At 38.2% G+C, this 288,358-nt stretch overlaps 20 protein-coding genes, 3 long non-coding RNA genes and 1 pseudogene across 28 annotated transcripts in view; 17 read left to right on the top strand and 7 right to left on the bottom strand.

Annotated features, from left to right (window-relative positions):
- LOC134822539 (uncharacterized) overlaps positions 1-1,486 on the top strand; it is a 13,364-nt gene extending 11,878 nt beyond the window's left edge. The window contains exons 28-31 of the mRNA XM_063833648.1: positions 63-153; positions 320-471; positions 663-777; positions 1,036-1,486. Of these exons, the coding sequence (XP_063689718.1) occupies positions 63-153; positions 320-471; positions 663-777; positions 1,036-1,175 (498 nt within the window). The 3' untranslated portion in view covers positions 1,176-1,486. The remainder of the gene's footprint in view (positions 1-62; positions 154-319; positions 472-662; positions 778-1,035) is intronic.
- Positions 1-88,216, top strand: part of LOC134822799 (protein ABHD13-like) — a 948,842-nt gene extending 860,626 nt beyond the window's left edge. The window contains exons 2-12 of the mRNA XM_063834058.1: positions 73,406-73,485; positions 73,813-73,953; positions 79,098-79,225; positions 79,451-79,533; positions 81,906-82,065; positions 82,907-82,999; positions 83,716-83,870; positions 84,794-84,898; positions 86,348-86,455; positions 86,632-87,534; positions 87,905-88,216. Of these exons, the coding sequence (XP_063690128.1) occupies positions 73,481-73,485; positions 73,813-73,953; positions 79,098-79,225; positions 79,451-79,533; positions 81,906-82,065; positions 82,907-82,999; positions 83,716-83,870; positions 84,794-84,898; positions 86,348-86,455; positions 86,632-86,697 (1,044 nt within the window). The 5' untranslated portion in view covers positions 73,406-73,480 and the 3' untranslated portion in view covers positions 86,698-87,534; positions 87,905-88,216. The remainder of the gene's footprint in view (positions 1-73,405; positions 73,486-73,812; positions 73,954-79,097; positions 79,226-79,450; positions 79,534-81,905; positions 82,066-82,906; positions 83,000-83,715; positions 83,871-84,793; positions 84,899-86,347; positions 86,456-86,631; positions 87,535-87,904) is intronic.
- On the bottom strand, positions 5,500-33,224 carry LOC134822592 (tyrosine-protein kinase SRK2-like). Its single transcript, XM_063833720.1, has 13 exons — positions 33,200-33,224; positions 27,085-27,267; positions 26,312-26,514; positions 25,971-26,169; positions 25,562-25,684; positions 24,671-24,755; positions 21,859-21,956; positions 12,312-12,441; positions 9,757-9,896; positions 8,877-9,081; positions 8,434-8,555; positions 8,145-8,234; positions 5,500-7,877 (listed from the first exon to the last, which is right to left on the bottom strand). Exons 2-13 carry the CDS (start codon positions 27,229-27,231, stop codon positions 7,875-7,877), a joined length of 1,545 nt encoding a protein of 514 aa, XP_063689790.1. The 5' UTR covers positions 27,232-27,267; positions 33,200-33,224; the 3' UTR covers positions 5,500-7,874.
- LOC134823419 (uncharacterized) lies at positions 52,202-53,225 on the top strand. The gene is made up of 3 exons (XR_010161291.1): positions 52,202-52,342; positions 52,499-52,665; positions 52,792-53,225. It is a non-coding gene; the product is annotated as an uncharacterized LOC134823419 (long non-coding RNA).
- Positions 62,112-65,694, top strand: LOC134822904 (large ribosomal subunit protein uL15m-like). Its single transcript, XM_063834181.1, has 6 exons — positions 62,112-62,825; positions 63,028-63,158; positions 63,359-63,515; positions 64,116-64,216; positions 64,965-65,111; positions 65,329-65,694. The coding sequence occupies exons 1-6, from the start codon at positions 62,718-62,720 to the stop codon at positions 65,471-65,473; spliced, it is 789 nt and encodes a 262-aa protein (XP_063690251.1). The 5' UTR covers positions 62,112-62,717; the 3' UTR covers positions 65,474-65,694.
- On the top strand, positions 65,821-73,150 carry LOC134822802 (autophagy protein 5-like). The gene is made up of 7 exons (XM_063834066.1): positions 65,821-65,902; positions 66,243-66,367; positions 67,318-67,488; positions 67,779-67,910; positions 70,959-71,060; positions 71,210-71,338; positions 71,895-73,150. The coding sequence occupies exons 1-7, from the start codon at positions 65,821-65,823 to the stop codon at positions 72,024-72,026; spliced, it is 873 nt and encodes a 290-aa protein (XP_063690136.1). The 3' UTR covers positions 72,027-73,150.
- A 365-nt stretch (positions 88,217-88,581) lies between the features above and the next one.
- On the top strand, positions 88,582-104,723 carry LOC134822947 (putative inorganic phosphate cotransporter; annotated as a pseudogene).
- A 1,821-nt stretch (positions 104,724-106,544) lies between these two features.
- On the top strand, positions 106,545-108,416 carry LOC134822946 (uncharacterized). The gene is made up of 3 exons (XR_010161240.1): positions 106,545-106,657; positions 106,968-107,044; positions 108,338-108,416. It is a non-coding gene; the product is annotated as an uncharacterized LOC134822946 (long non-coding RNA).
- Positions 108,417-108,577: 161 nt separating this feature from the next.
- On the top strand, positions 108,578-110,311 carry LOC134823626 (putative inorganic phosphate cotransporter; the record flags this gene model as incomplete). The annotated part of the gene is made up of 2 exons (XM_063835159.1): positions 108,578-109,173; positions 109,297-110,311. Coding segments are annotated over 2 exons (1,257 nt in total), but the record flags the coding sequence as incomplete, so codon positions are not given.
- A 271-nt stretch (positions 110,312-110,582) lies between these two features.
- LOC134822855 (sialin-like) lies at positions 110,583-114,923 on the top strand. The gene is made up of 7 exons (XM_063834121.1): positions 110,583-110,653; positions 110,800-110,881; positions 112,248-112,345; positions 112,771-112,847; positions 113,069-113,151; positions 113,394-113,985; positions 114,137-114,923. Exons 3-7 carry the CDS (start codon positions 112,259-112,261, stop codon positions 114,774-114,776), a joined length of 1,479 nt encoding a protein of 492 aa, XP_063690191.1. The 5' UTR covers positions 110,583-110,653; positions 110,800-110,881; positions 112,248-112,258; the 3' UTR covers positions 114,777-114,923.
- A 541-nt stretch (positions 114,924-115,464) lies between these two features.
- On the top strand, positions 115,465-121,069 carry LOC134822861 (uncharacterized transporter slc-17.2-like). 2 transcript variants are annotated; one of them, XM_063834127.1, is made up of 7 exons: positions 115,465-115,568; positions 115,727-116,096; positions 118,054-118,142; positions 118,874-118,950; positions 119,189-119,271; positions 119,347-119,938; positions 120,079-121,069. In XM_063834127.1, exons 3-7 carry the CDS (start codon positions 118,065-118,067, stop codon positions 120,737-120,739), a joined length of 1,491 nt encoding a protein of 496 aa, XP_063690197.1. In that variant the 5' UTR covers positions 115,465-115,568; positions 115,727-116,096; positions 118,054-118,064; the 3' UTR covers positions 120,740-121,069. The 2 variants fall into 2 exon arrangements, with proteins under 2 accessions (XP_063690197.1, XP_063690198.1); XM_063834128.1 differs by having other exon boundaries at positions 115,727-115,808; positions 120,079-121,030.
- Positions 121,070-122,112: 1,043 nt separating this feature from the next.
- Positions 122,113-123,716, bottom strand: LOC134823625 (organic cation/carnitine transporter 2-like). The gene is made up of 2 exons (XM_063835158.1): positions 122,758-123,716; positions 122,113-122,716 (listed from the first exon to the last, which is right to left on the bottom strand). Exons 1-2 carry the CDS (start codon positions 123,714-123,716, stop codon positions 122,113-122,115), a joined length of 1,563 nt encoding a protein of 520 aa, XP_063691228.1.
- A 1,345-nt stretch (positions 123,717-125,061) lies between these two features.
- LOC134822860 (uncharacterized) lies at positions 125,062-134,470 on the top strand. Its single transcript, XM_063834126.1, has 9 exons — positions 125,062-125,227; positions 125,696-125,771; positions 125,902-125,985; positions 126,173-126,260; positions 129,902-130,017; positions 130,514-130,643; positions 130,976-131,094; positions 133,536-133,639; positions 133,934-134,470. The coding sequence occupies exons 1-9, from the start codon at positions 125,072-125,074 to the stop codon at positions 134,183-134,185; spliced, it is 1,125 nt and encodes a 374-aa protein (XP_063690196.1). The 5' UTR covers positions 125,062-125,071; the 3' UTR covers positions 134,186-134,470.
- A 318-nt stretch (positions 134,471-134,788) lies between these two features.
- LOC134822859 (uncharacterized) lies at positions 134,789-135,551 on the top strand. Its single transcript, XR_010161228.1, has 2 exons — positions 134,789-134,865; positions 135,352-135,551. It is a non-coding gene; the product is annotated as an uncharacterized LOC134822859 (long non-coding RNA).
- Positions 135,552-142,650: 7,099 nt separating this feature from the next.
- LOC134823315 (alpha-adducin-like) lies at positions 142,651-144,292 on the bottom strand. Its single transcript, XM_063834737.1, has one exon. The coding sequence runs from the start codon at positions 144,008-144,010 to the stop codon at positions 143,144-143,146; it is 867 nt and encodes a 288-aa protein (XP_063690807.1). The 5' UTR covers positions 144,011-144,292; the 3' UTR covers positions 142,651-143,143.
- A 12,564-nt stretch (positions 144,293-156,856) lies between these two features.
- Positions 156,857-254,779, bottom strand: LOC134822807 (selenoprotein F-like). 3 transcript variants are annotated; one of them, XM_063834071.1, is made up of 4 exons: positions 254,763-254,779; positions 158,066-158,220; positions 157,807-157,914; positions 156,857-157,677 (listed from the first exon to the last, which is right to left on the bottom strand). In XM_063834071.1, exons 2-4 carry the CDS (start codon positions 158,216-158,218, stop codon positions 157,495-157,497), a joined length of 444 nt encoding a protein of 147 aa, XP_063690141.1. In that variant the 5' UTR covers positions 158,219-158,220; positions 254,763-254,779; the 3' UTR covers positions 156,857-157,494. The 3 variants fall into 3 exon arrangements, with proteins under 3 accessions (XP_063690141.1, XP_063690142.1, XP_063690143.1); XM_063834072.1 differs by lacking the exon at positions 254,763-254,779 and adding an exon at positions 159,671-159,681 and having other exon boundaries at positions 158,066-158,222; XM_063834073.1 differs by lacking the exon at positions 254,763-254,779 and adding an exon at positions 206,694-206,733 and having other exon boundaries at positions 157,409-157,677; positions 158,066-158,210.
- On the bottom strand, positions 158,404-275,689 carry LOC134822797 (threonine--tRNA ligase 1, cytoplasmic-like). Of its 2 annotated transcripts, none has more exons than XM_063834055.1 (20): positions 275,679-275,689; positions 222,005-222,125; positions 221,744-221,817; positions 221,375-221,526; positions 220,651-220,761; positions 220,269-220,478; positions 220,025-220,120; positions 219,542-219,700; positions 219,101-219,251; positions 218,824-218,927; positions 218,543-218,629; positions 218,026-218,161; positions 170,782-170,947; positions 170,095-170,225; positions 169,595-169,648; positions 169,491-169,542; positions 161,202-161,349; positions 160,770-160,873; positions 160,113-160,198; positions 158,404-158,788 (listed from the first exon to the last, which is right to left on the bottom strand). In XM_063834055.1, the coding sequence occupies exons 2-20, from the start codon at positions 222,115-222,117 to the stop codon at positions 158,670-158,672; spliced, it is 2,253 nt and encodes a 750-aa protein (XP_063690125.1). In that variant the 5' UTR covers positions 222,118-222,125; positions 275,679-275,689; the 3' UTR covers positions 158,404-158,669. The 2 variants fall into 2 exon arrangements, with proteins under 2 accessions (XP_063690125.1, XP_063690124.1); XM_063834054.1 differs by lacking the exon at positions 275,679-275,689 and adding an exon at positions 272,360-272,386.
- On the top strand, positions 185,378-187,228 carry LOC134823293 (gamma-butyrobetaine dioxygenase-like). The gene is made up of 2 exons (XM_063834706.1): positions 185,378-186,080; positions 186,304-187,228. The coding sequence occupies exons 1-2, from the start codon at positions 185,385-185,387 to the stop codon at positions 186,856-186,858; spliced, it is 1,251 nt and encodes a 416-aa protein (XP_063690776.1). The 5' UTR covers positions 185,378-185,384; the 3' UTR covers positions 186,859-187,228.
- Positions 189,268-196,754, top strand: LOC134823079 (uncharacterized; the record flags this gene model as incomplete). Its single annotated transcript, XM_063834429.1, has 2 exons — positions 189,268-189,321; positions 196,176-196,754. Coding segments are annotated over 2 exons (585 nt in total), but the record flags the coding sequence as incomplete, so codon positions are not given.
- LOC134822953 (gamma-butyrobetaine dioxygenase-like) lies at positions 193,047-195,082 on the top strand. Its single transcript, XM_063834232.1, has 2 exons — positions 193,047-193,794; positions 194,212-195,082. The coding sequence occupies exons 1-2, from the start codon at positions 193,102-193,104 to the stop codon at positions 194,764-194,766; spliced, it is 1,248 nt and encodes a 415-aa protein (XP_063690302.1). The 5' UTR covers positions 193,047-193,101; the 3' UTR covers positions 194,767-195,082.
- On the top strand, positions 211,476-213,473 carry LOC134823054 (probable gamma-butyrobetaine dioxygenase). The gene is made up of 2 exons (XM_063834403.1): positions 211,476-212,177; positions 212,409-213,473. The coding sequence occupies exons 1-2, from the start codon at positions 211,482-211,484 to the stop codon at positions 212,961-212,963; spliced, it is 1,251 nt and encodes a 416-aa protein (XP_063690473.1). The 5' UTR covers positions 211,476-211,481; the 3' UTR covers positions 212,964-213,473.
- On the top strand, positions 229,230-233,902 carry LOC134823403 (uncharacterized). 2 transcript variants are annotated; one of them, XM_063834858.1, is made up of 3 exons: positions 229,230-230,318; positions 231,840-232,168; positions 232,478-233,902. In XM_063834858.1, the coding sequence occupies exons 1-3, from the start codon at positions 229,366-229,368 to the stop codon at positions 233,353-233,355; spliced, it is 2,160 nt and encodes a 719-aa protein (XP_063690928.1). In that variant the 5' UTR covers positions 229,230-229,365; the 3' UTR covers positions 233,356-233,902. The 2 variants fall into 2 exon arrangements, with proteins under 2 accessions (XP_063690928.1, XP_063690927.1); XM_063834857.1 differs by having other exon boundaries at positions 229,230-232,168.
- Positions 235,399-236,061, bottom strand: LOC134823624 (uncharacterized). The gene has a single exon (XM_063835157.1). It carries the CDS (start codon positions 236,059-236,061, stop codon positions 235,399-235,401), a length of 663 nt encoding a protein of 220 aa, XP_063691227.1.
- Positions 275,690-276,166: 477 nt separating the features above from the next.
- On the bottom strand, positions 276,167-277,493 carry LOC134822804 (arginine kinase-like). Its single transcript, XM_063834067.1, has one exon. It carries the CDS (start codon positions 277,462-277,464, stop codon positions 276,304-276,306), a length of 1,161 nt encoding a protein of 386 aa, XP_063690137.1. The 5' UTR covers positions 277,465-277,493; the 3' UTR covers positions 276,167-276,303.
- Between the last annotated feature and the right edge of the window lie 10,865 nt (positions 277,494-288,358).

Genomic DNA, 288,358 nt, shown 5'->3' with positions numbered 1-288,358 from the left:
TTTACTAACATCTAATTAAGACAATTTTTTACCCACACATTTCAATTTATATTATTTGAAAGGTTGGAAGGAGTGACAATGGGGAAGTAGCTTACTGTGATGCCAACAATTCCGATGATCCTTGTCAGCCTGGTAAAAGTTACCATGGCAGAGGTCAGTAGATCAACATATGACATATCTTGAAATTAGATTCAGCTGTTTCATTTTCTGTTAGTCGGACCACCCATTGTTTCAACCAGCTAAACTTTGGCCCTGATATTTACACTTTTACAGGTTGCTGTATATTAATAACACTATTAAACTGATTTCCTTCGTCCAGGACCAATGCAATTGTCATGGAATTACAACTATGGTTTTGTAAGTAAGCAACTGTTCGGGGACAATATGGTGCTCCTAAAAAACCCACAGAGAGTGGCACAAGAAGGAAAACTTGCATTCCAAACAGCTCTTTGGTTTTGGATGACACCACAGGTACAGTAACAAACACCAACATCTTTGAATAGCACGAATAAAGCATGATATCTGTAAGCAAAAACTCTTGAATATTATTCAAAGTTTAATTCTTTACCTACATTTTTGCTGTTCTTATTAGGTGGTAGTTTGTCTTTACACTGAACACGCAGATAGAATTTCAGCTAGTGATAACACAGAAACCATAACAGGAACCCAAACCATCATGTCACGATGCAATAACTGAAAACTGGAAACCTACTGATGGTGACACGGAATGTGGACGAGATGTAGGATTTGGAGCGACTATCAACATAATCAATGGAGGTTAATTGTTATTAAACTACAACTATTGTTCTTGAATTGGCCTATGGGGTCAGAGCATTTTCCAATCAGAAGCTTAAAATAAAATCATCAACCTGCTACCATCCCATCACAAAAATTTTAGGCTTAATATTACCAGTTATATACTGTAGAGACTCTGTTGAAAATTTGTTCGTCAAAGTGAAATTAAAGCTGAGTTAGCAGTAATTAGGTCTTTACTATGTTTCTACAAGTAAAAATAATCATACCAACATTTTACAGGGGTTGAATGTGGAAAGACACCTATGGATAAAACAATACACAGAGTTGAAGGATACAAGATCTTTGCTGAAATGTTGAATACTACACCAGGACCGAACTTAGATTGTGCCACCCAAAAAACCTTTGCATCATGCTCTTGATAAACAAAATTTGGGATTTAACGATTTGAAATTCAGACATACTTGCACATGATAACACTATTATAATATTATGTATGTTTGTTAGCTAACCGGTTCTAATATAGCTAACTAGTTATTATTCAATTATTTTCATTCACAAGAATGAACAAAATCTCGATTAACTCATACCTATGAATCATATTTTATACAGCATGCAATGGAATCAAAGAATCAGGATGTAACTTTTTAAATTGGAGAATCTAATAGTAGAGAATACACTATATAATAATGTCATACATTGAAATAAATTCCAAAAATTGTCTTTTTTATTCATAAAATTGTCAATACGTATCTATCGCTATCTTTGATAGCGATAGATATATAAGCACAGAGAACAACTGAAAAATATACACTGATTTAAACTGCTAGTATACGTCTTGAAATTAAAACAAAATATTCAATTCTTATCCAGCAATTAATCTTAGATGAGATTAAAGTCATACCTCATACTACAAGTTACCTTTAGTATTACCTTAAATTGAATAAATCATGCATTGAAACAAAAATCGTTGCATTAAAACAAAAAGACGTGTCAAAACTGTTAAAAAATAGAATTTGAAAACTTGAGACAAAATAACTATACAATTTTAAAACTTACAAAAAATGTAAACTTACTGAAAAATATTCATCTTCAAATTTTTACAAACATATGATTTGATTTGAAACTTTCACAAATTTTACATATTTTACAATACAGCAAAAAATTAAAGCTTACTGAAAACGTCCATCATATTAGAACTTTGGTAAATAAAAAAATTTAATTATGATATATTTTGATTTTAAACTTTCACTTATTTTGCATTTACCATACAACAATTATTATAATAATTTGATATATCAAAATATGCTTTTGTCAATGACAATAAGTCCAGCCGAGTATAGTATATTGATGCAATGCACAGTAAGTTTAGCCGTCTAAGCAGTCTGTGGAAATGCAAGATCAAATTTAAAGAGTAAAATTTCAAAAAGGTCCTTCACAGGATAGTAGTGATGCCCAACTGGTGCACTTAGACGATCAAAACTTAGAGCCACTTGAAGTGTCATTGGTGTAGAGAAATGTAATATGCATAAAGAACACAGTCGATTTTGTTGCTGGGAACAGCTTGTCCAAACTAATGTTGTTCATTTATCTAAGGATGCACTATAATATTACAAAGAAATCAGTTTTTACGTATCATTTCTCTAACTTCTGCAAGTGCACTTTCTGCATCAGTGTAAACTGGTCTCCAAGTATCAGGCAATAAGGCAGCAGGGATTTTAGCAATTTCTTCTTGGACAATCTTCCAATGGGTGTAATCACCACATTTTTGGTGACAGGCCCAAGTTGCACTCCCAAATTCGTCAGGCGAAATTTGGTACCTCCACATTGGATGAGGAATGACCTGGGTTTTTCCACAGCGGTCGCATGTGTATTTGTAGGGATAAGCTTTCCCAAGAAGGCAAATCTCACACAATGAATCAGGTGAAACAATAACCTTGTTTTCTTGACAACACATAACACATTGTCCTCTTACTTCAAACTTTTTAAGAGCAGTAACCTTGAATTCCATTTCAAACGATTTCTTACAGATAGGACATACACCAACTGTATCTTTTTGTGTGTCATCTGCATCACACATTAGCTTGATGCAACCACCACAATATTTTACTGTCGATGTTTCAGTGCCGCAGCATGGCATAATGAGGAGATTCTCACTGACATCAAGACAAATACAACACTTTGTTTCCTCTCCCATAGCTGCTTCTAGAGAATGTGTTATTAGACAAATTCATTCAAGTTGATTTTTGTGTCATTATAAAATTAAAAATAATCATAATAAATACTATATAGCCGTGGCCAAGTGATGTTATGTCAAACTTCAATTGGATTATGATCACTTTTTTTTTAATTTGAAAATTCAATTAATTATCATATTATATATAAATCAAGCGTTACATTTCAGCCATGCAAAATTACAATGACATATTTTGATATACTAATTGATAAATGGTACTGCAATATAAGTTTCTTAATGTTTGACCGGATGACAACTAACTAAAAGAGAAAATAAACTTGATTACATAATAATTAATTCGGCTGAACCAACACATAGCAAGAGCCAAATTAACGTTGGGGCCGTCTACCAAATTTGAATGACATACAATAACAAGAAATCAAACATATCATAAATAATTATATGGATTTTGTTCATTACAATTCCGTCACAACTGATAGAAGTAAAAAGAAGAGGACAAGCGGATAGGAAATTGGACGGACAGAATTGTAACCAACAAAAACACATTTCTGAGACTCATAAGACTGATGAGCTAGTCTGGCCAGACTATATCGGCAGCCCAGAGGTACTTGATCAGTTTGGTCTTAAAAGTAGAAATCCGCTCTGACTGCCGGATACATACTGGTAGACTATTCCATTTCAGCATAGATCTACGAAAGAAGCTATTTCGGAAGGCATCCGATCAAGGCACAGTGGACCACTGTCAGTGGTACTCATATAAGTTGAAGTATCCGACCTAGCAATTATTTGAACATTGTGCCTAGTGTATCGGGCAGTGGCGTAACGAAGGGCCCTGCTGACCCCGCTGTGCAGGGGGGCGCCGTCTTATGGGGGCGCCAAATCTTCGTTTGAATGTGGGACAATTTCGAAAACTTAACTAAAGTACTAGCAAAAATGCGCGTTTTACTCTAGATGCACACTTTTTTAGAGATTTTACCGGCGTATCCTCTAAAATCACCTAATTTGTTCAATTTTAGGGAGGGGCACCAAAAGGGGAGGGGGCGCCAACAGGGGGGCGCCTTTTTGGCAGGGGGCGCCAACAGGCAACGTTACGCCACTGGTATCGGGTGCCCTCTGGACGGCATAGGACTATATATAATATAAGTAGGAAGCGAAACTGGGATTATGCTAATCATTATTTTATAGAAGGTCATAAGATCGTTATAAATAAGCTTCTGCAAGACAGGGAGAATATTTAGTTTCTTTTGCTCTGTAGCAAGTTTATCGTCATTATAGCTGGAGTAGGTTTCACCATTGATCCATTTAATAGCCCTCTTTTGGATAACAACAAACTGTTGAAGATGAGTTGCAGATTGAGGGGACCATATGACAGAACAATGTTCAAATATAGACCTAATTAACGCTAAATAGAACAATCTTTTCTGCCTTTCATCAGTAGTGAAATAACATGTTGAGAAAAGACAATTTTTTTTGAGAAAAGACAAAAGTAGTTTCTTAAGTAGTCCAAGTCTAAAGTTAGCTTTGGAAACAAGCGCTTTACATTGTGCACCCCAAAGCAAACCTTACCGGCTGGGCGTGTTACTTGAGGTAATTGCGTCTTCACAGGGGGTTAATCGGGGGGGGGGGGGGGGGGGGGGGGGGTTCATGGGTATTTTTGAATATGACCATTTTTGCCGGGAATTTTAAAACATGCCTCAAAAATTATTTTTGAACTGAAAAATTCAGCCTCGGCGCGCGCGCGTCTTGGTAGGTTATAAACCTACAATATGATGTTTACCTGGGGACCTCAGGCTATCATGTTCATAAACAATAAAGATTCGGCGGAATGACAGGCTGAGCGCGGCCCAGTAATATGATGTGGGCCCGCCGCGCACGAGCATGTCGTGGCTTTTGCCACGCGGTAGGGCGAAATGACGATGAGGATCACGATGTGAGACAGTGTGTATGGTGTGTAAACATTCCACATGCAGTTAATTTGAGCTAAAAATAGGACCATACCACGCGGTTTAGAAACAGAAATAAAAATAGTACATTTGCGCAGCTCTAGATGCTAGAGCTGAGGACAATTTAGAAAACTTTGTCTCTTCTCCTCGCCTCGGCACTAGGGTTCGCATTACTGATTGAGTTGTATCACGTGGTGACCCCCACGGTCGCTTCACTGTAGCGTCTTCGACGCTACAGGCAGGTCATACAACGTATGACAATGATTGAGCGACGAGCGTGCTAATGACTAAGGATAAAATGCTTCAACTATGAACTAGGATTAGGTTACGCTAGGGTTTCGAGTGTGGAGTGATTAATCACTTGATACATGTTACGTATCACAAATATCAGAGATATTCCGCCTTCGGCGGCGCGCGAAAAGTGGCATGCAACGTATGTCAATTAATCACCAAGATTCGGCTTTGTCTTGTCTCACGTTGCGACCTTAACTCCGGGGCCGGACCGTTCGAGGCCCAGGAGGGATACGTTTTGCGCGCGCCAAGACGGGCAATATTTGGCTGCGTCTTTAAATGTGGCATGAGTTATACTCAGAAAAACAACTCTCATAACATTGAAATCAAATCCGTATGAAGTATAACAATATTTGTGATTATAAGTATAACCACACTTTTCATCTACAGTGTCATAATATGTACTGTGTATCAGTGTTTTTAAAATGAAGGTATGACCAAATACTAATGATTTCAAAAACGAGTTTGATATTAACAGGAGATTGAACTGTTAAAAGAACAGACAAATTTGAATACTGATGACTATTGCCGTAAATATTTCTCTCGTGGCAATAAATAATAAAATTATTAAAAATATAGACATTTTGAAATTAATGAGGCTTGTTTTGCCATTCTCTTAGAAACGCCACCTGAATTTTGGATAATTCTTACACTCATACTAGACCGTCACTTTAGCACAGCACGTGAGTAGCAGGACAGCTGATATGAAAATCTTTAGCTAACAAATAACGACATTGTTAAAATCAACTACTACACCCGCCTTATAACGTTGTGAAAGGTAACCAATATCTCTAAGGACCTAAGCTAAGGGATCGTCCACATAATATCTTAGCCATATTTGAACATCCCTCTCGAGAGGGATGTTCAAATATGGCTAAGATATTATGATCTCGGCTCTCCCCCATCACGATCACTATTACATTTACACACAGCTACTGTGTAGAAAATTCATCTATTCATGTAATTATTTCCAAACCCTCCCCTCGGCTGCTGCTTAGTATGTAAATAATCCCTTAATATCCTAACTTCTTATAAATAGCATTTAAATGTCCGGTTAAGACTATTAAGTAAAATATAAAAGTGAAATCTGAATTTATTAACATCCTCAAACCCTCGTACTACAAGGTCCATCATTAATACGAATAAGAGCGAATTAGGATGTTAAATTGGAGGGGTAGCCACTAAATTTAATGGTGGCTCAACTCCTAGAAATCTTGGCAAAAATCTCAGATTGAGAATAGAAATACTTGATATTGTCTGGCGCATTGTGCCAAATATTTGTAACTTAACTATAAACTGTGTCATGTTATAATTTAAGATTTAAACTACCAACGTTGTGTCATTATTCAGTATGTTACATCAAGGAAATTCGTGATCTCAGCTGTAGCAGTACTTTACTTTAATACGGTAACAATTTTACCTACCAATGTAAAACGATATAATACAAATTTTCTTGATTAGCTATGTTTTAGTCATTATTCTCTCCCTTAGCTCAAAGTAGATCAAAACATTTAAGTGCTGTGACTTTTTACGGTTGGTTAAATTGAGTATATCAAGTTTTTATAAACCCACAAAATCCTACAATTTAACAAAAAATCAACCGTTTGTAGAAAAGTTGAGGACTTATTAAACTATGCAACAAATGTTCAAAGAATCAAAATCTTCCGAATAAACCTGTCTGCCTAGTAATTGAACGAAGAAATACATCATATGCAAATAAACTGCTCGGTTGAGGCGCCGTACTGTTAATTGTTAACACAGCCTAAAGAACTGTGTCGATGATACAACGAAAGTTAACATATTATATCAAGCGCAGCAATAAATCTTTTATCAGATAAAATATAAATAAAAGCATTTTCTAAAGTTCTTTAAGTTTTTGGTAGACATGCACAGCATAACAATCATTTTAAACGAATCTGAACACCCATAGCCACTTCCTTCTGGCTCTTAAGATCGAATTTATTGTTGGTAGAAAACTATGTTATGAGACTGTTATAATCCTGTGACAGAAAAATAATGTCTGTTGGAAATCTTTTATTGAATTACACTTGATTACGAAATAACTCTAAGCTCTTTTAAATTCTACAGTTTGGTCACTGAATAAAATAGGGGGTTTTAGGGTTTGGGTACGTGATACCAAGTTTATGGCTTATGATTGGGGTCAGGGCAAGCAAATAGAGTTCGGGTAAGGACAATGTTTAGGAATAAGGTTCTTCATGGATTAAAAATTAGATGCTCAAAACTGCTGAACGATGTGAGATGAACGTTGAAGTTGCGCTCCACTCAAATATAAATCTTAGCGCATATTGGGTAGTAAACACATTTCGTGATTAAAGCAAGCTTGCCTAGGTAGTAGGTAATCTTGAAGTTTAAAAGTTCGACCTGGTTAGATACTGCAAGGGTCTCACGAAGATTGCAAATTGATAGAACATCAAATCACACCCAACCGAGTCCAGTCTCGAGGGTCTTTGAGTGGAGATCGACACGAGGAGCTTGTTAAAATCAGGGACAATATTTTCATATTCCCCATATTATCTCAACTCCTAGTCCAGCACGCACAGATAAACACTGACTCTTTAACGGCGATATATTAAGGATGTAGCTGGGTAATGATGAATCACATAGAAGGTAGCAGAAAGAGAAGGTGGGCTAGTTATCATCATCTCATGTATCTTTATATTCACCGGTATTCACTGAAATTTTAATGTTATGATATACGCACTCAGATTATAATAACGATAACTCATACAACAAGCATAAGGTTTAAGAACAAATTTCTTTGAACGAATATTCTTGAAGCTAATAAACAAACAGATTAGCCAGAAGTAATTAAGTAACATATTATTAAAATAACATTATAAATTAATTAATTAAGTAACATATTAAAATAACGCTATAAATTAAGTAATTAAGTAACATATTAAAATAACATTATAAAGTAAGAAAGTAAAATAACCTACCCGCGGTGTCTGTATATCTCTATATTCTGAACCGGACAAGTTGAAGTACTCTTCTAATCTCCAACAAAGTGATTCAAACGTGGGTCGGTCCTGAAATATATAATATTTTAGAATCCCAGACTGGTTCGGGTCGAGAAGATTCCATATAATAGGGTTTACAGGGTGGACACAAGTTCGTTACATTGACTTAAATGGTATTCAGGCATCTAGACACTGTCGCAATTGACTTATAGGGGCTTTGGGAATAAGCTATGGAAAATTGCAAATAAATTTGACGGCATTATAAAACCTGTGGATTCTCTTTCCAACAATCTCTCATAATGATATACAGTTCCTCCGGGCACATAGGTGGTTTCTTCATTCTGTATCGGTTCTTAGTTATAGCTGTGGTCACTTCGTGGTTTGACATTCCTGAGATTTGTTCTTTTTAGAAGCAGGCTCATGATAAGTATTGAATGTTTACATGTTAAAAAGCAAGGCCCGTATTTGTTTCACATGCAAAAACAGATAATATGCGGTAATACACTGCATCAATACAGCGGCCAGCCTGGATGCGACTAAAGAATGCTTTTAAAATAACAGCTTTTGTAATCTTGTTTTCTGCAGAACAATTGAATAAATCTGATGATTTATTCAAATTCCAACGCTTTGTTAAGAATTCTACACGTTCAAGTTTTATTGTTCACTATTTGAAGTTTCTACATGTATAAAGTAGTAACTGAGTGTTCAAACCTGGGTACGGTGTTTTGCCGTAAGTTATAATCTCTGTCAAGAGTATGCCGAAACTCCACACATCTGACTTGATGGAGAAGTTGTATGGCATCTGGATGGCCTCGGGTGCCGTCCACTTTATTGGGAAGGGCTTTTCTTCCTTGAAGTTGGCGCTGTTTCGCTGATCTTGGCCGTACACAAATCTTGCAAGACCAAAGTCACAAATCTGAAATTGAAAGAGATTTGAGTTTTACAAAATATATGGTTTCAGCAGCTGATCAAGTTGAAACAGAAAGTACAATTTAATAATAAACCAATACCATACTCCATTCTACAACTTCTTAATAATGACGATACGTTGAGTGCTTACCACAGCTTACTTATAATGCACAGCACAGAATCGCGCGCGCTCAAATTCAGACAATTTTTGACGCGGCATGGTTTTTTGTGATAGAGTTTCCGTCACGTCATTATAAGTTGCTTCAAGTGACGTAACCACAAACCAACACGGATTAAGGACAATCGAGACATGTTCTAATGAGACAAAACGGCCGTGACTTGGAAAAAGTGATTAGAGGAACAACTTATTGTGTAAAACAACAAGGAAATCATGAAGCGTCATCTTTGGATCTAGATTATAATTCTACTCAAACAATCCATTTATCAGATTTTCCGTATAACCATTAGCATTAGATTAGACTGTGTACTAGGAGGAAATACATTTGGAACTTTTATTGAAAAACTTCTGAATTTAAAGACTGAGAGGCGAACAGTTAGTATAGGGCTTTCGTCAGGTCACATGTCAAAACAAATAAGCTCTAAACCAAGTGTAGATCTCATAATTTGCTACAAAAAACAATCTTAGTACATTTCAGCTACAAAACAAGAATATTCCTCTCACCTTAACAGTGTTATGTTCGCCGACCAAAACATTCCTTGCTGCCAGATCTCGGTGAATGTAATTCATTTTCTCGATGTAAGCCATACCCTGAGCAATCTCCGCGGACATCTGTATTAATTGGGGCAGCCTTAGGTGTCTCCCTGTAACAAATGTTTAAATTCAATATTGTGATCTAATAAAACATATCATTAAGTAATGAGTTGTTGGTTTTATTAGTGTACCTTACGTATCAAGTTATGCGAATTATGTGGATAATTCGTTTTGTTAAACATTGTTATCAGTATTATATCGGTAAATATAATCTCACATACCGCTCCCTTAAGATCTTACGATTATACCGGAATTCTCTAATAATTAATCTGGATTAACTGCTGGATTTGCGACTAGCCTAGTCATTGGTAGTTGAACAACACATCATCGTGTCGCTGTATGTGTTAGTAGGACCATGTCATCAGCTAGACAATTTAAAAACTGTCATGCCAGCCCTCTTATACGTAATACAATACCGCTGAATGTCCAATTTTCAAGAAAGATTTTCTCAAATACTGACCAAGTACCAATATCAAAACGTTCGGAGGATTGGTAAAAGCCATCTTAGATTTCAAAATACTGTCGCGTTTGAAACATCACGAGTTTTCTAAACTGGTTCTTGGCAGTTTAATGTTGGAAAAGAGAAAACCAGGTCCCTTACAAGTACTTAGCAAAGTTCAATGGTATGATTTTACCGTTAAATATATGATTTCAGACGAACATATAAAGGGTTTGCAGTTCAAAGGATCTTGCTGACTGTAATCTAGCTAGATATCTATGTTTACGAGATAAGGACACGAAGGCACTTCTTATACGTCTTCTGTCCGACTTCTGTCCGGACAGTCACCTGTCATTTTAATACAGCATCAGCTGGCAGCTTTACATCATACAAACTTTACAATAAATCACATTACATGAGTTACTCTTGGTATTTATATTCAGTAATATAGAAACTGGAGCTTTGCCAACACGGCCTCTACAACACAGCTGGCTCAACGTCAAACACGAGTCCCGGATAATGTTATCATGTACGCATATAGTATCAAACTTGGCGTATTCATCAGGAGATAGTATTAGCACTAAGTGCTCTACAATTAGCCACTATCAGCGCCACTACTCAAGAAACTGCAGGATTACAAATGGGAGGGACTCTTTCTGTCTTTTCGGTGTTTTCAGCAGAAAAAGGCTCAGCCATCCAATTCTTAGAAAGAGAGTGTCACGGTGTCATGTTCCAAGAAAGAGGTACAAAAATAAACCTGGTGATTCAAATTAAAGCTAATTTCTTGTCAACAGAACAGCCGTTTATGGAGGATGGCGTGATTCTAACATGTTCATGGCTTGAAAGCAGCTGCGTTACCTTGACTACCACTTCACTTCATCACCACGTGACTGTCCACCTATTGCTAGTGAAAACAAACTCTAGTACATTCTCATCATATCACAGTGTTAGAGGCTCAAGTCACATACTCCAATATAACACTTCAATATTATAAGGGCCCGCTATAATAATACTCCAATATTAGTGAACCAGCCAATACTCATGAAACTGCCCTAACTCTGTCAGGATGGGACAGACACTTTTATACGGCTTCCCATACTTCTTCTCTGCATCATATTGACTCTCAGTAGTTCTAAAATAAAGGCTATATTTACCCCGCTATTATAAGTTCTAATATGGCGGCACTAATCCCACTGTATAAGAGAAAGATCAGTATGTGCCGGCTAGAAACTCACCTGACCAGTTTTAACGGACAACAAGTTGAGGAATGTGAGACCACATACCGCTTCTAAATAATGCGCAGTTTTCTAGAAGGAAGGACAGTAAACCCCTGGAGGGAAGGAGGGGCCGGAGGGTTGGCATTTTGACAGGAGCAGGGTCACCATGTTTTGTGAGTGTATTTGATTTTCGTTAGGATATTGTGCACTGTGTAACATGTTATAATTTTCTGAGGGAAGTGCTTTACACAATATATTATAATATCTATCGGGGAGCAGGAGGTGAACTATATTTATTTGACACGTGACCGTGGTTCTAAGTTTTGATTGATCACCTCCCCACCAGTATTATCCAGATCTATAGGTTCTCAAAACAGCAATAGCAGTTCATTTACACTACAGTCAAACCTCCTTATACAGGGACCCGGGTACCTCGATATACCGGGCACGGGCCTCTTCTTATCCCCCAAACTTTTAGTTAATTAGCTATCTAAGGTACTCAAAACAGCAATAGCAGTTAACTTACACTATTACATTCCACATATAGATCAAGAAGTGGGGGGTTTGTCATGGATAATAGAAGGCACTTTACGTAACAACATACACTCTAAACACTAAGAGGTGTGTATACAGTTTATTCCAACTAATGATTTAATGAACTATCCACATAAATCTCAATAACTTATTCATTTAGTATTTAACTGCACGTCTGCTTTACATAATATTATAAAATACTTTAATTTCTAATATAATTAAAATAAAGATATCAATAAAATAAATGTATAAAGAATTTAAAAAATCTTCCTTACCTTCAGGCTTTTGTAGGTAATTGTGCAAGCTGCCATTACACATGTATTCAGTGATGATGAGGAAGGGTTCTTCCATTGTGCATACTGCAAATAGTTGTACTAATTTGTTGTGTCGTAACTCTTTCATTACCTGAAACAAGAGGATATTAATGAAAAAGATAGTGACATTTAAAGAGATATTTAAATAGATAGTGAAATAGATAGTGAAACAGGTAGTGAAACGGATAGTGCAGTGATGAGTGAACGTGATAATTTGACGACCAATGCACACCATCACGTGAAACCGGAGATAAAATTTAAATGACACAAAGTGATGAATGGATGAAATGCTATCTAACGAATAATTTTCGAAAATTAGAATCAAATTCCGATGTCTACACATTCCGTAAATACTCTTTCGTAACTTCTAACGATCTTTGTTCCGCTACGCCACATCAAGTGTGGTATGTGACTGCCACTAGAGTCGTTTACAGGTTATGTAGACCATTTCTGCACATTTAGCGGATTACTCCATCATGACGCGACGTGTGGTAGATGGAACGCAGATCCAGCCCAACAGACCCTGTACCGCACGCTTTACACCCTGTACCGCACGCTCTTTACACAGATACTTTTACATCACGGTTCAGTGCTACCACCACCAGGATTGTAAGTCTTTATCATAATTCCTGATTTGTGATTATCTCCTCATTTTAGGATTTCTCTGGAATTATCTTCATGATCTAATTATTTTACTTTTTACATTGATTTTCTATTAGAAAGTGGTTGGGAAGTTGGGAATGGCTATTAAAGTTTTCTTTAAATTGTAACAGCAATTGTAACGCACATCAAAAATATTTGAAATATGCCAGCCTGTAGAATAAAGTGACAGTGGAAAGGAACCGTTAGTAACGGCCTGGCAAATAAAGACACTTCAGAATTACAGTACATTACAACGGCTGTGTTGGTGGCCACTAAAGGAGATATAATATATTATATTACATTATACGTTATTAGTGGAATAGACAATAGAATGTTCTACAACACAACGCTTAGGGCAGTATCGAGATAGCCCGACCACTGGTCCGCGGACCACTGTCCGCGGACCACTGTCTACCAGATCATATTACTGTATAATAACAGTATCCCCTGAATCAAGCAGGGTTCACATCATCCCCTGAATCAAGCAGGGTTCACATCATCGCACGCGAATTCCAATCAGCGGTGGTGTCAAGGCTTATTAAACGATTAACCTTACGAGATCAGTTCACATCATGCAATATATAAAGAATAACTATTATCAGACTGCATCAATCATTTCTATCATCAACTCCTTCTTGAACAACTACAACTATGGTCTCAGAGAAAACGAAACGGATGAACTCAGCCCTACCCTGCGACCCTATCTCACCTCTCGACAAGTGGACTCAAGCTGGTAAAACCCTCATCGTCTCCAGAGCCAACCCAAGCTTCTGCGTTTTCTGCAACAAGAGGCATGCTGGTATATCATGCACTGCTCATGACCCTGTAGCATCTTCTGATGCCGGAGGTCTTGCTTGTCCACCGAGAATCTTCAGTCCTCGATGGGATCCTACATTCTACTACAAAAAATCATTCTACTACAAGATATCAACTATTCACAAACACCTGTTGCTTGATTCAGGGGATACTGTTATTATACAGTAATATGATCTGGTAGACAGTGGTCCGCAGACAGTGGTCCGCGGACAGTGGTCCGCGGACCAGTGGTCGGGCTATCTCGATACTGCCACGCTTAGTCGCTGAGAGGAGAGAATTGTCACATTTAATTGAATAATATCACACTGATTAATTATCTTAATTATCTTATCACACTGTTAAAGCATTGGTTACGGTGAAGCTATTCCTGGATTTGGTGCAGTTTTAACTTTTAAACCGATCGAAAGTTAGCTGACCGTATTTCTAGATTGTCAGAAATGGCAGGGGCAATGGGCAGGAGAGCCCTTAAATAGATAGAGTTACCATAGCATTATTATAGCTCATAACACTTGGGCTGATCATTATTGGTATGTATATTACACAGCACAAATCCACTGTCTCCTTTAAACTTGTAGTACTACTACACCACTACTACACTACTAGTACAATGGTTAGCTGAAGCTCACTAATTGCACCAAATGTGTACATTTGAACATATTACACGGCCAATAATGAGATAGCAGCGACTGCTGCCGCTGCTGCGTTCAAATACATGACAACCGCGTGTGTGTGTGTGTTGTTGTCAGGATTCAGCACAGTACAATAAACCATGTGTATTTGTTTAGGGCAATAGATCTGTCTATATTCTGTGCTCATTAGCTTTGCCGCTAGCAGGTGGTAGAAACTTCTGGATTATTATTGTTACAGTACGAGTGCTTGTGCCATGTTTAGATAAATACTATTTAAGTGATTGTAGTAATCAGATAATCATTATTGTAAGTAAAGTCCATGTTTGATGTCACACAGCTACAGTAAACTGGATCTACGCACGTACACACTAAACAGTAGTAGTAATAGTAGTAGTTATAGTAGTAGTAGTATAGTATAGTACTACTACTATGTGTACACACTAAACAGTAGTAGTAATAGTAGTAGTTATAGTAGTAGTAGTATAGTATAGTTTAGTACTACTACTATGTGTACACACTACACAGTAGTAGTTATAGTAGTAGTTATAGTAGTAGTAGTAGTAGTAGTATAGTACTACTACTATGTGTACACACTAAACAGTAGTAGTAATAGTAGTAGTTATAGTAGTAGTATAGTATAGTACTGCTACTATGTGTACACACTAAACAGTAGTAGTAATAGTAGTAGTTATAGTAGTAGTAGTATAGTATAATAGTACTACTATGTGTACACACTACACAGTAGTAGTAATAGTAGTAGTTATAGTAGTAGTAGTATAGTATAGTACTACTACTATGTGTACACACTACACAGTAGTAGTAATAGTAGTAGTTATAGTAGTAGTAGTACTAGTATAGTACTGCTACTATGTGTACACACTAAACAGTAGTAGTAATAGTAGTAGTTATAGTAGTAGTAGTATAGTATAGTACTACTACTATGTGTACACACTACACAGTAGTAGTAATAGTAGTAGTTATAGTAGTAGTAGTATAGTATAGTACTACTACTATGTGTACACACTACACAGTAGTAGTAATAGTAGTAGTTATAGTAGTAGTAGTAGTATAGTATAGTACTGCTACTATGTGTACACACTACACAGTAGTAGTAATAATAGTAGTTATAGTAGTAGTAGTATAGTATAATAGTACTACTACTATGTGTACACACTACACAGTAGTAGTAATAGTAGTAGTTATAGTAGTAGTAGTATAGTATAATAGTACTACTACTATGTGTACACACTAAACAACAGTAGTAATAGTAGTAGTTATAGTAGTAGTAGTATCTCTCTCTCTCTGTTTTGGTCAACGGTTTCTGGCCTCCTAGTGAAGAGGGAGGCCTTCTCGCCGTGCCCACAGAGTGTGACTCCTGCTAGCCACACTCCAGGACTCCCTAAGTATATACAAAAACATAGAATAATAGATATCAACGCAACAGACCTCTGGAGTCTCGAAGCTGTTACTACCTTGCTCAGAGCAAACCCACTTCAGATGTTCTTCTTTGGCGGGCAGGCGAGGGACTTCCGAGCATGGTCCACACCTGAATATGTGTCACTATCTGGGATGGTCCTGTGTGGGTCTAGTGTATGATTGTTTATGAACCTTGGTGTATGTCCTAGATGCTTATCCAAATAGATCGTCTCTGTCAAACCTTGTTGACTGTTCCACGAATTTGATAATGTGGTCGAGTTTACTATTGATGAGTTCCTCAATTGTTAGGATGGGTTTACCAAATATCCTCATTCTAGTTGTCATCAGCTGGATGCATTCACATAGGAAGTGTTGTGATGTTTCTGCTTCCCCTGGGCAGTGTTCACAGTCTTGTGTTTCGAAATTGGAGTTGTTTGCTACCGTCTGGAAGTATGCTAGTGGGCTGTGTCCTGATAGTAGCCATGTTAGCCATCTGATGTGAGTACCTGTGATGTTAATTTTCTTGTACCTGTTTTTGTTGAGGAAAAATGTTAGTGGGGTTTTTCCTTTATCACTGAGTGCCACCTGTTTATACTTCTTGATATGGAGATTGAAGAGGTAAGTAGTAGTATAGTATAGTTTAGTACTGCTATGTGTACACACTAAACAGTAGTAGTAATAGTAGTAGTTATAGTAGTAGTAGTATAGTATAGTTTAGTACTGCTATGTGTACACACTAAACAGTAGTAGTAATAGTAGTAGTTATAGTAGTAGTATAGTATAGTTTAGTACTACTATGTGTACACACTGCACTACACAGTAGGTTAAATGATAAAATACTTGTCAAGTCCACCACATCACATGAAATACCTTGTACAAGGTACAATGTACAATGTACATGTTATAGGCTTAATATAAGGGTAAATGACCAAGCTGACGTGTTTAAAACAGGCAGCATTAGCTCCCCAACAAAAGCAACCAGTATGGACTGTGAGATATCCAAGGTTAACAGTGTTATATTTGAAGACACAATTATATAAATGATATCAGCAGTACGGGGGTTTGGATATCATATTTTGGGGGCACACCTACCTTAAAAGCTTAAACAGCTCGTGATGGCTAAAACAAATAAATCTGTGCCAAAAGATAGCCCCAAGGTAACTAACAAGCCAATCCTACTGCACAGGTGCTAATGAGGCACACTCTGAGGTGTGAAAAGCGCAGCAGGGCGACATATTTAAACAACCCACGCAGCAACACAACTCCATTAGTCATGATAAATAGTATAGCAGATTTAGATCGATCAGTTTTTAGGTGCAACGCCCACCGACGCTAGGTGCAACGCCCCCCGACGCTAGGTGCAACGCCCCCCGACTCTAAGTGCAACACCCCCACGCTCTTATGAAGGCACCACTCAGTAGGACCCAGTCGTGGGCTCTTGCTGTTTTCAGCGCATTTTACCTCCTGCCCATTCTACTGATGGGAGCTGGATATGGCCCGTCATCTTTCTACATTACGGCTATGAAATGTAGAGGTAAAGTTTTTAAAAACAGGGCTTCGTTGTCGAAGCAACGCCAAATTGTGAAGGCACAAAGTTTTTAAAAACGCATCTTCATTTTATGTAGCGCATGCTTTCAGATAACTTGAGAAAGGTAAAGTTTGCATTTCTCACTTACTTTAATGCCCAGTTTATCTTTCTTACGCCATGAAATGCTGCCCATGATTTTAATCTTTTCGATTGATGATCCCACAAAATCATGAATTTACCATGATCTCCTATAATCATATCTTGCTGAATGTATGATATATCGTTCTCTTTCACTTTCATTTTATCTTTCACTTTCACTTTCAGGAATACCAGGAGTGTTAATAGGACTTTACGGACTGTTCTATGGGGTGGGTACATTCTTCAGTGTCTTCTTCGACTGGAACAACTATTTGAGGGAGAAGCTAGGAATAGACCTCAAGACCATGATCATAGTTGTTCATATGATGATGACTATCAATTGTGCAGGTAATTTGTTTAATCTTTTGGTGTTTACTCTTTATCACGGATCAGTAATTAAATAACAACCTTATCTCTAATATTAAAACATTGAAACCGGAGCTGAGAATGTCAAATGATGGAGTAGTTCGCTGTTTATTAGGTACATTCTGAGCTGAGACTCTTGAAGCTATAGAGTTTAAATCATGGCGAACATTGATTGTTTTGATAAAATCAAGTTCAGCTTAGAAAAATGTTACATTTTTCAGGAATCGGTATCTCAGGAATGATTGCAGACAACAAAACCGCAATGGCACTGATGCTGATCTTTCGTCTAATGCAAGGAGCAACAAACTTGGGCGGGTGTAGAACTCATGTTGAAGGTTGTAAGATATGGTTCAAGGAAAAATTCAGGCTTGCACTAGGGGTTATTAATGGGGGCTATTACGTAGGCTCAGCATTTTGCAGCGTCCTCGGAGGTTATGCATATGATCACTATAACAACTTCACCATTCCCTTTCTTTTGATCGGAGTGTGTTGCTGCTCCATTGTCATACTGAATCTGGTTGTTTTGCCTAGCAAAGAGGAATCTGTCCTAAACAGAGGATACGAAGAAGTAGAAAATGAGCCTTTACATTGGAAAGAGATAGAAGCTCTAGCTTCCTCAAGGAAGTCAGTCGCTATCGATCATTCTCTGATAAAAGGAAAGCACGAGCGTAAATTGAGTCTCATTTCCAGAGTTGAAACTATGGAGGTAATTTCTGGCTCAATAATAACATTAGATATATTAGATACAGCTATGATAAAAGGGAGAGATGAAAGCACATGGAGTCTCATAACTCCGATAGAGAAAGGATATAATGAAGCTAAATCATGTAAGGAAGCCAATGCCATTTCTGCTTCATTTGCTTGCACAGATGCTGATCTATCAGTGCTGAAAGACAGTACGTGTTCTCTGAGTCTAATAACACAAAAGGAGAGAGGACCTCCCACAAAACCCCTAGAAACAGAAGATGAAGATATAGATAGTTTAACACTTTATGCAGCATTCCCAGTCATTGCAGACTTCTTTCTAGATGCAAGTTACGGTTACACGGTGGCTATCGTGGCGCCCTACCTGCTACAAGTGTTTAAACTGTCAATATCTCAAGCTGGGTTCTATGTCATGACTCTGAACCTGGCCATGGCTTTTGGTTCCACCTTCTCAGGGCTCTTGATACAGAAAAACTTGCTTACATCATCTAAAATAACGGGCTTGTCAGCACTTATGGGCATCACTGGACTCTGGTTCCTCTTTCCAGGTTCTGCAGTGTCACTGCTGCATAAATCTGTTCCTTACACGGCTTTTGTTTCACTCTTCTTTATAGGTTGCGCGTGTCAGATGGGATCCATGGCTTGCTTTAAAGCGATTGAAGATCTTCAAGTGACTGTGTTGAAGAAGTCGTTTGGAAGAACTACCATGTCCACTGCCTCGTCCGTATTCTACACGATAGTGACGTTTGCCGGGGCAGCTGGGGCTGCCATCACAGTCTTTGTTATTGACTATTTAGGCTATGGACAGGGCTCGTGGATCATCATTGGTGGCTTGCTCATCACTTTCGTAATAAGTGTTGGCTTGGAGATTACCCTGAAGATCAGCCAGAGAAGAGACATGTGCTCTGTCATACCCGTTACATGTACAGTATAAGACTAAACTGTGATCGAGTTAGCATTTAAATTAAATGTTTATTTAGATAACTAACAGGAAATGATTATTATTTGACATTTTGTGAAAACTTTTCGTATTAATTAGAGATTTTTATATTGATTATTCGATTTTAACGTTAACATAAGATTACAGGTGTTTTCTATGAAAACACTTGTTGTTATATTATACTCCGCTTCAAAAAGATTTAATTATTCAAATTTTAACATATTTAACATTATGAATGTGTTTTAACATGTTTGAAGTATTCCATGTAAATGAAAGTTTTTAAAAATGGGTATTTGTGTTGCTATGCAGACAAGGTATGTTTAATTGAACACGTTTAAGTCCAACTTTAGGGCCTGTGCTAATAAGGGCTCCAATAATTCACCTGAAGTCACCCTTACATGGTATGTTCTGGTATGTTACATGGTATGTTCTGGTATGTTACATGGTATGTTCTGGTATGTTACATGGTATGTTCTGGTATGTTACATGGTATGTTCTGGTATGTTACATGGTATGTTCTGGTATGTTACATGGTATGTTCTACCAGAATGTGCAACAGAAATCCCTTGAGAGTAGTGTGAGAATGGTAAAAATAGATCTCAATGGTAAAAATAGATCTCACTAATAATAGATACACTTTTAAAACTATTTATTTCTACAGTCTATATTGGTAATTAAGATTGAATAAAAAGTCATGATAACACGTGAAATGTGCCACAAATACAGTCGATTAAGATATAATTTTGATAATATATTGATTGAACATCGCACTTGAATGTAAGGAATAATAATATGGCATCTGCACATGATGAAAAAGTCGTTATACTCCTTCCGGGGTGAAGATGAGATCCGATTTGTAATTTGTAATTTGAAATGTGTCACAGAGTATCATGGAGTCTGTCATTATTGTCTCTTTTTCTGTTCAACCCTGCTATATTCACACAATCACGGAGCTTTACCGTTTCAGGTGCACAATAGCTATAAATAGGAGGAATCCGCAGATCTGTTTATTTTGTGATGTGATGACGTATAGGTTTGTATAATGATTCACAGATCATGTGAAGTTTGTCTGGAAATCTTGTAGTGAGCTCAGCTTTCATTCTCCTCGATCAAACAAAATGATATCCTATATAAGGAGATACCAGATATCATCCTTGATTTAAGGAGGCACATGATTTAATGATACAACATGTAAATAGAACGTAAATAAGTAAATTATCTGTCAACGCGTGCAATATTTAATTTGATTAACCGAATTCGTCAGTAAGTTGAACCTGCTATGATCTAAAAACCACCCAGTTAACGCAGCCTGATAAGTTAGAAAGGAAAAGAAGAAAACTGTAGCGGTTGTAGGACTTGGTTTTGTCTTCTGCCCTCAAAGGCCACCGAGAGTACCTTTGAGACAGGCTATTATGAGGACAAATTAGGGCTAACTAACACTACCAGTGAACCTTGTTACAAACCAGGAGGTCTCCACGACACTGCGTGTAACTATAGTAATATCATACTATTGAAACAAACTAGTCCGAGACAAATTATTGCAATTTTGTCAGACCCTACTTTCGTAGAATATACTGGTGGAGTCCTGTTGTGACATACCCGGGAATTATACTGGGCTTCTCTGATTCTATCCTTATCATTTGCATGAGAAACAGGTTTTATCCAAGTTAATCATTTAGATATTTAATGTAGAAGTAGAGATTGAGTTTTAGGAGATCCTCACCTTGACATTAACAAGCCAGCTAATATTCAATATATCTCGTGCAGTGATGTAATAATACGTAGCAGTGCACGTCAACAATAAACATTCTAAACCGGCAGCAGCCATCAACCGCTCACTTGTAGTGTGTCAGAAACTGCACGCCCAACCCCGATCAGAGGGAGTAAGAGGGAGTGATGAGGGAGTGAGGGAGTGATGAGGGAGTGAGGGAGTGAGGGAGTGATGAGGGAGTGAGGGAGTAAGAGGGAGTGATGAGGGAGTGAGGGAGTGATGAGGGAGTGAGGGAGTGATGAGGGAGTGATGAGGGAGTGAGGGAGTGATGAGGGAGTGATGATGTGGTGATACTATGTGAACGAAACAGCTCAGAAACATCAACAACTTCATTATAAATGAGATTTAAAAGAGTACACGTGCTCTGTACAACCAATTTCTTTTGTGGTATCTCCAAATATAGTAGTGGTAACCCTAAACAGGGATAGTAATATTCTAGACGCAGCACATGGTGTGTCGTGAGTGTTCCACACTATAAAATACAGTGTAATCTACACAAGCACACTAATTGAGCTGTAATTTGTAATTTGTAATTTGTCAGTCTGGGTTGAACTCACATTAGCCTCTTCAATAAACTCTTCTTTTGTCATCTTCTGGTCGGTTCCACCAGTCTTCAACATTTTCACCGCTACCGGCACTGTTCCCTTCCAAAGTCCTGAGGTTCAAAACTATCAGGTCATTATAATGTTGATGCAATATTATCATTATTATATTGTAAATATCATGCATTATCTTGATATAATGTGTGTTAGTATGCAGTAATGTTATTACTTTTATTACAGTATTTATATTAAATACAAAATTGATGATATTTAGCTGGCCTGTTGGCGGCACTTTGTTGGAATGTTGGCGGCACTTTGTTGGAATGTAAGTGGCATTGTCAATGTGTAGACAATGGTAATGTGCATTATAATTGACCAGAGTATTAGTGGTGTTGATAAATGCTAATAATAAGTTGCGTTACCCAGTCGGAGAGGAGACAACTTACTAAAACCAGCCACCCTAATTGAGACTATGTCAACTTGTTGCGTTTACAGTTCCTGTGCAAGTTAATCCAGCTTAGTACATCACAATTTGGAGTCTGTATCATAGACACTATACATGTGGAGTTGATCTAGATTCTAGACGCTTGGAACTTGAGTCTGAAGTACAACAACCAGATGTATTTGAAGTCGAGCAACTGACCATGACTCTCAGACTGCTATTACTTTAACGCCCTGAACATAACACAGAACTCACACGGTTTTACTTTGTGGATAATATGAAGAGTGCAGCCTCCCTGCACACACGTGTTGATTAGTTATAGTGACTTGTTGACCTGTGAAACACACTCTAAGATAGGTCACATAGGTAGGTGGTCTCTATTTTAAGGTGCAATATTACTAGAACAGGGGCCGGGGGGGGGGGGGGGGGAGTCATCAATATTTTACAGCACCGTCTCTAGTCACTACTCTGCTGGAACCACTTCAAGGAAGTAGGGCATAAAAACAACACCGTTCACACATACAAGTGTAAGAAAACGTTACCGCCTGTCATTGGCTGACAAATAAGCAACTCGTGCCTGTTTGTTTGTGGGTATATTAATGCGTTTACACAGAGATGTAGAAGCTGCTAGAATAATAGCTTATTACTTACGTCATGTATTATGATTCGTAGGTCAGAATGTTAATTCCCATGTCATTAAATATTGGACAATTTCAGTTCAATTTTAATAATGATGTTCACTTCAAAAGCAAGCTGTATTCGATGCCAAACAGAGAATTTGAAGAATTAAAAATAAAATGCTTGTGAAGCACATCAAAGCACTCTGTAAGTGGCCGCCTGGAGTACCAATGTTAATGTGTGACTCAGACTAGTAACTAGTGTGACAATTGTTCCTAGTGACATTAGTGTGACTAGTGACTATAGCATGACTGTAAGTTATCCTTAGGCCCTATGCTATGGATAGTTTACAATGCCCTAAGGACCTTAGGGGATGTGTTCTCTTCAGCAATGTGTGTACACAATAGCATCTCCATTCTCCAGGGTAGTAGGTCTAACACTCTATTTTGTAGCTGTATTGAGTAGTGGGAACATGTAACTCTAGTAGTATAACAAGTAGCTAACAAGACATGATTAGATTGGCTGGTCATCACGACACCCCCCTCTGCCACTCAGTGCCACTTTTAACACCATTAAAGTTGTGATAAACCTTCAGTTTCTGCTCTGGTTTCTGTGACCCTTAACAAGTGGCCAGATCCCAGACTCAGGACTATTACAACCCGTACACATTATCGACTTGGCAGACTTTAATGGTATTATAGACTTTAAATTGGGGTTTTCAGAGCTGAGGTGTGACATAACCATTACACAAGGTAAAGGTTGCAGTGGATTTAACAGCTGTGGTTTGGGCCACCTGTCAACGATAAAAACATACACTCAGACCTAGAGTACTGAGTCAAAGTGTATAGAGTGGAATACTTCTCATCTACTTGTGTGACAACTAACAACTGTATGACACTCCGAATGTGTTACTACACTCCGAATGTGTCACTACACTCCGAATGTGTCACTACACTCCGAATGTGTCACTACACTACGAATATAATGTCACTACACTCCGAATATAATGTCATTACACTCCGAACAATATGTCACTACAATCCGAATATAATGTCACTACACTCCGAACAATATGTCACTACACTCCGAATGTGTCACTACACTCCGAATGTGTCACTACACTCCGAATATAATGTCACTACACTCCGAATGTGTCACTACACTCCGAATATAATGTCACTACACTCCGAATGTGTCACTACACTCCGAATATGTCACTACACTCAAAATGTGTCACTACATAACACTCTTCCATTAAAATATAATGATAATATTGTCTGATACAAATATATGGTGCTGTTGGTGCATGGTGAATTCGAGTAGCCGATTTGAAACATAACTTCGTCATAATTGCGGAAAATATTTCTGACGAAAATCTTTCTTTATTTCTCCGGAATAATAAAGCATGAAACTACATTCTTGTAGTAAATATTTGTGGGTCCGCATAATACCACATCTTCTAGTCAACTAGTACGTATCAGTTGATATTTTATCACAATATAATAGAGTCAAACTAATACTCGCGAGGGTTACATTTTACAGGAGTATTTTACGGAGGATGGGATTATAACGATAGTCTGTAATATTGAATAGTTTACAGTTCTCCACTAGCAGTAGCAGGAAACCAACAGTCTCCACCAAACATTCACCACTCTACTGTAAACACCTATTGCAGATCCTAACAACTTGTAATTAGTGTGTTAGTAACTGCTAAAAAACAGCTAAATCTTCCCTAAAAGAGAGTTTTATAAAGGAGCTGAATGTTACCTTTGTGTACGGTTGCGAAGTGACCAGTTCCCAGTTTCTCTGTGAAGGTAATCTGAGCTCTGTCAATCTCCCAATGGTCCCTCACCTGAGATATAACGTATTATTATCCACAATAATTCATTAATTACAGAGATATTATATATATTATATTAAAAGTGAAGATACGCAACTCATTTGACAGGTCAATAACGTCAAACAGTCCAGTCTGTGTTACCGTAATTAGAAACTAATTAGAACAGTAATTAGCAGGGTAATTGCTTATTATATCGTGACGTGATGTACTGTAATCTAACAAATCTATTAGCCGCACAGCACGTATTTCCAGGCATCTGTACAGTGTGTGGTGAGCAATTAGTACACGGTGTGTGCGACATGTGTACAACCAACCACTCTCCAAAGTAACACTGCAGTATTAACAAGTTACCAGGAATTAACAAGTTACCAGGAATTACTCTGTCTTGATAGGACAAGTTACTCGGGCCTATCACAGTACACAGTAGTACACACTAACTTACTATTCTGCAAACAGATTAGAATCGTAATGTCTTAATATAGTTAGGATGTTTCATGTTAAGCAGTCGTATGTGATATTGTGGATGACTTCCGGTTTCAAGTTATTCCTTTATCCGGTTACTGCTCACTACTAATTGCTCAAGATATTATTCATTATACTTATGACATTGCCCCACTTTACTACTCAAATGGTCCTATTATACTACTGCACGGTTAATAATCACTAGAGATGCTGATTACTGGTTCAAATCTAAGTGTTCACAGTAGTACAGTAAGTACCCTGGTTAAAACCTATATCCTCTTTCCTCTTGCTTAACTTTACTAACTTATAAACTGAACTGTACAGAGGTTTTACTGTATAAACTGCTTGTCACTGACCTGTCTGGACAAGTCATTGAATGGTTTCTCAGTACGAGTACAGGGTGTGGCTAGCTTCCTCACCAACCCATCTTGGTTCTCTTTGTAGTGCTCAACCAGCGCCTTCAGTGTGGGGAACGTTTGCTGGGAGGAGTATTGTGTTATTGCTGCTTTGTTACATGTTAGTGTACGTGATATTAATATATTGATACTATACAAGATATTAATATATTGATAGTATATACATGATCCAGACAGACAATGTTCTGTAGCATGTTTTTGAACAATGCAATTTTCTAAATTTGTCAACAATTTCAATATTAAGGAAAATATTGAGGAACAATAAAATAGTCGGAAATCTTAATTAAGAAGTAAGTGTACATTATGTGTATTATGTGTATTATAATCAACACAATTACACAGTACACACCCTTTTGGCAATGTAGAACCGTCCGTCATCCCATCTCCTGATCCTGTAATGTTTGACACTGTCCTCGTCTCGGATACTGAGACTGTAATCCCCAGGTTTACTCTCACTTTCCCTTATCAGGAAGAGACCGTTACAGTTCTGTCCTTTGTACAGCAGCTCACGCTCTGCATCTGCTCGCTTGATGTTACCTCTGTACCAACTGCAAATTTCAAGGAATATACTGTTATGAGTTTGTTAAATAAATCTGCAGAAACTGAAGCGATTCAAATCGGCAATTTGTAGATCATTCAAATAGAACTTTCAGAATCAAACATAAGCATCCAGTGGAAGAGAAAACTTACTCTTCGCTGTGAATACCACGTGCATCTGCCAAATAGTTACTGGGAACAAATCCCAGATTACCAGTGAGAAGCGACTTAACATGCCACCAATCTCCCTCACTCATGTCAAGTACCTCCATCTTTTCTCCTTTACGGAACTGAAGGTCATCATCACTCCGTGCTTCATAGTCATACAGAGCTATGTAGATTGGTCGCTGTGTTGTCTGAAATATTATAAGTAAGTAAGTAAGTAAGTAAAATTTATAACATCACATCATCACACATGTCTACAAAATATCATCGCACTATGTGAAAACATATATAATAAATATTTCCCCACCAACATTAATTATTTATCAAATACAATGTTTTAAAAAAATGTATCAAAACATTATCCTATTTAAAAAACTCAAACTTCCCAGTGGAATAAAGATTTATAAATCGCTTCTTTGCCACGTCATAAGGATGAAACCAAAGCTAAAGATAATCGTTATGTTTCTCTTTATTATTCTTACTAAAACTTCATTAGAAACATTCCAAAAAAAAAAGCAATCATTTGTAATACTTTTAGAAATCTTTCTTAAATCCTTTTAACTTAATTTTAAAGCCTAAAACTGTCACAGAGTTCTTGACATCCGGAGTTATGCTTATAAATTTAATCACCAAAGTAACATACATAAAAAATGTCACATTTAAAGACAAATGATTCCATAATTTTGCTGCTTAAATTTCGTTTTAGTTACCACACTAGCAGCAGTGGCATCAGCACCAATGAGTATTAAAGTTTGACTAACCTCCTTTGCATGGTTGACAGGTACAGGCTGGGGAGTGTAAGAGTTGGGGTAGGCTGAACTGGAAGGTCCTACATGGTGGAAGTTATCTTGCCTGGTCACTTCATCTTGATTGGGCTTGTTTCGTTGTTTACTAAAACACGCTCCCATTACATGGTTTCAGACATGCATCATTATTCTTGAACTGTTTGGGTATACAATATACATGTTAGTACATGTCGTGATGGTTACCATCTCATAGTCTCATATTTTCCTATCTAAGCCTCCCCATCGACATGCCTTGAGAAAAGTTAAGTGTGCAGACAACATGAAATTTTGTGCAGATAGAATTCATATCAGTTTGTTCACAAAAAATGTGGATGTGCAGTTAGAATTGCTATTGTGCAGGCAACAAGGTTACCATGTCACGGTTTTTTCTACCCAATCCCATCAATGCCCATGCTCATTTAAGCCGAAGTCAAAATCAGTCAAAATCGATAAATCAAAAAATAAATATTTCTGATACCATATTCTATTGAGCTGAAAGATAGCTGTACTTGCTAATTAGAGGACAACGAACATGATGAGGATTTCACTTTCATCACAACTCAAGCTTTAGCTGTTTTTAAGCCCCCATTGCCCATTTATTCCTCAACTTTTGGTCGCATGGGCTTAACTGTTTTTCATGGTTTTCCTATCATTCGACTGAATTAACTGAATAGAATAGAATAGACATTACAAAATTGTGTAAGGGTGAACCTACAGATCCAAGGAGTTCTGTCGTATGGCTTGTACCAAAGCACACCAAAATCAGATATGTCGGAGAAATCAAATTACAGGCAGTTGTTGTGTTACAATTCAAGTACACAAGATAATTAGGGTAAAACTATGGCAAACTGCTTCCAGTACAAAAACTTGTATGCCTTCGTACTGTGCTCTTTATAGTGGCGACGGGAGAGGGATTAGTACATTAGTGGTGGCCACATTTTAGAAACTGATTACATTATTCCACCCTGAATTTGTCCCAGGTATTTTCAAAATCAGCTGGGCCAAAGTAAAGTCTGGCCCTAGCATAGTAGCAACAGAAAAGATATCCTGGGCCATGGCCAAGGCCTGGTCAATTTTATGTAAATCCTAGACAGTGTCTTAATTCGATATCTTATCCGGGACTCTCAATCGCTTACATCTGCACCTGAGAATCTCTCAGCAATGTGTGGCTGTCTGCGCGGTGGGCTGTGTATTGTGTATATAGCTGAATTTAAATTTAAATTTATTTGTAAATGTATAATAATATTAAATATGTATTGATTGTTTTGTGGTAACTAAAAATTTTGTTTTACTAAGAATTTTGTCTTACTAATTATAATTCGAAGGGAAATTGTTCAAACAATATACACAGATAAGTTCAGCAATGGTAATTGTCTAGCTTTAAGGTTAGAGACCCTCGAAAATGAATAAACCGATACAATAAAGGTAGAAAATAAAACCCTTTGAAATACATAAAACGGTCAACTAAAATTTGAATACTAATTTGAATAGGATCTGCAAAATCTTTGAAATATTAATAATAATAATAATAATAATAATTTAAACTTATAGATTATAGTGGCACAACAACTTAAAATGCACAGGTGTGCCACGAAAACAAGTCAGGATACAAGAAAACCTGAAAAGCAATCCACATTTAGGTTCCAAACCATAGAAAATTGTAAAGACTTGATACACTAAATTACAAGGTTAAGGGTATGCACTTAACAGTAGAAACGTTGAAAAAGTAGTAAATTAATTAATATCAAAAGCACGTTTAAAAAGAAACGTTTTCAGATACACTTTAAAAGATTCCAGTGACATGCAATTCTTAATTTCAAGAGGCAGCTCATTCCATAATTTAGGGCCAACCTTCTGAAATGATCTTTCTCCATACTGTGAATATACTCTTGGTTCAGTCAAATAGATAAGATGATTATAATTGGCATATTTAAACATATCACTTAAATAATCTGGTCCCATACCATTAAGACATTTATAGACAAGAAGCAATAACTTATATTGAATTCTGTAACTAATAGGCAGCCAATGAAGGTCTTTCAGAGTGTCTCCTAGATGATCATATTTATATAGTCCTACTATAGCTTTAGCAGCTGCATTCTGAACGAGTTGGAGTTGGTGGATGAGGTTGTCACTAATTCCATAATAAAGAGCATTGCAGTAGTCCAATTTGCAGACAATGATGCTGTTAATTATAAGCTTGAGCTGAGCTTTACTAAAGAGATATTTTCTCCTTATTACATTCCTAAGGAGTCTGAAACAATGCTTTTTGAGGGACATGATTTGAGGCTCAAAAGTAAGATGATGGTCAATTTGAACACCAAGGTTCTTTGTTGTGCTGACAAATCTGATACAGGTATCATTTGATAGCTTAACTCCCCCTATACTGACCTGGTTTAGAACTTGAGGTGAGGCAATGATAAGTATTTGTGTTTTTCCAGGATTAAGTTGAAGGCAATATTCAACCATCCAGCGCTGTATGGTCCTAGCGCAATTCACAATTTGGATGCCCAGAACATTTACCTGATCACAAGGTTTGAAAGTTTTATATACCTGGTGGTCATCTGCATATCCTTGCACATTGAATCCAGATTTCTCGATGGTCCTATACAGAGATCTGATGTATATGTTGAATAGCACCGGTCCTAACACAGAACCTTGAGGTACACCAAATTCTAGAATGATCGTATCACTAGTAGAAGAGCCTATTCTGGTTCTTTGAGTGCGGCCTACCAGGAAACTCTTGAACCATTTAAGAGCAGTACCTCCGATATGGATCTCTTCAGAAAGAATTTTGAGTAATTTTCTGTGTTCCACTGTGTCAAAGGCTGCAGATAAATCGAGCATCATGAGAACAGTGGAGGATTTGCTATCACATGCCAGCAGTAGGTCATTTGTTACTTTTAACAAGATGGTCTCAGTAGAATGGAACTTCTTATAGGCAGATTGCTGTGGAACATTGAGATCATTTTTAGCCAGATGTTCATTTAACCTTTTCAGCACAACTCTCTCGATGAGTTTACCCAGAAAAGAGAGGTTAGATATAGGTCGATAGCTCTTGAAGTCATTTGGATCAAGTTTGTGGTCCTTGATGGTAGGAATAATGTCAGCAGTCTTCAAACCGTCGAATGTGCCCTTAGCTAGAGACTGGTTCACCAGTTTGCACAAGACAGGAATGAAACTTGTGATATTGTCTTTGAGGACAGTTGTTGGAAGAAAATCAGATGGTGCACACTTGATTCCACTTTCTTTGATTATTTCAGTCAACTCATCCTCTGTGCATGGTTCAAATTCATATAACCGACCTTCACAGTTGGAATTGTTCTGTTGATTCATAATGTGTTTATCAACATCAAAATCTTCTATGCTGGGGAAATCTTTCCTAATGTTCTTGATCTTTTCATTGAAATAGTGATTAAAATCACTGCAAAGTTTTGAAACATCTTCTGATTCTGGGAGAGGAGTATTCTGATGTCTGTCAAGCTCACGATTGACAATGCTATATATAGCTTTAACATCATGTTGATTTTTGTCAAGTAAACCTTTATAATACTGTTGTTTTTTAAGATTAGCCATGTTTGTTGTTTCATCTCGGATCTCTTCAAAGAGTATCCTGTTCTCCTCACTTTTATGCTTAGTTCTCTCGGCTTTCCTTCTAAGTTTCCTTTGATCTTTGTACTCAGAATCAAACCAGGGAGCATGGGGAACAAAGCTTATAGTCTTTTGGACCAAAGGTGCATGTTCATCGAGGACACTACCAATGCATTGGAAAAATTGTTCACAAGATTCAACAAAGCAGTCTGCCAATTCATAGTCAGAGGAACACATCAGTAAATCAATCGCCAACTGATCACAATCCACGGTTTTAAGCTGTCTAGTATTGATTGTTTTAGGAGCTTTGAGGTTAGTTTGAAACTTCTTGGTGGCAAATATGATGGGGAAGTGATCACTCAGGGTACAGTTTTTCAGGATTTCAATTGTAGACGTTTCAATAAAGTTACTCTGGTCAAAGAGCAGGTCAATAGTTCCTCCACTCATGTGGGTCGGATTTTCAATAAGTTGCTTGAAACCATAAGATGAGGTGGTCTGCAGCAGTTCAGTTGAGTTTACAGTAATTGACTCTGTGTGAATATTGAAATCTCCTCCAATTATTATATAGTCACTTTTCAGACTTGCAGAACCCAATAAGTCATCAAGTTCCTCAAAGAACTTCTTTGAGACAGGGCCAGTTCGATAGATGCATAGGACAAGGATCTTCATGTCAGGAGTGCACTTTATAGATCCAGCGATGAATTCAAAGGTTGTCAGGTTCGGAACTTTCAAATTAACAACAGAGAAATGTAATGCCATGTTGTAAATCAGAGCAGTGCCACCACCTCTGTTGTTTGCTCTGAAATCATGAACAATACTGTAGCCATATGATTTTATAACTGCTGTTGTAGTATTGGCTTGGTCAGATAACCATGTTTCAGTTACAATAGCAACGTCTACATCATGATCTTGAAGTAAGCACATAATGTCGTCACACTTATTATTAAGACTTCTAGCATTCCAGATCATATATCGAAGTTGATGCAATTTCTTTGGTTTGGAGGAAACTAGTTTTTTGAATAATAAGATAGGGAGGCTTTAAGTTTCTCTTGCTGAACCCGGTAAGAAGGACACTCAGTAGAAAATGCAGCATGTTTACATAAATCATCAGGTGAGCCAGACTTTTTGCAGTTGATACAACAGTATGTGGGCATTAGATCATTTTTCTCCTCTGAATTGTTGTCCTTATTATCACATTGTTGAGTTTCATGTCCAGGGGCGGCGCAGAAACCACAATACACTTCGTTTTTACAAGTCTTAGAATAGTGACCAAAGCCTTGACACTTGTTACATCTCTTTATGTAAAGTTGGTCATACACTTGGCAAGACAGTAAACCGAAGAACAACCTGTTATTATTATCTTGTATAGCAATTCTAATATTATCACTCAACCTTATGATGGCTTGTTTGATATTTTGGTTTGCACGGAGAGGTTTCACAGACAGAACATCAAACAGTGAAGAGTCTGCTTTGAGGCAGTGAGAAATGTAAGGATTTTGCTTCAGGATGGTGTTCCTTATCTCTTCTTTGTGATCTCTACTAAAATCCTTAGGTAGACCAACAACTGAGATAGTGGGATATCTTTGCTTTGGTTCTTTCAGTTGATTAGCAGCTATACCTGATGATATCAGCTCTGTCTTCAGATTATCTCGTGAAGCTTGGGTTGGTAATATGAGTACTTGATCACCATTACTATCAACATATTGCTTATGAACCTGGATTCCATTATCAACCACTGTCTTTTCTAGATCTTTACATGGAACATTAGCACCTTTTGTAACAACCAGCAAGGATTTTGTTCTTATTTCATCGAGCCACACGTTCTCACCCTGATCAGTAGCTGGTTTCAAGGTACACTGTGCTTTGGCTGTCGAGATGAGATTATCAACAGGGGAATGGTTAATAGATTTCCCAGCAATTACATTCTCCAATAATTTCTTAATCTCTGTGACATCACTAGCTAAGTGTGTTACTCTGTTGTCAAGTACCTGAACATGATCATTAGTTGTGCTAGTCTGCTTCACTTGATGATGTGTAAAGCAAGGATCACACATAAAGAGAAAGTTTCCCATATGTTGTTCTTTACTTTTGTTCGAACTGTTTTGTACAAAAGCTGTGTAGAAAGACTTGGTACAGGGATTATTAGGCATTGACTTAGACTTGGGCCTAGCACTGTTTGAGTCATTTGAAACAGGAGCCACACAGAGGGCATGAAACAACTTTTTACAATTGATACAACATACCGTTTCATCTTTAACTTGGGCTTTTTCAACTGCACAGTTTGAACAAGTGCCATTTTCCTCAAGCTGTCGAGGATCTTTTAATACATTGTCATTATCCTGTAATGGTACATAATTCGAAGACACCGACCCGGCCACTTTAATTTCCATATGATCTATCTTTGGGGGCATCACAAGAAGATCCTGTTGGGGAGCAGGTCTTAAACTGTAGTCACGGGGGGTAGTGACAAAATTTGAGTAAGTGGCAGTTTAGGGGTCCTCAAATTATTTGTTATATAGTAGTGTTGAAAGTATTAAGACTTAAATAGTCTTCTGTCGCGAAAACATCAAAACATGGAAAACAGAAATACAACTATCCTAAATCTATTATCTATAGATTTTTGGGTTCAAAATAATTTTAAACTATTTTCACATCTACAATTAAATACATTTATTAAGTATTATGTAATGGAATAGAAGCGTTTGCAGGGATAATTAAACAATCAATATTTCTTAGACTAAATGGTGGAAAAGAAAAGAGAAGACGCTCTGGTAGAGTGAATGGAAGACTATACAGCAATGTGACTAGAGACCCGGCTGCATCTCAGCAGACGACGTCTGGCGGTTAAATCAGGTATGATTAATCGTCTTCAAAAAGAAATTTGCAATCACTGTCAAAAGAGTATTGGATTAGGGCTTCCCCACTTTGAATGCTTTAACTGTAATAGAATTCTCCATGCTAAATGCTTCAAGTCATCTCAAGCACAAATAATTAACGAAAATTTCTACTGTACAAACTGTAAACATTCTATCCCTATTAAACACAATCCTTTTAAAGTAAATCAGCGTGGCTGTGGAATGAGTTTTGTAAAATTGGCTCATTTAATTTTAATTCCTCTTGTTCTTCTGTTAAGAATAAATTACAAAAGTCATTGATGAATGCCCAAAACAGGTATGGTGCTGAATGGAATGACAAAAATTTCACTGAATTCTAAGTTAAACACAATATAATCCAGGTATCGGCAGGCGCTGCCGCCAAACGACATTATCATGCATATACTTCTTTATTTTCAGCAGCTAGTATGTTGGCGCGCATAACAAGGCGCGCTAGCATTTTAGCGCCATTATATTCTAGGTTTCACTGATTTCACAATACACAATACACAATATGTTCAATTTGATTCTAATTGTTGCTCCTAATCTGATAATTCTAATGACAGTGACTGCTCCCTATTAACCAACCGACCAACATTTTCGGTCGAACCCTAAAATTACTAATACCAAATTTAAACCCCACATATGCGTGTATAGTCTCCAAATCTTCTCTCTGCTCTCGGACTTTGTTCTTTTGAATAGAACTGTTTGTATACTTTAACAAATAGTGATTTTAACTTTGAGATAAACTAGATTATTATATTTTTGTACCAATGTTCACCTAACTTAACGTCTCTCACTGGCACCATCACCCGGCAACCAATTTTAAAGTATAATTTATTAACGATCTGACTACAGACTGGCGGTCAACGTTCCCCGTATAGTAGCTCAGCGGAGGGGGTAATCAGGGCACGTGTTAATGAAAAATGTACGTGTCCTTCCACAATCCCCTCTGTTGGGTCACACGTTATTGGGAACCGAGATAGCTATCGTGTAACTAGAAGCAGTATATGCAAAGTAACTTAGGTGATAGGTGATAGGCAATATGAAATTACACATCTTACTTTAACTTTATCCCGTCACCCATGGACTTATCAATTAACGGCTGGTGGTGGTGTCATCGTTTGTCATACTCAAAACGTTTCGCAGTTGCGAATGCCGGCCCATCGAGGAAAATCTTTTTACTTTTTATTTTAACCATTATAAAGTGTGATTAGTCGGATATGGTACTGAGTTCAAACAGTCCCCGAAACGAAAAAGCAAACATTTGATTTTTGTTTCGGCGACTGAATCGTTGATGGGCCGGCAAATATTTGTTGTCGAGTAGTGTTGAATACTCATATTAACATGATTATTGATTTAATTTAGGAATTGTATATAAATATATTTGACCAAGTTTAATTGTTAATGAGAATGCACCCCAGCACTGGGCGCGCGCGGCGGCTTTGATGTTAGCGGCTACAAGCTTGAAGCTAGGCAGCTGCAGAAAAAATGCCGCGCGCGCTCAGCGTAGGGCTTTTCGTTTTTGATTTTACAAATGACAAAGCAACTTTTAATGATTATTAATGGAATTATCGGATATTTATAATTCAATATGTATTGATTCTTCTGTGGAAAATAAAAATTGTATTTTACTTACTTAACCAGGTGTAGTCAGTCATAATATATAATATGAGGAATTTGTTTTGATTCCAGATGTAAAGCTATCTTAAGCTGTGGTCAAACTAAATTGTAGATGGATTATCATAATAAAAAGACCACTATCAGATATTATGTAAAAATATAAAATATAGACCACTATCAGATATTATGTACAAGGATACAAGGATACAAGGATACAAATGTATTGTCCAACAATACCGTGTCGCTTACATTATTATAAAAATCTCTGCAAACAATAATAGGAGCTAAAAAGGAGGAAGCTACAATTCCGAATTCATGTTGACACCACTAAATATCAATGGACAAATAATTGAAAGCAAATTAGGTGAGGATCAAATAACGTTAACTTGATATTATTGATGCATGATGGTCTATATTTATACTATTGACTATATTTGATATTGTTATATTGTATATTATTCGGTGTAACCTAATAACGAAATTTAAAATGTACCGTAATTCACTATTACCTGTATTATTTTAAAATAGGATAATTTTTTGATAAATTTTTAATAAATATTGTATTTGATAAATAATTGTAGGTTTATAACCTACCAGTACGCGCGCCGAGTTGAACTCGTCGACGGTCTTATTATTATATAATATCTGAAATAAATATTTTACGAGTATTACCTGTAAAATAAATAATTAATGTTGGTGGAGAAAAATTTATTAAATATTTTTTACATAATGCAATCATATTTTGAAAACATGTGCGATGATGTTATGTCATAAATTTTACTTTACTTTACTTGATTCAAAAAATAAAATATTTTTCCAATGAAAAGCAGAAAAAATGAATTTTAATGGTGTAGTTGCCGGAAGCATAATTGAGTGCGCGGCGCGGCCCAATAACGCATTGCGCTACAACATTTTTACCTATTCTCTAAATTGTTCTCTAAATAAAGAACAATTTTAATGTATTTTTAAAATAATTTGGTCAATATCTTTAATCAATATGTGTGGTAAAATGTTTTATTTGTTATTAAAATATTGCATTTTTGTAAAATTAAGAAAAATATTTTTTGAGCGTGCTTAATATTATCAATCATTGATCATGCACGCACTTTACAGTCGATCTTTGAGATTTTTCTAAAAGGACCGCACGATAGTTAAAATTTACCTGATTCGATGTATTTTCGAACGCTGATTTCAAAGTACATAACATGGGTTAAATGCTCCCCTATATAAAAGCTAGATATCGGCGAAAACTGTTTTGATCACGTGATATTTTGTATCACGTGGTGACCCCTTGTCATACGTTGTATGACCCGCCGCGCACGAAGTGCGCGGCTCCCCATGTATCGTCGTAACGATAAAGGGACATAGTGAAACGACCGTGGGGGTCGCAACGTGATACAAGTGACCCCACGGTCGCTTCACCCTGTAGAGATTCGACGATACAGGGGGAGCCGCGCACTCGTGCGCGGCGGGTCATACAACGTATGACAAGGTAATATCAAATATTTGAAACAAATATTTTACGAGTATGACTCGTTAACCCTCGTTAACCCTAACCCTAACCCAATCCCCAACTTAACTAAAGCAATAAACATATGCTAAAACCCTATACTAATCCTAACGAGAGTAGTGTAAGAGGATTTTTTCGAGCTCCGTTTACCCCTAAAATTGAGGCACATTTAGCTTTAGCACAGTTGACTAATCTGCCACATTTTAGCCAGAGGTTACAAGTTCGAATCCCAGTCGGAGTCGTTCTCAAATGTGTTTATATTATTATTTTACACATTTTAGCCTAGTTTAACCCATCAAGCAATTATCTAACCCTACATTATGCGATACAAAGTATCAACTAAATACATTCATCACACAGCAGAAGTCGTTAAATGAATAGTGTACACGTTCACGTACAATTACATCAGTTGTCTATCGACATTATTAACATCTGGTTCAAGGCGACCTCTGCAGTACAATGTACTGATAAAGGGATATACTGACTTATGTGCTAGCTAAATTTAACTAGAGTGTACAGTTTAGGACAACACCTGGTTGATATGGTAACGTAATGAGAAAGCACTTTTCAGGACGGTTACTCGATCGTACCAAGATTGTACCGTCATTGTAAAGTAAATTTACGGCAACAGCTGTGTTTGTACTTGACAGATATTTGCTTAATTTAAGAACCAAATAAAACTAAAGTGAATTGATAAAAATGTGACTTTCTTGAAAGAAATACGTGTCAACAAAATGTAGAAGCTGATAAATATATAGTGTACTCGATCACGTATTACACTGACTGTTTGATATGAAATGTAATTTATAGAGAGTACTTACAGGACGGTTACTTTACAGCCTCAAGAATAATATGTCATTGTATAATAGCCATAGACCTAGTACAGAATAGTCACGGTAGCAGCTGTGCAATGTATTTGACTCAAATCTCTTGTCAGGACTGGTCTAGATATTTTATATTTTCTACAATTATATCAGAAGATCTCAAAAAATTGAACAGTGTGCGAGGAATTTTTAAATATAATAACCAATGAAAGATAGTGTTAATTCTTACCTCAATTAGTGGACCGTCCCTTTACATTAGAACTCAGTGTTTGTCTTTGTTAAATATCTTGATAAGGTATAATTACGAACAGGTGCGTGTTTTACTGGATAGTCTCTATCTTCTTTATATCTTGAGATCTCAGCTTTAGGTAAGTGACAACTGGATCAAAGTTGTTTTGTTTAATTTTATGCTCAAGGTTCGCACTATTCTGCCTTGTTATATTTGAGTTGTTGTATATCAGCATAGTATTTTAGTACAATATTGTAGAAATCATACCCGTAAATATTTGCTCGGTATCTGGCAGCAGTTCATCGATTAATGTTCCGTGTTCTGTTTCCTGGTATTTTGTGAGCGGAATATTTTCTTGAGTAGGATAAAATGAAATCCGTCACCTTATCTTACACAATACTGAATACTGAATGAATACTGAATACTGAATGAATACTGAATGAATACTGAATACTGAATGAATACTGAATGAATACTGAATGAATACTGAATGAATACTGAATGAATACTGAATGAATACTGAATACTGAATGAATACTGAATACTGAATGAATACTGAATGAATACTGAATGAATACTGAATGAATACTGAATGAATACTGAATATTGAATGAATACTGAATGAATACTGAATGAATACTGAATGAATATTGAATACTGAATGAATACTGAATGAATACTGAATACTGAATGAATACTGAATGAATACTGAATGAATACTGAATGAATACTGAATACTGAATGAATACTGAATGAATACTGAATACTGAATGAATACTGTATGAATACTGAATACTGAATGAATACTGAATGAGTACTGACTGAATACTGAATGAATACTGAATGAATACTGAATACTGAATGAATACTGAATGAATACTGAATAATATACTGAATAATATACTGAATACTGAATGATAATTATGATGTATTATTTTTAAAGTTATAATGTAGACAAGGAAACACACGTTTTAGTACAGTCAAATCCGTCCTAATTTAAGCCTTTGTCGGACAAAATTCGCAACAAAGCGATTTTAACGGGATATGGTCGAGACAGGTCCCAGGACTCATTCCAGAGAGTTCCCAAAATCCTCGACTTCAGGAAAATCCACAATTACCACTTTTTTACCACCTTTTTACCACTTTGGTTTTCTGTAAATAAGTCACGTTCTGAATATCCTAGAAGACTCTAGTTTAAAGCATTGTGTTAAGAAAACAAAGAAGAACAACTTTTTCTTTAACAACTTTTTCAAAAATAAATTATTTAATTAATTAATTAAATAATTAATAAATTTTCAAATATTTCAAAAATATATTTTCATAAAAAATGTTCACGATTACATTCCACGTATAATGAACTAATTTTTATAAAAATTTTCACTTTCAATATTTTGGACTTGTAAAATTTTCGAAATTTGTAAAGAAAAACCACTATTTTCCACTATTATAGCTTATAACTATTTACACAACATATCTCTCGACTTAGTGTTGTGCTTAACTAGATTGTTAAACTGGTTTGTTTGGAAGCTTCAGCTTTACTTTATGTTGACTTCTCTTCCTAAAAAAGTTGAATCTGCTAAAAATCGAGGACTAAAATCACACGAAATAGTTAATATTTTGACAAAAGAAGAACACATCGTGTGCCTGATACTGTACGCGTGCAGATTCTATGTAAGTAGCTGTCAACTAATATACAATAATAGTAATCTGTTTTTACCGTTTTACTTTTAAGTTTTATGTCAGCGGAGAGCGCAACTAGAGGCATTCTTAACCAATACAATGTTTTAATATACCAGGCAAATGAGGAGTTAGTTTCGGTGAATAGCTTTAAGAGGGCGAATGATCGACAATGTAAATTTGTATGGAATGAAATATGGAAAGGGTTGCTGTTCCCAGGTACTATTTAAACTATTTATCTTTTAAGTAAGTACACTAACTTTTAAACTATGCCCAGCAAATTTGAAACGGATACGTACAGTCCTATTCTTTATCCTGACGCCTCTCATACCTTGTATAAATAAACAAATCAATGCACCACAGGTTGGATCAACAACCCCTGGTCACTGAACGAAATTAAACGGCAGTACAACGGCATGACTGATTCAGCTCAGAGTGACGTCTTGTGTTTATTATTGCAGACAGTGACCATAGACCAGTTCCAAAGATTCATATCTAGCCTAGCGGTTAGAGCATCAGCCTTCTGCGCAGAAGGTTCAGGGTTCGAATCCCAGTGTCACCTAGTCTAGGGAGTATCTAAGGATCCATTGGATCTATGCGATCTCAACGGTCGACTCAACCGAATGATAGGAAACTTAATTGAGGGTTAAATGAGGAGGGGTACCTGTTAAAAGTTCAAGAAACTTCCTAGGATACCCCTTCAGTGCATACTGTAAACATAGTGCTATTAACTATTATATCGGCCAATGAAGAGGAGTCCGTTGTAACAGAGTCAGGACCATCTTTAGTCCACGAACACAGTTTAAACAAATGTCCATACTGTAACGTAGAGATCGCACCAAATGATAAATCCTCAAACCGGATTACAGACATGCTAAGTTATTGTGCGGGGGAGGGGGGAGGTGGTATAGTACACATACGTTAGGCTCTTATTAAGTTACTAATTCGCTCGCCCAAAAATTTCACGTGACTTTCTCCGTAGCTTAGTGCACTAGATTCCCACTATCGGAATCGTTCTGAATAGCCGATCCATACCTACTCCGTGGATCCGACTGGTGGTGTCTGATCCAGTGAAAGCGTGGCACAGAAATCGTGCAGAAAGCCCAATTACGGTATCCTAGCACCCTGTCACGTGATAAGCGATTAGGTAATTATTGATAACCCAATCAATTTCGCTAACGAGATAAACAAATTGCTTGATAACTTCGTCATTTTCAATCCGTTTCGCACATCGTTTTGCAGATGTTTTGATTTGCAGAGAGGCAGTTGAGTGGTCTAATCAAGTTGATGTTTCTGTAATTTGTGATGATACTGATTTGCTTGTCATTTTACTGCACATGACAAAACACTTTGCATTTGACCACCAACTGTTTCTCACCACCAAAAGCTACATCTATGACATTGAGAAAATTCAAAGTGCGACTGGTAGGAGGTACGAAAACATGATACTGCTGCATGCCACGCTTTCACTGGATCAGACACCACCAGTCGGATCCACGGAGTTGGTAAGGATCGGCTCTTCAGAACGATCGCATCCATCGATGAAAGTGTAATAGATGCTTTTTATTCGGCAAATTCTACACCAGCTACCATAAAGCATGTCGAAGAACTTTTGATGCTGCAGCCGATTTCATCAAAATCGAGATCACTAGATGAAGCTAGACTTTCAGTTCTTGAACAGAAGTCGCAATCTTTAACAGCAGACATCAAGTGAGAACAGCTCCCGCCAACATCTGGGGCAGCTGAACAACATTCTTATCGTGTTTACCATCAGCTGCAGGCGTGGGATAAGAATGACCTGTGAATGTTTGTATTTCCATTAACATAGTTTAATACTTTCAATTACTACTATATAACTGTTTCAGGAGATATGTTCCCTGTTTATGTGTCTTAGGCTAGTGGAGCCTTGTTTGATATCCCTTCCCTTATACCCTTGGTGTTTCATTGCTTTCACTGGTACTTGCCATTTCACATTGGTAGCAAGGAAGTGAACCTGCTGATTTGAGATCTACCGTGATGACAGGTGAAAACTCAGAGGAGACACCTGCACCAAGCTTGGGTAACAATAGGACTGGATACAAGGCTCCACCGGCTTACAAGGAAGGTCGCTGCTATGAAGACTGGAGGTTGGACATTGATCTGTGGAGTGAGTTTACAGCTCTTCCCAAGAAGAGGAGGGCAACTGCGTTTCTTTTGGAGCTGAATGAAGGAAAAGTCAAGAACCATGTTAGATCCTTGGGCAAGGAAGTGCTCATAGCTGAGGATGGCTTGGAGCAGATAATAGCTCGATTAGATAAGATCTACAAGGAAGACTCGTCACATATAGCATATAAAATATACTGTAAGTTCGAACAGTATGAAAGGCGCGATGAAATGAATCTGCAGAGTTATATATCTGAGTTCGAGAAGTTGTACGACGATCTGAAAAAGCACAAGATCGAGCTGCCAGAAGAAGTACTTGCATATAGAGTATTGAACAGTGCCAAGCTGGCACCAGAGAAAGTCGATCTTGCATTGGCAACTGTGAAGAGTATGACCTATGCAGAGATGGCAAAAACGATAGGGAAAATCTTCACACGACTCCCAAACACCGACAGTCAGCAACACGGAAGTGAAACTACTGTGATAAAGAGTGAGCCAGAAGAGTGTAACTTTACCTACAACAACAACTGGAGACGAGACTCTAGAGGAGGTTCAAGAGGTTCAGGGAGTTACAGTGGTCCGTACAGAAATAACCGAGGTTCAATAGCGGCTGTTTTGAGTGTGGAGAAAAGGGCCATATTGTTCGTTTTTGTCCAAAGAAAGCAAGAGGTGCTCAGTACTTTGCGGAGGAAGAAATGGAATCAGAGAACTCTGGAAGCGCCTACGTGACTCTGATGGTAGAAGAAACCACCTGCACCCTCATTCAGGAGAAGCCCGATTTCAGCTCCCTAGTGTTCGAGACACTATCGTGTGCAGTCATTGATTCTGGCTGCACAAAGACTGTGGTTGGAAGAAACTGGGTTGAACAGTATGCAGAAACATTGGGAGAAGAAGAAAGACGGATGATGACTCCAACTGAATGTGCAACCCCTTTCAAGTTCGGAGATGGTAAGAAGGTGACCTCAGTTGAAAAGATAAAGATACCAGGGAGGATAGGGACGCAGAAAATACTCATCGATGCAAATGTTGTGAGTTGTGACTTACCCCTACTATTGAGCAAACCCTCTTTGAAGAAGGCAGGAGCAGTAATTGACTTAACCAAAGACATAATGATGTTCAACGGAGAACAGGTCAAATTGCTTGAGTGTAAGTCAGGACATTACTGTGTACCCCTGTGCAACAGAAGGAGATGTCTCAGCGACTCAAGTGTGCAGTTGGTATTGACAGTTACTGAAGATACTATGGGTGGCACAGATGAAAAAGAAATGAAAAAGAAAGCCTTGAAACTGCATAGGCAGTTTGCTCATGCTCCAGCATACAAGCTGCAGAGTATGTTGAGGAATGCAGGCTTCACTAAGAAAGAGTTTATGAAGGCTCTAGAGATAGTATGCAGTAACTGCGAAGTGTGCCAAAGATATGCTAAGCCAAAACCAAGACCGGTTGTCGGGCTGCCAAGGGGAACTGTCTTCAATGATTGTGTGGCAATGGACTTGAAAACTGTGCAAGGACAGATGTCAGGAGGATATTCCCCGTACCAGCTTGTCTTGGGAAAGAACCCGCCATTGCCAAATGTGGTAGATAATCATCTTCCTGCCTTGGAGGAGAAAGTTGCCAGTAGACATCTGGAAGACAATCTAAGAGCAATGAGGACTGCACGTGAGGAGTTCATAAAAGCAGAGAATAGTGCTAAAATCAAACGTGTCTTGCGGTCACAGGTCCGTACCTGTCAAGACACTGTGCTGGAGATGGGTGAAAAGGTTTTCTATAAGAGAAACAATTCTGACAGATGGAGTGGACCTGGTGTTGTGATAGGACGTGAGAAGACGACCCAAGATCAAGAGAAGCATCAATTTGTTACACCCGAAAGTAATGATGGTACAGAAAAAAGGATGGTTGACGAAGATCAGACTCCAAGATACTTTTCTGAAGAAGTTTCACTTGAGCAGAGAGCTTCTAGAGAGAAAGAGTTGAGAATTCCTACGACAAGCACGGTAGTAACTGCTGACACACGAGAGTTGGTAACTCAAGTGCCTACTCAAGTGCCTACGGCAAGTAGACAACAAGAGTCTGTAGAAAAGATAGAGCACTATCACAGTAGAGCAGGAAAAGCCTCTGGAAAATATGCTAAGTGTCTGAACATTCAGCTCGATGGGGAAAGCACTACCCAATGTGTGGACTGGTCTGAGCTTGCTTCCGAGTGGCACGCTGATCCAGAACAAGAGCAAGAACAAGAGCATGAAGTCATGTTCACCAATGGAGAGATGTCTGAGGCAACGTTTTAACCTACGTGGGACTATTGAGGATGGGAAACTTCCCAAAGCTGTATCAGCTTTATTGTTCAATGGAATTTAGAACGCTTATTTGTTGGTTCCAAAAACAATTGAATTATTAAATGAATTTTATGTGTGATGTATTAGTTCGTATTCGAACGTTTTTTAAGAGTTTTTAAAGATTTGAATAAAGGTATATATTTATTATTTTTATCATAATTACAATTTATTGGTCTCATTCGAGCACGAGCATTTTTATCTATTTAAGTGTTTATTAAAGAGAAAGAAAGGGGAGATTGTGAATGTTTGTATTTCCATTAACATAGTTTAATACTTTCAATTACTACTATATAACTGTTTCAGGAGATATGTTCCCTGTTTATGTGTCTTAGGCTAGTGGAGCCTTGTTTGATATCCCTTCCCTTATACCCTTGGTGTTTCATTGCTTTCACTGGTACTTGCCATTTCACATGACCTAGATCCGATAAGCTGGGGATGGAAGATGAACAATAGGGCGCATGTACCAGTGACCACTCTTATGAGTACAGCTCCGAAAAAGCTCATTCAAAAAATCAGTTGCAACTGTTTAAAGTCAGGTTGTGGCAATGCTTGTTCATGCAGAAAAGCAGGAATACATTGTGGATCAACCTCAAATGTCAGGACAATTGCACCTATGTGCCAGCTGAGGACTCATAAGTTAGACTCTTATCTAGTATATATGGTTATATAAAGTACCACTTCGATTTCCCGATTAATTTAATGAAAATTTGTTAATTATTCGTGATATGTAATTTTAAAATATTTTGATCAAAAATAATTTGTATAATTTTTGAATATTTGTTTAATAATCGAATTAACTAATTAATTAATTATCTAATCCAAAGGTTGTCAGATAAAAAGTTGTTCTCTTTTATATTTTGAACACATTGGTTCAATCTAGAACCTTCTACGAAATTCAGAAGTCGTTTTATTAGCGGAGATTCGATGTGGTAAAAAGTGGTAAATAGTGGTTTTTCTTTACAAATTACGAAAATTTTACAAGTCCAAAATATTGAAAGTGAAAATTTTTATAAAAATTAGTTCATTATACGTGGAATGTAATCGTGAACATTTTTTATGAAAATATATTTTTGAAATATTTGAAAATTTATTAATTATTTAATTAATTAATTAAATAATTTATTTTTGAAAAAGTTGTTAAAGAAAAAGTTGTTCTTTTTTGTTTTCTTAACACAATGATTTAAACTAGAGTCTTCTAGGATATTCAGAACGTGACTTATTTACAGAAAACCAAAGTGGTAAAAAGTGGTAAAAAAGTGGTAATTGTGGATTTTCCTGAAGTCGAGGATTTTGGGAACTCTCTGGAATGATTCCTGGGACCTGTCCCGACCATATCCCGTTAAAATCGCTTTGTTGCGAATTTTGTCCGACAAAAAGACGGATTTGACTGTACTATTTAGATTTTTGAAGATAACTTTAACTAAACTATATCCAATAACTCTATATATCCAAATACTTATCTCAATAATTATCAACGTTTTGGTTATAAAGTTCAAAAATCTTCCTGACGATATATTTGTGAAAGTTTAAGAAGCTTGATGATAATATTTTTGTTCTCGTTCATTAGTTTGTTGACATCAGATAGACTAGTAGTCGTGATAACTGCAGTCAAAATAGCTTGTTCTTCCATACTTAAAATTGTGGCGATGTCTTGTCCACAGTCAATGAGATGCTGCTCAAATTTCTCAAACATTTCCGTTTTCATTATGTAAGAGAATAAAAAGTCCATACATTTGTTCTCCTCCTTGCACAATTTACTTTGTAACAGGACATCTAGAGATTTGAGTAATTTCGACATATCATTTACCTTTTTATTTATTTGCTTGATTGCTACGCCTTTCCGCTTGCCTTTGTGTTGCCGAACTGAGTCAGATTCTAACTCATCACTACTTGATACACTTCTACTATCACTATATGGTGTTTTTGACTCGTCATCAGCACTTGTTTCCTCAGAGTTAGAACCGTCTTGTTGAGATTCTTCAGATATTATCGTATCAGCATCTGAATATGTGGAAGCAGGATAATCCAGGATAAAAAACAACTAATCTGCTTTCCCTGATCGACGTGTCTTTTTCGTAACCAACGGTTAGGTCCCATTGTATTTGTATGTACGGGTGTTAAGGACTTCGGGCTCCCTCCCTCCTTTCCTACCCTCCCTCCCCTGGAGGGAGGGTAGGGTAGGGAGGGAGGGTAGGAAAGGAGGGAGGGAGCCCGAAGTCCTTAACACCCGTACATACAAATACAATGGGACCTAACCGTTGGTTAAGAAAAAGACACGTCGATCAGGGAAAGCAGATTAGTTGTTTTTTATTTGTATAAAATAGCACGTGGGTCTGAGTTAATTACTCCAAAAAATTTGAAGCATTCCCGTTAGATTGAATAATATATTTGAAGACTGTTGTTGCAAACGTTCTATACGTATCCTTTGTAATATCATGAGTCCTATTTCTTGCTCATTCTGTGACAAGTCTTTTGTCAATAAATATAGCTTGTCCTCACACAAAAGTCGGTATCATCGAGAGAACGGAGAGTCAGAAACAAGCTCTAACATTCAACCACTATCAAAAGCTAACTCGGATGAGACTGATGTAAAACTGGATTATCCTGCTTCCACATATTCAGATGCTGATACGATAATATCTGAAGAATCTCAACAAGACGGTTCTAACTCTGAGGAAACAAGTGCTGATGACGAGTCAAAAACACCATATAGTGATAGTAGAAGTGTATCAAGTAGTGATGAGTTAGAATCTGACTCAGTTCGGCAACACAAAGGCAAGCGGAAAGGCGTAGCAATCAAGCAAATAAATAAAAAGGTAAATGATATGTCGAAATTACTCAAATCTCTAGATGTCCTGTTACAAAGTAAATTGTGCAAGGAGGAGAACAAATGTATGGACTTTTTATTCTCTTACATAATGAAAACGGAAATGTTTGAGAAATTTGAGCAGCATCTCATTGACTGTGGACAAGACATCGCCACAATTTTAAGTATGGAAGAACAAGCTCTTTTGACTGCAGTTATCACGACTACTAGTCTATCTGATGTCAACAAACTAATGAACGAGAACAAAAATATTATCATCAAGCTTCTTAAACTTTCACAAATATATCGTCAGGAAGATTCTTGAACTTTATAACCAAAACGTTGATAATTATTGAGATAAGTATTTGGATATATAGAGTTATTGATATAGTTTAGTTAAAGTTATCTTCAAAAATCTAAACGTGTGTTTCCTTGTCTACATTATAACTTTAAAAATAATACATCATAATTATCATTCAGTATTCAGTATATTATTCAGTATTATTCAGTATTCATTCAGTATTCATTCAGTATTCAGTATTCATTCAGTATTCATTCAGTATTCATTCAGTATTCATTCAGTATTCATTCAGTATTCATTCAGTATTCATTCAGTATTCATTCAGTATTCATTCAGTATTCATTCAGTATTCATTCAGTATTCATTCAGTATTCATTCAGTATTCATTCAGTATTCATTCAGTATTCATTCAGTATTCATTCAGTATTCATTCAGTATTCATTCAGTATTCAGTATTCATTCAGTATTCATTCAGTATTCATTCAGTATTCATTCAGTATTCATTCAGTATTCATTCAGTATTCATTCAGTATTCATTCAGTATTCATTCAGTATTCATTCAGTATTCATTCAGTATTCATTCAGTATTCAGTATTCATTCAGTATTCATTCAGTATTCAGTATTCATTCAGTATTCAGTATTGTGTAAGATAAGGTGACGGATTTCATTTTATCTACTCAAGAAAATATTCCGCTCACAAAATACCAGGAAACAGAACACGGAACATTAATCGATGAACTGCTGCCAGATACCGAGCAAATATTTACGGGTATGATTTCTACAATATTGTACTAAAATACTATGCTGATATACAACAACTCAAATATAACAAGGCAGAATAGTGCGAACCTTGAGCATAAAATTAAACAAAACAACTTTGATCCAGTTGTCACTTACCTAAAGCTGAGATCTCAAGATATAAAGAAGATAGAGACTATCCAGTAAAACACGCACCTGTTCGTAATTATACCTTATCAAGATATTTAACAAAGACAAACACTGAGTTCTAATGTAAAGGGACGGTCCACTAATTGAGGTAAGAATTAACACTATCTTTCATTGGTTATTATATTTAAAAATTCCTCGCACACTGTTCAATTTTTTGAGATCTTCTGATATAATTGTAGAAAATATAAAATATCTAGACCAGTCCTGACAAGAGATTTGAGTCAAATACATTGCACAGCTGCTACCGTGACTATTCTGTACTAGGTCTATGGCTATTATACAATGACATATTGTTCTTGAGGCTGTAAAGTAACCGTCCTGTAAGTACTCTCTATAAATTACATTTCATATCAAACAGTCAGTGTAATACTAATACGTGATCGAGTACACTATATATTTATCAGCTTCTACATTTTGTTGACACGTATTTCTTTTAAGAAAGTCACATTTTTATCAATTCACTTTAGTTTTATTTGGTTCTTAAATTAAGCAAATATCTGTCAAGTACAAACACAGCTGTTGCCGTAACTTTACTTTACAATGACGGTACAATCTTGGTACTATTGAGTAACCGTCCTGAAAAGTGCTTTCTCATTACGTTACCATATCAACCAGGTGTTGTCCTAAACTGTACACTCTAGTTAAATTTAGCTAGCACATAAGTCACTATATCCCTTTATCAGTACATTGTACTGCAGAGGTCGCCTTGAACCAGATGTTAATAATGTCGATAGACAACTGATGTAATTGTACGTGAACGTGTACACTATTCATTTAACGACTTCTGCTGTGTGATGAATGTATTTAGTTGATACTTTGTATCGCATAATGTAGGGTTAGATAATTGCTTGATGGGTTAAACTAGGCTAAAATGTGTAAAATAATAATATAAACACATTGGAGAACGACTCCGACTGGGATTCGAACTTGTAACCTCTGGCTAAAATGTGGCAGATTAGTCAACTGTGCTAAAGCTAAATGTGCCTCAATTTTAGGGGTAAACGGAGCTCGAAAAAATCCTCTTACACTACTAACGAGAAATTAGACCAATTTCCTTATATATAGTAATATCACTTGTCATACTTTGTATGACCCGCCGCGCACGAGTGCGCGGCTCCCCCTGTATCGTCGAAACTCTACTATAGTGAAGCGACCGTGGGGGTCACCACGTGATACAAATATTACCGTCGACGAGTCCAACTCGGCGCTCGTCCTAGTAGGTTATAGGGTTGTGATCAGATTAGACAGTTACTAGTTTCGAATAGTCATTCATAGCCACCTAGAGGACGTGTTAAAAAGTTACGTGACAGTCGAGTTGCGAGTGTAGAGTGATTAATAATATCCAGATTTTTAGGTGATTAAATTTGCGCGCACATCGTAATCCTGCATACTACAAATCTGTACAAAGATCGAGCGCTACCTACAATTTCCTTTAGCTATTAATCTCGTGACTAATAACGGACAACGGTTATTATTTTTATGACACAGTAATTTATTGACACTCACAGCTATAATTTTAATCATTGAATCAGTATTTTTATCTGTGCTCTGCGTAATGCATCACATGAATCAGTTTTTAATCTATTAACTTATTACACATTTGTGCTCTGCTTTAGCATCACTTGACTATTTAAAAAAATTGTTTGTTCAGGCCATGACCTTATAGTCGGCCAATTGGCCATTGCTGAAATTGAATGTAATGTATAACTTTCGTTTTTTTAAAAGTTAAAAAAAAAAATAACGGTTATTATTACGCTTATATTGCAGTGTTCACAAAGTGAATTTGTCCACAATCTGATTAACTTGATTGTTATTGGAATATCATCAGGCAGTTCTAATGCTTAAGATAAGATAAGATTTAAAATTATGCCTCTCTGGGCATCTCATATACAAATATAATTACTTCAAAACTGTACAATTTACGTTTAATAAACTATTAAAATATAAAAATTAAAAGAAGTTAACTGAAAACTTCTTGGCTGATAAGTGCCTAAATAAGGCCTTTTAAATTGACCTTCTTTCTCTTAGCTATTATTGGATTATCTTTCATATAATTTACATAATTACTCCTATGAGCTACAGTAACATCAATTCTATCAAATATAGCTTAACTCATGCTTAATATACTATACTATGATAGATTATCATCTTATCTTTGATCTTGAGCTCGTACTTCCAGCAAAAGGTTCACCTCCTCGTTGTGCTGAAGCATCTCTTCACTAATGAAGTTGTAATTGGTGCTAAGCAAGAAGCTGATTTTTGTTTAACTGATTTCCATGAGCCCCGAAATTCTTTAGTTGATGCCAGAAAGTTTGTTTTTGCAAGTTTGGTCCATGTTATTAACCTGGTAGATTTCTATTGATTTTGTTGCTTAAACCGACCGCTTAGATTAGTTACAATCAAAAGATTTCTATTCAGCAGTAGCTTCAGTAGTCCTGATGTAATTTTCAAAGACAGTTTTGACGACCAAAAGGAAAGAAACGGCGACTGGTAACAGAAATGTCGTCGATTATGGAACATACCCTCATTTACTCAAAGATTCGAGAGCTTCTAACCCCTGCTGATGTGAATCGGGTGCAAAAAAACAGAGTTTTCTATCTTGCGTTGAAGGATAACTGTGATATTTTTGTTGACTTTGAAGTTAAAGCTTCATCTGAATTGATTACAGAACTATCCTTTGTTGATAGGGGTTCAAGAATAATGACCAAAGTTTCCCTCGATAGATCAACTATAATGAACAAACTATTCTTTGATGATTGTGAAAAGCAGTTTGATATTTTACTTGAAAAGTTCCAGTCTGTCCTTGTTGATAATGAGAGAATCAGTGCCATTGATAATAAAAGGACTATAGCCTTGGTAACCCTGTCAAGCTGTACTGCTAAAGATGACTTCCTTAATCTTGCCACAGTGATTCTTCTGTCAACTATCAGGCAACTTCTCAATAGGGAACTTGAAGTTGTTGCAACTTGTTCTTCAAATCTGAAAATAGATGACATTCTGAGTAAGGCACACTTTCCAGTATCACTATCATCAGTTAAATACCTTCATTGCAACGATGCTGAGAAAGATTTTGGTCAATTTGATAATCCACTGTATGTGAGTACAAGTGCTAGAATGAAAAAATGTGCTGTTGTTAATACCTATGGGGTCATATACGGTAACTTCACATTTAAAGATGTTGATGGTGATGATGTTGATGTACTTGAAATATACTTATCAAGTAGAAAAGAAGAGCTATTGAAACAAGCTGAAGAAAGGCTTTTAAGTTGTACTGGCGAATATCATTCTATTGAGCATGTTAGTGAAAAAATGCTGCCATTCATTGTGGCTTTTGATATATTCTCTTCACCAACACCATTTAATCCATTGAATCCATCTCCGCAACATCTAAGAGATGCTGTTTTCATCCATTATAATATAGCCAGGATGGCACACATCAAACAGGTGTATGAAAAAGTCGAAAAGTATACTTTACAAACAGACTTAGGTTCACTTAGTTTAGATGTAGAATGGGCTTTAACATGCCAATTGGTAAACTTTGAAAAAATTTTTGAAGAAGCTTTCATCAGTCCACTTATCAAAGCAGATTGTCAGGCAAACTTATGCATTCATAAACTTCTTCAATTTTTGGTAAAATTAGTGAAATTGTTCAGTAAGTATTATTCGAGTACTAAAATAATCACATATGATCAGAAAGAGAGTTTAATAGTACGGATGAATACCAGAATGCTGCTTGTGAATTCAGTTTACAATGTTCTTGTGTTTTGTCTCAAGGATATATTTGGGGTTCCCCTTGTTTTAAATATGTGATCAAATTTCAGATTACCAATAAGCCAATTGTTAGTTTTAAAATTTATCAACATTTGTTTCATTGTAATCAAAATGGCCCAACGTCTGACATATAATATAATACTCAATGATGGAAGTATAGTGTATTGGCTATGCCCCGCTTACTAGTTTAGCTCTTTCTAGTCCCCTGCTACACGGCATGTAAACAGGGATTGGCTAGTTAGAGGCGGTCCGTGTAGGCCTTACACTGTGCTTTCAGCAATACTCATAATCTATTAACGATTAAACAATGACTGATTGCTCTGATAAAATGTCGTCTCATCGACTACCTATGTGATGGCATAGTATCTAGGAAATCAATGAAGCAAAATTTCAATACGGTTTTAAATTTTTAGTAATTTCAAAGTTTGAGAGTAATTGACAATCATTATAACTTTCCATTAAATTACAGCATCATCAAAACTAAAATGATGGACATGGGGAGCTGCTGCAAACTCATCTCAAACCAAGATGCTTCAAGTGTTTACAAGCATATTATAAATGGTACCGGGGACAGTCTCTGTGGTTTGAATACAGAGGAGAAGGCTAAAGTAAGTTTATTTTTATGTAACTCCATCGATATTTAATAAGTTATTGTTTGATCAATTTTGGTGTAGTGATAGCTTTTATAATATGAACATCAAAAATGCAGTTCAATTCACAATTTGACATTTAGAAAGTCATCCAAACTATCTCTGCAACTTCAGATTATGCAGTGGGTACAATATAGCTACCAAATGCAAGAAAAGAAGATGCCAATGTACAGATATGCAGATGAAATCAACAGTTTTCTAGCCACAAAGACATTCATGGTTGGAAATTCTATAACTATAGCGGATATTGCCATTGCTTTGGGAATATATAAATACCTCGGGTAGGAAAAGCTTTTTTAATCAAAATCAGCAAAATCAGTTTTTAAATATGACCCAGAACTTCTGTTTAGTGTCAGTACTATACAAAATATATAGATCATGAGACATATATATATAATAATCCTCAGGAAGCTGCTAATAACTCCAGAAATTCAGTGGGAATTTTCCAGCCTTGTAAGATGGTACAACATGATTCAATCATCCAACTCTTGGATTCATCCTCAAATTGAGTTCTTCAGAAGACCCTTTTATTGCTGATATCATTCACCACATTTATTGGGTAGATATTGGAACTCTATTGTGGGCTTTGTTATTTGAATCTAGTAGTTATAAATCCTTGTATCTAAGTTACTTTCACTCAACTTAATAATAGTTTTTCATCAAAAATCTTGTGCATTGGCACAAGTGTTTTATTAAAACCTACATTTTAAAGGTGGGTCATATTTTTAGTTAAATCTGTTTGGTAACTTATATGTAACTTTGTTGTAATTTTCTTTAAGTCGAATTCGCTGCCAAAGATTACAAAAAACTACATTCTAGAATCTACAATCATTCTGGACAATCAGAGAACTTATGACTATGCCTACTAGTACTTTAAAATTATACGAAATTGATGGTATTAAAGGACAGTATCCAAGAAGTCTGACTACTAAGGGTATACATCAGGTCTTTAAAACTGAATCTCAACCATATCCCAAATCCTTACTCTAACCCTTACTCAAACCAAACCTTAATCTACATACCTTGGAACTCATCGAACTAAATTTATCATGGTCCTTCTTTATCATCCTCAACAAAATTTGTAAATGATTTGTAGTGTTGTGATTATTCAAGTTGCCTATATTATATAAAATACATAATAGTATTTTAGAATCACAATCAACAAACCCTTATCTTGTATTAGCAATGGATGTTCCGTACACACCAAAAACGGTTTATCAAGATGACTACGACAATAGAGAGTTCATTGCTTTAGCTGCTCAAGCAGGTAACTAATTAACCCGCCAACGAATTGTAATCTTAGCGTAGTAATTAAGTGTAGTAGTTTTAAGTATGAATATTTGTAAATTTGAGGTATATCGGGGTTTTACTGTATCAGTATGATTCATTCTGTTATGTTTCTAATAACACCAGGTCTAAAGATTTCGCCCAAGATACTGGAAATAGTTCTCGATCTGATCAGACAAAACATTGATGTTAACGCGATATTTGAGATCATCAGAGCTTGCCAGGAAGAAAGTGACAGGAACAAAAAGTACGGACGTGGTCCTGGAGTGCCAACATGAACTCCTTCATTAATTCAACTTGTTGAATCTGAATTTGTATCTTGTATCATATTATTGTGAATATTTAAATCACATTATATTTGTTGAAGTTGTTAAGTATAGTAAGCTTTATTAGAAGGTGATTCTTTTAGGGGTTTTTGATGAGGAGTGATGGAAATTATGACTGAAATTCCTTTAAACTTTGTATTTGAATATGTATATAATATTTGAATATATATAATCTGTTACATTAGTTTATTTATAATAAGGTGAATTAACTAACAGTCGCTATCATAAATTGTAAGTCGTACTGTATATTTTCCTGGTTATGAAATTTTCCATTGCAAAATAAGGAAATATTGTTGTCTTTTGAAACCACTTTAGGTTTAGACGGGTTGCTGCTATTCTGTAGTAATGCGGGGGGGGGGGGGGGGGGGGGGGGGATCATACACTTAGTACCGGACGTGACGTTGGTGGGTGGGTCATTTTTTCTTCTAAAAACACAGTTAGTACATGGTACTAATATAACTGGTGGGTCTACTGCCCATTTTCCAGAAAAACAGTTAATACATGGTACTAAAGGGGGTGTCTAACCCCAAAAAAAACCCATTTTACCTCAAATTTCAATTTTGGGAATGGGTTTTGAGGTTTTTTAAAGTTTTTTTTGGGTTTTTTTAATAATTTTTAAAATTTTTAAAAGTCTTCCTTTAAAGTTTAAATGAGCTCTTTAAAAAAAAAGCAATTTCTGGGTTGGTATCTTATTCTATATACCAAAAATCAGTTAGTACCACGATTTTTCGACAGTTAGTACCGCAAAAGGCAGCAAAAGGGGTGGGTGTCTTACGTATTATCCAAAAAAAACAGTTAGTACCGCAAAGGGGGTGGGTGTGTCTAGTGAAAAATATCCAAAACTACACTTAGTCGACGTGATGTCCGACACTTGGTACCCGATCCCCCCCGGTGGAATACACCGAGTATAATATGACCTGTTATTTGTGATTTTAATTGCTTTTTATTGACATTTCGTTCATTAAATTGTCTCTTAGTATGATATAACTTCAAACATCAGCTCTGCCTATCCTAGATCAAATATTATTCTATGTTAAGATTTACATATCATCCACATTGCAAAAGTAAAATTGAATAGGGTGAATATTTCTAAATTCTAAAGTAAGCACTATGTTCATGAATATCAAGTTATTTAGTATCCTGTGCTATCATGACAGATAATTAAATTCCCTATATTTCACAGTTATGAAATTAACCCTGGACAGAGATTTCACTAGATTCATCAACGACCCCACATTTCCCTACAAAGTAACAGTATGTATTGGGGATGAACGTGTATTGTGCTCAGGAGCATTGCTTGCTCAACAGAGTTCTGTTCTTGAAAAGAAGTTTAGAGAAGATGATGGTGTGCTGATGTTTGAAGAAATGGTGGATGTGGAAAATGGTAAGAGAGCCTTACATGAATGCATTAGGTACTTGCATGGTAAAGATTTGTCATTTACATCAGAGAATATTGCTGTGGTTTTGAAATTTGCAAGTTATTACAAAGTTACTGTTCTCTTTAACAACGGCTTGGAATGGCTCAAAGTGAGCCTAAATAGATCTAAATCTGCCAAAGATGTTGTTGAGTTTTTGAAACTTTCAAATTTTCTCGACCAAAGTGATTCAGCACGCTTGAAATCAATGATCTCGACTTTCATTGGACTTAACAAACAAGCTGTGGGCAGTGAGATTGGAGAATTCCTGGAATTAGGAGTAACAGGATTTGACATGGCATTGATTATGGAACAGAACCCCTCATGCTCTGGGAGTATTTTGAAAAAATGGTGTTCAATTGCAATTGAAAATCAAAAATTCATTTTGGACAACCATTCTTTACTGAGCTTCAAAGATATTTTTCCAAGTGCTGACGAATTTTCTGTTTTTGTTGCGTCTTATTGTGCTGGAAATGGTGGCGGGAATATCATGAAGAAATGGGTAGCTCATTCTGTTGATAACAGGAACTTTGTTTACAATAATCCCTCATTGTTTGACTTTCGAGCACTTTTCCCCGATGAAGATGATTTTTCGAATTTCATTTTTATGATATCAGATGACACGTCATTACCTCGTCACTATTTTAGAATCCTGCTGGAAATACAAAAGGATTACTTTAAAAAAGAAGTATGCACTAGTTCGACTAGATCGTCTCTGTTACCGAAAGGGGAAATATCCAGAAGTGGTTGTATTGAAGACACACGTCATGTTCCGTATAACGAACACGACCCAGACATCGCACATAACTCACCTGCACCTCTTCCATCATTATCAGAGACCGTTTCAAACAGTAAAAATTTTCATAATTCGACGCAACAACTACCTGATAGTTCTGTGGAAGAAAACTTTTCCATTGATTTGATTCATTCCCAACCGTCCTCTAGTAGTAAGCAAGCACCTTACCTTTGCCCTTATCCGTGGTGGTCCGACCAAGATAGCTCAACCTCTTCTGATGATCCTATTCTGTCTCACAATGTCAATGACCGTCTCCAAAATCGTCAAAAACGTGATAAATTATCTTCTAGTCATATAAAAATTTCAAATCTTCCTCCGACTGTCTCAAAACAAGGGCTTAGAAGAACATTTGAAACTTTTGGGAAAATATCAAATGTTACAATCATCCATGCTATTGTTGCTACTGATGACGATTACGCTATTTTGACTTTCGAGGACTTACCCTGTGCTGAAAATCTTCTTGAATCCCTCAGACGTTTTACTCTAGATGGGAGGGAACTTGAACTGTCCGGGTTAATCACTGAAAATATATCCGTTCCGCAAAGTTCTTGGACTGAATCCGAGCCTAAATCTTCTGCTAGAAATGATAATTCTGATCGAATCCTTTACATTGGAAATATTCCACCGGCCGCTCAAGAGAGAGAATTAAAACAACGTTTTAGTGGTTTTGGAGAAATCGCAAGTTTTCAAATTCTCCAAAGTACCCCCTATGCATATAATGCGTACGGTTTTCTCACTTACAAAAATGCTGAATCGGCTTCAGCCCTTTTAAGAGCAAGTCGCAACACGAATTATTATGTTCATGGGCATGCACTGGTAATAAAGAGGAAAGATCGATGACTTGTAAATTTGTAAATTGAAGTTTAGCTCTTTATATATATTCTCTACCTTAATCTAAACCTCTTGATTTCTTTTGATGTATCATGCTAGAATTAAACCAAGATTGATTGTTCCAATAAAGATTACAAGCTGTTTCTATTTGACTCAGCAGTCAGCAAGGACTACATTTCATTAAATAGAACTAATGATAAACTTCGTGAATAAATTTAAACTATTTTTACCGAAAATTTTAATTTTAAAACCGTAACTATTCCAAAAATAATAACTTTTCCTAAAATACGTTTGATCTTTAATTTATGAATTTATGCTACATATAATAATAATAATATTAATATTATGTGTTTTTACTGAACATTAATACGAATTTATGATATAATGTGAAATTTATTTACTTTTGCTGTTAAGATATTTGGTTGATCATTTGATGAGATACTGTATTTGTATACTATTTTAAATTGTGTTACATTTAAATCTCTTTTAGAATGTTTGTTTTATTGTCATTCCTTGAGGAAATGTTTCTGAAGATTATAAAAAGTTCCAACATGAACTCCTTCATTAATTCAACTAAACTTGTTGAATTTGAATTTGTATCTTGTATCATATTTTTGTGAATATTTAAATATTTGTTGAAGTTGTTAAGTATAGTAAGCTTTATTCGAAGGTGATTCTTTTAGGGATTTTTGATGAGGAGTCATGGAAATTATGACTGAAATTCCTTTAAACTTTGTATTTGAATATGTATATAATAATAATATTTGAATATATTATGATCTGTTACATTAGTTTATTTATAATAAGGTGAATTAACTAACAGTCGCTATCATAAATTGTAAGTCGTACTGTATATTTTCCTGGTTATGACATTTTCCATTGCAAAATAAGGAAATATTGTTGTCTTTTGACACCACTTTCGGTTTAGACGGGTTGCTGCTATTCTGTAGTAATGAAGAAGGAGTTTGGGTGGAATACACCGAGTATAATATGACCTGTTATTTGTGATTTTAAATGCTTTTTATTGACATTTCGTTCATTAAATTGTCTCTTAGCATGATATAACTTCAAAAAAAATCAGCTGTGCCTATCCTAGATCCAATATTATTCTATGTTAAGATTTACATATTATCGACATTTGCACAAGTACAATAAGGTTAAATTGAATATTCCTAAATTCTAAAGTAAGCAATATGTACATGAATATTAAGTTATTTAGTAACCTGTGCTATCATGGCAGATAATTAAATTCCCTATTTTACAGTTATGAAATTAGCCCTGGACAGAGATTTCACTAGATTCATCAACGACCCCACATTTCCCTACAAAGTAACAGTATGTATTGGGGATGAACGTGTATTGTGCTCAGGAGCATTGCTTGCTCAACAGAGTTCTGTTCTTGAAAAGAAGTTTAGAGAAGATGATGGTGTGCTGATGTTTGAAGAACTGTTGGATGTGGAAAATAGGAACGGAGCTTTACATGAATGTATTAATTTTCTACATGGAGCAGAGCTTACTTTCACTCGTGAAAACATTGAAGTAATTTTGAAGTTTGCTAGTTGGTACAAAGTTGGATGTTTGTTTGACAAAGCTTTGCGCTGGTTATTATATGATCACTTTTCTGAAGACAATCTATCTTTTGGTCTTGTAAATTCGGATGAAGCACTTAATTTAATCGTGATTTCAAATCATCTGCAAGAGGAGGAGTCCATTAAATTGAAAGAGATTATTTTTTCAATCATTAACACCTATGAAGGCCACGGATATTTCTATTACGACAATACGAGAACAACGTTTAACCTCTTCTTGGGTTTAAGTGGGTATGATGTTGCTGCAATTACTTTAAAGGAACCGTTTAAATCATCATCTTTCTTAGAAGGCTGGCTCTCTTTCTCTCGTGAAAATAGAAAGTTTGTAATCGAAAATGCAGCTTTATTTGACTTTGAAGAGATTTATCAAACTGAGCACGACTTTTCTAAGTTTGTGGCTGTCCTTTCTGAGGACAAAGAATTGATGTGTACTGATTCTATTAAGTTGCTGCTAGAAATACAAAAAGACTTTCTCTTGAAAAAAGCTCATGACAAATGGTTTGTTACATCATCTACTGACAATAATAAACCAGCAGCCAGCAGTGATTCAGGTCCAATTTTACCTTCAAGACTGAACCCCAACTCAAGACTGAACCCCAACTCAAGGGGTAATATTGCTTTTGCTGGTTCCCACTCTCAAGTAGTTGCACCTCAACATGAGTCCAAATATAGTACCACTATAAATGACTTTTTGTGGGACTTCCCTATTTGTGGGAATTCTCAAGATTCTGAATCTAGCAGTGATGAGTATCAGTATTCTTCTGTATGGGTTGGTAATGTTCCAAAATCTGCCGATGAGGTTGATCTAAAGAGACTTTTTGGGAGATTTGGAAAGATAAATGAGATAACTATAAGAGCCACACGGCATCCATTCGACCATGCTTTTGTTTGTTTTGACTCAGTTGGATCAGCTCGAGCATTGTTAAGACGAAAAGATCAAGAAGGGTTTGAAATTGGTGGCGTTCAATTGAAAATAGCTGAGCGACGGTCACAATAAAATTGTTTGCAGCTTGTTTGTCCAAGTTACTTTTGCGTTGGTTTGTGAAATTGTTAAATTTTTTAATAATGTTTTTAATTACATAGGGGCTAATAATTTGGTATATATTGTATTTAAAACCATACTAGATAATGAATTTTGATTTTTTTATGAATTGGAGATTGATCAATATACAATGACTGTGCTTTGCGAATTTTCCACACTAGGTTGATTTATAACTCGATTAGAGAATCATTTTGAAAAATACTTGTATGAGATAATCGTAAATGATAAATGCATGTATAAGATTTTATTAACATAAACTTAGTGGTACATTTAAAAAATTTTTATAAATTGTGTTACAAATTACAATACATTTCTATTTAACTTACTATTTGTGGTCATTGCTTTTCGTTTTGGAATGAATCAACATATTGTTATCTGGTGTTCTTTAACTTCGAGTTCAGTTAATTCATTTTTCAACTCTCTACATTTAAGAGTTACACCCTAAAATCTAACCTAACTTCCCCAGATAGCATTTTAGATGGGCTCATGACACAAACATTACAACTTGACAGAAATATAACAAGATTCCTCGGGGACGAAACTTTTCCTTTCAAAGTCACCGTTTGTATTGGTGAAAAGCGAATCGTATGTTCAGGAATAGCCCTCGCGGAGCAGAGCCATGTTCTGGAATCAAAAATACGAGAAGACAAAGGAACATTGATGTTTGAAGAAATGATACCAATGATGGAAGAACCAGATAATACTGAGATTCTGCTCCAATGTATACGGTACCTGCACGGTGCTCCATTGAACTTGAGTTACGAGAATTTGGAGGTTATCCTGAAATTTGCTAGTTGGTACCAGGTGACTGACTTGGTCTCCTTGATTATGAAATGGTTGAGAAATGCAGATGTACTCTTTTTACTAGACACTCCAGGTGGTATTCTTAAACACATCATACAGTTATTTAAACTCTCAAACTGTTTGTCTCCAGAAGAAAATGCTGCTCTGAAAGATCTCGCTTATAAACTTGTCTTGGCTCATAGTTCAGAATTGTTCTGGATTAAGATGATAGATTTTATAGATGCTGACATTTATGGATTTGATATTGTTAAGATGATAGAGAATTGTACTGGAAATGGTGGCGGGAATATCATGAAGAAATGGGTAGCTCTTTCTGTCGATAACAGGAACTTTGTTTACAATAATCCCTCACTGTTTGACTTTCGAGCACTTTTCCCCGATGAGGACGATTTTTCGAATTTCATTTCTCTGATGTCAGATGACACGTCATTACCACGTCACTATTTGAGGATTCTGCTGGAAATACAAAAAGATTACTTTAAAAAAGAAGTATCATGTACTCGTTCAACTAAATTGTCAGTGTTACGGAAAGCTAAAGAGGAAATATTGAACAAAGGTGTAATGTCCAGAAGAGATTCTATTGAAGACACATCTGTTTTAGATAACATACACTACCCAGACATTGCTGTGTCACCTGCCCCTCTTCTTTCATTATCAGAGATCAATCCAAACAATCTCCATAATCCAACGCAGGAACTACCTCTTGCTGATAGCTCTGTGGAAGAAACAGTTTCCAGTAATTTCGTTCATTTACAACCGTCCCACAGTAGTGAGCAAGCAGCATGGTGGTCCGACCAAGACAGTTCAGCCTCATGCGATGATCCTATTCCCTCTCACAATGACCGTCTCCAACATCGTCCAAAACGTGAAAAATTATCTTCTAATCGTATTCAAATTTCAAATCTTCCTCCGACTGTCTCAAACCGAGGTCTCAGAAGAACATTTTATAATTTTGGGAAAATATCAAATGTTACAATCATCCATGCTGAAAATCTTGCGGTTCTAACTTTTGAGCGTGTTGGCTATGCAAAAAGACTCCTAAATTCAGATCGTGTCTTTATCTATGATGGATTTGAATTACAATCCTCACAGTATGGATCCAAGTCAAAACAAGTGAAAGTCACGAATATACCTCCTTCTGTTTCCACAGATAGTCTTAGAGAATTATTCGATTGCATTGATGGTTTACAAGATGTCAATATTATTGATGCAGTTTACGTTATTTTGACGTTTGAGGACTCAACCTGTGCTAAAAATCTTCTTGAATCCTACAGACGTTTTACTCTAGATGGGAGGGAACTTGAACTGTCCGAGTTAATCACTGAAAGTAGATGTAATCCTCACGGAACCTGGACTGAATCCAAGCCTAAATCTTCTGCTAGAAATGATAATTCTGATCGAATCCTTTACATTGGTAATATTCCACCGGCCGCTCAAGAGAGAGAATTAAAACAACTTTTTAGTGGTTTTGGAGGAATGGTAAGGTTTCAAATTCTCCAAAGTACCCCCTATGCGTACGGTTTTCTCACTTACAAAAATGCTGAATCGGCTTCAGCTCTTTTAAGAGCAAGTTGCGATAGGAAATATTATGTTCATGGGCATGCACTGGTAATAAAGAGAAGAGATCGATGACTTGAGGTTTAGCTCTTATTCTCTACCGTAATCTAAACCTCTTGATTTCTTTTGATGTATCATGTTAGAATTAAACCCAGATTGATTGTTCCAAGAAAGATTACAAGCTGTTTCTATTTGACTCAGCAGTCAGCAAGGACTGCGTTTCATTAAATGGAACTAATGATCAACAGTGTGAATTAATCAAAACCGTCACTATTCCAAAAATAATAACTATTCCAAAAATACGTTTGATCTTTAATTTATGAATTTATGATATTATGTGCTTTTTAACTGAAAATTTTAATTTTAAAACCGTATTAATTATTATGAATTTATGATATAATGTGTAATTTATTAACTTTTGCTTTTAAGATATTTGGTTGATCATTTGATGACATACTGTATGAGTATACTATTTATTGTGTTACATTTGAATCTCTTTTAGATTGTAGCTTTATTGTCATTCCTTGAGGAAATGTTTATGAAGATTATAATAAGTACATTGTTAAAGGTCAGTATATATATATAATAAGGATCACTTCTTCAGGTCTCCCCTCGGCCCTCACACAACGCTATGCAAAATAACTGTACATTGACCCTTCTTAATAATAGCATCTGTTCGCAAAGGTATGAGTAAAGGAAGATTATACAACTACGTAGAGAAGAATATAGCACTTGTAGCTAAAGCTCCCAGAGTTACAGTACACAACATCCACCCCCTTGTGGAGGAACCCAAGGTTTGTTGGCATTCATTAATAGCTTGATTAAATGATGTTTTGTTATTTATAATGGCACCAGGCTTTGGAAACCCAAAATGAATCTTGCTAAGCAAGGGGATAAAACTACAAGAAATCGATTTTAGAATATTCTAAAAAATGTAGACATAAGTTATAATTTGACCTCTAATACCCACCAACTAACGATACTCCACCTCACCAGAGACCGGTGTGGTATGGTAGAAGAGGTAAGTGTGCTTGGCACGGTGCCCACAACTACTACGCAAGAGAACTAGGTGATGACGGTATGAACCCGCCATGGTACCTCTGGGTTCCTGAACACGAGAATAAAAAGTAAGTGCTCTGTTATTCGATCAGCGGGCTCGGTCCGTTATGAATTCAGTCCGCAATTGTGGCAAGAATATATCTTATCTTGTTTGTTTGCTGATTTTTTCCATTCTCGAAATGTATCCTAGAAATCTCTGAAGATGGTGAAGTGAAGGTGATCCCTTAACTGTTAATTTGCATCACGATTAAATAGGACTCCTTTTCAGTTCGGGGATACACTTTTCCAAGCTTAGCCTTGGTAAACTACAATACAAGATTGACAGAGGAATTCTTAATCCGGATAAGATCACCATGTTTGACTTGGTGTCGCAAGAGATTATCAAAATGTCAGATGACTACTCAGGAATTACTCTGGATATTCAGGCAAGTTTGGAATTGTTTTTTGTTTCCACCTGGATTCCAGCAACATTCTATTCATATTTTCCTAAAGCATTTTATGGCTACGCTTGAACTCCTATGTTAATGTTAAATTTTTCACAAATTTACCATTAACCCAATAATACTAAAAAGAAAACATGGACATTTATGTAGGGCTCGCAATCGGTTCTGTTAAGTTGTTGTTAGCGGGCATTTAGGGTAGAATCCAGCTGTCCGTTCCTATTTATTCCGCGGAACAATAATAATTGGAATGAGGTTGATTTTCTCAAAAATTGGGTAACTTAATTGAACAGTGTTTGTTACGCGCGATGACTTTATAACGTCAAAATTAAAGGCGTATTCGCGCGCACTTCGTCATACATTACCGACCGCGCGCGCAGCCTTTATTATGGATTGAAACCCACATGCAACACAGTCTACTGTCAACTAATGTGGGAAGCGAAAAAACTTTGGAATGTGGCTGTTGTCATTTTATGTATCAGTAAGCTGACATGGCTTCATCTGGTCATCATGATTTTAAATAATCACCCTTAATTTTCTCAATTTGGTGTTTTAACTTATAACTGCTAACCCATAATTTTACAGGGTATTAGTATGTTTGAAGCTAAGGTGAACATTGAGGTATCAATGGCATGCGAGAGAACAATTGATGCTATTGAGAGGAACGGAGGTACCGTTTTAACAAGGTAGGTTCCGAAAACATTCATCGCAACACGAGTGGGCCTTGAACCCGCTACCCTTCGATCACTTAGACGTTGATTCGTTATTCCATCCACTATTCATATGTTTTTGGCAACTTTTCAGATTAAAAAGATTTTGAGATTTTAAATATATGCAAAATATGTAAAATAATATGGGTCAAATGGCGGTAGGGGTTTTTTGTTGTTATGAGAACGAATTCCAAATATTGGGGGTAACGAAGTAGCCCCTACTCTAGCTGGCCGACTGTAGAGTGAGTTTAGCTTCTATATTATATCATCATAATTCATAATCATAATAACATACTTTTTTAATGACTAGTAATTTTAAATTAGGAAGCACTCAAATTGAAAGCTTTAAATTTATTATCCAGTGGGTCTCGAACCCGCTACCCCTCGATCATTACCATGTTAATTTGTGAAACAAAAACAATCTCTTTTGAACCAAATTGTTAACGAAATTTCCAGTTTTGAAGTAAGCACGGATTTGACCATTCCAAAACTACAAAACCAGATTGCGGCAGGGGGTTGTTTAGCTTAGGCTAAATTCTCATGAATTTGTTTAACGAAGTAACCCCTACTCTAGCTGGTCGTGGGATAAATAGATTTGAGAAGTATTTAATTACGCCTGGGGCTCGATCATAGTTTTAAGTAATTAAATACCTCATAAAATAAATAATAATAATAAATAGATTGAATACTTTGTAAATTTTAAAGTAAACTCAAAACGTTTCAGATGGTACAGTGCAGGGCAGCTAGCGGAGATGAAGGAAGGGAGAGACCCATCAGGGGAGGTGGTGCTACCTCCTGTAGAACTGGTCCACAAGTACCTGGACCCCGATCTGAGGGGCTACATGATTGGACGGGAGCACCTTTACTTCAGGTACTTTTTCCTAGCAATCTCACTGATTGTTTTTGTGATTTCTCTTTTTTGATCATGTGATAGTGTTCCAGTCCAGCTCTCATCTGATGAACTACACTTTTTAGAGACTTCCCTCGAGACTTGTGATGTCTCTAGCTCTCATGGCTCTCCGCCCTGATACTGCAATGCATACCAATCGTAATTTCGTTTACTGTGCGTGCTAATAAAATGTTTTCAGGAATCTGGAGAAAGCGTCCAAAATTCTGAAACAGATCCGTAAAGACGACGGAACATTACCTGTTTTTAACGACGATGATCACGATGATATCTTGCAGGAGCGTATAGACGCTAGAATGAGGCGAATCCGAGAGGGTCGGGTGTGAGACTGTTGTATTTTCAACGCTGCATTAATTTTGCTTTGTGATATGGTTCAGATAGAAGGTGTGAGAGGATAGTGATAATGTAAAGAAAGTCGAGCGGATTGAACTGTTTTAAACGGTGACCTAAAACAGCCAACAGAAGTTATTTGATTACTTTATGAAATTAATTTATTATTTTATAATATTCATTGCGTTTTAATCTTGTTAGCTCCAGTTCTTTTATCGAACCGGTTTTTTACTTTGTGAGTTACTCTACGTTATAGCGTTGGTGTAGATTGGTAATTTGCGATAATTTTCACATGACTTTGTGATAAGAGTAAGTTTAACCACTTTTCGCACCTTGACAGCAGATGGCAAATGATAGAGAGGTATTGCGAGAAGTATGGGATGGAAGGCTTCCGATCAAGTTTTCTATCGGCGAGGAGGACAGAGGTAAAATAATCAAAGTTTTGAGTTCCACGGTGTTATCTCAGCTTGACAAGTTAACCATTATATGCTGCGACTATATAAAGTTAAAATTCGACATATATGGGCACACGTATTCAAATAATCGTTTTGTTCGTGCATTATATTATAAATTATATGCGAATCCACTTTTAGAACCAGACATGTTTTATGGCATAACTTTCGACAATTTAACAAATTGCTGATACCTTTATATTGTCTCATTATCAAACTTCAATCATTATAATTTGAAATTTAATGATACTTCGCCAATCTCCACGCTACAACATACATGTGCTGTAGTCTTGCTGACGTTAGTATCCCGTAGAGCTGCTGTTAACAGAGAAGGATCCTTACTATATCTTGGTCCCCAGAATGACCTACCTCCCCCTCCTCCCTGTCAAGAAACACTTTGAGAGTGCCATACCCGTCACTGACTCCTCAGATAATCAGGTGACAATAATTGCAGATCGTAATTTGAGAGCTGTGAATCTTTTAAAAGCTGCCGAGGGATGATTACCCAGCACTTGTCCTTTTCTTTCTGATGAAACTTTCTGATGATTCCATGTATTGCGACAAAGGAAACGCTCTTATCAGATGCTACTCATAAACAATGTTTCTATCCGGATACTACATTTTTCCTTGTTATCACTTCGAGATGGCCAGGCCTACTCTCATGCTGTCTATATGTGATGATTAACTCTGAAAAACTAGGGACAACTGGGGAATGATCCCAGAACCTCGAGATTTCGCGTCTCTTGCTCTACCAATTGAGCTACTGACCCTGATTCTCAGAGCGAAATCACCACTCATATACAGCACAATTTCATGCTTTGTGTGGAATATCATTTATCAGTTATTTAGAATATATATTCGCATTTATCCACACTATATTTACATTACACGTACAACGTGATATCGTTATCAGTGCAGTGTGTACAACACCAACTACACCGATCAATTGCCAATCTGCGAAACATTTAATTATTATTATCACTTCGAGATGGCCAGGCCTACTCTCATGCTGTCTATATGTGATGATTAACTCTGAAAAACTAGGGACAACTGGGGAATGATCCCAGAACCTCGAGATTTCGCGTCTCTTGCTCTACCAATTGAGCTACTGACCCTGATTCTCAGAGCGAAATCACCACTCATATACAGCACAATTTCATGCTTTGTGTGGAATATCATTTATCAGTTATTTAGAATATATATTCGCATTTATCCACACTATATTTACATTACACGTACAACGTGATATCGTTATCAGTGCAGTGTGTACAACACCAACTACACCGATCAATTGCCAATCTGCGAAACATTTAATTATTATTATCACTTCGAGATGGCCAGGCCTACTCTCCTTGTCTTCTAAAAATACTAACATTACGTATCCACAGCCGACAGAGCTGTGGTTCTCCTACAATGACGTGCCCCTGAAGTGGCAGGTCCCAATAGGAGTGCTGTACGACCTGGTGGGGGGTGACACTCTGCCTTGGGAGATTAAACTCAGGATATCAGAGTTCCCCGATGATAAGCTCTCAAGACTGGGAACTAACCTCGAGGAAATAGTTAGTGTGATTTGTAGCTAGATTCGATGTACAGGGTGTCCCAGAAGTAACTACTCAGAAGTAACCCTTTAATAACTCACGCAGTTCGTGTCAGAATTACGTAACAATTTTACTGCTTCCAGTACCTTGGCCTTGATGGGGATTTCAGTCAAAATCTCGAAATTTCGGTTAAGGGGACAGCAGAAAAGCTCCTCTTCGAAAATCTCTTTTTATACATATTTGCTCAAATAACTTAAGGTTATTTGCGACCATCTACCTCCACTATCTCACTTAAACTCAGCTGTTTCCAGGTAAGGAGCAGTTTTATCCACAACGTTAAAGAAGCAGGGTACATGAAGCACCGGGGAGCGGTTATGATGCACCTCCTTCCGGACCAGCACACTCAACTCTGGAGGGGTCTTCATAGGGACAAGTTCGACGATGTGAGTTTTTTAAATACCTTTTTTGGCTTGATGCAAGGCTATTAAAACACGTTGTGACCCTTGCGTTAGTACTGACAGTTATTAGTTAGTGGTTACGTAGTCCGCTTTTAAGTCACGACTATCAAGAAGTCACTGTAGCTACTATAAGTCAGATTATAACGGACATGGTGCAATATCTTCCTTAAAAGAAATTTGATACAAAACATCAAGGTTCTAGGATACAAATATTGGTCGAGTTCCCTTGTAATTTTTCGCAGTTCATTTCGGGATCACATAGTTGGTTCGTTCTCTCCAAAACCTCGTAAAGTTATCGTGCAGAACAATGATCTGGACGAATAATACGACTCCCACCAGCTCGCCTCCCAGTACCACGGATATCACTGACGGACATGACTGGGGCTTCCAGTATATATCCCCACTCAATATCACGCTAGCTGTTTATATAATGATCCAGAACTCAATGATCATATATGATTACCACAAGGACTGGAGAAGGATTTCGTCCCTACTCTTCATTATTGTTGCTGCTGTGGACATTGGAATTGCGTGTTCAGAGATAGGACGAGGCTCAATATCACTGCTGTGCTTGAAGGACCCGTCTATGAGGATGCATCCTTGGACTTTCCTGGTCTGGCTCCTGTTTGGTACACTCAGCTACGTTACTTCGACATTTTGTGTCCTTGCATTAACGGTTGTGAAGACCATCAACATAATGCGTCCATTTTACAGTCAGAATATCAGAGCTTTGGAGATATTCCTTTTCATTTACCCGTCCATTCTCCTAGTCCTGTACATTTCTGACGTATGGTTCATAACTAAATATCATTATAATGATAGCCCAAAATGCGGTGTTCGCACTGGGCCATGGACCGCAATGAGTAACATTGACACAATAGGACAAAGCACAACACATCTTATAATAATGGAGAGATACTATCCATCGCATAAGGACGCAGCAGTACTTATAATGAATATCACGAGCATAGTTTTGTCTTTAGTACAGTTTGGTATGCCTTGCTTGATCGTGCTTGTTTGCATGGTTCCTTAGATGATCTATATAAAGAAAGCCTTGCGAGGTCACGAAAACCCACTGCTGAACACTGCAAACCAAGTTAACTTAACAGTGTTTCTAGTCTCATTACTGTACTTGAGTAGCGTCTCCTTGCTGATCACAAGGGAGCACTATTTTGATTTTAAGTTCGCATTACCCATCATTATATTGGTAAAATTCACCATTCCTTTGATAAACGCAGCACTGTTCCCAACCATCCTGATCCTGCGTAAACCGGAACTGAGAGCACGGTACAGAAACTTCGCCGCAAAAGTCCTCCTTCTGCCACTCACCATCTATGGAAAAGTTCGCTATCTATCTCAAAGAAGACGAGGATATACAGAGATCTGACCAGAACTACCTTATATGTAAATACTACATGGTTGATCATCTATGACATAAAGAACGATTAGACAATTTGATTTTCACCCTCCTTCCACATTAAATGATTATTTTTGTTTTATAACTTTAATTTAGGAGAATAATTAAATTTGCGATGATAAAGATGCTTGGTTAAAATTATCGATTTTGTCCCCCGTCACGGGCCGCCCCCACACATATTTTTCATCATTAATTAAGATAATTGATTAATTAAGATAATTGATGAGCAATAAAAAAGCCTGTGACAAATTTGATTAAGCTAAGATGATTGATTTTTTTAAATGTTTCAAAGAAGAAAAAAAATTATTGTCAAAATGACTGACAATAATGATATTCGTTCGATTGATATTCGAATTCATTTCTATTCTGTGAATTATTTTACGAAAAAGACACTATCGCCGTGGTAAACTAAAAAACATAAATTTGCTATATCTTTAAAATTAGCTGTCTGAGTTAGTATTTTTCCTTCATCGTTTGACCACCACGATATATTTATATATGAAATTTGTCTCTAATCACTTAATCGCAATTGCTGCTTGATAGATTCCAATCCTTATGGCGTACCAGTTACATAATTGTTATATTTAGCGTGTGTTTACTGTATGTGTTCCTCATGATTTTATTTCATTTTGCTTTTTTCTAAAAAATGAATTGCGGAGTCATTGGATGAATATACAGCTATTCTAATTTTAGACAAATTTAAAAAGCATAATTATCCAATAGCAGATATCCGGTCGGTTCCTAAATTGTATCACTATCAGAGTGAAATTTGGATAAAAAATTGACGAATTGGTATTATTCTAAAGTAAAGGGTAAAAATGAAAATGTTAAACGTAAACAACAGCCAACCACTATCAAGTTTGGATTCATACCCTCAAAGCCCTATCACAAGAAATCAGCGTGTATAAACAGATAAATCAATTCTAATCGAGCGCGTGCTAAATCACTCTACACTCGAACTTTTTTCTCAAATTCACTAATCACTCGAGCTGTAGTATTAACCTGGTCCTGTAATAACGGGTTAGCTACAATCTGCTGGTTAGCTGCAATCTGCAATCTGCATGACTTCGATTGAATTATGCAATGTTTTCCAAGAAATGACTCCACTATATGTAGAGCTCTCAACCACCTTTATATAATGTAATATATTATATACGTAATACTATTATTCTGTTAATATTACTTGATTTCGTATAAAAGATAGCAACAATAGCTTGTGGTGTATCGTCGGGTAACATCACCCTCATTTTCATATTGCAACCAGTCACCAGGTTAAATCAGCGATATGATGCAACTTGACTGTGTAACCACATATTATTATGTATTTCGCAACTACTTTTGTAGCCCATTTTGGTGTTGTAGTGGTGCTGGCTACTAAGGGGTCGTTCACATATTACGTAATCAGCCAAGGGGGGAGGGGGTAATTTTGACACAATAGCTATGTGTAAAACTGGTTACCGACGGGGCAGGGGCGGGTAAAAATTGGCCAAAAAGTGATTACGTAATATGTGAACGACACCTAATGTATAGTTATACTGAGATTCATTTTCCGATTTAATTGTGATTTAAAAAATGGACGTTTCAATGTAAAACGGTTTCTGATTGGATAATTTCAGTTCTGGAAGATAAACCACCGGTTGATGGAACATATAGACAACGCCCCCTACCGGTGTATTCCCTTCAGAATTTATAGTGGTATTCACGACCGTTACATTCAAGTAAGAGAACTTTTGTATTCTGATGACACTAGTAATATACTGTTCATTATTGAAGCATTGCTGGGAAATTTCAGTTTTTAACCGATTTTATGAGTTATCTAATTTTCGCTCCTTTTTCTCCCAGATTTGTATATCATTATTTGTTTCAGAAATTTTTCAAGCCGATGACAAAGGATGAGAAGCTGACCACGTTGGGACAGCTGTTAAAACAGTTTCTGCCGGAGAGTGTGGTTGAGTCAGATGACTCTGACGATCCTGATGTTATCAAATCGTACGAGGTGAGCTTAAATAAATCTACTACTAAATCCGCTTGTGATTAGGGGTGTTTCTACAACTAAATCCGCTTAAACTTAGGGGTGTGTCCATCGAAATAATTAATGAGCTTTGTCGCGTTCATTTAGGAGCCCTGTTACAATTATGGTTCCTGATGAATTGGTGGGCTACAACTCTGCAAGCACAAGTTTAGGATTATGTCAGAATTAGGTGTGGTGACAACAGTTTGGTGCTCGCAGTAACATGTTCATCTAAGATAGCAGTTGTAATTTAATAAGATATGTTATAACTTAACTGTTTATATATTATGTAGTGGATAAACTCAACCCGACAACTTGATAGACGAGACTCTCTTGACAGATTAAAATATAGTGATCAAACTTTTAATGTTCTCATATACCATGTTACTACTTTCTTAGCATATTTCACAGTAATTGAACGTCCTTAAATCTAACTTTACTTTTAATTTTGTTGATACTATATGGGTGGTTCCCGTCTAGGAACATTATGCTGCTAACGCCCCAGACGTTTTAACTCCCCCCACTTACAGCAATCTCTCAGGTATCTAACGGGTGGAAGGTGAAGATACACGGTATAGAGACGCCTCTAAACACGCCTATTCAGTGGTTATCCGAACATCTCTCTCATGCAGATAACTTCCTTTACATTGTTACCGTTAATTCTAACAGTTAGCTCTTATATAATAGGGGTTATTTAGTGGAACGATTTAGAATTGGCGGTTTTTCTGAAATTTCCATTACAGTCAGCCAATAATGCTCTGGTAATGAAAATAGAGGGCTTCAGCGAGGGCTATATGTTCAAAGTTCCTAGCGTTTCAAGTGGTAATACCGTGAAGCTGCTTCACGGTATTACCACTTGAAACGCTAGGAACTTTGAACATATAGCCCTCACTAGTCACTAAACGTATTTTTGACCGTAAAATCGATTAAAAGTGGTCCGGTTATGATTGGATTGATTTTTATGTGCATTTTGATCGGCTGAACGTATTGAACATTTCTAAAGAACCGCCAATCCAAAATCGGTGCACTGAGTGATCTTGCAAACTGTTAACTAGCCATATTCTTAGTAGGGAAGGTATGGTCGTTTTAGTGCTGATTGAGCGACCTGATCTTCATTTTGATCCGTGTGAATTTAGGTGCGAGTTATCAGGTTGTAGCCTGTAGGTTGAATTTTAAAATGTGTGATTAAATTGTCGAACTTTGTGTAGGGAAAAATTACGGGAAATCAAGTTTAAATGAAGTGATGCTCGCAGTTGAATATGTATTGGATAGTGAAAATGAAATATTCAACCATTATTTCGTAATCAGAGAGTGTTAATTTAGAATTTGCAATTTGCAGCCGCTGGACGGTCTTTTTATTTGAACTTTTTCTGGTTTCCGCGTGATCTTGTCCTGATTTCGTTTTTAGGGCGATTAAAGAACCAGTTGAGCAAACTTCGTAGACGACAAATGCAATGATTCAGCCTGTAGTTTAAGTGTTTTGTTGTCCCACTGTGCAGGATTTTCGAGTACTCAATTTTAAGATTTCGTCTCATGGTTTGGCACAGTTTTGGTAATAACATTCTGTTAATCTCATTGTTTATTTTTAGCTGTTAGTATAATGTTGAATGGAATTTTATGATTTCCTTTTGTTGCATACCGGGCATCTTATCATTCACGTGACACTATTCAAGAGTCAAAACTATGTAATCAAGGGAGCTTTCGTCGGATTGTATAGTTTTGATTATAATTATTGTTGTTTTTAATTTTGTATGATATGAGATATTTTGTATAGCTAGGATGCTTAACTGATTTACTAATAAACTTAACTGATTTACTGATAAAGTTAAATCCAAATATGGATTATAAACCTTGCAGTGATACGCTGTATTCAACTTAACCGAACGAACGATGGAAGTTCCCGGTTTTCTGAACTTAAGTATAGCGTTCATAAATTCAGAGTTTAGTAATTCCTGGAACATTTGTAAAGACAATACCAAGTATCAGTATTCTGATTGAAAAGTCAGTTTCACAGAAACTAAGTTCAGTGTCTCACGATAATATTTACTACAGGCGAATGTATGATGTAGAAGGGAAGTAGACGATATCTCCTGATTAGTCGATGAAAGTTGGTCAATTAAAACGTCCATGAGGTAAGCACTTAGCAATAAGCATGTTAGTGGTCGTTCGCATAATACGTAATCACTGGGTGCGAAGGGGGGGGGGGGGGGGTTTCAGGAACCTTATTATTAGGGTGGTTTACTGTAAGGGACCTTATTATTACGGGTGGTTAGTTTCGTACTGCGTTGCTCTTTCATTGTACTGTGATTCAGCTTCAAAACATGTTTACTGTTTACTGATAACAAACTATTGAGCCGTTGATTTCAGCCGAATCTTTATCTAAAATATTAATAAACAATCAGAAAACAATTGAAAAATTAATTAATTGATTGATTAATTAACTAATTAACTAATTGCAGCACGAGCACGGAGTTCACGGATGTGCCTATGCCCCGTATGAGATCAGCACAAGCATGGTGGAATTTGGTGGTACATACCTGCTGCCGTACATCCAGTGCCTCCATCCTTATTCTGCTCCTCATGTACTGGCTTTACTCCAGGTAACTGACTTTTGTACTGGTTTTACTCCAGGTAACGCTTACTAATACTAGCTGTTAGGGAGCTAACTTGGATTCAGTCCACCATTGTACCTCTAGCTATCGACTGATTGAAGATATGCCATTTGTCACCTAGAAATGTTATATAATGCCAATGGTACCATTGGTAACCAATAATTAAACATTGTTACTTTTGGCATTCGCTGGGCTAAAGCTTATTTCGCCGGGCTAAGGTAACTTTCGCCGGGCTAAAGTCTTCTTTCGCCTGGCTAAAGCTTTATTCGCCGGGCTAAAGCTTTATTTGCCGGGCTAAAGTCTTCTTTCGCCGGGCTAAAGCTTCTTTTGCCGGACCAAAGCTTTATTCGCCGGGCTGAAGCTTTATTTGCCTGGCTTAAGTCTTCTTTCGCCGGACCAAAGCTTTATTCGCCGGGCTAAAGCTTTATTTGCCGGGCTAAAGTCTTCTTTCGCCGGGCTAAAGCTTCTTTTGCCGGACCAAAGCTTTATTCGCCGGGCTGAAGCTTTATTTGCCTGGCTAAAGTCTTCTTTCGCCGGGCTAAAGCTTCTTTTGCCGGACCAAAGCTTTATTTGCCGGGCTAAAGTCTTCTTTCGCCTGGCTAAAGCTTCTTTTGCCGGACCAAAGCTTTATTCGCCGGGCTGAAGCTTTATTTGCCTGGCTAAAGTCTTCTTTCGCCGGGCTAAAGTCTTCTTTCGCCGGGCTAAAGTTTTATTTGCCGGGCTAAAGCTTTATTTGCCGGGCTAAAGTCTTCTTTCGCCGGGCTAAAGCTTCTTTTGCCGGACCAAAGCTTTATTCGCCGGGCTGAAGCTTTATTTGCCTGGCTAAAGTCTTCTTTCGCCGGGCTAAAGTCTTCTTTCGCCTGGCTAAAGCTTTATTCGCCGGGCTAAAGCTTTATTTGCCTGGCTAAAGTCTTCTTTCGCCGGACCAAAGCTTTATTCGCCGGGCTGAAGCTTTATTTGCCTGGCTAAACTCTAAAGTATTCTTTCGCCGGGCTAAAGTCTTCTTTCGCCTGGCTAAAGCTTTATTCGCCGGGCTGAAGCTTTATTTGCCTGGCTAAAGTCTTCTTTCGCCGGGCTAAAGCTTCTTTTGCCGGAATAAAGCTTTATTCGCCGGGCTGAAGCTTTATTTGCCTGGCTAAAGTCTTCTTTCGCCGGGCTAAAGTCTTCTTTCGCCTGGCTAAAGCTTTATTCGCCGGGCTAAAGCTTTATTTGCCGGGCTAAAGTCTTCTTTCGCCGGGCTAAAGCTTCTTTTGCCGGAATAAAGTTTCTTTCGCCGGGATTAAGTCTTCTTTCGCCTGGCTAAAGCTTTATTCGCCGGGCTAAAGCTTTATTTGCCGGGCTAAAGTCTTCTTTCGCCGGACCAAAGCTTTATTCGCCGGGCTAAAGCTTTATTTGCCGGGCTAAAGTCTTCTTTCGCCGGACCAAAGCTTTATTCGCCGGGCTGAAGCTTTATTTGCCTGGCTAAAGTCTTCTTTCGCCGGGCTAAAGTCTTCTTTCGCCTGGCTAAAGCTTTATTCGCCGGGCTGAAGCTTTATTTGCCGGGCTAAAGTCTTCTTTCGCCTGGCTAAAGCTTTATTCGCCGGACCAAAGCTTTATTCGCCGGGCTGAAGCTTTATTTGCCTGGCTAAACTCTAAAGTATTCTTTCGCCGGGCTAAAGTCTTCTTTCGCCTGGCTAAAGCTTTATTCGCCGGGCTGAAGCTTTATTTGCCTGGCTAAAGTCTTCTTTCGCCGGGCTAAAGCTTCTTTTGCCGGAATAAAGCTTTATTCGCCGGGCTGAAGCTTTATTTGCCTGGCTAAAGTCTTCTTTCGCCGGGCTAAAGTCTTCTTTCGCCTGGCTAAAGCTTTATTCGCCGGGCTAAAGCTTTATTTGCCGGGCTAAAGTCTTCTTTCGCCGGGCTAAAGCTTCTTTTGCCGGAATAAAGTTTCTTTCGCCGGGATTAAGTCTTCTTTCGCCTGGCTAAAGCTTTATTCGCCGGGCTAAAGCTTTATTTGCCGGGCTAAAGTCTTCTTTCGCCGGACCAAAGCTTTATTCGCCGGGCTAAAGCTTTATTTGCCGGGCTAAAGTCTTCTTTCGCCGGACCAAAGCTTTATTCGCCGGGCTGAAGCTTTATTTGCCTGGCTAAAGTCTTCTTTCGCCGGGCTAAAGTCTTCTTTCGCCTGGCTAAAGCTTTATTCGCCGGGCTAAAGCTTTATTTGCCGGGCTAAAGTCTTCTTTCGCCGGGCTAAAGCTTCTTTTGCCGGAATAAAGTTTCTTTCGCCGGGATTAAGTCTTCTTTCGCCGGGCTAAGGTAACTTTCGCCGGACTAAAGTTTCTTTCGTCGGGCTAAAGCTTTATTCGCCGGGCTAAAGTTTTATTTGCCGGGCTAAAGCTTTATTTGCCGGGCTAAAGTCTTCTTTCGCCGGGCTAAAGCTTCTTTTGCCGGAATAAAGTTTCTTTCGCCGGGATTAAGTCTTCTTTCGCCTGGCTAAAGCTTTATTCGCCGGGCTGAAGCTTTATTTGCCTGGCTAAAGTCTTCTTTCGCCGGGCTAAAGTCTTCTTTCGCCTGGCTAAAGCTTTATTCGCCTGGCTAAAGCTTTATTCGCCGGGCTGAAGCTTTATTTGCCTGGCTAAAGTCTTCTTTCGCCGGGCTAAAGCTTCTTTTGCCGGAATAAAGCTTTATTCGCCGGGCTGAAGCTTTATTTGCCTGGCTAAAGTCTTCTTTCGCCGGGCTAAAGTCTTCTTTCGCCTGGCTAAAGCTTTATTCGCCGGGCTAAAGCTTTATTTGCCGGGCTAAAGTCTTCTTTCGCCGGGCTAAAGCTTCTTTTGCCGGAATAAAGTTTCTTTCGCCGGGATTAAGTCTTCTTTCGCCTGGCTAAAGCTTTATTCGCCGGGCTAAAGCTTTATTTGCCGGGCTAAAGTCTTCTTTCGCCGGACCAAAGCTTTATTCGCCGGGCTAAAGCTTTATTTGCCGGGCTAAAGTCTTCTTTCACCGGACCAAAGCTTTATTCGCCGGGCTGAAGCTTTATTTGCCTGGCTAAAGTCTTCTTTCGCCGGGCTAAAGTCTTCTTTTGCCTGGCTAAAGCTTTATTCGCCGGGCTGAAGCTTTATTTGCCGGGCTAAAGTCTTCTTTCGCCTGGCTAAAGCTTTATTCGCCGGACCAAAGCTTTATTCGCCGGGCTGAAGCTTTATTTGCCTGGCTAAACTCTAAAGTATTCTTTCGCCGGGCTAAAGTCTTCTTTCGCCTGGCTAAAGCTTTATTCGCCGGGCTGAAGCTTTATTTGCCTGGCTAAAGTCTTCTTTCGCCGGGCTAAAGCTTCTTTTGCCGGAATAAAGCTTTATTCGCCGGGCTGAAGCTTTATTTGCCTGGCTAAAGTCTTCTTTCGCCGGGCTAAAGTCTTCTTTCGCCTGGCTAAAGCTTTATTCGCCGGGCTAAAGCTTTATTTGCCGGGCTAAAGTCTTCTTTCGCCGGGCTAAAGCTTCTTTTGCCGGAATAAAGTTTCTTTCGCCGGGATTAAGTCTTCTTTCGCCTGGCTAAAGCTTTATTCGCCGGGCTAAAGCTTTATTTGCCGGGCTAAAGTCTTCTTTCGCCAGACCAAAGCTTTATTCGCCGGGCTAAAGCTTTATTTGCCGGGCTAAAGTCTTCTTTCGCCGGACCAAAGCTTTATTCGCCGGGCTGAAACTTTATTTGCCTGGCTAAAGTCTTCTTTCGCCGGGCTAAAGTCTTCTTTCGCCTGGCTAAAGTCTTCTTTCGCCTGGCTAAAGCTTTATTCGCCGGGCTAAAGCTTTATTTGCCGGGCTAAAGTCTTCTTTCGCCGGGCTAAAGCTTCTTTTGCCGGAATAAAGTTTCTTTCGCCGGGATTAAGTCTTCTTTCGCCGGGCTAAGGTAACTTTCGCCGGACTAAAGTTTCTTTCGTCGGGCTAAAGCTTTATTCGCCGGGCTAAAGTTTTATTTGCCGGGCTAAAGCTTTATTCGCCGGGCTAAAGTTTTATTTGCCGGACTAAAGTTTCTTTCGCCTGGCTAAAGCTTTATTCGTCGGGCTAAAGTTTTATTCGCCGGGCTAAAGTCTTCTTTCGCCGGGCTAAGGTAACTTTTGCCGGGCTAAGGTAACTTTCGCCGGGCTATAGTTTCTTTCGCCGGACTAAAGTTTCTTTCGCCGGGTTAAAGTCTTCACTCTTCTTTCGCCGGGCTAAAGTCCTCTTTTGCCAGGCTAAAGTCTTCTTTCGCCGGGCTAAGGTCTTCTTTCGCCGGGCTAAAGTCTTCTTTCGCCGGGCTAAATTCTTCTTTCGCCGGGTTAAAGTCTTCACTCTTCTTTCGCCGGGCTAAAGTCCTCTTTTGCCAGGCTAAAGTCTTCTTTCGCCGGGCTAAGGTCTTCTTTCGCCGGGCTAAAGTCTTCTTTCGCCGGGTTAAAGTACCTTTTTCCGGTCTAAAGTATTTCGCCAATTGTAAACCAATTGTTTTGGTAACCAATGGTACCTAACAAATAGTACGGGTAACTTGTAGTAACCATTGGTAACCCACAGTAACTTGTAGTAACCATTGGTAACCCACAGTAACTTGTTGTAGCCATTAGTAACCCACAGTAACTTGTTGTAGCCATTGGTAACCCACACTAACTTGTTGTAGCCATTGGTAACCCACAGTAACTTGTGGTAGCCATTAGTAACCCACACTAACTTGTTGTAGCCATTGGTAACCCACAGTAACTTGTTGTAGCCATTAGTAACCCACACTAACTTGTTGTAGCCATTAGTAACCCACAGTAACTTGTTGTAGCCATTAGTAACCCACATTAACTTGTTGTAGCCATTGGTAACCCACAGTAACTTGTGGTAGCCATTAGTAACCCACACTAACTTGTTGTAGCCATTGGTAACCCACAGTAACTTGTGGTAGCCATTAGTAACCCACACTAACTTGTTGTAGCCATTGGTAACCCACAGTAACTTGTTGTAGCCATTAGTAACCCACACTAACTTGTTGTAGCCATTAGTAACCCACAGTAACTTGTTGTAGCCATTGGTAACCCACACTAACTTGTTGTAGCCATTAGCAACCCACAGTAACTTGTTGTAGCCATTAGTAACCCACACTAACTTGTTGTAGCCATTGGTAACCCATGATAACTTGTTGTAACATGAACCTACTCCCAGTTGGACGATATTAGTGCTGCTAGTTCTCGCAATATTTGCTGCCCTCTACCAGTATCAGGACACATTCCTCTACTTTCCTGATCAGCCGGAATCAAGTCGGGTGTTCGTGCAGACCCCCAACACTATAGGTACAAACATATTATGTTATTATATTCAGTAAAACCTTTTTTCTTCTTTAAAAAAAATCTTATTTTAATGTACTCCGATTTAAGAGGTTCTAGTTTGGATGGCAATTAAATTTGATATCTCTTATTTAGGAGTTCTGAGAGGTAATATGTACTTACTTTAAATAGTACCGGCTAGACATGAATAGAGTATTTAACGATTAATAATTTCTCTATTTATATGACCAGGATTACCGTATGAGAATATCTACATTAAAACTAAAGACGGAGTGAAGATAAATGCTGTCTTCATCAAACAACCCGCCAACAGGGTCAGTTCTTTTAGTTTTAATTAAATACTTTTAATCAAATAACCAAAATTCTGTAGAATTTACAGTATTTTGGGCTTTGGCTATTTCTTCATTAGTTTGTCTCCCGATTCCTTCGGCGTATAGTTAAGCGCGGCACATATTATTTTTACCCAATACAAATATTTAGTATCAAAGTCAAAGTCAATCCGATCGAAATTAGAAATATTTCCTGCACTTCTTTGTCAAATCGTAACGGTGCTAAATTCCTGATAAGTATGGTCTAATTTCGCTGTGGGTACACAGCACACGACTAATTTGCCCGTATCTGCCGTTACCATTTAAATTTGTTATTAACCGATAATACTAATAGTGCCTGGGGGCGCTTATATGTTATTAACCGATAATACTAATAGTGCCTGGGGGCGCTTATATGTTATTAACCGATAATACTAATAGTGCCTGGGGGCGCTTATATGTTGTTAACCGATAATACTAATAGTGCCTGGGGGCGCTTATATGTTGTTAACCGATAATACTAATAGTGCCTGGGGGCGCTTATATGTTATTAACCGATAATACTAATAGTGCCTGGGGGCGCTTATATGTTGTTAACCGATAATACTAATAGTGCCTGGGGGCGCTTATATGTTATCAACCGATAACGCTAATAGTGCCTGGGGGCGCTTATATGTTATCAACCGATAATACTAATAGTGCCTCGAGGCGCTTATAAGGATAAATTATAAGGATCTGGTAAAACTTTTGCATCACAGTACTGACTAGTGACTACTGATTAATTTGGCTGCTTTTGTAACACATACCGGCAGCTTATAGTGCATGTCGATTTGATTTCAATCAGCACCGAACTGACGTTCTTATTAAGATCCTTTGCCACTAATAATGTTTGTTCGATTTGCTGTACATTTGTATATTTACTGCTTTGTAAAGTTGCATATCAAATGCAATCAATTTTGTATTTCACAGGCACCTTTAAAACGAGGCATTTTTGTTAATCGTGTTGATTACAGTTACACGCTCCTGGTGAACTTAAGGGGGGGGGGGGGGGGGGGGTTCACCCTGATTTTTTTGTGAAACTTGGTTTCGAGATAGCAGTTGACCAACAAACTAGGACCGGTGACCGAACTTTTGAGGGGGTCCCGGACCCTAACAGCCAAACGGTGCCCGCGGGGCAGCCACGCCCATATTTGGTCCAAATTAGGCCCAATTTAGCCAAATACCCTGAACATGCCCAAAATCCAAATTTTAGGTGCTGTACTTGTAGCTAGTGGTCCCCTTAATTCGTATAGGAATTTTCATCAAGATTGGACAAAAAATGACTGAGTTATGAGACAAAAACCATATGACCATATTTGGACATACACACCAAATTTGATCGATTTTGGCCCATAAATTGGTCAAATATCAATAATTTTGAATCAAACCAACTTTATATGGAAAGTAAGCATATACTACACATTCTCTATGATTATCAGCTCAGTATCTAACTAACTGTGGATTCTGTGTTTAAATAATCGCCAAAAATTAACAAAACCGCCCATATCTCAGTTCGCGATATTTGCAAAACTGATTTCACTCAAAACAATAGAACTCAATAGGGTTTCAATATTTTTACATGAAATTTTCATAATCAACGTAGAATCGCATTTCGACCTTACGTTTTGTATTAAAATGTTGAGTTAGGCCTTTAAAAAAATTTCGCGAACTGAGATATGGGCAATTTTGTTAATTTTTTGCGATTATTTGAACACAGAATCCACAGTTAGGTAGCTACTGAGCTGATAATCATAGATAATGTGTAGTATAGGCTTACCTTCCATATAAAGTTAGATTCATTCAAAAATATTGATATTTGACCAATTTATGGGCCAAAATCGATCAAATTTGGTGCGTATGCCCAAATATGGTCATATGGTTTTTGGCTCATAACTCAGTCATTTTTTGTCCAATCTTGATGAAAATTCATTTACGAATTTAGGGGACCACTAGCTACAAGTAGAGAACCTAAAATCTGGATTTTGGGCATGTTTAGGGTATTTGGCTAAATTGGGCCTAATTTGGACCAAATATGGGCGTGGCTGCCCCGCGGGCACCGTTTGGCTGTTAGGGTCCGGGACCCCCTCAAAAGTTCGGTCACCGGTCCTAGTTTGTTGGTCACCGGACTTGCTATCTCGAAACCAAGGTTCACAAAAAATCAGGGTGAACCCCCCTCCCCCCTTAATGAACCGCTCTACTACTCTGCTAAAGAGTGTGAAACTTAGTTTAAAATCAAATGACGCGGTATTTATGTTTGATGGGCCATTTCAATGACTTTAATGCTACGGTAAATCAGGTTTTGTTTACTGTGCAGTATCTAACATGCCCCCCTCCCTCAGCTAGCGACCGCGCCCACTGTTATCTTCCTGCACGGCAACGCGGGGAACGTGGGACACCGACTGATAAACGCTAAAGCTCTTCATAGTTTCTGTGGGTGCAATATCTTCTTGTTAGAGTGGAGGGGATTCGGGAAGAGTGATGGACTGGCATCCGAATATGGTGAATCTATACTTTATAGCCGATAGCACAACTTTTTACCCAGCTGGGGGTGGTCTTCATCAAAATTATCTCGAAATCGACTTTATAGTTGTTTCTGATAGAGGGGAGTGATATCTATCAGCTGCTTTTGGTCCCATGGAAAAATATTGTTCCTAGCCGAAATTATCGCCGGTTTAAGGTCAGCGCTTATGTGTAATTGTATTGCGCGAGCGATTTTCAATCGCAAATTCTGAAAATCGAGTCTAAAATTCTATCTTCTCCCACATTTTTTGAGTAATCACCCTGAAACTTTCAGGATATGTTCTAGGGACCATTTAAAAGAGATCGCTCAGACTAAATTTTGAGATGGCCTTTAAAAATTTTTTATTCAATTTTGAAAATCTTGGACCTCGTTTTTTTACAATTTTTTGAGGTCCAAGATTTTCAAAATTGAATAAAATTTTTTAAAGGCCTATCTCAAAATTTTGTCCTAGTGATCTCTTTTAAATGGTCCCTAGAACATATCCTGAAAGTTTCAGGGTGATTACTCAAAAAATGTGGGAGAAGATAGATTTTTAGACTCGATTTTCAGAATTTGCGATTGAAAATCGCTCGCGCAATACAATTACACATAAGCGCTGACCTTAGACCGGCAATAATTTCGGCTAGGAACAATATTTTTCCATGGGACCAAAAGCAGCTGATAGATATCACTCCCCTCTATCAGAAACAACTATAAAGTCGATTTCGAGAGAATTTTGATGAACACCCCCCCCGGCCCCCTTAAAGTATCATTTCTCTCTACTGGACATTCAAATTAGGCTACATGGGGTTTCTTTTGATCCAATAAACTCTTATCCAGGAATGAAGATGGATGCTGAGGGTGGATTAGAGTTTCTTCTTTCAAGAGAAGATATCGATAGACGAAGGATTATTGTATATGGACGGAGCCTTGGTAAATATAACTTTAAAGAGCGCGTTATTTCCGATAATAATAGAAACATAACGCGGGAAAGTGTAACAATTTAACTCAGGTGGAGTAGTCATTAAAGTGGCGGTTCATCTCTCCCTTATATTATTGAGCTGTTAACTTTGAAATTTTATTAACTTTGAGTAATAGGTACTGAAACATAAGACTTAAATTGAATGATATTTGCCCGTAATTTAAATAAATTCGTAAACATGACTTCTGATGCTGGAATTTATTAAATGAAAGTTCTAAATAAGGGATAGTCTTTAAAAACGCCCACGTCTAATCTTTCTAAATGTCAAAACTTCACAAGTTACTGCAGTTTCTGCCAATATCTCTTGTCATATGTGGGAAATCAATTATTAAACAGGACTTCTGAAATAGTTTCAATTTAATGACAGGTGGAGGAGTAGCGGTTCACCTCTCCGCTATATTATTAAAATAAATAAATAATAATATTAATTAAATAAATTGTGATATTGATATTGTAATAATATAGTAAATATTAATAATATTCATAATATTGATATAAAATATTAAAAACTTTAGGTGGAGGAGTAGCGGTTCACCTCTCCGCTATATTACTAAAATAAATAAGTAATAATATTAATTAAGTAAATTAAATTGTGATATTGATAGTGTAGTATTGTAAATATTAATAATATTTATATTATTGATAATACAATATTACAAAACTTTAGGCGGAGGAGTGGCGGTTCACCTGTCTGCCAGTAAACTGTATCAAGACAAGATATTCGCCCTGATCCTGGAGAATACCTTCACTTCCATTCCAGAGATGGCACATGTCATCTTCCCTCTAACTAAATACCTTCCTTTATTCTGCTACAGAAACAAGGTTACTATTTACTATTGGTTAGCAGGGTGACTTTTTACTTATTATCTTGTGCTAACATTAACTATAAATATAATGTAGATTAATTTCTGTGTGAATGACTTTCGTTTCATTGGCAGTAGCAGAAAGGCAGAAGTCACTATTTAAGTATTGGTTAAGTAATGATAACAATTTAAGTGAAGAGAGAAAAGGAGCCAGGCTAGTGTGTGGGTTTGGGGCCAATTCGGTAATGTACCGACGCACGCCGCGCGCGCCATCACGCACGGTTTGTTATCACCTTACTCCTTGATAACTACGTCATTGACTAGGGGGCCATCTACTTAGGACGTCCGCTAAAATCGCAGATTTTCAGATCACCCCCCTCCCCCGGACGTCTGACTAGGTATTTGGGCACAGCTGTGCTCGTCCATCTTTTCAAGAAGAAATAATTTCTTAGTAACTTTGTCGCCTTGTCGGACTATTAATATTAATTGGGAATTAGTCAGGGTCCCCTAACTAGTACCCTTAGGGTGCCCATTAGGGTATAGGAGTGCCCATTCCAGAGTTACGGTTGAACTTGAACTAGTATTGCTCTATAAAGTATAAAGGATGCGGTAGGGTGATCATTTGGGACATCGGTCTTCTTTTTAATTTCTAATATCTTTCTACGACCGAGTCTGCTCTACTAAATTAAATGCCGGGTCGGTATGTTGTTCCTCACTCAGATTTCAGGTGCATCTTAATTCTTAACATCCGTAACCACTAACCATGTGTTGCAATATTTTGACCAGTGTTAATTTGTTGCCTTTGCGTTGACTCCAATATAATGAAATGTGGACACAAAGGACTCCCTTATAATGAAATATGGACACAAAGATAAATTCTTGTTTATAATTATTTAAATGTTTTTTGATGATGATGTTTTTGATGATGATGTTTTCTTTCAGTTTCTGAGTGTAGAGGAGATAAAACGGGTATCTTCTCCCACTCTATTCATATCTGGTATGGCTGATACACTCGTCCCTCCCAAAATGACCCGCGATCTATACACTGTAAGTTGATTATACATTGTACATTGTACATTATAGTCTGTAAGTTGATTATACATTGTACATTGTACATTATACACTGTAAGTTGATTATACATTGTACATTATGCACTGTAAGTTGATTATACATTGTACATTGTACATTATACACTGTAAGTTGATTATATAATATCTTCTTCCGCTTCCCTAATTACTTACCTATTCAAATTTACATTTTACTGATTTGATTTATGCCGCTTAATTAATATATTATATTATATAACCTTTGATTTGCTCTAGAATATGTTAGATCTTTATCTGCGTTTTCCTCTCTCATGAGCTTGCTTTGACTTTAATTCAAGAAACTAAGTTTAAGAAAATGTTGAAGAACAATGCGGAGAGATCTGGATAAACATGAATAGCGAGCACATGCTTGTAATTATTTAGGCGACATACTAATTATAATGTTATATATAGCGGTATTTTACTTAACTATTATATTATTATGATGATTTCTAAGTCTGCTCTGGATGTATGAGCAGACTTGGTTTATTATAAGTACAATAGTAGAATGCATTCCTTCATTTGAGCTTTTCATTTAGAACGCTTCCATCCCATTAGTTGATCTGTAGTGTTGTACAATTAGTTAATATTCTCTTGGTGCTCTGAACGATATATGGGTATTTAGAGTTTCGTTGTTAATTTATTAGTTGTATAGCTTTTTATAGATTTATGGAGATTCGCGTACTGAACCAATTCTTTGGTGCTCATTGCACTGTAGTGTACACGATGCGCGCATTGCACTGTAAACGCCACCATAGGTAAAAAATAAGTTCAAAAAGTGGCACCTCAACCTAAGCTGACAATGTTTGAACCTGGCTTTTTTAGAGAGATTTTTATAGCAGTTTAGAAACACTTTTGAAAAATTCAATGGGGGACTGGGAAGGCCGAAAATTTGGAGCAAAATGGTGAAATTGGTTGGACTCTGGGACTTCCAAACAGGTTAAATTAACCTTTCTCAAATTAAATTTCCTTCAGGTTTAAAACCTTTTGATCTGATCTCACATATTAGCTACTCTGATCCCACATATTAGCTACTCTGATCCCACATATTAGCTGATCTAATCCCACATATTATTTGATCTGATCCCACAAATTGACAAATTAGTTGATCTGATCCCACATATTAGCTGATCTGATCCCACATATTAGCTGATCTAATCCCACATATTATTTGATCTGATCCCACAAATTGACAAATTAGTTGATCTGATCCCACATATTAGCTGATCTGATCCCACATATTAGCTGATCTAATCCCACATATTATTTGATCTCATTCCACAAATTGACAAATTAGTTGATCTGATCCCACATATTAGTTGATCTGATCCCACATATTATTTGATATGATCCCACAAATTGACAAATTAGTTGATCTGATCTCACATATTAGCTGATCTGACCCCACAGTTATGTGGCAGCACCATGAAGCGTATCGAGTGTTTTGAGAGTGGAACCCACAATGGGACTTGGCAATGTTACGGCTACTACGAGGCTCTCAACCGCTTCCTGGCTGAGGTTTGTAGATTATTATTGTGGCTGTATGGACAACGTTAATTAGGGCCTGTTATTTTAAACGGTCACAATATCTTAATTCAAAATGACGTGGAAATTCCCGTTTTTCTCACTTGTTAGGTACCTCGCGAGTTAAACTGAAATTCTGATATCTGAAATTCTGAAACTCTACAATACAGGTGATTGAATCCCTGCACCCCAACAACCCCAAAGTCTCGGAAATGCCGGGCCCCAGCAAATCATGAAACCCTGCACTCCAGACACAAACACACTGTTCCAGCAAGATTACCTCAGTTAGCTGACGTCAGAGGGGTACTGTAAAGTGAAACTGTCATTTAGTGTACACCATTTTGACGGCGCAACACCACGTTATTACCTTATAAGGAGTTTTGTGACGTCATAACACCATTTTGACAGTCGTTGTTTAGAGAGATATAATACCGTGGTACTTTAATTAAATTTAGATATGTGGTTGTATTTTGAGCATTAATGCTATAATTGTACCGATTAATTGAGTTTTTCAGATCTGTGGAGTCTGTTTCAAGTTGTGTATATTATTATAGGTTACCGTTCTGAACTTAGATTCTGAAGTAAAATAAATGAAACCAGTATCACCACGCAATCAATGCTGACAAGCTTTCTCTTGAATTTTGACATTTCTCCTGTCCATTACCTGCTTGACACTATTGTCAGAATGAAGAAGTCTCTCTCTTGCCCACGCACTGATACCAGACATATCGAAATTACAAAATGGCAAACCTTGAACAGTTTTATCTAAGTCGGGAAGCTGGTTTCTGCAACTGTCCCTGAATCTTGAAGTCATATTCCAGTGATGGTCAGGAGCTGCGACTCTCTTGAACCATTACAGACTACAGAGATTATTACTATTATTACACCGCTGGTATGTTACGAAACTGTCAGGAATATCATTGCGGTGAACATCATAATAGATTGTCAAATATCGCAGTTCTTTTGCTTGCCCTCGATGAAATGCTCCTGTGATCGGTGGTGTTCGGTATCTATGATTGATATTAGCAATGAACAAATAAATGCGTGTATAGTTTAAAGTTTGTTAGGCCTAGGTAGCGCCAGGTTAGGCCTAGGTAGCGCCAGGTAGCGCAGTTGGTTAGAACGCCTGTCTTACAATCGTTAGGTTGCGAGTTCGAAACCCACTGACTGCCTGGTCGTGGGGTGAGCGTCGTCGACGTTCAGCTAAGGATCATGAGTGGTCTATGCAGCCCCCCGGTCTACTCAGCCGAATACTCGAGAAATCGGGTGTGAGGGTTAAATGAGGAGCTGCACATTGCAGCAAAGTCTCGGACGAAGAAAGTATGGTACACACTACCTTAACCGTCACTGGCCAAAAAGATCCTTCGGCTTCCTGTAATTGGCTGGTTGCACTTGTGTAACATTGTGGCTGTTGGAATACACCGAAGTAAAATAAGTGTCTAGATAAAAATAGGAGTGTGTGGAAGAAATGTGGCGATGTTGGAGTAAAATGTAGTCATGGCAGTGTAGAGTTTCATCAGAGCATCTACTAGATACATTTTTTTGTGGAATTTGATCTCCAATATTCAAGATCCACAAAGTCGCATGATGAGGAAATATGCTTACTTGAGGATCTTAAAGGATAAAGCTGTTTTGGTTTTGTTTATTTTGCGTGTGGCCGACCATCTTTTAAGTTATAGGTTAAACATGAAGTGTTGCCGGTAGGTATCTATATTATATAATAATATAATTCGTAGCTTTGAATAATTTTATGTAGCGTTGTGTTTGATTTTGTTATGTCAAAGTGTCATATTTCTTGAAATTCGTATTTACTATTTATTTCAAATGTCCTATCTCTCATTTCTTATCTCGTGCCATGCTCTCGACATAACAGGTGCAAAACAGCTCATAATATATTTAATTCACATATCTTATTTCTCAAGATGATGTGTATGTCAACACAGTCACTTCTAGTTCTATGTATTAAGTTTCATGTTAATGTTGAAATGTTATAGCTTTTATTCTCCACTTGTTCTAGTTTCAAACAGTAGTTATACACACACTTACTTAATAGCTAGTTACTAATTATTTATTTACTAATTAAAATACTTGTTCTTAACCTTTTAATCACTTGAAGATGGTGGATTATGATGATATGTCAGATGAAGGTATTGTAGACTCGAGTGTTCCGTTACTCGGAGGAGACGGAGTGGAGAACAGCGTTCAGAGCAAGACTTCTGTTAAATCAGCCGTAAGTTATATGTTATTATTTATCTAATATTTGTTTATTATTTTATTATTAAACACCATATGTCTATGGTTAATTATGGTGCCCAGCTATTAATAGCATTATCATTTTTGGTGAAAATTTAAATATTAAACTATTCAAGCCTAATGAATACATAGGTTTCTGCTTAAACACTTACAGACTACAACCTTTCCCTCCCCAGAACCTAAACTGTCGCGATATGTAAATTATTAGTAATGAAATAACACCGCCTCTCAATTTTTCATCCCTTGTTTGTGTTTAACCTGTTGTTTTCTCTCTTCAGGGCTGGTTTAGATATGTGATAGTTTTGTTGCTGAGTTACGGCTTTATTATGGACTACATCCTACGTATCAATATCAGGTACCTAGTGTTATTATTTAGGTTAGTATTTAGGTTATTATTTAGGTACACACTTGTACTGCTCTCAACATCAGGTACCTAGTGTTATTATTCAGGTACACACTTGCAATGCTCTCAACATCAGGTACCTAGTGTTATTATTTAGGTTAGTATTTAGGTACACACTTGCAATGCTCTCAACATCAGGTACCTAGTGTTATTATTTAGGTTCTTATTTAGGTACACACTTGCAATGCTCTCAACATCAGGTACCCAGTGTTATTATTTAGGTACACACTTGCAATGCTCTCAACATCAGGTACCTAGTGTTATTATTTAGGTTCTTATTTAGGTACACACTTGCAATGCTCTCAACATCAGGTACCTAGTGTTATTATTTAGGTACACACTTGTACTGCTCTCAACATCAGGTACCTAGTGTTATTATTTAGGTACACACTTGCAATGCTCTCAACATCAGGTACCTAGTGTTATTATTTAGGTTCTTATTTAGGTACACACTTGCAATGCTCTCAACATCAGGTACCTAGTGTTATTATTTAGGTTCTTATTTAGGTACACACTTGCACTGCTCTCAACATCAGGTACCTAGTGTTATTATTTGGGTACACACTTGCAATGCTCTCAACATCAGGTACCTAGTGTTATTATTTAGGTTAGTATTTAGGTACACACTTGCAATGCTCTCAACATCAGGTACCTAGTGTTATTATTTAGGTACACACTTGCAATGCTCTCAACATCAGGTACCTAGTGTTATTATTTAGGTTCTTATTTAGGTACACACTTGCAATGCTCTCAACATCAGGTACCTAGTGTTATTATTTAGGTTCTTATTTAGGTACACACTTGCAAAGCTCTCAACATCAGGTACCTAGTGTTATTATTTAGGTTCTTATTTAGGTACACACTTGCAATGCTCTCAGCATCAGGTACCTAGTGTTATTATTTAGGTTCTTATTTAGGTACACACTTGCAATGCTCTCAACATCAGGTACCTAGTGTTATTATTTAGGTACACACTTGCAATGCTCTCAACATCAGGTACCCAGTGTTATTATTTAGGTACACACTTGCAATGCTCTCAACATCAGGTACCTAGTGTTATTATTTAGGTTCTTATTTAGGTACACACTTGCAATGCTCTCAACATCAGGTACCTAGTGTTATTATTTAGGTACACACTTGCAATGCTCTCAACATCAGGTACCCAGTGTTATTATTTAGATACACACTTGCAATGCTCTCAACATCAGGTACCTAGTGTTCTTATTTAGGTACACACTTGCAATGCTCTCAACATCAGGTACCCAGTGTTATTATTTAGGTACACACTTGCAATGCTCTCAACATCAGGTACCCAGTGTTATTATTTAGATACACACTTGCAATGCTCTCAACATCAGGTACCTAGTGTTCTTATTTAGGTACACACTTGCAATGCTCTCAACATCAGGTACCCAGTGTTATTATTTAGGTACACACTTGCAATGCTCTCAACATCAGGTACCTAGTGTTATTATTTAGGTTCTTATTTAGGTACACACTTGCAATGCTCTCAACATCAGGTACCTAGTGTTATTATTTAGGTTCTTATTTAGGTACACACTTGCAATGCTCTCAACATCAGGTACCTAGTGTTATTATTTAGGTTCTTATTTAGGTACACACTTGCAATGCTCTCAACATCAGGTACCTAGTGTTATTATTTAGGTTCTTATTTAGGTACACACTTGCAATGCTCTCAACATCAGGTACCTAGTGTTATTATTTAGGTTCTTATTTAGGTACACACTTGCAATGCTCTCAACATCAGGTACCTAGTGTTATTATTTAGGTTCTTATTTAGGTACACACTTGCAATGCTCTCAACATCAGGTACCTAGTGTTATTATTTAGGTTCTTATTTAGGTACACACTTGCAATGCTCTCAACATCAGGTACCTAGTGTTATTATTTAGGTTAGTATTTAGGTACACACTTGCAATGCTCTCAACATCAGGTACCTAGTGTTATTATTTAGGTACACACTTGCACTGCTCTCAACATCAGGTACCTAGTGTTATTATTTAGGTTCTTATTTAGGTACACACTTGCAATGCTCTCAACATCAGGTACCTAGTGTTATTATTTAGGTACACACTTGCACTGCTCTCAACATCAGGTACCTAGTGTTATTATTTAGGTACACACTTGCAATGCTCTCAACATCAGGTACCTAGTGTTATTATTTGGGTACACACTTGCAATGCTCTCAACATCAGGTACCTAGTGTTATTATTTAGGTACACACTTGCACTACTCTCAACATCAGGTACCTAGTGTTTATTTAGGTACACACTTGCAATGCTCTCAACATCAGGTACCTAGTGTTATTATTTAGGTACACACTTGCACTACTCTCAACATCAGGTACCTAGTGTTATTATTTAGGTACACACTTGCAATGCTCTTAACATCAGGTACCTAGTGTTATTATTTAGGTTCTTATTTAGGTACACACTTGCAATGCTCTCAACATCAGGTACCTAGTGTTATTATTTGGGTACACACTTGCAATGCTCTCAACATCAGGTACCTAGTGTTATTATTTCTTCTATAATAAGGTAAAACCCTTATAATGTATCAGACATCGTGTATATGTGTTATTTATTTTAGGTTCCATTATTATTGTTATTCCAATTTTATTCATACTATCAACATCAAGGTACGGCTTGTGTTATTTTTTGTTGAGGTTAGTATTTAGGATACCACACTTAGCACCTATCAACAAACAGGTAAACCAGGTTTATGGATTTTAAAGGTTTTATTTACGGGAAACCACTTGCAATGGGCTTCAGCCACCACGTCCCAGGCCAAGATATTGCTTTAAGGTCTCCGTTGCATGCTTCTCAACACAGCCATTTAAATTAAATTTAGGCTGTATTTAAGGTACACACTTGACAATGTCTCAATCATGTCCTTGACTTTTGCAATTAGGATAGATTATATGTACACACGCTAATGTCCAAAGCAGAGCACTGAAGGAAAGATGGAACTCATGTATTGTGTTTTTATTTATCCCAGAGGTACAACACTCACTGCTTCTTTAGAATGTTGGAAAGAAAGTTTATTTCCATAGGTCGAATGTATTATTGGTGTGTACACTTGCTATCTTCAAAACCAGTTAGTACCTTGTTATTAATTAGGTCTCTGCTCATTTCCAGAAACAGTTAATGCTCTGTAACAAGGCTTCATTTATCAATTTCAACTTGCAATGTCTCTCAATATAGGTTTCTAGTTTTTATTTAGGGTATTTTTTGTAATCTCAAAAATGTTTCTAGTTTATTATTAAGTCACACATTGACAATACCCTACTAATACGGTATATTTGCCTATGTTTATGAATTTAAGAATTATGTGGGTACTTACTTTAATACCCAACATCAGTAAGTACCTATTTAACATTTAGTTATCACCGCAAAAGCCGGCAAGGATGGGTCCTAATATATATTTTGTCTGAAGGGGGTTCCTTTTTTAAAGGGCCAACACTTTCAATTGCTCATACGACTTAGTAAAGGGACCTGATTGCACACCTGTATCTTATATCATCATAGTATTTCTATCGGTACCGTTCAATAGTCTCTCCAACAATACAGGTACTTATTTTTTTTTAATTTGTAACCACTTGGCTTCTTCGACATTTTAGAGCTAGTGATAAGTATAGATCTATATGTAGGTACACACTGCACATAGCGCTCAACGATCACTTACCTAGTGTTTATTATTATAGCGATGCACATTGAAGGATCTGCATACAACATTAGTACATAAGTGTTTTATTTATTAGTACATTGCTCTCTGATATTCCTAGTGATTTACCACTTGCAATGCTCTCAATACATCAGGTACCTAGTTGTTATTATTTAGGTACACACTTGCAATGCTCTCAACATCAGGTACCTAGTGTTATTATTTAGGTACACACTTGCAATGCTCTCAACATCAGGTACCTAGTGTTATTATTTAGGTACACACTTGCAATGCTCTCAACATCAGGTAACCTTGTGTTATTATTTAGGTACACACTTGCAATGCTCTCAACATCAGGTACCTAGTGTTATTATTTAGGTACACACTTGCAATGCTCTCAACATCAGGTACCTAGTGTTATTATTTAGGTACACACTTGCAATGCTCTCAACATCAGGTACTAGTGTTATTATTTAGGTACACACTTGCAATGCTCTCAACATCAGGTACCTAGTGTTATTATTTAGGTTCTTATTTAGGTACACACTTGCAATGCTCCTCAACATCAGGTACCTAGTGTTATTATTTAGGTACACACTTGCAATGCTCTCAACATCAGGTACCTAGTGTTATAATTTAGGTTCTTATTTAGGTACACACTTGCAATACTCTCAACATCAGGTACCTAGTGTTATTATTTAGGTACACACTTGCAATGCTCTCAACTTCAGGTACCTAGTGTTATTATTTAGGTTCTTATTTAGGTACACACTTGCAATGCTCTCAACATCAGGTACCTAGTGTTATTATTTAGGTTCTTATTTAGGTACACACTTGCAATACTCTCAACATCAGGTACCTAGTGTTATTATTTAGGTTCTTATTTAGGTACACACTTGCAATGCTCTCAACATCAGGTACCTAGTGTTATTATTTAGGTACACACTTGCAATGCTCTCAACATCAGGTACCTAGTGTTATTATTTAGGTTCTTATTTAGGTACACACTTGCAATGCTCTCAACATAAGGTACCTAGTGTTATTATTTAGGTACACACTTGCAATGCTCTCAGCATCAGGTACCTAGTGTTAGTATTTAGGTTCTTATTTAGGTACACACTTGCAATGCTCTCAACATCAGGTACCTAGTGTTATTATTTAGGTTCTTATTTAGGTACACACTTGCAATGCTCTCAACATAAGGTACCTAGTGTTATTATTTAGGTTCTTATTTAGGTACACACTTGCAATGCTCTCAACATCAGGTACCTAGTGTTATTATTTAGGTACACACTTGCAATGCTCTCAACATCAGGTACCTAGTGTTATTATTTAGGTTAGTATTTAGGTACACACTTGCAATGCTCTCAACATCAGGTACCTAGTGTTATTATTTAGGTTAGTATTTAGGTACACACTTGCAATGCTCTCAACATCAGGTACCTAGTGTTATTATTTAGGTTCTTATTTAGGTACACACTTGCACTGCTCTCAACATCAGGTACCTAGTGTTATTATTTAGGTTCTTATTTAGGTACACACTTGCAATGCTCTCAACATCAGGTACCTAGTGTTATTATTTAGGTTAGTATTTAGGTACACACTTGCACTGCTCTCAACATCAGGTACCTAGTGTTATTATTTAGGTTCTTATTTAGGTACACACTTGCAATGCTCTCAACATCAGGTACCTAGTGTTATTATTTAGGTACACACTTGCAATGCTCTCAACATCAGGTACCTAGTGTTATTATTTAGGTTCTTATTTAGGTACACACTTGCAATGCTCTCAACATCATGTACCTAGTGTTATTATTTAGGTACACACTTGCAATGCTCTCAACATCAGGTACCTAGTGTTATTATTTAGGTTCTTATTTAGGTACACACTTGCAATGCTCTCAACATCAGGTACCTAGTGTTATTATTTAGGTACACACTTGCACTGCTCTCAACATCAGGTACCTAGTGTTATTATTTAGGTTCTTATTTAGGTACACACTTGCAATGCTCTCAACATCAGGTACCTAGTGTTATTATTTAGGTACACACTTGCAATGCTCTCAACATCAGGTACCTAGTGTTATTATTTAGGTACACACTTGCAATGCTCTCAACATCAGGTACCTAGTGTTATTATTTAGGTACACACTTGCAATACTCTCAACATCAGGTACCTAGTGTTATAATTTAGGTTATTATTTAGGTACACACTTGCAATGCTCTCAACATCAGGTACCTAGTGTTATTATTTAGGTACACACTTGCAATACTCTCAACATCGGGTACCTAGTGTTATTATTTAGGTTCTTATTTAGGTACACACTTGCAATGCTCTCAACATCAGGTACCTAGTGTTATTATTTAGGTTAGTATTTAGGTACACACTTGCAATGTTCTCAACATCAGGTACCTAGTGTTATTATTTAGGTACACACTTGCAATGCTCTCAACATTAGGTACCTAGTGTTATAATTTAGGTTCTTATTTAGGTACACACTTGCAATGCTCTCAACATCAGGTACCTAGTGTTATTATTTAGGTACACACTTGCAATGCTCTCAACATTAGGTACCTAGTGTTATTATTTAGGTTCTTATTTAGGTACACACTTGCAATGCTCTCAACATCAGGTACCTAGTGTTATTATTTAGGTACACACTTGCAATGCTCTCAACATCAGGTACCTAGTGTTATTATTTAGGTACACACTTGCAATGCTCTCAACATCAGGTACCTAGTGTTATTATTTAGGTACACACTTGCAATGCTCTCAACATCAGGTACCTTGTGTTATTATTTAGGTACACACTTGCAATGCTCTCAACATCAGGTACCTAGTGTTATTATTTAGGTACACACTTGCAATGCTCTCAACATCAGGTACCTAGTGTTATTATTTAGGTACACACTTGCAATGCTCTCAACATCAGGTACCTAGTGTTATTATTTAGGTACACACTTGCAATGCTCTCAACATCAGGTACCTAGTGTTATTATTTAGGTTCTTATTTAGGTACACACTTGCAATGCTCTCAACATCAGGTACCTAGTGTTATTATTTAGGTACACACTTGCAATGCTCTCAACATCAGGTACCTAGTGTTATAATTTAGGTTCTTATTTAGGTACACACTTGCAATACTCTCAACATCAGGTACCTAGTGTTATTATTTAGGTACACACTTGCAATGCTCTCAACATCAGGTACCTAGTGTTATTATTTAGGTTCTTATTTAGGTACACACTTGCAATGCTCTCAACATCAGGTACCTAGTGTTATTATTTAGGTTCTTATTTAGGTACACACTTGCAATACTCTCAACATCAGGTACCTAGTGTTATTATTTAGGTTCTTATTTAGGTACACACTTGCAATGCTCTCAACATCAGGTACCTAGTGTTATTATTTAGGTACACACTTGCAATGCTCTCAACATCAGGTACCTAGTGTTATTATTTAGGTTCTTATTTAGGTACACACTTGCAATGCTCTCAACATCAGGTACCTAGTGTTATTATTTAGGTTCTTATTTAGGTACACACTTGCAATGCTCTCAACATCAGGTACCTAGTGTTATTATTTAGGTACACACTTGCAATGCTCTCAACATAAGGTACCTAGTGTTATTATTTAGGTACACACTTGCAATGCTCTCAGCATCAGGTACCTAGTGTTAGTATTTAGGTTCTTATTTAGGTACACACTTGCAATGCTCTCAACATCAGGTACCTAGTGTTATTATTTAGGTTCTTATTTAGGTACACACTTGCAATGCTCTCAACATAAGGTACCTAGTGTTATTATTTAGGTTCTTATTTAGGTACACACTTGCAATGCTCTCAACATCAGGTACCTAGTGTTATTATTTAGGTACACACTTGCAATGCTCTCAACATAAGGTACCTAGTGTTATTATTTAGGTACACACTTGCAATGCTCTCAACATCAGGTACCTAGTGTTATTATTTAGGTTAGTATTTAGGTACACACTTGCAATGCTCTCAACATCAGGTACCTAGTGTTATTATTTAGGTACACACTTGCAATGCTCTCAACATCAGGTACCTAGTGTTATTATTTAGGTACACACTTGCAATGCTCTTAACATAAGGTACCTAGTGTTATTATTTAGGTACACACTTGCAATGCTCTCAACATCAGGTACCTAGTGTTATTATTTAGGTACACACTTGCAATGCTCTCAACATCAGGTACCTAGTGTTATTATTTAGGTACACACTTGCAATGCTCTCAACATAAGGTACCTAGTGTTATTATTTAGGTAAACACTTGCAATGCTCTCAACATCAGGTACCTAGTGTTATTATTTAGGTACACACTTGCAATGCTCTCAACATAAGGTACCTAGTGTTATTATTTAGGTACACACTTGCAATGCTCTCAACATCAGGTACCTAGTGTTATTATTTAGGTAAACACTTGCAATGCTCTCAACATCAGGTACCTAGTGTTATTATTTAGGTTCTTATTTAGGTTAGTATTTAGGTACACACTTGCAATGCTCTCAACATCAGGTACCTAGTGTTAGTATTTAGGTTCTTATTTAGGTACACACTTGCAATGCTCTCAACATCAGGTACCTAGTGTTATTATTTAGGTACACACTTGCAATGCTCTCAACATCAGGTACCTAGTGTTATTATTCAGGTACACACTTTCAATGCTCTCAACATCAGGTACCTAGTGTTATTATTTAGGTTCTTATTTAGGTACACACTTGCAATGCTCTCAACATCAGGTACCTAGTGTTAGTATTTAGGTTCTTATTTAGGTACACACTTGCAATGCTCTCAACATCAGGTACCTAGTGTTATTATTTAGGTACACACTTGCAATGCTCTCAACATCAGGTACCTAGTGTTATTATTTAGGTACACACTTGCAATGCTCTCAACATCAGGTACCTAGTGTTATTATTTAGGTACACACTTGCAATGCTCTCAACATCAGGTACCTAGTGTTATTATTTAGGTTCTTATTTAGGTACACACTTGCAATGCTCTCAACATCAGGTACCTAGTGTTAGTATTTAGGTTCTTATTTAGGTACACACTTGCAATGCTCTCAACATCAGGTACCTAGTGTTATTATTTAGGTACACACTTGCAATGCTCTCAACATCAGGTACCTAGTGTTATTATTTAGGTACACACTTGCAATGCTCTCAACATCAGGTACCTAGTGTTATTATTTAGGTACACACTTGCAATACTCTCAACATCAGGTACCTAGTGTTATTATTTAGGTACACACTTGTACTGCTCTCAACATCAGGTACCTAGTGTTATTATTTAGGTACACACTTGCAATGCTCTCAACATCAGGTACCTAGTGTTATTATTTAGGTACACACTTGCAATGCTCTCAACATCAGGTACCTAGTGTTATTATTTAGGTACACACTTGCAATGCTCTCAACATCAGGTACCTAGTGTTAGTATTTAGGTTCTTATTTAGGTACACACTTGCAATGCTCTCAACATCAGGTACCTAGTGTTATTATTTAGGTACACACTTGCAATGCTCTCAACATCAGGTACCTAGTGTTATTATTTAGGTACACACTTGCAATGCTCTCAACATCAGGTACCTAGTGTTATTATTTAGGTACACACTTGCAATGCTCTCAACATCAGGTACCTAGTGTTATTATTTAGGTACACACTTGCAATGCTCTCAACATCAGGTACCTAGTGTTATTATTTAGGTTCTTATTTAGGTACACACTTGCAATGCTCTCAACATTAGGTACCTAGTGTTATTATTTAGGTACACACTTGCAATGCTCTCAACATCAGGTACCTAGTGTTATTATTTAGGTACACACTTGCAATGCTCTCAACATCAGGTACCTAGTGTTATTATTTAGGTTCTTATTTAGGTACACACTTGCAATGCTCTCAACATCAGGTACCTAGTGTTATTATTTAGGTTCTTATTTAGGTACACACTTGCAATGCTCTCAACATCAGGTACCTAGTGTTATTATTTAGGTACACACTTGCAATGCTCTCAACATCAGGTACCTAGTGTTATTATTTAGGTTAGTATTTAGGTTATTATTTAGGTACACACTTGCAATGCTCTCAACATCAGGTACCTAGTGTTATTATTTGGGTACACACTTGCAATGCTCTCAACATCAGGTACCTAGTGTTATTATTTAGGTACACACTTGCAATGCTCTCAACATCAGGTACCTAGTGTTATTATTTAGGTACACACTTGCAATGCTCTCAACATCAGGTACCTAGTGTTATTATTTAGGTACACACTTGCAATGCTCTCAACATCAGGTACCTAGTGTTATTATTTGGGTACACACTTGCAATGCTCTCAACATCAGGTACCTAGTGTTATTATTTAGGTACACACTTGCAATGCTCTCAACATCAGGTACCTAGTGTTATTATTTAGGTACACACTTGCAATGCTCTCAACATCAGGTACCTAGTGTTATTATTTAGGTACACACTTGCAATGCTCTCAACATCAGGTACCTAGTGTTATTATTTAGGTACACACTTGCAATGCTCTCAACATCAGGTACCTAGTGTTATTATTTAGGTTCTTATTTAGGTACACACTTGCAATGCTCTCAACATCAGGTACCTAGTGTTATTATTTAGGTTCTTATTTAGGTACACACTTGCAATGCTCTCAACATCAGGTACCTAGTGTTATTATTTAGGTACACACTTGCAATGCTCTCAACATCAGGTACCTAGTGTTATTATTTAGATACACACTTGCAATGCTCTCAACATCAGGTACCTAGTGTTAGTATTTAGGTACACACTTGCAATGCTCTCAACATCAGGTACCTAGTGTTATTATTTAGGTTCTTATTTAGGTACACACTTGCAATGCTCTCAACATCAGGTACCTAGTGTTATTATTTAGGTACACACTTGCAATGCTCTCAACATCAGGTACCTAGTGTTATTATTTAGGTTCTTATTTAGGTACACACTTGCAATGCTCTCAACATCAGGTACCTAGTGTTATTATTTAGGTACACACTTGCAATACTCTCAACATCAGGTACCTAGTGTTATTATTTAGGTTCTTATTTAGGTACACACTTGCAATGCTCTCAACATCAGGTACCTAGTGTTATTATTTAGGTACACACTTGCAATGCTCTCAACATCAGGTACCTAGTGTTATTATTTAGGTACACACTTGCAATGCTCTCAACATCAGGTACCTAGTGTTATTATTTAGGTTCTTATTTAGGTACACACTTGCAATGCTCTCAACATCAGGTACCTAGTGTTATTATTTAGGTACACACTTGCACGTTATCATGTCTTGCTCACAGCCCATTCCAAGATTGAATTGCCGTTAGCCGCTGTATATCCAGGGGTAGGAGGGGTGTCGGGGACGGTATGAAGAAAGCGATCAAGTGCTGCCTTGAATTTTGGCAAGGTTGGGATAGACTTGATGTCGTGAGGCACAGCGTTATACAAAGCAGAAGCCACTGAAGGGAAAGAATGGAACCTCATGGTATTGGTGCCTTTGTATTTTGATCCGCCAAGAGGACGAAGACATGTAACCCCTCTTCTTTGAGAGACGAGAGTGTTGGAAAGAAATGTTTATTTCCATATGGTCAGAATCGTACGTGACGTTGGGTGATTGGGTGGGTCATATTTTCTTCCAAAACACAGTTAGTACTCTTGTACTAAGTGGTGGGTCTGCTGCTCATTTCCCAGAAAAACAGTTAGCACATGGTAGTAAGGGGCTTCATTTTACCTCAAATTTCAATTTTGGGAATGGGTTTTGAGGTTGTATAGAGGTTTTTTTGAGTTTTTTTAAGGGTTTTTTTGTAATTTAAAAATTGTTTTGTAACTTTTTATCTAATTCAACTACATTGAAAACAAAACCCCTACTAAATAGCGGGTATAATTTGCCCATTTCCAATGTTTAATGAGCTGTTTAAAGCAATTTATGGGTGGGTATCTTATTTTATATACCCAGACTCAGTAAGTACCGTGATTTCGCAACAGTTCTAGTTAGTACCGCAAAAGCCGGCAAAAGGGGGTGGGTGTCCTAAATATTATCCGAAAAAGCAATTAGTACCGTGAAGGGGGTGGGTGGGTCCTTTTTGTAAAGTCCAAAACTGCACTTATTCGACGTCACGTACGGCACTTAGTAATAGTACCTGATCCCCCCGGCACACCCTGTACACTGTAGTACTCATCATACGTATTTGTCCTATCGTATACCGTTTTCCGAGCAAAGGCAAGTTACTGAGGTTAGTTCATTCTTTTTCTTTTACATTTTAACCCCACTGGTGCTTCTTCGAAGATTCTAGAGCTAGGATGAAGTATGATAACTATACCCTGTATGGTATCCACAGCTCCACAGAACGACAGCTTCTAACTGCATACACCTCTACCATAGCCATATCATCTCTTATAGGCGATGCTCTAATATTGATAGGATCCTTGACATACAATGCAATTAATCTTCAAAAAGTCATGGTCGTGTTTATTCAGTACATTGCTCTTGCTGATATCTTCCTAGTGATTTTCACTGTCTTGCCGGAAGTAGTCTCACTAGCTCTGAACAGATGGGTGTTCGGCGAACTCTTCTGTCGTATAGAATATTGTGTTACCTACAGTGTTTTAGGAACTTTCCTTCTCCTAATTGTTGCGCTGTCTCTGACCAAGTTGCTGATCCTGAAATATCCGTTCAGAGCTGTCCATCTCTCCACAAAGATCGCTCATATTTCATCACTCGTCTGCTTCGTTTGCAGCTTCGTATTAGCAGCGCTGCCTGTCCTGACAAAGATAGATGATATCTACTTCAGCTACCTTACCTACACCTGTCAGTTCAGCAGATCTTCATCTCAAGACAGCTGGTTCTTAAAGATCACCTTCATCTTAATCGGATTAGTATCGCTCATTAGTTTGGTGGTTGTGATGGTGAGCAATGTCATGATTATCATCACAGCTAAGAAGATCACTGCTAGAGGACCAGGAGGACTCCAGTGGAGGGGGGTGATGACAGTGGTGCTCACTGTAGCTGTCTTCACTGTCGCTAATCTACCGGGAGCTATCTGCGATGCAGTTAGCTACTTTGTGAAGGATGCCCCAACGGAGATGTCCCAGTTCTGGCATTTTTATTTTTTTAGGATTGGGTATGCGATTGGGTCCCTGAATTTGATGTCCAACTTCTACATTTACACACTGTCTCTCAGCAGCTTCAGGGAGTTCCTTAACTCCAGGATAGTGACGATATCAGCAATCCTCGGCAGATTGTTTACTCAAACTGAAGTTAGAATAAATTCTGGGGAAGAGGAACGACAAAGACTTATTTGTGACTAATAAAGAGCTGACTTCACGATACTCTCGTATTTTTTGATGAGCAATTAACAATTAATTTAATAAAACGAACAGCGCTGATTAACAAGCTGATGAGACATTAATCAGCGATGCGATTTTAAAACTTTTTGCGACGGTCCCTAAAAGTAAAGTCTCTTATCTCTGCTGATGGATAATGGACATATTATTAAAATCTATCTGTATTAACTAACGAAAATATGTGCGATTACCAGACATCCCATTTATCACTTTGCTAATTCATTTTGTTTTGTTGTACTATTTCTATTAAACAATAATGTTAAATCATGGATCATTTTGGTTTAGTACCTTGAGTTTTAAAATTTGTTAAGTTTGGTCTGTTTCTTTCTAAACTTGAGTTGTAAATTGGATATGAGTTTTCCTTTTCAAATGATCCCATAAATGCTGAGTGCTGACCCTGCAATTTCACTGAAAATGCCTTGCTCCAATAATTTTCTTCACTCTGTAAATTGGTAGAGATATTTTCCCTACTCTTGCTGAAGGCAAAAAGATCGTAGGTAATTGGATATATGAGGTAATTAGGTAAAACTAAAAGCAAAGTGGTGCATAGTAACGGCATAGTATAGATAATATAATATTATAATATTAATATATTGTTCATTATTGGTAACCCTATTTTACTCACTGCATTTTTCCTATCATAACCTCATTTTCTTGATTTAATGAAGTCCAGCCAACCTCTGTCCTTCATTATTAATAAATTTAGGTCAATCCACTTAGGAGTCATTATAACTCATATATATATTTTAAATATAAATATTTAAAAATATATACTTAAAATAAGAATTATTTTTGATTGAATAGTTGAATGAATGATGATTTTTCAGTTTCGCGTTAGATAGTGAGATGGTGGTTGCCCCAGAAAATTGTACTTTAAATGATACAAGATGTTGGTCTCAAGCTAAACAAGGTACTTAACTCGGCTTTCTTTTCTGCCTCTTGTATTTTTTCATTAACATTACAGATAATTAACATATCATATCCAGTTTAAGATCGGTCTTTAAATTCAATGATAATAGAGTTCGGGTAACGTATTTCCACATCGAGTGAAAATTAAAAATATTTTTCCTAGGTTACGTTTTGAGCTCCTTTTTCTGGGGCTACTGGGCCACGCAGCTTCCGGGCGCTGTGATATGCTGTTATTTTGGGGCCAGCAAAGTCTTTGGTATCGGCCTCTTCATCGCCATCCTAGCAACCTTCCTTTGTCCTTTTATCTCTGGTGTCAACTTTTGGCTGTTCATTGCACTGCGTCTTTTCATTGGATTGGGGCAAGGTGTAACATTCCCAGTGGCCCTGAACATCATTGCAAACTGGGCCCCTTCTTCTCAGTTTGCCACGTTTATAGCTTTAGGGGGCGGTGGTCAGTACCTGGGGGCTGTCCTGGCGAACTCTGTTTCTGGACTGTTAGCTTCTGGTAGCTTTTTAGAGGGCTGGCCCAGTCTTTTCTATGTGTATGGAGGCTGTGGAGTACTATGGGCTCTGCTATGGTTTGTCTTTGTTAGAGATGATCCGGCCACATCATACTGGACTTCCACCGCTGAAAAGGAGTACTTGGCCGCGACTACAGTCCCGAGGAAAGCAGTTCAGATATCTGAAATACCCTGGAAAAGTATTCTGAAGAGCGGACGATTTTGGTCAACTTGTGTCATACACACTTGTAATGGGTATGTTAATAATGCCAAACTCGAAGAATGGTTATTTCTACTCTCAACTTTTAAATTTCGAAAAATTCAAGAATCTTTGACCTGTTATTTACGAATTATGCAATTCAATCCGAAATTTCTCAGGTATGGGTACTTCATGTTACTGTCAGACATTCCCAAGTTTATGATCGAAGTTTTGCAGTACAACATGAAAGACTCCGGGTTTATAGCCTCGCTACCTTACGTCATGATTTACCTTGGTTACACTTCGGTGGATACCTTTCTGATCTTCTTGTTAGAAACAAAATACTGTCAAAAACGTGGACAAGAAGATGGTGTAGTATTGCGGCCATGTTCATTCCCGCCATTCTTCTGACTGGCATGGCCTACTGTGAAAACAATGTCCCCATCCTGATTCTCATGAATATAGCAATGTATTTCCAGGGTTACGCTAACCCCTGCTATTATGTGAATTATGCTGATCTCTCTCCTCGCTTCTCTGCCATCCTTTGTGGTATTGGTAACGGACTTTGTGCTGTAGCTGGGATCCTGGGCCCCATCGCTGTTGGTCTCCTTGTCAATGATGTTGATCCGAATGATCATGATAAACTGCATGAACGTTGGAAAATAGCCTTCCTATCGGCTTCAGCGGTCTGGATGTTTGGATCTGTTCAGTACTGTGTGTTTGGTTCTGCAGAAGTTCAGCCCTGGAATTCCCATGGGTTGGAGGAGGAAACGTCTGTGGAGGATGAAGATCTTCTGTATGCTTACGCCGAAGAAAGCAGCCGAGGCTTCGGTATTTAGAGGATTACACTGTCCAAGGCTCTGACTTGTAACTGATTGGTATTTGAGCTCTTCATTGACAAATGAGACTCAGTGTTTTGTGTGAATAAAAAGGTAATAAAGTATTTTCATCCTATTACACACATTCACTGACTAGCGACAAAAATTAATTATTTGTTGTTTTAAAATTGATATTTGTTATAATTGTAGTGGTTACAGTATGAGTATTTTGATATCAGAAGAATGATTGTTTTGTTGAGTGTACCGTTGTTTATGCTTTATTTTTTTAACTGACCAATTATTTTAAAATCTATTATATATATGTCAGAAAGTACGAATTGTTTTTGATTTCATTTTTTGATTTCATTGTTATGACGAATCACATTGTATTTGATAATATGTTTTGTGCAGATTTTAAAACTCAAGAAGTAAACTTGTTTTTGTTTCTTGTCACACGATGCAATTTAAATATTGTGAATAACGAGCTTTAATTTTATGAGAGTTGTTTGCACTATGTAAAGCTTCCACAAATATGTTACCAATATTTGACAAGGGTTCCAAATTAATATTAGACTATGCAATTGTTGGAACTCCTTGCTAGAGTTTTCGATCTTCAGCTGGTTTCATGAGAAAAACTCAACAAGTTTGTTAAATCAAGATATTATTAGTTTTTTCTATTATTTTCTTTAATTAATGTGGTATCTTTTCGTAGGAAGTTTAAAAGTAATGGCATACCGAAACAACTGGTTCAAGATGCTAGAAGATCATTCATATGAATTCGTCATAAACTTTAGTGTTCTGCCACTGAAGAAAGGTAAGACCGGCTAAAAGATAATTAATTTAGTTTTATCCGCATTAGCAAGGAAGACTTTCGATTGTCTTGATCTTCTTGATATATTATGTCATTAGATTGTAGTTTGTAATGTAGATGCTAAAAAAGCTTAATTTAATAGTTTTTCACTTCAGTGTGACAGTCCCAGAGTTCAGATCTAGTTATGTTGCTGAGTTACGGGTTTACAATGGATTACATCCTACATACCAACATTTGGTATTGCTTACAATTAACATTTTATATATCTATTTATTATATTTTATTTATTCCTAGTTGAGATCACTTTTACAGGGGTTCATCCTGATTTGGCGGCCAAATTCTGAAATTTGCCGGGCATTTTTCAGAATTTGGCCGCCAACTTTTTTTAAAGGCCTAACTCAAAATTCTATATTAAAACTTAAGGTCGAAATGCGATTCTACGTTGATTCTGAAAATTTCATGTAAAAATATTGAAACCCTATTGAGTTCTATTGTTTTGAACGAAATCAGTTTCGCAAATATCGCGAACTGAGATATGGGCGATTTTGTTAATTTTTTGCGATTATTTGAACTCAGAATCCACAGTGAGGTGATATTGAGCTTACAATCATGGGAATCATAGAGAATGTGTAGTATAAGCTTACCTTCCATATAAAGTTAGTTTCATTCAAAAATATTGATATTTGACCAATTTATGGGCAAAAATCGATCAAATTTGGTGCGTATGCCCAAATGTGGTCATATGGTTTTGGGCTCATAACTCAGTCATTTTTTGTCTAATCTTGATGAAATTTCATATACAAGTTCAGGAGATCACTAGCTACAAGTATAGCACAATCTGGGTTTCCGGCATGTTGAGGGTATTTGGCTAAATTGGGCCTAATTTGGACAAAATATGGGCGTGGCTGCCCCGCGGGCACCGTTTGGCGGTTGGGGTCCGGGACCCCCTCAAAAGTTCGGTCACCGGTCCTAGTTTGTTGGTCAACTGCTATCTCGAAACCAAGTTTCACGAAAAAATTCAGGGTGAACCCCCCCCCCACCCCCTTAATAACTAGTTACTTATTATTTATTTACTAATTATTTACTTGTTCTAAACCTTTTAATCACTTAAGATGGTGGATTATGATGACATGTCAGATGAAGGTATTGTAGACTCGAGTGTTCCGTTACTAGGAGGAGACGGAGCGGAGAACAGCGTTCAGAGCAAGACTTCTGTTAAACCAGCCGTAAGTTATATGTTATTATTTATCTAATATTTGTTTATTATTTTATAATTTAACACCATATGTCTATGGTTAATTATGGTGCCCAGCTAGTAATAGCTCATTATCATTTTTGGTGAAAATTTGAATATCAAACTGTTCAAGCCTAATAAATACATAGGTTTCTGCTTTAAAAACACCTACAGACTACTGCAACCCTTGCCCTCCCCAGAACCTAAACAGTCGCGATATGTAAATCATTATTAATGAAATAACACCGCCTCTCAATTTTTCATCCCTTGTTTGTGTTTAACCTGTTGTTTTCTCTCTTCAGGGCTGGTTTAGATATGTGATAGTTTTGTTGCTGAGTTACGGCTTTATTATGGACTACATCCTACGTATCAATATCAGGTACCTAGTGTTATTATTTAGGTTAGTATTTAGGTTCTTATTTAGGTACACACTTGCAATGCTCTCAACATCAGGTACCTAGTGTTATTATTTAGGTACACACTTGTACTGCTCTCAACATCAGGTACCTAGTGTTATTATTTAGGTACACACTTGTACTGCTCTCAACATCAGGTACCTAGTATTCTTATTTTGGTACACCTTCTCTCTATAATACATGGTACCTGTATAATGTATATGTATATGTATGTATATGTGTATATGTATGTATATGTATGTACACATTATTCATTGTTCATTCCCCTATTGTTATTTCATACGTAGTCACTAGTCAGCTCAGTAGGATTTAGTCTGGGCTTTGCCTGCTGGCCCTGCCATGGCTTTTTAGCTTGGGCAGGTTATATTTATATAAAACTAGGAATACTGCACCCTGTAGTTCTACCTATCATACGAATCCTAGCACAGTAAAACCCCGATTTACTGCGAAGGTTCCAGTTGGGGAGAAAAGGTTATTTAAAACGTAAATCCTGACCAGACTTTAGGCAGTAGGCACACCCTGTAGTTTAGGCACACCCTGTAGTTTAGGCACACCCTGTAGTTTAGGCACACCCTGTACTTTAGGCACACCTAATAAAGAAGAACCCGAAATACTTCTTTTCGTATGCCAAGCGTTTTCAGAAGACCAGATCTACGATCCCGGTGTTGAGAGATGAGACTGGGGCATTAGTGGACGACCCCAGTATCAAGGCAGAGTTACTTCAGAAGCAGTACCAGAAGGTATTTAGTAACCCTATGAGTGCTGATATTGATGAATGTATGAAGAGCCAAGGATTACCTCAGGGACTGAATTCCGGATTCAATGAGCTAAGCTTCACAAGAAAAGATATCATTGAAGCATTAGGAGAACTGGATCCCTATTCTGCCGCACCTGACGGAGAGATTCCTGCTAGGATACTCACAGCCTGCAAAGAACAACTTGCAGACCCGCTAACACTCCTCTGGCAGGAATCGTTCAGCAGTGGGTATATACCAGCGGAATTAAAGACCTAATATATCACCCCTATCTATAAGAAGGGGGACAGAACGGACCCAGCAAACTATAGACCAGTGTCTTTAACCTCGCACATCATAAAGACATTTGAGTGTGTCATCAGAAAAAACCTGGTTCGTCATTTGGAAGAGAACATGATGATCAATACGAACCAGCATGGGTTCAGAAAAAAGAGGAGTTGCATGACGCAGCTTCTTAGTCACATCGAACAGAATAGTTTTGATTGAATGATGATTTTTCAGTTTCGCGTTGGATAGTGAGATGGTGGTTGCCCCAGAAAATTGTACTGCAAATGATACAAGATGTTGGTCTCAAGCTCAACAAGGTTCTTATTTAGCTTTCTTTTCTGCCTCTTGTATTTTTTCATTAACATTACAGATAATTAACATATCCTATCCAGTTTAAGATCGGTCTTTAAATTCAATGATAATAGTGTTCGGGTAACGTATTTCCACATCGAGTGAAAATTAAAAATATTTTTCCTAGGTTACGTTCTGAGCTCATTTTTCTGGGGCTACTGGGCCACGCAGCTTCCGGGCGCTGTGATATGCTGTTATTTTGGGGCCAGCAAAGTCTTTAGTATCGGCCTCTTCATCGCCATCCTAGCAACCTTCCTTTGTCCTTTTATCTCTGGTGTCAACTTTTGGCTGTTCATTGCACTGCGTCTTTTCATTGGATTGGGGCAAGGTGTAACATTCCCAGTGGCCCTGAACATCATTGCAAACTGGGCCCCTTCTTCTCAGTTTGCCACGTTTATAGCTTTAGGGGGCGGTGGTCAGTATCTGGGGGCTGTCCTGGCGAACTCTGTTTCTGGACTGTTAGCTTCTGGTAGCTTTTTAGAGGGCTGGCCCAGTCTTTTCTATGTGTATGGAGGCTGTGGAGTACTATGGGCTCTGCTATGGTTTGTATTTGTTAGAGATGATCCGGCCACATCATACTGGACTTCCACCTCTGAAAGGGAATACTTGGCCGCGACTACAGTCCCAAGGAAAGCAGTTCAGATATCTGAAATACCCTGGAAAAGTATTCTGAAGAGCGGACGATTTTGGTCAACTTGTGTCATACACACTTGTAATGGGTATGTTAATAATGCCAAACTCGAAGAATGGTTATTTCTACTCTCAACTTTTAAATTTCGAAAAATTCAAGAATCTTTGACCTGTTGTTTACGAAACATGCAATTCAATCCGAAATTCCTCAGGTATGGGTTCTTCATGTTACTGTCAGACATTCCCAAGTTTATGATCGAAGTTTTGCAGTACAACATGAAAGACTCCGGGTTTATAGCCTCGCTACCTTACGTCATGATTTACCTTGGTTACACTTCCGGTGGATACCTTTCTGATCTTCTTATAAGAAACGGAAATACTGTCAAAAACATGGACAAGAAACTGTGTAGTGTTGCTGCCCAGATTATTCCCGCCATTCTTCTGGCTGCCATGGCCTACTGTGAGAACAATGTCCCCATCCTGATTCTTATGAATATAGCAATGTATTTCCAGGGTTACGCCCACCTCTGCTATTATGTGAACTATGCTGATCTCTCTCCTCGCTTCTCTGCCATCCTCTGTGGTATTGGTAATGGACTTTGTGCTGTTGCTGGAATCCTGGGCCCCATCGCTGTTGGTCTTCTTGTCAATGATGTTGATCCAAATGATCATGATAAACTGCATGAACGGTGGAAAATAGCCTTCCTATCAGCTTCAGCGGTTTGGATGTTTGGATCTCTTCAGTACTGTGTGTTTAGTTCCGCTGAGGTGCAGCCCTGGAATTCCCATGGGTTGGAGGAGGAAACGTCTGTGGAGGATGAAGATCTTCTGTATGCTTACGCCGAAGAAAGCAGCCGAGGTTTCGGTATTTAGAGAATTACACTGTCCAAGGCTCTGACTTGTAACTGATTGGTATTTGAGCTCTTCATTGACAAATGATACTCGGTGTTTTGACTGAATAACAAGGTTAAAATATTTTCATCCTATTACACACATTCACTGACTAGCGACTAAAAGTAATTATTTGTTGTTTTAAAATTGATATTTGTTATAATTATGTAGTGGTTACAGTATGAGTATTTTGATATTCAGAAGAATGATTGTTTTGTTGAGTGTACTGTTGTTTATGCTATATTTTTTAATCGACCAATTATGTCAGAAAGTATGAATTGTTTTTGATTTTATTTTTTGATTTCATTTTTATGACGAATCACATTGTATTTAGATATTATGTTTTGTGCAGATTTTAAATCTCAAGGAGTAAACTTGTTTGCACTATGTAAAGCTTCCACAAATATGTTACCAAAATTCGACAAGTGTTCCAAATTCATATTAGACTATGCAATTGTTCGAACTCCTTGCTAGAGTTTTCGATCTTCAGCTGGTTTCATGACAAAAACTCAACAAGTTTGATAAAAACAGACATTATTGTTTTTTTCTATTATTTTTGTTAATTAATTTTTGTAGGACGTTTAAAAGTAATGGCGTACAGAAAGAACTGGTTCAAGATGCTAGAAGATCATTCATATGAATTCGTCATAAACTTTAGTGTTCTGCCACTGAAGAAAGGTAAGACCGGCTAAAAGATAATTAATTTAGTTTTATCCGCATTAGCAAGGAAGACTTTCGATTGTCTTCTTTATATATTATGTCATTACATCGTAGTTTTTAATGCAGCTGCTAAAAAAGCTTAATTTAATAGTTTTTCACTTTAGGGTGACAGTCCCAAAGTTCAGATCTAGTTGTGTTGCTTAGTTACGGGTTTATAATGGAAAACATCCTACATACTAACATCAGGTATTACTTACAATTTACAATTTATATATCTATTTATTATATTTTATTTATTTTTGTATCTTACTGATTTTTTAAAGTAATTCTTCTTTCCGATGCTTTTGATATAGTTGCGGGCATCATTGGAAGTATGGGTCACGTGGTTGATTTTCAGTACTTTTGACAATACTCTAGTAGTGATAAACGTCAAATTTATGCCACTAATGTCAAAAATGCAATTTTTTCCGTTCACACCCTTTTAAAAAAAGGCAATAGTGAAAGGTTACGAATGGACGTTTTTTGCAGAAAAAAGTGGATTTTGGAGATTGCGGTAGCTAGGTGGGTTTAAATATGTCGTGTTCCTTACGTCCGTTACCATAGAACGAAATATCCGCGCGCGAGGATTGCTTGAGCTTGCGGAGATGTGAATTATAGATAGCTTTTGGTTAATAAATTCGCGGCGCGAGTGTATTTTAATATATTATAATATTAAGTTGTAAGCCCAATTTGTACGTGGCACGCGTAGTGTATTAGTGTATTGATGTGTATACGAGTATTATATAATATAGTTTACTTAAATTGCTAACAGTTTCTTGAATTACAGATACAATTTAAGTTCTACAGCAATTGAATTGGATTTCGAGTGTTCCCCGTATTTAATGCATAATTTATCAATATTATTATGAAGTGAGCTATTTGGAGCTTAAATACTTTAAGTTATAGTGAACGGAAATCTAGCGTCCGCCAAACGAAACAACGGGCGCAATTCTTGTTTAATTCGTACAAATATCCTCAACTTAAAATGATCGTGTCCATATAATTATTATGATAGGCTAGTATTGTCTTATATTATGTTTCGTGTGATTTTGTAAAGTTGTAAAGATAACCTGATAAAATGGCGTCGTGTTTCTTTGAGATACATATCTAATCTTGTATTGTTTTATTGAATAATTGCTTTTTAACCTCATCATCTCCATTTTTCTCATATCTCCTATCTTATCACATACCACCCTGTGGCAGTACTACTACCAGCCGATAAAAGGCCTGCTCTCTGCACTAATTATCTAATTGAGTGCTCATCTAAATCCAGCCATCATTCCTTAAATTCTGTCTGTTTGATTCGTACCTTCACTGACTGAATTGATATCAGATGCCTCGATTCCACTAAATCACTCGCCAATGATTTTTAATTTTTTGACTTTTGACAGGAGGGCACTGAGCAAAAAACTGTTTTGGTCACGTGACAGGCTAGTAGAACACGAATTCGATTGTTTAGGGCTCGGTTGAATTAATAGAAGCCCAGATTACCTTATTGTTGTTTATAACTAATATGAAGAGCTTTTATTTCGTTTAAAGATGTTGTAGATTTGCCTGATAGACGTTGTTTCAGTTGAACATAATATGAAAGGTGAAATATTTCCTTTGCTCGGTGGGAGGAGGGAGAACTGTGCACCGAACAAAACATCTGTTAAAAGTGTTAAACCCGCTGTAAGTTATTCGTTATTAATTATCTAATAATTGTTTATTATATTATTATATTATTATCTAATATTTGTTGATTATTTTATTAATTGTCACACACAGTTTTCACGTGCTTTGATGATGGATTGTGTATTTTACACTTTACCAAATTAACTGGAAGCACAGTGTGCTTGATCTTTTGTTTAAATCAATAAATCATCTTTTTAATTTTTGTATTTTATAATTAAGTAATAAAGTTATTATATTCGTAAACATTGACTGGCTAATAAACCAGTCACCAAACAAACAAACATTAACACTGCGAACTGACCCCAATATTTTCCGCGCCATTTTAACGGTGTGATTATCAGATTTCTATTCATGTGGGCTATTGGTTAAAAGGAGAAAGCACATTTTACTTTTTTTTGTTTAACCTTTTTTTCTTCCACCAGGGCTGGTTTAGATATGTGATAGTTTTGCTGGTGTGTTGTGGGTTCATAATGGACTACATCCTACGTATGAACATAAGGTACAGTGTGTTCTAAGTTCTTATTTAGGTACATTTCAGCTCTGTTGATGGCTTGTTCGATTCTTATATAATTTTACTGACTGTATTGTTCGTTCATATTTTTTCCTATCACAGCCACGATTTCCAGTTAACCTCAGTCCCTCACTACTGCTCTAATTTCATTTCACAACCCCCTCCCCTTATTTAAGATAATTATTTTTGATTGAATGATGATTTTTCAGTTTCGCGTTGGATAGTGATATGGTGGCTGCACCAGAACATTGTACTGAAAATGAAACAAGATGTTGGTCCCAGGAACAACAAGGTACTTATTTATCCTGTATTTTCTATGTTTCTCAAGTCCAGTTTTAAACTCAAACGGTTTTTAAATTCGATGAAGCTTGGCCCCATAGCCAGTGACCAACTATTTCCTTGTACTTAAACGTTGTACAAATATTGCAAAGATATTATTGTGAACAAAATAATTATAACATAATGATATCGTGAGAGTTATACAATATACATTCGCATTTGTTCCAGATTAAAACTTTTACATATTTTTTCTAGGTTACGTTTTGAGCTCCTTTTTCTGGGGATACTGGGCCACGCAGCTTCCGGGCGCTGTGATATGCTGTTATTTTGGGGCCAGCAAAGTCTTTGGTATCGGCCTCTTCATCGCCATCCTAGCAACCTTCCTTTGTCCTTTTATCTCTGGTGTCAACTTTTGGCTGTTTATTGCACTGCGTCTTTTCATTGGATTGGGGCAAGGTGTAACATTCCCGGTGGCCCTGAACATCATAGCAACCTGGGCCCCTACTTCTCAGTTTGCCACATTTTCAGCTTTAAGTTCCGGGGGTCAGTATTTAGGGGCTGTCCTGGCGAACTCTGTTTCTGGACTGTTAGCTTCTGGTAGCTTTTTAGAGGGCTGGCCCAGTCTTTTCTATGTGTATGGAGGCTGTGGAGTACTATGGGCTCTGCTATGGTTTGTCTTTGTTAGAGATGATCCGGCCACATCATACTGGACTTCCAACGCTGAAAGGGAATACTTGGCCGCGACTACAGTCCCTAAGAAAGCAGTTCAGATATCTGAAATACCTTGGAAAAGTATTCTGAAGAGCGGACGATTTCGGTCAACTTGTGTCATGCACATGTGTAATGGGTATGTTAATCATAATTTTTTTACGTTAATGAGTTAATGTTAATATATCGAAGAATGACTATTTCTACTCGTAACTTTTAAATTTAAGAAAAAGTTAAGAATCTTTAACCCTTTATTTTCGAAATATGAAATTCAATCCGAAATTTCTCAGGTATGGATTCTTCATGTTACTGTCAGACATTCCCAAGTTTATGATCGAAGTTTTGCAGTACAACATGAAAGACTCCGGGTTTATAGCCTCGCTACCTTACGTCATGATTTACCTTGGTTACACTTCCGGTGGATACTTTTCTGATCTTCTTATAAGAAACGGAATACTGTCAAAAACATGGACAAGAAAATTTTGTAGTGTTGCTGCCCAGATTATTCCGGCCATTCTTCTGGCTGCCATGGCCTACTGTGAGAACAATGTCCCCATTCTGATTCTCTTGAACATAACAATGTATTTCCAGGGTTACGCCAACCTCTGCTATTATGTGAATTATGTTGATCTCTCTCCTCGCTTTTCTGTGATCCTCTGCGGTATTGGTAACGGCCTTAGTGCTGTAGCTGGAATCCTGGGCCCCATCGCTGTTGGATTCCTTGTCAACGATGTTGATCCAGACGATTATGAGAAACTGCATGAACGTTGGAAGATAGCCTTCCTATCGGCTTCAGCAGTCTGGATGTTTGGATCTGTACAGTACTGTGTGTTTGGTTCTGCAGAAGTTCAGCCCTGGAATTCCCATGGGTTGGAGGAGGAAACGTCTGTGAGGGATGAAGATATTATGTATACTGATGTCGAAGCATGAGCAGGGGATTCGGTATTTAGAGGATTACACTTTCCAGGACTCTGACTTGTAACTGATATGTATTTGAGCTCTTCATTGACTGAATAATAAGGTGATAAAGTGTTTTCATCCTATTACACACATTCACTGGCTAGTGACTAAAAGTAATTATTTGTTGTTTTAAAATTGATATTTGTTATAATTATGTAGTGGTTACAGTATGAGTATTTTTATATTCAGAAGAATGATTGTTTTGTTGAGTGTACCTTTGTTTATGCTTTATTTTTAATTGACCAACTATTGTTAAATCTAATTTATGTCAGAAAGTATGAATTGTTTTTGATTTTATTTTTTGATTTCATTTGTTACGTCATGACGAATCACATTGTATTTAGATATGTTTTGTGCAGATTTTAAAACTCAGGAAATAAACTTGTTTTTGTTCTTTGTCACACGATGAAATTTAATTATTGTGAATAACGAGCTTTAATTTTATGAGAGTTGTTTGCACTATGTAAAGCTTCCACAAATATGCTTATCAATATTCGCCAAGTGTTCCAAATTCATATTAGACTATGCAATTGTTCGAACTCCTTGCTAGAGTTTTCGATCTTCAGCTGGTTTCACGAGAAAAACTCAACAAGTTTGTTAAAACAGATATTATTTGTTTTTTCTATTATTTTCTTTAATTAATGTGGTATCTTTTCGTAGGAGGTTTAAAAGTAATGGCATACCGAAACAACTGGTTCAAGATGAAAGAAGATCATTCATATGAATTCGTCATAAACTTTAGTGTTCTGCCACTGAAGAAAGGTAAGACCGGCTAAAAGATAAATAATTTAGTTTTATCCGCATTAGCAAGGAAGAATTTTAATTTTCCTTCTCTTGATCTTCTTTATATAATATTTCATTAGATCTTAGCTTTTAATGCAGATGCTAAAAAAGCTTAATTTAATAGTTTTTCACTTCAGGGTGACAGTCCCAAAGTTCAGATCTAGTTTTGTTGCTGAGTTACGGGTTTACAATGGATTATATTTTACATACCAACATCAGGTATTCCTTACGATTTATATTTTATATAATATCTATTTGTCAGAGAAGCTATGAAAATGAAATAAGATGCGGCTCGGAGTTGAAGAGCTTTCTTATTCGGCAACAAAATTTGGTTATCAAACTGCAGAGTGAACTTCTTGAGGGTAAATTAAAGCAGTTGGAATCTGTTCAGACCACCGTGGAATCTGCCGTTCAGGAAAGTGTACAAGCTGAGATCAGGTTAAATACAGTAAAGCTGTTTCAAAGGTCCCGCCGGAAACTGCACTGACAGAACAGAGCTTGAAAAAGGTAGATCAGAGTGCTGTATCAGTCGTATGTGGTGTACGGTTTTGCACCCACTTTTCCTTCATTAATCTGTTCCGCTCCTATTTTTACGAAACTTAATTGTCATCCCCCGCTAATGATCATGGTGCAGGTTCAACGGACCGTAAATCGGGTTACATAATGACTTAGTTATCCTTGAAACAGTAACACAGTAGAATAATTAAATGACATGTAGCCGAACAAAATTTAATCACTCCATGAAAATTAGTAAAGAGCTACGTGTTAGGAACTCTAATGCGGCCGGTTCGAATGAGGGAGTTCATATTTCTGCAACGTTTAAACTTTTGTACTGTTTGTACTTTTGCAATTCAACTGCGATAGTGAAGTCCCGGCCGTTATAGGAACGGGTTACACTAGTATATTATAACTAGTGTAACCCGTGCCTACGGCCGGGACTTCACTATCGTAGTTGAATTGCGAAAGTATAGACAGTGCAAAAGTTAAAATTGTGCAAAAGCATAAACTCGCTCAGTTGAAACCAACCGCATTAGAGTAAATTTAATTCTGAGCGCCCATCACGTAATACTAGGCTAGTATTGATAGGCTAGTATTATCTTACATTATGTTGTATGTGAGTTTGTTAAGATGACCTGATAATGAGGCGTCGTGTTTCTTTGAGATCCAATTTTGAATCGTTGTATTAAATTAGGGGTGGGGGGTCCAGCCTGAAATATTGATATTTGACCAATTTATTGGCCAAAATCTATCAAATTTGGTGCGTATGCCCAAACATGGGTATATAGTTTTTGGGTTTTGGGCATGTTAAGGTGATTTGGGGTCTGGGACCCCCTCAAAAATATGATCACGGGTCTTAGTTTGTTGGTCAACTGCTATGTCAGAATCAAGTTTCACACAAATTTCAGGCTGCCCCCCCCCCTAACCCCATCATCTCAGGTTTTCTCATATCTCTTATCTTATCACATATCACTTGCATTCAGTGGTAGTACTACTACCAGCCAATAACAGGCATGTTCTCTGCTCTCTGCACTAAGTATCTAATTGAGTGCTCATCTAAATCCAGCCACCATTCCTTAGATTTTGTCAGTTTGATTTGTACCTTCACAGACTGAATTTACAACAGATGCCTCGTTAGTCGTTCCCCCTAAATCACTTGCCAATGCTTTTTACTTTTTTGAATTAATAGAAGACCAGATGCTTACCTTATTGCTGTTTATAACTTGGATATGAAGAATTTTATTTCGTTTAAGGGGGGGGGGGGGGGGGGGTTCAGCCTGTAATTTTTGTGAAACTTGATTCTGACATAGCAGTTGACCAACAAACTAAGACCCGTGACCAAACTTTTGAGGGGGTACCGGACTCCAACCGCCCACCGGTGCCTGTGGTGCAGCCGCGCCCATATTTGAGCCCAATTAGGCCAAATTACCTTAACATCCCCAGATATTAGGTGTTCTACGTGTAGCTAGTGGTCCCCTGAACTCGTATATGAATCCTCATCCGAATTAGACAAAAAATGATTGAGCTATGAGCCAAAAACTATTGCCCATTTTTGGGCATACGCACCACATTTGATAGATTTTGAGCCATAAATTATCAATATTTTTGAATGAGACCAACTTTCTATAAAAGGTAAGCCTAAACTATACATTCTCTGAGATATATAGCTTGATAAATTTATAGAAATATGGAGACTAAGGCCAAAAGACCACTAAAAATGAAGAAAACTGCCCATATCCCAGTTCGCGATTTTTGCGAAAGTGACTTCGGCAAATCATAAGGCCTAAATCATGAAAAATTTCATGGGAACATTTTGAACATTTTGAAAAAGCCCTAGGACCCCCTCAAAAGTTTGGTAACAGGTCCTAGTTTGTTGGTCTGCTATGTCAGAATCAAGTTTCACCAAAATTTCAGGCTGAACCCCCCTTAAAGATGTTGTAGATTCGCCTGATAGACGTTGTTTCAGTTGAACATATTATGAAAGGCGAAATATTTCCTTTGCTCGGTGGGAGGAAAGAGAACTTTGCACAGAACAAAACATCAGCTAAACCTGCTGTAAGTTATTCGTTATTATTTATCTAATATTTTTTATTTTATTTTAATATACCCAAATTAGTCGCGCTATATTCTTCGTTTAGATTTGCAAGAAGAGCCTGTTTTGGACTAGTTCATGAATTTACACTTTTACATCCAGTTTGGTCAAAAAATGGCTTAAAATCATATGTCCATATTTGGGCATACGCACCAAATTTGAAAGCTTTTGCCCAAAATTCGATCAAATTTTAATATTTTTGAACGAGTCTAACTTTATGTGAAAGATATAGCGCAATATCTGTTGAATAGTGGATACTAAGTAAAAAGACCTCCATGAACAAAATTGCACATATCTCGGTTCGGCCGTTCGGGATACTATTCAAAATGACTTCTTTGAAATTAAGATAACTCTATCAGTTTTCAATATTTTTGCATGAAAGTTTCGAAATCGATTAAGAATTGCATTTCAAGCTTATTGTGGACAACGATTTTTGATTTAGGCCTCAAAAAAGATAGGGATATAGGTTTATTAAAGTATATCCCCGCCCCTAAATCGGGAAAAAATCTACATTTTAATATACTTTAATATGGTCAGCCCCACCACCAATTACCTTAACACTGCGAACTGACCCCAATATTTTCCGCGCCATCTTAACGGTGTGATTATCATATTTCTATTCATGTCGGCTAGATTGGTTAAAAGGAGAAGACACATTTTACTTTTTTGTTTAACCTGTTTTTTCTTCCTCCAGGGCTGGTTTAGATATGTGATAGTTTTGCTTGTGTGTTGCGGGTTCATAATGGACTACATCTTACGTATGAACGTCAGGTACAGTGTGTTCTTATTTAAATACATTTCAGCTCTGTTGAGGGGCATGTTCAATTCTTATACATTTTTACTAACTGTATTCTTCGTTCATATTTTGTCCTATTTCAGCCACGATTTCCTGACTACAGGTAGTCCAGTCAACCTCCGTTCTTAACTACTGCTCTAGTTCATTCCACTTATCATTACAACCCATATATTTAAGATAATAAATATTTTTGATTGAATGATGATTTTTCAGTTTCGCGTTGGATAGTGATATGGTGGCTGCACCAGAAAATTGTACTGCAAATGATAAAAGATGTTGGTCCCAGGCTCAACAAGGTACTTATTTATCCTGTATTTTCTATATTTCTCAAGTCCGTTAACATTACAAAAGGTTAATACATGTTTTCCTAGGTTACATTTTGAGCTCCTTTTTCTGGGGCTACTTTGCCACGCAGCTTCCGGGCGCTGTGATCTGCTGTTATTTTGGGGCCAGCAAAGTCTTTGGTATCGGCCTCTTCATCGCCATCCTAGCAACCTTCCTTTGTCCTTTTATCTCTGGTGTCAACTTTTGGCTGTTTATTGCACTGCGTCTTTTCATTGGATTGGGGCAAGGTGTAACATTCCCGGTGGCCTTGAACATCATTAGAAACTGGGCCCCTTCTTCTCAGTTTGCCACGTTTATAGCTTTATGTGCCGGGGGTCAGTATCTGGGGGGTGTCCTGGCGAACTCTTTTTCTGGACTGTTAGCTTCTGGTAGCTTTTTGGGGGGCTGGCCCAGTCTTTTCTATGTGTATGGAGGCTGTGGAGTACTATGGGCTCTGCTATGGTTTGTCTTTGTTAGAGATGATCCGGCCACATCATACTGGACTTCCACCGCTGAAAAGGAGTACTTGGCCGCGACTACAGTCCCTAAGAAAGCAGTTCAGATATCTGAAATACCCTGGAAAGGTATTCTGAAAAGCGGAAGAGTTTGGTCAACTTGTGTCATGCACATGTGTAATGGGTATGTTGATCATAATATTTTTATGTTAATGTTAATCTCAAGGAATGACTATTTCTACTCGTACCTTTTAAATGTAAGGCAAATTCAGGAATCTTTGGCCCTTTATTTACGAATTATGAATTACAATACAAAATTCTCAGGTATGGGTACTTCATGTTACTGTCAGACATTCCCAAGTTTATGATCGAAGTTTTGCAGTACAACATGAAAGACTCCGGGTTTATAGCCTCGCTACCTTACGTCATGATTTACATTGGTTACATTTCGGGTGGATACTTTTCTGATCTTCTTGTAAGAAACGAAATTCTGTCAAAAACATGGACAAGAAAATGGTGTAGTGTTACCTCCCACGTTATTTCGGCCATTCTTTTGACTGGCATGGCCTACTGTGAGAACAATGTCCCCATCCTGATTCTCTTGAACATAGCAATGTATTTCCAGGGTTATGCTAACCTATGCTACTATGCGAACTATGTTGATCTCTCTCCTCGCTTTTCTCCGATCCTCTGTGGTTTTGGTAACGGCCTTAGTGCTGTAGCTGGAATCATGGGGCCCATTGTTGTTGGATTCCTTGTCAATAATGTTGATCCAAACGATTATGAGAAAGTGCATGGACGGTGGAAAATAGCCTTCCTGTCGGCTTCAGCAGTCTGGGTATTTGGCTCTCTCCAATATTGTGTGTTTGGTTCCGCTGAGGTGCAGCCCTGGAATTCCCATGGGTTGGAGAAGGAAACGTCTGTGGAGGATGAAGATCTTCTATATGCTTACGCCGAAGAAAGCAGCCGAGGTTTCGGTATTTAGAGGATTACACTGTCCAAGGCTCTGACTTGTAACTGATTTGTATTTGAGTTGTAAATTGACAAATGATACTCGGGGTTTAAGTGCTTTAGCCAGGTGTAGCTGGCCCCATAATATTATAAAGGTCCAAAGGAATTGTTTTAATTTTTAACGAAAAGTTCGAATATGTGTTAGGTATATGATATGAAATGAATCATGTAAAAAATGTCATTGATTGTCAGAACGTTTTCGTTATATTCTTCCATATTTCCATTGCATAAATAATACTTATTATGTGAATTATTTCGGTATAGCGTCATGTCGTTTTGTTTCCTACTGATTTATAACCCCTTTAAAAAATGTGTTGCTCCATGAAATTTATAACAAAATAATCTGAAACTTACGAAGTTTCTTTTTGGTGGTATGGACTGCTGTGAAAAACATGCAATAGATTTATATTTTAATTTATTTGAATCTGTTTGTGTCCTTATCTATTATACGTCGAAGTATACTTATAGAGACTCGAATATTGATCATAACATTTGTTACCATTTTAGGTAGAGATGACAAAAAAGGGGGTTAATATTACCGAATTCGTAGAATGGTGAGTAGTTAGAAGCTGAGCTCACACCGTGAAATGAATCAGCTTCAACCTATTTTTGTCAATCATATTTTTTCAATTAATTAACTTTTCTTTTAAATAATGTCCCATTATGAGTTAGATTGGACACTTAGGTCCCACTTTATTCCCATAAATTTTCTATTAGTATTATGTACATTATTTTCTGATCCCTAGTATTTTGTAATGATACTAAGGAAAACATTAGGAATTTTGACTAATAAAATTTCATGAATATGTACAATACATACAAATAAGTTAAAATAAGTTTGAGGGTCATTTAAACATAAAATCTCGACTTTGCAATTGATAGGTATAAATAAGTTAAAATAACAGTACCTTAGTTCGTTTTATTATGGCGGGTTACACTACCATATCTATATTTTTACCCGCCATAATAAAACCCGCCAAGTCAATATTACCCCCCATGATATTACCCGCCATAAATATACGAACTAAGGTATCTAAATAAATTAAAATAACAGTATACAAATCTGACACAGACCTTCTGTTGGCTTACGTAACGACTGTTTATTATTCAATACTGAGGTTTGAGGGTTCACCTGTAACTTACATGTTACGTAGGATACATGTACAATTACATAAGATACAGTTCGTACGAAGTCTTACAGTCAGATCGTTTGGGGGTCATGCCAATTGAAAGTATCGACGTTGAAATTAATAAGTTTCTCAAGTTTATGGACTTATAGATTGGCCATCTGAAATTAGATCTACTGAGGGTGCATGTGTAAGGTGATATGAATGTGTCATTATTGCTTTATTGACTACAAGCATTATCAACCCCGTTCTTTTCTTCGCTCACGATCTCAATATCTTTGGGTGTCTCTGGTATCCCAACTCCAGTAGTATCAGGAAGGAACAAGACTGCCACAAACGCACACACGGACAAACCAGCAAACAGAGCCAAAGGGATCTTCCTATCAGTCACCCCGTACAACAAGCTCACATACGGGCCAATAAAGCTGCCGAATCGAGCACAGCTAGAACTGAGACACATGATCATACCACGGTGCGAGGTTGGAGCCAGTTCCCCGGTGTAGAGATACAACATTGCAAACGCTCCTAGAATACTCACATTCCCCAGCAAACTCGCCACGTGCTCTAAAGTCCACGTGTCTGAGAGGTCCACATCCAGCATGGCGATGACATTCACCACAGCAACAGAACCGAAGAAGAACAAGGTTGCTCGCTTTCTCCCGAGGACCCGACAGACAAGGATAGAGAGGATGTATCCAAGTCCTCCTCCGAGGGCAGCAGACATGTAGCTGGTGTACAGATCAGTACCTATCTTACTCCATCCGAACGTGTAAGCGTAGGTTATCAGAGCGGCTAGAAACCAGCCAACCATACATAGGAGGGACCTTTAAGCATGCTCGGATACTTCATGAAGTCTTTGACCTGCTTCAAGTAGTTCTGCACTCTTTTGTCGTATACAAGATGAACGGTACCGAAAGAAATTGGGTGCCCACTGATGTTGGACAGATATTCTAAGGTTTTCTTTGCCTCCTCGTCCCGTCCTCTGACCAGATGAAAGCGAGCAGACTCAGGAAGCGGAGTAATGAAGAACATGACTAAACTAAAAACACAGAGCCCACCCACCGCAAGGTAGAGATGTTCCCACTTGTCTATAAGGTACCCTAGCACCACCATCATCACATAGCTACACGTCCATCCCAGATTATAGCACCCACTCACAAGGTTCCTGAGGTGAGTGGGTGCGAACTCTATGATCCAGCAGTAGGAGCCGGTGTAGTTGATCAGGAGCCCGAACCCTGATATGACCCTCAGGACTAGCAGTGTCTGGTAGTTGGGAGCAGCAGCACTGGCAGCTGTTCCCATTGTTACAATAACACAGCCTAGGAGGGCACCTCTTTTCCGGCCTATTCTGTCGAATATGGCTGTTGAACACAGTAAACCAAAGAGAGCTCCAAAAAAGGAGATACTGGAGATGAGGGACAACTTGGCCTCGTCCTTGCAATATATGTTCCAATCCGTCGTGAAAGTTGTCTTTTGAGTCGTCCAATCAAAATCGGTGCCAGCTACTAAATTGTTTTCGCAGATCGTCTTCTGTGAGAAGAAGTCCCCTTCCAAGCCGGCTGCTGATGCGGTTCTGAAGAGTGACACACAATCCTCTGAAACACATACCCAATCCTTGTATGGTATGTTTCCAGCGAGGGCGGTTACATATGTCACTGCAGCAGCATGGAAAATAGTGCTCAGAGCACTCAGAAACAGTAAGAAAAGCTTCAAGTTCAATCTAGGAAAGATTCTATCGACTAAATCTTCAAGCGATAGGGATGCTTTCTGCTTGAAGTCCAGATTCGACGACTGTCCCTCAGAATCGGCGACTGATTCTTCCATTGTATGAAGACAGCTTTTTGCTAAATTGTGATATAATTTTGTTATTCATGACTATTTAGACCGCAAAGAGCTTTAAATAACAATTGATCATGAAGTCAGTGTAGAACTGGTATATTCCACTTTTGTGATCAGTAAGGAGCAGTGATTCACCATAAAAATGTTCTTAAGCGTGATACTCTACAAAAGTTTTTACAATTCAGAGCCAAGATCTAAACCAGAAGTGGGAGCGATCAAGACAGCTAAATCCTTTAATAATCTACCATGTAACTTCCAGCGTAAATCATCGCCTGATCTGCCTACATCATTGAAATGTGATGTAAATATCGCTGAATCCTATCTAATATAAGTGACTCTAATTTGGACTGTGATTTGCCTTATCGGACCTTATTTGGACCGGAATAATCTGAACGATTATGGCTGGGTTATGGGTTACCAAGTTAAGCAGCTACTAATCACCTTCTGGCAAACTTATGACCACTTGCTGGAAAGTAGACGAGAAACAACTGCTATCGGCGACAAAATACAAATTTCATGCAATGATCAGTTTTACTTTTACAGATAATTATTAACTATTGTGTTGAAATTACAGTAGCGTAATCATTTATAAACCCCAATCGCTGATTGAAAACCGACGACATATCGACTCAAGATTTGTAATAGTGGAGCGTAAATAGGGATGTTGAGGACTAGATCAAGAGAAAACTGAATCTAAATTTCAAGGTGATAAAAGATGGTTTGATTAATGATTTGTGAATCAAAATATCTTCGTCAAAAAGGTGATAATAATCGTACGTTTACAAACATTTATTGTCTTAGAACTTTCCACTGATTAGATTTAGAGATAGGCCTGGCCCGTGTGTGACTGGGATGAATGAAGTGAAGAAGGTGCTATAAAACTGGTATGAAGTTAAGGTGAGGAAAACTGTGGACAATGCTGCATTGGGTGAAAGTGTGAGTTTAGCTGGAGCCGTCCAGGAATAGCATAGTGTAAATTAATTGGAGCATCGTCTGTAAAATCATATTGAGATTAAATAGGTAGGTATTATTCTCTCTACTTTAAACTTCGCAGCTTTAAACGACCGTCACGTCCGCGCTAATTTAAACACAATGAAATATCTTAAGATGGAAAGTGGCTCGCCAGTGAGATGTTTGCTTGTCATTTTTACTCTCTACTCTGTGCCATGTCATTTGAACAATGCTACTCAGTGTTCTTTAGACCACATATAATATTCTCAATCTTCATATTATACTCATTCCTCACTATTCATGACAGTTTTTAAATGATTTCTTGTTACACTACTATTTAATTTTGTTTTTAATCACAAAATGACAAAATGCCAGATAGGACCCATGTAATGCTCCCATATGTAGCGGTCTGGTTCCTTCTCATAGCCCCCAGCACTGGAGGATGGGTTAAAGTAGCTAACTTCTACTCACACCCTCGCTACGATCAGATTCTCACTCCTCTAGGGAAGACTGAGGATGACTTGCTCGTCCTCGCAGTTGATACGGTGGGTTCTTTATTCGAATATCTCAAATCATACTTCCCTCTTATTTACCCCAAGAAATGCGACAGATTTGTACTTTGTAGTGTTTTAATTATGTCAGCACTGTGAGCAATAGAGTTTATTGAAAATAAATGAGTATGTTCACTTCACAATGTACACACAATGTACACACAATGTACACACAATGTACACACAGTGTACACACAATGTACACACAATGTGCACACAGTGTACACACAATGTACACACAATGTACACACAGTGTACACACAATGTACACACAATGTACACACAATGTACACACAATGTACACACAATGTACACACAATGTACACACAATGTACACACAATGTACACACAATGTACACACAATGTACACACAGTGTACACACAATGTACACACAATGTACACACAATGTACACATAATGTACATACAATGTACACACAATGTACACACAATGTACACACAGGAGGCAGAGCAAACAAGAATTCCTATAAAGAGTGCTCCGTACTATGGACTTTCTGAAGAGTGGACTTATATAAACGGTAAGTTGATCATGTTGCAATTCTTTTTTAACATGTCTGTTCTCAAAGTTCCTTTTTAAAAAGCCATCTCAATCTTTTTTTAACGTTGTTAACACGATTAACATTGTTAACATTTTAACACCTCCTCCAGATACGATGTACTTCGGCAGAGTCAGTGTCTTTACTCGCAATTACGCCAACGAGGATGTTGAGCACAATGTTCTCAAATTTCAAGGTTCTTTTACTCAGTTATTATCGGGTACTTTATCAATCGGGGAGGGGGGGGGGGCACATGGTCACAAACCGCTAGGTTAAGGAGCGTTATGTGACCATCGACAGATTACCGAATTACCAAGAAGTTGTACTAGGGATGTACAAATTAGAGTTTTAGGAATGTTTCCTCACTTTATTTATCCGGGCAGGTAACATGACGGTTCAAGCAGAAGACCACAGTGTAATGTCTGTAGTGAGGAATGACCAGGAATTCTCTGGATATCTCTGTAACATGGGGTGAGTAAAAACTAGCAGTAGTAACTAGTAGTGGTATTAGTAGTGTGGGGTAAGTCCTGTTTATCCTTGGAGTTTTATTTCGCTGAAAATACCGGTAATACATCCGGATCTCGATGGCACTCTCGTGGCACTCTCGTGGCACTCTCGTGGCACTCCCGTGGCACTCTCGTGGCACTCTCGTGGCACTCTCGTGGCAATCTCGTGGCACTATGGCGGCCCATTTATTCTGGGACATGAGCCGAAAATTTTAAAATTGCACTTCAACAGATAGAACGTTGAGTACCTCAATAGTGTCTTGTACCATCCTCAGTGACCCTGTAAGATGGTCATTTAAGGAAAATTGAGTTAAAACAGTGCAATTTGGGTCGCGGAAAGCTGCAATTCGAATATGTTCTACCGTTAGGACATATTAAAAATGTTCATTGCATCAAAGTTACAAAGTTTTCTCCGGATATACTGCTTCCAGTACCTTGATGGCGACTTGTGCCACTCTGACCGACCTCACTAATTGTTTACTGGTCAAAATTTCAGTCAAACCGCGAAATTTCTGTCTAGGAGACGGGCACGGCAGAAAAGCTCATCTTCAAAAATCTTCCAAAATCTCTTTTTATCGGTAAAACAGTTGATCCATTATTCATCGTGGTATCAATGTTCTTGTAATAAGCGCTCAGGGGTTGCAATACTCGAGTAAACGCACTAACCATGTATCTAGATAGCCCGACCACTGTCCGCGGACAACTGTCCACGAACAACTGTCCACGAACACCTGTCTACCAGCTCTGTCAAATGTTGCTTATATACCAAGGATCTACAGGAAATATTTCCTTGTAAGTTTTTAGAGGGCGATCTGTGAACAGACAACTACCTCATTCCCAACTATAGGAACTAGAATTCCTATACTATCCCAACGAGCTTCTTTTGATTGGTCGGCGTCGACTGTAAGCCTTCCTTGCGGTGGCTTTCACAACGCGTCCCCATTCTCCAACTCCTGCTGCTGGAGAGAGAGACTCCCAAATTATATACCATAAATATATTATACATAGATATCGACAACAGACTCCGAGAGTCTTGAAGTTCTGTTACCACCGCCCCTGGTGCAACCCCTTACGGGTTAACGATGGGGAGACAGGGACTTCCAGGGACAGTCAATGCCTAGTAAACTGCAAGATGTCCTATTTGTATTAGTGGTTAATGGGATCCTCGAAAAGATCCTCCTTTAAAAGTCTATTGGTTGCCTCGATAAATTTTATAACCGTACTAATTCTAGCTGATACTATGTCTTCCCAGGTTAGAAATATATTACCGAAAATTCTTAACCTAATGGTCATGTATCCTATACAGTGACACATGAAGTGTTCCGAGGTTTCTTCCTCTTCTGGACAGTGTTCACAACGGGGGGATGTGAAATTGTTTGCCTTGTATTGGAAGTAGGCTAGGGGGCTATGTCCTGTGAAGAGCCAGGTTAGCCATCTTTGATGATTTCCTGCAAGTCCAAGATTCCTGTATTTATATTTGGTGAGTAGGATTGTTAGTGGTATTTTCCCTTTCTCGCTCAGTGCCGTGTTCCTGTATCTACGAAGATGAATTCCGTGTAAATACTCCTTTACTGCCGTCTTAATTGCTCCTTCGGATATGCTGATGAAGGGTTCAGGACCTAGAGCGATTGTGAGTGATCCTTCTCTGGCTAGTTCATCAGCTCTTTCGTTTCCTGGAATTCCTGCATGTCCTGGGACCCACCTGACATTGACTGAGTGGGTTTGTCCTAGTTTGTTAAGGTAGTTAATGGTATCAAGAACTAAGTTAGATGTGACCGTGTGGTGTGTGACTGCTAGGATTGCTGCCTGTGAGTCTGAAAAGAATGTTATACTCCCAGGTTCTGAAATATTGATAGTTGCCCAGTGAGCTGATGTGTTGAGAGCAAACAGTTCACACTGGTATACCGTTGCATTAGTGCCTAGGTGGAAACTTTGTCTCTGGACCTCGATTGCGTTTCTTATTACACAGTAACCTGCACCTGGGAACTGTTCTATTTTTGAGCCGTCTGTGAAAATAGCCCAATGTGTTGCTGGGGTGATTCCGACCTGCTGTGTTGCTTTAGACCGCTCCTGTATTATTGTTTTAAACTTCCGATCCAAAACTGTGGTAGTTTCGATAATGTCCGTAATTTTACATTCCATCGCTGGTATGGTTGACATAGCTTTGTCCAGATTGTATGCATGGGACTTACAGTTTCCTGTTCTGCTAAACTGGTAGTTAGAATTCCAATTACCGTTAATTTTGAGTCTCCGAGCTGAAAGTATGGCCAGTTCCTTGAGTTTTAGATCAATGGGTTTGATTCCTGCCATGATTTCCAAGTTTTCTAGTGGTGTGCTTTTGAGTCCTCTTGATATCATGATACTAGCGTGTCTCTGAATTGCCTGCATCTTGGTCTTTATGTATTGGGCTTCGTCTATTCTATGCTGCCATGCGAATGCAGCGTAACCTAGAGAAGGGAGAATAATTTGGTTTTATATCCATTATCCCAACGAGCTACACCAAGCATAGTTTCAGATGAGAACAGCCGCGATAAATCAGCAGGCTAGTACTCTTGATTATATATTTAAAGTCACTATTGTGACGGTACATTAGAACTAGACAGAAACAAAGGGCCTAAGTCGTTCGTTTTTTGTGAAGCATTATCAGTTGCTACTCTGCTTGTAGAAGGGGGATGATCAACTGCAACTGGAGGACTAGGCTGTAATACATCAGCTGGATGACTGGGTTGTAATACAGCGGCTGGAGGTGGTGAACTGATCTCGTAAGGTTGCTTAATCGTTTAATAAGCCTTGACACCACCGCTGATTGAAATTCGCGTGCGATAATGTGAACCCTGCTTGATTCAGGGGATACTGTTATTATGCAGTAATATGATCTGGTAGACAGTTGTTCGTGACAGTGGTCGGGCTATCTAGATACTGCCCAGGGTTATACATACTGTGTTCTACCGAATATAATAGCTGTGCTTATATTTGATACAAGAGAAACGACATTTTCGGACGTGAGGAGAGTTAGGACTTCTCAAACTATATTAAATCAATTCCTTCTGTAACGTCCTCAATAAATGCAATAGATTTGTAGTGTTTTAATTAGTTTAAAACATGTTTAAAATATGATACTAACCACTACAGTGCCAGTAAATTTCTGAAAACGAGGCTTTTGTTCTGGACCATTGTTCGTTCCCATACCCGGACCAAGGACTAACAGCCTCTATTGTCTACAATATAAATAATAAATATAAATACTATTGTAGTTAAGCTTTTGTTGAAGGTGTCACCCTGCTTGTATTGGATTTCTACTCAATCCTTGGCACTTTTTACTGGCCAAGGCACTAAGATTTTTAAGAAAAGGATCGAAGAGAGATTGAATACTGGAACAGATCTTAGAATGTTTAATAAGAGGGAACAACCTGATTAATCCTGATCACCTCAAATATCGTCACCTTTTGAAGGATGGGGATTTCATAGTTCACACAGTCCTAAGCAATCGATTCCTACATGGCTTTTTAACTAGACTCTTGTTTTTACTCCAAGGAAATTTTAAAATTAGGGGAAGGATTCATGAATCGTGACATCATGATTAAATTATATTTGTTTTAATTTCAGCGAACGAGTTCATGGAAAAAAGACATTCGTTAACATATGCCTGCACAATGTAACGGATTACGGAAATATCGACCCTTCAGGGATTAAAATACTCGTAAAAGAGGCTGGCTGCTCAGGTACACATTTTTATTAAGTTTGGTTGATATTTTTTCTTATCGGTAGATTCTTTTATAGTTATTAAGAAGCACTCCAGTATTGGATCAACGTCCAATTTAATGGTAGCCATGGTGGTGATGTTTGTTCGTGAGAAGTTGCTTTAACTATAATAATAGATGTTTAATTTGATTCTGGTGAGGAGGTTGAGCATCTATTTTTGATAGGAGAGTCTGGGGTTTGATAGGTCAATAGTGGAAGCTGACTAGTTAACTGCTGTCACGTGTTTGTTTCACTTCCCAACCAGAATCCACGTCTCAGCACAAGGCAGAGCCGCGCGGACAAATCACCACGTGACAAACAACCACGTGACAAATAACCACGTGACAAATAACCACGTGACAAATAACCACGTGACAAATAACCACGTGACAAATAACCACGTGACAAATAACCACGTGACAAATAACCACGTGACAATTAACCACGTGACAAATAACCACGTGACAATTATTTCAGACTGTACAAAATATAAAATACGGCCCCATATCCGGGGAAGCAGTCTGGAGTTTGGAATTCCTAACAGCGAGTCTAAATCTCAGAAATGGAACATCACGATAGAGTACTCTAGACACACTGTACTTTGCCAGTAAGTATGAAGTACGGGCAATGTGGAATTCTTAATTTTGATTTACGAGATTCTTTTTAAACGATTTTCAAATTCATTAAATTTCCGATGAGATGGGTTGACATTGTTTGGCAGATCATTATAATAAATGATCAGAAATTTGATGAATTTGAAAATCTTTTAAAAAGAATCTCGTAAATCAAAATTATATATAATCATTATATATGTGGTAAAAACATTTTCGTTTTATAAAACATGTTTTTTCATCAAATTGCGCTTCTAAAATGACACAGACGTACTTGAAAGAAACATAAAACTGACAGCTAATAATAATGACACCCCTATCTTTGCAGTTTCATCAAGGATTTATCGCCAGAGAACCTCAATTTCGTTATCATGAAGCAGAATCTTACTGTCAGTTCAATGTTCGAGTGCGTTTTCTTCTCTCAGCAGATCGACACTAAAGTTATGGGTATGTTTTTATCCTCAATTCTAACAGAATTTCAACTCTGGTCGGAAGCATTTGTATTTAATCTATTTTAACCCTTTTTAAAAAACTATAGCTAAGTTTGTCATATATTATCGAGCATGGTCAAAACATAAGACGTTATTTATTTCTAAAACAGTTAAAAGCACAGTTCACAAGTCAGCGCACTCTAGAATCAGTAACGTTTCTTGCCCGGTTCTTAAATCTTAAATTCTATTTCTAAGGTTCAAGGAAAGTTCATATTTAAACTAGATGATGAATCATAATCATAAACACATAAATTTCGTCATATCCTTTCAAGATACACATGACAAGTTCGAATTTGAGGAAATAGAAATAGTTCCAAGCCTTGCTAACACTGGAGATTGTAATGTCTTTTTTAAAGGTTAAATTTAACCTTCTTTCTAGGTTTTATCTCTTCTTTTTCTGATCTCTCCTGATGATCTTTTCGCTTCACTCTTGAGCACTTAAGAGTACTCCCTAAATATCTAGCAAATGTCCGGCGCTGCTCTCTGTATGGGGACATCCTCAGCCAATACACCAACGGGTTTAGTGCAGCATTCAGAATATACGGGACATACAGGAATAACAAGTTTCCGTACTTTTTGAACATTCCGTTGCTTGTCTTGGCTTCCAGCAAAGATGGTTTAAAGTCCAACAGAAATTGGTAGACAAAAGTTGGCATGTTACATAACAAGAAAACAACTATAACAAGCGTAATGGTAATCGAGGCGTGCCGAGCCTCACTTTCGCTCTCAGTTGTAACACTACGCCGCCCTTTAATCAGCGATATGGTGGACGCAACAAGACTGATGAAGATCAATATAGAAGGCAGGATTACTTCAACCTGAAAGAGCACGAAGAGAAACGTCTTGGCTCTTAGAGACTGCACGTGTTCGGTTGTTGCGAACACGCAGTGGGACCAGAGAGTAGGGTAGTAGGATCCTTTTATCCAGCCAGAAGCAAAGAATGCACCATCCAGAGTGAGCACTAGAGTTCCATATCCTGTTATCATCACAAATATGGAGGACAGCTTGACTTGTTCGAAAGGGAGCTTGATAAAGGGCCAGATTTCAATTGTTCTTGTTATGCTCAAGACAGCGACTAAAAATATGGACATCCTTATCAAGAAGACGTGCGTGGTGGTCCAGGCTCCACAAAATACAGAAGATTCAAATAGCATGGGTTTACGGTGGTTAAACAATGACATCATCACTGGAATGGTTAAAAGAGTAGTTAAAATATCAAATGATGTGATAACTATGTAGAGTTTGTTCATGTTGGGGACCCAACTCTTTCTCTTTTGCAAAAAGTAGCAGAATGCCGAGGAGTTTCCCAGGATTCCGACAATAAAGATAAGGGCTATAACACTTCCAATAGCTTTGTCAACTTTTGGGTTGGTGTCTGAAAACGAATCACTGTCCTCCGCCATCTCACAGTCTAAGATAAGAAAGGTTTCTGGGTTTTTGATCCTTTTTTTCCTTTTTGTCCTCTTTGTCCACAGACACTAAAAAACAAAAGATACGCGACGTACGTGTTAAACGGTACAGCAAGTGAGCAAGATTGAATGTTTCACTTTTACCGGTTAAATCTATAGCCTAAGCTTAATAGAACACACAAAAGAAACGCCAAGTAGGCTACATATCTTTTAACGCGGTTTTTGTGAGGTAACATTTACTCGATTGTTCCGAACCACGGATGCTCATTGGGGTGTCTGGTTTAAGAATAAGTAATGCTCTCGAGACAATCACAATTAGGTACATCATTAGTCATATTTGGTGCACCTTTGTGCTTTTATACGTTAAGAACTGTAAAGTGTATGCAAAGAATTATAATTTAACATTTGTTTGGTCAAATGATAAGTTCATAGGTGGTCCAAGACTATTGAGGCATTTATCAGTAGAATAAAAGAGAGTGTGGGCAAATCATCGCTACCGCATCAGGAGTATAATGGAATGAAAGAAATGATAAGAATGTGCCTCATTTTAATGTTTTGATTTTATTGTATTCGATAAAAGTTTGTATGCTTTTTGTTGGACCTCGCCACTTTGAAGAAATCGAGAAGTTTGCCAAATACAGCGAATAGCAACTTTCTACTGTCCATTTTTTTGGTTGAATAACACAATGTATAGTGTTTCTTCATCGGTTGATTGAAGGTTGGTTGAAAAGGCGATTGAAAATACGATTTATTAATACCATATTTGGTCGTTACCATCTACGTATTCTTCTCTAGCGACAAGATGGTTTTCTTTCTATCAGTGATTATTATAATTTATAATAACAAAAAGAAAATCCACAACTTAAGTTATCTAGACGTCTTTAAACCAAACTCTTTAATCGACCGATAAACTATGAAAACATGAGGATACGCGACACGCGGGTTTATTAAAATCTTTTGTGCAAATATTTTACCAACTATTTTTCAGAGATGTGGACTCCATTAGTTTTAGGACTGTCAGCAGTGGTTATACTGGGCGTGGCTGCAGCTGTTTTCTACAAGAAATGTAATAGAGCCTGTCTCCGTCAGCTAGTGAGTGGGTTATCTCGTTGTGTGTTCCTAGACACCGCGCTTCTTGTATTATCTGTACTGCTTTTTAGGGTCATTGTGGTATTTTACCATATGGATTATTCTGTTATGTTCGAGTATGGCGGAATCCCATTGCACTGAGAGTAAGGGGATATACGCTCAAAACATTGAAATAAAGGGGTGATCTAACGTTACCCTTGAAATAGGATATTATCATCCCCAATACCGGTAGTTACTCGGTATTTCACAACTTTAGTTTCGGAACATATTCTCAATTGTTAACATTACAATCTCCAGATGCCAACCCCGGACCAAGACACAGCAGCAGCCCCGTACCGTAGCTTCAACTCTTCCAACCACTGCGACAGCCCCAAACCGGGCCCCGCTGACAACAGCTATATCAAGATGAAAACTATAAACAGCTGCGGAAGTGATACAAATTCCGGGCCGGACTATGAGCGGTATAACTACAAGCAAGGGTCCAGCTACCCAGGACAGAACGGGTCCGGGATTAGCAGGCACTCGGAACCGCATTATGAGCGGATATAACGGAGGCCAGTTTGTCATGGAAGTGGATTTATTTTTTACTCGATTCTGTTTGACAGATTCTTGGGCCACTGTTTTATGGGCGTTGTTCTGTTTTCCGCCCTATTTTATCATGATGACTGAAATGGCTACTGCCCAAACTCTAATTTATTAATTTATCACTGTGATATGTTTTATTTTATCAAACATCATAGATATATTTTTAGAACTTTTATGTGACATTATTCGATTATTTTATTTTAATTCTAGATTTAGATCATAGACGATATTTTATTTGTAGATTTAGACGCTATTTTATTTTGTATGTTTTAGATTCTGTGTCTGTGAACGAGACTTTATCAAAATTATCACCTTTTTCATTTATTACGATTGTTTATTTTACTAAAGTACTAAGATAACTTCCATTCACCTTCGGTATCACTCTCATCCAGTATTGCATATCAACCTTTTGTTAAAGTTGGTGGCTGGCGATATTTGTTACAATTTACATGCGATTATTTAAAAAATTAGTCAAAATTATTGATTACTGGGCCGCGCTCAGCCTGTCATTCCGCTAAATCTATATTCTTATATGTTAATGAACATAAAAGCCTGGGGTCCTCAGGTAAAATTATTGATAGACGAGGTAGATAAATGGAAAATTGATAGAAAGTAGAAAAATGTAAAAATACTTACAGTAGGCAGTGCGCCATCGACAATAAGACGCGCGCGCTGACCATTGAATGGTTTTTAGCTCTTATTTCGGCCAGCACATTATTTTTGAAACAATCGAAAAGTTATAATACTTCCCATATAACAATTTTGTTGAAATTTGGTCAGCTTACGTAAACACTTATGTTCTACTGAACCTAATTTAGTTTGAGCAATTTCGATGCTCAGAATTTGAGTTATCAACGAATTTATACCTATTTTGTCATTTTTAGACCTCTTAATCAAGGCCAATCTCTCCCAACTAAATTAGGTTCGGTAGTTAAGTATGATTGAAAGGTTCTGACAAATTTTCAGCATGATTCATGTTCAGGAACCGAAGATATGACAGAATAATACGACAAAAATCAACGAATTTCGTCAAATTACGCGACTTTTACACCTAATTTTGCTCCAAAAGCCGCGCACCATCAAATATGGCACCTAGGCGAAACTCACTAATCATTCCAAAATACTTACAGCATACAGGTTGGCCATGTGCCAACTCGGGATAAAAATGATCCCGAGTGGCGGGATCACTTTTAAGCTTAAAGGGCCGAAAAGATAGTTTATTTAAAATATTAAAAAATGAGCTCAAGAAAGTATAACTATATCATGCAATTTATTATAACAAGTATTATTTTCATAGATTATCTGAGTTTACATCTTGATTATTGATAAATTGATCTTTTAACTTGTTCGTCATAATTGATAACTTTCTTTCTTCAAGTTTTTATTGATTATTGAAAAACATCACCCTCGCAGGACAATGTAATAATAATGATAAATCACTCTACTGTCTACACTCGATTGTCACGTGACTTTTTTAACACGTTCTCTATGTGGCCCTGAATCATGAATAGCTATTCAGTATTCGAAACCCTAACTCTCTAATCTGATCCCAACCCTAACCCTAACCCAATCCCTAACTAAAGCATATGCTGAAACCCTAACCCTAACGAGAAATTAGGCAAACTTCCTAATATGGTCATCGAGAGAGTTTTTCGCCAGGGGAGCATTTAAACCCTATGTCATGTGGGGTGATTCGGAATCAGCGTTCGAAAATGCATCGATTCAACTTTAAGTGAGTATCATCTGTCGGGGGAAATATGAATAGCAAGGAAGCTAGACTCACAGTGGTGCGCCCACCTACGAGTGGTATTGAAACGTAGCGCGCCTGAAACGTAGCGCGCCTGAAACGTAGCGCGCCTGAAAGCATGACAATGTCAGCCGCGCCGTAAGCTTTCATTAGGTTTTAGGTATCGCGTCCGCGGCAAACAGAAGATAAATCGGAAATTGTGGAACCAGATGATACGGTTTTTGAGGCATTTTGATACGGTCATTTTAGTCTGTTAAAGTAGTCTCAGAGTGCTGGAAATGGTTTCACGGTGTAACTGTAGGGGGATGTGTTTACTAACTATTTTGACGTCAAAATTGTCGCCAGAGGCTCCCTGAGTAATGGAATGAACGGAATGAACAAAAATGAAATTTTTTCTAAAACTCGTCGGATTGCCCCAAAACAGGTCGGAATCGTTTGGTATTGACCCTTATAGTGTTCCTACAAAGTTTGGTGGCCCTAGCACTCCCAGAACGCCCACTAGAGACTTGATTCCATTTCCGTATCAGAAAGCTGGTTCCTGAGTATCCGATATTGATACGGTCATTTCAGTCTGTTAAAGGGGCTGCAGAGTGCTGGAGATGATTGTACGGTGTAGGGGGATGTGTTTACTAACTATTTTGACGTCAAAATAGTCGCCCAAGACTCCCTGAGTCATGGTATGAACGAAATGAACAAAAATGAACATTTTTCTAAAACTCGTCGGATGGCCCCAAAACAGGTCGGAATCGTTTGGTATTGACCCTAATAATGTTCCTACGAAATTTGGTGGCCCTAGCACTCCCAGAACACCCATTATACCCTTGGCTGGATTCAAGAATTTAGAACCAGTTGAGCAGATAAAACGGATTTTGAGAAATTTTGTCTGCTTGTGTTGTTGCAGAGAGTTGAATTTGGTTCAACAGTATTCAAACAAGATGTGTTCCAACTTAGTTTTGTAGCCCTACCATTTTCAGCCTTACCATTTTCAGAACTTGCTTCTATTTTTGGAACTTGGTGAAAAGCCAAAAATAGAAGCTAGCAGAATTGGTTTGATCAAATCCAAGGATAAGAAACAGGTGGCTGATAGACCTGTTAAGGTGACTTTGACGAGCTCTACAATCGTGCAGCAGATTTTGACTAGAGCAAGGCATCTCCGTAGCTCGGAGCATTTCGGTAAAGTCTTCATCAGTCCAGATAGGTCTCCAGAGGAACATGCCGAACAGCAAAAGCTTGTTTTAGAACTCAAGAAGAGATCAAACGACGAGCCAGATAAGAGACACTTCATTAGAGGAGGTAAAGTGTGTAGTGTGGACAAAACTGTTGTTTGAAATGTGTTAAGACAGAGTTTTGTTTGGATTTATGGATTCGTGGCTCGCTAAGATTTTAATTTTTTGATAAGCTTCTAAATCACATTCGTCTTTCAACACAAGACTGTCAGTCTTCTAGAATATAACACAGCGCTTAGAAGCAAGATTACAGTCGGATATAAAGTTCGCGTAATCCAGTTAAGTATATTAACTGAGGACTGCACCAGGGTCAAATCATGGTGACAGAACGTAAATGTTATTTAATATTATTTAATAGATTTATTTTTATATTATAGTTGTTATATTCAGTATCGTGACCGATCTATCAGTGGCGGGGGCCACATATAAATATCATTTGCACTCATTAACTTAGTCAGGGTCTGTCAATTTGTCCCAAAAGTGTTTTGCCAGGTTTGCCTTAAAAGTTCCGGCATCACTTATCTCTTTAAGGTCAGTTGGTAGGTCATTCCAGACACTGTGTGTTCTGAAGAAGAAGCTTTTCTTAAAGGAGTGAGCTTTTGCTTCCACAGTACACTTCAGGGAAAGGTGGTCGTGTCTGTTCTGTCGCCTCTGGTTGATATCAGGCATTTGAGATGTATCAACTTCATTATATCTCGAGGGTTGCCTTATAATAATAAGGAGGTAATTTCAACGATTTCGAAATTTTACCTTTAAAAACATTCCCTTGTGTTTAGGTAGGTATATCTGTCGATAACAGACTGAATATGGCACTTTATACTCATTCAAGTTGGCATTTAATTTATATATAATGCCATTTAAATATCGTGGGAAAGCAGAATATATTCGAAATCAAGAATGAGCAAAATTCTCACCTTTCGCACGTGCAAACTTTGAGCGGACGTTGCGTGCGCAAACAATATTGAATCACCGTAAATTTTTGCATAGTGGTATTTAATATATAGTTTGATAAGCATGCAAAGTTTCAGAAGATTTCAAAAAGAACTTGAATCACAACGGGACTCCAAAGTTGATAAAAATCGTGAAAATAACGATTTTCAGTGATTTTAGCTATTTTAAATCAATTTGGGCGTGTCCCCACGTGTGCAACTTTTAGATTTTCAACTTTAAAACTAGCCTATATAATAATAATATTTAGACCTTAATAATAATAATATTTAGACCTTAATAACACAATTTAGACCTTTAAGAAGCAAAATTGAGCTCCACAACCCAAGGGATGGTCCAAGTCCAACACCAGAGAATACTAATTCACAACTTTTGTGTTTTTATAAAAGTATTCTTCAAAAAAGCACTAACTTCAATAGCGAATATCTTTATGAAGGAGTAAGGTAGGAAACTTTTCCGGTAGATTTTCAGAATGCTTGAACAATTATCTACCTTACAAGACCTTTTCATACCTAACGTACGAAATGCGACGGTTTTCCCGAAATTTCGCCATATTTTCGGACCGCCAAAATTTCGGTCGTCGTAATAGAATCCGTCGCATTATTTTTAGCTTATTCCAATAATTGTGGCTTCATCGATTCATTTTGTTCTTGAAAAGTTAGTGATATAATGGTGGGACAAAAAAACACAATATTACATGATGAATTTAATGTCAAGTAATACGTTTTAAATTTACAATAAATTACATTTATGTGCTAACATAAAAGTCTTATAAGAGACTAAGTCAAGATAAACAATTTAATACCAAACTCAATAAGTCATGTGATGCAGATATACTGTCATTGATCAGTAGAGTAAAATTTAGATTTTAGATTGAAATACTAAAATCAGCACTAATCAGTAATCATCTTATTACTCAAGTCAATTTAAAAAGGATCTTGTTCCGGAAAAGTAACCACATGGACTGATATCTACGAGAAGGTTACTATCCGTCGGGAAACTAACGATGTGTCTCTTCAACATGATCGGTATGCGTGTGCCGTGAAGCGGATAAAGGACGGAAGAGGTTTGCTTGTTCCACAGTTGGTAACCGTTGGACATATTCCGTTAGAAGTTAGTAAACATTGTCACTATTTTATGTGCCACGGTGGGGAAATTAATGGAGTTGTTGAGGATAGCAGACACCGTCGTTCCCCTATGGCTATACCCTCCGGTGGATTGGAAGTCAAGTTGAAACTTACTTTCAAAGGCCTCGGAGACATCGTGTACAAGATGAAGCAGCTTATCCGAGAATCTTACTCCTGGGAGTACACTGGAGAACAGCGTGAAACTGAAAGAGTCGAGCCGGACCCCTTAGAGGAAGATGAAGAAATCGATTTATAAGTTTCATTTTGTTTCAACATGATTTTACCGATTTTTAGAAAATTTTGAATTTCCTTTGTGTCAGAAAACAAAATGATGAAAAATACCCTTATTTTCTGTGACGTCCGAAATGTGACGGTTTTTGATCAATTTCGCCATATTTTTGGACCGCCAAAATTTCGGTCGTCGCAAATTGGTCCGCAACAAAAAAGTCTTGTAAGGTATATATATATATATTATGATTGGCTACTGGGACACGTCATACACACGGTTGGATTGTTAATTCGGTTGAAGTACCTTTACATCCATTATCACCATAATCTGAACATGATTTATTAAAAATTTGCAATATCGAAAACGAAAAATCTGAATAAACTGAAAATTTTAAAACTGAAAGCTGCACTCAATTGATGGAAGGCAAAAATTTACTCATAACTAGCAAGGTAATAACTACAAATGAACAGCAGATTTATAAATCTGCTGATAAAAATTAGATAAAAGACATGGTAACTGATAACTTTGAAATTACACGTAAGCAGATAAATTGTTTAAAATTTCTGTCTCAAATCAAGTTTATAGTGCATCATGAATTTAGGCTTGTTCGATCAAAGTTATATTAGGAGATATTAGGAAAATAGTTCGGTCGGCCGGAAGGGAGTCCAGACTGAGTGTGGTGTGGAGGCAGGATCACCGAGAGACTCGAGATGCTTGTGAGAGTAGTGTACTCATCTAACCGCCATCCAGTATGTGCCACCGGCTATATATATATATATATGCTTCACGACAATCTGTTGTAAAACAGGGGTTCCATAAAACCCATTTCCCGATACTCCTGAAACATGAATTTTTTTTACAGTCGATTTGGACAAGGTCTAGACGCCCTGCAAAGTTTCAGATTTCTAACTCAATTTTAACATGGTTTTTAAGGCACCTGGATATGGCGATTTTGGGTTTTTTACCTAATTTCGTATAACATGCTGGCGCGTATTTTGCGCAAATTTCTTAAAAACCTCCACATAACTATTTCTTATTCCTGTCATCTTTAACATTGAATTAGAATGTTTTAAACTTAAATATACCTGCTGAACTACTTTCGATGAGTCTTAATGCCTGTAAAACAATAAAGGGGATATAATAGTATAGGGGGTAAATAGTGTTGTCAATATAAGGGCAATGGTTATGCTTGCCAGCATTGTGATCATTGTGGTAATTTAATTTCCCGAAGCTGCAAGATTTTGCAGTTTTTAATTTCCGGGTGCAGATAATTATATAATAGACTTAAAATAGAATTAAAGTCGATGTACCAAGCGCTTAAGGGCCGTTGCAATCTATAAAAGTATAAATAAATTGAATATTGGAGGCACTATTTAGTCTCGTCTAACTCTAATATCATAATGCGAATAAAATGGGGATGACAGGCTCTGTTAACTTGGTGAGAAAAATCGCCATCAGGTCTAAATTCTTTTCTTTCTCAAGGGCTCAAGGTATAACTATATGTAATAAGATTTCAGTGATGTTTCTCCGTTTATTATTCGCATTTGTTTATTTTATACGCATAGTAATAGAGTTATAGCTTAAAGCTGATATTACGAATATGCGATTGCGCGTGACACGCTAATATTATTATTATTGACACTCTGCTGCATGATATGGCTCCAAAGAAGCCCTTTATAAGTATAAGTATAAAATTGAAAATGTTCATTTGGTTGTTAGTTAAAATGTTATGCTTTTTACTGAGATTAAAGCTGACTTAAATTAAATAGTCAAACGCTGCCCAAGGATGATCTGATTAATAACTTTACACTCGACTATCACGTGACTGACTTAAACACGTTTTCCAAAATAGAAGTATATGGCCCTGAGAGACTATTTAAAACCCTAACACTAACAGTAACACTCTACTCAAACACTTAATGAGTTTTGAACCTAAAATAGCTTACTGATGATGCCACCATCCTCAGTAAGAACAACAGATATACAAAATTGTACTGCACCTTATCAAGCGCGGGACACGGTGGTCTGAACAATCACCTCCGTACCATTTGCAAATCAATCACCATAATTGCCTGTCCTACGTGCGGCAATGAAGAAGAGACTGTCTCGCACTTTCTTGGACAGTACCCAGATATTGCACATTTAGCAAAAGCTCAAGCTGGGTACTGTATTGCACAACTGCCAGGGCAATACTTTCAGGATTATTTTAGAATATTACCTCACCACCAACGACGTCTTTGACAACCAACATATTAATACTATTGCCAACTCGCACTAAGCACCTTCTTGTGCCCACTGCCCGAGGAACTGGACTAATATAAACCGAAATGACCTAATGCATTTTCTCGTGCTGTTTTAGCTCATTATCTCTGGTACTGGTAGTGGTTATACTTATCATCCTCTCGGCGCAGCATTCGGATATTTAATTTTATCAATTTCCCCTCATTCTACTTGCCACTTTACCCCTTCGTACTCGTAGCTGTTCATAGATTCCCCCGGCATCTTCTAATTCCTGGAGGGTTGCCACACCCCAAAGGCAGCAGAGCATCTTCATACTATCCTTTTGTGGGCCACCTAGGTCCCGCTTCTCTATTTAAAAAAGGAAAATAATTAGCTTATACTGAGCAGAAAAAACTATTGTGTTGATCCTGACATGTACTAAATTTAAATTTGATAAGAGGTGCACAATAAAATTAAACTTGATCGGATTTTCAACATTTTTGTATCATTGTTTTTTTGAAAATGTGAGCTTCTTCACAATACCAAATTTTACAATACCAAATTTGTTATACCTTTTTGGAATGATTAGTGAGTTTCCTTTTGGTGCGTAAAAGTCGGGATGATGATTATAATACTCGACTGTCAGTTGACTTTTTAAACACGTTCTCTTGGTGGACCTGAATGACTACCTTATCGGACCTTATTTGGACGGACATTACTTGAACGGACACAATTATGAACGGACATTAATATGAACGCTAGAAGGCGATCAAAACCATCAAAAATCCGAATTTTTTTCATCTTTTTTTTGAGGTTTTTTTAATTTTAGCAAATGATTAAGGAAGAAAAAAAATAGTCGCAAGGAAGAAAAATACCTTGTTTTTATTGATTCAACGATATTGTTTAGTTTAATGATAGCTATTGAAATTGACTGACATTAAAAAGTTGTCATATGCTGGACAAAAAGTTCGAAATGGAAAAAATGTTTGAACAAATTTCAACGGACTTTAACTTGGACGGACATTAATTGAACGGACTTTATTTGAACGGACATTAAGATGAAGGCTAGGGCCTCCAGCGTTCAAGTAATGTCCGTCCGAATAAAGTCCGATAAGGTAGAACCAAAAACAGTTCGCTGTCATTTTCTTCCAGTAAAAATTACATTATCAACAACACCAAGATTTAAATCAAGGTAAAGACATGCAACAAATATCAGTTATGAGCAGTTATTAGTCATCAGTTTTAAACAATCAAATTTTCTAGGCTTAAACCTTTAAAGCTTCAAATCGAATCCGAATTCCGAACACTTTTTATTAGATATTGTTTTTATTCATTTTCAGATTTTAAACCAAACGAATGCATTGTAACTGTGATCTGTTCATTAAAATGTTACTGTTCAGTATTCATCTCGTGTACTTTTTGTGCTCACTTTATGTTTCGTTCGAGGATATGTTTGGAAGCCTCGCTGTACGGATACCCAGTTTCCAAGCCTTGGTAATCAAGCAATCGAGCCAATGCCTCGAATTCTTGCACACCTGGAGCTGTATCGTACCTGCACTCTTCATTCCCGTAGACGGAACTCTCCAGAATTTGCTGGTTGATGAGTTTGCTAGCCGGTATGGGGGTGTGAATGTATCCACAGTTAACATAACACTGGCACACTTGGTGGAGGAAGTGCATCTTGTTGAACGCCTCCTCGATAGTTTCTCCTCCTGTGAGGAGGCCGTGGTTTCGCATTATCAAAGTCTTGGAGGGAGCTGGGAAGTCCTTGCTTAGTGGTTCCTTGTCCTCCGAATTAAATATCACTCCTCTAAAGTCATGGTAGCTGATTTCCCCCAACTCCACATTCGCTTGAATGATGGGCTCGATTTTCTCCACTGCTGCAGACACGGCTATACCAGGCTCCGAGTGAATGTGCATCAGGCACCCAAGGTCAGGTCTGTTTGTGTGGATGGCTGAGTGAATGACAGCTCCTGTGGGTTGAAACGGGAACTTAGCGGACCCCTGATCAACCAGCTTGCCTGCAGAATTGATTTTTATAAGGTTACTCGCTGTGACCTCGGTGTAATGTATCCCGTACGGGTTAATAAGGAGATGGTCCTCGTTTCCTGGGATCCTGGTGGTTATGTGGCCGTATATGAGATCATCCCAGTTCAGGTAATGAGTCAGACGATAGGCTGTGGCCAAGACACTCCTCGTGGCACACTCCTCGGGCCCCCATTTCTCAAGGAGTGCTGGGGTTATGTCATTGATCTTTATCACGTGCTTTAGCTTCGACAGAAATCTTGCCATGTTGCATTTATAATGATCCTAGTAAAGGGTTTAAGTAAATTAATGATGATCAGTCTGACGCGTACAAAATTTTAAAGAGATAAGGTGAAATATACTAATTACAACACTACAAATCTATTATACATTTATTGAGAATTATGTAATGTAACGCGATGGAAGTATTTTAAGCGGGCATATTCTGTCCAAACCCAGGATACATGACATAAAAGATTCGTTTTAACTTGTTTGCATGAAAAGCATTAATACTAAGGCTTCGACCAGTTAATACGCGGTTCACATAAGTAGGGGCTGGGACAGAGTGTAACTGCAACTGAAGAGGAGCTGGGATCAACGTGGCCCACGTCCATGGGAGGCGGCCTGGAAATTGTAACAATTTACCGAAGTTTGACTATGCAAATTGCAAATATCGCTTCACGAAATTAATCAGGCGGGGAATAAAACTGCAAGTCTATCGACTCGATGCGGATGATCAAGTTGCTGCTCAGTACCAATTCCGGTTATGTATCCAGTTGAGCCTGATACGTTGGTAATGGTAGGAATAGGATGTCTCATGTGATATGTCACATACTTCTAGTCTTAGTATGACACATACATTCCTTACCTGGGGACCCTCACCCCTTAGTCCTTACCTTATTACCTAGGGACGCCTTACCTGAGGACCCCTTACCTGAGGACCCCTTACCTGGGGACCCCTCACCCCTCACCCCTCACCCCTCACCCCTCACCCCTCACCCCTCACCCCCCCCTCACCCCTCACCCCTCACCCCTCACCCCTCACCCCTCACCCCTCACCCCTCACCCCTCACCCCTCACCCCTCACCCCTCACCCCTCACCCCTCACCCCTCACCCCTCACCCCTCACCCCTCACCCCTCACCCCTCACCCCTCACCCCTCACCCCTCACCCCTCACCCCTCACCCCTCACCCCTCACCCCTCACCCCTCACCCCTCACCCCTCACCCCTCACCCCTCACCCCTCACCCCTCACCCCTCACCCCTCACCCCTCACCCCTCACCCCTCACCCCTCACCCTCACCCCTCACCCCTCACCCCTCACCCCTCACCCCTCACCCCTCACCCCTCACCCCTTGGCCCTTACCAGGGGACCCCTCACCCCAGTTTATTATGTTCATAAAGATTATGTTCATAAAGATTATGTTCTTAAAGATTATGTTCATAAAGAATGAGCAGGCTGAGCCCGCTCAGTAACATATTATTCCCGGCATTTAAAAAATATGTTAACAATTTTTTAGAGAGGCTGGCCTGGGTGGCCCACGAAAGGATGCTTTGCCTACCTCTGGGGTATGGCAGTCCTATGGGAGGATGCCAGTGGAATCAGAATGTGTAATCAAGGATGATGGTAAGTGTGGTGGGATGTGTCATAGATGAACACTTAAGTGGTGGCTGGGTGTATATAGTGAAGTAGAAGAGAAAGGCGAACTAAGACGACTCGTGACTCGTGAGTAGTCGCTATGTTACACCAGTCTGGTCCAGCTCCTCTGGCACTTATACTAATATATTGACGGAGAGGTTGTAGTCCCGGAAATAATATTGACCTCTAATTTGGGCAATAGCCGGGCACTGTCCGAGATCAAAGTGTGAGACAGTCCTCTCGGTCAACGCACATAGGACAAGCACTTGTGATTCCCGGCATGGACACAACTATAATTATAAACTTGTTGTTATAACTGGAAAAATATTCTGGTCATCAGCCAAATCAAAAATACAGTAAACATTTGGCTGATAAGGTTAATAAAAGTACAGCACCACAACGTTTATGCAATTCAAAATAAGTCACATGGGCAAATTAAAATACGCGGACATAACAAACTGTTGAAAATCTAAATTAGAGGCCATCTACTTAGGACGTCCGCCAAAATCGCAAATTTTCAGACCACCCCCTCCTGTCCGGGTGTGTCCGAATTTTCAAAACCACCCCAGCCCCCTCCCCCGGATGTCCGGATTTCCAGCTACTTTTAAAAGTACAAATATAACCAACTCAAATCCATTATTAATATAAAAATGTGAAGTTACTTAAAGTTAAAATAGACAATATAATACATTTAGTGTCGAACAAGTTTAGCAATAGCACAGTTAAATTTAAGTAATTAAGTAACCATCCATTCGAATAAGTTTTAAGGCAGTAGGAGAATATGCGAGTGTCTCGGCTCTCATGATCTGCTCTGGGAATCGATTTCTCGTTCAAAATATAGGGATTTAAACTTACAAAGTAATCAGTGTCAAAGAGTTAAAATAAATGGGACTTTTTTGTTAATTCTGCCAACATTTTCAGAAACCACCCCCTACGGCCCCTGTCCACATTTGTCCGAAATTCCAAAACCATCCCCCTCCCTATGGCTATTTGCCAGACGTCCTAAGTAGATGGCCCCCTACACGTTTTAAATACAATTTTAACAACGTAAACCGATAGGTATATTTAACTTTAAACTAAAACATCACGAGCGTGCAAAAATCATTTTACGCCCGAACATCGAAATGTTTTAAAAATATGTTCAATGTTGCCGGGAATATTATTATATTATATTATTATAATTAATAATATATTATATATATTTGACCAAAACCCATAATCATGGGTAGAGTGGAGCGCTGCCAGTGTCTCTCTTTCCCAAACAAAAGGCAATGATATCAATATCGCTTTTCCCACTCATTCATGGCTTACGAATTGTAATAAGTTTCGATTTATAACATGTAATCTATTTCAATTGTAAATGAATGGGAAAATCGAGCGACCGATTTCATTCTCGGTATCATTTTGCATTTGATAACGGTCATTCAAATTGATATCATTGCCTTTTGTTTGGGAAAGAGAGACACTGGCAGCGCTCCACTCTACCCATGATTATGGGTTTTGGTCAAATATAATCTCTTTTTGATTATATAATGTCAGGGTACTTTACAAAGCCGAAATGTAAACTCATAACTTCATTAATATTAATAAGGAGGTGATTTCAACAATTTCGAAATTTTTCCTTCAAAAACATTTCTTTGTGTTTAGGTAAGCATATCGGTCGATCACTGACTGAATATGCCACTTCATGCTCATTCAAGTTGGCATTAAATTCATATATAATGACATTGAACTGTCGTGGCAAAGCAGAATTTGTTCAAAATCACGAATGAGCAAAATTTGGACCTTCGCACGTGCAAACCTTGAGCGGAAGTTGCGTGCGCATCCAATATTGAATCACCGTAAATTTTTGCATGATGGTGTTTTATATATAGTTTGATAAGCATGAAAAGTTTTAAAGTATTTCAAGAAGAACTGTTATCACAACGGCACTCCAAAGTTGACGGAAATTGGTGAAAACAGCAATTTTCAGTGATTTTAGCAATTTTCTATCAATTTAGGCGTGACCCCACGTGTGCAACTTTTTGATTTTCAACTTTAAAACTAGCCTATGACACAATTTAGACCTTTAGGAAGCAAAATTGAGCTCCACAACCCAAGGGATGGTGTAACACCAGAGAATACTAGAACGTAAAATTAGCGTTTTTATAAAATTATTCTTTAAAAAAGCACTAACTTCAATAGCGAATATCTTTATGAAGGAGCAAGCTAGAAAAACTTTCCGGTAGATTTTCAGAATGCTTAAACAATTATCTAAGGTGAAAATGTCCTCAAATTTTAAATAAAATTACTCCTTAATGGCGTAAAATCGATTTGAAAAATGATTACTTTGTGAAAAATCAAGTTTTAAAAATGGTTAACTTGATGACGTCATCAAGTGGTGATGATGACGTTAAATTACTTTTTAACATAATGTAAACTAAAGTTTAAACAATTATCTTCAAGACCTGTGGTCCGAAATGGCTGTATCTTTAAAGCTTCTGAATCGACGGACACCTAAATATAGCCTTTAATTGACTGGCAAAGAGTCTATCCCTGAATCACAATGCTGGCAAGCATGACCGTGCCTCTTATATTCACAATACTATTTACCCCCTTTACTATTTACCCCCTTTACTATTTACCCCCTTTACTTTTATAACCCTTTATTGTTTTTCGGGCATTAAGACTCATCGAAAGTAGTTCAGCAGGTATATTTAAGTTCAAATCATTCTAATTCAATGTTAAAAATGACAGGAACAAGAAATAGTTATGTGGAGGTTTTTAAGAAATTTGCGCAAAATACGCACCAGCATGTTATACGAAATTCGGTAAAAAACCCAAAATTGCCATATTCAGGTGCCTTAAAAACCATGTTAAAATTGAGTTAGAGATCTGAAACTTTGCAGGGCGTCTAGACGTTGACCAAATCGACTGTAAAAAAATTTCGTGTTTCAGGAGTATCGGGAAATGGGTTTTCTGGAACCCCTGTTTTACGATAGATTGTCGTGATACATATATTCAGGGATAGACGCTTTGCCAGTCAAATGTAGTCAATTGTAGCCTGTATTTAAGTGTCCGGAGATTCAAAAGTATAAAAGATACAGCAATTTCCGACCACAGGTCTTAAAGATAATTGTTTACACTTCAGTTTCAATTATATCAAAAAATAATTTAACGTCATCATCACCACTTGATGACGTCATCAAATTAAGTGTTTTTAAAACTTGATTTTTGACAAAATAACAACTTTTCAAACTGATTTTACACCATTAAGGAGTAATTTTATTCAAAATCTGAGGACATTTTTATATTAGATAATTGTTCAAGCATTCTGAAAATCTACCGGAAAGTTTCCCTACCTTGCTCCTTCATAAAGATATTTGCCATTGAAGTTAGTGCTTTTTTGAAGAATTATTTTATAAAAACGTCAATTTTGCGATTTAGTATTCTCTGGTGTTGGGCTATCCCTTGGGTTGTGGAGCTCAGTTCTGCTTCCTATAGGTATAAATTGTGTATTAGGCTAGTTTTGAAGTTAAAAATCTAAAAGTTGCACACGTGGGGACACGCCCAAATTGATTAAAAATTGCTAAAATCACTGAAAATTGCTGTTTTTACCATTTTCTGTAAACGTTGGTGTGCCGTTGTGATTACAGTTCTTCTTGAAATACTTTGAAACTTTGCATGCTTATCAAACTATATATAAAACACCAACACGCAAAATTTTACGGCGATTCAATATTGGATGCGCACGCAACGTCCGCTCATAGTTTGCACGTGCGAAAGGTGATAATTTTGCTCATTCGTGATTTCGAACAAATTCTGCTTTACCACGACAGTTCAATGTCATTATATATAAATTTAATGCCAACTTGAATGAGTATAAAGTGGCAAATTCAGTCAGTGATCGACCGATATGCTTACCCAAACACAAGGAAATGTTTTCAAAGGAAAAATTTCGAAATCGTTGAAACTTCCTCCTTATTAATGAAGATATCAGTTTATATTTCGACTTTATAAAGTACCCTGACATTAATCAAAAAGCGATGATATTTGACCAAAACCCATAATCATGGGTAGAGTGGACCGCTGCCAGTGTCTCTCTTTCCCAAACAAAAGGAAATGATATTAATTTGATTGACCGTTTTCAAATGCAAAATGATACCGAGAATGAAATCGGTCGCTCGCTTTTCCCATTCATTTACAAATGTAATAGATTAAGAAGAACTACCATACCCGAAGACAGCTGTACTCGGCAATAAAGATTCAATAAACTTCAGCTAATTCACTAACTACCACCCTTATCCCGAAATACTAGGTATCGACCCGAACGCAACCCAAAGAGATTATTACAGCATGTGATCGATGTAATTTATCGAAACCTATTGCAATTCGTATAAGCCGTGAATGAATGGGAAAAGCGAGCGACCGATTTCATTCTCGGTATCATTTTGCATTTGAAAACGGTCAATCAAATTAATATCATTTCCTTTTGTTTGGGAAAGAGAGACACTGGCAGCGGTCCACTCTACCCATGATTATGGGTTTTGGTCAAATATATATATATATATATATGTACCTTATCGGACCTTATTTGGACGGACATTAATTGAACACTGGAGGCCTTAACGTTCATCTCAATGTCCGTTCAAATAAAGTCCGTTCATTTAAGGTCCGTCCAAGTTAAAGTCCGTTGAATTTTTTTCAAAAATTCGAACTTTTTGTCCAGAATATGACAACTACGAGAACTTTATTGTGCCGTAAGTTAACGACGGAAAAGTTCTCCTTGGTCTGCCGGAGGCACAAAAAACATTACTAGTATATGATGTTTTCAATGGGCACTTTGCGGAAAAAGTCAACGAAATTATGGCAGTCAACAACATAGTTCATGAGCTAGTCCCCGCCAACATTACAAACTTGTTCCAGCCTCTACATATATTACGGTAAATCGTGTTGCCAAGGACATTGTCTATTAGACGAGACTAAAGAGTTTCTCGAATATAAAATTGATTTATAGATTGCAACGGCCCTTAAGCGTTTGGTAAATCTACTTTAATTCTATTTTAAGTTTATATAATTATCTGCACCCGGGAATTAAAAACTGAAAAATCTTGCAGCTTCGGGAAATTAAATTACCACAATGATATCAGAGTTCAGATTACGCAATATGTGAGTCAACGAAAATAAATCCCATAGAAAAAGCGCTCTTGATGAATCGCTAATGAGAGCGGGAACTGCAAAACCCTTGCAAATCTTATCGAAGATATTCCCTCTAAGAGTTACTCCCAAGCTCCCACACTGTAAAACACTAAATCATGTCGAGTCCTAAATAATGGTGATCAGTGCAGACCAAACAGCAAAGCCAAAAGAAAATAAAAGGGGGGACCCCCAACCCATGTAGGCGTAGCTGAGACACCTCACAGCAAGTATACCAAAGTGGCTCTTGCTTGTAAAAGGTGTACCAACTCCCCGCTTGGTTCAGCTAGGCCTGATGGAGTTCTCTTCCAATTATTCAATTAGACAGTTATATCTTTATATATAGTATAGCCTTCTGAAGCAGCACACAAGTGAGCCAGAAAGAAGGTTAACTTATTTTATTCCAGCTGTTGTGAGCCTAATGATCATTATGAAAGTCTGGACATAGAGATCAAGTTTCTAGCTGACTCGTTGAAACTGAAAATATGTTGAAACTGGGAAACAAAACACTACACGGACGCCCAAAAAGATGAAACATTTGATATGAGCAACGTTTAAAATTGAACAGCGTTTTAACGTTGTATTTAATTTTAGATTGTGAATGAAAAGTTCTTAAACGTTTTATAGGCAAACGTAGGTTAATTTGTTAACGTTGAACTATTTCATGCACGAAAACCCATTTGATGAAGATGATATGCGATATTAAACACTGATCATGTACACATCTTTTAACATTTTTACTGCTTAACGACTGCTTTTCTTACTTACTGTATAAAAATGGATTTAAAAATCATTTTCTGGAATAAAAAAACATTTAAAAAAATGAAAAAAATTCGGATTTTTGATGGTTTTGAGTGCCTTCTAGCGTTCATATTAATGTCCGTTCATACTTATGTCCGTTCATTTAATGTCCGTCCAAATAAGGTCCGATAAGGTATATGTCCCGACAATCTGTCGTAAAACAGGGAAAACCCATTTCCAGATGCTCCTGAAACCTGAAACTTTTTTTGCAGTCGATTTGTTCAACGTCTAGACGCCCTGCAAAGTTTCAGATCTCTAACTCAATTTTAACATGGTATTTAAGGCACCTGAATATGGCGATTTCGGGTTTTTTACCGAATTTCGTATAACAGTGCTGGCGAGTATTTTATGCAAATTTCTTAAAAATCTCAACATAACTATTTTTATTCCTGTCATCTTTGACATCAAATTAGAATGTTTTGAACTAAAAATAAATCTGCTGAACGACTCCCGATGAGTCTTAATGCCTGAAAAACTCCTGCCGGAGGCGGCGGCCTTCGGCCGCCGCCTCCGGCCGGAGTGCACGCTTCGCGTGCACGAAAGAGGCTTCCGACGTGTACCAAAGGGGGTGTAAAGGGGTTATAATAGTAAAGGGGGTATAAAAGTAAAGGGAGTACAATAGTAAAGGGGGTACATAGTATACCCCCAATAAAGACACCGCTCGTGCTTGCCAGCACTGTGATTATTGTATTCCCGGCATGGACCCAACTATAATTATAAAGTTGCTGTTATATAAGTATAACTGGAAAAATATTCTGGTCATCAGCCAAATCACAAATACAGTAATATAAACATTTGGCTGATAAGAGTACAACTACCTGAGCAAATTAAAATACGCGGAAATATAATAAACTGTTGAAAATCTAAATTTTTAAAACAATAACTTAATTTACCTGGCACGCCAGTTTCTGTGCGGTGCTCTTTTCAAGCTTCCTGAGAGAAGCGAGCAATAGCTACTAGCAAGTTAGATAATATCTTTATATTTATAACATGGCTGCAGTTGTATAAAATTTAAACAACGATAGCTTTATTATCGAAGTTTAAAAAGCAAAATAACTAGTCTCGTGTTGCGATTTTTTTATTATTTGTTTAGGTTTTTAGTTTTTAGTTCTGCAAGTCTTTTAAGTAGACTTATCACATATCAGGTCTTTAGGATGTTCTTAGTAACTACTTTGGATTTGTTTAAAGTTTGATAGTAAGGTTTTTATAACATTTTTTACTAAATCATAAAGTTTTATTTGCATTTAGCTTGTTGCAGTGTCTCACGTCGCGATCCTCATTTCATTTCATTTAATTTTATATTAATTATTAATGAAACCGTGCATGAGGATAATGATTAATCACTTTGATCTACACTCGATTGCCACGTGACTTTTTTGTTTTTCAACCCGTTCGTTAGCTGGTCCTGAACGACTATTCGAAACCTTGATTCACGATGTCAATCCTTCGCATCTCGCCGATCTGTGGTTGCCGATTTGTGGTTGCGAGAAGCATTATTTGATGCGCGCGCGACCCAGTAGTGCATCGCGCTACAATTCGAAACCATAACCCTTTAATTTGATCCCAACCGTAACCCTAACACAATCCTCAACAAAAGCATATATGCTGAAACCCTAACAGTAACCCTAACGAGAAATTATACTAATTGTCTTATACGCTCATATCACGTGATCGAGACAGTTTTTTTGCTGCAATATCTCGTCAGGGGAGCATTTTAACCTTATTGCTTGGACCTAACATGATATCATGTTATTTGACGATGTCAATCCGTCGAGATCGTTGCTCTGCGAAGCAGAGCAACGATCGAAGCATTTGATGCGAAGCAAGAATTCGATGCGAAGCAAGAATGCTAGTTCGCGCGGCGCGTCGAAGCGGCGAAGTCCTCCAAAATATCATGGATCGCTTAGGTTCCACCAGGATCTGGTTGTCCTCATAATTCTGCGGCCTCTATGTATGAGTATTTTTATTTCTTGTAGCTTACTGGGCCGCGCTCAGCCTGTCATTCCACCGAATCTCTATTCGTTTTTGAACATAATAGCCTGAGGTCCCCAGGTAACTTGACCAAGCCATTGTTAATGGTCTGGCCCGGCGCGCGCTACTTCGTAGCACTTGCTTCACATAGCCATGTGTCTACGCGTACTGCGTGACGCGCTTGTTTCACACGGCGCTTGTTTCACACGGCGGTCGCGCGCTACTGCAAGCGAGAGGGCTCTGGTTAGAGCAAAGCACTTGCCGTCGGGCCAATATTTCGAGAAGAAAGCGGCGCGCGCTACTTCGAAGAAATTTAGACGAGTAACATCCGTCAACAGGTAACTTGTTGATTCACGATGTCAATCCTTTGCATCTCGCCGATCTGCATACGTGGTTGCGAGAAGCATTATTTGATGCGCGCGACCCAGTAGTGCATTGCGCTACAAGGTAACTTGTATCGCGATGCGTTACTGTGCCGTGCCGCGCACTTAATGAGGCTTCTCTCGCTCGATCGGCGAGATATGCGCTACTTATAACTGTGCCGCGCCGAGCTCCGATGAATTGACATTAGGTAGTGCGCCATCGACAGTGAGCCGCGCGTGCCGACTGTATAATGGTTTTTTAGCGCTAATTTCGGCCAGCACAATTTTCTTCAAACAAATAAATATTAAGTATCCTTCCCGACCTTAAATTGCAACAAAAATTGGTGAGCTTATTCATAGACTTACAAGGAAAGTGTCCGAAAAATGTGAAGCATATCCAACCATCAGACATTATGTTACAGCTAAAAGCAGCGTATTTTGCCCCATTTTGATAAATAATTGTAAAAATCACGTAATTTGACAAAATTCGTTGATTTTTGTCGTATTATTCGGATAAATCTTCGGTTCCTTGAATGAGATCATTTTGAAAATTAGCGACATGAACCTTCCAATAGGGCTTTTACAACTGTCCGAAAAATTTGATGGATATGGGAGTTGTGTTTGGCCTGTTCTAGCTCTAATAGGGTATTTTGTCACCTGCAGTCATCAGTCATGCGACTTGATATACCCTAACCCAGCAAAAGTTACCAGCTGGCATTGGAGGACTTCGCCGCTTCGACGCGCCGCGCAAACTAGCATTCTTCGTCGATCGTTGCTCTGCTTTGCAGAGCAACGATCTCGACGGATTGATATCTTCAATCAACAGCTGGCAGTTTTACTAAACACTAGAGGTGGTCGTTTTTCAATATCACGCGTGTCAGTGCGCGTGACGTAATGTTCACTGATCGCACGCGTGAATTACAATCTTGAATCTGGATTATTCACAATTCAGGCTCAGCCATGGAGTCATGGCAACCAAATTAATTTGCAAAGTTAAAAAGCTGCGATCTTTAATTTGGTCCAAAATCATACTGTACTTTTCAGGATAATTCAAAATCTACGTTGTCCCAAATTGTGCTCCTGTCCTGGGCCGGGGTTGTCATACGTTGTATGACCCGCCGCGCACGAAGTGCGCGGCTCCCCCTGTAGCGTCGAAGACGCTACAGGAAGACGCTATAGTGAAGCGACCGTGGGGGTCACCACGTGATACAAGGCCGGGGAGCTAACTTTACTTTTAGTTTTACGAGACGAACATTCTGTTGAAAACCCAAAACTTTCTATCTCTTTCACTTCCGAAGTTAGGCCCCTACCGGTAAAGTTTTCTGGGTCCAAATCTACGTTGTTTTAAATGTTCCCTCTGGGGGAAACCTTAATTTTACAAGACGAACATGTTGCAAAAAACCGGAAGTTGAATATCTCTTTTAATTTTGAAGTTAGGCCCTGGCCAGTAAGGGTTTCTGGGTCGGCCTCAGAAAATGGAATAATCGTAATTTGTCGCGAAGATCTATTTGTCTCGGCAAACGTCAAAAATCGCGATTCGTCGCAGGGAATGGGAAAAATCGCGATTCTGCACGTGCCGCGATTTCCTTTTGACCTTGCCGCTCCTGTTTCTTGATTGCTTATGATTATCAGGAACACATGACGTATCATCACGACGATTATTGGTCACTCGAAATCGACCCGTTATTGTTAAGAATGCAATGTAGGTCTGATGATTGTTTTTGCGTATTTGTTACCTGTTACTAATACTAATTAATCAACAGGATCATAATGTTGATTGCTCTATCCAGAGCCCTTGCGCTAGCAGTGGCGGCGGCGCGCGCGTGCCCGCCTCACGGCTCTAGCCATCAACCCACCCAACGATTTTGGCACCCATATATAGGGAGCCAAAATTTCCCACGCTTTAGTCCTCATATCCGACACCCCACGTGGCGTTTTAGTCATTTCAAATTTGTTAGCCGTTTTGTTCGACAAATTTCTTGTAGGTTTACCTACCAGGACGCACGCCGAGTTGTACTCGTCGACGGTCCTAATATACGGAACAGATATTTTACGAGTATCACCCGTTAACAAATTTCTCGTTGGATAATATTTGAGATTAATATTATCAAATTTTCAGAAAGATCACTTAGTTGTACTGCATTGTTTCTTTACACTGCCGAATGCCCATGATTCTCGAAAACACTCAAACTTTTTTTTTCGTGTTAAATTCTTTTGTGTTAAATTATTGATTATAGATACTTTACTCCAAAAGATTTTAAGCTAAGCTACCACCTTTGTCATTTTCTTGACTTGTGAAACAAGCGCGCCCGGAGTGGCGCAAAAGTACATGGTTAGGTGAATAATGTTGATTGTATCGATAAAACATGGATTTTAAGGCATAAGGAAGCATTGTTGAGCTCTGAAACCAAGTTTAATCGATTTCTCGTGCAATTTTAGGAAAAGTTAGTGAAACGAAAATGCATGGGGGTCATGACGTGATACAATTACAAGTGGGACAGACTCTTTACTCCTCGCTATTGCGTTGTTATTGTTTATGTTGTTACAGTTAAGTTGTATCAGAGATACTTCTGAGTGCTGATACGACCAAATTGTTGAAACACACTACTCTCCTTTTCTGTTTCTGATACATGATAGTAAAATATTACCTGGTGACCTCAGGCTATCATGTTCATGAACGCCGAATAGAGATTCGGTGGAATGACAGGCTGAGCGCCGCACAGTAAGTAAGATAGTGAGACATTATTGATCTTCTCTCTTTGACGTTTTTTACATCTGCAATCTGACATCCACATCGGATTTCGGAACACTACTTCTCGTTCGATCATTTTTGTATTTGTTTCACCTTTTTTTCGTTAGGACTAAATAACTGTAGTTGTACATGGCCGTAGTTAGGGTATGGGTACGCCCAACTTACTTAACTTGCCACATCAGTTCGATTACGTACGCTGTAAGTGTGATTTACTACTAAACAGCTTAAGGGCACAAATGCCGAATATAGTCGCGCAGCTTATCGGCGTAAATTAATAAAATGAGCTCTTATACTTATAGTTATGTCGCTGGAAGCAAGAAGTTTTCTTTCTATTTGTTATTTTTTTCTTTCATTTCTATTATTATTTTGTTATTTTTCAGTTTGAATAATTGATAATCAATAATAGGCGCACCTTCAAAACCATAAAACCAAAACACTCTTTCAGACTTTTAAAAAGTAATAATGATGAGTTTTAACAACAGCTGCTATCAAACCAATAGCTCTGAAACAGTTTCACTAATCGTTGTCATACACAGCTGAAGCAGCATTCTAGAAAAGGTCAAATTCTAAAATGCTGAAGTTCTGAGTTGGTCAAACTCTTTCTGCCTTCCCTCAAAGGCATTTAATTAGAACCTGTTCATCAGAATTCCTAAAATGGAAGTCTAAAAAAGAATGTAAGATATCCCAAACATTATAAAGGTTGGTTAAACTTGAATGTATTTAAGTGCGTAATAAAATGCACACGATCTGTCATTAAGTCATCAAAATAGAAATGCAACTGAACTAGTACAGTAATATAAATTTACTACGAAAAATAAATTTTTAAAAACCCATTAAATTTTATAACAAATTTATAGTTTATCATCATCATCAATCAATTTACACCGGCAAAAGCCATCATAAAGAAAATCTAGTTGGCCTTGAGAGCTTCAATCTATAACTCACGCGACGTCACACGACTCGGTGGTGACGGCACACGACTCGGTGGTGACGTCACACGACTCGGTCGTCACGCCAATCTGCCACACACGTGACACAGTCCTTCACTCGTCTAAGCTTGGAGATGTTCAGTGAGATACTCTCTGATGGTGTCCGTATCCCACTTGTCAATAGACAGGGACTCCACATCCTCTCCCTCCCCATCTTTGAGGATCAGGGTGGGGGACGCTCCGCGCGCGTACTCGATAACTAGGTTCGCGTACTTGTGTTCTTTCTTTTCTTCTGTTACAAATGCCTGCAAGGTGCAGGTGTTATTTCCGGGAACCAATAGCGCTGATTGCTGAGCAATAACACTATTTAAAAAATTGCATCGTAATTAGACGTTACATCTATACATAATATTATCAATTGTATATTCACGTACCTTAATTTGAGGGAAACGACCTAATTTTCATCCGCAGACCTTGAGGAGAGCAGAAGAGTACTTGACCACAGCATCTTCTACCTGATCCTTCTCACAGCAAGCGTGGCACTGCGATTGAAATTGGAATAACTACAATATTTCCTTTCATGGGTTTATAAATTCTGTAATAGATTATTTTTACAATAGCTGCTACATAATATTAATCAAACCAAGAAAACGCACACAATCTCCTTCGCGTAACGTCACACCACAAACTTACCGATCCTTCGAGAAGGTCGAGATTGTTGTCGGCGAGCTTATCGCAAGAGGAGCACAAAAGACCGGAAGTGAAGCCGCTCTCTTCGCAGCTGTTGGCCTTGACCCAATCCAGGAAGAGGAAGAGAAAGATGGGTATTGTGACCCACCTACTCATTGCTTTTGCAAGGGAGAGATATTAGTGATTCGGATTTTAAAGCTGATTTTATTAAAATTAATTAGTTAAAATAGAAATGAAAACAAAACTTTGAAATTTTCAAAGTACTGATATGATTTTGAATTTTTTCTGCATTGCGATTCGTTTCTTGCTGAATTCGATGAAAAGCAGTGATACAATTTCAATTTTCGGAGGGTCAAATAAAACTAAATAATAGACCTAAACATAAGAAAAATAAAACAAGATCGCAAATCGCGTCTGGTCTCTGGACGTCGACGTCACAGATACACTGAAGACGTCACAGAATCACTGATGACGTCACAGAATCACTGAATACGTCACAGAATCACTGATGACGTCACAGAACCGCTGATGACGTCACAGAACCGCTGATGACGTCACAGAACCGCTGATGACGTCACAGAACCGCTGATGACGTCACATTACAACGCTACTCGAGTTTGTCCTCATTAGACTTGCTATCCCGTAATCGTATCAGTTTCTCAGTGATATCCTCCACACTGAACTCTCCGTGAACTACGTTATCACGAGTACGTACGTTCACTGTACCTGTGCGAGGGGAGTACGTTTAATAAACAACATCACGCATACAGCACTAAGTACGGGGGTACAAGAAGATCAGTTATCTCACTATACCTGTGAACTATCATTTCCTGATTCGGTGGGATGTTCGAAAATTCTTTTGATATGATTTTCAGGAACGTCACGTTCCGAACCCGGTTAAACTCAAATTTTGGGAAATATTATGTGTCATGACTTATGGTGGATACCAGAAGGCATAGCCACCAACAAAATAGCGAATAAACAGAAAACAAAGGTGGTCCGCAATCCTGTAATTTAATAATCAACTGTGTAAAATGTTTAAGATAAGAAACCATTAAACTTATCTGTAATAGCTAAACGCAAACCTGCAAAACAGATTGTTACACCATTTTAACCATTGTCTAAGTATCACAAAAAGTATGGTCGTCAGGTCCGGGAAATCGTCCTACTAGGACTAAAAGCTCGAACAAGATAGGTCTAGGCAGAAATAAAATAACTCAAGTAGCTTCAAAACTCATAATTCTATGAGAGCAAGGGTCCAAAGTACACTGAGGGGTGTTCATGGAAAGGGGGTGGAAGGAACTAAGAACACAGAAAGGCTGTCGTTCAGTGGAAGAAACATATTGTGTACATGCAACGTGTAAGGATGCCCGGTAAACTAAGTGTGTCACTGAACACCACACTACACACCCGGCCCCATGGAAATATGGAAACTGAGCACCACTGCTGGATGTGTAATTCTATCGTGCAATTATCTGCAGTCTGTACTCTGCTGATTATTATTAGTTATATCAGGGCCGGGCGGTTTGTCCACTCAAAATGAGGGATTGATTGAAAACCGGGACGGTGCCCGGCCCGGGTGGTTCTAATGACAAATTTTAATCTTAACAAATTATTTGAAAAAGATATGGAAAAAATGGTAATAATCCCTCAGATCACTAGGGCACTGCACTCTTAATAGAAATATGCCACACTGTGTAGATCGGAATTAGTGTAGGCTTATAATGTTAAATTTGGCACCTCCCTAGACAGGCGATCACACGAGTGACTAACTACGTTGTAGAGTGAATTAAAGTTCCCGTAGTTTAGAAATTATTTAGAAAAAACAGGGGAAAAAAAGGGAACAAAAGACTAATATCTGAGATTATGTGTGGCGCTCTTCTTGTGTTGCAACAGAATGATGACGATGTTCCCCAATTTGGCTATATCAAATATCAATTATCAACCCAAGCAAAAGCAACATATGATTCAACGATTTTGTTAATTGAATTGGGGTTTTAACGTTTGTTAACATCCCATTCGCATTTAACAACATGCTCATAAAACTTACCAGAGGTCTTTTCTTTTTCACCGATTACGAAGATAAAGTTGTATTGAGCTAACTGAGCATTCCGGACCTTCTTATTCAGAGTCGATCTGAAATTGTTTGAGTATTGGAGCAGAGAAAATATTAATTGACATAAAATACATGAACTCTCCCGGCTCCCAGATTGTTTCAGGAAAAGCTAATAAAGGTAACAGCGGGGGGAAGGGGGGGGGGGGGGGGGGCTAATCATACACTTAGTACCTGATCCTCCTCCCCCCCCCCGGTAACAGGTGCACTAAAGGTAAAGACATCTTGGCAGGTTATGTGGTTTGAGAGCTGTCAAACAATAAATCTAAAAGAGAAAGCAATCTATCGCAGCAATCTATCGCAGCAATCTATCGCAGCAATCTATCGCAGCAATCTATCTCAGCAATCTATCTCAGCAATCTATCTCAGCAATCTATCGCAGCAATCTATCTCAGCAATCTATCTCAGCAATCTATCGCAGCAATCTATCGCAGCAATCTATCGCAGCAATCTATCGCAGCAATCTATCGCAGCAATCTATCGCAGCAATCTATCTTGCCAAGTATTCTATATTATATTATAGCTTTGAAGTTTTCAATTAACTTTGAAGTTTATTACTATTTAAACTGATCTAATTTCACGTTTTTAACTGACCCATCGTCGAGATCAGTGTCTATTTCGATTCCTTGAAGCTTCAGTTCCTTCTGTAGTTCTATAGCATAGTCGTTAAACATGGGCATTACTGGTACCACCATCACCTGTCGGAGGGGTTACAAATTTAGAAATTCAAAATATTTGAGATGTAATCAAGGTGGATTTTAGTCGGTTGAATTTAATTTTAATGGCTCAAATTTTAGAAGGGTTAATTAATTTCCATTACCGAAGCAACGAAACCTCTTTTAAGTCTTCATAGAGCAGTGATGTTGTTAATGTTTGCGGATGAAGTAGGCCTATCAGCATACAATGGTCAATTTCTTCAACCTATTACCATTAACCTTATATATTCAACAGATATTTCACATAATTTCCACTCCTACACAGTATGCAACTCCACATTCCCACCATTCTATCTTCCCTACATCAAACCTGTCTAGGTGAGAGCCAGAAAGGCCACTTTCCAGCAAAGTGCTCGGTCAGAATACCGGTCATCCTCTCAATAGAACCCAGTATAGCCCTGTGTACAATAACTGGTCGTTTCTCCGTGCCGTCAGGGGCGTTATACGTCAGCTCAAACCTGAGTTAGTACGTGTTATTAAGTTCCTGAGGTGATAAACGCAACAACTCGTAAGATTTACCTGTCTTGTTTTAACAATATATTGGCAAGGAAACAATAACATAAGTATGTGGATTTGACCAGTTTCTAGATTTTCTCGTAATCTCGTCAATTGTTAGATAGAACCGGTTTGATATGGTCAAGAATTATCAAAACTTTATTTTGGTTCATAACTGGTTTTCTAAGCTGGCCTGGGTCAGTGCGTTTTTTTCACTTCCTGATGTGATAAACGCAACAACTTGTAAAATTTACCTGTCCTAAGTCTTGTTTTAAAAAAATATTGGCAAGGAAACAATAACATAAGTATGTGGATTTGACCAGTTTCTAGATTCCTCGGAAACTCGTCAATTGTTAGATAAAACCGGTTTCGACATGATCAATTATCACAACTTTATCTTGTGTTGTAACAAGCTAGATTACGTTAGCAGGTTACAGAAAAACTCTAAATTATATTATACAGGAACTCGTTACGTCACGTTAACTTAGTTATCTTATTATTTTATTTCACATCATAGCATTTAGCTCATGTTACGGTTATTATCTATTAATAATTTGACCAAAACCCATAATCATGGGTAGAGTGAACCGCTGCCAGTGTCTCTCTTTTCCAAACAAAAGGAAATGATATTAATTTGAGGAACCGTCCGCAAATGCAAATTGATACCGAGAATGAAATGGGTCGCTCGCTTTTCCCACTCAATAAGCTTTATTACAATTCGTAAGCCGTGAATGAATGGTAAAAGCGAGCGACCGATTTCATTCTCGGTATCAATTTGCATTTGCGGACGGTTCCTCAAATTAATATCATTTCCTTTTGTTTGGAAAAGAGAGACACTGGCAGCGGTTCACTCTACCCATGATTATGGGTTTTGGTCAAATATCATCTCTTTTTGATTATAATGTCAGGATAATTTACACAGTCGAAACTTCATTAATAAGGAGGTAATTTCAACGATTTCGAAATTTTACCTTTGAAAACATTTCCTTGTGTTTAGGTAGGTATATCTGTCGATAACAGACTGAATATGGCACTTCTTACTCATTCAAGTTGGCATTTAATTCATATATAATGCCATTTAAATATCGTGGGAAAGCAGAATATATTCGAAATCACAAATGAGCAAAATTCTCACCTTTCGCACGTGCAAACTTTGAGCGGACGTTGCGTGCGCATACAATATTGAATCATCGTAAATTTTTGTATAGTGGTATTTAATATATAGTTTGATAAGCATGCAAAGTTTCAGAAGATTTCAAAAAGAACTTGGATCACAACGGGACTCCAAAGTTGATAAAAATCGTGAAAATAACAATTTTCAGTGATATAAGCTATTTTAAATCAATTTGGGCGTGTCCCCACGTGTGCAAATTTTCGATTTTCAACTTTAAAACTAGCCTATAACACAATTTAGACCTTTAAGAAGCAAAATTGAGCTCCACAACCCAAGGGATGGTCCAACATCAGAGAATACTAATTCACAACTTTTGTGTTTTTATAAAATTATTCTTCAAAAAAGCACTAACTTCAATAGCAAATATCTTTATGAAGGAGTAAGGTAGGAAACTTTTCCGGTAGATTTTCAGAATGCTTGAACAATTATCTAAGATGAAAATGTCCTCAAATTTTGAATAAAATTACTTCTTAATGGTTTAAAATCGATTTGAAAAGTTGTTATTTTGTCAAAAATCAAGTTTTAAAAACACTTAAATTGATGACGTCATCAAGTGATGATGATGACGATAAATTATTTTTCGATATAATGTAAACTAAAGTATAAACAATTATCTTTAAAACCTGTGGTTCCAAATGACTGTATCTTTTATACTTTTGAATCTACGGACACTTAAACGTAGGCTACAATTGACTGCCAAAGCGTCTATACATACATATATATATATCCTTCACGACAATCTGTTGTAAAACAGGGGTTCCAGAAAACCCACTTCCCGATACTCCTGAAACATGAAAATTTTTTTACAGTCGATTTGGACAAGGTCTAGACGCCCTGCAAAGTTTCAGATCTCTAACTCAATTTTAACATGGTTTTTAAGGCACCTGAATATGGCGATTTTGGGTTTTTTACCTAATTTCGTATAACATGCTGGCGCGTATTTTGCGCAAATTTCTTTAAAACCTCCACATAACCATTTCTTATTCCTGTCATTTTTAACATTGAATTAGAATGTTTTGAACTTAAATATACCTGCTGAACTACCTTCGATGAATCTTAATGCCTGGAAAACAATAAAGTGGATATAATAGTATAGGGGGTAAATAGTGTTGTGAATATAAGGGCAACGGTTATGCTTGCCAGCATTGTGATTTAACAGTAGACACCAAACCTGGTGCTAACATCCAGCAAGACGGTCAAATGTAATAAGTGCTCGGTATCTCGTCAGAATCTAATATGCGACATGTGTAGGCAAGTTAAACACTACAAATGTAGCTATAACCTTAGTGAAAATGACGTTGAAAACATATTAAAAACTCCAGGATATAGATTTGTGTTGGTGCTCCCTAATGATGTATCTATAAATAATTTAGGTCTCACAATCGCTACAAGAGGGAGTTTTCCCACTGACACTTAAAGTTGCTAGAGTTGTTCCTATACAGAAACAAAACAGAAGTGTCTAATTATTTTCCATCATTTTCCAAAATTTATGAAAAAGTTATGCACGCTAGTCTTGTTGAATTCTTGACTCAAAATTCAAGTTTATACGAACGGCAGTATGGATTTAGGGCAGGTAGATCTTGTGAACATGCACTTATGGATCTTCTTCTCCTCATCGACTTTTCTAAGGCTTTCGATATAGTATATCACGATATACTTCTAAACAAGCTTAATCATTACGGGATAAGAGGTATCGCTAATAAATGGTTTAAGTCATACCCTACAAATATGAAACATTATGTTAATTGCACTGACTCCTCGTGCAGGGATATGGAGTATGGAGTACCACAAGGCAGCATCCTAGGACCTCTACTCTTGGTTCAGCCCTACACTAATAGCATACGTTTGTTTAATTCGCTCTCTTATCTGCTTTCTAATTCTTATCTCGCCTTGTTTAATCGAGTTTACCATAGACTTCTTGTTCAAAACTTGCAAAAGAAGAAGAACGCTGAGCCAAACAAGCACCACTACATCAAAGGAGGGACAATTCATACTGAAGACATATCAGTGCTCGATGAGTGTGGCTTTTACTAGAGTGTATTTTTTCAACTAAATTTGCTGTCCCAATCGTTGTTGAACTGGATTGATGCCAATGGCTTACTTATTAATCTCAAAAAAACAAATTATATGATATTTTCCCGACAGAAGATACCTAATCTCTCCCCAGTTATTATAAAGAACGTGAATATTTTGCGCTTAAGTGTGGCTTAGTTCTTGGGTGTGATTCTTGATGAAAAATTATCTTGGTCATCTCACATAAAAGCTCTAAAGTGTAAAATGGCCCGATATGTTGCAGTGCTACACGCCGCCGCCGATGATTTCCCGGCCATGCCGCCGCCGCCGTTTTTAAACGGCGTACACGGCGTGAAACTGTTTATACTATATACTACTGTCTACTAGATATTACGAGCCTCGTGTCAAAATTCAAAACTGTTAAAAATTGCTCTCCACATGGTATTATTCTAAAGGAAAATTTAATCTGCGAAATCACGTGAACTCACGCCGATTACGCCGCCGCCGATTTTAACCACGCCGCCGCAGTTTTGAAAAAAAACGGCGGCGTGCAGCACTGATATGTTGGCATACTGTACAAAATTAAATCATACATTCCCTTAGAAGTGAGAATTTAAATCTACCACAGTTTTATTCAGTCACACCTAATCTATTGATCCTTGGTCTGGGGCTTCACGTCTAAGGCCAAAATTGAGTGCTTATCGGGAATAAGTTATTCCGTCGACAAAAAAAGTTACGATAGCCGTAATCCCAGGATTTGTGAATTATTTTTATAAAGATGGGAAACCTTCTACTGGCACCAAATATTTTTTCAACGGCCATTCGATCTTAATTATACACAGCATAATCTTATTGAATTCACTTATCTTCATGAATAAAATTTTCCATAAATCCCTAATCAGCTCCCTCCACCCGTGCAAAAACTATTCACGAAAATATGCCGTCTCGAAACTCAGGAGTTATCACAGAGGCTTTAAACTATGAGTGGTTCAATGATTGCAATACTGCCACACATAGAAATTCATTATTCTTCAACGGCCCACTCCTGTTTTTAGACGCATCGATAGACGAAGTATTTAATTCAGTGTCATGCCAATCGCTGGCGTCGTTCAAATCACAATGCAAGAGAGCAATACTGAAGCTGCAAAGGGGGTTGATAATGTAAATGAGTGGTCCACGAGTAAATTTCTCATCCACGAAATCAGCGGCCTCCCTAGGTCCAATAGAAATTCTTAATTCTTTAATTGTTTTTGCTGCTAAATCTAATGATGTAAACAATATGAATAAATTAGTCCTTAGAGACAATCCCCTTACGAGGGGCTTTCAATCAATAAATCAATCAATAGGATTTCACGTCAAGTCCAATCAGTAAACTACTTTATATAATAAGTGTTCGCACTTAAAACACTTGGGTCATACTCATAACTGGCTTTTTATTTACGTTATTTTCCCTTCATCTAGTATGGCAGGGTTCTATAATAGTTTACAAGTTAAAGCGTTAATACTATTTATAATGATACTAATTATGTTTATCAAAGATAGCTAATATTGCCGGGACAATGTATTTAGACTGTAATAAAAAAGTAAGCAAATCACGACAAAATAAACCATTAGAAAAGTGGAGTAAAACCTTCGTTTAACAATCTTTCGGGGAAGCTAACAATTCCCGGCATATGGAGACCAGCGGGGCTCGAGAAATTTGGTAAAAGTGCTTTTGTGGCTAGGTGGCCTAGTATAGTTGGCCTAGTGGGTAGAGCTTCCACATTCTGCCAAAAAATCAATAATCTTCTTAGGATACCCCTTCTGTAAATTTACATTGTAGTGCAATGTATACATACAACATAGTACTATGCTATTCAATATTCATTCGTATTCAACATATTTTGCATAAATGCTGAAAATATAGATAAACCCTGTTAAAATCGATGATTTACCTTAGAGGGAGCTGGAAGTCTAGCTGAATGGTAGCACACTGGTGGGCTCTTATCTTAGAGGGAGCTGGAAGTCTAGCTGAATGGTAGCACACTGGTGGGCTCTTACCTTAGAGGGAGCTGGAGGCTAGCTGAATGGTAGCACACTGGTGGGCTCTTACCTTAGAGGGAGCTGGAAGTCTAGCTGAATGGTAGCACACTGGTGGGCTCTTACCTTAGAGGGAGCTGGAAGTCTAGCTGAATAATAGCACACTGGTGGGCTCTTACCTTAGAGGGAGCTGGAAGTCTAGCTGAATGGTAGCACACTGGTGGGCTCTTACCTTAGAGGGAGCTGGAAGTCTAGCTGAATAATAGCACACTGGTGGGCTCTTACCTTAGAGGGAGCTGGAAGTCTAGCTGAATGGTAGCACACTGGTGGGCTCTTACCTTAGAGGGAGCTGGAAGTCTAGCTGAATGGTAGCACACTGGTGGGCTCTTACCTTAGAGGGAGCTGGAAGTCTAGCTGAATGGTAGCACACTGGTGGGCTCTTACCTTAGAGGGAGCTGGAAGTCTAGCTGAATGGTAGCACACTGGTGGGCTCTTACCTTAGAGGGAGCTGGAAGTCTAGCTGAATGGTAGCACACTGGTGGGCTCTTACCTTAGAGGGAGCTGGAAGTCTAGCTGAATGGTAGCACACTGGTGGGCTCTTACCTTAGAGGGAGCTGGAAGGCTAGCTGAATGGTAGCACACTGGTGGGCTCTTACCTTAGAGGGAGCTGGAAGTCTAGCTGAATGGTAGCACACTGGTGGGCTCTTACCTTAGAGGGAGCTGGAAGTCTAGCTGAATGGTAGCACACTGGTGGGCTCTTACCTTAGAGGGAGCTGGAAGTCTAGCTGAATGGTAGCACACTGGTGGGCTCTTACCTTAGAGGGAGCTGGAAGTCTAGCTGAATGGTAGCACACTGGTGGGCTCTTACCTTAGAGGGAGCTGGAAGTCTAGCTGAATGGTAGCACACTGGTGGGCTCTTACCTTAGAGGGAGCTGGAAGTCTAGCTGAATGGTAGCACACTGGTGGGCTCTTACCTTAGAGGGAGCTGGAAGTCTAGCTGAATGGTAGCACACTGGTGGGCTCTTACCTTAGAGGGAGCTGGAAGTCTAGCTGAATGGTAGCACACTGGTGGGCTCTTACCTTAGAGGGAGCTGGAAGTCTAGCTGAATGGTAGCACACTGGTGGGCTCTTACCTTAGAGGGAGCTGGGAGGCTAGCTGAATGGTAGCACACTGGTGGGCTCTTACCTTAGAGGGAGCTGGAAGTCTAGCTGAATGGTAGCACACTGGTGGGCTCTTACCTTAGAGGGAGCTGGAAGTCTAGCTGAATGGTAGCACACTGGTGGGCTCTTACCTTAGAGGGAGCTGGAAGTCTAGCTGAATGGTAGCACACTGGTGGGCTCTTACCTTAGAGGGAGCTGGAAGGCTAGCTGAATGGTAGCACACTGGTGGGCTCTTACCTTAGAGGGAGCTGTGGAGGCTAGCTGAATGGCTGCACACTGGTGGGCTCTTACCTTAGAGGGAGCTGGAAGCAGAGGCACATATTAGGTGCGATGGGTGCGGGATCGCACAATTTACCGTTTTCCGCACATTTCCGCATAATTTATTGTTTTCCGCACACTCCCGCACATTTTGTAATTTTCTGCATATTTCCGCATAATCTAGCATTTTCCGCGTAATTTCGCATAACTTTGAAATTTTCGCGTTAAGAGTTTCGAGTGTAAAAACCAAAATATGTTAAAAGTCGGGCCCTTTTAGGACCGTGACTCAGGCCCTTTTAGGACCGTGACTCAGGCCCTTTCGGGACCGTGACCCAGGCCCTTTTGGAACTCATACCTAGGCCACGTGACCCAGTTACCACGTGACCCAGGCCCTTTCGGGACCGTGACCCAGGCCCTTCTGGAACTCATGCCTAGGCCACGTGACCCAGTTACCACGTGACCCAGGCCCTTTCGGGACCCTGACCCAGGCCCTTTCGGGACCGTGACCCAGGCCCTTTTGGAACTCATACCTAGGCCACGTGACCCAGTTACCACGTGACCCAGGCCCTTTCGGGACCCTGACCCAGGCCCTTTCGGGACCGTTACCCAGGCCCTTTCGGGACCGTGACCCAGGCCCTTTTGGAACTCTTACCTAGGCCACGTGACCCAGTTACCACGTGACCCAGGCCCTTTCGGGACCCTGACCCAGGCCCTTTCGGGACCGTTACCCAGGCCCTTTCGGGACCGTGACCCAGGCCGTTATGGAACCCTCGTCGTTACCGAACTTCGATCATACCTGCAGCCCTTTTTATCGGGTAATGAGCTCGATTCGTTGTAGCGTTGGCTTTATAGTGGGCTTAATGGATCTTGGATCAAATGGTTTACAAGTACTGACGATCAATGCCAACAAGCGTGTCACATATTTGCGATCAGGCATCGGATCTGATCGACTCTATCAAGAGGCGTCTTCAAATAACTGTCTCCTGATCTCTACCAGATCAAGTCACTGTTCTCAGATAACTGAATCTCAATATAGAGATATAGGTTCAATCATGGTCTTAGTAAAGAACTACACCCTCAGTAACACATAAACAGACCTATTTTTGATAAGATAGTCGGGTGCGGTACCGCATATTTTCGATTTTTTTACCGCACCTAATATGTGCCTCTGGCTGGAAGTCAAACTGAATGGTAGCACACTGGTGTGCCCTTACCTTAGAGGGATCTGGAAGTCTAGCTGAATGGTAACACACTGGTGGGCCCTTACCTAAGAGGGAGCTGGAAGTCTAGCTGAATGGTAGCACACTGGTGGGCTCTTACCTTAGAGGGAGCTGGGAGGCTAGCTGAATGGCTGCACACTGGTGGGCTCTTACCTTAGAGGGAGCTGGAAGTCAAACTGAATGGTAGCACACTGGTGGGCCCTTACCTTAGAGTGAGCTGGAAGGCTAGCTGAATGGTAGCACACTGGTGGGCTCTTACCTTAGAGGGAGCTGGAAGTCTAGCTGAATGGTAGCACACTGGTGGGCCCTTACCTTAGAGGGAGCTGGAAGTCTAGCTGATGGTAGCACACTGGTGGGCCCTTCGTAGTGCGTCGCTTACAATAATGTCAATCTTGGGGCCGTAAAATGCACCGTCAGCTGAAAAGAGAACAGTTATTTCCGAAATCAGCCACATCGACGCTTCATAATATCATAATATTATGTTGAAAATTGGATATCAAAATTCTCAAGATGACAATTACCTAAATTTTACACCATAACAGTGGAGTTCCCACCTACGAGTGGTGGCGCGCCTGAGAGGTGGCGCGGTGTATGCAGAGTATGATAATGTCAGCCTTGCGGCGCGGCTGACATTAGCTTTCATTACGTTTGAATTATCACGTCCACGGCGCGGCTGACATTATCATACTTTGCATACACCGCGCCACCTCTCAGGCGCGCCACCTCTCAGCCACCACTCGTAGGTGGGAACTCCACTGTTACAATTGATAATTCTACATTTTACAAAGTATCCATTGTCACTTATAATCTTATATCCCTACAATCTACGGAAACCAAGTCTCCACTGTCTCTTAGTCTCTAACCGGGGTTAAGTTTCCAAGGAGCCCCGAACTCGTCCAAAGCCTGTTTCAGTCTACTCTCCGCATCCTCCCAAACCTCTATCTCTCCCAGATACTTGTCCGGCCGGGTAGACAACTCCAGTTCGTACGTGAATCTGATAATGATATCATATTATGATACAGGTATATTTAGGAATAAATGTACATATAATATACTAAAAATCCCGTGGCAACAGAGATCTTAGGAATCTTATAGTATTCTTTGAAGAAAAGTTTTAATCACATCAAAAAATGCGTACGTAAATTTGGTGAAATAGATAATTATATATTATATATAAATAATATATATAAATATTGTAATATGCATGTTTTACCGGTCTTATAAGTCTGATAAAACAGATCTTTAGAATATTTATTGTTAAATACGTTATATTTGTGTCAAGTTCGATAATCATAGTATACTATCATAGTATAATATTATAGAATAGTCATAAGTTTATTTTATATTTTATTATATTTATTTTATATATTGTGTGGTAATAATATAAATATCTGCTGCAAAAAGTAACATTATACCCCATTATACAAAGTTACGTAAAACTATTTTCAAAGCTGTAATCATTCTGAAATACAATTCCGACGTTCTAACTCGGCGCAATGTTTGCAACTACGGAAACCAAAATACCTATTTTATTCACGTGTAATCCTTACCCTAGAACTGAATATATAGCCTGCATGAATTCAAGACATCCTCTGATCTCGTCAACAATCTGGTCGGTTGTACAGAAGATGTGCGCGTCGTCTTGCTGGAAGCGCCTCACACGCGTCAGTCCTGACAGTGCACCGGATAACTCGTTCCTGTGCAATACTCCAAAATCTGAAACAATTTTTAATGTTATTTTGGAGCTAAATTTCTAATAATTATCATCTTAGACTCTTCTTACATGCTTGATGCATCTTACTAAGGAAAACATGAGACCTTATCTAAACCGGTATTATTCTTTGGCTTTAAAGTCAATTCGATCAGAATATTAAAATTTGTCGCCCAACGAACAGATAAATTTAGTCACGTTCGAGCAGGCTCAGCCAAAACCAAGTCATTAACTATACAGGATACAAGTTCTAACTAGTTTAGTAGGTTTAATTACCTGAACATCTGCACTAAATAATAATGAAATAAATAATAATATAAAGCGTAACTTAATTCAAACGTGCATCTAATCGGGCTCAACGTCAACGTAAAAAATTCCGGCGTAAATTATTTTTATTGTGCATTAGAGGATCGAGAAAGAGTAAAGACCTCAAACAAAACTGACGAATTATCAAATATGGATGATTTAGAATTTAACTCTTTTGAATCTGGTTTTCAATTTTGGTAATGATGATATTCATAATATATAACCTGTAATACGTAAAAAAAACTTACATAATAAAATTCCCAAACGAGTTGCAATGCATCACTAAATTTCTTGGATTTATTTTCCGTTTATTCATTTTGTTTTATTTTATTCTATCTTATTTCATTTTTCCTTATACTGAGTATGTCATAAGACGGGTTATTAAGTAATCGTTTAGAATTAGCTATGTCATTAAAATTTCTTCTTAGCTAATGAGAACCATCTTAATTCACATAAAAGATTTTAAGACCAGATAAATGCATATTTTGAGGCATATGCATAATTTGAGCTCATTCCCATACCCGATCTAGGAAACATGTTATCCTGGTTGACACGGCTGAAACCGAAATCTCAGCACTATCCCACGTTGGCAAGACTGTTCCGTAACTACTGCAAAACTTGCACTAACTCTTGTAGGCCCTGTAAATCGGTCAAGTCTACGGAAAAGGGAATCCAGCTGGACGGGAGGGACTTGCTGCACATCGAGACCCGTCATATGTGCCGATGTGAAACCTGTTTTGGGAAACACGCCCACCAGTGCCTGGATCTACCTTTAAGTGGGAGCTTGTTCCCGGGGATCAAAGTGGAGGAGATTGGTAGAATGTCAGAGCATTATCTTGGATTGAAGTGGAGTGATGGACATGAGGGACTAATTGCACGGACCATGAGGGGAGACTACGGACCTAACCCCATACACTCTCGTATGGAAAAGTTGCTAGATCTGACGAGAAGGAAGAACACAGAACAGAAATTCTGGGGGGAGCCAGACGCGGAAGTTTCCAAGCTTTGGGACTACTCCTGGGTAATAAAGGACGTTGATAACACCACAGAGTTCCTGACCCACTACATGAGATACGGTATAGTGTTTCTGAAAGGTATACCGGCTGGTGTTGAGCTTTCCAACACCAAGCTCAAAGTCAATATCAACGGTACACTGTCTGCTGAATTCCAGAGTTTTCTCGGTGCATTCCAAGGTGACTGTCTGTCTGGATGTTTGTTCACACTTGTCTTAGCGGGTGCCTTGCGTGACCTCCGTAACAGGCTTGAAACTGCAATGAATAGGCCTAACCCACCTATCACCGATATCGGTCTTCCACTTGACAGTGAGTATGCTGATGATATCGACTTCAATGATGAAGATGAGGACAATTTGAGGGAGCTGTTGCCTATTGCAACAGAAGTCCTTAAAGATTGGAATCTCTTCGTTAACGAAGACAAAACTGATTTCACTCATGTGTACTTAGCTGAAAAGGGAGCTATAGACGATCAGGGTAAGCCAATTGCAGGGAACGAGCTCTGGAGAAAGAGTATCACGCTTGGCTCCATGCTTTGTAGTAAGGAGGACATCTCTAGAAGGATATGTCTGGGATATGCCGCGTTTAACAAATACAAGAAAGCTTGGAACCATAAGATCCCTCTGAGCAAGAGGCTTCTGTTGTATGAGGCTCTGGTAGTATCCGTTTTAATGTACAATTCATCTTGCTGGGCTGCTCCTAAATCAGTATTGGAAAAACTAGATATTGCTCACAGACGTCATCTGCGATCAATTTTGAATTACAAATACCCTCACATCATTTCCAACAAGAACTTGTATAAACGCTGCAATAGCGAACCATTGTCAGCTAAAGTGGCTCGTAGTCGGTGGAGGATGCTCGGACATGTACTGCGTGGGCCTACAGATGGTCCAGCCTATTCGTCGCTTGTTTTTGCTGTTAACACTTTACAGCTTCAAGGGCGGCGTGGAAGACCGCAGTCAAACCTTTTCTCACTGATTCTACACGACCTTAGTGTTCGAAAATTATCGTTAAATAATTTATGTGATTTAAACAATTTAACTTTAATCGCTCAGAATAGAGTTAAATGGAGAAGTATGCAAATTGCATGACTTTTGTTTGAGAAAGATTAGGGGACAGAAATGTTTACTTTGTTTACTATCTGTTTCTTAGAGCTTTTGTTTATATACCGGCTGAAGAGGGCATGTTGGACGTCGTAGAGGAGGGTCTAAAGATGAGTCCTTTGCGGAGGACTGTGTTTAAAACGGTGGATCTGGTAAAGTACAAGCCAAATCCTAACAACTCAGGATATGGCTCCGGGGGACTTGCACTTCACCTTGACCTCTCTTATTTTTATCAGGTACTAAATCTAGCCCAAGAATATTTTTGGGTATCGTTATAGAAGAAGCCCCAAACTTTTCGAGTTATTGGTAAATGGCGAACTTATTATTGTTATACTATTATGTCAGATACCACTAAGGGGACATATTATGTACAAAAAGCTTTTATGCCGGGGCCCTGTAGTTAACTTCATATTAAGAAAGTATACATCAAAACAATAAGATTTGATACAATAAAAATTATTTTTGAGAGCACTCACTTTCGAAGAAATAAATATTTTCTTTTTCGAAAGTTTTGGAAATTTTGAGAAGTCTGTCACTGTAATACCGATATTTCAGTCATTTTAAACGGTTTTTGAAAATTTTTTGAATATTACTGACAAGAGGCCCTTGAAAGGATTATATAATTAAACAATAAATGACGAAGTTGCAGACCGAACAAGGTCGAAAAAAGAAAAATTGAAATTTTTGCCTACTTCTAAAGTTGTACATTTTAGCAATCACCCGGGCCGGGTCAGCAGATATCGCTTTAAAAATTCTTGTAAGTGTAGCTGATGATCATATCAAACTTTTTGGAGTAGCATTTCTCTCAGATTTGAGTTTTAGGCTATGAAATGTGGCCTCAAACGACTTAGTAAAATTCATCGTAAAAAAGGGCAAAAAATGGCAGATTTAAGGCTTAAAATGCCTATAACTCAAAAAGTATCAGTTTTTTGAAATAATTTTTACATAATCGTAATCAGCTTGATAAGACTAATCTTTTAGTCAGTAATGTTCAAACATTACTGACTCATTTTTTAACATTAGTCCCCTTAATGTGGAACTTTTCTGCTTCGTGGTTGAGATAAATAAAAACGGCGGTAAGAGGAAACGGGCTATTTTGTGAGATCTGTAAGATTACTTTTCCAATCATATTTTCAGACACCGCACGTGCAGTTTTTCCATTGTGTGAAGAACACTGTTGAGGGTGGCGAGAGTTTCTGGGTAGATTCATTCTCAGCGATCAAAGAGATGTCAGAGAAAAGATCCGACCTTCTGGAAGTGCTGAAAACTGTTCCAGTGACCTACAGATACACGCCACCAGGAACAGGAATATTCCAGATGACTCACCACTGTGTGGTGAATATGCTCGGGAAGGACATTTGGCAAACGGTTGATCAACCGTTCAACCTGGATTCGGCCATGTTTACCCGTTTCACGGACACGGGAACCAGAGAGAAGTTTTGGGAAGCGTACACGTACTACAGAGGACTAGTGGAGGATCCTAGTAGGCACTACACAAAAAGATTGAATTCGGGAGAGTTTGTAATCACTGATAATTGGAGAGTCTACCACGCTCGAAGGATGTTCAAAAAGACAGCTCCCGAACAAGATATGATAGTTGCTACTTCTTACATGGATTGGCAGATTATGGTCAACAGGATCCTCTCCCCGGACAAGGAAAACTCAATATTCTTAGAGATAGATCAACATTGAGGAGTCAGCAATTCAATTAACACTCGCGGCTATCCATTAGCACGGACTACAAACTAAACAATCGAGTTATAATATTGTCTTCATCTTCGAGGATTTCTATTTTTACTTCCGAGCTATTAAACGTCATTATATGGAGTTACCAGAATATTTTATCTTTATAACACTACGTTATTTGACGAGACTTAAGATTATAATTCAAAGAGATACCAGACCAGTAATTAACTAATTCTATCAAGATATACAGGATCCAAACTAACTAGTTTAGTAGGTTTAATTACCTGAACATCTGCAATAAATAATAATATATAGTAAAATAGATAATAATATAAAGCTTAACTTAATTCAAATGTGCATCTTATTGGGCTCAACGTCAACGTAAAAACTTTCGGTGTAAATTATATTTTTGAATTAGGAAATTAATTATAATACAATAATACCTTTGCTTTTGAGGGCTTGCTGGAGGAAATTTGCGGCCCGAAGAAGCGAAGGTATTATTTGTTGGTTTTTTGTTTAGGTAACTACTTTTACCTAAACAAAACAAAAAAAAAATTACCCCCCCCCCCCTTGTTATAACTATTGACGGGGGCTCGTGTAAGATGTGTAATGTGATACGTGCGCATGATACAATATAGTGTGTAATATATAATAGTGCGCCACTGTTATTTGTTTTGAAACTTGCCGCCAGCCAGTCTGAGGTGACTCGCAGTATGTGATGATAATACCTTCGGTTCCTTGCGGGACAAATCTGCAAATTATCAGCTCTCAGTGTCGACGGGTTTAAGTGCATATAATTCCCTGAAATAGTTATAATATAATAATACCTTGGCTGTTGAGTGCTGAGCGCGATAATTCCCGACAGCTTGCTGGAGGGAACGCGCGGGCACGAAATTGCCAAGGTGTTATGTATTATAATACCTTCCGGGAATTATATCCACTAAAAGTCTCGGACACTGAGAGCTGATAATTTGCCGATATATCCCGCAAGGGAAGCCAAGGTATTATCAGCATAGACCTCAGACTGGCTGGCGGCAAGTTGTAAAACAAATAACACTGGCGTTCTATATATTAGACACTATATTGTATCATGCGCACGTATCGGATTACACCCCTTCCAATTCGGAACCGGAAAATATTATAATACATAATACCTCCGGTTCTTCGGGCCGCAAATTCCCTCCAGCAAGCTGTCGGGAATTATCAAGCGGAGCCCGAAGAGCCGAAGGCATTATTATATTATAATACCTTCCGGGAATTATATCCACTAAAAGTCTCCGACACTGAGAGCTGATAATTTGCCGATATATCCCGCAAGGGAAGCCAAGGTATTATCAGCATAGACCTCAGACTGGCTGGCGGCAAGTTGTAAAACAAATAACACTGGCGTTCTATATATTAGACACTATGATTGATTTTGGACACGAAGGGAAACACACAAATTTGGCTTGGAAACTTCGTTTATTACATCGCTAGAGCCTACAAAAAAGAAATAAATTAGTCAGATAAAATCAATCATAATACTCAGTCAAAGAGATTCAAAAATTTATAAAAAGGTCATGATTAGAGAATATCATGAAAGTCGATCAGAAATTGGAATACGATAAAATTGTTTCACTGATAGCGTGGTAGATAAAATTTATAAAGAAAAATGACGCAAAATTGGCACAAAATTGTTAAAATTAATTAATTACAGATATTGGTAAAAACCACAAAAAAACTACCTTTTAATTTCCATCCTATTTAAACCCCAAACATTAGTTCTAAACTTTGCACAAAATCTAGCCTCTTCCCTATCTAATAGGGAAGGTTTAGTCTTTTTCACAATCCCGAATTTGAAACAGTCAAAACTGAAAGTGTCCTTGTGTACATCGTAACAATGCATTGATAAGGCTGAGTGCTCGTAGAGGGCACGGTCGTCAATGTTGAACTTGTTCCGGTGCCCATTGAGCCTAATGTGGAATGGAGTCAACGTCTGCCCAAAGTAAGTGTCCTCAGATCCCTCAATAGCCCTACACTGCTGGCATTGTGCAACGTAAATAATGTGCTTATCTTTGCACGTGAGGGATTCGTCTAGATTAAGCTCCATGCCGTTGACCATGATCTTAGAGTCAAGATCGAACAATACCGGGCAAGTCTTGCATCCAGGGGCTGAGCACTTCTGTGATGTTTTTTGGGGACATTCAGCCTTATTTCCAAGTTGTCGATTCTTCACTACCCTGTTTCCGATTGAAGGATGTTTTCGTGTGGCAAATATCACACGTATATCTCCACATATCCTCCTGATGTCCGGTCCAAGTTCGTGAATCAACTTCTTCAGCTGAATGTTGTCCGAAGAGTGTTGTACTGAAAAGACTAAGTTATCAGCGTTCTCACTCTCCTTAGACCTGTTGGCTCCGTGGGTGTTCTCCAGTACTCTGACAACTGCTCTCGGCTCGATCTCCTCTAACTTAACGCTGTTATGTCCGCTTTTAGATAAATCTGCTTTCAGCTCCATTAAGTCTTCTACACAGGTTGAGTCTTGCGAGTTCCTTTCTATGATTCGTATCATCTGGGAAAACGCCACAGATTCGAATACATGGTGAGGATGAAAGCTATCCGTTCGCAAGTAATTCCTAGCATCTGTCTCCTTTCTGTAGAGTCTATATTGGATCTGGTTGTAAGTATCCAAGGTTAGAGTGATGTCAAGGAAATTAACAGTTTTACCGATTTGTTGGTCAGCAAATCTGATTCCAAATGGTTCTGCCAGTTTGTTCAGTTGCTCCACGAATAGATTGAACTGTCGGACTGTTCCTAACCACACCCCAAGTACATCATCAATAAATCTCCTCCAGAGGTCTACCAAACTCCAGTTTTTCATCTTTCCTTTGATCTGTTTAAACAATAGCCAATGCATCGTCACATCTGCCACTTGTCTTGAGATACAATTTCCCGTCGGGATACCCTCCTTGTTAATGTATCCCTCTCCCTGATAAGTGACAAAGGACTCCCGGAAAATCAGGTCAGTGAACTCATGCAAAGCCGCTTTTAGCTCTTGTGAGAAGTTGGTATCACTATTGAGGGCATCCTCAAGAGCAGTAAGCGCTAGTTCAGGCCTGATGCTAGGATATAATGCTGCCACGTCTAGAGTAAAGAGCTGCAAGTTTCTAGAAGCGCCCTTTAGCGTCTCCTTGTTGTAGCTGTTGATCTGAGAAATAATGTCTGGGGTATCCAAGATGAACTCCTCCTCACAGTATTTTCTGCTGATCTGAGTGACGTACGGGCTCACAAACTTCTCTAAACGATAAAGGGGCCCTCCTTTAGTTGCGTGAACTAATCTGACAGGTGGTATAGTCTTTGCCTCGATTTGTTCTTGAGATAGTTTGTGAACCTTGTATAAAGGGTACGCATATGGTATTTCAGGGCGGATTTCAGGTGCGTGGACCATGTTCCCCTTGTCATTTATACCTGTGATTCGCTTCTTTACCTCCTCAGAGATGATGTTCAGATGATGATGTTTGAGGACTGCTTCCTTCACTTTCAATTGAGTCTGCTCCATTTTCACTCCTACACTTATCTCAAATTTTGTAAATTTTGTCTCCTTCTCCAGTTCAGATTTAACTGTATCCATCACGGTCCTATAGTCCAAAAGCAGCGTAGCTCCACCTTTGTCCGCACTCGTGACGAATATACTTTGATCCTCTATTGATTTCAAGACCCAGCCCTTTCCTCTCTGTTCGGCATCAGTAAGGTTTGAATGTGGTTCGTCAGGATTTGGGTTTGTGACGAATCCCGTCAATCTTGTTTTGATTTCATCGAACAGGGGATGACTGTAGTCTTGCGGATGCCTTCTAGACCGTAGTCGCAAATCCTTGTGGATATCTTCAGTATCACCGGCTGTATCTGTTTGGGTTTGGTGGAAGTATGCTTTCCGTTCCATCTTTCGCAGGAACTCTTTAACGTCAAAGAGTAAATCTTCTTTTGCTACTGGTCTACTCTCAACAAAGTTGAGACCTTTTGCTAAATACATGTACGCGATGTCCGGTACTTCTTGTGAAGAAAGGTTTATAACCAATTTACCCTTGATGTTCCGTTCCACATGGTTTTTCATCCACTCAACCTTTTTGGCGGCTTTTGATGCACGGTATTTCTTTCTTTCCGCTCCTCTTCGGTCAGCATCCCGTTTCCGTTTGCTGATCCTGTTAGTGTTGGGTTGAGGATGAGAGTTTTGGCGCTCTTGTTTTGCCTTATCAAGATGGAATTTGACTTTCTTGTCCAGCCTCTTTAGGTTCGTTGTCCTTAACCTACGATTCTGGTCGTCAATAAGCTTTTCTATCCTCTCTCGATCTCCGTATCTATCTAGTGCTTTACTAAGACCAAGTTGTAATTTATTCGTGTCACGTTGAGCCTCTGTAATAGCGCATTGCTCCAAGATTTGAACCCTAGCCTGGAGTAAGATGGACTGGGACTTCTGGTCTAAGTCTTTGTGATGGAATGATTTGCCGATCTTGGGGCGGATACTGGGAAGTATTTTAGTGCTTAGGAGGACGCTGTCCTCCTTCACTCGGTTGAGTAGTCCTAGTTGCAATTCTCTTTTGACGAGCTTTTCAGAGAGATTTAAACTGTAGTTATCTCTTCGTGCATCCCGCGTGTGTTCCCCCTCATGTCAATGGTGTCTTGTCTGTTCCGTAAAATGATTGATTTTGGACACGAAGGGAAACACACAAATTTGGCTTGGAAACTTCGTTTATTACATCGCTAGAGCCTACAAAAAAGAAATAAATTAGTCAGATAAAATCAATCATAATACTCAGTCAAAGAGATTCAAAAATTTATAAAAAGGTCATGATTAGAGAATATCATGAAAGTCGATCAGAAATTGGAATACGATAAAATTGTTTCACTGATAGCGTGGTAGATAAAATTTATAAAGAAAAATTACGCAAAATTGGCACAAAATTGTTAAAATTAATTAATTACAGATATTGGTAAAACTATCTTTTAATTTCCATCCTATTTAAACCCCAAACATTAGTTCTAAACTTAGCACAAAATCTAGCCTCTTCCCTATCTAATAGGGAAGGTTTAGTCTTTGTCACAATCCCGAATTTGAAACAGTCAAAACTGAAAGTGTCCTTGTGTACATCGTAACAATGCATTGATAAGGCTGAGTGCTCGTAGAGGGCACGGTCGTCAATGTTGAACTTGTTCCGGTGCCCATTGAGCCTAATGTGGAATGGAGTCAACGTCTGCCCAAAGTAAGTGTCCTCAGATCCCTCAATAGCCCTACACTGCTGGCATTGTGCAACGTAAATAATGTGCTTATCTTTGCACGTGAGGGATTCGTCTAGATTAAGCTCCATGCCGTTGACCATGATCTTAGAGTCAAGATCGAACAATACCGGGCAAGTCTTGCATCCAGGGGCTGAGCACTTCTGTGATGTTTTTTGGGGACATTCAGCCTTATTTCCAAGTTGTCGATTCTTCACTACCCTGTTTCCCGATTGAAGGATGTTTTCGTGTGGCAAATATCACACGTATATCTCCACATATCCTCCTGATGTCCGGTCCAAGTTCGTGAATCAACTTCTTCAGCTGAATGTTGTCCGAAGAGTGTTGTACTGAAAAGACTAAGTTATCAGCGTTCTCACTCTCCTTAGACCTGTTGGCTCCGTGGGTGTTCTCCAGTACTCTGACAACTGCTCTCGGCTCGATCTCCTCTAACTTAACGCTGTTATGTCCGCTTTTAGATAAATCTGCTTTCAGCTCCATTAAGTCTTCTACACAGGTTGAGTCTTGCGAGTTCCTTTCTATGATTCGTATCATCTGGGAAAACGCCACAGATTCGAATACATGGTGAGGATGAAAGCTATCCGTTCGCAAGTAATTCCTAGCATCTGTCTCCTTTCTGTAGAGTCTATATTGGATCTGGTTGTAAGTATCCAAGGTTAGAGTGATGTCAAGGAAATTAACAGTTTTACCGATTTGTTGGTCAGCAAATCTGATTCCAAATGGTTCTGCCAGTTTGTTCAGTTGCTCCACGAATAGATTGAACTGTCGGACTGTTCCTAACCACACCCCAAGTACATCATCAATAAATCTCCTCCAGAGGTCTACCAAACTCCAGTTTTTCATCTTTCCTTTGATCTGTTTAAACAATAGCCAATGCATCGTCACATCTGCCACTTGTCTTGAGATACAATTTTTTTTAGACACTATATTGTATCATGCGCACGTATCGGATTACACCCCTTCGAATTCGGAACCGGAAAATATTATAATACAATAATACCTTGGCTGCTTCGGGCCGCAAATTCCCTCCAGCAAGTTGTCGGGAATTATCACGAGCGGCCCGAAGCAGCCAAGGTATTATTGTATTTTAATACTTGCCGCCAGCCAGTCTGAGTCTATGCTGATAATACCTTGGCTTCACTTGCGGGAAAAATGTGCAAATTATCAGCTCTCAGTGTCCGAGACTTTTAGTGGAAATAATTCCCGGAAGGTATTATATTGTGCATTATCGGATCGAGAAAGACCTCAGATAAAACTGACGAATTAAAGATAACTAGCAGGAACCCGTATAACCCTAAAATGGTGTCAAGACTCAAGAGACTAAAATAATTATTACCTATTTAATTCGCGTTTTTGACACCACTTGGTGGTCCAAATTTTGGGCTCTAAAACTCCTATTCCTTGGCCAATTTTTTATTTTTTCATGCTGATTTGAAGGTCATTAAAGCATTTGACCCAATCAAAAAAGTTTCAGTTGTATATCTTTTACGGTTTTTGCGTAAAATGGTACGGATAAACACATCCATATATATCGTCTCGCTTTATATATAGTAAGATATGGATGATTTAGAATTTTACTCTTTCGAATCTGGTTTTCAATTTAGGAAATGATGATATTCATAATATATAACCTGTAATACTTCTAATAACATTTAACATATATAAATGTTTTCAATTTAATAAATTATCATATTCACGCATATTAAATAAAATTATATTGTTATGTATCATATAATGATTTTGTAAACATTGGCCGGTGTACCAAAAACCGGTCCCCAAACATAATAAAATTCTTAAACGAGTTGCAAGTCAACACTAAATTTCTTGGATTTATTTCCCGTAGCGTTTATTGATTGTTGTTTTATTTTATCCTACCTTATCGGACCTTATTTGGACGGACATTAAATGAACGGACATAATTATGAACAGACATTAATATGAACGCTAGAAGGCACTCAGAACCATCAAAAATCCGAATTTTTTTCATTTTTTAAAAAGTTTTTTATTCCAGAAAATGATTTTTAAATCCATTTTTTATACAGTAAGTAAGAAAAGCAGTCGTTAAGCAGTAAAAATGTTAAAAGATGTGTACAATGTACATGATCAGTGTTTAATATCGCATATCATCTTCATCAAATGGGTTTTTGTGCATGAAATAGTTCAACGTTAAAAATTAACCTTTAAAATTAACCAACGTTGGCCTATAAAACTTTTAAGAACTTTTCATTCACAATCTAAAATTAAATACAACGTTAAAACGCTGTTCAATTTTAAACGTTGCTCATATCAATTGGTTCATCTTTTTGGGCGTTCGTGTAATGTTTTTTATCCCAGTTTCAACTTCTTTTTAGTTTCAACGAGTCAGCTAGAAACTTGATCTCTATTTTCAGACTTTCACAATGATCATTAGGCTCACAACAGCTGGAATAAAACAAGTTAATTTTCTTTCTGGCTCACTTGTGGGCTGCTTCAACTGTTTAATTCTTTAATTGAATAATTGGAAGAGAACTCCATCAGGCCTAGCTGAACCAAGCAAGAGCCACTTTGGTATACTTGCTGTGAGGTGTCTCAGCTACGCCTACATGGGTTGGGGGTCCCCAATTTTTTTCCTTTTTGGCTTTGCTGTTTGGTCTGCACTGATCACCATTATTTAGGACTCGACATGATTTAGTGTATTACAGTGTGGGAGCTTGGGAGTAACTCTTAGAGGGAATATCTTCGATAAGATTTGCAAGGGTTTCGCTTGACCGTCCTTTTTTCCAGTTCCCGCTCTCATTGACATTAGCGATTCATCAAGAGCGCTTTTTCCATGGGATTTATTTTCGTTGACTTACATATTGCGTAGTCTGAACTCTGATATCATTGTGGTAATTTAATTTCCCGAAGCTGCAAGATTTTGCAGTTTTTAATTCCCGGTGCAGATAATTATATAGACTTAAAATAGAATTAAAGTCGATGTACCAAGCGTTTAAGGGCCGTTGCAATCTATAAATCAATTTTATATTCGAGAAACTCTTTATTCTCGTCTTATAGTAATATTTACCGTAATATAAGTAGAGGCTGGAACAAGTTTGTAATGTTGGCTGGGACTAGCTCATGAACTATGTTGTTGAGTGCCATAATTTCGTTGACTTTTTCCGCAAAGTGCCCCTTGAAAACATCATATACTAGTAGAGTTTTCTGTGCCTCGGGCAGACCATAAGGAGAACCTTTCCCTCGTTAACTTACAGCACAATAAAGTTCTCATAGTTGTCATATTCTGGACAAAAAGTTCGAATTTTTGAATAAAATTCAACGGACTTTAACTTGGACGGACATTAGATGAACGTTAAGGCCTCCAGCGTTCAATTAATGTCCGTCCAAATAAGGTCCGATAAGGTATCTTATTTTATTTTTGAGATACTGAGTGTATCATAAGATGGGTTAATAGGTGGTCGCTTAGAATTAGATATTTCATCTCTTAGCTAATGAGAACCATCTTAATTGACATAAAGGATTTGAAGACCAGATAAATACAAATTTATTTCTACCAAAAGAGCTCGTTCCCATTAGTCAGTCACATTAGTCAAATAGCTAATTACCAAAAATGAAAACTATTTTGATTGGCTAAAATGATCGAAATAGCAGGAAACATGGAGAAATGTAGTTTTTAGAAAAACGTTGAATTTTTTTTCGAGACTTATTGGAAATACTAAAATCACCAATATTTGTAGTTGGAGACAGGGGTGTAGGAAGAGGGGGGGGGGGGGGGGGCGACCGCCCCCCTCAATAAAATCTGACAAGGGGCGAAAAGGGGCCTCATTTGGCCTATCCTGTCTACCTGCACGATAGTTGCCATTTATAAAATTCAGATAACATTGCTGATTACTCTTTTATGCCGTGTTCAGTATTTTCAAGTAAATTAGCAGGACACAGTTTGCCACTTGTAGCCCAAATTTACATTCCTCATTGCTAGAATTCATTCCTTAAAAAAACAAATTTTCCAAAAATTGTTCCAGATTCTCCTTACTTGCATGTGGCACCATCTTTGAGAGTGAGATCTATTACTGTAAGCATATTTTTCAAAGTTTGCAGGACTTTTCTTTGACCCTTGAATAGTTAAATCGGCACAATAAAATCTTGCTGTATTTATCATTTCAAATTGCTAGATTTCAATTCTGGAAGCAAATTTCCTAAAAGTTTTCCGAGAGAATACAATATGCATCCCTTTTTCGAACTACACTTATTTCACAAGAGCTGCTTGCAGGCCCTAATATGCATTTAAAATCGTATTATTTTAATCGTTCTTGATACTGTGTTTGAAAATGATCTATATTGCCAAATTGCTAGGCCTTTTACACGTTTTGCTGTTCTGAAATTCAGGCTGTGGCCAAAGCGTGTGCTAAATTTGAAAAACCATAAGATTTTGGCCCCCTCACGAAGAAAATCATTCCTACACCCATGGTTCTCTACACCGATTGACGGTGTAGAGAGGTTTTATTCACTTACAAATGTGATGATCTTAACCCAACTGATTAATCATTGAAATCAATAAAATGACAGTACAGCAGGTTATCGGTTTGATCTTGAATGAGCCTTGGGTGCAGTTTCTTTAAGTTGAATTGATTTAAAGGCTGTGCTGTAATTAATCATGAAACTAGATTATATAGTGTGGTTTACCTTGTTCAGTTTCATACCTTTCCTCTTAGTAATGTAATATTTTTTCCTAAAAACTACATTTCTCCATGTTTCCAGCTATTTCATTTTGAGCCAATAAACATTTTTAATATTTTTGGTAATTATCCAATTAAATGATTGTCTGACGTAAACATTTTTTGTACAAAAGTTGTATAAGTTACACAACCTCAATTAATTTGCAACCTTCTACAATATACTGTTCACAACTAAAGATATTGGACAAACAAGAAAGGTGGAAAAAGTGGAAAATGTGGTGTTTCTGTGAGATACAAAATTGGCAACAAGTCATCTCAGTCAATCCCACGTTGACAAGACTGCTCCATAACTACTTTTCTATTTTTTTCCTAATTAAAAAACTAAATCACTTGTAACCAGATCCAGGAAAAATGTTATTCGGACTAGCGCGGCTGAAACCATCATCTTTACTCAAACCACAGTTGACGAGACTGCTCAGTGATGCTGTGAAGTATACGGAAAAAGGAATCCAGCTGGACGGGAGGGACTTGCTGCACATCGAGACCCGTCATATGTGCCGATGTGAAGCCTGTTTTGGGAAACACGCCCACTCACGCCTGGATCTACCTTTAAGTGGGAGCTTGTCCCCGGGAATCAAAGTGGATGAGATTGGTAGAATGTCAGAGCATTATCTTGGATTGAAGTGGAGTGATGGACATGAAGGACTAATTGCGCGGACCTTGAGGGGAGACTACGGACCTAACCCCATACACTCTCGTATGGAAAAGTTGCAAGAACTGACAAGAAGGAAAAACGTAGAACAGAAATTCTGGGCGGAGCCAGACGCAGAAGTTTCCAAGCTGTGGGATTACTCCTGGGTAATAAAGGACGTTGATAACACCAGAGAGTTCCTGACCCACTACATGAGATATGGTATAGTGTTTCTGACAGGAATACCGGCTGAAGAGGGCATGTTGGACGTCGTAGAGGAGGGTCTAAAGATGAGTCCTTTGCGGAGGACTGTGTTTAAGACGGTGGATCTGGTAAAGTACAAGCCAAACCCTATCAACTCAGGATATGGCGCCGATGAACTTGCACTTCACCTTGACCTCTCCTATTTTTATCAGGTAATAAATCTAGCCCATGAATTGTGTATCGTCATAGCATAACCCCAAACTTTTCGAATTTAATAATTGGTAAATGGCGAACTTATTATTGGTATACTATTATGTCAGATACCATTAATGTGGAACTTTTCTACTTCATGGCTGAGATAAATAAAAACGGTGGTAAGAGGAAACGGGCTATTTTGTGAGGTCTGTAAGATTACTTTTCCAATCATATTTTCAGACACCGCACGTGCAGTTTTTCCACTGTGTGAAGAACACTGTTGAGGGTGGCGAGAGTTTCTGGGTAGATTCATTCTCAGCGATCAAAGAGATGTCAGAGAAAAGACCCGACCTTCTGGAAGTGCTGAAAACTGTTCCAGTGACCTACAGATACACGCCACCAGGAACAGGAATATTCCAGATAACTCACCACTGTGTGGTGAATATGCTCGGGAAGGACATTTGGCAAACGGTTGATCAACCGTTCAACCTGGATTCGGCCATGTTCACCCGTTTCACGGACACGGGAACCAGAGAGAAGTTTTGGGAAGCGTACACGTACTACAGAGGACTAGTGGAGGATCCTAGTAGGCACTACACAAAAAGATTGAATTCGGGAGAGTTTGTAATCACTGATAATTGGAGAGTCTACCACGCTCGAAGGATGTTCAAAAAGACAGCTCCCGAACAAGATAGGATAGTTGCTACTTCTTACATGGATTGGCAGATTATGGTCAACAGGATCCTCTCCCCGGACAAGAAAAACTCAATATTCTTAGAGATAGATCAACATTGAGGAGTCAGCAATTCAATTAACACTCGCGGCTATCCATTAGCACGGACTACAAACTAAACAATCGAGTTATAATATTGTCTTCATCTTCGAGGGTTTCTATTTTTACTTCCGAGCTATTAAACGTCATTATATGGAGTTACCAGAATATTTAATCTTTATAACACTACTTTATTTGACGAGACTTAAGATTATAATTCAAAGAGATACCAGACCAGTAATTAACTAATTCTATCAAGATATACAGGATCCAAACTAACTAGTTTAGTAGGTTTAATAACCTGAACATCTGCAATAAATAATAATATAAAGTAAAATAGATAATAATATAAAGCTTAACTTAATTCAAATGTGCATCTTATTGGGCTCAACGTCAACGTAAAAACTTTCGTAAAAACATTCGGTGTAAATTATATTTTTGAATTAGGAAATTAATTATAATACAATAATACCTTCGCTTTTGAGGGCTTGCTGGAGGAAATTTGCGGCCCGAAGAAGCGAAGGTATTATTTGTTGGTTTTTAGTTTATTTTATTTTCGTTTTTTCAAAAAAACTACTTTTACCTAAACAAAAAAAATGTTACCCCCCCCCCCCCCCCCCCCCCTTTGTTATAACTATTGACGGGGGCTCGTGTAAGATGTGTAATGTGATACGTTCGCATGATACAATATAGTGTGTATAGTAAGATATACATATGATATAGTGCGCCACTGTTATTTGTTTTGAAACTTCCCGCCAGCCAGTCTGAGGTGACTCGCAGTATGTGCTCATAATACCTTCGGTTCCTTGCGGGAAAAATCTTCAAATTATCAGCTCACGGTGTCGACGAGTTTAAGTGCATATAATTCCCGGAAATAGTTATATTGTGCATTATCGGATCGAGAAAGACCTCAGATAAAACTGACGAATTATAGATAATATGGATGATTTAGAATTTGACTCTTTCGAATCTGGTTTTCAATTTTGGTAATGATGATATTCATAATATATAACCTGTAATACTTCTAATAACATTTAACATATATAAATGTTTTCAATTATCATATTCACGCATATTAAATAAAATTATATTGTTATGTATCATATAATGATTTTGTAAACATTGGCCGGTGTACCAAAAACCGGTCCCCAAACATAATAAAATTCTTAAACGAGTTGCAAGTCAACACTAAATTTCTTGGATTTATTTCCCATCGCGTTTATTGATTTTTGTTTTATTTTATCCTATCTTATTTTAATTTTGAGATACTGAGTGTATCATAAGATGGGTTAATAGGTGGTCGCTTAGAATTAGATATGTCATCTCTTAGCTAATGAGAACCATCTTAATTGACATAAAGGATTTGAAGACCAGATAAATAAAAATGTATTTCTGTCAAAAGAGCTCGTTCCCATTAGTCAGTCACATTAGTCAAATTTTTTCGTCAGACAATCAGTTAATTGGATAATTACCAATAAGCTAATTACCAAAAATGAAAAAGATTTTGATTGGCTTTGAAGGTCAGATAAATAAAAATTTAGTTCTGCCAAAAGAGCTCGTTTCCATTAGTCAGTCACATTAGTCAAATTTTTTCGTCAGACAATCAGTTAATTGGATAATTACCAATAAGCTAATTACCAAAATTAAAAATGAAAAAGATTTTGATTGGCTAAAATGATCGAAATAGCAGGAAACATGGAGAAATGTAGTTTTTAGAAAAACGTTGAATTTTTTTTCGAGACTTACGGGAAAATTTCGAAAATATGCTTCTCCGCCGAAAGTGATCAAATCGCTTGAAACATGGAGAAGAATGCTATTCAGAAAAAAATTTTCGTTCGGGAAATACTAAAATCACCAATATTTGTAGTTGGAGACAGGGGTGTAGGAAGGGGGGGGGGGGGGGGGGGGGGTGGGCGACCGCCCCCTCCATAAAATCTGACAAGGGGCGAAAAGGGGCCAACTTTTTTGGCCTCATTTGGCCTATCCTGTCTACCTGCACGATAGTTGCCATTTATAAAATTCAGATAACATTGCTGATTACTCTTTTATGCCGTGTTCAGTATTTTCAAGTAAATTAGCAGGACACAGTTTGCCACTTGTAGCCCAAATTTACATTCCTCATTGCTAGAATTCATTCCTTAAAAAAACAAATTTTCCAAAAATTGTTCCAGATTCTCCTTACTTGCATGTGGCACCATCTTTGAGAGTGAGATCTATTACTGTAAGCATATTTTTCAAAGTTTGCAGGACTTATCTTTAACCCTTGAATAGTTAAATCGGCACAATAAAATCTTGCTGTATTTATCATTTCAAATTGCTAGATTTCAATTCTGGAAGCAAATTTCCTAAAATTTTTCCGAGAGAATACAATATGCATCCCTTTTTCGAACTACACTTATTTCACAAGAGCTGCTTGCAGGCCCTAATATGCATTTAAAACCGTATTATTTGAATCGTTCTTGATACTGTGTTTGATTATCATTGTGGTAATTTAATTTCCCGAAGCTGCAAGATTTTGCAGTTTTAAATTCCCGGGTGCAGATAATCATATAGACTTAAAATAGAATTAAAGTCGATGTACCAAGCGCTTAAGGGCCGTTGCAATCTATAAATCAATTTTATATTCGAGAAACTCTTTAGTCTCGTCTAATAGACTATGTCCTTGGCAACACGATTTACCGTAATATATGTAGAGGCTGGAACAAGTTTGTAATGTTGGCGGGGACTAGCTCATGAACTATGTTGTTGAGTGCCATAATTTCGTTGACTTTTTCCGCAAAGTGCCCCTTGAAAACATCATATATACTAGTAGAGTTTTCTGTGCCTCCGGCAGACCAAGGAGAACCTTTCCGTCGTTAACTTACGGCACAATAAAGTTTTCATAGTTGTCATATTCTGGACAAGAAGTTCGAATTAAAAAAAAAATGCAACGGACTTTAACTTGGACGGACCTTAAATGAACGGACTTTATTTGAACGGACATTGAGATGAACGTTAAGGCCTCTAGCGTTCAATTAATGTCCGTCCAAATAAGGTCCGATAAGGTAGTGTGGTTTACCTAGTTCAGTTTCATACCTTTCCTCTTAGTAATGTAATATTTTTTCCTAAAAACTACATTTCTCCATTTTTCCAAGTATTTCGCTTGTTGCAATCTCTGGAGTGCAAGGATAGCCAAAATTTTTAACTGTAATCTCCCATCATTGGTATGTCATCTTGATTGACTTATTGTTTAAGGTCAAGGAACCCTAAGAGGGTTTCCGGAATAAGGTGTGCACAAGAATGTTACTTATTAATGCTATAAAGCTATGAATAAACATGTATCGTGGGTTTATGATTAGATTTTGGTTGCCGATCGAGTTTACTGAAGTTTATAAGACCGGTAAAGTAACATTCTTAAATTGGTAAATTGAAGTTATCTAGTTGCAGCGGCTCAACTACGGGCTATTCAAAGTCAAATACTTATGATTTTACTACGGGCTGGATCAATTTTCTCAGATCATTTTTAATCGCTTGATGAAACGTTTAAATTATTATCTCGATTTCTAAATTTTTGATCAGATGATGATTGCTGAATAAAGTTTACTCCTGAGATTAATTAAAAATTAGTTTTTCGACAAAGGGACTTGAAGCATAAACGTCCAAGTTTGCATTAATACTAAACATTAATTATCCAATCAAGAATTGAGGAGAAATAATCTTCACAGTCTGCACGATCCCGTATCACCCTGGATTATTCTCCAAGTATTCTTGTAAAAGGTATATGACTTCTAACCACAATCCAAGTCCCTTAAGACATCAAACCTAAAAGTTCTATAAAAAATATAATTTTTAAAAAGAGAGGCTTGACCTAGATGGCCCACGAGAGGATATATGGCCCACGAGAGGATATATACAGGGTGGGCCAAAAGTCAGTATCCATACGTTGGGTCTTATACCTCCGCCTGTCTTTTATTTTTGAGGGTTGTTGCTTTGCAGATGGCATACTGTACAGTGTACCTACTTGTTCGAGGATTCCGTCGCCAAAATTTGAAAATTGTAATATTTTAGACCACGCCCATTCAATATTAAAACACCTATATTGTTCTCTCTGAACATGTTGGACGCCTAATCGTTTTTGAGACGGTAGATTATTACATTTTGCACCTGATTAGAAATGACGAAGTTATCAAGCGATTTGTGTATCTCTTTAGCAAAATTGATTGGGTGATTATGTGACACCGTGATACGACACCTTAATTGGGCAGCCTTAACGATTCCCATAATGTTTAACGGGGTAGTTAACGGGGTCACCTTATCACATGATTAGGTAAGCCAATCACCTGATCACATGTAATGAATAAACTCGTTATGCTTCGTATCTCGGTCCAGTGATGCACGCCGGTTCATTTTTCGCCAACCGGCGGCGGCGTGCCCAAAATGGCCCGGCGTGGCGGCGTTCGGCGGCGTGGAACATAATTTTGTCAAAATTTAGGTTTGAATTTCCAGGCCCACAAAAATTGTGGCGTACGTGCGTGCATGAAATAATGATGTAATAAGTGTGATTTTTACAATTATATTTGGTGGTTTTTACAATTATATTTAAGAAAAATCAAATTCTTAACATTGTCGTTGGACAATTTGGATCTCCTAAAGTTTAAAATCAACCCCGACTGGCTCCATACTCTTTCTATTTCCTTTCACGCCACGCCGACTTGAGAGGTATCGGCGTGGCGGCGTGTGAAAATATGCCGGCGCGGCGGCGTCCGGCGGCGGCGTGCATCACTGTCTCGGTCATCTGAGAAGCTATAACTCTAATTTTTCAGGACAAACGTAATTCGAATGGCCAAACACAATTCTACTATCCAAATTATCAAATAAATGAGAAAACGAATCTTCATTTGAAAAAAATGAACACGAATATTTTTCGAGTTGACAAATTCCTCGAACCAGTGGTGGTACTAAGTTAAACCAGAAATAATTATTTCAATTGGGCACTCAGTGACTGAGCTATAAAGGCCAACGTATGGGTACTGACTTTTGGCCCATCCTGTATATAATATAACAGTATGAGGATGCGTAGCCTGCCTCTGATATATTATATAATATATTGATAATTAATACTAAATAAAATTGTCGTTTCCTTGAAATCGTTGTTTTCATGGTATTTTCTTATACAAGTTCAGACTTCAGGAATAAGCACTTATTAAAAGTAGCATTTATGTATTTCTTACGTCTAGCATTTATAAACGAGGGGAATAAGCCTTAATCTTTGGGTTGAACTATTGGTTGACCGACCGAACTAAAGTATCATCCCAGATATTGTTGTACTCTCCTTTCACGAGTGTACACGTCATTTTAGACTACTAGTTCTTCTTCCTAATCCTTTGTGGTTATTGACCTTTTGTTATTAACCTGATTACTCACGGTTAGCAGGCTGTTTCCACCTCACTTTCCTTAATTAGGCTTATTTGTCACCTCTTTTGTTTACTCTACAGATTGACATGTTGAGTTGTACCCTATTTTATCTAGACACTTATTTTACTTCGGAGTATTCCAACAGCCACATTGTTACACAAGTGCAACCAGCCAATTACAGGAAGCCGAAGGATTTGTTTTTAGCCAGTGACGGTTAAGGTAGTGTGTATCATACTTTCTTCGCCCGAGACTTTGCTGCAATGTGCAGCTCCTCATTTAACCCTCACACCCGATTTCTCGAGTATTCGGCTGAGTAGACCGGGGGGCTGCATAGACCACTTAGGATCCTTAGCTGAACGTCAACGACGGTCACCCCACGACCAGGCAGACAGTGGGATTTGAACCCGCAACCTCACGATTGCAACGCTGGCGTTCTAACCAACTGCGCTACCTGGCCGATAATAATATTTAGTTGATATTAGTTTAAGATCTTATCACGTGACCAGCATACGTGTCACGTGAATAGGAGTATTTAGAGGGAGTCAGGGAGACTGTCGGGACTCTTTCTTTGGTACGGATTTCTTACTGTATTACTCTTGATACAGTTTATATATCCGATTTTAACCACGAGTTTCTTTTGTACCCCTTACACCCCTTACTTTAATATTGAAGGTACATGGTGGGGATCGAATTTAATACCTTCTGACTCGGGTTGGCAAGCAGTCCAATCAGCCACTTTATCATCAACCCCGCGAAAGTTTCCAATATTTGTATTTATTGTTAGCAATAACAATTATGATAATCATAAAAAACAAGTGATTACAAAATTAAAATAAATTTAGCGCTCATCCTAGTAACTTAATCCAGGCAGAATGTTATCACGATTAGCGCGGCTGAGATCACACTCTACCCTCCAACCACAGTTGACAAGACTCATCAGTGATGCAGTGGTTACGGAAAAGGGAATAAGTTTTGACGGAAGAGACTTGCTGCATATTGAGACCCGTCACATGTGCAAATGCGAAGCCTGTTTTGGGAAAATCGCCCACCAGCGCCTGGATCTACCTTTAAGTGGGAGCTTGTCCCCGGGAATCAAAGTGGAGGAGATTGGTAGAATGTCAAAGCATTATCTTGGATTGAAGTGGAGTGATGGACATGAGGGACTAATTGCGCGGACCTTGAGGGGAGACTACGGACCTAACCCCATACACTCTCGTATGGATAAGTTGCTAAATCTCACGAGGAGGAAGAACTCAGAACAGAAATTCTGGGCTGAAACAGACGCGGAAGTTACAAAACCTTGGGATTACTCCTGGGTAATAAAGGACGTTGATAACACCAGAGAGTTCCTGACCCACTACATGAGATACGGTATCGCGTTCCTGAAAGGTATACCGGCTGAAAAGGGCATGTTGGACGTCGTAGAGGATGGTCTTAAAATGAGACCTATGCGGACCACGTTTTACGACACAGTAGATATCGTGAGCTTCAAACCGGACGCTAACAATTTAGCATACAGCAGCGGGCATCTGGGGCTCCACCTCGACCTACCTTACTATTATCAGGTATTTACTCAATAATTTTGTAACGGATGTGAATAAAAAAATCATATTATTCTGGTAGGGTTGAGATTCTGGAAGATTTTTATGTTCACTGGCTATTGATGAGAGAGACAGAGAGAGACAGAGATATATATATATATAGAGAGAGAGAGAGAGAGAGAGAGAGAGAGAGAGAGAGAGAGAGAGAGAGAGAGAGAGAGAGAGAGAGAGAGAGAGAGAGAGATACAATTTGGTAGGGCAAATATAACAAGAGGGAGAGAGAGAGAGAGAGAGAGAGAGAGAGAGAGAGAGAGAGAGAGAGAGAGAGAGAGAGAGAGAGAGAGAGAGAGAGAGAGAGAGAGAGAGAGAGAGAGAGAGAGAAAATTTGGTAGGGCAAATATAACAAAAATTAAAAATATGTCTAAAAGTTATCCTCTTCAGACTCCACACATGCAGTTCTTCCACGTTATGGAGAACACAGTTGAAGGTGGCGAGGGTATTTGGACAGACTCCTTCTCAGCGTTCAGAAAAATGTCAGAAGAGAGGCCCGACCTTCTGGAAGTGTTGAAAACTGTTCCAGTGACCTACAGGTACACGCCACCAGGGACAGGAATATTCCAGATGAGTCACCAGAATGTGTTCAACATGCTGGGGCAAGATATTATGCAGACCGTTGATCATCCGTTCTGCCTGGATTCGGCCATGTTTACCCGTTTCACGGACACGGGAACCAGAGAGAAGTGGTGGGAAGCGTACACGTACTACAGAGGAATAGTGGAGGATCCTAGTAGGTGGGCAACAAAGAGACTGAACGCGGGAGAGGTTGTCATCACGGATAATTGGAGAGTCTACCACGCTCGAAGGGCGTTCAGAAAGACAGCTCCCGAACAAGAGAGGGTAGTTGGTACTGCATACCTCGACTGGCAGCATATGGTCAACAGAGTCCTCTCACCAGAAAAAGGAATCCCATTATTCTTAGAGGTTGACCAACACTGAAGAGCCAGCGATTTAATAATTGCAGCTTAAACTGTTTACAGGCATCAGCAGCACACTTGGCTTGTCACAACTTTATCATTGAGCTTGATTAGCATTGAGTAAGACTAAATTGCATGATATTGTAAATAGTTATCCAGCGTTTAGATGTAATCGAGATCAATGTATAACAATGTATAACAATGTATAACAATGTATAACAATGTATAACAATGTATAACAATGTATAACAATGTATAACAATGTATAACAATGTATAACAATGTATAACAATGTATAATTATAATTTTAATTAAATTACACAATTTGAAGAGAGATGAATACTGGGTTTGACTTTTATGGAAGACCTCAAAAACGCCTATTTGTAAATTGTAATCGGCGGAGGTCAGTGTGGCCGAAATAACCTGAAACGGGTCTATTTCTAACGGGACGTTAAATTTAAATTTCCATAAGCACGCCCTCTTCTCGAGGGTGTGAGATGGAATAAGTTAAGCGGCCAGTATTTAAATCGATACTCAGACGTGAGCTGCGTTTAGCGATATTCAGCTTGCTCACAGAATGAGACTAGAGATGATATTATTATCTACATAATAAATATTAAATATCGTCTATTTATTTAGATAGAATCTAAATTGTGTCTATATTCATGTCACGTGACTCCGTTTCCTGCAGGTAGTGTTATTGGTACTCTTATCAAAAGAATACTAGTCCTGCACCGCTGCTACCGCGCCAATTTTCTGAAGACTATGACTTTTGTAGTATTTTTTATTCGCATGTATAAAGGTATAACGTCGTTTGTTGTTGTTGTAGCTGTGGCTGAGGTAACTGTATCATTGTAGCTTTTGTAGGCTGTTATGTAGGTCTTTGGCTTTTAGTGTCTAGGTGCCTCCTCTTTTGCTCGGTTCTAGAAAATTCTGCTGTTCTTCTGCAGACGTTCTCTAACGATTTACATGACACCGTGCCACCTTCAGAGGTACTCATTCTTTCAGCATCCTAAGTGTCGGTTATTTCTCCTCCCAATTTCGTTCTTTTTCGTTTGTATACGATATAAATAAGTCCATCCCAGCGGCCCCGGCTCAGGTAAGGGGTGTAAATATTAAAATGTTCTCTTTATTAATACATCATGTTTTTTCCGTATATTTTTCTAGACTTTTCCTTTCTCAATATATATACTATTACAGATTACTAATTCAAGATTGTCATTCAAAGACACACTCAATTTTAAAATTTAGAAGATGACAGTGAACAAAGAATGGAGTTACTAACGGATAGTTGAGTCAATGTGAAAAATTACGGCAGCAGCGGGACCAGCTGATTCAGCGAGCATCATGAAATTAAGACGAGTCAGTAGAATGATGTTAACTGTGGAGGAGTCCTCGGCATCGACTGGAGCTATTGGTATTTCCGAACAGTACTTAAAACACGGAGCCAATATCTACCCACTGCATTATGCTGTGATGTGCCGAACGGTCTATTTCGATTACAGGTCATACCGGTGCGCGTATCTCCACACGCTTGACGAATGGGAGTGGTTGGACCCTCTGAGCATTTTCATATTTCTGCTAATACCAAACATTATTGTAATTGTAACGGCCATCTGGCTCCTGGTTTACACACATAAGATGGTGGGAATCCACAAGCAAGCAGTCATAACAATGTTGACTGTGTCTCTGGTCTTCTGTGTCTCCTATGCACCAGTTGGAGTGTACTTCGTTGCAGAGAAGTGGATTATCGAGGCAGCAGGCGAGGATAAACACGAGGACTTTCTCTACTCCAAATTGTACAGATATGGAATGATGCTGAAGTTCCTGAACAACAGCGCTAACCCCATTATTTACTACGCTACCATCACGAGCTTCAGAGAGTTTGTTAAGGAAAGGGTATGCAGTTTGCGGAGGGGACCGGTCCAGGATGTTGTGAAGACTAAGTCAACGGATTGCTGATCTTTGAGAAAATTGTAATTTGGAAGACCATTCACAGGGACAAAAACTAAAATACAAAAAAATTGATTGTTTCATCTTTATTTGTTATTTGAATATTAATTTGTTTGCTTCGGATCAATCATTTTCCGTTATCTACGGAAATAGAAGTCTCTGACGTAAGTTAATTCAACACGACTAGTTATTGGTTAATTGATTTTTCACTCAAAAACATTAGAGAACAATTGGAATATTTTTTACTTTAAAAAAGGATCAAAAATTGAAAAAACAGCAAAAAACAAAAAAAAAAAATTATTTTGATTCGTTTGCGGTGTTTATCTTCAATTATTTTCAAACTAATTTGTTTCAATTGTCTTAAACAATAATCTCAATAAATCTGTGTGTGTGTGCGGGAAATTTTCGAGCGGCTTTATTAAAAAAACGGCTAAAGTTACGGGACTGGTTTTTTCGGTATAGTGCCGACAAAACTCTGGCGAAGCCAATAAACAAAAATCGGCTGGTGGTAAGTGGTTTAATTGATGGTTTTGTACCACAAATGTGACATAAAATGGCTCACTTTTTCCCCCTCTTCGCTCTCTCTCTTTCATTACTGCATATTATGTAGCGTTGGTACATTAATCATGATAAGGTTAGCCGCAATTAATACTATAAGCTGATTAGGGGTGGAGGGCACTGATTGCGCGGTGGTCTGTTTGGTCTGTAGAGAAATAGTTCATACTTTCATACGACAATGTTATGCGTGTTTTCAAATAGAATATGCGGGTGTATACTCTTGCATTTCAACTGCGATAGTGTAGTCCCGGCCGTAGGCACGGGTTACACTAGTTTAACATAATCGCATAATCAGTTCTTTCTCGTGCATAATTAAGTCATTATTAGGCACCACATTCCATGATCATAGGTGCGTACACCCTGTACCACGACTATTACACCTCATCACTCCCGTCTTGAACCGTTTTCCATTTTTAATCAAAGAAATATCATTTACTTTTGTAAATGATATCTTTGACATTGAATTAGAATGTTTTGAACTTAAAATATGCCTGCTGAACTACTTTCGGTGAGTCTTAATGCCTGAAAAACAGTAAAGAGGGTATAATAGTATAGGGGGGAATACTGTAGTGAGTATAATGGCGGCGGTCATGCTTGTCAGCACTGTGATAAGCTGTATAGCAAATGGAACTGCTCCAATCAACAAAAACCTCTCAAAACACGTACAGTACTTCGATATACTCTCCAAGTTCATTCCCCCAAAATCTAAGTTAATTAACTCGATTTGTGCCAAGAACTGTGATTATCAGATAAGTATTATCGTATTTAGTGATTATTTGTCATACAAAGTCCATCACAATTCTTGATAAACTTCCTAATTCATTATTCCAATGATAAGAGAACCTCTCTGTGAACTTGCATGGCAAGCAAAACCGGATCCTGCTACTCTCTTCTGCTCCTCTAGAATACGCTCAGCTTCTGCTACTCTCTTCTGTTCCTCTAGTATACGCTCAGCTTCTGCTACTCTCTTCTGCTCCTCTAGAATACGCTCAGCTTCTGCTACTCTCTTCTGTTCCTCTAGAATACGCTCAGCTTCTGCTACTCTCTTCTGTTCCTCTAGAATACGCTCAGCTTCTGCTACTCTCTTCTGTTCCTCTAGAACTCTCTCAGCTTCTGCTACTCTCTTCTGTTCCTCTAGAACTCTCTCAGCTTCTGCTACTCTCTTCTGCTCCTCTAGAACTCTCTCAGCTTCTGCTACTCTCGTCTGTTCCTCTAGAATTGTCTCAGCCTCTGCTACTCTCTTCTCATTCTCACCATTTTCGGTATTCTTTAAGGTTTGAAACGCTTCTGGCTAAGTGCGAATTGTGTGACGTTGCACTTTGTGTGCTTTGTTTTAAGCCTTATGATCAGTTAGAGTAAAAAGCACAAAACCTGAAGATTTTCGTAAAATTCTAGTAAATTGGTAAATGGAATTATGATAGTAGTTTATAAGTATAGCTGTTCCTACCGTCATGATTTGTTTAGTGTTAAATTTTGTATGGTATTGTTTAAATTTTATTCATCCATTCTGACAAGGGCTTTTAGTTTTATTATCTGACCTTGAGTTTCTGTTTAATTAACTAACGTACCTCCAGAAGTACACTATTCATTAAACCCGTACTTTTAAAAGTACATTATTTATTAAACCCGTGCTTTCAAAAGTACATTATTCAGATATTATGATGTACTTTTAAAATTAGCCCAGACGGTTGTTTTTACACCGGATGTTAGTTATTTCGACCTTTAATTTGACCAAAACCCATAATTGGGTAGAATGGACCGCTGCCAGCGTGTCTCTTTCCCAAACAAAAGAAATGTTATTAATTTGAATGACTGTCTGCAAATGCAAAATGTGACCGAGAATGAAATCGATCGCTCGCTTTTCCAATTACAAGGGGAACCCTCGAATCCAAAATCGTATATCGAAATTCAAATGGTAGGTGTGGAGTTCAGAAAACCGAAAAAATATTTTCGGCTCATAATTATCAGGGTAGCATGAAACATGAACAAAAGTAGTCTCCAGAAAAACTTTGAAAGATTTGGACGAAAATTTTCTGTCCCAGTCATTCTCGATACGTACCTCTGAAGGAAGAGCTCCCGCTTCCGAGCTCCCACTTCCGAGCTCGTACTGCGAAGGGGAGGCCTGTCTTCAGAGATCGCATTACAAGGGGGAACTCTCGAGTCCAAAATCGTATATCAAAATTCAAAGGGTAGGTGTGGACTTCGAAAACCGAAAAAATATTTGTTCAGCTCATAATGATCAGGGTAGCATGAACATGAACTGAAGTAGTTTCCAGAAAAATATTGAATTAGAAAATTTTCGGCCCAAGTCATTCCCGATACGTAGCTCCCGCTTCCGAGCTCGTACTACAAAAAGGAGGCCTGCCTTCCAAAATTTTCGGTCCGAGTCACAGGATAAAATATGTACATATACTGGACCAATTTTTCCCCAAAATTTTTAGAAACCCTAATAAAAAAGTTGGCCCTTTTCTATTAAGGATTTTATTTCTTTCCTATTTTTTTCCTAGTTAAAAACTAAATCACTTGTAACCAGATCCAGGAAAAATGTTATTCGGACTAGCGCGGCTGAAACCATCATCTTCACTCAAACCACAGTTGACGAGACTGCTCAGTGATGCAGTGAAATATACGGAAAAGGGAATCCAGCTGGACGGGAGGGATATTCTGCACGCCGAGACCAGGAATATGTGCCGATGTGAAGCCTGTTTTGGGAAATACACCCACCAGCGCCTGGGTCTACCTTTAAGTGGAAGCTTGTTCCCGGGAATCAAAGTGGTGGAGATTGGTAGAATGTCAGATCATTATCTTGGATTGAAGTGGAGTGATGGACATGAGGGACTTATTGCTCGAACCCTGCGAGGAGACTTCGGACCCGATCCTATACACTCTCGTATGGAAAAGTTGCTAGATCTGACGAGAAGAAAGAACACAGAACAGAAATTCTGGGCGGAGCCAGACGCGGAAGTTTCCAAGCTTTGGGACTACTCCTCCCATATCCAAAAACCCGCATTCTCGCATTCTAAGAATGTAGGAAATTTTTAAAAGTAGGAAATTTTTGACAAAAAGTAGGAAATTCGAGAGCCAACTCTGAGAATTTTCGATAATATTTCAGTAGGAATTTAAGTGAAAGAGCAGACTAAAAGTTGCTGGACTGTTATTTAAATGTCCTCAGTCAGGGATCCACTGATCCAGTCTATCAAATTTCGTTTCACAGACCAAAGTTTGTTGCTATTAGCTACAAAATCTGTGCATCAAGTAACCACTAAGCAGATGCTAATTATTGGGGCATTTTCGCGTACACGACATAAATAGTTGTCATTATTGATTTGATTTGAAACTTTTACAAATAGTACATTATACAATACAGCAAAGAGAATTAAAAATATACGACATTATTATCATGAGGCAATTGTTGGGTAAAAGTTGTAGTCCATATTGTATAAATACTAAAAGCATGGTTAAGTGGTACAAGTTCTGGGGGTATACGTACTACAAGTAATAGTTCTACTCCCAGACTCACTAACACCACCTCCATCTAAACACACAAAATGTATCTAAAACACGCAAATTTAGAATTATAAAAATAAATACATAATGTATCCATGACTTGACCCATAATGCGCCAAAAATTTGCGCGCGTATCATCACACAGCGCTTAAAAGCAAGATTACAGTCGGATATAAAGTTCGCGTAATCCAATTAAGTATATTAACTGAGGACTGCACCAGGGTCAAATCATGGCGACAGAACGTAAATGTTATTTAATAGATTTATTTTTATATTATAGTTGTTATATTCAGTATCGTGACCGATCTATCAGTGGCAGGGGCCCACATATAAATATCATTTGCACTCATTAACTTAGTCAGGGTCTGTCAATTTGTCCCAAAAGTGTTTTGCCAGGTTTGCCTTAAAAGTTCCGGCATCACTTATCTCTTTAAGGTCAGTTGGTAGGTCATTCCAGACACTGTGTGTTCTGAAGAAGAAGCTTCTCTTAAAGGAGTGAGCTTTTGCTTCCACAGTACACTTCAGGGAAAGGTGGTCGTGTCTGTTCTGTCGCCTCTGGTTGATATCAGGCATTTGAGATGTATCAACTTCATTATATCTCGAGGGTTGCCTTATGTTTGAACGCAACCTACCCTGTTCACTGGTTGTTATCGGGGTTAAATAAGGTGGGAGCTTCAGAACAGATTGACCATTGTATATCTGATGGAATAATAGTAAGTCTGTGTATTCAAACTTCAGCTCCATTGGCAACATGTCTAGCTCTCTTAATCGAGCCAAGTATTCTAAGTCATTATAGTGATGATCCTGTTCGCCAAGGATCCACTTAACTGCTCTGCGCTGAATGTTTTCAACTTTGTTATTCAAGACAACACTTGTTGGTCTCCAGACAACACTGCAATTTTCGAAAAGGCTCCTAACCAGCGCTAGATAGAATGCCCGTTTTTGTTTACGGTCGTTAATAAACCGTAGAGTTCTTTTCATTAGACCTAGACGAGAACTAGCTTTCGTACAAAGGTTGACTATGTTCTCCTCCCACTTAAGGTCTGTTCTAACAAAGACCCCAAGGTCTTTTTCACTCTGGACGAAGTCTAGTGCCGTTCCATCTAGGGTGTAGACAAAGAGCTGAAAGGGGAAAAAACTCAAAATTCCTTTTTCGCTCAATTTGCTGGATATAGAGAGTACCTTACATTTATTGGGGTGAAACTTCATTTTGTTTCTTACTGCCCAGTAATGCAGGGCATCTATATCTGCTTGTAGGATCTCATGGTCCCTCCAGCCCACAATTTTACGCCATATTTTGGTGTCATCAGCGTACAGGGCAATTTTTGTACCTTCACTTACGCATTCTGACATGTCATTAATAAAGAGTACAAAAAACAGAGGTCCTAAAATGGAGCCTTGGGGAACTCCTGATTGGACATTCTTTTGTTCTGATTGGGATCCCCCAATAATAACACACTGTTTGCGGTCTTTGAGATAGTTCATAATAAACTTCAACAGTGTACCATCAATTTCAAATTCCGATTTTAATTTCTCTAGGATGACATCATGGTTAACTGAGTCAAAGGCCTTGGCAAAGTCAAAGTATACCACATCAGTTCTGATATTATCGTTAATAGACAGTGAAAGACAGTCTATATACCCGACCATTTGTGTAGTACAAGACCTCTGAGGAAGAAAACCATGCTGGTTGTCATGTATTTTATGCTGGCATTTTGCCAACAGTTCGTCTCTCACTATTTTTTCAAAAATTTTCATTGTAAGGCTTGTGAGAGAGATTGGCCGATAATTTTCAACTAAAGTTTTGGGGCCTTTCTTATGCACATGTACTACGTTAGCAAATTTCCATTCAGATGGTATCTGACCTATATTATAAGAGATTTTAAAAAGGCTCGAGAGTGGGTATGCAATACTATCTCTACAGTTCTTTAAAATTTTGCCATGGATACCATCTGGACCAGCAGCTTTATTTACATTGACATCTTTTAGAATTTTTCGGATTCTGCTGGTACTGAACTCAATGTCGTTTACTGAGTCATTACTATAATCAATATCAACATCATAGTTACTCGCTTCGGAAAACTGTGCAGCAAAATATTCATTGAACATTTCAGCTTGGTCTAAGTGATTGTTTCTAAATCTGCCGTTATAGTTTACTGTTCCTGGTATGCGAGTAGATTTTGATGTCGATTTGACATGTTTCCAGAATTTCTTTGATATAAGAGCTGGATCATCATCATCATTCAAATTTGATATCATTTTTTGGTCGACCAAATTTTGGAAATCTTTTCTACATTGTGAGAACTTTTCATAGTCCTCAGCTAGGCATGATCTTTTAGATTTGACTCGTAGTTTTTCTTTTTTGAGACACAGCTGATAAGTGTCAGAGTCAAACCAGGGTGGCTGATCCTTATCTGATATCGTAATAGTTGGGATTCGGTTGTGTATGTGATGGAACAGGATTTTCTTAAAACGGAACCATCCTGTTTAGATGCATCACAGTTAAGGTGATCATCCCATCTAACTGATTTCAGATCATTGTTCAGGCCGATCCAGTCTGCTTTTTTGTAATTTAAGATTTTTCGTTTGATGACCTTCTTTCTAAACTTCATTTTAGCACTAAAAGTTATTCCAAAGTGATCTGAGGAGCATATCTCATTTTTCCCCAGGACCGCCAAATTTTCAACAACACTTATCATATTACAGAAGAGAAGATCGAGGACCTTCCCTTTATCATGAGTGGGTTGGTTTATCATTTGTGTTAAGCCTAGGTCATTAAACAGATCTATAAAACGGCCACCAAGAAGTGTGGGGGACACACCGTCTGACCAGTTAACTTCAGGTAGATTGAAGTCCCCAACTACAAAGTGGGCCTTAAACTTTCTCCGTCCTACCACATTTCTGAGGTGTTTCTCAATTTCATTAAAATTATTTTCACCAAGGGTGCCAACTCTATAGCAGGCAGTTATGCAGTAGTATGTGTTGTTTGATTTTAGGCTGACTGAGATCATTTCAGCCCTAGAGCTGACATCAATCTTGTCATTTTCAATACTGATGCCAGTCTTGACTGCAATAAGGACTCCACCCTCCTTCCTTCGAAACTTATTTGGGTTATCAGGATCCGGGGGGTGGGATCTTTTGGATCTATCCTTCCGATATATCTTGTAGATGCTATCAGGGAGGATCTCATTTTCCAGGTGCTCTTTTGAAAGCCAAGTCTCAGTCAGAACAATAACATCAGGCTTGTCTTCATAGATCTTAGATTGGAGCTCTAGTAGTTTACCAGCATCAAGCGGCATGTTTTTAGATGCTAGGCCACTAAAGGGGACAAGCCCTCTCAAATTTTGGTACATTACCTTTAGATGACTGAGGTTATTGTTATCAACTGGACCTGGGTTAAGTATGCTTGTATTGCAGATAACAAGCAAAACTAAGTTCAGAATGGTCGTCCAGATGGTGAACATGTTACTTAGAAACTGATGTCCACTACACTTAGCGGAAGAGTAACGTCTGGGACAACCATACTTCACTATCCATAGGGCTATTCCATTTTGTTTCTTTGAATAGATGATCATTAGGACTACAAGATTTGCACTGTTCATAAGGCAGTCCCAGTCATTGGTCAGGTGTAGTCCGATCTTGTACGAGCGATGCATACGAAATGTTTGGTCTGAGTATTCACTTGCTGTTTCAATGGCCCCCGCCAATAACAGACAGATCATATACACATATACAACAATCACTACTCCATACATCATCTTTAAAATAGCACTTTTCTCTATAGTGGTAATTGAATCTATATTTAATTTAGCATTGCATTTGACTTTGGGAGAGTATAGACCAATCACTGTTCTGTGTTGTAAAAACGTGACTCCCATAAATTAGTTGAAAACTCAAAGTTAGATGGAGACTGGAAAATATGTACTGATTATACTCTGTTAAAGAAGCAAGAAGTTAATGAATTAAAATATTGTCAATTAATAAATATGGGAACAAATATGAGAGCATTGTTAAGCTATAATGCTCGTTAAAAATGAAAGAATTCTCTGAATTCTATAAGTTGAACATGTTACAAGATGACTACCTAGGTTGGTTAGCAACGCCAATAAGAACTTTGGCTAACACACTGGTTCCAACAGGATTAAGATGGATACCATCCCTGTTAAACATATTAAAATCTAAAAGCCACATAGTAGGTGTCTTCTTAAGGAAAAAAGAGAAAAAGTCAACAAATCTTATACTTTCTTTCTTACACATCTCACTTAATAGATCATTAAACTTATGCATATTTCTAATATGTGTAAGATAACTTGCCTTCCTAGGGACAAGTGAAAAGAAATTAATCTTAGCTGCAGGAAATACCTGTTTTGTTAGGATTATAAGGTCATTAATGTCTTCAAATATGCGTTTTATGTCAGAGTCTACAATCAAATTTTCAACATCATTTCCCCCGACTTGAAGGAACACAGTGGAAACATTAGATGTATTAAATTGCTTGGCAGACTTTTCAACTTCGTTATAAATGTCACAAGCGTGTGCTCCAGACCGGGAGATAACTTTAAAAATTTTTCCACGCCTGGAAAGTGTTTCAGTTTTCAAGCTCTTGAGGAGGGAGCTGCCAAACACAAAGGTATCAGGGTATGTGGCATCTTTGGAGGTGCTGGTTGCAGGGGAGGTATTCGGTTCTGCAGAAGGTTGTGGGGGAGGAGGGGAGGAGGATGGGGGAGGAGAATGGATAGCAGGAGGGGCTTCTTTAGGTGGGAGCAGACGTCGGAAGGTGACACTGTAACGGACTCCCCTTTCTTTCTGTACATCTTTGTCTCCAGCAAGTATTTCATGGTAAAAAGATTGCTGGAAACCAGGCAACATCGTGAATATGCTCCCGGGAGTAAGAGTAAGGTACTTGACGGATTTTTTTTTGTCAAGGGAAATGTTCATTTTCCGAGTTGCACCAATCGAGAGTGTTGATATTGGTGCACCCGGATCGAGGCCTGCTTCATCATCCTTGTGGGGAGGAAGGCAACACACATATGAGCTGTACTTGTTAACTAACATGGAGTTATACTCTGTTCCTAGTGTTAAGTTAACAGTCTTCAGCAGTTTATCCATGATGGTGTTGGGTTGGATAGAGACTGGTGAGAGGGCAGCAGATCTTCGATTGTATGCGTATCGTTGGCTGCCGTACAGGAAGGTATCTGGGCTTAAATTTGTTCCAGACCTGCTGTAATTGATATTCTTGACGTGGTCAAGGACTTCCTCAACCAGAGGCTCACTAAGGGGGTCATGTCGAAGATTATAGTGAAGGAGCAGCGGAGATGGAGAAGGTGGGGAAGAGGGTGATGGACTCGATGATTCCTGTATTTTGGGTACTGGAGAGGGTGCAGAATCAAGTAGCGTGTTGGTATATTGGAGAAGGTTCTCCAATGTATTCTGCACCTTTCTAAGTTCTTCGTTAGCGAGATTTCCCAGTTGGGGAACTATAAGGTCTTTCAGTTTATCAAGTTCCATTGTAGAAGGAGAACATCTCCAGGGGTCGACAGTCAGCACAAGCACAGCAGCCCAAGGGGTCAGACGGTACACACAGCGGCATGATGTGCCTATCTGAAACGAGAATAAACGGCAGAAAAGGAATGGTAATGAGATATTGAAAAGTTTAGTTTTAAATAAATCATTGCAATTAAGAAGACTCACGATGTAATTGAGTCATTTGGAAAACAATTTCAATAATAACAACATCCGAAAGACTACCATTAGGGCTCAATACAGACAGACACACTCTTACCTAGTCCCGAAGGTTTGGGCCGACACTTCGCAAGAAGTGCCGGATGCATTCCATCCAACTCCCAGACCCACTGAGCAGGTACATCATGTCTCGCCCCAGAGATGAGAGGTTATCAGTACATACTCCCCATACGGGGTGTTACTTAGCACATTCCCTAAACTCAATAAATGTAATAGATTTGTAGTGTTGTAATTAGTTTAAAACTGATTTATTTACTTAATTATTACTTTATTAACAATTTACTATCTACTTATCTAGTCTATGAAACCGGATATGTCTACAGTGTCACCCGATATCTGTATTGGCAAGCAGTAGCATATACACATCACGTCTTCAATGTGTGTATCACACTGCACACACCCAGCCCAAACTCGTGTGGCGTGAGAAAATATCAGAAAAACAGGGCGTTTTAACTAATCTGTACGATGATGCTAGAATGGGCGTGAGAATTGGACTTTTTCTAGTTTTTTAATTAGTCGCTCTGCCCGCTTGCTATTGTTGCTTACATTGGGTTGTTGAACTTCCTAATAATCATGAATCGTCCAAAGTTCAAGTCTAAATCCGAGGTCCAATGCGGTATATGCAAAGCCGCTTGTCCAGGAGAATATTTTTAAAAGATTCAAACTTTTTGTCTCGGCAATATTGACGGGTTTTTGCAAGCGAGTAGATTATATATATGACAAAAAACGACCACTTGCAGTCATATGCTGGGCTCATGAACACGCTGCTTTCACAGGTTTCCCCCCATACACATAGCTGTACGTACAATCCTGAACACTTGGGTGCCATGTTCGAATGCCCAGTCAAATCTGTGGTGTATACTGTTGAAAAACTGTGCGAAGTTACAAACAAGATTGTGACACAAATCAAGTCCTCCAACTTTCAACATATCCTCCGGGTGCTATTGATCAAACATTATGATGATTTTCCACAGAGAACACTTCATGGATTCTTAAAGATTCTGACTATCGCCACAAGTGAGGCCATTGCAGAGAGTCAGGGATCTTTGATAGATGCATTACACTTACGTTATAAGAATACAGATAGGGATTACAGAAGAGTGCAAAAAGAGCTCCAGATTAGGCTGATGGCCCCATCACCATGTTCTGCTGAGGGTGAAAAGCTTGTTCAACAGGTTGCTACGAGAATGGCAAGAAACCACTCTTTTCTAAAAACCACCCATGGGGGATGGGGGCGGCTATAGAAAACTTCTGCAAATCCCAATATAGACTACCATTCCAGTTTTGATAATAGCATTATCAATCATGTAATGTTGTGAACGGTCATCAATGCAATTGTAATAACTTTATGTCAGGAGTTCAAAGAACATTATATAGTATTATGAGTTGATGTAATACGTCTAAACATGCATAATGCATAAGCATTCTTTGTTGCGTTTCCTATCTTATTTAAATAGTAAATACTAATAGTCATTATTATATTTTTGGAAAATTTAAATTCCTTGTTTCTTGAATATTTGGTCTCATACTTGCTTCCTTCTCCAAATTCTCTTAACCCTGTATTAGTTTATAGCTTGAAAGCAGAAAGTGATGGTAGTAGATGAGAAAACATTTTTGCCAAAATTATAAACTCTTGATACTTCATGCTGTCTCCTATTTCGTGCTTTAGTTAAGCCAAGTGTTTAGGGATTCTAGAATCCAGACAATTTATCCCAATAAAAATTGAAATCAGAAAATAGTATGCTAAAATCGTTCTCCATTGTCAGATTCGTTCCAGGAGGCCAAATCTAGTTTAAATTTCCAAAATTTTCGGGGGCTTCGCCCCCAAAAGTAACCTAGGATTATCTATTAAAAAGCATTCTGGGCCCTAAAAAAGTAAAATTGAGAATCTGGAATCCGCCATGAAAAATCTTTGAACCCCGCGAATACAAAGACTTTTTATGCGAGCGAAGCGAGCGGGCCACAGAAAACGAAAAAATAGAGAATGTAGGAAATTAAAAATTTTTTGGATATGGGCAGTACTCCTGGGTAATAAAAGACGTTGATAATACCACAGAGTTCCTGACCCACTACATGAGATACGGTATCGCGTTCCTAAAAGGTATACCGGCTGAAGAGGGCATGTTGGACGTCGTAGAGAAGGGTCTTAAGATTAGTCCTATGCGGAAGACGTTGTATGAGACGGTGGATCTGGTAACGTACAAGCCAAATCCTAAAAACTCAGGATATGGCACCGAGGGACTGCCACTGCATTCCGACCTCTCTTACTACTATGAGGTACTAAATCTAGCCCAGGAATATTTTTGTGTATCGTTATAGCAGAAGCCCCAAACTTTTCGAATTATTGGTAAATGGCGAACTTATTATTGGTATACCATTATGTCAGATACCATCAATGTGGAACTTTTCTACTTCGTGGTTGAGATTTAAGATGAGGTGTACGTACCGTACCCGGCTTAAAGTACGTACGGTACGAGATTTTTTATAAGTACGTACCGTACAACCACTTTAAAGTACGACATTTTTATGAAAAAATGGTGTCCGTTTTCTGCCTTATTTTTCTATTGTTGTAAAATTGGCAGGTATGTATGCAATTTTCAAACCACGATTTTGGTGCAATGCAAGTGAATGCTAAAGTCGAATTAAACAATTTTTAAGACAATAAATTAATTTGAATAACTGTAATTATACTCAATAGGAGTACGTACACTGCACTGTACAGTCATACTATTCTAAAGTTCTAATGATGGAAAAGAGAATGCGGCGACATAGGTTTAGGTGCCCGTAGCGTCATTTCAATTGTTCCTGTTATTATTTTGTCACGAAAGTCGGACTTCCATCGAAAACCCGTGTATCGTACTTTATAACCAATTTTATTAGTACGTACGGAACAGCCATTTTAAAAAGTACGTACCGTACGAACTTCTCATCATAGGTTGAGATAAATAAAAACGGCGGTAAGAGGAAACGGGCTATTTTGTGAGATCTGTAAGATTACTTTTCCAATCATATTTTCAGACACCGCACGTGCAGTTTTTCCAGTGTGTGGAGAACACTGTTGAGGGTGGCGAGAGTTTCTGGGCAGATTCTTTCTCAGTGATCAAAGAGATGTCAGAGAAAAGGCCCGACCTTCTGGAAGTGCTGAAAACTGTTCCAGTGACCTACAGATACACGCCACCAGGGACAGGAGTATTCCAGATGACTCACCACTGTGTGGTGAATATGCTCGGGAAGGACATTTGGAAAACGGTTGATCATCCGACCTCCCTGGATTCGGCCATGTTCACCCGTTTCACGGACACGGAAACCAGAGAGAAGTTTTGGGAAGCGTACACGTACTACAGAGGACTAGTGGAGGATCCTAGTAGGCACTACACAAAAAGATTGAATTCGGGAGAGTTTGCAATCATTGATAATTGGAGAGTCTACCACGCTAGAATGGCGTTCGCAAAAGCAGCACCCGAACAAGAAAGGCTATGTGCTACTTCTTACATGGACTGGCAGGCTATGGCTAACGGGATCCTCTCCATGGACAAAGAAAACTCAATATTTTTGGAGATAGATCAACATTGAGGAGTCGGCAATTCAATTAACACTCGCGGCTATTAATTAGCAAACTACAAACTAAACACTTGATTTATAATATTGTCTGTCTTCATTTTTGAGGATTTATACTTTTACTTTCGAGCTATTAAACGTCATAATAATGATATGGAGTTACCAGAAATCAGAATGGTTAATCTTTATAACACTACGTAATTTGACGAGACTTGAGATTATGATTCAAAATCATTTTCGACTAAAAACAAAAATTATTTTGATTCGTTTGCGTTGTATGGTTTATCATTTTGTTTTTCAATATTTTTAAACTAATTCATTTCAATTATAATAAAATATTACCTTGGCTGTTGAGTGCTACCCGCGATAATTCCCGTAAATTCATTTACAAAATTTACTTTTACCTAAACAAAAAACAAAAAATAAACAAAAAATTCATTTTGAGTTATTTCGATTTTGAGCTTTATTTTTATCATTTTATTGGTGTTTTCCTTTTTTCCCCCCTTTTTTTCTTTTTTTGTTTTTTTCAAAAAACTACTTTTACCTAAACAAAAAAAGTTATCCCCCCGACGCTTCAGCGGAGGGATCGACTTTTCGCAGATATAATTCCCGGAAATAATTATAAGCTGTATAATAGCAAATGGATCTGCTCCAATCAACAAAACACGTACACTCTCTCGTACAATACAGGTACACTGAAACCTTTACATATAATAATACCGGTTACCGAATACCGGGCGACAAGTATACCAGGTACTTCGATATACCGGGACTCTCCAAGTTCATTCCCCCAAAATCTAAGTTAATTAACTCGTTTTGTGCCAAGAACTGTGATTATCAGATAAGTATTATCGTATTTAGTGATTATTTGTCATACAAAGTCCATCACAATTCTTGAGAAACTTCCTAATTCATTACTCCAATGATAAGAGAACCTCTTTGTGACCTTGCATGGCAAGCAAAACCGGATCCATAAAATATACCCATAATTATATCCAGGGTCACATACAACAATATCACATATGTGATATTGTTGTATGTGACCCTGGATATATTTATGGGTATATTTTATGGATCCGGTTTTGCTTGCCATGCAAGGTCACAAAGAGGTTCTCTTATCATGTTGTATGTACAACATAAATATCAGCTACAACATTAATAATTTCAGTCGCATTCTTCATCCGTTTGCTTTCGTGAATGAAGTATGACTTATGTTTTGTTTTTAAAATGTTTTTTTTTAATCAACTAGCTATAGGCAGACGATTGTATTTACACCGGATGTTAGTTGTAATCTTATTTACATCTTATTTATTTCGCAGAATTACGGATTACCAACATACGTCATGAAGTATGTTTTTTTCTTATCTAATTTTTTTTTCTAATTAAAAAACTAAATCACTTGTAACTAGATTCAGGAAAATGTTATTCGGACTAGCGCGGCTGAAACCATCATCTTTACCCAAACCACAGTTGACAAGACTGCTCAGTGATGCAGTGAAGTATACGGAAAAGGGAATCCAGCTGGACGGGAGGGATATTCTGCACATCGAGACCAGGAATATGTGCCGATGTGAAGCCTGTTTTGGGAAAAACGCCCACCAGTGCCTGGATCAACCTTTAAGTGGGAGCTTTGCCCCGGGAATCAAGGTTGAGGAGATTGGTAGAATGTCAGATCATTATCTTGGATTGAAGTGGAGTGATGGACATGAGGGACTAATTGCGCGGACCATGAGAGGAGACTACGGACCTAACCCAATACAATCTCGTATGGAAAAGTTGCTAGATCTGACGAAAAGAAAAAACACAGAACAGAAATTCTGGGGGGAGCCAGACGCGGAAGTTTCCAAGCTTTGGGATTACTCCTGGGTAATAAAAGACGTTGATAACACCACAGAGTTCCTGACCCACTACATGAGATACGGTATAGTGTTTCTGAAAGGTATACCGGCTGAAGAGGGCATGTTGGACGTCGTAGAGGAGGGTCTTAAGATGAAACCTTTGCGGAGGACTGTGTTTAAGACGGTGGATCTGGTAAAGTACAAGCCAACCCCTAGCAACCCAGGATATGGCTCCGGGGGCCTTGCTCCTCACCTTGACCTTTCTTATTATTATCAGGTAATAAATCTAGTCCATGAATATTTTTGTGTATCGTCATAGCAGAAGCCACAAATTTTTAGAATTATTGGTAAAAGTCGAACTTATTATTGGTATACTATTACGTCAGATACCATAAACCATTAATGTGGAACTTTTCTACTTCATGGCTGAGATAAATAAAAACGGCGGTAAGAGGAAACGGGCTATTTTGTGAGATATGTAAGATTACTTTTCCAATCATATTTTCAGACACCGCACGTGCAGTTTTTCCACTGTGTGGAGAACACTGTTGAGGGTGGTGAGAGTTTCTGGGTAGATTCTTTCTCAGCGATCAAAGAGATGTCAGAGAAAAGGCCCGACCTTCTGGAAGTGCTGAAAACTGTTCCAGTGACCTACAGATACACGCCACCAGGGACAGGATTATTCCAGATGACTCACCACTGTGTGGTGAATATGCTCGGGAAGGACATTTGGCAAACGGTTGATCAACCGTTCAACCTGGATTCGGCCATGTTCACCCGTTTCACGGACACGGGAACCAGAGAGAAGTTTTGGGAAGCGTACACGTACTACAGAGGACTAGTGGAGGATCCTAGTAGGCACTACACAAAAAGATTGAATTCGGGAGAGTTTGTAATCACTGATAATTGGAGAGTCTACCACGCTCGAAGGCCGTTCAAAAAGACAGCTCCCGAACAAGATAGGATAGTTTCTACTTCTTACATGGACTGGCAGGTTATGGTCAACAGGATTCTTTCCCCGGAAAGGAAAAACTCAATATTCTTGGAGACAGATCAACATTGAGGAGTCAGCAATTCAATTAACACTCGCGGCTATTAATTAGCACGGACTACAAACTAAACACACGATTTATAATATTGTTTTCATCTTTGAGGATATTAAACGTCATAGTATGGAGTTGCCACTTTGTGGTGAATATGCTCGTGAAGGACATTTGACAGACGGTAGACCAACCTTTGGCCACTTTTAACCGTTCGCGTTTCAAGGACATTAAAACTAGAGACCCACTGTTCTTAGAGAGTGATCAGCTGGATGATTTGCTGACTAACACTTGACCAAGCTGACAGACGATAAAAAGCAATTTATTGACACAAACTGTGAATTTGTTAATTTGTTACCGTTTTACTTCCGCATTGGGAATTCTTGGAGTTTTAGTGGCGAAAACCGAAAATATTAAAAACAAATGGAGAGTGGGGATGACCGATGACGCCGCCAATATAAGTTTGTATTTGCTTTTGATTTTATTTATGTAAAGGCATTTTTTAAAAGTGCCTTTTTTAAGTGTGCCAGAACATTTCCGGTACAAATTCTATCGGAAATAATCCACGATAACGCAATGTAAAAGTTTTTAAAATTGAACAATTCAGAAAAATATTATCTTACTCTGGACTAGCATTATCTAACTCTGGACTAGCATTATCTTACTCTGGACTAACATTATCTAACTCTGGACTAGCATTATCTAACTCTGGACTAGCATTATCTAACTCTGGACCCAATCAGATCCCGTCAAGCCTTAATCTGGACATTCTAAAGAAAATTAAACTGATATATAACTATAGTTATACGGGTGGATCACTATGTGTCCAAATCGCAAACATAGCAGTCTACTACCTAATGAACAAATGTGTTTATAGTAACCCAGAGCTCATGAAGAAGATCGTATCAGCCAGGCGTTACATTGACGACGGAGCAGGTTTGTTTGAGGGAACTACAGATGAGTTCAAAATTTGGATTGCAGATGTCAACAAAGCACTCCTCCCCCATGGCCTAATCATTGATGAGTACCAAATAGAAGATCCTGGTGGGCAGTTCCACTGTGACCTACGGGACAAAATACGCGTATTTTCCACTTTGAGAGTTGATTGTAACTACATGCTATCCAAGAAAGTCTGGCTATATAGCTAAATCTCCTCGATAATCGATTATTTAACGCTATGTAGAAGCTCAATTTCATAGTTTTTACCAGTGCTGAGATACAGGCCTGTGACCTACGGGACACTCCCGTGCAACCTATTTTGGACCTGGAACATTCAGCCAAACATTCTATCCCGAATTGCTGCTGTAGAGTTCCGAAATTAGTTTTGAGGTATCAGAAATCCTTTTGGCTATTCTAGGATGTAAAAGGTTTATAAATTTATCAAAGTATTTGGTAGATACAGCCTCTAAAAGTTGTGACCTACGGGACTGTGACCTACAGGACAAAAGTGGAACTTTTTGAAATTACTATTTTTATCGCTGTTTGGTCCTTGTATCTGCTTTCCAAATACATCTAAGTTGTTGAAGATCAATTAAAAAGGGACATACCATAAAAAATGACAAATCAATCATGTTTTACCTTTACAATAAATGTTTTTAAAGAAATAGAAACCCTGTCTTTAATTACGTAAAATAAAAGTCACATGTCTAACTTACAGGTATTGATATTTGATATACGTTTTACACATGCTGTATAGATTATACAAATTCCCACTCAGTTCAAATGATACACAGTTCTACTATTCTTGGATAAACTTATACCCCTTTGATCTTCTGCTGAGGTCGGGTGTTGGATCAGCAATTTTAGCGGTGATCTGATCAGATTTTATCCACGAGTCATCTCGGCACTTGTCACACTCACTGAGGCTTGATGAAGGGGCATCACAGTTGCAGGGCCAGATGTAGAAACCAGCTGATGTACCTGCGACCATTGACCTAACAAAATACTCTTTTTCCTTTTCATCATGATCTAGAATCATACCTGGCAGATACTTCACGTTGTTATAAGATACCATGACCCATTCACCCTTTGAATATACGCTCGGTATGTTCTCATCATCTGGCACGTCTATACTCGGTATGTTCTCATCATCTGGCACGTCTATACTCGGTATGTTCTCATCATCTGGCACGTCTATACTCGGTGTGATATCATAATCTGGCACGTCTATGAGACTGATGTTTGATGGACTTAGTGATCCAATGGATTGCTGATCAACTTCAAACTCTGGGTTATGATCAACACCTCCTTCCTTAATGAAGAGATGGTTTTTCATTTCTTTATCTGGAACATATGAGTGGGCTCCAAACTTCATACTGTAACTACCTCTCTTCTTGAACACATGACATGATCTTGTTGATGAAGCCGTGAGTATATCTTTACCATTACTTTTCCATCCTTCTCGAATGCTGTTCTTCTCGATGAACTGCTTAACTTCAGATTTGGGGACAAAATCAATCAAGATGTTGGGACACCTTTCTTTTGATATCCGAGCAAAATCCTCTGTGCTGACAACATCAACTTGTCGATTAGCCATTGCATACTCTGTCACTCTTCGTTTGATGGTACCTCCTAGCCCATCAATGGGGCCTTTTCCGTGACTTGTAGCAAAGAAATGCCAAGAAACGTCTTCCAGCTCTGGGAAGTTTAATGTCACAACTTGGCAGAGGGTGTATTTTTGTTTAAAATGCTGTCCTGTGCCATCTGAGAAAAACTTAAGACTCTTAACTTCGTAATTATCTGAGTTTCTTCTCGCCAAGAACTTCTCGACTGTTAACTTAGTAAAGTAAGAGACAGCATACTTGTCATGACCTTTGCTACCATCAATACCATCAAAATCAGTTATGATGACATAATTATGGCTCTTCACAGGTTATCTTTATCAAAACAAAGAGTTAATGTGGCAGCGGAAAAATGCTACATAAACTCTGATACATGTTAAAACATATACTGTGAGTAACTCTCACTCAAAATTTCGATTTAATTATCTGTGACCTACAGGACTGTCCCGCAGGTCACACCCCTGTGACCTACGGGACCACTTTTACCCCCTCGATATCTCAAAACCTCATCATACAATCATGATAAAACTTTGAATGCTACCTCCTGCAGCCACGGCGAGATAGCTCCAAGGCGTTAGGTAAAAAGAAATGCCTATTATTTTTCATAATAAAACTTTTTATACCTTTTTTGTGACCTACGGGACACTTCGTTGGGGTAAATTTTTTTCCCAGAACCCTATTTCCTGGTGTTTTCATAATTTCAGGATCAAGTAACACATTCATAAATGTTATTGTTCGATGAAAATTAGGTTGTTTCCATGTTATTATCGACAGTTATGGCCGTGTCTTGAAATAAGCCATTTTTAGGATGTGAATGTGGTGTGACTTTGGTGAATTTTTTTTTGTAGTTAAAGCTATATTTAGCTGTAAAATAGCTTTGAGCATTAAAATATAGACAATTGTCGATCAAATAGACTAAATTTTGAAGCCATCTGACCAACTTTATAAAATCACCTAGTGAAACTTTATCGTGGAACTGCCCTGGTAAATACGTATCTTTCCTTGACATAATGTTCACTTTCGATTCCTTGGGCTACCTCCAAACGGATTTGTTCATAAAGAAAACGGACTCTCGTTCATACCTACACTTTAAAAGCTCCCACCAAAACCATATCTATTCCGGTATCGTATACTCTCAATGCCTTAGACTCAGAAGGATCATCAACTGCCAAGAACGCCTCAAAGGACACCTCGACAACCTCAAAAAAGCCTTCCTTGCTGCATGTTACCCTAGGAAAATGGTTGAGAACATTAGTAATAAGGTTCTCAATTCAACAAGATCACTGTTACGCAAAGTTCAATCTCCTGATGACCAGACATCTTTACACCTTCCAATCAGGGTCATATCTACTTATGGTAGTAATGATGATTTGGTGTCTGTGACTAAGAAGTATGAAGAAAACCTCTCAAGAACAAGGAGTTTCAGTGAAAGTGACACTGTTGAAACATCCCAAGAGACCTCCTCAACAGCTTTCACGCCTAGGAAGAAAATATTCAGTTACACCAAGAAAACAGGGCCAAGCCTAAAATCTCGCCTTGTCAAATTGAAAGAACTTGCTTTAGGAGCTAAACATGGTCCAACCAGCAAATGCCATATGCCAAGATGCAAATGCTGCGAACTTGTCAAAGGCAGCCATGAATTCAAAGTTAACGGCGAGAAGGTTAAAGCTTCCCCTGGAAACTGCCTGAGTTACAACATCATTTATCTGTTCCAATGTAGTTTCTGTAGAAAGGCTTACGTCGGTCGCACTACTCGCTCTCTACGGGTTAGAACTGGAGAACATAGGGTCAAATATTATAAACTTTTAAATGGTGATAAGGTAGATGAAACAAGTGATGAATATAGTTTGGGCTTAGATTTGTTGGATCATGGTTTTAAACAAAGGGAGGATTTTAACAAAATTTTTAATGTTTCAATTATTGATAATTCTAGTCCTAAAACTTTAGAAGTTCGTGAACATAAATATATTCAACAACTCAAGACTTTAAAACCTTTGGGAATAAACACTATAAATCCTTTTGGCCTTCCGTTACTCCTAACATCTTAATTTTAATTATTATATAACCGTTTTAAGAGTGTTCAGATTTTTAAAGGAATTTTGGGTTTTACTAACTTTTTACAATTTTTAGGCTTATGTCACTGAAGATGACGCCTTGCAACATGTTTGACGATAGCCTGTAAATTGATAGTTTGATCTCAGTATTTACAACAAATCATCTAGCTTGATTGATTCAAAGGGAGAATTTAATTCCCCTGTTACTATAGTTATTTAATGCACTGATTAAGGATTGGCGGGTTTTTAGAGATTCTCATTGAGATCAACCAAAATACACCCAAAAATCGATCCAATCATAACCGGGCCGATTTTAATCGGATCTACCGTCACAAGTAAAATAGAGCAGAAATACTATGATTATCAGAGATCTCAAGACTTAACCGCCTATCTAAATAGGCGCACCATAGTCCAGGATTGGTAATTGTGCAATTAATTAATAAATTGGTCACTAATTCAAGTTCACTAACCGGCTAGTCTGACAGGCAGTTCTCTCCAAGATCTGGGCCGATGGTCGAACATGATGCAGTGACCGGGGCAGTTCTGGGGCTTCAGTGCGAACTTCTCCTTTTCCACGTCAAAAGTAAACATGTTCTCAGCATAGTGCTGTGGTGAAGGGGAAAATGTTACAATTTTCTTCAAAGTTTAAACAGTTAGGTGTAGCTGACCACACGATTAGTTTATTAATCTCTGTTATTAAAAAAAGGAGATAGATGGCAAGATTGAGAAAGAGCGAAGAAGGGTTGGTTGAAAATACAGATACTATGAAAGAATTATAAACTAATTAAAACTAATTTTAAACTAATTACAACACTACAAATCTATTACATTTATTGAGAATTATGTAATGTAACGTGATGGAAATATTTTAAGCGGGCATATCCTGTCCAAACCCAGAAAAGAATTAATAAATTAATAAATTAAACAATTAATATTACATTTATATAATAAATTGTTTAATTCATATAATAAATGCAGTTGACGAACCTGCCAATGACCGGAGAGTTCCCACAATTTAGTATTGTACATATTGGGAGTAACCACCTCCGTGAACCCTCTCTTCAGGTATTCACTCTGAAAACAGTTCACTGTTTATGTTACTGTTTATGTTACTGTTTATGTTATTGTTACTCATTACTGTTACTGTTACTGTTACTGTTATCAACTGACAAATTCTTATACTATTGTGTGTATTTTATTGAAGTTTACTCTTAGCCCTCATTCGCTCGAGAGGATTAATATCGTGGATCCTGTAAATAGCCACAAACCTGAATCCATTTCTGCAGCGTGTTGAAGATGATTGTACCTTTGGGTAACCAGAAGCACGAACCAGCACTTAGTTCGTGGAAGAAAAATAGCTCTTGTTGTAAACCTATACAAAGGGAATACTAATAGTCTGTTCGAAATAAATAATAAATGTCCGTCCGAGTATCAAAAGTAAACTAAGCGTTAAAAAAATAATAAGCCTAAAAATAATAGGCAGTGTGACCAAATTCTTGCTTATGCACATTAAATCTCTAAACCACAGTCAACGGAGAGTCTTACCAATCTTTCTGTGATCGCGTTTAGCGGCCTCCTCCTGGAATATCTTCCACTCCTTCATAAGCTTGTTATCAGGGAAGGAAATACCGTAGATACGTTGCAGGGACTCCGCCTCTGCGTTTCCCTCCCAGTAGGTGGAGGAATTCTTCGTTACCTGGATAGGAAATCTTTACATATAAAATTAGAAAGGAGAATTGGACCATAAAATATAGAAAACTTATCCATGAGTGATCAGACGGAAGAGCTGGTAACAAAAAAGATTGTTATTGCAAAATTTAAAAATTTAAAAAATAATAAAATAAAAAAATTCAACAAGATCCAAATTTAGGGACGAGCTTTACGCAGCTGTCATTCTCAGAGGTACAGACCACAGAAGAGTAACCTTGAGAGTGTTATTTTTTATTTTTTTAAATGTTATATAATATTTTATTTAAGAAAACAAACCTTGAGAGTTTTGATCTTGCCGGTGTTCCTAACATGAGGACCACGACACAGGTCAATCAGAGGACCACATCTGTACACGGTGGTGGTGGGGGTTTGGACCTTGTTTTTTATTATCCTAACTTTGTACTCGTTATACTTGAACATCTCTAGCAAGTCCTCCTGAGTGGGAACATATTAATAATTGTTGGAAGAGATTCTTTTGCCAATTCTTTTTAATCCAATTAACTGATTATCTGACGTGAAAATCTAAGACCCAAAAGTTTTTGTCATTGATAAGATAAAAACACCCTTAGTGAATCCACTGTCCACAGCCTTCTACGATGTTCACAACTAAAAACACGTGGAAAAGGTATGAAAAGTTGGTCAACCACAAAGGACACCTAATGGGACTCAACAATGTAAAAAATCCTTTGAAAGCTCGTTGTGTCGATAAAGCGCTTTTCCCCAGATGGATCTGTCTACTATATATCCTAACGTACTAACCTTGGTAATTTCCAATCGTTGAAATGGTTGTTTCTCTTTTACAATGCCCTTCATTATAGTTTCTAGTCCAGCGTAATCAGCCTCACAAACAGCATCCTGTTAATTAAATCTAATAACCATCTAATGAACATGAAACATCGTAAATCTAATGAAGTTATGACAAAAACATTATATCCATATCTCTATGAAATATGAAAATTCTGCACAAACTAGATGTTTATATCCTGAAATCAAATTTATATACCTCTCCCATATGCATGTCGTAGTAAAATCCGCTCTCAATTGGAGGACCGTAACAAAGACATCCTCCGTATCTCCTCTCCATAGCCTCTCCTAGGATATGGGCTGTGCTGTGCCAGAACACTTCTTTTCCTTCTTTTGAGGAGAAGTTAAGGAGTTCAATATTACAGTCTCCTTCCAGAGGTCGGTCTAAGTCCCATAGCACTCCGTTTACCTGCAAGTTTTGTCATCTGATTAACAATTAAACTAGGTGTGTATTTATTGTATATTCCCTCCAATTTAATATTTTCCTGAACAAACGTGCGCGGCGCGTAAAACGTGGGTTTGCGCGAAAATGGACTTGCTTTTATTATATAAAACTGCTAAAAACTAGCAATAGGACAAACCTTGCTAATTACGCTGTTCTGTGCCAATCCAGCACTGATCCCATTGGCTATGTCAAATGGCGTGGTGGTCCAACTTTCTCCTTCTACTTCTTTTCCATCTGGTAACGTGACCTAAAATTAGAACAGAAGTTAGTAGGTAACACTATTAGTAAGTACAGAGGACCTTAAACGCAATGATGGTGGGCGTGGTCCTTTCTATTGTAAATGCATAGGTACATGACGCAACTCGATGTGGCGGTAGGAATTAAGTGAGTTTATAATACAACAACTTTTGCGTTTGTTTGAAGCATGTTATTTACGGAGAACATTCAAGTACAACTAGGAAGGAGCGTTCAAAAGTGTTTTTTGTCTCAAATACAATAAACAAATACAATAGGTCACACTTCTTTGAGAGGTTACTGCTGGAACGTACTACGATCAACGATGTATATGTCAAGAGTCGGATGTTACTTATAGACGCCTTCCATGCTACAATTAGTGGTGTTTGACACAGGCAAAGCGTTACAAATACAAGCAACAGGTGGAAGTATACTAACAATAGGAGTGTATTAAGAACATGATTGTGGGGGGGGGGGGGGGGGCATTAATGGTCATAATGGGAGGTAAGCAAGTGTATCTTATTGAACGAGAGACACCGAAGCGTGGTAGGTCGATACTGACCCAAAAGCCCAAATAACCCAAACCGTATATAATATATCCTTAAAAAGTGTTTTAGTCAACTTACTTTGATTGGTTTTCTCTCCCTGGTACTGAGGTACTCTTCGTATTCAGAGTGGAGTTTGTCGAACAGTGTTATTCTCTCTTGTATGTAGCTAGGCCATGGTGACATTTCCCCAGTACCAACTCCTCCGCCACCACCACCACCGCCGCCGCCTCCTGCAATAAAGCATTTCAAATTGGAGAGGTAATCAACTTGAGGTGTCTTGTTAAAAACGAGGGTCCCTAACCTTGGCCCAGAAGGCAAAGGTAAACTATTAAACATTTAAAAAATGAACAACCACACTTCAATATAACCGAATTAATAAAGTAGGCTAAAAATGAATTCGTCGATGGCAGGTGTAGGAGATAGAAATATGAAGGCTTGGAAATACACCTTTCTTTTTCTCCTTCTTCTTATTTCCCTTTTGATTGCCTTTCTGGTTAACGGCCTGTTCTTTCTTTTCTATCCTGAAATGAAATGAACTTTGTTAAGTGTGAACAGTACCTCACAAGACTTTTGTTCTCCATTAAAAGGAAATTTAACCGAAAGAATATTTTAAACGTTTAAAAAACCAAAGAATTCTGTCAATTCATGAATTTCAAAAATTGTTAATGTTTTCAATTTTCATATTTCTTTAAATATCGTCTAACTAACTGCATTTCAGCCATTTCTCCAGTTATTTCAGTAGACATCCCTCTCACTGCTTTCCAAATGAATTGAGTCTTTATGTAATGACTTGCGGTTGTTCTTAGTCTACTAATGAACATACATTGCTAAATAAGATTGGTATTAATATGGTCTTGGTAACTTTATTTCTTTTAACAAAAAAATTGAGTAGGTTCATACAGTGACAGCAAGGTTCGTTCTGAACATCTCAGACCAACTCAACTCACTAGGTTTTCTCATCGAGTAGAACTCCGTTCCAGGACATGACTGAGTATACGATAAAGAACTAGCGGACGAATTCGCTAGGGACGATCAATCCAACAAAATCCCCATGGCCATAGGACCAGAAACCTTCCTCCCAATTAGGCCACTCTCAGTGACAAAGGAACATTCCACTTGTGATGTTCCTCCACAAATATAAATACAGGAACTTTAATTTTTCTGGAACTCACATCATATGCCTAACATGGCCGCTTTCAGGATAGGTAACAGCCCACTAGTTTATTTTCAGAACGTGGCAAACAACGTCAAATTCGAGACGCAAGATTGTGAACACTTTTCAGGAGAAGCAGAACATCCTAGCACCTCCTCTGCAAGTGCATCCAGATCATGACGTTCATAAATGAGGATAATTGGTAAACTCTACCTTTACAACAGTAAACTACAATCATATCTTCAAATTTGTGGAACAGTCGACAAGACTGGATAGGGATAACCCTTTTGGGTAACCTCCTAGAATTCTTCACCAGGAACTTTCGCTAAATCCCATACTAGGAACTCAATCTAGGCCCATCTCCGCATAGAGACATATCTCCCAGGCTTTGACCTTGCTCGGAAGTCCCTTGTTTGCCCGCAGAAGTACTACAACGGAAGTGGGTTTGCTCCGAGACAGGTAGTGACTGTGAATTGCTATATATTTGGTTTATATATTTATGATAGTCGATATAATATATACTAATTGTGTTCTATTTCAGAATGTACCACAAACATGTTGTCTGTGGGGTTTGATAATTACTTGTAACAACTGGTGTGTTTCATTGCATAGTGATCCATTTAAAGTTAACAAGTGGTAGCAGAGAAGGACGCAATGGCACCCCCAGAGACAGTTAGAGTAACTAGTAATTACAAAGCCCCACCGGCATACAGTGAGGATCAGGACTACTGCAATTGGAAGTTAGACCTGCAGCTGTGGCAAGAGTTCACGGGTTTAGAGAAAAAGAGACAAGGAACTGCGTTGCTCTTAGAATTGAAACAAGGGAAGATAAAGGATACAGTACGATCATTGGGGAAAGATGTCCTAATTGCAGAGGATACAATAGCGAAGATTTTAAGTCATCTTGACAAAATCTATTTAGAGGACTCAGCTCAAACCTGTTACCGAGTTTACGGTAAGTTTGAAAATAATGTGAGACCAGAAGGGTTGTCTCTACAGAGTTACATATCTGAGTTTGAGAAGTTGCTAGCGGATCTCAGGAGACACAAAATCACTCTTCCTGAAGCAGTTCTGGCCTTCAGATTCCTTAACAGCGCTAACCTTCCGTCAGAAAAATATGATCTCGCTTTGGCAACTGTAAAGGATCTTACTTATAAAGATATGTGTGAAACGATCGGGAAAATCTTCTCCGTCCAATCGAACCTTTCCACACCGCCTGCGTCAGTGAAGGTGGAACATGAGGAATGTAACTATACATACAACTCAACCCCAAGAGGTGGACGAGGAAACTACAGAAGGATGTCAAGAGGACGTGGGAATCATCATCATCCGTATAATCGACAAAAGAGTGCGTATACTGGATGCTATGCTTGTGGCGATAAAAACCATATTGCGAGATGGTGCACAAGCAAGAACAGAGCTTCTTCAAGTTCAACAGATAATGCACAGTATTTCGCACAAGATGGTGCTGAGAATGTTACGGCCATGGAAGCAGAGGGTGCATTCTTAACATTTATGGTGGTGTCTGAATCTGAAGATGTTGTTGAGATTCCTGAAGAGTGCCTGATGAGTGATACGAACCTTGGTTCTCTTGTATATGAGTCATTAGCATGTGCAGTTGGGCATATTTCAAAACTATAGAATGTTACGGTGTGACAATTTTACCCATTTTTTCCGAAAAATGTCCAAGAAAACAGGTTCATTATTGGTTAAATTATGTTTCTAAGGCTTTTCAAACCTACGATTTACATATCTGCCAAAGAAAATAGTGAGAAATCAATCCGTTTTTGAGTAATTAAAAGTCGAAATTTCGTTACGGAGTGACTAGATAAATTTTCAGATTTTGGTACACCCATATTCTGACCTAATTTTTATCTCAGATATTCTTGAAAGTTGCATTTTGACGGCTTCCAGGCACTTTTCAGACAATTTCCTTCAATAATTAATCAAGAAAAAGTGTGTATTGCCTAAGGAATAAAAAATTTGAGGCTTCAAAAATTTTGGGGATTGTTACGGAGTGACTGTTACGGAGTGACGCATCAAACAGTCTCTCATTCCACTCGAATTTTTCATCATTTTTCATCCTGTTCCTGGCTCTAAATAGTAGAATTCTTTTCAAAATTAGATAGATAACACTTAAACAAGGTAGACACACAAATTTATTGATGTGTCTTGATACCCTTACCACGCTTCTCGCCTTCGAAGATTTTGATGAGAAAGCAGGACTGCTATTATCTGACTCTTGCTTCTTAACTTTCTCCCTCGATTTAATCTGTCTTGCTTGTTCATTAAGCTTGATGCTTTCAAACAGGACTGGATCATTTTTTTCAGCTGTCCTCCTATAGTTTGACTTTCTCAAAGCATCTTTCCTCTTGTAGTCTGCCCACTTAACAGGATCCATCTTCTTTTTCTCTCTACATATACGAGCCCTCCCTTTCCCCGTCAAAGCCATTACATGTCGTAAGGTAAATCAGAAACTAGCAACTGATTTAGCAACTAAGATGGTGTACTATAGTTAATAGTACAGGCTATAGTTAATAGCCCAGTCTATAGTTAATAGACGTCAATGTGTGTGTTTGATATATACTAAAGTACTAAGATGGTGTACTATAGTTAATAGTACACTTGAAATAGCGTTAAGATGTGATCAGGTCATGCTGCAACTTATCCAAAAATACGTGATCTTTCCTTGTGTTTCGGCTCATATCTCAATAGCCCCAGGCACCATGCTTCAGGTAGAGCGTGATTAGGTGATTACATAATTACAAGGTTGGTCGTATCATAGAGTGCACCTAATTAAAGCTAGCGCCTAGGTAAATACATGATAATGTGATCCGATCCCATATTCCCAGACATTTAAATTGAACTTTAAATTAAAGGATAACTAAAATTATCTAACTTGTTTGGATCACATCAAGTTCTCAAATATCTCACGCCCTGAAGATTGGTGTCGTCTAACAGATAAGCACGTAGGATCAGATCACGTCATGTACTGAAATACCGACAACCCTTGACAGTGGTGTCAGCTGACAAGCTAGGTATTATGCAATCTGGCATCAATATTAAAAACCAGATCAATAACAACTGTAAATCTTGAAATGTCAATAAAAAATTCGTTACGGAGTGACAATGTCCCTTGAATTTGTCACTCTGTAACACAGCGTTACGGAGTGACCAAAGTTTGGCTCATCATATCTCTTCTTAAATTATAATGTTATCAATCGAAAATGTTGGAAAATCTTAGTGTAAGGTCACTGAGATACTTCAGAAAATATGGAATGCAATAGGCGTGTAGTTAAGAGAATAGATAACTTTTTGACACTTTTTTGTTACGGAGTGACAAAATTTTTTAAACCACATTTTCCCCATGTTAGCTCTTTCTCCTTGATTGGGCTTTATATCAGTCTATAAAAATGAAATCTCATATACTAACACACAAAATTTGGGTTTAGTTCAAGTAAAGGCCTTATCTAGAGACGTTATGAAGTAGAGCACACTTTTGAGAATTGTTTTAGTGTCGATGATAGAATGAGCTATTTTTGCATGATAGAGTAGATTGATGTCTCCAATATTGCAGATTTTCAAAGTATAAAGTTCAAACATTCTAAAATTTCCAAAATTGGATTGATAAAAGCATTTCTGAAATTTCCTCCAAGTGGAACCAGTTTTGAAATATGCCCAGTTATTGATTCTGGATGTACAAAGACAGTTGTTGGTAGGAACTGGGTAAATCACTACAGAGAAACTCTGGAAGAAAAACAACTGAAAATGATGGTTAGTGAACCTTGCTCGACGCCTTTTAGATTTGGGGATGGACTCGAAGTCATTTCCACAGAAAAGACTATCATCCCTGGGCGAAAAGGAAAGACAGATGTTCGGATAGAAGCAAACATTGTTGAGAAAGAACTGCAGTTGCTTCTCAGTAAAGCATCGTTAAAGAGAGCTGGTGCTGTGTTGGATTTCACAAATGATACAATGAGATTCAGTGGAGATTGTGTTGATTTGTTTGAAACTAAATCAAAGCACTATTGCGTTCCTCTTTGTAATAAAAGACGCATGACCATTGGGCCGCCAGATCGAAAGACCCCACATCTGGTGATGACAATCAGCGAAGAAGGTTTGTTTGGTACTGACGAAAAGGAGATTAGGAGGAAAGTGGAAAAAAATCCACAAACAATTCTCACACCCTCCTAGTGATAAACTGAAAACATTGCTGAAAACTGCAGGATTTAAGAGACCAGAATACATGAAAGCAATTGATGAGGTATCCAGCAGTTGTAAAATATGTCTGATGTACAAGAAACCCAAGTCAAGACCAGTGGTGGGTCTCCCAAGAGGAAAGGTGTTCAACGAATGTGTTGCAATGGATCTTAAGAATGTTCCTGGCACTCCAAATGTGTATATCTTGCATATGATTGATTCGGTGACAAGATATTCAGCAGCTAGAATAATCTACAATAAGAAGAAAGAGACAATCATCCAAGGAATTTGCTCTGGATGGATATCCATCTTTGGAAATCCAAAGAAATTCATGGCTGATAATGGTGGAGAGTTCGCCAATGAGGAGTTTACTGATATCTGGATATTATCCGGTTGGAAGAGACAAGGACTTGTCCTTGTCTCTTCCAACCGGATAATATCCAGATATCAGTATTTCAATCATGAGACTAATAAACAGCGAACTACTCCGTTAAATGAGGAGTTTACTGAGATGTGTCAAAGATTCAATGTGGATGTGCAAAATTCAGCTGCCGAGAGCCCTTGGAGCAATGGGATTGTAGAACGTCATCATAAGATGCTGACAGAGATGATGGTAAAAACGAAGGAAGATTCAAAATGCAACTGGGAAGTTGCATTGTGTTGGGCACTAAGTGCGAAAAACTCCATGCAGATGTTTGGTGGGTTTTCTGCAAATCAGTTGACAATGGGCCGTAACCCTTCACTTCCGAATGTCATCGATGATAGACTGCCAGCTTTAGAAGAAGCAACGGTGAGTAAAACCGTGGCTGATAATGTTAATGCAATGCACAGTGCAAGGCAAGCATTTGCAAAGTGTGAAAGTAGCAACAAGATACGTAGAGCTCTGCAAAGCCAAGTTCGGACAAGCAATGATGAGTATTATAGCAACGGTGAAAAGGTGATGTACAAGAGAAAAGGATCTGCAAAATGGAGTGGGCCAGGTGTTATACTGGGGAGAGACATTACTCATTTATATATATTAAAGCATGGAAATCAGTATTATAAGTGCAGTGCGTGTCATCTAACCAGGGATACAACAACAGGATATCCCATTACCTCAGAGTCAGTTGTTAGGCAACCTAACCCGAGTATTGTATCAAGTTCACCAAAATCCCCATTAGAGACGCAGAGAAATTTCCTAGAGGATCAACCATCTTGCTCTATGGAAACAGCAGTTTCTGTACCGGAAACAGAAACACTGCCTCAAAGTGAGACAACAGCAACAATCAGACCTCAGCACAAATCAGGACTTCCTAAAGCAAGAAGTCACGTGGAGTTTCTTCCAAAGTATCCAGAGGAGGATGGTGAGATCTGGCATAAAGCTTTAAATATCCATAGCCGTGCTGGAAAATCAACTGGCAGTTACAAAAACTGTGTAAATATTCAACTTGATGGTGAGGAGAGCATCCAATGTGTGGATTGGTATGAGCTTGCTGTGAATTGGAGAGATGACCTGTCACCAGAAACAGAAGAAGAGGTGTTGCTGTCCAGTGTGAGTATGTATGACCAAGCAGTTGTAGATGCCAAGCTAGCAGAGCTTGAGAAGTTCAAAGTAAACAAGGTTTACGTGGAAGTTGATGCAAACGAACAGTCCAATGTTGGTGTTCGTTGGGTAATTACAAAGAAAGCAGAAGGTTCTGTTAAAGCTCGTTTAGTGGCACTTGGTTATCAAGAAAATAGTAGCAACATACGAAAGGACTCCTCAACATGTAATAGGGACTCTATAAGACTGCTCCTTACAATAGTTGCAACAGAAAGTTGGAAGTTACAACACATCGATGTTCAGGCTGCCTTTTTGCAAGGCAAGAAGATTTCAAGAGATGTCTTCATTATTCCTCCGAAGGAAGCTGAAACGAGGAAAATCTGGAAACTGAACAAATGTATTTACGGGTTAGTAGACGGACCTAGAATGTGGTATGTTGAGCTTCGTGATACTCTAGTGAAGTTAAATGTTGTGGTATCGTCATATGATGAGTCATTCATGTTCTGGTATGATGAAGGAAAACTTGAGGGTATCATTGCTGTGCATGTTGACGATCTGATGTTCAGTGGAAGCAAGAAGTTTGAAAGGGAAGTTATTGGGGAACTGAAGTTCAAGAAGTTTCGTCTAAGTACGGAGGTCGAAGTTGAATTTGCTTATACTGGTCTTGATGTAAAGCAAACACAATCTGGAATTCTGGTATCACAACTGGGGTATGCAGACCAGATTTCAAGAATAGAGATCGACCCCACCCGAGTGAATCGAAATACGCTCCCAATCAACGAGAAAGAAAAGCAACAACTGAGAACTGTGTGCGGACAGTTGTTGTGGGTATCAACACAGACACGGCCAGATGTAGCTTATGCTACATGTTTTGCTAGTAATTCTGTGACTGAAGGGACCATCGCAGATTTGAAAATGGTAAACAAAACAGTAAAGTTCTTAGAAAAGAATCCTCTAACACTCAGGTTTAAGAAACTACTGTTGCCTGAGTCAGTCTTGTTATATATATTGAACATTGATTGCTATCATAATTTGTTATTAACGATTTGTTCTTCCCTAGCCTCTATGATTACGTGTTAACAACTTGTTTTATTTCTACGCTCACGCTACAACAAATGGCGACGAGGACAAAAGAGCCACTAACCGTCACATGCTGTCAAAAAAGCTGGTTTGAAAGACAGGGAGGCTCAATTCATGAATAGCACGTTATCACCGGGAGAGTCATCGAGATCAGTGAACTTTGTGAAACCAACATTCAAAAGAACAATGAAAAACCTCTATGGGAAGAAGGGGGAAAGTTCAGGTGGTTCGGGTGGAAAGCAGAAAAGTGGAATGCAAAAGGGACTTAAATGTAGACGGTGCGGACTTCGTGGACATATTGGTGAAAATTGTCAAGTCCGGTGTCATATCTGCAAACGTATTGGACACATCTCCAAGAATTGCAAGCAAAACAGCATTGTTCACAACATTGAACAAGGAGAGTCGAGTTCGGAGAGTTATGAGTTCGGTATGGATGAGAATTGTGAAAATGCCTTGGACAATGAGCTTTACCCCGAGTATGATCATGACAATGAGTGTAATTCAGTTGAGATTGAAAAAGGTAATGCTAATACATGTTCTTATCTGTGTGCTGATTTCTCTAAACTTACTCATTTAACTGATTCGAAATCTTCAAATATGTATGTGAGGGATAAGGTGTTTAATGCCTTTGATTTTAGTTATCTTGTTTGTGATCCCGATTCCACTATTACCACTGATAAGTCTGACTTAAGTTTAGTTTCTGATAATGTGTTTCCGAATGTCAATATGATTGAGTTAAGCAAACCGTATGTAGAAGTAGAAATCAACGGTAAACTTCTGTCTATGGAGTTCGATTCAGGGTCTGCAGTGTCTGTTGTGAGCAAACGTACATTATTATCTTGTGGCTTGGCCAATTTAACACTTACACCCAGCAGGCAAACATTACGGGTTGCAAACGGACAAATCAAAACAGTTGACGGCTGTGCTGTAGTTAATGTAGAGTTGAACGGTGAAAAAGCTCATGGAATGCAGCTCTATGTAGCAGAGGACTTCCCCAGTTTGTTTGGAAGACCGTGGATTGTAAAGTTCTGTGGACAGAATTGGCTAGAGAAGCTGCTCAGCACAAAGTTAGTACATAATGTAGCCCCAGACAAATCCCAGCAGGTGTCAGTGAGCTGTGAAAGCTGCTCTGGGAGTGGTGTCGATAAGGGTGACATGCTAACCGATGGTGCGACCGTGAAAAACAGGTGGAAATGTGAAAACACCTGTACTCGGGTTGATCAATGTCGTAGTATCGCTCAGTTAAAACAGAGCGAGGTGTTTAAATCGGGTTTAGGACTAGTTAAGGGTGTACAGGCAAGTTTGGTCCTGAAGGACAACTCCAAACCTATTATGATGAAAGCCCGTAGTCTACCCTATGCCTTGAGAAACAAGGTTGAAAGTGAGTTAAATGATATGGTTGAAGCGAAGATTCTAACCAAAGTCGAAGACAGTCCATGGGGGACACCCATAGTGCCTTTGAAGAAGGATGGAGGGCAGTCAGTGCGCATTTGTGGGGATTATAAATCGACCCTGAACAAATGTATCAGCACCCGACAATACCCTCTACCTACCGTGGAGGAATGTCTGAATGCTGTGCAGGGGGGACAAACGTTCTCTAAGATTGACATCAAAAAGGCTTATAATAACCTGTTGATAAGAAATGAGGACCGTGTCTTGACCACCCTGAATACGCACAAAGGGTTGTATCAATGGAATCGCTTGCCGGATGGCATCAACAGTGCATCGGCTATATTCCAGTCATGTATGGATGACACTCTGTGGGGTGTGCCTATGACGTGCTGCAGAATTGACGATATATTAGTTTCTGGTCGAAATGAGAGTGACCATCTGATCAACCTCAATAATGTCAGAAGTAGGTTGGAGCAGCGAGGTTTTAAATGTAAAACCGAAAAAACTTCTTTCATGCAAAAAGAAGTTGTCTATCTGGGTCATGTGGTGTCTGCTGAAGGGATCAAACCCGTGAAAAGCAAGGTCGAGAGTATGCTGATGGCTCCAGAACCTAGGAATGTGGACGAACTGATTAGTTTTTTGGGGGCTGTGAATTATTACAGGCGCTATTTGCCCAACTTGTCGTCTGTGATTGCTCCAATTGAAAGGCTGAGAGCTAAGAATGTAAAGTGGGTGTGGACAAATACCGAAAAGACAGCGTTTAAAATATTGAAAAATCTGCTGGCTTCTAACCGTGTATTGACCTTTTACAATCCCAAGCTTCCTCTTAAACTGGACACTGATGCTTCAATCGGTGGCATTGGCGCAGTGTTGTCTCACATTATGCTGAATGGGGATGAGCGCCCCATTGAGTTCATCTCCCGGACCCTGTCACCGGCCGAGAGGAATTACGCTCAAGTGGACAAAGAGGCCCTGGCCATAGTGTGGGCCATAAAGCGCCTACATATTTACTTGTATATGAGACAGTTTACCTTGGTGACAGATCATCGTGCGCTGGTTCGTATATTTGGCGATAAGCCAATTCCAGAGATGACTGCCGGTAGGTTAACTAGGTGGGCTTTATTCCTTATGAATTACCAGTATGACATTCAATATCGTAATACCAAGGATCATGCTAACGCTGATATGTTATCCAGGCTGCCAAAATCGGTAACACACCCTGTGAGGGAGAGAGACGAGTTTGGTGATATGTTTGCACTGACTATGAGCGAGACTTTACTCAATGCTGAGTTAGTGGCGAACGACACTCGTAAGGACCCGATTCTGAGCAGAGTTTTGGAATACACTCTGAATGGTTGGCCGAAGAATCTGAAATGTGACGGTGATCTCAAAGCTTTCTGGACTAGAAGAGACGAGTTGAGCCATGAACTTGGATGTTTAACTTGGGGAGCCCGTGTCGTGATTCCCGCTAAACTGAGAAGCACTGTAATGGATATTCTGCACGCCACTCACATTGGAGTAACAGGTATGAAATCCTTGGCCAGATCTTACGTTTACTGGCCACGTCTTGACACACAAATCGAGGATACTGCTCGGACGTGTGAGACATGCGCCAAGTATGGTAAGAACATGACTAAAGTCGTTGACCACCCCTGGGCTAAATCCAGTGCACCTTTCCAAAGAGTACACGCGGACTTTGCGGGCCCATTCCTGGGCAGCATGTGGCTATTATTAGTAGACTCTTACAGCAAGTGGCCTGAAGTTGTTCAAATGAACACAAATACAACATCTAGTGCTACAATACGTGCTTTTAGATTCATATTCTCTCGTACAGGTATTCCAATTTGTCTGGTAACGGATAACGGACCACAGTTCGTGTCGGATGAAACTGAGGGATATCTGAAATCCTGTGGTATAAAGCACGTGACTGTTCCGACGTATTCTCCCAAATCAAACGGAATCTGCGAACGACTTGTTCAGTCGTTTAAATCCGCCCTGAAAAAGATGTCTGTAACCAGTAAGGACGTGTGCAAGAATCTGAACGATTTTCTGCTAACTTACCGCAACACACCCCATTCGTCTACTGGTCAAACACCAGCTGTGTTAGCGTTCAACAGAACTCTGCGATCTAAACTACACCAAATCAAACCAACCGATCGGATGAGGGAGCAGGAATTGCAATCTGAGAAACTGCAAGTTGCAATTAACGAACACCCCAGAACTCGAGAGTTCCGGGAAAATCAGCTCATTTTCGCCAAAATGGACGACAAAAGCCACTGGGAACAAGCTAGAGTAATCAAAAGACTCGGTGATAATTCGAACAATTACGTGGTCCAACACGCTGACGCAATAAAACCGCAAAAAACGCTGTTAACCAGAGAGATAGCTCGCTCTGACATTAAGTTCCAGAAGCTGCATGAAACAAGGGAAAGACGGAGAATGAATGCACTAAACCTAGGAGTTCCGAACGGCAACAGACTTGAGGCTGTGGCGAAACCAGCGTCCCCAGTCAAGGATACCTCACCGGCTAAAGTGACTGAGCGTCCTCAACCGAAAGTTGCTTCCCCCCTGAAAACCAACGACAAGCAAGTCCGGGTGTCTGAGTTGTCCAAACCTACAGCTACAGGTGGTGCACCCTTACCTGAACCGCGTTTGGGACCAACCAGAAGTGCTAAGAGTGATGCTATCACTAAAATGAAAACCATGAGTTAGAATGAGTAATCACGAACTGAAATCATTGTAAACCCGTATGTTGTAATATTTGTCAAACCGCTGTTTTTATCACATTTTTAGAGTCACTCATTATTTTAAATTTTACAGATTTCCTGATTTAACTTATATGTATTTTAATAATTCGACAGAGAACGTGGCTAATCCAATTTTATGGAAATATGAGTTACAAGTTTTTAACGTTTAAGAAGCAAAATGTTGCTAATTTTGTCCCGACCTGTGGGGAGAAAGTATTTTTTATGTCTGTTTTCTGACAGTTAAAGTTAAAGACCAGTTTGGTCACAAAAGCTGTTCCACATGTATGGAACGCGCGGCGACGTTAAGCTAGTCAGCGCTAAAAAGTGACAGTCCTCCTGACCTCAATTTTGCGCGCGCGCCTAGCTCCTCGTGTTAAACGCGAGCGCAGCTAGTTGTATCGGCCGACTAGCTATAACTTGCCGAAGGGAGATTGTTATATATATTGAACATTGATTGCTATCATAATTTGTTATTAACGATTTGTTCTTCCCTAGCCTCTATGATTACGTGTTAACAACTTGTTTTATTTCTACGCTCACGCTACAACAAGTCTTAGTGGTTTTCTGTGATGCATCGTATGGAAACTTGAAGGACGGTAGCTCTCAGGGAGGCTTCATAATTTTCCTTGTTTCGCTTACAGGAAAATCTTGCCCCATTACATGGCAGAGTAGAAAAATCCGGAGAGTATGTAAAAGTACTTTAGCAGCGGAGAGTTGGGCAATGATCGAAGCAGTGGAAACATGTGAGTTGATCCAAGCTCAGCTGAGTGAGATCATGTTATCTGGAAAACTAGATGTCATTGTAATGACTGATTGCAAGTCTCTACATGATGATTTGATTTGAAACTGATGCTATCCAAACCTCGAAAAATGTTGATGACAAGGGATTGAGGATACCAATAGCTTGCCTGAGACAGCGAGTGAACAATAGTGAAATGACAGTTCGTTAGATTTCAACAAAGAAACAGCTTGCAGATTGTTTGACTAAAGCTGGAGCTCCAACTTCACTGCTACGGGAGGTATTGTCATCAGGAGAATTTGACAATGAACTGTTTAGAATTGTATTCCAATAATAAACATTGTATTCAAAGTTTTTAATATTGTGTGTGAAGGATTTTAATAATCTTAATAATTTGAAACTTAAAGAAGTTAAAAGAGTGAATATATTGGTATTTGTGATATATATATAATGTGTTCGTTTAAAACGATTTTCTATTACATGTTGTGCATGTATCCACAAAGAGGGAAGTTATATTTAGAAAGATTATAGTCTTTCTTGTGACACCTTTATTTTATATTTAATATTTTAAATCTTTCAAAGCCTTTTTAAGAAAGAACGGGAAATTGTGAATTGCTATATATTTGGTTTATATATTTATGATAGTCGATATATTATATACTAATTGTGTTCTATTTCAGAATGTACCACAAACATGTTGTCTGTGGGGTTTGATAATTACTTGTAACAACTGGTGTGTTTCATTGCATAGTGATCCATTTAAAGTTAACAGTGACAGCTTCAAGACTCCAGAGGTCTGTTGCATTGATATTTATTATTCTATGATTTCGTATATACTTTGGGAGTCCTGGAATGCAGCTAGCAGGAGTTGCATTCTGTGGGCACGGTGATAGGGTCTCCTTCTTTATAGTAAGAGGCCAGAAACTGTTGACCAGAACAGAGAGAGAGAGACAGTGACAGCAAGAATGTCATTTCGATTTGTACACCAAAGCGAAAAAATGCAGCAAAATAAAGTCGACAAAATTATGATAATTGTTAAAATTATGAAATAAGTTTATCGAAAATAATTATAAAATGAAAAATGAAATTAATAGAATTTAACTTACTTAGTATAACTTAATCACATAAAAGTATGCGCTCACAAGTTACTAATAGAATTGATAAAGATTTAAGAAATAGAAACAATGGATCAATAGATAATTTATATCCCATTGCTCTATATAACCACTAGCGTATTGTTCATAATATCTCACTAAAATTACACAGAAATTATTTCAGCTCCTGCCTTCCTAAAACAGCGGCAGTAAACAGAGCTTTCTCGACAAGACTAACATTCCATTCATCGCCCAACTCCTTTGCTTTAGCTGTCATTGCTACACGAAACTTCTTACATCTGCTTGCTGTATAAGATCTTGGCAATCCTATTGAAGCATCCATAGCTTCATCTGACATAAATGGCACTTCACTGGGCTGGATAACAGATAGAATAAGACTCGCTGTAGCAGGTCCGACCCCGTGGAGACCTTCAAGAACCTTGAATGCTTCAGTAACATTTTTAGTTGATTCCAATACTAGAGTGATTGCTTTATTTGTTACATCTTCTACATTATTTGGAGAGTTTCTCCTGATCAACCCCATTAATGTGGGACGGAACTGTCCTCGTCTCAGTTTCCATACCATCAACCGCTCCAACTGTGGCAGGGTGATCACTTTTTTAGAGACTATCAGCTTTGGAAGACTCTCCTCTTTCCATTTATCATCATCAAGAAACGACTTTTTTGATAGCTTTAACTGAGAGTTTTTCAAGCTCTTCTGAGTAAATTCACAAGAATCATCATAAGAATTTAGTGCTTCCGCCCAATTATCAGGATCACAAGTTTCCCAAAGTTCAATTGCAGACTCACCACCGGGTCTCAATTTATCCGGGGCCATCTAAATAGGGGATAAATTGAAATGAGTCACTCAATTTTTTTGTCTCAAAATGATGACTAAATAATATTTAAGCTATTAGCGGCTGTAAAACTAACAGACCTCTAACAGCCGCCTAATAGCCATAACAAAACACAAGTAAGTGCCGGTTGTTAGGTATTTGTCCCTCCAAAATGAGTGTTATTAGCCGGAAAGAGAAGCATGAGATCAGTTAAACAAAAATGCAAATCGGCACTGCTCTACCAATGAAAAAATCTGGACACTGACAAAAGCTCAAAAGGAAAGTTTGGACGTGACATACACAACAGTGGCGTAACCAAGGGCCCCGCTGACCCCGCTGTGCGGGGGGCGCCGTCTTAGGGGGGCACAAAATTGTCGTTTGAATGTGGGACAATTTCGAAAACTTAACTAAAGTACTAGCAAAACTGCGCGTTTTGCTCTAGATAAACACTTTTTTAGAGATTTTACCGGCATATCCTCCTAAATTACCTAATTTGTTCAATTTTAGGGAGGGGCACAATAAGGGGAGGGGCGCCAACGGGGGACGCTTTTTCGGCGGGGGGCGCCAACAGGCAACGTTACGCCACTGGTACGCAGTAACTTAATAATATCAACATGTTAGATATTCAATAAAATTCTTGCTTTCTTTGCAGTACATTGCCAATCGTGTCGAAATTTGTAATCATCACTAGCTACTAACATTCGTATGTTCAGATCGGATCAGATCACATATTTTCTCTGTAGCACAAACTGTAGGGCCTGTCGTGATATCATGGATTGCTTTGGTTCACCAGGATCTGGTAGTCCTCATATTTCATAATTCTGCAGCCTCTATGTGTCGTCATCTCGCACAACTTCTTAAGAATCTTAAGTCATTGGCATGTGACAATTTGCAGCTTTCCAGACATTGATTGGGTAAATGAGGTGTCGTATGTCACCTCAAGATCAGTTTAAAGGGGGCTGACCGGGCCAGAACCCAATTGATTGGGTCTGAGTTCATGTGATTATGAGCATGAGGTCACGTGATTATGAAACAAAATTCGAAATCAAATCCAAAATAGTGAGAAGAAGTAATCTTAAAATTCAATGAAAACAAATATAAGGGATTTAAAACAGCTGGTTGTTTATGTAGCGCTCGATTTTACAGTGCGGTATAAATCAGTTAAAATACAAAATAAGCGCACGTCTATTATAATATGCACGGCTCAGCTGTCGGGCCCGGCTTTGCAGCAAGTTTTTAATATTTACCTGACACCTATTTAATTTTCAAATCACTTCACATAACACATATATTTGCTCTATCCAGAGCCCTTGTGCTTGCAGTAGCGCGCTCCCGCCTCACGGCGGTAAAACAACTTTGTAGCAATTGCCTTGGGCGCTACTTCGAAGAAATTTATACGAATAACATTCGTCAAGTTTTGGCCATGTAACATATTTTACGGTGCCAGTTAATCGCAAATTTAACTGCATTTTATGCTAATTTTTAACAATGGACTATATGAGCATAGCCCTCGGCTGCACGCTCAAAAGATCTGACATGTCATCATGTGATTTAGCGAAGAGCTGAGAAACAATATTAGATGCGTGGCGCAGCCCAATATAGTGCGCTAGTGCATCGCACTATACTATAACTCGATCACATGATATAAAGTAAAGGTAAAAGTAAAGTTTAATTTAATTTATGACATCAGAGCGGTGAATACGTGGGGACCTTATTGAAGCTTTTAAGGTTATTAAGGCTACTATCCATGGCATACCAGTATTATCACTCCTATCTACAAATCAGGCAACCCCTTCAGCACAGACAATTACAGAGCAATAGCAGTTGGCAGTTGAATGGGTAAGCTGTTCTCTAGCATCTTACTTGAACGTCTGTTACACTTCAAAAAGCTCTACTGTCCTGACCCAAAAGAACAGCTTGGATTTTCGAAAGGTGCCCAAACTAATGATCACGTTTTCACCCTCAAGACAGTCATTGACAAATACACAAAAGCTAAAAAGGCTCGTCTTTATGCATGCTTTGTTGATCTAAGAAAGGCCTTTGACACTGTATGTAGGGACCTCCTTCTGCACAAAATTACATGCCTTGGATTAACCGGTAACTTCCTCAACTGCCTTAGTGATATGTACAAAAACTCTATTTTAACAGCGTAAAACCCATTTTAACAGCGTGAATATTTATCAAATATAAGCGCGCTAGCTGCTAGCATACTTGTATCATTTAATTTTTAATCAAATTTATTCGGATATATATTTATTGATTATGTATTGAATTGGTGATAAATAATAAAATTGTCTTTTCTCAAAAAAAATTGTCTTTTCTCTATTGCCCATATAAAAATTTCCAAACTCTTGTCGCCTAAAATTGATATTGGCAAAGGAACGGAGCAAGGACACCCCCTATCACCAGACTTTTTAAAAATCTACATTAATGACTTTTCATCTCTCCTGAAATCTGTTGGTGACTATCCAGTTCTTGCTGACGTTCTGATATCACTGTATCTGCTGTGGGCTGACGATCTTGTCCTTCTTGCTCTAAGTCCTGAGGCCTTGCAAGTCAATATCAACATTCTATTTGATTTCTGTAACTCCATGGGCCTTGAAGTAAATATTAAGAAAACTAAGATTGTAATATTCAGCCCTCCCAAACGAAAGCAGTCCTATGAAACATTCACATTGGGAGGTCAGCCCATCCAGCACACCGATAAATACTGCTATCTTGGCATAATATTCCACAGAAATGGATCGTTTACAGCAGCAAATTCTGAGCTGAGGGCCAAGGCTCTCCGCGCTCTCTATGGCCTCAAAGGCAAAATAGTTAAGGATGCCCTCTCTCACTGTGCCCTTAATTATATTCTATTTGACTCCTTAATAAAACCAATCCTGCTTTATGGCTATCAAGTCTTATGCCCCTGCTCAAAAACCATGAGATACCTTTCAAAAATAGATGACCCCCAGCATACCTTGAAGTACATTGCACAAGACCACTATGAAAAATTCCACCTAAAGTTTATCAAGTGGTCTTTGTCTGTCCATTCAAAAGCATCAAATATAGGTTGCTGGGGCGAAAGCGGGCGCCACCCCCTATTCTTTGAAGCCTGAAAACGAACTACTCTATGCTGTATTTCACGAACAAATCATGTTGGGACTTCCTTGGTATACCATCATCTCAAAGCTTCTCACCAAATACAACTTCACCCCCTCATCTTCCCCCCTATCAAGATTCTAAAAAAAGTGCGATGAGATTGGATTTTGACACTAAAAGTGCGATTTTCACGTGTCACGTGCAGTGGCGAAATGTACTCCCCCCCCCCTTTCCCCCAGCCTGCAAGATTTCTTGCCCCACAGATTATTTTCTATTTAAAAAGATTTCGCGAGTCCCTTTGTAAGCGAAAAGTAAGTCACTGTTATTGGATCCATAAATAACGAAAAATTTACGTGCGTATTTTTATGAATTATATTATGTTACATATTGTAATTATGGTAAGCCTGGAACATGTCAAATTATTGTAAACGGAGTTATCTGGTAATGTTTGTTTTGTTTATGGCTAGAATTTAGAATGGAATCAATGTGATGAGGATCCAGAGTTAATTACCTGCTAGGATTAATAAGTCAGTTCTCCAGTTGAAGAGACCCTTTCTCAAACTTTTAATGAAGAAATATTCACTATGCCTATGGCAGTATCAAGTATATTCTGAGAAAGATGGAGTAGACTGTAGCCAGGAATAGTACCTCCTTTAATGGTAACCATGGTAACTATAGTAACCACTGTGAATCTTGATCTTATAACAACTAGTATCCTTTAAGACTTAGACAGTACAGTGAATAAACACACTGGAAAGCGATGAAAATGCAAGCGCGACCGAATATGTAGTGCTGAAAGAGGGTGCCGAAATCTCGCGGAGAATCTCACGATATCGTGAGCCTAGCTATCAGTCATATCATGAGGGAAGAATTCGTGAAAACCTGGAAAGCTGCCAAGGCCTCCTCGCCAAAACTAGAATTCTATAACTTAATTAAACATGATTTCGAACCAGAGGCATATCTACAAATGATCAAAATACCTGATGTTCGAAAAAGTCTGACAAGGTTTCGTATCAGCTGCCACAACCTCTACATCAAAAGGGGCAGATACGAAACCCCCCTTGTACCAAGAGAAGAACTTTGGTGCACCTACTGCTTTTTCAGCAAAGGGCTCAAGCCTATTGAGGACGAAAGTCACGTATTGATTGACTGTTTGCTCTACTCCTCAGTTAGGGAAAATTCAATTTCCATCCCCAAAACATTACTGACCTAGTCGGTTTGCTCTCCAACAAAACTCTAGATCCTACCACACTCACTGCCACAGCAAGAGCAATCCATTCAATTCTCTCTGTGAACGAACAATATACCGCCTATTATAAGAGCCCAGATTTCCACTCAAATACTGGCAAGTGCACAATGCTATAGGACCTTAAAATAAAATTGAACCATACAAACTCGTTTTATTTTTCTAAAACTAGCATTATATAACATATCTGAATTATCCCTACACACTTGTAAATAATTAGAATTGTGTAACTTAAATTATTTCAGAATTACAACTATTGTGTACTCAATAAAGTAATTATCACTTTTGTATCCTTGTATCCTTGTATACTTAATGGTTTTACCAATTACGGCTCAGATTTGTTCAAAGTGAGCAGATCTGGTCTTAATCTTTAAAAAAGAAGAATTTCAAACAATATACACATAATATAACAATTACCCTATATAAAAATTCAATATAAATGCAATAGAAAACTACATAAAATTTATAAACACCCTTTAAGTAAGCCAGTTTAAAGAACTGGCTCCAAATTTATATCTAATTCTTCTATTTTTACTGCACTACTACTTTTTAACCCTCTCTCTCCTCTAAGAGCTATGACTGTTGTTCTCAAAAGGTCAAATCTTACTCTCTTCCTAATAAATGTCATTGCCTCACTATATCATTGGCCTGATTTCCTAGAAGGTTTTTCCGCTAATTTCTTGAAGAACTTATTAGCTTCCCTTCCCATACCCCCAGTGGTTGATAGGACTATCGGTGTAAACGTCCCATGTTCCACTTCTACATTCCTTTTATTGTATAAATTATTTTTCTGTCTCTCGTGGCTATTGTACATAATGGTTGGAGATCCTAGAGCCTTATTGGAAGGAGCTTGAGCATGAAAGATCAGAGACATAGATCAGGAACAATTTAAAGGTGATTTATCTGTTGCTCTATCTGAGTTGGTTTTTGAAGAAAAGAGCTTCTCTGATGTTGTGACTCAATTTAACAATGGGTGTCAACATATACTAAATGTACATGCTCCAGAATATTCCAAAACCATCAAAGACATTCCCACTGCTCCCTGGTTTGATGGCGAATACAAAGTTGCAAGAGCCGACAGAAGAAAGGCTGAGAAAGCCTGGAAAAAGTCAAGTCTTGACATTGATCATGATATCTTTGTTCATTTGCGAGAGCACTGTTCAGAGCTGACTCTCAAAAAGAAAAAACTGTTTTTCTCTAATACTTTCCAAAAATACAAACACTCACAAAAGAGCCTTTACAAATTTGTAGACACTTTCCTGGATAAAGAAAAGAACCTCACTTTACCATCTTCAGAAAATCTTCAGGAAACTGTAAATGCCTTTAACCAGTATTTTACTGAAAAAATTGAGAAAATCCGAACATCATTTCCCAACACTACTGTGACTAATAGTTCTCCAAACTTCAATGGCCAGGCATTATCTGAATTTAGAAAAGCTACTATTTTTGAAGTAAGAGAATTGATCAAAGAATCTGGCATCAAAACCTCATCGATTGATCCACTACCTAAAGAACTCTTGTCAGAGCACCTTGAGCTAATCCTCCCTACCCTTTGTGATATTATCAACGTTTCTCTTTCAACTGGAAGTATGGAGGGAATCAAACTAGCACATCTCACTCCCCTAATCAAAGGAGATTCCCTAGACACTGAGAACTTAAAGAATTATAGACCCATCTCTAATCTTACATTCATCGGTAAACTCATTGAGCGCTTTGTATTAAAATGCCTCAATGAACATCTAGCCAAGAATAATCTCAACATCGACCACCAGTCTGGTTACAAAAAGCATCACAGCACAGAAACACTCCTCATTACCATAGTCAATGACCTCCTCATAGCCACTAATGAAAACACAGCAACAGTTGTAATGCTTTTAGACCTGAGTGCTGCATTCGACACAGTTGACCATATCAAACTGATCAATATATTGAAGTGTGAGATTGGGATTGCGGGAACAGCCTTGAAATGGTTCACCAGCTTCATCCGTGGTCGTTGTCAAAAAGTCAAGATAGGTGACCTAGAATCTGAAGAAATTGTAATAAAGTTTGGTGTCCCACAGGGCTCTGTCCTTGGCCCTGTGTTGTTCAATATCTACATCCGCTCAATTTACTCTTCTGTAAAATCAAAGCAATTTCTGATCCATGGCTATGCTGATGATCACCAGATCTACAAGTCATTTTCATCCGCTACAGAATATCAAGTCCTCAGCGAAGACCTGCCCTCCTGTTTTAGAGAAATCGAGACCTGGATGACGAATCACTTCCTTCTTCTGAATCCAACTAAAACTGAAATAATAGTTTTTGGTTCAAAACGTTTATTGTCAGAATTAGAAATTGGTGGTGTCTTCCTAAAATCTTCTGTCTGTATAAGACTTGTTAACGTTACCAAAAACCTTGGCTTTACATTGGATTCCTCTCTGACTCTAAATCCTCAGATAAAGAAGCTTAAGGCCAGAGGGGGGGGTAAATGGCACTTTTGTAGTTTTTGCATATTTGATAATAGCTACTGGAGACGAACAAAAAGAAAAAAACCGGATCAAAATCTGACCTTGCGCTTCTGAGATATCGCGCGCTCAATTTTGAGGTTTACCTGTAATTACATGTTAAACTGGAACTTTAAACGGCTGTAACTTTTTTGACCTTTCGATTCCTTAGTTGAGAAAACCGGCCAATCCCTGATCTTGAGATTTGGTACAGTGGTTCCTTGGACAATTATCCTCACATCTGGTGCAGCGATTTTTTTTATTTGACTCTGTTCTCAAATTATGAGGTTAACCATGTCAAAAATTCGGAAAATTTAATTGGTTAACCTCATAATTCGAGAAACGAGTCAAATAAAAAAAATCGCTGCACCAGATATCTAGATAGTTGTCCAAGGAACCACTGTACCAAATCTCAATATCAGGGAGTGGCCGGTTTTCTGAACTAAGGAATCGAAAGGTCAAAAAATGTGTTTTGAGATAGATGCAATTTAGTGTTTTCAAAATTTTGAATATTCACTGGAATGTATCACAGTTCGTTAGTTAGGACTTTTTATACACTTAATAACGTTTGCTTGATCAGACCTGGCCGTCTCCTAAATGATTTTAGCCACTTTCAGTAGTTAATGTCCTTGTATTGTAAAAAATGAGGTTAACCAAGACTTCCTGTAAACACTAACTGCTTAGAATTTGGTTGTTAACCTCGCTTTAGACCATATAACACTGGGATTGGTTTATCAATATGTTACTATATATGTAGTAAAACATTTGTACAGTATAACGATTAAGTTTTTGAGGTTAACATGTAATTGACTGGTCAGATATTCAAAAATGAGAGGTTAACCTCATTTTTTAGCCATTTACGGGTAAAATCTTCTACTAAAATATGGTCAGTTCAAATCACCTTTGTCACGTGATTATAGTTGTAGGCATTGTGATACCAATAGATACCTCACTTCGATATTGTGGTACATTACATAAGTAAGAATCGTATGTATATTCCCTACGGTACCAAAATGTGATGGTTAACCTCATTTTTTTCATTTTCTCAAGATAAAAGAAAGTCAATCAACACGTCATCTATTTAAAAATTTGTATACCGTAAACTTACGATGAAAATAATAACTCTATCATTTGATCTATTCTCGATATATCTAAAAGAAGAGGTTAACCTCATTTAATCACGTTTGGATATTACTTTTTCTGATAATTATGAACCTAAAATTTAGAGTTTACATTTGCTGACCGAAATAACAAAAAATTATGGCGTGTAATCGAATATGAACCTCAATTTTATTAACTTCAATGTTGTATAGTCAATTTTGTGAAAATCGGTTAACCTCAATTATAAAATAAAGTTAATCAGCTACAAATATGTGAATAGCAGCAATGTTTTTGTCATCAAAAATTAAATCGATTTAGAAAATAATATTTTGGTAGAATTTTTTGACCCCTTACCCCCCCCTCTGGCCTTAAAGCTGCAAACTGCCACAAGATGCGGAATATTGCAAAGATGAAACCATTCCTCTCTGAAGATCAAATGCAAATCATCGTACAATCTCTTGTTATTAGTTCGCTTGACTACTGCAATGCACTTTACTATGGTACTAATCATTCTGTTTTGAAACAGCTACAATCTCTGCAAAACAGAGCATGTCGCTTAGTTAAAGGTCTAAAGAGGAGAGAAGAAGTTGAGCCCTACATAAAAGAACTTCATTGGCTCAAGGTACAAGAACGTATTGAATTTAAAATACTCCTGCTAACTTTCAAACTGCTCCATGGACTAGCACCTTCATACCTGTCAAACCTTGTCAAGTACAATCCCAGTGGTGGCAGAGATGTGTCTCTTCATTGCCCTATAAACAGTCCACCAAGAGCCTTCTCTTCATCTGCTCCAAGATTATGGAACAACCTTCCTCAAGAAATCAGGAAATGTGTAAACATCAATGACTTTAAGGGAAAACTAAAAGCTCATCTGTTTAGAAAGTCCTTTGATATGTACTGAGTAAATAATACATTATCAGAAGATTTTTAAAATCTTCATCCTATAGCAGGTCAATTTTACGCTTTAAATTAAATTATTTTAGGCTACTAATTTTTCAGGATTTTCGGGCAACATTCGAGATATTATTCTTTTCCGTGTTTCACTGTGTCTGCCAACAAAATTTTAGTGTAGGTCAGAAAAGGAGGCTCTATCCCGGGACACCAAAATTTTTTGGGTTGGCACCCAGGAGAAAGCTGCCTTATTCTTTGTATTTTGTCTCAAGTATTTTAGCATCTTCTTCCACTCTGTTTATTTCACCGTCTCTAGACTTGTATGTTGCCCAGATAATTTGACATGACTGTATTGGATTTTCTGTAACATCAGTTACTGTTCTGCAGTAAGCTTTTTTAATTATTTTGTATTGTATATTGAAGTATTCAGATTGTTTGTACCCACCCCAACTCACCCACATATGACAAAAAAGATATGGAACAGATCTATAAAGCTCATGAAATGAGGAAAATGAAAAAGTACAACAACAGAATCATCCAGGTGGAAAAAGGCACCTTTACCCCACTTATATACTCAACAAATGGCGGATGGGGTCCACAAGCCACAAGATACCACAAGAGACTCGCTGAAAAACTATCCCAGAAGAGAGGAGAAGATTATGCGGCTATTATGTGTTACATGCGCACCAGGATAAGATTCTCAATCCTCAGGAGCACCCTGATAGCGGTCAGGGGTGAGAGAGGGAGACGGCAATCGTATACATTGCCAGTCAGTGTAACTTCGTTTAACTTGATACCTGCCACCATGGACTATGAATGTTTCTAGACACTATCCTTTTGATATTGAAATATTGGTATCTCAGATAACGAGTACATCGTTCCTTTTTTTATGACACAGTAATTTATTGACACTCACAGCTAAATTTTTAATCATTGAATCAGTATTTTTATCTATTAACTTATTACACATTTGTGCTCTGCTTTAGCATCACTTGACTATTTAAAAAATAAAATTGTTTGTTCAGGCCATGACCTTATAGTCAGCCAATTGGCCATTGCTATATTATGATTGTTTGTATATTTGGAGTTATATATATTTGGAGTCTCATACATAGATTTCTTGTGGTCATCATCTATTTTTCATATGTTTTGTTAGAAAACCTGCTAACCTTTCTTGGATATCTTCTTGTTAAAGGTGTTTCTGCCTTATTTAGTCAGGATTTAACTTGTAGCTATAAACTTCCGTTTTTAATTCCAGTCCAAGGCGAGATGCACGATCTTTACTGTCATTTAGGTATCATTTACAGCTGAGCATAAGGGTTAAATTTAAATTATTTAACCTTTTGGTGCTGTATCAAAATAACATTAATTTATTATTATTATTATTAAATACTCTTACATCTAAAAATGCCCTTTCCAATGGGTTCCATACACTCCTAGCACTAACATCTAATCTAGCTCCATCTGCTTTGTTGGCCCCTGCAGGAAGTTCTCTCCCGTTGACAGGAATGAGGAGAGGTTCAGTGGTAACATCTTTACAGCCAGCAGTTTCTAAAAGCTCTGCTATCAAATCCCTCAATGAGTTGTGGCGAAGAGATACATATTCACCCCTTTTGCATATTAATGAGTGGTTAATTGAGTTGTCACCTCCACATACACATTTTCTTGCAGCATCTTTTATCCCAAAGTTGTACCTTAGGGCTAGGGCATCATTGAATTCTTGCTTGTTGAGACAGAATCCGAATGATTTGAGCGGGAGTGACGAAAGCCAGGAACTTGCCACTTTCTCTGATGTAAGATCTAATTGCAATTTCTGGGATTCATTCAGGTCATTTGTAACCTCTTCTTTCTCTCCTTGAAAAACTCTTCCCTTGATTTTCGGATTTCAGTCTTGATCTCTTCTAGTTTTTCCTGATCATCAAAAAAATCTTGGTGCTGGTTGTATATTGCTTCTGTAAGATCTAATGTTACTTTGCAGGAATACTCGTACTCTAGATCAGACATCAAACTGAGATCGTATATACCAAGACCCCCTTCTTTGACTGGTAATGCAAAGAATTTTCTACTGGTACTGGTTTGGTCGGTTCCAAACGACCTGGTCTTAATCTTGTATCATCCAACAAATGTTGCAAAAGTATGTTCTCTACATCAACGAACCTTGTGAAATCCACAATAAAAAAGGAGTTACTCGGCATGCAGTCCAGGTACGACGAAATAGATTGGTGTGAACTGAACTTCGATTCCAACGAACTGAAATTCTAATGTCTACTCAATGAAGATATGCTGAGCGCTAAAGCCGATTGAAATGTTAATGTCTAAAGTATAAAATTTCGGCGGTCACGCCGCGCATTTTGCGCGCTGTGCCGCTATTTTTGGCCCATCTTATCAGATATTATTTACAATGTACTCGCACAGAACATGCAGGGCATGCCTCAAGATCATATTAGTGTAGGAATCATTATATTTTCAACAATTCATTATATGTCGAATTCAGCAGTGGGTCCTCTCTTCGTCCGGTTTGTGTGTTTGTCGCCTGTCTGGACTCTCTAGTCATGTAATTTTTAATTTTTAATTTTTAATTTCTAATTTGTTATTTTAATTTTAATTTTAATTTTTCAATTTTCTAAATGTGTGTTCTGCTCCGGGACTCGATTACCGTTTCGGCTTTCTTGAGACTGTAAATTTGGAAAGCCAACTATGCGGGGCGCCTGCCCACCGGCACTGAAGAGTGATCAAAGAATTAACTAAAATTTCCTAATATAACGATTGAATATAGAGTTGTTTAACCGGCGCGGCCATGGGTGTGTGGCCTAGCTTTGGCTGCACACCTATGACTGCGCTGTTGCTGGTGGACAGGCGCAGTTTTTGTTGTGCAGTAGTGTTGCAAGAGAATAAAACCAACTTATTATGTACTAAATGGAATCAAAAATATTATTGACTATATTTGATAACGATGAATTGTAAATGTCGATCAATTTATATTTTTCGGTCTCCAATTATTGAACTGCGGAAGCTGGTTGCCTCAACAATGTTGACTATGCATGGTATGACTGAATTGTAAACACGTGATAATTGAACGAAAAATAAATGATGAACATGATTCAAAAACTGTAAACCACCAAATGAATTATCGCTTAAATTTAAATAAGTATTTAAACAAAAACCATCATGTGCCGTTAAGCAGCAGGGCGCGGCTCATCTGGGCCACAGCAAATCGGCGAAAATGGGTTCGAAAAAGCCACTATTGGCACTCGAGTCCTTGATCTTTCCGATGGTTCACTGGGGCTTTTGAGCTGCCGTCCTTCAGCTTCTGTAAACTGAAATTACTACCAATCCAAGTTGAGGCAATCAGCCAACGCGCGGCTTTTATGGTTATATATGATATGTTTAACCCTGCAGTTTCTTTTCGTTTAAATCGTAAATTCGCGCGCAAAAATTTCACTGGCGCGCCTTCCATTAATGATGCAATAGACGCATACATTATAAGCAGTGAGTGTGTTAACGGACGGTCGCTTGCGCCGCGCGAAATATAAATAGAATAGCGATCAATTATGTGTCAACACTTACAACTTAATATTATATTGTGTTGTTAGATTATTTTGTATGATGATCAGCCAATTTATAATTAGAATTAATTAGTAATAATAGTTTATGTTAATGTTATTTGTTACCGTCAAATACGCGCGGTGTTCAATTCAGTGTTGTGTGTTGATAAATATGGTAGTAATATGATATATATTTGATACAAGTATCATTCTTACATTACATTATAATTATATAAATATATGCAATATGGTTCAATTGTTTTGCATCAAAAGGGAGGTAGCAAATATTCTTTCTGCGATCATATTTAAGTTATAATGTATAAATCAGTAAACTGAAAACACAGAGCCACGCGCCGATTTGTACGGCATTTCGTCATTATAACAACCTTTTAAATGCCATAAATTCTACCCAGTTCATTTTTCTTATAATTAGTATTGAACATAACTTTTGTGAAATAATGATTTGATATTAACTGCATGTATCATTCGTTGAATTTTAGTCCAAGATGGGTTTTTTATTTTCAGAGGGGCGCCTGTTTTGCTAGATTTTACAATCTGCAATCGTTGAAGACTACCCTCCGCATAACTTTGGCTTCGAAGTTACAAAATTGTGTTGGTAGCTGTGTAGTACCAACGAATTCAAAACCTGTTTTGTCAAACACAAATTTGATTAAATTCATTTTAACTAAGTTGTTTCTTTTTCAATAATTATTTCAATTGACTTGGCGAGTCAAAACGATAGTTTGATTTCGGTTTCATGAAAATTGTCAAGTATTGCTACAGGGCCTTTGGAATGACTTTAGATGGTCCGAATTTAAACTATTGCCACAAACTTCACTCTCTAAATCAGCTGTAGCTGAAATTGCAAATCGTGATTTAATTTTTTTAGAGTCCGCTGAAATGAATGTAGTCATCTTTCGTTAGTTTGGGATGTAAAGTCTTTGCAGCTTCAGTGATTTAAATCCAGTTAAAACGGATTTTAATTTATATTTCATCAGTAAAACAAAGTTATAATCTGTCGAAGGATTGTTACACATTCTTTAATTTTATTTCCTTTATCTTCAGACCATGTACAGCAGGGTGTCAAGAAATTTTATGTGTATTTTATGATGAAATCAAAATTTTTCGACGGGTCATAAATTTACTTCTGAATATCGAAATTACAGAATTCAAAAATGTATGTGTGCAGCTGGTTATGATAAGTTGAGAACCGTTGGGTGTTGATTTACAGGATCAACTCAGTTTTGGGATTTAAATACATTCATGTCCTTGTTAAACACATTTAATTAAGATTAACGTGGCATGAAAACTTAAGTTATTTTAATTCACTGCAAAATCAATAGATCTTCAATAAGAATGAAAAAAAGATCGGCACTCAACACGGTGAAAGGCAACCTCAACATACATCAGCAGATAGCCCTTACTCTTCAGATTATTTTACAAATATGAGGTATTTACTAATCAGTTATAACTTATAATTATATTTCGTTACTTCGATCTATGAAAAGCTCTGTTACAACTTACAGTTACATACAAATTTGCATTTAAACCTTATTTAAAGTTCGCACATGTTTCCATGGTTTTAGTCTTGAACATTTTATTGTCAACAAAAGGACACTTCAAGGGTTTTGATAAAAGTTATCGAGAAATGTTGTCATAAAATTGGTTAAAAGGGATATATGACTTGCTAGGCTGTTGAACAAGGCAGTGAAAACAGTGGGAAAAAATTAACCACAATATGAACTTCTGAGAATTGTTTACAATTAGAATTAGAATTAGAATTAAATTTGGGAAATTTACATAGAAATTCAAGAAGGATAAAAATAATTTAAAGAAGCTTCAAGATGCTGTGCAGTACATTCAAGTCAGTCAAAAACTGTTAGAAGAATACCCTTCTAAGGACATAGAATCAAAACATATAGTAGGTAATAAATTAGATCGTTTATGAATAGACTTAATATACTGCCCTGTGGCACACCTGTGTTTACAGGAAGCAGTTTACTTACATTACCACGTATTTTGGTGCACTGTTTTCTGCCTCCAAGGTAGCTTTAAAACCACTTAATGACAAAGCCATCCACGCCATAATACTTAAGTTTTTCTCAATAGAATATTATGGCTTAGTGTGTCAAAAGCCTTTTTATGTCCAAGAATGCAATTGCAGGTTTCTTCGACGATTCCTTAGACATAAATATTTTGTCAAATAGATTAAGCATAAGGAAAGTGGTTGAATGGTCTTTCCTAAATCCATACTGATGGTTGGTTAGTAGTTTATTTGTTTCAACATAATGGGTAAGTTTTTGGTTAACAAAGTATTCTATACATCAGAGTATGTTATATCTAAGTTGAGTAAGTTGTAATTGACACTTTGGTTAATCAATATACCACATCCCCCTCTTCCCTTATCATGAGGTCTATCACACCTTAAAAATCGAAGTTCAGAGGAAGTTTAGTGTACTAGTGTCTATATCAGATTTAACAGCATAAAACAGTTACTCACTTCTGTTTGTGATAAATATAGCTTGAGAGATATAAAAACGTTAATTAATTAGAAATTTGTGCTGATCTAACATTTTAAACCAGATGAAACAGTAATCCTGTTATTATTCATGTTGATACCCTAAATACCCTTGGATTATAAAATTTTAGTGAAGTTTAACGCAAGTTAGTTTAATAAAACAAAAGTTAATAAAACAAAAGTTAAATTTATTACCAATTATTCAATCAATACATATCATAAATTCTAATATTGGAAACACAATGCAAAATGGATGTCTTAAACTATAATTTTGTTGTGACTAATAATCTATTGACTTTCAAAGTTGAATTTTAGTTAAGTATGAAATGCCACCACATCATAGTTAGGGTAAAATGTTATTTTTAAATTTTAAAACTGAGAAGATTGCTCTATGGCTTAAACTTTAAAATTCTAGCAAAAGATATCTTATTTTAATAACCCAATAAGATACTCGATTTTATTATGCGCCATTATTTCGAATCTAATGAGTTATTAATCCTAGTCCTTTCTAAATTACATGTTTCTTAGGTTATAAATGGTAGTAAAGTGTATGGCGACACATTCTGGCGGTATTGGAATACTCCAACAGTTCTGATTGCTATATCCCTCTTGGGTGAGTTATTACACATGTAGGAAACAAGGATACTAAGGTGATAATAACCGTATTGAATACACAATAGCAATCTGGTTTAATCGTGTATTATTATTTAGTTTCATGATTTTTTCCTTTCATTGAAAGTTCTGACTAAATATTTGATAATTACTCGGACTCTAAAACGTGGAGTAAAACTTCTGATCCATTAGTCGCTCAAGTGATGTGCCCCAGAACCTCACGCCTGAGTGACAGTGGGCCTTATATAAAAGTCATAACAAAAATTCATAACAAATTAGTTCATATGACGACAAACTTTTATTTTATAGTAAATACCGTGCAATCCTAAACCTACTACAAGTACTAAACATAAATATACACAGTAAATGTACTATATAGTAAATATACTACACATGATTCATAAGCATGGAATGTTACAACGGTGTACAGGTGCATGATGGGGGGGGGGGTCAACCTCATTTTACCTCATTCGGGCAGCCAAAAAAGACAAAATTGGGATGAGGTGAAATGAGGTAAAATGATGTAAATTAATCTAGTTTTCTGAGCCTATTTTAGAGACAAAAAAGTTTTATTCGATGAAAAATTATTATTTATGAAAAGAAAATTGAACATTTCAATTTCCATGATCCATTAGGATATTGTTAATAGCACTTGCTAAGTTTTGTAAAGGAATCATTACAATTATCACACTTATTTCAAGATTACAAGATATCTCCGCTTCTGATTGGAGCTATAGGTTGTACTTGTTGAGTTATTAGGTCAAATCCCATTTTTACGCTCTCGTGAGTACGATTGATGCATTTATTTCAAGATTTATCAGCTTCTGATTAGAGCTAAGCGTTCATCTTGGGCATTGAAATGGTCAGAATCATCATATTGAGTTGGGTAGAGCATGGTTTCAAAGTCTTCAGACTTCAGGTTGTTGAGTTATTTGGTCAGATCCCATTTTTACGCTCTCGCGAGTAGCGATTGATGCACTTATTTCAAGATATCTCCGCTTCTGATTGGAGCTAAGCGCTCATCTTGGGCATTAAAATGGTCAGAATCATCATATTGATTTGGGTAGAGCATGGTTTCAAAGTCTTCAAACTTCAGGTTGTTGAGTTATTAGGTCAGATCCCTTTTTACACTCCCCCGAATAGCGATTGATGCACTTATTTCAAGATATCTCAGCTTCTGAGTGGAGTTGTGGAGATAAGCGTTCATCATGGGCATTAAAATATCAAATTAAGTAGAATCGAGCATGGTTTTAAAATCTTTAGACTTCAGGTTATTAAATTATTAGGTTAAACCCTATTTTTATGCTCTCGCAAGAATGGTTACTGCAATGTTGAAAATATTTATTGGATGAACTGTAATTAATCGTCAGGAAAAAGTTGTTTGCCAAGAAATATCAGTAAAATATCAGTAAAATTTCACTAAAACCTCTAGCACTAGGAACATGCTTTACCCCACTTAATATGACCATACTGACCATTTCAATGCCCATGATAAGCACTTAGCTTCAATCAGAAGCTGCGATATCTTGTAATAAGTGTGTCAATCGCTACTCGCAAGAGTGTAAAAATATGTTTTAACCTAATAATTCAAAAACCTGAAGTCTGAAGACTTTGAAACCACGCCCTACCCCACTCAATGTGATAATTCTGACCATTTCAATGCCCAAGATGAACGCTTAGCTCCAATCAGAAGCTGATATATCAGTAGCATCAATCGCTACTCGCGAGAGCGTAAAAATGGGATCTGAACTAATAACTCAACAACCTGAAGTCTGAAGACTTTGAAACCATGCGGCATGCTCCACCCCACTCAATATGATGATTCTGACCATTTCAATGCCTAAGATGAGCGTTACACTCCAATCAGAAGCTGAGATATCTTGAAATAAGTACATCAATTGCTACTCGCGAGAGCGTAAAAATGGGATCTGACCAAATAACTCAACAACCTGAAGTCTGAAGACTTTAAAACCATGCTCTACCCCACTCAATGTGATAATTCTGACCATAATAATGCTCAAGATGAGCGCTTAGCTCCAATCAGAAGCGGAGATATCTTGAAATAAGTGTGATAATTGTTACTCTCGAGACTGCTAGTATATAGTAAAATCGGATTTTTGGCGACTCAGACTTTTCCTGTTCTTTCTTGATTTTCTCCAACTCTTCAGCCAGTTTCACTACTTCAAGACTTGCAGCACCGTTGTTCTGATTAGTGCTGTTTTCTAGCGAAGTGTTGGTATCTGGTCGAGCCTGGTTGATTTCCTTAGTGTGACCTGGCGTTCCCATTCCAGACGGTGGTTCATCACACTCCCCAATGTTGTTGTTTTTGTTGACTGCTATGCAGTCTGAGCATAACCATACCAAACCACTGAGTTGGGTTGGGAGACTTTCGTAAAGCTCCATTTGGGCTGTGAAGTTTTCACAGTCGTGAGCTCCATGAAGACAACTCCAACATCTGTATTTGGGCTGGAAGCCCGGCATCACTGTGTACTCTTCTGAACACTCGGAACAAACAGCAGGGTACAGAGAAATGATCTCTGACACAATCCGTTTAGCTAGTTTCTCTCGTGAGCTGAAAAGTTTCTTCTTTAATCCTCTGCTAACTAGAGGCAACTTAAGGTAATTTCCAAGAGCGTCTAGCTCGCCTCTGTTGACCTTGGCCAGTTTAGAGATTTTGACAGAAGAATCCAGGGAAGGATCAAATACAGTGAGTACTCGTTTCGAAATAGGGTCGGCATCCTTCAGCAGTCTCCCGATGACACTCTTTATCTTGTCACTCAGATTCTCGATGGTTGACATCGTGATGTGAGGTTGTAGTGTAGAAAGAGGTATCAGAAGTTATCAGAAGCAATAGTAGTAGTAGTAGTAGCGTCACACAACACAACAGTTACAGCACGGGTTACCTGGACTTGGGAGAAGATTTCACCTGGACAACCCGGCTGCTGAAATTGTTTCTTCAAGTGTTCCGCTGTTACCACTGTTACCACAAGTCTGAAATGAGGAGTACAGCAGTAAATAGTTCAACTTTTGACTTTGAACTATAAAATAGAGAGCTGTATTGCCATATTAGGCACTTGGATGGATCAAGCACAAAGGGAGCTTCTCAACGGGAAACTAACTTGATCCTAAAGCTTGTGTTCAGCAGGGCACACGTATGATGTGGTCCCTGTGTTCACCGATAGCCTAATGTCAGGTGTACGTCTATCGGACTACCATAGTACACCTCAAATTATTTGTTATTTGTTATACAGTATTCAGATGAACTATTATTTTGTACAGTGCAGTGTTAGACTGAATTTATTGTGTTTTGGTTCACACACATGCCACACATAAAGTACACACACACACACCTATTGCTTATTTGTTAGTATTAACTGCACATGACTACAGCCTTTATATATAATTGAGGGATGAAGTCCTTAGTTTATCCTGACCACAATTGCTTAGTTGTTGCAGCTCTTAGTACCCTAGCCACTTAGTACCCTAGCCACTTGATACCCTAGCCCGAGCTTTGTTTTTGCATAATGTACTAGCATTGTTAGCATTTTAAACACGTTTTGGAAATTTTTCAATCCGTTTCCAGGGATTTCCGATTTTTTGTACATTTATGTACATGGCCATAAGATTTTTGCCAAATGTACATGTACAAAAATGTAGTTGAACCCCCCCCCCCCCTGTTGTCTAGCAACGCAAATTTAGGGTCTTTAGATAGTAGTGAAACAGCTGGTCCTTCTAGTTCGACATTACCAATATGTTACCCTGGGTTTGTTCTTGGTGATCAGTGGTTCCTTCTCAGTTATATTTGCTGTCAGCATGTTTAGTTTGCTTTGCAAAGTTTGTTTCTTGTCTCTATCATGGACAACTTGGGTGTTTTCTTAGTGCTTCTACTTGTGAAGAAACCAAAGGTTCAATTCTTCTCCAATCAGTCTCCCCCTTTTGAATTAGTGAGATTAACTATAGAACGACTTAAAAGGAATCTAGCTGTTTATAACGCGCAAAAATTGTGAACGCGCCTTTGTGATGTGTTATTAGGAAGAAATTCGGATTTGGCGGGATAATCACAGACCCTGCATACAAAGTATTTCCCGCCCTAAAGAATATGCTAGAAGTTCTGGGTGAGTTTTCTACATGTTTGTCAGTCACGATTGTCTTTCTGCCGAACGGAAAAAAAAATGTAAGCAATTTTTGCGCTAGCGCCTAGCGACCACGCGCGCGCAATATAACCGAGCCGCGCATAATAATATGTAATTAATAATTTTAGCATATCCAAGCTTCCAAAATCGACCATAACTTGACTTCTGATGATAAATTTGTTAATTCATTAATACCATTCTAGAGGTAATCGTTTAAACTTCAATTCAGTTTCAAAGTTTAGTCCGAAAGAAGGTCAATTTTGTCTAAAATCGCCACTAAAGAGACAAATTCGGATTTGTGTACAGAAAATAAACATTTTGGCAGAACTTTCAAAGTCTTCAGCATTCTCTCTGGTATTGAACTGTTCAATTTCTCAGGTTTATACAACCCCCGGAAGTACAGACAACAAAGCAGACATAATCTGGAATATCGATAACCTCTAAAGCTCTGAGAGGACCCTAAAATAAAAGCAACTCCTGGAGGCTGGGATTATCGAAGATTTTCACGAATTCCACGAAACTCACGCCAGCTGCTTCACACATTGAAAATGATGAGAGGCTGGTGGATTGAAGTGTAGTCAAACAGTATTTTTCAACAGTAAGTTTGGCAGTTTGAGATGCACTTATAGATTTTCTTTCCCTACTGCACTCGCCACTCAAGTCTCAGATTTGATTTTACTCAACCGTATTATTATTTAGTTCCTTTTATTAAAATCTGTTTCAGATGTGGACAGTAATGCCCACTGGACAACTAAGAAGTGCTCCTTCGTTACCCTCCTTCTCCAAACACTACATGTCAATAGTCCCAACAAAAAGTTATAAAACAAGCAGTCTTGACCTTCCTTTCCCACCGTGACAGGCAGAATTAATAGAGCTATCAAGTATTAGTAACTGCTAAAGAGGGATTGTCGTTGAGAGAGGCACTTAAAGACCAATCCAGAGCTTTCTGCCTTCAGAATGTTCTTTTCGCAGCATACCAAGTTTTACACCAGATAGAAACAGAATCCTTAGCAAACTGGGCCCAGCCCAAAACGGACCAAATCAGACTGATAAAAACTGCTCATAATCATATCTGCAGCTATAGCAGCAATTTAAAATCTATGTAATAGCTGATATCGACGACTCCGAACTGAATACTAATCGATGCAGATGCAATACTGGTCACGTCTGTTACTTGTATTTAAAAATAATCAGAGACAGACAATGTTATTTCTATAAAATTCTAGTATAATGATGCTCTGCGTATTATACTTATAGTTATAGCTGCTTTGCCATTTCTAATTATGAATTTCATCCTAGAGTATAACTTTTAATATAATTAACTAATCAATATTAACCAAACACTAGAAAGTTTTTGTTGAAAACTTGTTTCAGTTAAAACAAAATTAAAGTCTAGACAGGGATTTGAACCCTCAGCTACCACAGCCAATCGCCTGCTTAGCGAACTAGGCTATCCTGCTGGAGGTCGAAAATCAATATTAACTACCATATTGTAGACCTTGCGCATTCCCTGCGCAAAGTTATTCTTCGACGGTGCAAATTTTTAGCCATTTTGGGGCGATTGCGCGGCACGAAAGCTTTAAACCTTCATAACTCTACCCAGGAACAGTCCCCAGAACTGATTAAGCTTGCGATGTCCGAGTTAGAGCATGTACTTTATATTAAGAGGATGTAAGATTTATCACAGCTACGTCCACACAGTGGCATCGCAAACGGGTATAGTCGCGAACGCGAAGAAACCGCAGGGAATCTGTAATAAAGATCAAAATTCAAATTTGTTTCTCTAAAAAAAATTTGTTTCTCTATGGTTATATTCGTAAAATATTTGTTTCAAACAGGACCGTCGACGAGTCCAACTCAGCGCGTGTCCTGGTAGATTATAAACTTACAAGAGTATGGCAAAGATTAGGAATCTCCAAAGTTCATTTCTTCCATGAGAGCGAGTTATTACTTACTGCAGAACAAACTCCTTCCAAATGTTAAGAACTCGGTGAGCTGTTTTAATCGATTTAAAATTAAATTAGAAGGGTTTAAGATAAATGTGATTTCTAACGAGCATTCTAAATCACTTTACAGTTGATGAGATTATTCTAAAAGGGCCCCCTTATCTACTAGTAGAGGCTCTTACGGGCATTGTCTGCTCGATACGCTAGGGACCCCAGATACACCTTACTAGACCTATTTTTGACCGTAGAATCGATTAAAAGTGGTTTTAAGATGATTGGACTGACTTTTTGGGGGTAAAATTGCAAAAAACCGATTTTTGGGCAAAAAATAGGCCAAAAAACCACGTTTTTTGATATTTTGAACAAGTTAATTTTGTTGGCATGTCGGCAAAACTTGCATGGAGATAGCTAAAACACAGCCGCACAAGATGATATAAAAATTTGAAAAATCCCTCTATTTTTTTGGGGGTAAAAATCCAAAAATGTGGTAAAAATTTGACTTTTTTTGCTTGAAGTTTGAATAATTTTTTGCAGTTGTATTAAATCAACCCAAAAATAGTCACATCGTGTTTGCCTAAATTTTTCCTTTCCGAGAAGTACCCACTTCATATACTTTATCGAAGTTTGAATATTGTCACTCCGCAAGCGTTTTTGCCAAATTTTCGACGCGCACTACGCGCAAAAGCATTTAGTTGTTATCAATTGGCACCCGCGCGTTCATCATAAATTTCAAACAGCTATAACTCAGCGAGATTATGTCCGTTCTAGCTCATATTTTCACACTAAATAGAAAATAATATGATCTTATTGCTGACAAAATATGAATATAATTAGTCTATTTGCCTTAGAGTAATATACTGTCAAAGTTTAAAACGCGCATTGGTATAGCACGTGACTAATAAGGCCAAATTTATACTTCTTAACATATTATTGATCCTTAGACATCATACTATTGTGTCCAATTAGCGGTTAGGTCTCTAAAATCGTAGCAGAAAACACGTCTTTTTGCCCGTAAGAGCCTCTACTATACAGTTGAAACCAACTTCAATCGATGTATTTTCGAACGCTGATTCCGAATTACCCCCCATGACATAGGGTAAAAATGAAGAAAACAATAATTTCAGCATATGCTTTTGTTAAAGATTGGGTAAGGGTTAGGGTTGGGATCAAATTAAAGGGTTAGGGTAATTTCGAATAGTCGTTCAGGACCAGCTAAAGAATTGTTATACGTTGTTGGTTGTATGACCCGCCGCGCACGAGTGCGCGGCTCCACCTGTATCGTCAGGGGAAACGACCGTGGGGGTCACGACATGATACAACTAGAGAACGGGTTGAAAAAGTTACGTAACAGTTGAGTGTAGAGTGATTCGGAATCAGCGTCCAAAAATACATCGATCTAGATCACTTTCATGCCTAAAGGGCCTTTTCACAAGAATTTTCTTAAAATTTGGGCGAGTGATTTAGTAGGAGCGCATCACGCATGTTTACAAAGTATCAAATCACTTGCTCTAACCAGAGCCCTCTCGCTTGCAGTCGCGCGCAATATATAGCTTGCGCAATAACTTGCAGTAGCGCCGAATAGAGATTCGGCGGATAGAGATTCGGCGGAATGACAGGCTGAGCGCGGCCCAGCAAGCACAATCAGCGAGATTAGATTGCTTTGGGGTCTCCTCTTCTCCTTGGTAAGTCTAGTGTATTGATGGCAAAAATGAGGAAAGAAAACGCGAACGCTGGCACCACCAAAATAACTTTATTCATGCTTCTATTACCGTCCACAACCTGTACAAATACACATGTCTTGCTCTATCCAGAGCCCTTGCGCTTGCAGTAGCGCGCGCCCGCCTCACTTGTGAAACAAGCGCGCCCCAAGTGGCGCGAAAGCACATGGTTAGGTGAACACATGTCTATTAGAACTGTTCAAAATTGTCAGATTAGAATCTCCAATCTCACTCCTATCTTTACTGATCCACAGATCACCATCACAAAGACGTTCAGACCAGTTCATTACTCCGAACTCATCCTCCTCTTCCATTTATCAATCAACAAAAATGTGGAACGACTGTCAAAAAGGATCCTTTCTCTGACTGAAGTACTCTCTCTTCATACAAATCTTTCTTTTCTTTCTCGTGATCTTTATAGATCTTATCTAGCGTCTTAAATGTGTTTGTGTCACAGTTAGGATGTGTGACCCTAATGTCAAAGAATGTTCTTTCAAAGGGTGCATACAATCCGACAGCTGCAACATCAAGACGGGCTTCATCCTGGGTGTTGGTCTTTCTTGAGAAGGAGCTTGGTTGGACTGTCAGGAGTGCTGGTTCTATCCTTACATCTTTACACTTTGCTTCTCGGAGGAAGAAAGCAGCAGTATCTCTAATAGCGTTGTGGCGCATGCTAACGTATCCGCCTAGTTTACAGTCAAGGGCGTGGTAGATACTGTTAACATTTCCACAAGCACATTTAGAGGGCACTCCTTGGATCTTCCAACTGTCAGCCTATTTTATATACTATTATCTAACGACATCCCCCTTTAGGTTATTCTATGTAATACAGTTCATTGTAAGTTGTTCCTCATTCATTACCTGGTTTCATTGAATAAGTGCAATTACAAGAACCTCACATAATAACCTCAAATTATTTTGTAACATCTATCCTACAGAAGTGTTGAGATATGGCACCAGTCAACGTTATTCCAGCGCTGATGCCGGGTCAGTCTATTCAAGATTGGGGAAGACTGTTTAAGCGAGCAACAGCACTATTTGCATCAGAGAAACAGAAAATTGACTCTCTTCCGGTTTACGTTTGCAGAAATGAAGGAGAAGTGGAGATCGCATTACTGGTTGTAGAAGAAAATACGGATGATGATCTAGATAAAGCACTCAAAAGGTTGAGCGAGCTTGTGGATGGTAAACCATCACGGGTTCTAGCGGCTCAAAAGTTCTTTGATTGTCCTGTTACTGGGGAGCTCAAGACTACATTCTTCATCTTGAAGAAATTAGGGAAAGAAGCAGTATTTTCAAATGATGTTGTACTGCTGAGATTCTTAAGTCTCATACCCTCAGGAGTTAAGTTTCATGAAGATAACAAGGCAAAGATAAAAGCGGATATGACGGATGCGGAATTACTGGAAATGTTTGCGTTGCTACAGCCACAGCTAGACAAAGCCCAAAACCATACTAAGCAGGAGTTGCAGATTAACATAAAGCAAGAGAAAGAGGACGGTTTCGTCTTCGCAGCAGATTTGGAAGAGAATCAGAGACCCACAGACTACACCGGAGAGTTAGATGCCTTGAAAGGTGAATTGGACTCCATTAAGCACTACCTGTTAGACCAGCATGAAGAGAACTGGACAGAGGAAAGAGAATGGGATGAAACTGAAGAGGTGTATTATGGAACAGAGAACAGGCAAAGAAGCACAAGAAGATGCTATACATGTGACAGGCAAGGTCACATTGCCACGCAATGTTTTAAGCGTAAGTGCAAGGCATGTGCTAAGCTGGGTCACAGTACTCATGAATGTGAGAAGAAGAAGTCAGGAGGATACTCAGGATCAGGAGGATACTCGAGAGGATCCTCAAGCTCAATGGGACACCCAGAGGGGCAGTCTAGAGGAAACAAACAACGTCCGCAGCAGAAAGACAATGGGAGAAGAGCAAACTTATGACTAGACGGACAGATTCAGTACAATGGTAAAATAGTTGCAGCGAGAATACTCCTGGATAGTGGAGCAAACACATCTCTCATCAGTGCTGAATTGCTTCCTGAACTAGAAGATAAAATTAAAGATGGGGGCTCTATTAATGGGATCGGTGGTAAGCAGAAAACAGGGGACCCAGTGCAGTGTGATGTGATATTTCACTCGGGATGGACCCAGACTCACTGGATGAAACCTACATTCTTACCCGCCCAGCCGGACTTGGTTATCCTTGGTACGGACTTTATGCAGAAGTTTGGGAAGACCGGATTTGATTGGGAAAAGGGTCGCGTTAAGCTGGGCGAACAGTGGGTATACTGCCTACTCAGCGAGGACAAACAACCTACATACAACATCAACCCGGAGCTTTCTAATGAAGAAGTAGGTAATCTTAAAAATGTGGTAGATGAATTCAAAAATGTTTTTGCATCTAACCCCAAAGCCCCTCGCAAATACAAGGGTCCTCAACACTATATTGTAAGCGAAACTAATAGAGTTAGCTTTGATAAGCCCAGGAGAGTCCCTGAAAAATGGATGGGACACATCAACCGCCAAATTGACGAAATGTTAGAGAATGGGATCATTGAACCGTCTGCATCGCCATACAACAGCAATGTAATCATAGTTGATAAAAAGGATGGGGATAAACGCTTTGTAATTGATTATCGTTCATTAAATAAGGGCACTATTAAAGACTCGTATCCTTTACCTAACATAGACGAGCTTATAGACAAATGCCAAGGCGCAAAATACTTTACGCAACTTGACCTTGCGGCTGGTTACTGGTGTGTGCCTATCGCTGAAGAAGATAGACATAAAACAGCATTTAGCGTGCCGCGTGGTAAATACCAATGTTTAAGAATGGCATTCGGACTCAAAAACTCAGGTCCTACTTTTCAGAGGAATATGGATGCTATTGTGAAGAGTGCTAAGAAGAACATGACTAAGGAGCAGACTCAAGATGGTTCTGGATTGGACGATTACTCTGACAACCTGATACTATTCTCCAGGAATCTGGAAGATCATGTGAGTATGCTTAAGATCGTCATGAATGAATTGAGGAAAATGAACATGTCACTCAGAGTTGACAAATGCGAATTTGGCTACACCAAGATTGACTTCTTGGGATTTGTTATTGACGGAGTTAGTGTGGGTCCTTCTGAAGCTAATATAGATAAAGTCAAGCAGTTCCCTAAACCTAAAAACAAGAAAGAAATCCAACGATTTCTGGGGTTAGCTAATTTCAACAGAAGATTCATCAAGAATTATTCCACACTAGCTAAACCATTAACCTCCCTTGTTTCAGAGAAAGTGCAATTCGAGTGGGGTGCAACTCAAGAGGAAGCTTTCACAGTGTTAAAGGACAAGCTTGGCAATGTGAACAACCTCCACCTACCAAAGTGGAAGGAACCGTTTCACATACAGACTGATGCCTCTGGCATCGCGGTGGGAGGTATGCTCTATCAGGTGGATAAAATTGGTCAAATCTGCCCCATCTCGTTCCATTCCCAGACACTAACCAAGGCGGAGACAAGATGGGATGCTACTGATAGAGAACTTTGGGCTATTATCAGCTGCCTAAGGAAATGGAGAGTGTATTGCTGTGAAGGAAAAGTAACATTCCATACAGACCACGAGCCACTGAAAAATATCCGCAACCGAAAAGACCCCCGGAACAAGATAATGAGATGGTTAAATGAACTCGAGGCTGTTGAGTATGAAGTTAGGTACATCCCTGGAGAATTGAATGGAGTAGCTGACAGTCTGAGCAGAATTGCGGTAAAGACTGACATTAAAACGGAAAGAAGCGATGCAGAAGCAGAAAGTCACATTTATGCTGAGTTGAGTAAAGATGGAGAGAATGACAGCTCATTGAAAAATGCCCAAGACAACGATGCCTGGATTAAGTGGACTACATCTAGAATACAGAGCAACAAGGTTATCTCTAGAGGACCTTATAAAAACACTAAATATCTAAGTGTTGACAGCTCAGGGCTGTTGTATAAGGGAAGACGTATTGTAGTGCCACCAAGCCTTCAAGATAAAATAATTCAGGAATACCACTGCCAAAGCCATCCCGGGCCAGAGATAACCGCAACCCAAATCAGGGCTAGGTTTTGGTGGAGAAGTTTATCTAAACAGGTAGATGCTTTCACCAAAGACTGTAGAACCTGTATTCAAGCCAAGAGTAGACCTGATAAGGCTGAAATGATAATCACTGATGTCCCTAAACCCCATGAGATGATTTCCTTTGATATAGGCTCAATGCCTAAATCGCCCAAAGGTAATTGTTGTTTCATACTGTGTGTCGACTTATGTACCAAGATGATAAACGCTACGGCTTTGCCCAATCAGACATCTAAGGTCCTCAAAGAAGTATTTTGGGAGAAACATATTGCCTATTATGGAGTACCTAAGATTCTAGTCTCTGACCAAGGCCCTAATGTAGACAAATCAGCCATCAAAGAACTGTGTGATGAGCTTGGTATCGAGAAGCGCCACTCAAGCCCATACCACCCACAGGGGAATGGATCGGCTGAAAGATCAATTCAAACCGTTAAAGACAGACTGCGTGCTATGATAATAGCAAGGCAGATACCTGTAACAGATTGGGATACCCTTCTTCCAGAAGCTGTGTTAGAGATGAACAGTCAAATGAACAAGTCGCTTAAGGCGTCACCATTCTCATGTACTTTTGGTAAAGATGCTAGACTAGCAGTTGATAATTTCTTCCAACTACCAAGTATTACCAATGAGCTCAGTCAAGAAGAGATCTTAGTAGCAGCTAATCACAATCGTGACATGGCCAAGAAAGCATACAAGATTCAACATGACAAGAATGCCTCAAAGGAGAGTAAGGAGTGGAAGCAAGGAGACCGAGTGCTAATAAAGCGTACACATGGTAAACATAAAAAGATCTCGCCTAAATGGGTTGATGGACCATTCCACATTGTTAGGAAACTCAGCAATGTCAACTGGGAAATCACAGATTCTAAGGGTAAACATAGAATTTATCACAGTAACCTGATGATGGACGCAGGCACCAGAAAAGAACCCGTTGCAAGCAGAACATCAACAGATACTGAAGAGGTGGAAGCAACAAACACACCAAGACTCCATGAGATCATCATGCCATCGTTACCCACTACCAGTACCATAAAGGCTCCGGATCCTACACTACTGATATCTACTACACCTACATCGCCGGTGGAAAACCTTTTGGATCAGACACTGATAGACACCCTTGATATGCGGAGATTTAGGGAACATGTTCTGTCAGAAAGCCCTGAAGCAATAGAGGATTGCCTAAGGGATCCTGAGGAAACCATTAAGGAGACGGGGATCGTTACTGAGGAGAGTACCGAAACTACGGAAGAGGTCGCTACTGCAGAGGTTATACCTACTTCATCTAATGCTACACGCTCAGGCAGAGTCTCTATTTAAGCTGTAATAGGTAATAGACTCATTGACCAGATTGAATAGACTTTTGAATCTATAAACACTTTTCATTATGACTGTAATCAATGCAATAGTGTTTAATGTTATTAGTTGATACATTGATAGTTTTCTAAACCTGTTTGTACCGCCAGATTTATATGGTTTTTAGGGGAGTTATTGAATTATTTATGATTTTTATTGACCTATTTTGATATGGTGTTTATTGAACATGTTTTCGAGAATGTATGAGAACACTTTTGTTTTTGAGAGATTTATCAAGTTCATATTTTAAAATTATTATTTTGTCGATATCTTTAGGGTATTTGAAATTGACTCAAACAAACCGATGCTATTTATTAATTCTTTTAATTTATTGAACATTGTTAACCTTATACGATTTTAACTGGGCTTGAAATTTTCTTATAGAATTGGGTTTTTCAACTTTTGAAGAGAGGGTGTGATGTCAGCCTATTTTATATACTATTATCTAACGACATCCCCCTTTAGGTTATTCTATGTAATACAGTTCATTGTAAGTTGTTCCTCATTCATTACCTGGTTTCATTGAATAAGTGCAATTACAAGAACCTCACACAACCATACCTTAAGCGTATGCTGTCTTGGAACTCCTGCCTGTTCAGAACATAGTTGAGGTCTTTCAGTGGTAGTGTCGAAAGCCATGTTGAGGCTCCCTTCTCTCTTGATTGGTCTAAGTGGTTCTTTAGTTGATGATCTGATTCTTTGTGGAGCACCTTGAACCTTTGAGAGAGAAACTCCTCTTTCTGTTTCCTCAGTTCTTCTTTCTTTTCTTTTATCTTGCCCATGTCCAGCTTGGTGATATCCGGGTCTTGTTGGTTGATCAAACTCACGTGGTCTTTAGTTACTGCTACTCAATGAAACTAATAAATCAATGAAACTAATAAATCAATGTTTTAGCTCATTTTACAAAGTCAAATATTTAAAACAATTAAAATTGTATAGTGCTCAATTTGTAAATGACTAGTTGATCTTTGCTATTGGAAGTTTGTCAAGGACTGGCAGCTAGCGGGGCAAGGAATGCACGGGCTTAGGGGCTTTTGTGCACACCAGAACACTAGCTCGGTAGATTTTTGGAAACTAGAAGGACTGAAAACTAAAATTGTTTTTGATGGAGGCTGAGGCATGTTTTTGAGAGGGACGGTATAATAGCTTGTGGTAACAACTGGCCTTTACTTTAATAGGATGAAGTTTTAGTTTTAGGACAGGAAGAAGGCATTAAGAAGATTTGCTCTTTGTTTACAAGGCAGAATATAAGCAATGTTGGTTATAATATGTATCAATATCTAGATCTTCGTTTATCAATTTTCACTAAATGGGTTTAAAATTTTAATAGGGAGGGAAATTCATCAACTTTATTAAGTACCTATCAAAAATAAATCTTATATCAATGTAATATATTAAAAATCATAATCCTAAGTCTAATAATAAATCTGTTAAAAACACTTTCTCACTACACTGCGCTCACACACGTTAGTAAGACAAAGGAAAATGCACACCCAGCTAATTTTCAATTTCAAGATAATCATTTTGGATGTGTGGACCCTAGGGTAGACTTAATGTCAAAATTTAGATTAGAGCATTCGAAATCTTTGTTTGTCCAATCAAGATCAGCATGGTTATGCTGGTTGACGAGCAGTGATTGCTTCATCCTAGACTTCAGGCAGGCCACACTTAGACAGTAGTCACGTATACCAAGCTTAGGCACAATTACGTTCCAAATACGAGTCGTTCTGCTATTGAAGTTGTCAGGGGGGTCTGCTTGGCTTAGTATAAGGGTGGGTTTCCTACTTGAGCAGGTGAAATTTTCATGGAGGGAAATCGGAGCACGGAATTTCATGATTTTATAGAGCTCAAGGAAACAATGGTAAGTGTACAGGTTTTGGACGGCAAGTATTCCGTGTTCCTTGAACAAAGGTTTCGTGTGCTCTTTCAAGAAAAATTTTTTGTTCAGATTTTGGTTGCCAAACGGTCGAGCACGAGCACAGGTCTTAAATTTATCTAGGTATGCCTCCCTGTCGCCAAACAGTACCCTGAGACAATATTTTTGTGCTTTGAATACAGAACTTATACGAGTTTTGGCTGCCCCACCCCAAACCGTGATACAATAGGAGAGGTGTGATTCAAATAGAGTGTAATACAACTGGCGGTGTAAGAAATCTGGGAGGGAGCAGCGTAGGCGGCAGAGAGTTGATGTTGCATGGCTGAGAGAACGCCTAAGTGATTTTATATGTTCTTCCCAGGTTAGCTTTTCATCGATTACGACTCCCAGAAACTTAGCAGATGCAACTTGTTTTATTGGAAAGTTATCAATGGTTAGAGTATATTCAGAATTATTGTCAGTCTGGGAGGACGATGCTGGTTTAAAGTGAATGAAACAGCATTTAGACAAGTTGACATGGAGTTTGTTTGCTCGCATGTAGGAATATAAACTAGCTAAAAGAGAATTACCACGCATATATGCCTCCTTTTTAGATTTCCCAGTCACAAATATATTGGTGTCATCAGCGAAGGTGACAAATGATCCCAAACTGGAGCTGTTGGCGATATCATTAATATATAGGAGAAATAAGAGAGGTCCAAGAATCGAACCCTGAGGGACTCCAAACTGTATTTTCAAGGCGTCAGATTTCTCACCAACAACTTCAGTATATTGTGATCTATTTGTTAAGTAACTTTTTATAAGATCATTTGCCACCCCACGTATCCCATAGCCCTGTAATTTGACAAGTAATGTACCATGATCTATTGTATCAAAAGCTTTGCTAAGGTCTATGAATATGCCTAAGACATGATGCTTAAGTTTTAGAGATTCAGTTATAAGGTTTACTGAGTGATTAACTGCATGTGAAGTAGAGTGTGACTGCCTGAAGCCAAATTGTGTTTTAGATATTATACCCTGTGAGCTAGCAAACGAATATATTCTTGAGTAAATGATCTTTTCAAAGATTTTACCAAATATAGAGAGAGTAGAGATTGGGCGGTAGTTTTCTATCTCTTCAGGGTTTCCCTTCTTAAATACAGGAGTTATTCTACCAGTCTTTAGAACGTCGGGGAACGTGCCATTAGACATTAAGATGTTGATGTATCGACTAAGGATCGGTGTAATTACGTGAGATGATCTTTTGATTACACTAACAGGAATATCACTTGCTTTTCCATTTTCAAATCCTTTTATTATTTCCGTTATCTCATAAGGTGTACAGTCTTCTAACATAATCGATTTTTCATTAGTCTTTCCAAGGAAATCATAGAATGTTTTTATAGGGAGAATTGGTAAACCAGAGGCCTCACTGCTACTAAGTGTTTCATTGAGCTTAGGGGCAATAGAAACAAAGTAAGAGTTGAATCCATTGGCTATGACTCTACGATTCATGATTCGTTCGTTGTTTATGATAAAGGGAGGCTTAGTTTGCTTCTTTTTCTTGCCCCTGAGCTCATTGATTATCTGCCACGTTTTTTTGCTGTTTTCTATATTTTTATGGATTTCATTGCAGTAGTACGATCGTTTGGCGACCTTGATAATACTTTTAAGCATTCTTCGGTAGTCACTGAAGACTTTATAGAGCAGTACATTACCCTCAGGGTTTCTATTTGTTACAGTGCTTGACCAGTCTCTACAGAGTTCATGTTTTCTTTCAACTGAGACAATGATTCCATCGGTAATCCACGGGTTAAGTTTGGGTGTCCTTTTGGTAACTTTTGGTACATCAAGCTTACAGTGTTTATCAAGTGTTTCATTGAAGCAGTCTAAGAACTCATTGAAGTTTACCGAGGGAGTCAAGTCATTCACCTTCACCTCGAGTTCATTAACAAAATTAGTGAGTTTGGAACTTGAATAATCATAGTAGCGAACATGTTTAAGTTTTTCAGTACTGTTTTCGGTAGGAATTGACGTGAAGGTGAATATAAAGGCATGGTCACCAATCCTATCATTCAATACACCGGAGAGAAGTACATGATCTATCTCTGATGTGAGGATATTGTCAATACATGAGTTTTTACAGTTAGGACGGAAGTGGGTAGCAAGTGATATAGTAGGATACATATTGTTACGAAGTAACGTGTCCTCAAATAGCTGGCTGGAGGTTTGTACATTGAGGAGGTTAGAGTTAAAATCGCCAAGAATATGGAACTTTTTACCAGCCAACTGCTTAGATATATCCTCAAGAGTTTGACAAAAGGTCTCACTACAGCCATTTGGAGGACGATAAGCAACCCCATATGTCAGTTTATCACCCGAGCTAAGAGTAATTTCAACAAATAAGCACTCAATATCTTTTGTACAGTGAGATAGATTTTCGATTACTACAGCATTCAGGCGATCAGAGACATATAAGGATACTCCTGTTCCTTTTTTCTTATCAGGGAATGGTACTTGACAAAATGTTGTATAGGAGGGGATTTGGTATAAGCCTTGTTGGCTTGGATCGATGTTGGTCTCAGCCAATCCAATGACATCAAAATTACACGGGAGGGTCTTATGTTCTATTAAAAAGCTGTCAAAATTACTAGCAAACCCATCTATATTGCAAAACAGAGCGGGCAGATAAGCAGAATTTTTATTTTTCTCAGGAAAAAGTTTGCTGATTGAGTTTGCTAGTTCTTGTTTTGTGTAACGCTTACAGTCTTCAAGTATTGAAGAGAATTTAGCTATGGTGACATCTTCCTGGTTGTTTGTATCATAGAATTTATCTGAATCATCATATCTTTGGCTGCTTGGAAATGGGCAATACCTATCTTCTATTGTACTACAGCAATCACTGCACATCCATAGACCGTTTTTGCTTGTAAATTTCGCGGATCTGAAGCACTTAGTATGAACAACTTTGCTGCAATTTTCACATTCTAAGAGTGGCTGGCCAATATTAATGTATTTACTACAAGGGTCGCACACATCTTTAATAAGTTTCATAATCATGATAAACTAAGTGGGATAAACTCCCACTGGTCGGGTGGCCTTCCTTTGTCTTACTCTCTCCTGTCTCTCCCTCACATACACCCACTGTTTCAGACATCTCACAAATTTAGCAATACCAAGCTCTCCGAGATGGATTTCATCACCATTTCTCGTGAGTTTCATAGCAAGCAACCCTTTACCGTCTAAAAAGTGGCCAACACCAAGGTGCCATACAGTCTGGTTAAAGCTAGAGTACAACATTTCATCAACCAAGCTGTTGAATGCCATAATGTTTTTATTCATCTTAGGGAGTCTAGACGGTAAAACTGCTGTGACAAACAACTTCGCCTTAGGGCACAGTTTCTGGATCTGCTGGATTTTCAGGTGGAGAATGTCTACCAGCTGGTGTATATCACCAGGTGACTGCACATTTTCAACTCGTAGATCGTTGGTCCCACAAACTAAGATGACGTTGCTATAACCAATGCAGAGCTTAGGGTCTATTGCACTGACCTTGTTGGCTTTAACACGTTCACCTGGGAAGGACTGTCCAAGGGTTCCAGTACCGACACCGAACTTGATGGGCTTGGTGTTAGAGTCGCCCATGATGATGCAGCTCCGGCTAAACTGTTTGCTCACAGTTCTCAGTGTGATGGAGAACCTTCCTGTCTGCACAGAAGACTGAGTTTCAGCAGGACCTGTTTCATCAATACCGTGACGATACCAGGCTTGTGACGATCGTGTCATCACATACACTGAGTTAGATTCTGGACTCACACTATGAACATACTCAGTTGAGGCTTCGTTTCCGGTCTCATAGATGCACTTAAAGCACACCTTCCTGACGTCGCCTATGCTGATAGTAGCAATTTCTGAGTTAGCAATAATCTCAGACTCATCGTCAGAGTGAAAAGGGAGCTTGCTACTAGTGGTGGTATCAACTGAGGGAGGGTAGTAGTTTATTAGGATGGAGTTGGGCTTATGGGTCAGTCTGCACTTTGATGTAACTGCGTCTATGGCTGAGGCAAGGGGTGCTGGGATTGTGGGGGATAGGGGTGGGTCTGAATCACCAGTATAAGAGTAGTCTTCCCCAAACTTGAGGACCTGTCTTCCATTCTTCGGGATGAACTTATTACTAGCTTGGCTCTCCAGGAGAAACTCTGTAACTTCTTTGAGGATCTCAGCACTTAGCACATCGACCAGGTAATCACACACTGGAGGTTCTGTGCATTTAGGGAGGGGGATTTCTGTAGCAGGTGGTGCTTCAGATGGACTTCTGGACTGCTGAAATTCATGAATCTCTTGACTCAGCTTCTTCAGTCTTGTCTCCAGGGATACAATCTCCACAGTAGGCATACTGTTACCAACAGCATTAGAAATAGCATCTGATATAGCCTGTATGTTCTGGCTGTAGTCTACAGAGCTCTTTAGGTTGTTGTCCATCTTGGCTGACATGCTGGAGCCTGGTCTGGGGAATGATGTATCGAAACACCATGGACATAGCCATTCTGAGAGAATCATATTCAGAGAAGCTTCAAGAGGTGTATCGTGCTGAATGTTGTTAGCACCCTTGAGATTGCAACAGGAAGCATGCCAGTGCTGAAAACATCTGGTACACTTGAACTTCCATTCCTTACCATCTGATGTTGATCGGCAAGGACAATCACTCTTTGAAGCCCGTTGTTTTACTGTAGGTTTATCCTGGATTTCAAGTTCTTCAGCTGACTCTTCAGCACGGGAGAATGGAGGAAAGGACTTGTACAGAGGGCTCATTGGACTGCTGGGGCTCTCTCTGAGGTTCGATGATTCTAAAGCTGATATCAGGTTTGGGCTGATCTTTTCAATAACCAGATTACCTGGAGGTTTAAGAACAGATGTCTCTGGTTGTTCTTGGGGTGACTTTGATGGGCGTTTACCCAGCACAGCTTTCTGGGCCATTGCACTAGGGCTGTTCCTGCGCAGGGCTTTGTTGTCTGCTAGAGGTTTCTTCTTTTGGGAGGAAGCTCCTCTGCCGGATGGTGACATGCTAGCTCTGGATCCTGGGTTGGTAGGAGGAGGAGTGTGTCTGGGGGAACGCCTTTGGGTACTAGCACTTGAGGTAGTAGCCATGATGATATGATATCAGAGATATGTCCGGAGTCCAGGGGGCCAGCTTGGACAGACCCCTGCACCTGAAAGGAGAAGAGCATCAGCCAGTTCATTGTGAGTGATATGAGGTGGGTTAAGTGGGAATATGATTCAATAGAATTTTTTCAAGAACTTTCAAAAGAGTGATTGAAGTATTCAAAAATATGTAAATCATTCAAAGGTCAGACACACTAACAACAACAGGACAAACTGGGTTTGGATGGGGTGATTTGGTTTGAAATTGTTAAGTGTGTAGGTAAAATTGTTTGAGCAGAATTTTCAGAGTAAAAATAAATAAATTCAGGGCAAAAAATTTGTTGAGACAGGTATTCAGAGAATGCCTATCTTGGAATACTTCAACACTACTATATAATTTTTTGGACTAGCAATGGTTTTTTATTAGGTGTAGTGACTAGTGGTATGTGAACACATGACGAACCGAACTGACAACTCAACTCATTTTCTAGGAGCAGTGATCCATCCTCCTTGAGCCCCCCATCGTCCAAACAAGGTCTCTAGTTCATTGTTAACATAACCATTGCTAGTCCTCAAATTATTTGTTATATAGTAGTGTTGAAAGTATTAAAACTACTGAGTAAGCATATTCACGGGATGTTATTCTGACAGGATTGATGATGCCTAGCCCGCCACAACGAACAGGAAGTTCGAGGATATCTCTCTCGTGCTGGTTGACTGGACGACCGAGGAGGGCTGGAATGAGCACATGCATGATCTTGCTCTCCAGTGGGGCAAAGTACTCTGCAGTGTCAGGTATTGTTCTCATGAAGAACCTCCATCGGTGGCATATTCCTTTGGTGAAGGCTGAATAAGCCAGCTGTGGTTCTTCAGAAGCGATATCAGCAAGTTGTTCAATATCTGTTATCCATTTCTCAACTTTTTCTTTGATGTAATCTTCCCTGTATTTCTTTGATCCTACCACTGCACCAAGGTGACGTTCTCCAGATGTCGTGATCTTTACTCCAAGATGCCCAAATAGTGTCTCTGCTACAGCCTGGTCTTTAAGATTCTTGACAATTAGAATGGTCTTTTTAGCGTTGGGATAATACCCATATCCCGGACCGATGTCACAAAGTCTATTCCACCACTGAAGAAGTTGTATGAAGCTTCCACATGCAGAGCTGTCATCAGCGTACCACACCATGGTTGCTTCTGCATAAGCTCTGAGATCATCTATTATAGGTCTATTATAGGTCTAGTGGCTATGGAGTAAAATTGCATTGCTGCAACGTCTCCTTGAGTGTCCACCTATGTATTTAACCTAATATTTAGTGTATTACAGGTAGAAATTGACTTAGGTAGGTATTTTTCTCTTACTAGGTAGATATTAAGAATTTGGTTAATATCTTAATTGTATGACTATTTCCATTACTGAGACGTTTTTAATATTTAATTTAGGAGGGTTTTTGAAATTTTTATAGGACTGGTTCACAGAGTGAACAGATTCCAGATTTATATATTTTTAAACTGATATTTAATAAATGATTAAAAGAACAAATTTTAAAGTTGCCATTAGATCCAAAAATACACCCATTATGCTCACTTAAAAACAACTCTAAATCAGTAGGCTGTCACTCTATTAATGCACCACACCGCTACCTCCACTGCACTAATAGTTATACAATAAATTCTACAATCCTAATTTTGTATCGTGATGGAGACCGGTGTTCATACAAAACATTTACTAGGTTGCCGTTTGGTGTGGGTAATAGCGAACAGCACGCACACTCCTTTGCCCCGTCAACCTATATCTAATCTATTTAAAGAGTGACAACCATACTGCACATTGAATTAGGATTTCGTTAAATATCAAATTGATTTATTGTAAACTTGTTTAATCTGTAATAAATGGCATAAAATTGAAATTTTTGTTTAACTGAAATTTTTGTTTAACTGAATTATCAAAATTAGTTGAGCCCAGCAGCTTACTTTCCTTTTATCTCTTCCCCCGTCGTTTGGAGTGTGATTTTTGTCGATGTCCAAGCTCTCATCTTTAGTTAATGGTTAACTTTCTGTGATTGGACTCGGTATTTTCTTGTGAAACTTTATTTCGAGATAAGGACCAGTGACCGAACTTTTGAGGGGGTGCCGGACCCCAACCGCCAAACGGTACCCGCATGGTAGCCACGCACATATTTGGTCCAAATTAGGCCAAATTTATCCAAATACCCTGAACATGCCCAAAACCCATATTTTATGTACTCTTCTTGTAGCTAGTGGTCTCCTGAACTCGTATGTGAAATTTCATCAAGATTGGACAAAAAATGACTGAGTTATGAGGGGGGGGGGGGGGGGGGGGCGGGGGGGGGGGGGGGGGGGGGGGAATGGGTATTTTTTTGTGAAACTTTATTTCGAGATAAGGACCAGTGACCGAACTTTTGAGGGGGTGCCGGACCCCAACCGCCAAACGGTACCCGCATGGTAGCCACGCCCATATTTGGTCCAAATTAGGCCAAATTTATCCAAATACCCTGAACATGCCCAAAACCCATATTTTATGCACTCTTCTTGTAGCTAGTGGTCTCCTGAACTCGTATGTGAAATTTCATCAAGATTGGACAAAAAATGACTGAGTTATGAGCCAAAAACCATATGCCCATATTTTGGCATATGTACCAAATTTAATAGATTTCGTCCCATAAATTGGTCAAATATCAATATTTTGGATGAGACTAGCTTTATATGAAAGGTAAGCCTAAACTACATATTCTCTGTAAGTTATAGCGTTATATCTGTTTAAATATGGATACTAAGGCGAAAATACCCCAAAAAATGAACACCCTATAAAATTGCCCGTGATATTCGCGGAATTGATTTCATTAATTTGGAAATAACTTAATAAGTTTTCAAAATTTTTGCATGAAATTTTCGAAATCGACTCTAAATCGCATTTCGACCTTATTGTGGGAAGCCGAATTTTGATTTAGGCCTCCAAAAAAATTTGGCGGACAAATTCCAAAATTTGCACTGCAAAATTCAGAATTTGGCCGCCAAATTTTTTTGGAGGCCTAAATTGACACATAAAATATGGGTTTTGGGCATGTTCAGGGTCAGGGTATTTGGCTAAATTGGGCCTAATTTGGACCAAATATGGGCGTGGCTACCGTTTGGTGGTTGGGGTCCAGGACCCCCTCAAAAGTTCGGTCACTGGTCCTAGTTTGTTGGTCAACTGCTATCTCGAAATCAAGTTTCACAAAAAAATACCCATTGCCCCCCCCCCCCCCCCCCCTAAACAGTAAACACCCTATATTAAGTACTATGGATCAATCAACACTATTGCAACCAACAGTAATACTTATACTCAGGAGTATTTAATCTAAACTACCCAAAACTTTACTTGAATAAAAGGTAAGGACTGGAAACAGTAATACTTATAGTTTTACTCAGGAGTATTTAATCTAAACTACCCAAAACTTTACTTAATAAAAGGTCAGGACTGGAAACAGTAATACTTATAGGTTTATAGTTATACTCAGGAGTATTTAATCTAAACTACCCAAAACTTTACTTGAATAAAAGGTAAGGACTGAAACAGTAATACTTATGCAAGAACATGATAATTATATCATTAATTTACTGAAGGCTATTTAGGAAGTTATCATGAAGAGTCTCGTTGTTTTCCTCTCAGTCCTCTGTGTCGTTGCCTCTGTTCCCGACTATTATGAGCAACTTGGTAGGTACAATAGTTTCTAGATCTTCAAGTTTCTGTTTTCTCTTCGATAAACATTCTTATTTTTATTGATGCTTTTGGTACAAAGTTACAACAAAGTATTCATGTTCTATATCCTGGGTTTGGACAGGTCACAGGATATTACCCGCTTAAAATATCTCCATCGCGTTACATAATGCTCAATAAATGTAATAGATGTATAGTGTTGTAATTAGTTTAAAACTATGTTCTATGTTCACTAGAATTACATAGAGCGGCTACTCTCAGTGATAGGAGCACTGAGTAGATTAATATTGATGCCTCAAATTTACATTTTAATCGTTTCAATCCGGCTACGAAACTAGCTTTAAATCAATGAATTTGAGCGTAATTAAAGTTCATTTTGTTTCCTGATCAGGTGTAAAGAAGGATGCATCGGAGAAAGATATCAAGAGAGCGTTTAGAAAATTAGCTATGAAATATCACCCCGATAAGAATAAAGACCCTGGAGCAGAGGAGAAATTTAAGGAACTGGCCAAAGGTAACTTATTCTTGATTTATTTTTCCATTCATGATATTATTATATTATTTGAATCTTCTTCTTGATCATTATAATTGTTGTTTATTATTGAACGAATATTGCAATTTGGGTTTAATTCTTCGTAAATTTAGAGAAATAACCACAATGCTTTTACTTATTAGGTATTAATTCCATAACATATGTACATTGTTTGTTAAATAAAATTAGATGTCAAAAGTCCAGTTCACTAGAATTGCGATCAATTTAGATTGTTTACGAGAGTCCGAATGTTGTAGTGTCCACAATCTATTGGATCAATTTATGTTTTCTCTGTAATTTTAGATCTTCTTTGTACAAAGTGTTGACTCCGTCTATCATGGTTTGTACTAGCTCCACCTCTGAATATCCTAGTCTGTGCTTGTTGGAGATATCATAGGTTACTCCAGTTTGTCCACCAGATTCACCTCTTGTACCTCTGGGCTGCAAGTTGAGCTGTTCACATCGTGCTTGTAGTGTACCCAGACCTTCAGCTGTCCATCCGGGAAGGTCAACATGGACCGATGCCCTCATTCCAGTTCCAAGATTTGTAGGGCAGGAGTGAATGTAGCCGTACTTCTCGTCCAGTAAAAATTCTTTTCCCGAGGCTGCTTTCACAGACTTTCCAACGGCTTCTATTCCTGCAGCTAGTCTTTTGAAGACTGCTCTGACATCACCTCCCTTCTGCATTGAGATGATGCGTGTTTGATCCTCCTCGTTTACCCAAACCAGGAAAGTTTTTTCTTTATTGTGGTAGATTCCACGTCCTTCGGGCCAATCTCTTTCCATCCCAGCAACTTTAAGGTTTGGATCTCCAGACACAAAGAGGAAATGATCATCTACGAGTTGCTGTCGGATCGTCTCCTTCATTCCTGTTAGAGGATAGTATTCTCCTTTAAGACCTCCGCCCAATGAGTTTAATGCATTCTGCAGAAGCTTTTCTAAGTCCAGTCTCTGTTGTTTTGTAATACCAGGAGACAGGCCAAATCCCTCAAAGGATCTACCTACTCGGATTCTGACTGAGTGAACAGGTGCTCGTGGATCGATCGTTCCTTTAATCTTATCAACATTCATGTCTGATGTATGTTTGGCATCTGGGCTGATACCATGATACTCTTGAATCAGCGGATCAAACACAGCAGCAAAATCTTTGTATGAGTCTGCATCTCCCGCATAGATCCCGCAGTGCTGGTTGTCAAACTCAACAGCTGTAGCCATCGCCTTCTCCAATGTGAAACCTGAAGTCTTGGTCTTGATATTGGAGAGTTTGTCCCACACCTCCGGGGTCACATGCTTTGCCACAAGAGAGTGTTTGGATCGTATGGTGGGGAATGGTTTACAACTATTTCCCGAACTCGTGAAACGCCAAACCCCAACAACCCCGGCCACTGCTATGCCGCCATAAATGGCCTTACTGTACTTTCCGAACATCCTGAAGACTTTAGTTGAGTTAAATTTTATGTAACCAAAACGTGTGTATAAATTAAAAAATCTGTGAAAACTCAACAAGTACAGAGTGAAGTTGTGTACAGATGTTCGCAAAACTCATTTTAGGAACAAATACACGCTAATGAAGATACATTAATAAAATAACAAACAACTGCAAGAAACTCCACACACTTAATATAATAATGCAGATAATTTTTCATTATTCCTGACTTGCTCCTTTATAAACACAACTTCGACCAGAGATGTAATTTTAAAAACGATTTGTAAGAAGCATTAATTGAAACGATTCACGCTAAGTTTATTGAATCTTTAAAGACTAATTTTATTTTTCGGGTTCGACGTCGATTTTCCTTTTGCAGTTTTTCGATCGGCTACCTATGTTAAAGTGGAGTTTTCCCAAAACTATCTGGAAATAGGTGAAAGTGGTAATACCAACTGATAAAAGTAAAAATACGTCACTGCACTGGCAGAATCAACAGTGAACAGGAACAATTCAAACAGTTGTTATCATAAAACTGAGTCGGTAGTGACGGAAAATGACGAGTGCTGCTCCTTCATAAATAAAAATTTATTGGAATCAGATGCAGTTGAAACTTCAAAAAGTTCCACCCAATAATATATTTAACAACAAAACTTATGTTCCAACGATGAAATTATCCAAGGAACTGATTTCGTTCGAGATCAAACTGCTCCTTCATAAATTCGATTAATCTGTGTATTACTGTTTATCAATATTATGAAATTTTAAAACCGAGGTCTGCCAATTATATATATATACTCATTTCTTACTATGTAACGTTTCATGATAGTTTGGAACTGAAAGTTTTAAGTTACAGTTGGGTTAGTTAAATCAACAATTTTTCAGCGTATGATGTTCTATCGAACGCAGAGAAGAGAAAGCAATACGACATGTACGGAGGTGATCCGGAATCTAACGACTTCCAAAATGGTCCTCACGGTGGTCATGGTTTCGATCAAGGGCAGGCCTTTACTGTTAAAATGGGCGATTTCGGCGGATTCGATGGCTTTGAAGGGTTCGGCTTTGATTACGATGAGTTCATGAACAACTTTAACTTCAACTTCGATGATGACGACTTTGGGGACTTTCAACAGCATGCATGGTCTGATGACCATGGGAACCATCACCAGCACCAATCATTCCATACTGGGAACGAGCACTTCCAACACACCAGCCATAGCCATCAAACACATAATGGGCACCATCATCACCAAGAGCATCATCAGCATCATCAGCACAACCATGAGGTTAGTTGAAAAGATTTCATCTCTTTAAACTATTTTTTAATCACGTATATCAACTTTTAAGGCCACAGGGGGGGGGGGGGGGTCCGAGGTCAATTTTGAGATTTTGAGATATGTTGTAGAGCTCGATCTAAATCTTCAAATGCTTTTGTTCTTACCGAAAACAAAGTTTCCTATTTGAAGATATCGCGCGTTGAATTTTGAGGTTTACCTGTAATTCTATTGTAAATGAAAACTTTATATGAAATTGTGTTCAAAATCTATCTTCTTTTTCAGTTTATGACTTAGAACCTTGTAACTTGGCAACAATGTTCTTCAAGGTATTTTGAGTTTTTGTTATGTAACGATTTATGATATCTTGCTCCAAAGCTGAGATATGAGGTTAACCATGAGTGCGGGTTACAAAATTTACAAAATTTAAAATGGTTAACCTCATAAAAAGAGTTAGGAGCAAAATTACAACAATCGTTACATAACAAACTTTTAAATTTATGTCAGGAACATAAGTTCCAAATTTGAGGTGAAAAGAATAAAAGCTCTAGGAGAAGATAGGTTTTTGAGGTGGTAAATAAATTATTCAGGAGAGTCAAAAGAATGATTCTGAGAAAATATGTTAACCTCAATTTTCCAACAAATAAAGGACATATAATAGTTCTGTTCACATTGGATGGCCAATTGATACCCATTGATAAGTTTAACTTGTGATGAGAGCAACAAAATGTTAAGATCTGGTTATTTGTGAGGTTAACTGATTAAAAAGGCAATAGTTAACCTCAATTTTACGACAAACTAGGCGCTCTGGGGGGCTAAGGGTGGTGTGCAAGCGTCAGATAGTACGTGGTCTGCCAACTGGCAAAAAACGTTTTTTCGACCTCGGACCCCCCCCCCCCCCCCCTGTGGCCTTAAGAATGTTATGTGTAAAGCTAACTCTTTAACAATATTTGATATTATTTAAACCACACAAATCAAGAACTGATATCTGATTACTTTGATTAAATATTCTCTGTTTCAGCCACCAAGGTCAGGTTTTGCCGCGTTCTTTGACGACGACGAGGAAGAACATGATAACGGTTTCAAAACACACACCACTCATACTACACAAGGCAACTGCAGGACGACCACCACCCGATCTGGAAACAGTGTTTCCACTTCTACTGTCTGCAACTAGATAACTAGTACTTTTAGGCCAATGTATTTTGTAGACCGGAACAGTCGACGGTGTTTTTAGACTATTTGAATTTTTTATAATGCTAATGAAATCATTATGGTTAATAAGATAATATGTTAAATATTTGATAAGAATTGACATTTTTTAACTGATGAATGTTCACTGTGCTAAGTTTTACACCACTGACTACACAATGCCACGATCGTTAGTTTAATTGGGACACGTATGATACTGGGCTTGAGAGCCGTCCCATAAGATTTCAAACTTGGTTACAGAAGAAAACTAATAATTGTTAAGCGTAAATCTTTAGATCCAGCTGTACATAGCATCTGCTACATAGAGAAATGTGTGGAATAACATGGATTGTAGAAGTAAACTGGCATACCAGTTTTTAAATTTCGTTCTTACTCAATCTTATTTGAAGCTTCGATAATTTTAATTTTATCCCTTTTGTGTTTCTAAATTAAGAATGGGAGATTATGAAAATTCTTGTAGTAACTGATTATTTATTGAAACCATTTTCAAGATTCTGACTCAAATTTGAAGCCTAAAATTAAAATGTATGGCAACCATTGTTTCTGGAATTAAGCACATTTACAAACTAGCTAAATCTCTAGAATTTGTTCTCCACGGTTCGATAAATGAGCCGCATGAAGTGATGTACACATGTTTAGAATGACAAATTTCATCAAAACGGTCTTCTTTTGCTATACTTTGGAAAACGCGACTGTAAATTTTATAATAGATGGTACGCACAAAGTGCGCGCGCAATCTGAACCACATGGCCTCTCAACGGGACACGTATATGTACAGGATCGTGTGGATTAAAGTCTTCACATCTGAAATTTCCTGTACATCCGTGAGCATTATAAAATAATTTAGCATATATACATTCCTAGCGATCAAAACTTGAACAGATCCTAAATTAGAGATATAATTGACTAGCATTTCTGACTTTGCATCAGCACTTAACTAGACCCTAACAGTAAAATTATTCCCCTGCAACTAATTTCTGCTTGCAAAGAAATATGATGAAAAGCATTTTGATTCTGCAGCTTAAACTACATCAAATATTTGTAAACAATTGCAAGATGTTAAGGTCGTTTTACTATACGACTTTGTTCCCTTCCTCAAATTTTGTAGGTTTTGTTAATCATGGTTCATGTTAAGGTTAAGGAAAATTTAAGATACGATTAAGCAACTAGGTCTGCATTGACAATAACCGCGATCATTTCTTCAGAATTTCAAAAGTAATGTCTGATACAAGCAGCGCTTTGCTCATCTTAATTTCCTGTAGGTTTCAGTAAACAAAAAAGAGAATACTTGGTTATTTCCACGAAATTTTCGATCTTCAGTCTTCACAAGTAAATAGACTCTCCGCAGAATGAGATGAGTTTCGCATGCTTTACTAATCGATCACTGAATAGCATGATCGTGGACAGCCGAATATTTTTAACACTTCCCTGATTTGCTGTTAAAAGTTTCACTGAAAAACTCGAACGTTGGGGCCATTCCGAAGCCATGTAAAGAGGGCTGTTATATATCTGAAATTATTTACTAAGAATGCTTTCGAAACAGGATTAAATGAATTACCGTTTCAGTTTGTGATATATCTATTGATTCCAGGGTTTTCAGTCCAGCTCTCCGATTTCTTCGGATAAGCCCAGTTTTACACAACTTAATCTAAGTGCTTCACCAGTTTAGTGCATACTGTTTAACGCAACTTAATTCCGCTCACAGCTTCTGTTCTCGAGTACCCCAACTAAACATCTATAACACTCCCTCGGTGTCACATGGTCCTGACTGAAACCAGTAGTTCAGTTGGGACCATGTGTACTGTTACATTATTCTCGTGTACTGTTACATTATTCTCGTGTACTGTTACATTATTCTCGTGTACTGTTACATTATTCTCGTGTACTGTTACATTATTCTCGTGTACTGTTACATTATTCTCGTTCCAGCGTCGGATATAGAGAATGTACCCTGACAACCTCTTGATTGAGAGCAGCAGGTATGTAGCTGCTGAGATTTTACAGTATATGCTTTTATGCACGTGAGAACGTGACATTAGATTTACTTTCGCATTGGCCATGAGAGCATCAGCATGATTAACAATGGTATTTGTTACACTCCCTAATCTTCTTTCAGCAGTTTAGAGGGAAGAGACAAAGTTCTGAACTTCAATGAGTATATAATATCGAATATATAATCGTGATATTCTAATATTACAAAGAACAGTTTGCTCGTTAATGCTAAGTTTTCCTCACGATCAGGATTCCCATAACTATGCACACATTTTATTTGACTCGAAAAGGGATGCACCATTTAGTGGGGCCAGGCAGGAGCCAGAACTTCAGAGGTTTCTGCTTCACTACCGCTTTTATATAGTGGTATCTAATTGAGGCATTTTTTTTATCGGGGAAAAACCCGGAAAAAAATTAATTTTTATTTTTGGGCAATTTTTTGGTTTTACCAAATTTTCTGTTTTATTTTAATTTAATTTGGTAAAAAGGGGTTCCCCCCCCCGGTTTAAAAATTTTTAAAAATTTTTCCCCGGTTTAAAAAATTTTTTAAATTTTTTTTTCCAACGTAAAATTTTTTTTTAAATGGAAAAATAAAAAATTTTTTAATAAAAAACCTTTGAAAATTAGACCCCAATAGGTTTAAAACTCCGAAATTTTACAAAATGGTTTTTTTACCCCAAAAAACTACCCATTTTTTTTCTTTTCCTTTTTTCCTAAACCCAAAAAGAAAAAAAAAACCCAAATTTTTTTGTTTTCCCCTTTTTTTCCCTTTTTTCAATTTTTTTTAAAAAAAAAGAAAAAAGTTTCCGAATTAATTTTGGAAAAAAAAAAAATTTTTTTTTAAAAATTCCCCCCAAAAATTAAAAAAAAAAATTTTTTTGCTCGAAAAAATAAAAATTTTTTCCCAGGGCAGGAAATTTTCCCCCAAAATAAATTTTCCCCAAATTTAACCCAAAAAATCCCCCCTTTTTTTTGGGGGGGGGAAAAGGGAAATTAGAATTTTTTTTTTTCAAAAAAAATTTTTTTTTAGTGGGGAAAACTAAAAAACACTTTTTTTAAAATTTTAAAAATAAATTAAAGTGTTAATTAAAAGTTTAAAAACTTTTCAAAAAAAAATTTTTTAATTAGAAATAAAAAAAATTGGGAAAAAGTATTTTAAACCCAAATTAAAAAAAATATCCCCCCAAAAAAAAGGGAAAAAAAAGGTAATTTGGGGGAAATTTTAAAAGTTAGGGCGGGAAAAAAGTGTAGGGCCCCCCTTATTAAAATTTTTTAATAAAAATTTTTTATACCCAAAAATTTTAAAAAAAAATCCCTTTTTTTTTATAAAAAAATTTTTCTTAAAAAAAAAACCCTTTTTTGGGGTGAAAAATTTAAAGGTAATTCCAAATTTTGTTTCCCCGGGGCAACCATTTTTTGCAAAAACCCTTTTTAAAAAAAAATAAAATTAAAAAAAAACGTGGGGCCCGTTTTAAAAAAAAAAAAAAAACTAAAAATAAAACCCCCCCCCTTAAACCGGGGGTTTGGGGTAAAAAAAAAGTTGGGGGAAAAATGGTTTTAAAATTTTTTTTTCCCCCTGTTTCCCCCCCCTGACCAACAAAAATTTGCCCCCGTAAAAAATCATATTTTGTAAAAATCCCCCACAACGGTTAAAAAACATTTTAAAAACCCCTTAAAATTTTGGTTCCCCCCCCAGTTTTGGGGGCCCCAAAAAACCTTGGGCGCGTTTCCCCGATAACGGGAATCAAAATCATTAAATTTCAAAAAACCCCCGTCCCCCCTTTAATTTAATTTTTTTAATCCCCCTTTGCAGCCGGGGGAAGGGGGAAAAGGGTGCATCTCCCCCCCGATCTTAAAAACCAAGCGGAAACCCCTTTTGGATGCCCGCGGCCCGAAAAACCCCCCGTAAAAATGCCCCAAACGCGCTAAAAAAAAACCCCTGCCCCCAATGCTTTTTAAAGCTTAAAAAAAAAAGCAATGAAAGGGATTATTTGGGGCAAATCAAAAACCCAAACATATCTATCCCAAAAACCTTTCCCCAACCCCGAACTAGGCAGGGTTTTTTTAAAAAAAAAATTTTTTAAAAAAAGGGCCCAAAAAGGGGGGTTTTTAAAGTTTATAAAAAAATTTGTTTTTTTAAATAAAGTTTTTGTTTGAAAAGTAATTTTAAAATGGTTTTTTAGTTGAAAGTTAAAAATTGCCAGGGGAAAAAAAAATAGTTTAAAAAAAACAGGGGGGAAAAATTTTTCCCCGGGGGTCACTTCTATTCTTCCCAAAACGTGGGCCCTTTCTTTCCCCTTTACCCCCCCCTTTTTTTCCTAAAATTTGAAACCTTTTACTTTTACCCCTTTCCCCTTTTTTTCCATCCCGGGGGACCCCCTTCTTCTTTTTCCCCCCAACACCTTTTTTTTTTTTACCCCCCCTTTTCCCTTCCCTTTTTTTTTTTTCCCATTTTACTTCCTTTCCCCCTTTTCAAAAATTTTTTTCCCCCTTTTCCCTTTTTCCCTTATTCCCAAAGGGGAAAACCCCTTTAATTTTTTCTTTTTCCTTTTTCCCCCTTTTCATTTTTTGTTTTTTTTTAAGTTAAAAAAACCCCCCTTTTTTCCCCCCCTCCCCTTTTTTTTGCTTCCCCCTCTTTTTTTTCCCTTCCCCCTTTTTTCCCCCCCCCCCCCCCCCCCCCCTCCCCCCCCCCCTTTTTTTGGGGGGCTGGGTTTTTTTTTTTTTTTTTTTTTTTTTTTTAAAAATTTTTTTTTTTTATTTTTTTTTTTAAATTTTTTTTTTTTTCCCCCTTTTTTTTTTATTTTTCCCCCTTTTTTTTTTTTAAAATTCCCCCCTCCCCCTTTTTTTTTTTTTTCTTTACCCCCTCAAAAGAGGAGCGTTTTTTATTTAACTTTCCCCCCCAAAATTTTTTAAAAAAAAACTTTTCCCATTTCTTTTTCCTTCAAAGGGATTTAATGAAAAAAAAGTAAAACAAAAAAAAAAAAAAAAAAATTTTTTTAACGCCCCCCCCTTTGCGAAAAAAGTAAAAAAAAAAATCATTAAAATTTAAACTGCTATTCCCCCGCGAAACCCCCAAAAAACAAAAAAATAGTGTCAAGTAACAAGTTACTGGTTTTTTAATTTTTTTTTCCCTAAAATTTTTCATTTAATGTCCCCTGGTTTTTAAAAACGTAGGTTTAAAAATTCGGTGTTGAAAATTTTGAATTTTTTTTTTGTAAATTTAAAATTTAGCCCCTTATCCCATTCCCTTGCAATTTTTTTAAAAGTTATACTGATTAAACCTACTAATTTCCAACCCCGGGGGAAAAACACGGACTAAAACCCCCAAAAAAAGTACGGTAATTTTTTAAACGACGAAATAATTTCCACCCTGATTGTCCCCCCCAGTGGGAAGGGGGGGATTTTAAAAATTCCTTTTTCCCCCTCCCCCTTTTCAAACCCCCAGGGGGACCATCAAGAATGTAATTGTCCCGGGGGAAAAAAAAGATTTTCTTCCCCTTTTTGGTTTAATTTTTTAAAACAGGAAATTTAAATTTTTGTTATCACATGTAAAAATTTTCCCTAAAAAATTTTTTTCATCAAACAGTAAAAAAAAAAATTGGCAAAAAAATAAATAAATAAAAATGGTTAAAAAAAACCATTTTTTTAATTCCCAAAATTTTTACGCAGTAACGTCGAGTTTTAAAAATTTAAAAAATAAGGTCACGGGGAACCCTTGACCCCTAAGAAACACCTTAAAAGGTCAAAAGGTTTTTCTAAACCCCCGGTATTGAAATTAAAATTAAATGAATTCGCGATTTATTGAAATTTGTAAAATGGTTTTTTTCCTAGCTAACCCCCTATGTAACTCCCCCCAATTCCCCGGAGAAAAGAAAAATTCCCCTTATTAAATTTTTTTTCCCAAATACCCCAAAACCCCGTCCCCTCTTGATGATTGTTGACGTAGAGCCCAGAAAAAACCTTGTGGGAAAAAAAATTCATATGGAAAATGTGCCCCTTTATCAATGTTTTTTTTTTTGCCCCTCTACCAAAAAGGAAAAAAAATTTTTTTATTTCACGTAGTTTTAAAAAAACCCAAAAAAAAACCCCCTAGTAAACCACAAACAAAAACCCCCACGATTTTTAAAATTTTTAAAACGGGAGAACGTGAAATTAAACCCGACCCTTTTCCCTTTAAAAAGGGGGCACGGGGACCATTGGGGTGGCGGATCGTCCCAAAGTGGTTTTTTTTTCCTGGAACAATACGGTTTGGTGAATAAATTTTTTGGGGTTTTTTAAAGTTTTTCCCTTTGCCCCGAAAATTTTTTTTTTTTTTATCACTTTTTTAAATTTGAAAAAGGCGAGAAAAATTTCCCCCGGGGAAAATTTTAAATATATGGGGAAAGTTTTCCCCGTCCCCCCTTAGGCCTTTTGTTTTTTCCCCCCCAATGACTATGGGTTTTTTAAGTTTTTTAAAAAACCAACCGCAAAAATTGGTTTTTTTTCCGGTTTTTGGGGGTTTTTTGGTTTAACCAGACAACCCCCCCTTTAAAGGTAAAACCCCCCAAAAACTTAAAAAAAACCCCCCTAATGGAATTTTTGGTTGGGGAAATTTAAAAGACAGATTTTTAAAGTGTAAAATTTTTTTTTCCATCAGTTTTTTTTTTTAATAAATTCCGTTTTTGCCCGAGGGGCCCCTTAGAAAAAAAAAAAGTATTTTTGGGGGAAAAAATGTCCACCCCCTCCCTTTTTAAAATTTTCAAAAACCCCCTTTTAAATTTTTTTTTTCATTTTTTTCTAGTTTGGCCCCGGGAAAATTTTAAAACCCACTTTTTTTTTAATAAAAACCCAAAAAACCCCCAAACCCCGGTTAAAAAAAATAAAAAAAATTTAAAAAAGCAAAGAAAAAGGAGGCCCTTTAAAAAGGGTCCGGCCCCCTTGTTTTTTCACCCCCATTTTAAAAAAATGCGGGCTTTTTTTAAACTTGTGCCCGTTTTTCCTTTTAAACCCGGTTTCCTTTCCGTAAATAAAAACCCACCCAACCCTGGCGAAAATAGGGGGATGTCGGAAAAATTTTTTTAAAAAAAAAATGTTTTTTAAAGATTCCCGGGAAAACCGGGATGGCCCCTTTTTCCCTTTGACTTTTTAAAGCTCACTTTTTTTTTTTTTTTCGGGAAAAATTTTTTTTTTTTTTTTAAAAGTAATTGTAAAAAAAGAACCCAAACCCCCCGGGTCCTTTCCCTATCTTTTTTTTTTCAAAACCTTGGCCCATTTTTGCCAATTTCAACCCGGAAAAAAGGATTTTTTAAAAAGTATTTTGCAAAAGGGTTTGTAAAAAAGCATATAATTTTCTTAAACTGGGTTAAAGCGGGGGAATATTTTTTTCCCCTTTTAAATCCGAAAACAAAAAAAAAATTTTTTTGGGGACGAAATTTTTTTTTTCTTTTGAGGTTTTTTTCCCCAATTTTTAAAATCGAAAAATTAAATGCCCAAAAATTTTTTTTTTTTTTTTTTTTTGCCAATCCCAAAGGGGAAAATTTAAAAAAAAATGCAAAAAAAAACCCCCGTGACCTTAAAAAAAATAAAAAATTTCCCATTAAAATAAAAAATTTTTTATCGATGGAAAGGCCCCCCCCGGGGGGAAAAAAAAAAAAGACCTTTTTAAAATGGCCCCCTTTAAAAAAAAAAACAAATTTTTTTAAAAAGCAAAATTTTTAAAAAAAAAAAAAGAAAACAATAAAAAAAAAAAAAAAAGTAATTATTGGGGAAAAAACTTTATTTTTTTTTGCAAAAACTTTTTTTTTTTTTCCCGCGAAACCCCAAAAATGTTTTTGTATTTAAGAAAAAAAAAAATTTTAAAAAAAATTTTTTTTTAAAAACCCAAAAAACCCATAACCCCGGGGGGAAAAAATGGGCCCGGGATGGCCCAGTTTCCCCCCCCTTTTTTTTCCCCAAAAAAAAAGGAAATGATTTTAAAAATTTTTAAATTTACCCCTTTTTTCAAAAAGCCAAAAAAAAGATAACCGGGGAAAAAGAAAAATCCCTCCCCCCCCCCCCGCTTTTTTTCCCCTTCCAAATTTACGGCCCCCCAAAACCCAAAAATTTTTAAAAAAAAAGTTTCCCTTTTTTAAATTAAAATCAAATCCCGAAAGCCGTAAAAAAAATCTTTTTTTTGCGTTTTGGGGAAAATAAACCCAGTAAATTTTTGGGGGGAAAAGGGGGAAGGGGGGGTATTTAAAAACTTTTTTGAACAAGCTGGGAAGTTTTTTTTAAATTTGGGAAACTTCCAAATTTCCCCGAGTCCCTTTTGGCCTTTTGGGGAGTTCCCTTTTTAATCAAAAAAAAAAAAAATTTTTTAAAAAGAATGAAAAGCGGGCGAAACCCATTTTAAATTCCCCCGGTTTTTCAAAATTTTTCATTTTAGGAAAAGGTCCCCCCC

Source organism: Bolinopsis microptera, chromosome 11 (assembly GCF_026151205.1).
Source record: "Bolinopsis microptera isolate Bmic1 chromosome 11, MBARI_Bmic_1.0, whole genome shotgun sequence".
Lineage (NCBI taxonomy): Eukaryota > Metazoa > Ctenophora > Tentaculata > Lobata > Bolinopsidae > Bolinopsis > Bolinopsis microptera.
This window is presented reverse-complemented; position numbering and strand designations above follow the sequence as displayed.

Bases quoted from the DNA above. Each gene is read 5' to 3' on its own strand.
- LOC134822860 (XM_063834126.1), top strand. From the start codon at position 125,072: ATGCTCCCATATGTAGCGGTCTGGTTCCTTCTCATAGCCCCCAGCACT. The intron at 125,986-126,172 runs GTTCTTTTACTC...TTATCCGGGCAG, and splicing joins CAATGTTCTCAAATTTCAAG to GTAACATGACGGTTCAAGCA. The intron at 131,095-133,535 runs GTATGTTTTTAT...ACTATTTTTCAG, and splicing joins GATCGACACTAAAGTTATGG to AGATGTGGACTCCATTAGTT.
- LOC134823624 (XM_063835157.1), bottom strand. From the start codon at position 236,061: ATGGCCCCGGATAAATTGAGACCCGGTGGTGAGTCTGCAATTGAACTT.
- LOC134823625 (XM_063835158.1), bottom strand. From the start codon at position 123,716: ATGGAAGAATCAGTCGCCGATTCTGAGGGACAGTCGTCGAATCTGGAC. The intron at 122,717-122,757 runs GCAGGTCAAAGA...GCATGCTTAAAG, and splicing joins AGAGTGCAGAACTACTTGAA to GTCCCTCCTATGTATGGTTG.
- LOC134822953 (XM_063834232.1), top strand. From the start codon at position 193,102: ATGTTATCACGATTAGCGCGGCTGAGATCACACTCTACCCTCCAACCA. The intron at 193,795-194,211 runs GTATTTACTCAA...TATCCTCTTCAG, and splicing joins ACCTACCTTACTATTATCAG to ACTCCACACATGCAGTTCTT.
- LOC134823403 (XM_063834857.1), top strand. From the start codon at position 229,366: ATGAATAGCACGTTATCACCGGGAGAGTCATCGAGATCAGTGAACTTT. The intron at 232,169-232,477 runs GTATGAAATCCT...TCTCTCGTACAG, and splicing joins CACTCACATTGGAGTAACAG to GTATTCCAATTTGTCTGGTA.
- LOC134822592 (XM_063833720.1), bottom strand. From the start codon at position 27,231: ATGGGAGCGTGTTTTAGTAAACAACGAAACAAGCCCAATCAAGATGAA. The intron at 26,515-27,084 runs GTTAGTCAAACT...ATAATATTTCAG, and splicing joins CTGTCAACCATGCAAAGGAG to ACAACACAGCGACCAATCTA. The intron at 12,442-21,858 runs GTGAGTTCAACC...CTCTTGTTTCAG, and splicing joins AGTTTATTGAAGAGGCTAAT to GTAATGAAAGAGTTACGACA.
- LOC134822797 (XM_063834055.1), bottom strand. From the start codon at position 222,117: ATGTTCATTAGTAGACTAAGAACAACCGCAAGTCATTACATAAAGACT. The intron at 218,630-218,823 runs GTTTGTGGCTAT...AACTGTTTTCAG, and splicing joins CGCTGCAGAAATGGATTCAG to AGTGAATACCTGAAGAGAGG. The intron at 218,162-218,542 runs GTTCGTCAACTG...CCTTCACCACAG, and splicing joins AACTCTCCGGTCATTGGCAG to CACTATGCTGAGAACATGTT.
- LOC134822904 (XM_063834181.1), top strand. From the start codon at position 62,718: ATGAGTAAAGGAAGATTATACAACTACGTAGAGAAGAATATAGCACTT. The intron at 62,826-63,027 runs GTTTGTTGGCAT...CCACCTCACCAG, and splicing joins CCCTTGTGGAGGAACCCAAG to AGACCGGTGTGGTATGGTAG. The intron at 65,112-65,328 runs GTACTTTTTCCT...AAATGTTTTCAG, and splicing joins CGGGAGCACCTTTACTTCAG to GAATCTGGAGAAAGCGTCCA.
- LOC134823315 (XM_063834737.1), bottom strand. From the start codon at position 144,010: ATGGCAAGATTTCTGTCGAAGCTAAAGCACGTGATAAAGATCAATGAC.
- LOC134822855 (XM_063834121.1), top strand. From the start codon at position 112,259: ATGAAAGGTGAAATATTTCCTTTGCTCGGTGGGAGGAGGGAGAACTGT. The intron at 112,346-112,770 runs GTAAGTTATTCG...TTCTTCCACCAG, and splicing joins TTAAAAGTGTTAAACCCGCT to GGCTGGTTTAGATATGTGAT. The intron at 113,986-114,136 runs GTATGTTAATCA...GAAATTTCTCAG, and splicing joins GTCATGCACATGTGTAATGG to GTATGGATTCTTCATGTTAC.
- LOC134823054 (XM_063834403.1), top strand. From the start codon at position 211,482: ATGTTATTCGGACTAGCGCGGCTGAAACCATCATCTTTACCCAAACCA. The intron at 212,178-212,408 runs GTAATAAATCTA...TCATATTTTCAG, and splicing joins ACCTTTCTTATTATTATCAG to ACACCGCACGTGCAGTTTTT.
- LOC134822804 (XM_063834067.1), bottom strand. From the start codon at position 277,464: ATGTTCGGAAAGTACAGTAAGGCCATTTATGGCGGCATAGCAGTGGCC.
- LOC134822802 (XM_063834066.1), top strand. From the start codon at position 65,821: ATGGCAAATGATAGAGAGGTATTGCGAGAAGTATGGGATGGAAGGCTT. The intron at 67,489-67,778 runs GTTAGTGTGATT...AGCTGTTTCCAG, and splicing joins GAACTAACCTCGAGGAAATA to GTAAGGAGCAGTTTTATCCA. The intron at 71,061-71,209 runs GTAAGAGAACTT...TATTTGTTTCAG, and splicing joins TTCACGACCGTTACATTCAA to AAATTTTTCAAGCCGATGAC.
- LOC134822861 (XM_063834127.1), top strand. From the start codon at position 118,065: ATGAAAGGCGAAATATTTCCTTTGCTCGGTGGGAGGAAAGAGAACTTT. The intron at 119,272-119,346 runs GTACTTATTTAT...ATGTTTTCCTAG, and splicing joins TTGGTCCCAGGCTCAACAAG to GTTACATTTTGAGCTCCTTT. The intron at 119,939-120,078 runs GTATGTTGATCA...CAAAATTCTCAG, and splicing joins GTCATGCACATGTGTAATGG to GTATGGGTACTTCATGTTAC.
- LOC134823293 (XM_063834706.1), top strand. From the start codon at position 185,385: ATGTTATTCGGACTAGCGCGGCTGAAACCATCATCTTTACTCAAACCA. The intron at 186,081-186,303 runs GTAATAAATCTA...TCATATTTTCAG, and splicing joins ACCTCTCCTATTTTTATCAG to ACACCGCACGTGCAGTTTTT.